Source organism: Nipponia nippon, unplaced genomic scaffold, assembly GCF_047370975.1.
Source record: "Nipponia nippon isolate SJK-2023a ecotype South Korea unplaced genomic scaffold, ASM4737097v1 scaffold_3, whole genome shotgun sequence".
Lineage (NCBI taxonomy): Eukaryota > Metazoa > Chordata > Aves > Pelecaniformes > Threskiornithidae > Nipponia > Nipponia nippon.
In genome coordinates this window covers 37551730-37793528 of record NW_028262347.1, presented here as the reverse complement: position 1 = coordinate 37793528, position 241799 = coordinate 37551730, and the positions used below count along the sequence as shown (strand labels likewise).

General features: G+C 42.2%; 2 protein-coding genes and 1 long non-coding RNA gene across 11 annotated transcripts; 1 reads left to right on the top strand and 2 right to left on the bottom strand.

Annotated features, from left to right (window-relative positions):
• Positions 1-10551: 10551 nt before the first annotated feature.
• LOC148054549 (uncharacterized) lies at positions 10552-19818 on the top strand. Its single transcript, XR_015706228.1, has 9 exons — positions 10552-10825; positions 12058-12160; positions 12658-13179; positions 13873-14200; positions 14311-14911; positions 17049-17217; positions 17670-17868; positions 18809-19080; positions 19692-19818. It is a non-coding gene; the product is annotated as an uncharacterized LOC148054549 (long non-coding RNA).
• On the bottom strand, positions 19540-174207 carry SRGAP1 (SLIT-ROBO Rho GTPase activating protein 1). 2 transcript variants are annotated; one of them, XM_087764083.1, is made up of 22 exons: positions 173515-174207; positions 94349-94544; positions 90838-91000; positions 82215-82277; positions 71559-71741; positions 71041-71169; positions 63531-63752; positions 62631-62732; positions 60729-60926; positions 60525-60609; positions 56145-56172; positions 53495-53597; positions 49749-49809; positions 49509-49586; positions 47851-47985; positions 37394-37499; positions 34088-34312; positions 33326-33405; positions 25615-25795; positions 24901-25035; positions 24429-24774; positions 19540-22624 (listed from the first exon to the last, which is right to left on the bottom strand). In XM_087764083.1, exons 1-22 carry the CDS (start codon positions 173579-173581, stop codon positions 22247-22249), a joined length of 3264 nt encoding a protein of 1087 aa, XP_087620209.1. In that variant the 5' UTR covers positions 173582-174207; the 3' UTR covers positions 19540-22246. The 2 variants fall into 2 exon arrangements, with proteins under 2 accessions (XP_087620209.1, XP_087620210.1); XM_087764084.1 differs by lacking the exon at positions 53495-53597 and adding an exon at positions 52956-52989.
• A 34617-nt stretch (positions 174208-208824) lies between these two features.
• RXYLT1 (ribitol xylosyltransferase 1) lies at positions 208825-226114 on the bottom strand. Of its 8 annotated transcripts, XR_015706776.1 has the most exons (8): positions 225867-226114; positions 225194-225364; positions 224074-224176; positions 217945-218259; positions 215600-215770; positions 213276-214507; positions 209913-210094; positions 208825-209091 (listed from the first exon to the last, which is right to left on the bottom strand). XR_015706776.1 is itself a non-coding variant. In XM_087767167.1 (6 exons), the coding sequence occupies exons 1-6, from the start codon at positions 226009-226011 to the stop codon at positions 214090-214092; spliced, it is 1230 nt and encodes a 409-aa protein (XP_087623293.1). In that variant the 5' UTR covers positions 226012-226114; the 3' UTR covers positions 210103-214089. The 8 variants fall into 8 exon arrangements, 4 of the variants coding, with proteins under 4 accessions (XP_087623293.1, XP_087623294.1, XP_087623295.1 ...); XR_015706779.1 differs by lacking the exon at positions 209913-210094 and having other exon boundaries at positions 213641-214507; XR_015706777.1 differs by lacking the exons at positions 208825-209091; positions 209913-210094 and having other exon boundaries at positions 210104-213434; positions 213531-214507.
• Positions 226115-241799: the final 15685 nt, after the last annotated feature.

The window sequence follows — 241799 nt, the reverse complement described above, 5'->3', positions numbered from 1 at the left end:
GATCAAGAACCAAAGGGACCCATAACCATCACTCTCCCATGGTGTGAGAATGGAGGGAATGGGAGAGAGGTGCAGACAAACAGTTGGAGAGAACTGGGTGCTGGAGAGAGAAACTTTTGTGGCGCTGTCTCTGGGTTTCAGAGTCCTGTCCCTGAAGCTCTCCTTGCAAGATCTCAGCCTTAAATTAATACAAGGTGGGGAGCAGGAAATCCAAGCCATAGGAAGTGGCTTGGATAAAAGCTGCAGGGGTGAAGCTGAAGAGAGGTAACTGCACTAGAATAGATATCAAATAGTTTTGCAGAGTTAAGGCGTGCTATGACCAAAAACTAAGTGTGTGTGGGGTGTGAGTATGTGTGTGAGGAATGAATATTTGCAGATTTGTTAGCTCCATGCACACTTACGGCACAGTTTCTTATTTGATGCTTTGAGGAGTTTACATGTGAAATGATGATGAGTTCTCTGTGATGTAAAATCGGCTAGGGCATAATGAAAACCTGTGTAATTAAGGGGGGGGGGAACATATATGTGGAGTAAGTAAAGGTGATAAGAAGCTCAGTAACTGGAAAAAATATGTTCATTATTAACTTCAGTACTGGAAAGATTGATCAGTCTCTCTACCTTGGAATTGGAGAACAAATGCACTTTTGCCGAGCTGGGTGATAACCTGTCAGCCAGCTTTTCCTCTCCACCAATTTAGCTAAGCAAGATTGAATGTACTAATGTACTTTAAAAAATTTGTATAAATGACTGCTTTAAATGTAAGGTGTAAAGATGTTTATGACAACATAATGAAAGCCAACGCTTCCAGACATATTTAAAAGTTTTTAAAACAGGTACTGCAATTTGATATTCTTGGTACCACTCAGATTGCATAGAATAGCAATGTGGAAGCTTGTCTTGCAGCACATTTCATGTACCTCCTCACTTACTTGAGTCCATGCGGATTTTGGCAGAACGTTTAATTTAGTATCCTTTGCCTGGAATTGAATTCGATATCAAATGTATTCTGAGTTCTCTTACATATTTTATATTTATGTCTTGTAAGATGTTTTCTTCTACATGTGGTGTTTGGTTTTTTCTCTTGAATAAAACGTCTCTCCTTTTCTCCCCCCCTTTGCATGAAGACATAACACAGGGAATGGAAGCTATTAATATATTTTGTATTGTGCTGCAAAGGACTGCAATATATGCACAATGCACATAACATTCAGGTTTTAATGATCTAAAAGCAACGTAAATTCCTGGTATCTATTTGAATACTAACACTGTTCATCTAATGAATTCAAAACCAAAAAAAAAGTCTGTGCTATAGGTGGAAATAATTTTATGGCACTCTCCCAGTTAATTATTGTTCTGGTCCACTCATCATGTATGAGCTTTTTGGGACAGTTGTGATCGTTCTACTGGTTGTTCTTTGTTTGACATCAGTTGTCTGAGGCTTCCTTGCGTACCTGTCTATGACGCCTGCTGCCGCAGGTCAGCCTGCTGCGTTTTACTAGACTGGGTCCCGATCGTCTTGTAACCCCGCTTTCCTTAGGAAAATCAGCAATGTGCTATGCTTCGTTCCTCAATTCCTGTTTTTTTGTCCCAATATCTGCAGCCCCTCATCTTGTAGTAAGAAGAGTGCCACAGAGCGCGGCTGGCCCTGGGCTTGCGGTTAGCTCTGTGATTGCTTCCAGAAGCGCTGGCACTAAGCTAACTAGCTTGGCTGAATGAAACTTTGGTGTTTCTGCCCTGTTTTCTCCAGAAGTCCCGTTTTCAGACTCCCGGAGATGTAAGCCAGCCCTGCCGGGGTGGAGGCAGCCGAGGCCAAGCGCTGCTTGTTTGCCTCCAGAGCAGTCAGTCAGCGTCCTGGCTGCTGGGGACAAGCGTTGTGCTGCTCAGCAGGGACGGCCTTCGGGCTGCGTTCACGTCGAGGCAGGAGCCGTGTATGGGAAAAGCAGGAGAGGCTCTGGAAATGAGAATGCTGACAAAGGACAGCAATAGCCTAATGCTTTGCAGAGCAGGCACACGAAATAAAGAAGTCAAATGCAAGTTGGAATTGGACTTTGATTTCATCTTCCTGCTAGTGAAGGACTGACTTAGTCTCCTTTGGAGGATAAAGGTAATGGATTCTTTTGCCATGAAATCGTTTACGTACTCGATCATTTTCCTCCAGGAGCTGCCTCTTTTCCTCTTTTGTGCATGCGTGGTTTCAACACATTGCCTGATGTTTTTGTAAATGCTATGGAGCTTTTCTGGGAGAGTTTGCCTCTTTGAGTTCAGTGCACTCTTAACTTTCCACCTGGCGTTGCAGCTACTGGGTTTGTGGTAGAATAACAGAGCTCTCCACCTTGCAGCTGGGCCCTGGCCGTGCCCTAGCTGTACGTGGCAGCGGTAAGAATAGCAAAGTGCAGGAGAAGAGGAGGCAAGTCACTACGAGGTGGCCCGGGGCAGATGACAGCTCTGAGAAAGACAGGCAGGGAGAAAACGGACGCAAAAGGACTGCAATGCAGACGGACTGCGAGCAGAAGGTTTTCGTTGGCCCCTCTGCATTGCTGGCCTAATTTCACAGCAATGTATATAAATTTTATATCCTGTAAAAGCTGCGCTAGACCCTGTCTGTAGTTGCAGCTGCTGGTTTTATGTGACTACTTTAAAATAACTACACTATTTCCAGGATGGCGGTGTTCAATCTTTAGGTATCAACAGTCTTGGCAAAGCAGCTGGTTTGGGGCAGATGATTAAAACAGGCTTCGCTGTATCCCATTATTAGCTGGGATATGCTGCTATGATGTTACGAGCTCATATCCGAAGCTTCAGAGCAGTGCAATGTCATGCTTTATTTGTGCAGCTCACTGCTGATCAGATAAAATATTTAGTGGCACTAAATTTTTGGCTCTGTGGTGTATGTGTCACTTGCTACAAAAGTTCTGAGAGGTTTTTTAGTGTGTGCCAGTTGAATTCCTCAGGTTAGAGACATAAAGAGCCAGCATTGCCATGATCCTGTACTGGGATGCACAACCTTGAGCCAAGACCTTTAAGTTTCCCGTGGGGAGGATGATGAGGTCCTCATTCATAGTGGCCAGAGGCAAAATGAGGGCCAGTGAGAGATGCTAAGGGAGGCTGAGGTGTCTGTGTTAAACGAATTCCCAGCCTTTGATTTTGTTTTGGAGTTAGTTCTCTCTGGGGACACCAGCAGGGGAAACATTGTCTCTCACAGTACGCAACAGCCCGATTGTCTCTTAAGCATTTACTTAGTAAAATGTCATACCCAGCTTCAACATTGCCTTTGATCAGGGGAATTCAAGTCAACATCTCCCTCCTCGGCATGTTTACGCAGATGTTCAGCAGAGCCTCCAGGCATCTCCCTGCTCTCTCAAGTGAGGAGCAGGCTTCCTCTCCCTGGCCCCAGGTCATTCTCTTGGCAAATGGGGGATGAGAGACTAAACTGCCTGAAGAGGAGAAACCGATCTGTTTTCTGGGTGGGTGCAGTCATCAGTGGGCTACTGTGTGAACAGCAGACAGCAGCAAAAGGACTACCCTGCTTTCAGCAGGATCAGGGGTGGCTGCTGCAGCCTGGCGTGACGTGTCCTCCCAGTCCACTTGCTGGGCCTGGTTCTTCGGGGACTGGGAGTGATGCTTCTCCAAGGACTGCCTGGGACTGCATGAGGCTCCGTATCACCTGGAGGTAAAACTCCAGGAACATACAAGACTTCAAGAGTGAAAACTTGGGTTATGAGACCATGCTTTTCACCTGAGGGCTCTACATTAGACTAGTAGTGGAAGAGCTGAGGCTGCCTTCGCTCTCAGCAGTACAGCCGGCCCGTGTCCCCACCCTGAGAGATGCCAGGACTTGTCAGAGGGATGGGGTGAGGGGCTGAGAGCACTAACAGGTTTAGCCTTCTGCTTTTAATCTGATGCTGCAAATCTGTCTGAACTATTTTAACAAGTTGGCCGATTAAGTCCCATTCTAGGTGTGGAAGCCTTTTTGCAGAGCTCACCTCCAAGTAAAATGCCTGGAGCTCTGCTTAAGGCAAGATGTGTAAGCCAAGTAAAAGCTACCTTCCCCTTCTCTTCATGCATCCCTGTCCAGAGAGAGCAAGAGCAAATTACTTTCAGCTGTCATTGGCTAATAGGTTTTTGGGAAAAGCCTGTTCCTCATTTACTGTTACAGAAGCGGGGAATTAGTGCGATGAATCAAGTCCCCACCCCAGCCTCCTAAGCAATTTATCTATGCCGTTTTGCCTGCAAATTCAATACACTTAGATGTAGTTGAACAGCCATTTCCATGCTGAAGTTAACACTCTGTGTGCAGGCTGGCTTTGTTTGGAGGGCTCCAAAACTTGACACACTAAATTTTCCTAACCCAGTGGCTGCCTCAAGCTGGCTGACCTGCTGACTGCACCTCGCGGTGAGAAAAGCAGGAGGCAAATTTCTGAAGTTGTGCATTACTCGCTCTCTATTAGGTCTACAAATAGATGGGCCTAAATCTTCGACCAGCCTAGTGGGATTTGTGGCACTATCTCCTTTTCTCCTTTTTTTTTTTTTTTTTTTTTGCTATCCCTGTAGACTGAAATGGTAGCCCAGATCCACTCATGCCTGAACGCATAAGGGTTTCAGTATCTGAATATGCCTTAGGTGCCTCAGGCCAGTCTCCAGTTAGGAATGATTTGTTGAAATGATGGCTGCTAGATTAGGAATGGCTCATTCTAGATGTTTCTGGCTGTAATTGTAAGAGAACAGTAAAAAAACCAAACAACCACCACCTTATTGATGAGTTTGTAGTATGTCCAAGAAGGAGGTGCGAGTCCAGAGAATGAACTGTCACAAGTTCTTGCCATATCTATCTTTAAAGCTGTCAACCAAAACGTCTTCAGGGGGCTAATAAGATGATAATATATTAAAATCATAAGGCTCATGCTTCAGACTGTAATTTGCTCACCAAGCACTGAGGAACTTATCCATCTGGAAGGTTATTCTGCAACTGTGCATTACAGGGACTTTATTATTTTATGCTTTTCATGGTAGCATTTTCTTGGGCACTTATTTTTTTAAGTTATGCTTGAAACGAGCCAGATACGGCTTTTTCCAAAGCTGCAGAGACTCAGAAAGTGCAGAGTGTGGGCGTTAAATTCAGCACAGGTAAGCGAATTGCTGTTTGCAATTTTTCTACCATTTCTTAATGCATGAGATCAGTATGTTGAACATTTTTGCTTCAGTAAAGCAGAAAAACTGCCACTAGAGGGTGGTGTTAATACAAAAAGAAAAAAGTCATTTTGGAATCAGTCTCTGTCCAGGATAAAATAATTTATATTCTCCTGCATGTTTATAAACATGGGATAGGTTTTACTGCTCTAGTCACATTCGTTTGAGTCTTGTTGGCTTTTTTCCCCATCAAGTGATTTATGTAGTTCTGTTTCAGCTGTAAACAGCAATAGCAGGTATCTAGTTTCATACCTTAATGTATATATGAATACTGAAATGATGTTTTTTCATCTTTGTGAGGGACTTTTTTTACAGTTTTTTTGCAACTCAATAAAAAAGCTTTTATGATTTTTCTGTTGAAAACTACCCGTTCGCTTAAAATTGCATTCCATTTTAGAAAAGATGGTGGGGTTGTTTTGTTTTGCTTTTTCTTCCTCCTTCCTCTTTTTGCCTTCCTAAACAGTGGGAGAACTAAATTATTTTTTACTAAGGCAGTGCAGTACGATCAAATGACTGTTAAAGCCCATTTAGGGAGCATCAGGCCAGGGTTTAAGCCTAATGCAAAGTAAGATGGTTTTGATAGTCTAATGTGTGCAGGGCTACTGTGGTATATAACTATATATATATATAGTATAAACATATATATATGGTATGCAGTATATGGTGTGTATATATATGGTATATGGTATAACCCTATGTTACATCTTTTTTTGTATGTATATATATGGTATATATATGTTACATATGTATTTTATATGGTGTTATATATGTATGTTTTATATATATATAAGCTAATTTCATGGCACTTTCAGCATGATTGATACATGCAGGGTCAATCCACTGGGCTTGGCAGGAGCGTGGGCTTGCGGTGCCCACGAGCCGGGTGGGGACAGTGACCCCGGACTGTGGGAAGGGGACCCCTGCCACAATCTGCTCCAAACCTGCTGTACCCTTCTGTGCTGACCGCCAAGCTTGTGCGTCACCCGTGCTTCACCCCCTGCCCCCAGGCTGGGTCAAAACCTAGTAATAATTGTATTTATTTTTCCTTCTTCCATGTTGGAAGATAGCTGGATGAAAGATATTATCTAGTCGTGAACTTTTGGGCTTTGATGTGATCCGAAAAGCGTTAGCGTGTGTTTCCCCTGCTGCTGTTTTACATCACCGCACATGATGACAACTCTGCCAGGGAGGCAGCGACCCAGCCTGAGCTGGCGGATTAAAATGACGATCGCATGGGTTTTGGTGGTGCGCAGTAAACACATTCTTTCGCCATGACGATGTTGAAATCGTGGCTCTTCAGGGGACAGGACGGTGCCTTTGAACTGATATTGCAACTGTGTGCGTGGGATGCAAATGCGGTGCGTAAAGCCACCCTGTGGTGTGCTGGTTTAATAGAAGAGATTTTCAATGACTCAATGGGAAGATGAAAATTTTCTACTCACATTTAATCTTAGCCTGATAAATCACTTGGAGAAGGGGAGGGAAGCAACAGTAAAATGCACAAAATTAAGTGCTCTGGTGATGAGATGGACTTGGTTTTGGAGAGCCCGTGGTGGCGAGGAGCTCGGCTGGCGGTGTGGGGCTGGGAAACGTGGAAGGAGGTTGGATTTAACTGCAAAGATGGGTTGGGGTGGAACCGGCTGCAGGGCAGAGCCAAGAGCCCAGCCGCGGTGGTGGCTCCTCCTCGTTGGCATGTTGGCCACCGTGCGTGTGATTAAAAACTAACGATGTTCAGCCGGTTGCTATGGCAATGATGTAGCACGAGTTGTCATAGCGATGGAGCAGAATTTTTCGTCAGGTTCCTGCAGGAGGGTGATGGATGCCATTTTGGGGGGCCCTGAACTTGACTGTCTCGTATCTTTTTCCATGATAGAAATGCTTGCACCCGCAGCAGACGGTGAATGTACCCGTCCTTCCCCTACTGTTACCTGCTTTTCTGTGTCCCAATGCTAAATTTTTCTTTCACGTTTAGAAAGTTAAGAACAGCTCTGGTAAGCCATAAGTTGCTAAGCCTAACCTAATTATGTGCACTATTATACAAGGGGTGTTAATAAAACATACTTCTGTTAGTGAGGCTGTTTCCAGACACTTCCTTTGTCTTGTGCGTGCTCTTCACCTCTGTATCTGCCCACAGTAAAATTCAATAGGACATTAGGTGCCCATTTGACAAAATAATTTAAAGCTGATCTGAAGTAAATTTGCTTCAAATACTCCCTTTCGGCACAGAATAATATATGTTCTGCCTTGACAATACATCTAAAAAGATGCAGGTTTATTTAAATTACCTTTACCTTCTCCTCCTTCTTGGGCTTTAAGAGCAATGCACAGTCTTTTTCCCTTACTCATGAGCTGTGCATCGGTCCCTCCTTGCCAGGGTTTGTTTCATATAGGTCATCAACAGGATGAGTACATTGTATGTAAATTGTATTGCTTTCAATGGTCCTTTCCTTAGGAAGGCTGGTGTAACTCCTGGTTTACCCCTATAGAAACCGAGTGCATACCTATCAGCTGTGTTTTTTCAGTTGTGCAAGAAAGTAAACTCCTAGAGCACAGGGTGTATTCAGCCATTTGGTTTTGTAAGGATAAAAATCTCAGATTCAGCTTGATTCAAGATGATGGCTGTTTTTAAAAAACAAAGTATTCTGCTCATAATCTGCTTTTAAAAATGCTTAAACCCTTCATTACACATAAGTTTTTGTGCTAAACCGTACACCTCCAAATGAAGCCTGAAAATAGCATTAGTGGTGTTTCACAACAAGGTGTAGATGCTGCTTTCATAAACCGTCATTTGCAGGCACCAGGGAGTCTGGGAAATGGAAAATCTGAATTTTGGGGTGTGCAACTTAATAGCACCAATATTTCCTAAGTGTTTTCAATTTTGTCCTGTGCTTTTTAGCAGGTAAGTCTTGTGTATGCCAGTGGAACTGTATGTATTGCTGGGGAGCATAGGAACAATATTGGCCCAAAACCGTGTTGGGATTTGTACCTGTAAAGTGCTGGGTTGGAATCTGGGTTACGCTTGAGGCCGTGTAGCTTTGGATTTAGGAAAGTAATCGCAGTGCTATGTTTTAAGCCCTTTTTGCTTTAAGAACCTCTGATTGCTGTGTGCTTCAGCATGCAGCTGATGTGAGGAGCTCCCGTCGGCTACATGCGCTGGAGTTCTTGTTCTAGTTCCTCTAAATGAAGTCCAGCTTTTACAGCATCACTAAGACGTCTACAGAAGACATTCTTTTATTTTTTTGCTTGTTCACATTTTTGTAATTACGCCTATAAATGATCTTAAACTCATTGACCTAAGCAACTAAGTTTTCAGAATCTCACTGGGCTGTGTGGTACCCATATATTAATTTAAGCACAAAAATACAGCCTCTGGGTGAGGTAAACTCTCAGCTGCAAGCTGCCGGAAAGCAGTGAGGTACCACCATGTGCTGGGCCTGTTTTTCCAGACTTCAGTGGATATATCCAGGGGTTCCTGTTACAGATGGGGTATGGAGCTGCATGGACCTGTAGACAAACCTGGTGCAGCCTTTCTTGGTTGGCTTCTTAACACGGGCTTCTCAGAGCCATTAGTTTTACAAGAAGCTGTGCAAAATACTGGGAAAATGTTGCTCCATCTCATTAAAGATCTTGCAGATGTGACACCTCTGCTGCATCATCTTGTCTTCCTACTGTTTGTTGCTTTTCATACAAAATATTCTGTGCTTTTACTTGCTTGAATCTTTCAAGTGCTGGACTTAAATCCAGAGCCTGCTTGGGTTGTCCCATCAGCACAAAAAAATGATCTCAAGGTGGGAGGCCTGTGCAGTGCCCATCTTGTTCTTCAGGTGTTGCATCAGCCCTGGAAGCCATCCAAAACCTCCCCAGCTAGTCCCTGCTCTCTGCTAGGATCTGCTCAGCCTACTTTTGTTTGGGTGAATGCAAGTCCATGGTCATGGAGCAATTACAAATAAATGAAGTATGAAAGACTTCATAGGATCTTTATTTGGATATTTATTCAGGCATAAACTGTGATGTGAATTCAGCTGCGTCCCAGATCGGGTGATGCCAGTGAATGAAGATTTGCAAACTGCATTATTGTTCTGCAGGTATATCATTGCGAGTGATCTTTGGCAAATGACCTCAAGAAGTCTCATAGCACAGTGATTTTTTTTTTTTTCCTACCTTGTCAGTCTTTCTAATGATAAAAGGAAACTGGCTTTTGAAATCATGGATAACACTGGTATAGATTAGAAGATTTGTGCCCAGACTTGTTGAGTACACTCTCCCCTCTCCCTCCCAAATGAAAGACACAATATCTGTCACTGTATCTTGAGAGAGGTGGACTTAACTGTGTTCAGCTGCTGAAAAACTTTAAAGCTCTCTGAGATGAAGGATACTGTTTGAAGTCAGGCTAGTAACTTCTTACAGCGGAGGCTGCTCACAGGATTAGAGGACGCACAAGCCCACGCATGAGTAAATGTGTGGTCTATGAGCACCGAGAGAACTTTTCAATGATGTTAAACTAACTCTACTGGATATAGTCAAAACCCTCATCTTTTGGGAAAGCGCTTATTTACAGGGACAGCGTTGGTTCAGAAACTTGTTCTCTTGCTAGAAGGAGGCTTTATGAAATGGCTGCAAATATTTTAATAGGAAGCTCTGATGAGTGAGTGTTTGTCCTAGAGATTTTTTCCAAGATGTTCAACAAATTATTACAGTTAGTAGATGAGTGGAGGCAATTTTAAAAAGCAGTAAAACTCCTCTGGTATGTACATCACTGCTTTTTTACGTGGCAAGGATGGTTAATGAGATGTTTCAGCATGCTACAAATAACTACTGAAAGAAATTGGTGTTGTGGCCCAAACTTTTTCCTTCTGTGAACAAAGTCAAGCAACAGACGACGTGCTCTCGATGCTCTGCCATGAACACACTGCAGAACACTGCTTGCTAAAATGCAAAGAAAGTCCCGGAGGGAGGAGAAGTCTGCATCCACGTGAAGGTAACTGGTTTTGATGGGGAGCTGGTTTTGATGGTGAGCTGGTTTTGATGGCGAGCTTCATCAAAGAGGATTTCAGCTTGTGACATTGTCACCTTCATCCTTCCTAAATATGTAAATAAATGTATATCCATAAAACATTTGGGGAGTGTTATCCCTACTTGATGGGTCTGACGGCTGAAGAAAGATGTTAGGGAACTTTCCCAAAGCCTTGGGAGTAGGAAATCTCCTGTTCTCCAGGTTTGGGGTAGGGATGTGTAACCCTTTTACCTGTGCGTTCGTGTGCGTGCGTAACAGAGACTTGAAAGAGAAACCAAGAGCTATTGATCTCATCCTTGCAGGGATCCAAAAATAATTCCTTGCACCATAAATGGGAGAAGTGAAAATGATGTTGTAGCAGTTTAATCAAGTGGCTGCTAAAAAATATATATATATATATATGGGGGTTATTTCTCCATAAAACACTCTAAGAGCTCACCAAGGGCCACTTGATGTTAACAGATTCATTTAAAAGAAAGTAGTGTCAAAAAAAGTGAAAAGTCGGTGGCTGCAGGACATTTATAAACTGTGAATGATTAACAGAGTTTAAAAGACCACGAATTTCCATCGCTTCCCGTGGTGTTTGTGACCCAAAGGAAACGGGTGGGAAGGAGCTTTAGGAAGGTAAGAGCTGAGACTTTTGTGTTTGGGGTAAGACTTGCCACTAATAAGAGCGTTATTAAAACCTCTGTTTATATGACTTACACTTCATTAGGTGAACAACTTCTCCTCGGGGCGCTGCTGAGCGGAGGGCAGCGTGCGCTGCCGGAGGAAGGGAGAGCAGTCGTGTTTCGGCGGCCTCACATCGCTGAGCTGAACTCCCTAAATAAAACACACGACTGCTAAACTTTTCACCCGTCTTTCTCAAATAAAAGTTCTTAGTCTGACAGCTTTTCCTTCGCAATCTTAAGTATTACTACTTCTAATAGTAATATTTGTCCACTCACACCCTGGCTTGGAATTTGGTATTTCCCCATGTGCCCTGGGGGGTTTCTGTGCACGAGGGAGCCGAGGCATCCCTAAGCTGTTTGCCAGAGCTGACCAGTAATTTCCCTGTAGGACGTTGTCCCATCAGGAGTTGTTGCTTTGTGAAAGCCGGGATATTTCCTGAAGGCATACTTCTTAGCAATACTTCCTTCTAGAAAGAGCAGAAAAAAGTCTTTTGCTTATACTAAAGCGGAATTGCTTTATATAAGATGTTACAATGAAATGTATTTATCCTATAAGGATGGAAGAATTGCGGCAAAGCATTTCAATAAAAAATACTTCAAAAATTTCATTTAGGGACAAGTTACAGAGATCCTTTTGTCCATTTTAATTACACAAAATATATTTAAGCTTGTAGAATTTGCTGTGAAAGGGAAAATCCTGTTACAAGCGAGCTTTGTTTTCTTTCTCTGTGCTGCTTCATGTTTTGTTTTATGTCTTGTATTAATAAGATGTTCGGTTGGGCAAGAAATAATGTTTTCTCAGTTTGTGGTTGACCTTTTGATTGCTTAAACTTGTTTGCTGCATGATATCTTTACAGTCCAGCCTTCTGTAATTTACAACTTAGGTATACAATAGTTTCATAAAGATGCAATGTAGAGTTAACATCTAATATATAGAATGAGAGATGCAGCTGTAAGTCTTGAGTCTCATAAAGGACTGTGGGACCCATTGGCTTGGTATTTAAATCTGGAAGAGAGGGTGTCACTTGGGAAATAATTAGTCAAATTTAAACAGAAGCCAGTCAGGGGCTGTTGGACAGTTTGGTTTAGGCCTTTTGGAGGGTTTTTCCTTTATAAAAATCCAAACGAGGATTTAGTGTGTTTTAGAGGACAAGCCAATAGACTAAGCCCTATGTTTTCATATAGGTTGACTTGCTGGGGTGGGCTCTTGCTCGCAAGACGCGCGACGCAGCGTGGGCCGAACGCCAGTGCTCCTGCCATGAAATACGCGTTCAGCTCTCCTTAAAAGGTAAGCCCTACAGAAAAACCACACAAATTGGGAGCAACTGTTATGAATTGAACCATGAATTTTTAATATTTGGATACCCCGAGGTACAAACTAGACCTTAAAATAAAGAACTTTATATTTCATACTCCGAGTAGTGCATGTAATGATACACGAAGGGAAGTGACGTTTCCAAGGGACTCCCTGCTTTGGGTTAAACAGGGCGGTTTTACAAATAATCATCCCGGAGACAGGTTTGTACCAGCTCTCTGCCTGGGGGAAATAATCTGGCGGTGCCTTTCGTGGCCTGTCCGTGCCCGGCATCTCGCCTCCCACCTGCTCAAGACTTCTTGCACGGCCCCGGTGGCCTGCTGCAGCGTGAGCTGTCGCTCGTGCCTTCAACAACAAGGTAATGGACACAAAACCAACTTGTGGTGGATAGGAAGCTTGACAGGAATTGGAGCATCACTTTTCTCCTGAATTACAGTGATTTTTTTTTTTTTCCTCCTTGATCTTTTAAGTGTTGAAACATCGGAGAAAACTGGGCTTGAAGTGTCCTGCAACTTCCCCCAGCCTGTGCTGCGTCCTTCCCCCCTGGGCTGGCAGGGAGGAGACCATGCCGCAAAATACCTCCTGGCATGCCGGGTACACAGGAGTCACTCGGACCGGCTTCGTCGCCTCTTTGGTTGAATCTTTTGCTTAAAAAATGGAAAACCCTTTCTAAATGATTGTATTGCCACAGACAAACCCGACTGCTTTCATCCAGGATTTTGTTTTACCTTTCATAGAAACCAGAATTTATCTCCTTGGAAGGAAAGGCTGAGAGATCAGCAGCAAACCTGAAATGTGGTCAGGAAACTTTATTTTTGTTGTCAGGGCTCCTGCGGCATCAGAAGCCACAGCAGAAACAGCGAGTGGGGGTCTGGGGCTGACGCGAGAGCTGCCTGGTGGAAACATTTGCTGCCGCAGAAAGCCGAAGGGGGTAATGCCCAGCGTCACAGCGTCTGGGTGTTTTGCCTGTCATTTTACCTCCTCTGGTGATGGTTGGTGCGGGACACGGAGGAGGGCGAGGGGGAGGGCAGGGTGGGAGTGGGCAGGAGGGAGGGCAGGGACGGGCATCCAGCCGGGACCCTGCCCAGGCGCCATGGCTTTCCCATACTGCTGTCCCAAATGCCTGTGTCTCATGGAAAGGGAACAATTTTGGCTGCAAGATTACTGTTTTGGGCTACCACATCAGAAAGCAGCTTCTCCCCCACCCTTCCCCAGCCCCTCTCTGTCCTTTTTTTTCCCCTGAGAGGAGGCGTGGAGATTAAAGCGGTAAAATCCTAAACCTCAGTGGAATAAACCAGTATCTACAAAGGGATGGCTTCCACAGTCTTTGGCTTTACCAGCTGACAGGAATGTGTCTTGGTTTCAGTGCACCTTGCATGAAGAAACATTTTGGTTCTTTTTTATTTTTGAATTGATATTTGTACTCATTGAAGTGCTGTATTCTTGTTTGTGCAGATATGTGGACGTTAATCCTGTAAGGTACAGCTTGCATTGATTTCTCCCTCTCTAACATTTTATCTGGGGAGAAGCAGAGCTGCTAAAAATAGTAGTAGGGCAGGTAACCACAGACAGGTACCTGCTTTATTGAATGCTGTAGGAGCGATGCGGAGGAGTCCTGGCCAGCTAATGGATAACGCATCAGCTTCCCTTCTCAACTGTCCCATGTTTTTGCCGCTCTAATGCAGAATCCTCTTCTGACCGGTTGAAGAGCATCCAGTGCTCAGGTCCTTCCCCTGGCTAACCTCTGCCTCCGGCGGAGCGGGTCACCCACCCCGGTGAACGCAGCAGCTGGGAAGGGGCTGCCCGGCATCTCCTCACCGGGGCTCGCGGCTGCACAGCTGGCAGACGGAACGGATAACGTTTCTGAGCGGTCAGGACTGAATTACAAATGCCCGGAGAGAGAAGGGCGCCGATCTCACTTCAGTGCTCTCTTGACAGAAGTTATGAACAAACCAGATCATCCCTGATCGTTACTCAGGGTAGTGCAAGCAACACTGAAAAATATTCCTGCATGTAAGCATAACGGCAAAGTGCAGGGATATATATATAAAAGGTAATATATATAATATAAAAATAATATAGATATAATTTTTTAAATATATACAATATATTTCCTTTCACAGGATTGCAGCACCTTGTTCTGGGAGGACTTCTGCCACATGCAAATGTGTTTTTCCTGCCTGATGTGTTTTTATTTGATACTGGGATCCTTCCTTGATTCAGCTGAGACGTGACTGTTCCCAGCGCTTTGAAGAAGCGGGTGCCCTGGATGCAGGGGGGAAACCTGAGCCACTGCAGGCACTGGAGACGCTCGTGTTGGCTTTAGCAAAGAGGGCAAAGAGCTTCAGGGACAATGTCTGAGACTCCGGAGCTTTGCAGAGGTGGCACAGGTTGCACATTTGCCTCCAGTCCTCCTCCAAGTGAGTGAGGTGTGAATCGACTCCTACAGCACTTGAATGCTGCTTTACTTGGACCACACCACATGGGATTCAGACTGTATTAGGGGAGATGCACAGATTTGATTGCTCTCATGCATATTCTCGTTCAGGTTAACAGAGGGGCGAAAAATGTCCTACTGATGTTGCTTTGACCAGAGCTGTCGGTGGGATGAGCGCCGGAGGTCGTGGTGCAGGACCAGGGCAGCGCTGCCACCCCACACGGGCACCCTCAAACAGGGTCCTTGCTCAGCGACGTCTGGGGCGGCCGGGGGCTGCCGGGAAATTTGTAAGGCCTGAGACAGCACTTTTTTTTTTTTTTTTTCACCAAAAAAAGGAAATATGGGGAAAAAGTGGAATTATCTGCAAGAATTGCCTTCTCATCAATTTTATTTAACTACATTAAGCATAACTGAATTATTCTATGATTAGCACGGCTAATAGTTCTCTGGAAAAACTGAGTTTACTTTAGAGTAATAATAAATGTACATGATATTGGAGATGGAACTGTAGTGCACACAAAAATTGCATTTAAATACTTGAGCCTGCTGGTACACCTCTAAAATAGGAAAATGTAAAACCAGTGAAACAGCAAACACCAGAACAGATGACTTGTAAACAGAAAATCAGGTTATTTCTATAGACGCCAATCCAGAAACCCAATATTACAATGCAGGTACAGAAGAAACTTAGGTTTCTGTAGGAAAGCTTGTAAATTCACGGAACATATACATTTTCATGTGCACACCTCGTGGATGTACACAGATACCAATGGCATTTAGGCCTACAGTACATAAGAAATTATATTATTCCTAAGCTTCTATTATTCGACAAAGTAAGTTCATTTTTAATACTGGGAGCATTACAAAGGACTGCGGTGTACTGACACCATCAAGGCAAATGTTGCTCTGGGTCTGGCTGGAGAAAGAGGGGCAGGACCCGCAGCGCTGCCAGCCTGGGGGTGAAGGAGAGGCCTGAGGCGGTCCTGTGGGGGCATGAAAATGGGGGTCCCTCCGACGGGGCCGCGCTGTGTCCCCCACGCTGCCGCCCGCCACCGTGCTCCCCTCTCACCCGCCGTCGGGGCCGTGCGGGGAGGGAGGGCTTTCCACCCCTCACACCACATTACTGATTACTGTATTTTCTTAACCAGAAATAGAACACGCAGCAGGAATTTTGCAATGTACCCAGCTCTATGCTTTTGAGAAATTATATGTGCTTTTTCTTTTTTTTTTAATCTGTAATTTTGGAAGGGGAACGGAGGAGAGTTCAGAATTAACTACGTGATTTGGCAGCCCCAGATTAGCCACGTTTCAATCCCCGATCGTAACCTTGTACGTGAACCGATTTTGTTCAGAATAACTTTGACTCAGCCAGGGAATAAGCCTTGTGATGCATATGACAAATTAAAAAACGGTCTTGATGCTAGGTCTGAAATTAAGTTTTGACACCTTCTTGGTGTAGTGTTCAGGAAATAACATTTAAAGAGCTGAGAAACCTGTCCAAGCAAAATTCCGCTTAAACCTGTGAGTACTGGTGGATAACCCTGTTGTATTCACCTTGGTGCTGGTTACCAGGGGTGCTGGTGTACTACTGTAATGGCTATCTCTGAAAACGCTGTAGGCAGGAAAAAAACCCAATTAAAACATGTGTTGGACTGATTTTACAGTACTCAGCAGTTCTTGGTCAAAGTTGTGAAGGATTTTAGGTATTTTTCACCTTTAGCACGCTTCAGTTCACTATTCATGACTCTGGTAACGACCTCCATGTCAATGCTATTTCATTGCAATCAAGCAGTCACTGCCAAAAACCCGACCATTTCAAGGACTGTCTTATTCCCCTCCAGAGCAGCGCTGGGCTCAGTGATTTGTCCCTCCCGGAGTGTAATTCATTCAGATAAATGTAAATCACTGGTTTACGTTGTTTGGTCGGTGTTTATAGATGTCAGTGTACACTACTGAAAATGCACATGGCCGGTATTAAGGGAGGAATCGATGTGCTCCACGGAAATAAGAACAAGCAGGGTTTGGTTTTGGTTTATCCATGCTGCTGTACTGAGGGCAGCTACTATTGATTTCAATCCCGCAAGTGTCTGACCTCCTTTGTACAGCACAACTTGTCTACCTTCATATTTCACAGCTGAATTTGTTTCGCCTTGTACTTTGCACTCTTATGCCATTACTATGCTACTTGAAAAAAAAAAAAAATCAATGCCGTTTGTTAATTAAAAAAAGGCAAACCCACAATCTCCAGCCCCGGACCAAAAAGCCGCTCTGGGGTGTCTGCGGTGACCAGCGTGGCCTGACCCTGCTGGGAGACGGCAGCGGTGCCGCTGGGGACGCACCGGCCTTGGGCTGCCGTGGGGCACGGGCTCAGCGGACCGCAGAGTTAGGTACAAAAGCTGTATTCCTGCATTTTTTTATTTGCAGGTGTGTATTGAGAAAGGTGGGAGAAAACCCGCTGACTTCTCCAATTCAGCCTGACCCGGTTTATGTTATTCTACGCTATTTAAACCCTCAATCAGCATCAAATTCTGCGTGTTGCCTTCCAGCACGTGGGCCTGCCAGCTCTTGCCGTATTTGTCCCGTGAGTGAGAAGGTAAGGAAATATATTGCTCTTCTCTCCCTTAAGTCTGGCTCAGCACCACCTCGCAGGTTTTGTTCCCCAGTCCTGCTGGGAGATGCGTCAGATGGCCGGGGGGGACGGCAGGAGCCAGGCCGAGGCCGCTGCGGTCCGGCGAGCTGCGGCACTGCGGCGCTGGAGAGAGTGAGTGACACCCCCAAGTCATAAGGAACCAGTGTCGCTGTCCTCCCTGGCAGGAAAAGTTGCTCGTGCCAGGTCTGCCGGAGCTGTAGTGCCGGCAGAGACGGGTGCTGTCGGCTGCATGATCTGCAAACGCCCTTGCACAGGACAGAGAGCTGCAGTTACAGTGGCATGTCTAAACTAGTGGTGGTTGGTTGGTTGTTTTTTTAACAGTAGTTGAGCTGTGTTAGCTAATTGGGTTTTAAGGTGCTCAATGGTTGATCTATTTGGCCTCTCATATGTTATAGGGTTTGTGGTTCCCTCCTCCCAAAGAGCCAAGTTCATGGAAGAAGCAATATTCCTTCCCACAAGAACAGTACTTCCATCCCGTACCATCACTAGTTAATACTACGGCTGGTTTCAGTTGTTCTCCGTGTGCCAGTACCACCCAGACTAACATCAAGGCTCATCCCACGGGGTAGCAGTGATTGAACAGCGCGGCTGTGGGTAAGTCTCCTTGAGCTGCAGGGTAAGTAACAAACCGTGTGCCTCCACCAAGGAGAACTTAAAACCTCGACTGCGCCTCCGTGGTTTCCTTACGCTGGCTGAGGAGGCCTTCGTGCAGTGCTGTGTCCTGGAGCCGCATGTGGCTTGAAACAGAGATTTTTCAGTGGTGACCCAAGAGCTAAGCACCCCAGCGCCGCTGCTGCGCGTTGTCCGTTCCGGTAATACACTTCTCACAGCAAAACAACTCATCAACCCCTTTGCTTTTCTGAGTGCCAAGTAAAGTCAGTGGTTCCCCAGTCACCTGCCAAAACCTTTGGCTGTCTCCGTGAGAGCCGGGCTTTTTTCCACTACAAAACCTGGAAGCAAGCTAAGGAGTCAGTGCAGCGCAGCACCGGAACTTCACGTTACACAACGGGAGGAGACTCCTCTTCTTGTGTTTTCTTAGTTATTTTAAAAATAGATTGAAAGCTGCCACAGAAGCTTCTCTCCCCACCAGTATGCAGGCTGCCTGTGGAAACTGGGTTACACATCCTCTGGGCCGTGCAGGACCTCGAATGAGGCCTGACCTTTGCTGTAGTTGGCTTTTGTGCAGTAGGGGACAAGAAGAAATACCCAAAGTAGGTCACTGGACACTGGGGTACAAAGGCTGCCACCATGGGCTGATCAATGAGCCCGCTAATGACCAGTTGTGTTACGGCAGCTTTCCCAGCATGAAGAATGACCGCCCTGCTCTGAGCCGGGGTGGCCAGCATGCCCGTCCCCCCCTACTGCCCCGCACGCCTGATATCCATCCCCTTCTTCTCCTCCGGGCAGATGGTGGTCCTTGAGCACAACCAGAGATTACTTTAAAACCATCCCCTTCAGCTGCGGCTCCTGCCCCTTATAATTTTTTAAGCAGGGATCAGAAACATGTTTCCAAGTAGCTCATCTCCCCCTACAGCTGTGTCAGTGGGGCAGCGCGGCAGGCCTGCTTGGGCAGACGCAGTCGGAGCCCAGGAATTGTCCTCAACAGCATCTGATCCGTGGCCGAACGTCTCTCGTGCAGCCATCAGCCTGACGCTCGCAGCCCCCCCGGCTCCTGCCGCCAGCCGCGGAGGTGAGCATTGCCACCGGTACGCGAACAGAAGGTCACTGAAGAGAACCTTTATCCGTGGCACTCCCTGCCGCCCAGCACGATGGCGTCCCTTTTTCTGCTGTAAGAAATGCCCCCAGGTAGACTTTTTTTTAATTCTTTTCACTCTGGCACCGTGTTTTTTAAAACGTGGAAGCTGGAGTGTTTTTTTTTGCCCCGTTTTTCCTGCGAGGAGTGGGAGGGTGGCGGTGGGGTGCTGGCGGTGGGGGTGGCAGGGGGTTCCGGCGGCCAGCGGGAGCAGGGTTGGCCGCCTTGACAGGTGCTCAGGTGGAACCGCCTGAAGTTGGTGGCTCTTTGTGGGAGTTCTTTAGGTACGGAGGCACTGGGTGAGCTTATGGGGATGATGCTCCTTAAGTTAGGTAGGAGCCTGTCCGGGAACAAGTGCTTCCTCAGTCCCAGACGGTGATGGGACCTGATGCAGGGTGGGTGGGGTGCGGGTGGCTGGGGGCTGATTGTTCTCCCTTTACGTGGAAGGTAAAGGTAGATTGGCAATCCACGTTAGAAGATACGGCGGTTTACCCAGCAAAACTACACGCACAGACAGAACTATCATCTTCTTTATTATAAAGATACACTATGAGGAACAAACCTGAATGTATACTGAAGCTTGTAATGGTACATGCCAAAAATGTACAGTACTATACATAAAAGTGCATTGTCACAACAGATTAACAGTACATTTCTCTTCCAGAACCGTGAAATTTCCATGTTTTCATTTGTTCTTTGAGAGCGGAAGGAATGCAATGGGAACGCAGCCATACACAAACAGGGAAGGATGCAATGGAAATGCAACAGTACAAGAGCAAGGCTAAAGCTCCTCTAAAATTTAAAGGCACTTTCACATGTACATACTACAGATGTACATTGACACAATTAGGTAACAGTCAACAAGCAGGAAGCTACCAGTACTGCAATTCATCAAACTTGACAGTAAAGGACAATACTGATCGGATTAGGTGTGCGGGAGTTACCCTTTAGTACGTCTATAGTTGTAGCAGTCTTTCCTGTTACATATCCACTTACTATACTTTTAAGTATCTATAATAACCATCAAACTACACATTTAACTGCGTGAATGCACTAAGTGGATGCATTCACTAAATGCACTGTTTCTAATATTTTCTTTTGCTAAACAAGTTCTAATATAAGCATTATGGAGCCCAGTACAGTTAATCAAACATACAAAATTCCCTATGCAATTTAAAGATACAGGTATCCATCTCAATTATGCCAGGTGGGTTAATTTAAAAACGCTAGACTAAAACTGTGTGTAAATGAAAGCTGAAATTCCAGTTCGTTCCACTGATTCTAGTAAATTGGGGAACTACTTGAAAATATCTCTGGTCCCGACCAAGTGAACGGAGCCTAGAGACCAGCGGTGGCCTGCAGCTGGGGCTGGCCTGGCTTAGGCTCCTGCCCTGGCGTTAGGACTAGGCAGTGGAGCCGAGAGGGCTGGGGGTTCGCCGACCGACGCTGCGCAGTCCGTTGCGGCGGATTAAGACTTTGCCTCTAACCTAGCCGCGCGTGAAGTCTGCGGCTGGATTGAAAGGGGTTTGCAAATACCAGGAGCAGTTCGGCTCTCAGAGGCGCTTCATGGGATGCTTTTCACACCTGGGGCTTTGCATTACCTACCTACAGGGTGTAAACCAGAGCAGGAATAAGTTGCTCCTAAATAACAACAGGACATTACTCCTGTCGCCTCAGTAATCCTGCCTACCAAATTTTGTCACTGCTCTTCCCCTCCCCAGCTCAGTTGTTTCTGTACAGCCAGTGGTACAACTTCAAGCTTTCCAACAGCAACATCTTAAATAATACGTGGAAAGACAGATCTTAAAGCCAGTTGTACTCCTGTAGGCGGACCACAAGGGATTTTTTTCCCCGTCTTCTTCACTGAAACTTATTTTATGGATTGGATGTTGGAAAATGTATTCACAAAAATAATATTATGGCTTACTGTTGCAATGTGCAAAACAGCTGTACATTTAGTTCACACCTAACAAAGTTTAACAACAGTTGTCACTCGCAGAAAGGTACTGATTTCTGTAATTTAAAATAAAAAGGGGAAGGTGGGGAAAGTGGTTATGGAAAACTTTCATCAGCTTGAATCTAGGCGGGAGAAACTCAGCTGCCTGTCCTGCGACTGACCCCTGCATCGCTGGCAGGAGGTCGGCCCTCTTCAGAGAGTCCCCGTCTTGCTGCCGTCAGCATAACCGAGGACGCGCGCGGGGCGTCTGCGCTGTGCAAGGCGGCCAGCAGAGCTAGGTCAGCTCGAAACGCCGACTATCAGAACTCAAATCATGTCTCTAATTGGACACTGAGCAATAAAGTCAATGGGATACTTTGCTGAATTACTGCGTAGTTGATCCTTTTAATCGCCTATCAGCCTGCCTAATGGACCAACAGATTCACGTACTCCCCAGAGCCTGGCTCGGTCAACTATGAACCTGAAGTGAATTTAGCTTTCGTGACAAATGTGGTATCGGGGAATGAAGGTCTAGCTTCATGGGAAAAGGTACGCTATTACAGAAGACAGCAAAAGGAGTTTCTAGATACTACCCTGGAGATGTGCTTTAGCTGTGACCTGGAATGCTGCTTTTTATCGGTGAGAGCAATGTGATCTCCAGATCCATCCAGCGCTTGTCTCTCGTGAGACTGCCAACAAGAAAGCTAAAACTCGGTGCCAATTGTGAGAGTTGTGAGGGTTTGGTGGATTTTTTGGTGTGTCTTAAATGAGAAATGTGGCCTGAGATGACTTAGACATTCCACACAGACACTTAGTCCTCACATGCTAGATTTCAGCTCTTACTAACCTGCTTGAGATTTGGTTTAGTGACCCAGAAATGAGAGGTCCCACCTCCCCTGACCCCCCCCTGCCCCTTAGTTTTGTGCAGGATCTGTTATTATATAGCTACGGTAAGACTGTGAAGTATGGTACAACGTGGCAAGCTGTTTGTGATCCGTGTTGTTTTTATTACAAATGGTGCAGCATCAAGTTTTCAAGTAAGTCTACGTTTGTTTTTTGAAACGATGCACAATTGTCCAGTTTTTCTTTTAATTGAAACCATACAAAATACAAATGCCCATGTTAATGTAGCTAGTTTCAGACAATACATTCAAAAACACTGAAAAACAAAGCCTCTCCAGTTACAAACATGAACAAACGATGTTACAGACCCCTGACGTCTATCGTTAATCCGTCCCTTTCCCTAGCATACCCCAGCCGGGCACTGTGGGTGGCTGAGTTGTCTACATTGTGCAAGATTTGTCGGCTGGACCCTGGGAAGGAGGGGAAGGCCCTATGCTAGGATTCGTTTTTGGAAGAACAATAGGTTTTGGCCTAAGAGCAGGAGGTTTCAGCTGCACTCCCATTCTAGGGGCCACCATGGGCTTGAAAGTACTCATGGTGTCACTGGAAGAACTAGTGCTACGGCGGATCTGAGGCTCGGAGCTCCTTAAAACGACGCTGTGGAGAGGGCTGAGCGACTCCGTGGAGGTGGCAGGGGTGGGGGTGTTTTTCATTTGTTCCAAGGTGTCCAACACGACATCGGGGGCGTGCTTCGCCGAGCTCTGCCGCTCCAGCTCACGGAGCTCGTTCAGCGCCGTGTTCATCGTCTCTTCGATGTCCTGGGTCGGAGCATAGAGAGAGGGGCACGTCATTCGAATTGCTACTGAGCGCAAAGCACGGGAGGAGCAGGAGGACGGGGTGAAAAATGCATGGGTGAATTTGCCAACCATCCTCTCTTTAATGAGTATTACAGTGCTAAAGCCAATTTCCACCAGATTTATTTGAAAGGCACTACGATTGACAAGATGGCAGCTTTGGCTGGACATTACAAATATTTAACCTGGTCACATGAGAGAGTCAAAATTCAGCTAAAAAATAAAAAAAAAAAATCAATTAAACTAAAACCCGCAAGCCCTTTTATTAAGCGATTGTCAGGACAATGGATATTTGCCTAGCAGCATTTTTAACCATGAAGATTTCTGTCACCTCTTGGGTGCTGACAGCTGTAAAGATTTTAGTCCATTTGCTGCCTCTTAGCTGACTGCTCCCCCCATCTAGTGCCCCAGGTGTTCAGGGTCTGTATTCCCTCACAGGGATTATAAACCAGGTTTTGTAAGGAAATTAAGCTTGTTTGTCTATCAGCTCTTCTCCTGTTTCTCTGAGTTAAATTTTAAGCAGAAAAAACTGCAAGACATTGTTCAGTGAGCCTACCTAGGAAATTATTTTTTTCATCAGGATTTCTGGCACAAATGCTAAAAGAATGCACCAAGACCCTAGTTTACTATATTTCAGTGGTACTGCGATACAACTGAGGTTAAGTATCTGGGGTTCCCTGCTTGCTCACAGTACCTGTCATGCAGTTTAATCGAAGTTTGGGTTCTCTCACTGCTGAATGATCCCTAGTCTATGTATCAAAAAAAAATAGCTTAAACTAAACAGCACTGTGTGTGGTTCCAGAAAGTAAATAAATAACTTATAGTAAAATAAAACAGTAACAACATTTAACCTTTCTAACTCTCTAATACAGAGTTCAGCCTTCTGACCCAAGCGTGACAGTCCCTTCTGTCCCTCGTTGGAAGCAGAGTTTGAAAGCAAGCATCACCAGTGCATTAAATTTTAAAACATGAGTGCCAGCGTTATTGCAAAATACTTTTGCAATCATATTGTACCCCCAGGGTGCCACTAGTAATCATGTTATACTACCTAGACAAAACACGAGTTCTGAAGACAGCAGTATCTATTTGCTCAAGAGCTGTTACCAGCTCTCTACAACAGACCAATCTGCTGATCGGGGTGCTCCCTATTCCATCCTTCTCACCTCTTCAATGCCAGGAATGAGACCGGTGAGTGTTCGCACAGGGATAAGATGGCCCATGATTTATGCAGGTGCAATGTCTTGCACATCATGTTCTCAGGCACAACTACAAGCATCAAATCAACGTACTGTATGAACTATATGCAAATGATGTAAAATGCACAAGACCCTGGGATGTAAATCTGTGCTTTGAATGGCAATGGTCGCTACTAGTCACTCAGAGCACTTTTCTGCAAAGCGTAATACTGAGAAATAATTGAACGCTAATTACATTCAAGTTAGAATAGGCCAGCCTTCATCGGAGCACACAGATTTACACAGCTGTTGTAATCACATACTATCCTAGTGTTCTGGGTGGCAGAGGCAATCTCATTATAGTATAACAGGAATAATTTCTTTTTATTGCTACTGCAATGTCTGTTCCCCCTTGTGCTTCTTCCATCCAGGATCCCTTAATGCATCTTCTTTCACAGATACTCTGTTTAAAAAGCTCGGTAGGATATTCTGCACGCACACTCCTACCAGTGTACGTGCTCTGCGCTATGTTATTTGCTGAGACTTGCTCCTCAGAAAAGCAGAGAGTGACATAAAATAAAAAAGACACAAACCTGAGCTATTGACTCTGGGTCCAGTGGTTTATGGTCATTGAAACCTGTGTACTGACCAGACGATGTAGATCTTCTAATTGGAGGGCTATCAATCTTCTTTAGAGAATCGTGCCTACTGATGTTAGTGAGACTGCCATGTCCAGGTCTACGTCTCCTTTCAGGGCTGTCGGCATTGAGGTTGCGATTTTGAAGGAGGGCTCTGGGACTGCAGTGAGCTGCCAGGTTGGGGGAACCTAGCTCCACGGACGAGTTGGAGAGAGGGTGAGGTGGGTGTACTGGGCAGTGACCGTCACTGCTCCTGCCGGGGCGTCGTAGAGGAGGTGGAGGTTCTGATCTCTTTCTTTGCCTGCACCAATGAAGAAGTGGTTATAGGACAAGTTGTAGTGACCCACCATAAACATGTGGAGAAGTAATTGCTGCTTTACCTGAGCTGTGAGCAGTGCTACTGAAAACATGCTATGCTCAAGCTTACCTTCCTAAATACACGTCAGAGTGACGGTCAGTGGGAGAGTTCATGTCCTTTGATGATGACTTGTCCTCAGTTATGGGTCCGCTGCTGGCCTCACTGTCTGCTTTTTGGCTCAGTGTATCTGAGAAAGTATCATCCCTGAACAGAGCACACATGGTGAGATGAGAAGTCAGTGAGTTAGGTGTGACAGAGAGCATCTGGGCACTCCCAGATTTTAATCCCCTTAAGAAAAGCAGGCATGTTATAACATGCTACAGCCCCTTCATGTCTCCAAAAATTGCTTATAATCCTGTTTACTGAGCTCTTTACATTTTGACTGTAACCTTTCTGTAAACAAGAACTTTGTCTTCCTTGGCAAAGCACATGCTTAATACTGTAAAAGAAGAGTTCAAGGCTGCATTTCTCCAGCCCCTGCTATCCTGATGTTAAATGTCGGCAATTGCTACAAAGAGATAGTCAAATTAAAACAGGTGCAGTAGCATCCCTCTCATAATGTACTGGGAACATGTCCATAAACAAAGTAGCTTAGCCTAGCAGAAGCTTTTGATTAAGATCTGTCAATTCTGGGCAATGAGGACAGAGGCATCCTGCATAGAAGGCTAATTTTTAATCTAGCTGAGCCTTCAAACCACTGTCCTGTTTGGAAATCACTCTGTCAATTGCTTCAGCATGTTTTTACACCCCACTAAGAACCTAGTCACACCAGAGACTGCTTACATATCCTGCACCACTATGTACTGGTGAGGGACAAGGCCATCAATTCCGTTGTGCCTCCCTTCCCACCAGTCTTCAGAAGCTCGGTGATAGAGCAGAAGGGAAGCTCCTTTCTTGAAAGAGAGTTCTCGTGCGGATCTTCCAACGTAGTCAAACTTGGCTATAGCTTCTATGGGCTCACACTCTGCGTAGGGAGGGAAGAAGAACAGATATTAGATTCCATGCCAGCTTATCTGCTCATTTTGGTTTCGTAAGGCCCATTTATTGCGTTTTCTCAGTGCTCATTCTTATTAAGCAGAGCTGACAGAAATCAGGTCAGCTAAGGCAGACTCCAGGCAGTAGTTATAATATGTCCCTTACAAGGAAATATAATCAATCTGTGCCCCGAGTGTGAAACATCTGGGTTGCTTCACAAGCTGCAGAAAACATAACAGCATACAGCTGCTGGGAGAGAGGCCTCTGCCTCCTGCTGCAAAGGCTCCTGCCTGGCTGGGGAGTGGGATGGAGGCCAGGCAGTGAAGACCTCCGAAATAAGATGAACAAACCCAGGTGAATAATCAGAGGTCTGAGGAAGCAGTGTGATAAAGGAAAAGTAAACTGGAGTGCCTTTAACGTCCGCAGTGGCAAAGGAAGGAAGACAGGATTTCCCTGTGCATGAGTAGGGATGCTCTGCCTAACTGGGTTACGAGATTTCTGTCTTTTACGTGATGACTGTGCTGACCTAGTGAAAACCTAGTGTTTTACACAACATGGAAGCCTAGTGCTTTCATCTGCTTCCTTAACACCCTTTTTGAGTGAGGCAGACGGCTCTGGACTGCCTAAGGACGACTCCTCCGCAGGGTCAGTCCCCGTGTGGCCTGCAGTTGCCTAAGGCAGCTCTGCCTGCTCCAGCATCCTGAGTTCCTCTGGTGTCTGCAGGGGAGGCTGGTATTTTCAAGTCAAACAGTGCTTACAGCAGTCCTGGCTAATCTTCCGTCAGTATGCCGGTAAATTCAGCCTTACGCTGGTAATGGGTTCCATCCTGTAACCTGTGCTTGGGTTGGAAACCTACGGAAGTCAGTGGAGGGCCCCTGCGGAACGTCTGCCCGCAGCTATCTTCAGAGCTGTGCCTGGGCATCAGTGAAACAGCTGTGGTTTTAACCACCTCTAGTTCCTTCTGCACAAAACCAAAAGCACCTGAGCTCAAAGAGATTAAAATTTGTCACCACAGTCTCAAAACTTAAAAAAAAACCCTGCAAAATACAGGTTTAAAAATCACACACTTTGTTGACTCCAATAACTCAGAGTCCCCGAAATGACAAATTTCTTTACATAATTAGAGCAATATTTAGATGGAAATTAACATCTGGGCTAATGACTAGCACAGCAACTTTCTATCTGGTGCAAATTAAAATCGCTGAGGTTGTAATTCCCCAAAGAACCAGGCTGGTAATAAAAGCCACTGTCCCTTTATGACAACATTTTGCGCAGGAATGTCTTTTTAAAATTAACTTCATCCTGCAGCATGAAAACATAATGATAGCACCTTTATTGAAGTTATAGTTTGCAGCTGTTTTTTTTTTAATAACTTGCCCAGCCTGCACAAGGCTGTCTTGTGGTTTGCTGCTTCTTCAGTCACGCTAAGAGCTCCCGTCAGTGACGAACGGCAAGGTCTTTAGGAGTTACAAATCCAGAAACCTTCCAGAGATGGCGTACAGTGGTATGGGGAATTCACTGGTACAAATGCAGAAGTAATGTATGCCGGCAGAAATGACTTTGATTACATAAACACAAAGAAGAATCTAGCAATAACAGTATTAATTCCTGAAAATGCATCGCTACTAGATGGCTCACTGGCAGGCATTCCCTGGGGGGTGGATGGGGGGGTGATAGGTTGCTTGGTTTTATGTTTTTAAGCAAAGAAAATGTAAAGATGACATAGAAAGAAACATTCTGGAAAACTGGGAAAAATTTACTGGTGGTGTATATATTAGTGATATATTCTAATATACAATCTTGTTTTCATTTCTAGATACTCTATCTACAGTATATCTCTAACAAAGTACAGATGTGACAAAGCGACTATAGGCATGGAAAGACACTATTGCCAAAGGAAAAGAAATAAAATTAAACACGCCCGTTTATCTTGCGTCATGTTCAAGAGGGCAATATTAAATCGAATGGCAATGACGTAACACGGACAAGAGAACACTGTTTTTACACATATCATGCACGTTGCTTGTGGGATTCATTATAAGAAGGTATTGCTGGGATTGGGTAGGGTTGAAAAGGAGCAGACGTTTGTATGAACACACTGTTCTCAGATTGCAGGTAAGTTATGGGTTATGGAAGAGCGGGTCAAGGATTCAGAAGTAACAGCTCCCAGGTTTCAGCGAGCCAGTCACTCACTAGTGGGTAATACTTTAAAATGCAAAAAAAACCCCAAGCAAACAGAAAAACCTTTGCAGTAAATAAGAAAATCCCAAATTTCCTGTATATATTTTCCTTTGATGTTCTCTGAAGTTACCTGATAATGGTCACGGGCACTGGATTGATTGATAAACCCCTACACTGATTAGCTATGGGATTTCCCGTTTCTCTGCTAATTTCAGCAGACCGTATAGCTCCCACATTTGAGTATACAGGTCTTTTTATTTACAAATTAATGGACTAAACTAGAAATAGTTCTATCTCCCTCAGTGGAATTACACTAATCTAAGCGTGGTGCATGGTGGGAATCTGTTTTTTGTATCCTTCCATCGCCTGCAAGAGTCACATACATTCCCAGAGGTCTGAAGGAAGTTGCCCCACTGGAACCAGCCGCATGAATTGGTAATGTACCCATAATGGATGTGACTTTTGAGACATGTTCGTTAGATTGCCTGGGTAACAAATCTTACCTCCTCAGGGAGGAGTGCCCAGTAGATCTCACACAGTTTTCTTAATAAAACCAAAAATAAGTTCAGACAGGTTTTACTATTTTGAAAGGGACATTTTCTTCGCTTGAACATTGCTTTTACACGGAGAGAACTTTCCTATAGCAAACAGTACTGAGACTGTACTTAAATAGCAATTCACCTTGTTACAGGTCAAGCCTTAATAGTTAAAACCAAAGTACCATGACAGCTACTCCTAGAAATAAATGCATTTTGAAAAGCTAAGCCATTTAACATCAAGGTTACCGAATGACAGACAAGCATTTCCAGAAAAGCAAAGGTGATGAAAGCTAAATTTGGGATCTATAACTCAAATTCTGTGTGGTACTGTCTGTCTAACAGTAAAATTGACAGCTTGGAGGGAAATGTAATTGCACTGCTCTGTCCATACCTGGGGGCATTCGCCTGCAATAGCAAGAAGTATTTGATGACATACAGGATCTCACCAGCTATCATCTCTAGCGACTCAGGCAATGATATGGAAGTGAAAAATTAGGACAAACTGAAGAACTGTGGGAAAAGCTTTAGGGACTCTGTTAACCATCCAGCTCTGTTCTCACTTTTTTACTTATCACCCCCAAGGTTTGTTATGATTACTACCACCATTTGACGACACATTATGTTGGAGTGTGCTTAAAAATCAAGGCTTGATGCCAAGTAGAGCTGTCCAGATGCAACAGCTTGGGAGAGCAGAAAGGACAGAGGAAACGTAAGTGCTAATTTTAATTTTGGGATTGGAGTGCCAGATGTAGTACTAACCTCCCTACAGAGGTGATGGCACTGAAGTGGCACTGCGCTGCCCGCTACGCCTCAGGGCCCAAGGAGCTAAGGAAAAGAGGGGAGACCACCCCCTGCACTTTTGGGGGGGGGGGTTTGCTGTTGCTCTGCTCTGCTCTTCCTCAGTTCTCCCAGATATACCCTGGCTGTTGGGAATAGAGTACGTCCTTGGAAGTCCCTGGGAAGATGCTGTTTCCCGGTGTGTTTATCCTCTTCTGCACCCCATCAGAGAACAGCAGCTTTGCAATTTCAAAGTCCTGTCCTGAGGACAGCAGTTCTCTGACTCTGAACAGCAAAAGCGAAGAAATGTCGCAAGGTGTTGACAGAACAGAATTTGGCAAAATGTCGATCACAGCATGCGCCACTGAAAAGCAGGAAAATTACTTTGTGTTGGGGACACAACAATAACTTACAGCCTTACGTGTCCCTGTAATTTTTGTTTCCAGCAGAACTACCATCTCAATTTTTACCCTGTGTTTATGAGATATCTACAAACAGTATGATATTAATTGTATGTATGTTTTCCCAGGAGTAACCCATCTGTTTAACTTCCTCAGGAAATTCTCTCTTACTTCCTTTGAAAACAAACCTAGTCACCCTTTTCCATACGCCTCCAACAAGAATAAAAAATCTCCAGCAAACTGAAGGTGAAGGAAATATGCTAAAACTGCTTCAGCAAAACATGAACAATATCCTTTGAATCCTTACTGCAGAGGCACTTTCAGGTAAAGGTTTTTCTGCAGCAAAGTTACAGATAGACTTTTTTTTTGTGCCTCAGCTTGAGTACAAATGTTCTGAACTTCACAAATTAAATTTCATTTCCAGATTTAGGAGAAAGAAGAAACTTATGTGTTTTCCTTAATAGGGGTACTTTCTGCACATTTATAAAAAGACTGAAAACACTACAGTAAAATACATCTCCTTTCCTCTTCCCTTTCCAGTGATCAATAGAAATATATGAACACCAGTAACCTTAGAAAAAAAGAGGCAATTTATATGCTTAAAATTAAGCAGTTATGAAGTATTTATATGCTCCGTTATAAGTTCCAGCCTTCTTTTCCCCAAGCTACCAGATTTTATCTCTGCAGACATAATTTATTTTTTAATTTTTAAAGTCTTGTTTTCTAAATTGTAATTAAACATTCCTAGTGCTACTGAGCCAGTCCCTACAGATGGGTTTATTCTAGTAGGCACAGAGAGATTCACTTGTAGTTTAACTTTATACAGCAAGTAATTCTTGTAACAACAATAACTAAAGTAGAAAAATAAATAATTTTGCTTTTGATCATAGCCTCTGGATTATGTTTCAATAACCCTGTAATTCCTATGGGGTTAGCTGCTTGGTCTTGTATAAGTATACAAAATTTTAGCATAAAACTAATTAGATTTTCAACATTAAAAAAAAATTATATTTATAGAATCAGCTTATTCCATCTCCTAACAGCGGGAAATATGTAAGTACCACATGTCTGATCAATACAGCAGCAATGCTGTGCCTCCCTTTTTCTCTCTCCATACAGCTGGCAGTGATGTGTCTAGCTTATAATCAATGAATCAATCACATGAAACCCCCAAAATACTCCAGAGTCTTTAGTGGAAACTTTTTTTTTGTCCACCACGGGTCAGTAAGTGACTCTCATGAAGTTCAATATGCAAACTGAAAAATTCTCACCTACTCTCCTATTTAAGAGTACCACAAACATTTTATAAAAGGAATTGTCCAAAGGACAAACACATGAATGTATGTGCAGAGATGGTGAATGCATTTAATTTAAAGCCTGTAACCTACATTAGAAAAATGTGCTCTTGTAACGGAAAGCTGTATCCATGGAAAAAAAAATGGGTTAGAGCTTGCAGGCTGAGAACTGAAGGCCAACACCATTTTGTACACGATCCAGGCTTGCTAATCTTTATCTTTGCAGCGGTATTTCCCTAGATTACAAATATTTTTGTTCTAACAATTATTTCATTGTAAACACAAATGTCTGCTTCCTTTTGGCACTGAATTCATTAAAAAGGTGCGATGGGGCAACTAGAATTAAATTGCTGGCCAATCTGGTGAACAAAAAGCCACGTCTTGAGCAGTTAAATCTTTTAACAGAACTCTGTGCTGTTGACAGCTATTCTCTTCAGGGTTTATGTCCACCAATAACACAGTCGTAACACAGGCAGCACCACAACAGGAATGTAAAACTGTTATTATAAGAACACAGTGATGGGGCAGAGCCCATGATTATCGAGGCACAGGTGATGCACTATGCAATGCCATAGTCCTGCTCCTCTGGATCCTGCTGATGTTTTAATCTTTCCTAGGCATGGTTTTGAAGTAACCGTTTTTGCTGCTGAAAAGCTGCACTTCTTTTCCAGGCCCACTCGGGCCTTTATCTCTCAGTTTGGTCATGGGACCCCAAAGTTGGCCCCAATGTATTGAACTGACGTGTCACCTGCATTTCACTACGTCACTCGTGCTCTAAATGAGACAGACTTCTTCAGCTTCCACTCCTCCTTCATACCTCCAATGGAAGAAGGAGCTCTTACAAAGTATAGCTATACTGTCTTGGAAAAATAAAGTGCAATTATGAGTTTGTTCGCACCATTTAGCGGAGCTGCGTTACATAAAGATGGTGGGTTTAGCTCTACAGGCTGCCTTGTACAACTGTCAGTATTCCCTGCTGCGGGTGAAGGCATGGGTATACACCCCAGGCAGAAGATGAACATTGACTTCTCTCCTGTCCTCAGTTTTTTCACCCTTCTATGATGCCTGCCCACCCAACTGTCCCTCCTCTCCAAACAGCTGCGCTGACAGACTCTGCCTGCCCCTCCTCACTGCAGCAAAGGGGAAGAGACAGGCAATCTGTCACTGACAGCTTGTCTACGTGACAAAGCAGACGGGTACAGCTAGAGTGGAACTATTGTTTACATTGTTCTGTGTGCAATGGGACCAGCGTAGCCAGGTTTCCTATAGATACACCTTCCTGTTCCCCTTCCCTATGGCAATCGTCCCAGCTCCTAACCAGTATCCCTTATGACATCCTTTTTTTAAAAAAAAAAAAAAATTTCCTTCTCTGCTGTACCTCTTTTCCTCCCCTTTCCCCCTCTCTGTCTCTTCCTCTTCCTCCTTCCACACATCCTCAGAGATGGACAAGAGGCAGCTTTTGTTTCGGCTGGTGCTAAGTGCACGTGTGCTGGTTGCTCTGTCGGGGCTGCCTCCTGGCCAGATATGCAGTGAGCTCACACTGCAGCTCTTCTCTACAGGGACCATTATTCTTGATCCTTCACCTCTAACTGGCTACTAATTGTCAGGACAATCGTAGTTATTTAACAATTTTGACACCTCTTTCCATCTGTTACATTTGCTTGAAACTGGGCAGAAGTTACATCTGACGGATGGTCCAACTGAAAGATGTCACAGTCAAATACACCTTTAGGAAACCTGGCTAAAAAGAACTGCTATAATAGAGATGCATCAAACTTTTCATGGATATCTATCATGCCCAGAACTGTCAGATTATATGTGATTAATATTTATAGCAAATGACTATTGTTCAGAAGTTTCACCATGAGGGGTACCAACATGTTTTTCAGTAGTTATAAATCCTTTAGATGGAACAGCTTTTAAATTCATATCAAAATAGAGCCCACTGAATGGCAAATATCCCTTAGCTGAAATATTTGAAGACATACTTCTGGTAAGTTTAGCTTTTGTGGACAAAAGATAAAGAGTCACTAAAAATGTAACATTATATCAGAAAATAATATGTGCTGACTGAAATAGTTTCTCTCTTGCCCTTCCTGTGACTGGACAAATCAGGAGAGAACAAGGAAACAGCTGGTCAAACACAGATGAATCAGAGTGAAAAAGCACACAAACAGAGATTAAAGAAGCTGGTTTTGCTACAGACCACCAGGACTGAAATCCTCCTCTTTCAAATAAGACACAATTAGGAAAGGAAGAAGGTCTCCCGCATGGAACACCTGTAAAACTTATTCCTATCAAAGGCACAGTAATGTCGCAGACGTACCGTCTTCACTGGTATGGGGCTCTGTACTAGCATCCTGGTCCACTTCCTCTAAGGTACCATGTTCGCTGTATGGGCTGTCACTGAAGGAAAATAAAAGGTCGAGCAGAGAGAGAAACCACAGCATGAAAAGGCTGCTTCAGTGGGCACTAAACCCCAGTCCCTTTCTTCCCCAGTCCACTGGGGGGTAACTGATGTCTTCCACACATATCAAAAATATGCCACCCCCATGAGATTATTTAAAGTTATTCTTATAATGTTATAAAGTTATGTGCAACGTAATTCTCATGACATGCTATGAATACACAATTACTGAAGAAGTCTACACACCTCTTCTTCAAACAACATCTTCAGTTATTAAGAAGTTCCCAGAACCTTTGAATCCTTTAATTAATGAAAAGGGTGTGTGTGTTGCTAAGAGAGGAAAGGAGCAGGGGGAAGGCATGATAAGCTGAAATTTGTCAAGATGGTTCACGGTCAGAAAGCCAGTTTCTGGCTGTGTGCTCTGCTAGTACACCTGGAATTCTGGCTGCGCCTGGCCGAACACAAAGGTAGCTTCCTCCACAAAACGTTGTAGGGAACCTCATCGTAATTGCCTTTCCTTCACGTTTTTTACAGCTAACACTTTCCTATATGAACCTAAATGCTCTTCTCATTTATCTTCATACTTCTATTGTGTGCAAAAGTCATTCTGTATCACGAGTTATCCAGACAACCAGTCTAATGATTTTGTTAAGGAGATAGAAGGGTAATATTCTGACTTACCAGTAGTCATCTCCAGCCATGCATTTTTCATACACTGGGCCATCAAGTTCTTTAGCATCTGGAAAAATAGCCTCATGATGGATGATAATAGTTTTGATTATCTCATTCACGTGTGCCTGACAAGACACCTGGTCTTGTATGTCTGGAACAGGCATCAGGGTTGGCCCGAAACAAATAGCCAGGTTGTACGGATCCATCATGTTTTCATCACTGTACTGTGAAAGGCTGTTATAACAGAAAAATCAAGAAAAATTGACTTTTCCACTGCTACTAACCTTATTCTGAAAACTGAAGAAACTTTATTTTCCATCACAACTTAGAGATTTCCTGTTCTCCTTGACACTTAATCCCACATAATGCAACGAACAAAAAAAGGGGATTTCTCCAATCACATTATTAAGTGAGTTTACAGCACATATATGTATGTAGATGTGTGTGTTCCTACACTATTGTGTTTAGTGTACGCTGACTTAATGGGCTAATGTAAAATTCATCAATTGCTGCTGCTGCTATCTCATCAGAGCTTATCCTTGGAGGCCCAAGTGGACTGGATCCAAAGTGGATCGTGCTTATCATTTCTCATCAGACCCTGATGCATCTCTCCCATCAAGTGGCTATATAATTTAGGCAGACCAAATTGTTTTCTGGAGGTAGCTAACTTCCTGGATCTTGCAAAGGCTCTTGTGACTTCTGGTTTCTGTTTTTACCATACAGCCTAAAATCCCTGAGCACCTTGCCTTCTGCCCGCAAACTCCCACAGGGGTTTCATTTTGGAAGCAACCAAACAAAAGGCTTTGATTGTTCTTATTAACCAACTTTTGCAAGGTCTCCTTTCCTCCAGAAAATTCAACATTACTAGTTTTCAATTTTGATTTTGAATGAAAAGTTGCTCTTTATTCCCTTGTTTAAAAGCACTGGCATTTCTAGTGGAAATGCTGGCTTTTGAGCGGTCCTGTGCAGGGCCAGTTGAACAGAACCTGAAGCACTGGGATGCCCTTTACCTCAGTGTTGTTCTGCACTCTGAAGCAGCATATGAATAAGTATGTCTGGCTGTGTTTAAACAAAGCATCATATTCCCTTTAGAAAGGGAGTTGTATAGAGTGTACATGTACAAACAATACAAACTGAAGAGGCAAACCTTCTAAATGACTCCCTTCATAACTAGCTTGTAAAATTAATCATGCTCTTCTCTTTCTTATGCCATGATTTGTTATCATATCCTGTGTGTTAATTGGAGACATTTTGTTTTACTGATTTATAAGGTGGTTCAGCCTTTACATGTGTGCAAGAACATTCAAAAAAGATTATCATCATGAAACATGTGAAGTTCTGCTGGTGCCTGGTAACATGTGGTGCTCCTCAGGGCTCAATATTGGGGCTGATGCTGTTCAATATCTTCATGAATGGCCTAGACAACAGGATGGAGTGCACACTCAGCCAGCTTACAGACGATGCAACACTGGGGGGGGGGGGGCAGCAGATATGCTAAAGGAGAGAGTTACTATTTAGAAGGACCTTGACAAGATGGAGGAATGGAGGAACAGGGATTTGATCAAGTTCAACAAGGATGAATGCAAAGTCCTGCCAGTGGGATGAAATAATCCCATATATTATTGCAGTCCGGAGCTGACTGTTAGAGATCAGCTCCCAAGGAAAAGCACTGGGAAAAGCACTTCTTGGACAAGTAGTTGGATGTGATTCAGCAATGTGTTTTCCAGCGATGAAGACTAGTTACATATGTGTCTGTATTAGGAAGAGCAAAGCTAGCAGGTCAAGCGAATTGATTATTCGCCTTCCACTTGGTGCTCGTGAAGTCAAGACAAAACCTTGAGCAACTTGATCTAACTTTAGAAGCTTTGAGCAGGATGCTAGACCAAATAAGGTCAAGCCATGAGGTCGGATGACTTCATGTGGCCAAGCAGGCCTAACTGCATATGCAAAAAGCAGAACTGGATTTGCAGAAAGTCAAACTATGGGAATGTTTTTCCTGTGGATGCACCAGGAGCAGTTTGGAGGCATATGAGATTTAGCCTGCTTTGTGAATGGCATTCCTGTGGAGAGCACAGATGTAGCTAACACGACCATGTAACAAGTACAACCTCATATAACTCTGGCCAATCTGTATGTCTAAGTAGAAGAGAAGCTGCGATATAAGCCTATGAAATATTTACACAGCGTCACTAGAGAGGGATGAATTTATGTTTTCAATGAATGGTTATTTTCATAAAACTCTAGATCTCTGCCCCTCTTTTAAATATTGCTTGAAAGTGGTTCAGAAATTACTAGAAGAAAGGAAACTGGAACAGCTGTGAATACAGGCATGCACACGTAACCTGGCTGCAAAGACCCTGTTTCTATAGGAACAGACAGGATGGATGAAATGGGGAAGGTCACAAAGACAGAATGAATCAGCAGAGGGCAAATTTAGAGAAAAAAGAGGAAAAGGGCAATACGAAAACAGATTTAACAGGAAACAGACAATATGGCAGCAGAAAGAGAAAAGCTAGAATCGGGGCAAAGTGCACGAGAAGCAAAATTTGCAGCGAAAATACTGGGGTCAGCAAAACCGGAGAGGGCTGTGAAGGACTGGAGGGAGAAATGCAGTGTGATTGCCCAACCTGTCTTTTATTTTCTCTTTAAGAATGAAGATGTTTTTCTGGGGTGATGAAGACACGAACACCACTTTCCCTTTCTCACACAACCCTCCTTGCAGCAGCTGCCTGTGTTTTGCAATGTGAGAACCACGCTACTTTATATCAAAGCATACAGGGGATGTATGTTCTCTATACTGGTAGCCCTATTACCAGAAAATAGAAGCAGCAACACAAAGTCTCACCCTGGCAGTGCCTAGCATCAAATAGGTAGCTTGTAGTGCCTGTGCTGCTCGAATATACTGTTTATTTTTCCCAGCAGGAGATTAAAATCAGCTTTAGATAAGGAAAAACAAATTCTACTTCTAAATTACTTAAATTATTTTTAATGTAGTTACAGTTTGTATTTGTTATTTTTCTTATCAGCTTATTTTGCTATCAGCTTTAATGCTGTGGCCTGCACTCGTACCATTTCAGACAACACTTTAATCCATCTTAGGATAATCTTGCTCAGTTTTGGACAAATGGAATTTTAGTTTGAATGAGAATTGGTGTTTTCCTTCTATTTTCATTGCCAATTAGAAGATCATCTTTTATGTTAAATGGACATTAAATGTAAATTCTACATAAAGTATGAGTAAACCCAAAGAACTTCAATACCAGAAGAGGAAGGCAGATAAAGACACAGTACCTTGGGGAACGATAAAGCACTTACTGGTTGAGGAAGGCGAAGAGGTATCTCATCACTATAAGGACCGACCGGGGCAAAGTAAGGAGGAGTTTGCGGATGTGAAGAGCCCTCTCATAGAGATTGTCTATTCCTGCAAACAGAAGAAAGTATTTTAAGTTCCCTTTCATAAGATGGTCTAAAATAGCATTTAGTCAGTTTACTCAATTTACTTCAACTCTTTACCATCACGTGTCCCTAGCCAATATCATCTCATTTTGGCCTGTTAGAAAAATAAGATCTAAAAGTCCTTCTCCCTTTCATTCAAACCACACGGTTTAAAAGTAACACCTTTAGATATAAGAAGTCACAAATCTGCCTAAGTCAAACCCTGTGCCACTTGCTGAGCTAGACAACTCACAAAACCACAATATCAGTACATAAATCCAAGGAACCAAGGAGAGATGTTTGTCATCAGTTTCAAATACAGATTCATTCTCTTTATTTGAATGTTCATATGAGATACAATATTGCAATCACCAAGCTTCTCTAATGAGTTTTCTTAATCGAATGTCCAGCTATAACTCTCTTAATGGCAAAGTAGGAGAAGGGCTTTATGTTTTACAGTGTGTAAGCAACAAACACAAAGATCACATGTATTTTCCCAAATGATTTTATAGCAGTCCACCAAAATTCTTCTGAAGCGGGCAAAACAAGGTCAGCTTAATAAAAGCATCAGTTCCTAATGTCTTATAACAAGGATGCATTATCTTCTATGTTGGTCAGAAAGATTATGTGGCTCCAAGTGGGGTAGTGATGGGATAAAAGGATAAATTGTTTTTCAAAATAAGTAATATCTCCATTTTTTACTCAATGTGTTGTCTGTGTATATGACACTGTTAGAAACAAGCTAAAATTTCAGTAATGCTTTTTACGTCAGCCATGAAAGAATGCTGCAGTTAACAACATCTAGGGGAAATCTTAGCAGACTACATGAGAAATAATGTCCAGTGGCACTGAAATGAGAAACAGGAGCTGATTCCAATAGCTGAAAAGCCATTTGTACCACAAAATGTGGTATTTAACAGCACACATTTAAAGTAATTACTTAGATAAAAAAATACTAACTGTAAACAGAGTTCCTGGTGTTTATTTGTGCTCTTTGGTATGGCTCTTTCTACCAATCAGCACTTATTTGTAGATGCAAAATGTGTGTTGACTTACGTTTCTTAGAAGAACAACTGGTGTCTCGTAATTAGTATTTTGGTACCAAGAGCTAAGCATAAGCAGAGCACGTCAGCAGCGAGACTTCTGTTTACCACACAGAAGTGCTGTACTTCATTAAGAAATGCCAGTGTAGCAAACTAAGGGGGGAAACCTGTTCCCACACCTGCATTTACGGGAGATCCCACGGGCTCAGCACCACTAGTGTGCTGGGGAACAGAAGATTTTGGGATGGGGAGAAGCTCAGCTCCTTGGGAGTTTCTGCAGGAGGAGAACAGCCCACCACCACTTGCATGAAGGAAGCCCATTTGGACTGTGGTATTTACTGTGGGAGCAGCAGAGGGAAACTCCTGCGGGAGGTAAAATCCTATTCCCTAGCAGAGCGGCTGAAGGCTGGAACAGTGTCCCTGGTGAGATGCCACTGACGGCCGCAGAGCTGTGGGGAAAAGGATTGCTGACAAGTTGTATAATTTATAACCTAATGAGTCACACTGAACCCAAACTCTAGCTGAAAATCAGTTCAAGCCATTACACTTTCTCTAGTGGAGTATGGGACTTGAAATTTATTTTTATGTTTCTGTTAAACCTGGACTGCATGAATCAACTGGTTACTGGTTAAGAACCGGAGTCGATGGCAGGGACATGCTAAGCCTGGGAGCTGCTTGCACAGTGAGGACCTGTAGAGCAACCACAATTCTGCTCTCCCTTTCCAGTGTACACCACATCTTGGAGATGCCAGTGCTACGTACCCTCACTTCTGCACTGCAGTACCACGCTGCCATTCTGCACAGCTCAGACACCAGCTTTAGCGCAAGACCTTTCTCCACCTACCTAAACTACACAGCTCTCCAAAACTAAGTGGAAGGAGCCTGACTCCATCTTCAGTTCCCGATCTCCCAACAAAAGCAGCTGCTGTTACAGCTAGTGGCGCCTTGTGAGTCTCCAGCTCAGCCGACCTTCCCCCTGACAAGCCTGTCTCTGAGTCTCTGTACATGGAGTTGTAGGCCTGGGTGGTTTTGAGCAGGTGGATTTTCTATGGAGTGGGGCTGAGGGAGGTAGATCCAAAGGCACTTTGGTTACGTCTTTCAACACTCCCGCCTCAGCAGCACTGCTGTGTGGTGCTGTGGCACAGCTCCTCTCCAGCCCTTCCGCCCTGTCTGCTGGATGTGGGAAGCTGGAGGGAATTTGTTACACAGGCCAAGAGTTGCCTTCTGCATTAAAGCCTTTCCTGGCTAATGCCTTGTGCTGCAGACCTGCCTCTTCCAGCCAGTTCTGGAGACCAGCCCTGGACCAGGTTCAGTCATTGCTGAACTCAAATCACACCCGAGAAATGCACTGGCCAGGCTTCCAGGCAGGTCCAGCAGCTCCTTCCAGCAGCGTGCTGCCTATCCGGATGCAATAGCTCTGCCTAAACCAGTGAGCTAAACCAGGACGGGGCACAGTCTTGAACACTGGCAGTGAGCTACCACACAGTAGTTACTACACTCTCCAATGTGCTTGTGGTCTGTGCCAACTAGAACTCTTCCAAGCACTTCCTAGACACGGTTCACAGGATGCACGAGCCAGGAACTGGTCCCAGTAGGCAGCACGGACACGGCAGAGTAGGTACAGAGAGTCTGGCTGTATGGCCATGTGTTGAGCTATCCCAGCTGCCCTACTAGGAGCATGATCAGTACTAAGTATAGCAGGTCATCTCTATACTGACGCAGTTACAAGCTATACATGCTGGAATAAGGTATGTGTATTTCCAATACCTTCCTGGTAACCCAGTCCCAGTTTCCATGAAAGCCCCTTTATTGAAAATCCAAACTACTGCCAAGTGGTAAATTCATGCGCTTTCCATGTTATTTCAAAAGGCTTGTTTTTCTTTCTCAGCACTGATTTGGTTTAAAGGAGATAGGTAATGTTATGTATTTGCGTGCTGCTTTTAAATGAGGAGCCAAATTTCATAGTTGCTTGTGCGTATGCAGCGTGTGAGTGTTTGGGTGCATAGGAAAGAAGGAGTGAATACAGAGCAATCTTTCTGCATCCAGGCAGACAGAATTTGCAGCTCTGCTGCTTCCCATGCAGAGGGAAGAGAAAGCATTGCTTTGCCTCCACCGGATTTGCTGAAGAGAGCCTCGGGGCAGAACAGCCGTCCAGGCTACAAGCTGGTTGCTGCGAGAAACCACTGGCAATCCCCACAGTGCAGAAAGCTGGTTGTGTCTTTTCTCACAGCACTTCTGTTGGAGGCCCTCTTTTCATTACTCTGATTTTCAAGAACTGTAATTAGTCCTACCTCAGCGACCGGTGAGGTATTACCCACTTCTCAGCTAAGAAAACTGAAGTGCTGATATTACATGACTTGTCCTAATAATGCAATTAGCTGCCAAGCAGAAATAGAAATCGGGGGATTTGAAAACTGGTTCATTACTCTAATGATATGATGAGACTCACATTCCCAAACACAAGCAACAGGATAAGCCACTGGCAAGGCCAAGCACATTGAGAACTAACGTCTTTTTTCTGACTGTGGAGTGAGGGAGGGAGGGAAGGGAGATCTGTGAGAAGGACACATGAATATCAACCACAAATCAAGACTACTGTCAGATAAATGTCACAAGTAGAAATGGTTATTATTTTCGAGTTCCCAGTTCTCAGAGCAGAGCAAAACTTCTGGCCTTCCAGACCTGTCTCAGCCACAGGGGTCAAACCCACAAGCAGGAGAGTCTCCTGCCAGCCAGACGAGAAGGTGTTTGGCATAGGAACACTGTGCTCCTGTCAAAGTGGAGCTACAGTGCAGCCCAGAGCACAGGAGGCATTTGTGGGGTGAAGCAAGAGAAGGGGAAGAGGCCAGCCTCTGGGGCTTCACGACTATAGTGCTCTGTGGAAGAGCCGGGCACCTGTGCCCAGAACTATTAATGTATTTTTATCAGACAGTAACGGAGCAAAGCACCCTAATAATACAAGGAGCTTGGTTTTCTGTGTATTCAGAATTCTGTGTATTTCTAGGCATCTAAGCATCAAAGGTGTTTGGCATCTAAGGAGCCTCCACCAGCTACTACAAAAATGAAAAGCAGAGGGTTTGGAGGATTCTTCAGAGATCATTTAAGCTTACAGTCTCACCCTTTGACTTCACCTTAATCACCTCTGAGAGACACCTGTCCCACCTGTTCATAAAATCCTCCAAAGAGGCAGATCACAATCTCCACAAGAAAATCTGTTGAGGTGCAATCTTGCATTGCTCTTGGAAAAGATTTATTTACTGATCTCCCATGGACTTCCTCTGCAAACACTCCTTGTCCTTGAACTGGATGAATGAATCCAGCTGAGACTAATGTCATTGCATAAATGAAAGAATTACTTATCAGCTAGCTGCTTCTTTGTCAGCCACAGGCTAAGGACCAGTTCTCTAAATAGCATGAGATAGGCATAAATCCTAGCTACTTAAGCCTTAAAAGGTTTGATCTTCATCCTCCAAGAAGACTGGAACCTGCACTGGAGAGGCGGTGTCACCTTTGCTTACTGCAGAGACACACAGAATCAATGAATGTCCACTTTTCTCTTCCATGAGAAATAACATGTTTTAACCACCTGGTGACTCACGATGAGGTTTTTGCAAAGGCAGACTCTAAAGTGAAACAGATCAAAAGTGAACAATCTGCCTCAGAAGAGTAAAGGAAACCTAAGAGGGGAGAAAACACAATTACTAACACAAGTCCCCAAATACAAATAAAAACAAACTAAATTATAAATCAAGACAGGGACACATTCATCCTAAATAACATTAAGAAACTGTAAATTGAAGTTTAATTAAGCAATAATCCTGAAGTAGTGGAGCATGTAAAAGGCAATAAATATTCAAATATATAAATGCAGTGCTTTGGTGATGGAGAACAAAAGACTTTTGCAACAGAGCAATTGCTGGTAGTTTCGAAATATTTTGGGCCAACTGGACAGCTACATGCCTTTATCACTCTGGTTTAGTTAAAAATGCTACAAAAGCACTGTACTTTTCCTGGTCGTGGTTCTACACATGGCCTCTCCTGCACCGGTGGTGAGGCATGGTTATCCAACGAGAAGATTCAGCCTGGGGGCAGTCAGAGCTCAGAAACACGAGCTCTGTATTATGTCTTTCCTTCCACCCTCTGTTAACAGGCAGCCTCCATGGGCCAATCTCAGAAGTAACAAAAGAAATGCAAACATTTTGCGAAGGGAAGATATTATTGACCAGAACATGTGGAAGGAGAAACCCGGTGTCAGCAATGAATGAATTGTGCTACCCCAACAGCCAGTGCTGTGCAAGTTAAGCATATCTCACAGGCAAGGGTAGCGCAAAGAAGGAAGAAGAAAGCAAACAATGGTAATGTAAGCTCTCTCTCTACCTTTAGGACAACTGTTTTGAAGGATAAAATCCAATGTGGTATCTCTGCATGGGGGCCACTCGCTACTTCCACTTGGAATGGCGCCTACTAGTAACAGAGTGAATGCCTCATGCGTATTTTACACACCCGCTGAACGTCAAATGGGATTGAGTTACACTTGCAGATATAATTTTTATGGTCAATTTGCAGCTGACAAGTGAATTACATGAATATGCATTAATGCTGAAATTAACAATTTGTGCTTCTTTCCACTTCGGTAGATGGGTCCAATCCAACTCAAAGATATGTAGATATTAACTCAGCAATGCCACTTACAGCTCTTTCAGATCTGTGTAATAACACATTACTGGATGACAAACACAATGGTCTCCACTGTCACTTAGGGAAGGAAACAGTTGTTGTCATTTTGTTTAAACTTCTTCAGGAAGAGTGGACAATTCAGAATATAGTTTTTTACTTTTTAGGTAATGGGCAAGAGTCTGGAAGAGCAATAAAATAATTTCCTTCCATAACATTTACGCCTTTACGTAAATGGACACTGCTGGCAGCAAGGGATTGAAATGATGAAAAGCAGAAGGAAAAAAGATTTAAGATTTCGTCCATCCTGGCATCTCAGTAAATCAAATTTAAGGCAGCAGAGATGAAACCAAGAAGAATTATAACGACCTGAGCAGAAGCTAAGCTGTCTGGGTAGCTGCAATGTGCCTGCTGCTGCGTTGCACAGCTAGGTATGTAAAAGTGATTCACGTGTATAAGGGCTCACACCAGGAGAGGAACTGCAGTTCCCCAGCAGTGAAGGTGAATTATGGCCAGCCCTCAGCACAGCTTCAGTACCCTCTGCCTTCAAGTAACTCCTGTTACAAATACTTTGCTTGTGTTTGGCCCAATCTGTTTCTACTAAGGGGCAGAAAAGAAGTACAGTGCAACTCGCCTCCCTTGTTCCCTCCCCATTTTACCCTCTGGATTGCCGAGTGCAGCTGGGCGCAATAGTAGCCACTCCTTTTGCTGAGAATGCAGAATTATGGCCTGTAATCAGATGGATTTTTTACGTTCTGTCCTACCTTTCATGCTTGCTCTGGAGAAGTCATAATTTGGCCCAAATTTTATCTAAACCATTTCATAAGCCCAAACAGAATAACATTGTTCTCATGAGCCTAACTAATACAGCTTGCCCTGAAAGTCACAGTCATTTTGCACTGTTCCACTGCATTTGCAAAAGGGAAAGCATTAAATCACAATGCTCTATTTGATTTGGAAATATATGCATAAATGCAAAGGAATTCCTCAATGGCTGTACTGAGGAAAGGTTCATTTTGCAGCTGTAGCCTCAATTATGCTTGACATCCATAACTAAGTACTCCAGTTTCAAGGGGTTTTTCACTGGCAACATTACATTTCCATATAAAATGTGTGACATTCTGCCCTTTTACAGTTTTATGTGAACATTAACTTTATGAATTTGCTTTCTCCCTCCCCCCTTTTATAACAATTTCTGCTAACGATTAAAAAAACCACACTGACATTTATCTTGAAAAAAATATTTGAAAACAACTTAATGTTTGTTTCCTCGCTGTTTACCAGATAGTGAATGCAATATGAATTAAGAGTATTTAAACTCTCTTAATTAAAAATGTGAAAGCTTTCTGGACTTTACGTATCAATTGTGATCTAAAGTTACACTAACGTATATTGTCACAGATGAAAGGGAGTCTGGCCCTGCTCCCATTAACATGAAGACCAACATACTTAATATGTGAGGCCACATGAGCACAGAAAAAGAAACTAATGCAACTATGACAGGTTCAAAATCTGAAGTGGGAGAAAAATCTTGCCTAGAGTGTCTTCCTTTTAGCAAGATATACAAAGCGTTAAGGTTAAAAGGTAGCAATGGAAAGGGTCTTTGAGACAGATAGTTTTTGGTAGTACGTACCACATAGGTGCTACTTAAACTAAACCGTGACAGGTAGTATATTCTGAAATGCTTGTTGTTTTTAAAAAAAAAAAACCAACATCTTATTCCTTGGAAGTAGTGGGCCACTTAATGAAGCGCATAGACTAGGTACACAGCTGTAAAAACGCTCCACCTCAGGCTTCTCAGATAATCAGAAGATGCAGACACAGTGCTCCCAGCGTGCGGTTCTGGGGCTAGCTGTGGGTGCAAGGCACGAGGAAGATTCTTTCTCTGCTCACACCACATTCAAAACCCCCACTGCAACAACACAAACTAAACCCACCCCAGTGTGCTCAAAGAGAAAACCCCTTTTGTCCTGCCATGTTCCAAACTTACCTTTCCTCCCTCTGCTGAAAGAAGGCATTGACATGCCATTTCAGAGTGCCTCGAAAGATAACCTTGTGGAAACCAAACCAAACAACAAAATCATCCTCCCTGGCTTCCTCCAAAACCTGCCAGAAACAGATCTGGGACTCTTACAACGCATTATCAGGAAGAAAATCCTCTGCTTTGTTCTGTAAGAGCAACAGCAGAAGTCAAACCTAGCAGAACTACTCAGTCATTACACCTCATTTTGACAAGCTGTTGTAGAGATGATAATCCAGACTTACGATAGCCTCAGAGAACAGCCAGTCTAAATCAGGACCAGATGGCAACACCTCTTTCCCAATAATTGTCTCATTTAAAAATGTGGCTGGGAAAAGCAGTGACTTTGTTCCAGGCTGTTGGTTGTTACTGATTTCAGCTCTGCTCAATGATACTGTTATTTAAAAAAAGGTTGTCAACTCTTTTGCAAGAAAATAATCCGCTGCCTACCTTGAACATGCAATAGTTGGACATCCTCTAAGGAAATCAAGGCCTAACGCTAGGGATCTAGTATTCATTGCTATTTTCCTTGAAGTTCTTAATAACAAAAGACCATTTTGGGATAACTGAACTGGATCCCTCTCAGGCAGTGATGCTGTGAGAGGCTGGTGAATCTCTCCCACTTGCGCAGGTGCCATGTACACATACTCAATCCATTGAACTTCCATGCCTCTTTCTAAATACCCCATCCTGTCTTCAGAAGCTTCAATGGTGAACGGAAACTCTTCGAAATCATCCAGGTTCCTTTTTCTTGGAACACATTTAAAGGGTTGTTTTGGGCAAATATTTTTGCATCTCCTAAGCACTCACTTGTGTAATCTCTGTAAGCCGAATACCCATTCTTGGTATTTTACAATTCTATTTAAAGCTCTTCAACACAGCAGAGTGCAATACCATCTCCACATACAAGAACCACCATTTCTATTTTTCTTAATGCTTAGTCAAAATAATAAAGTCATAAAGCAATCCAATGGGCAGAATCTGACAGCAGAAATTTTGAAAAGGAAATCTGGTACAAATGTTTAACAATGAAAGTGATTAATCATTTGAACAGCTTATCCAAGAATGTGGTAGGTTTTCTGTCAACTGAAGCCATTAAATCGATAATTTTTTTCAGCAGACATGCTTTAATTCATCCAGAAGTTATGGAAATCAGTACAGGATTATTAGGTAAAGTTCCATCATCCCTGTCATGCAGAAAATCACTCAGTCAAAACGATCCCTTTTTAGATTTCAATTTCTATGACTCGCAGACATTTTCTGGGCTGTGGCACCGCAGTTAGCTAAAGCCGAACTCGGGCAGAACCAAGAATATGCTTCCTAAGGAGACAATGTCCCCCTCAGCATCAGGCATCAGAGTGTTAAACTGCAGTTTTGAGGTCCTTCAGGACTCCTCAGTACCACTGAGGTAAATAGCTGTAATTCTGTAAATTCTGTAAATAGCAACAGCTGCAGAAAACCCCACAAAAAAATGAAACACAAAATATTGCACATAGATCTGGTCACAGCGCATTTGTAACCTCCAGGCTGAATTACTGCAATCCTCCCTACGTGGGATGGAAACCACACACGTTAGGTTCCCCCAGCCGGGAGCAGAAAAGCCCATCTGATGGCCAGCCCAGGACACTGTGCACACATCCATCTGTGGTCCTGCCCGCTGGGCTGAGGCCCCTTTGCCAAAATAACACAGTCTGGAGAGAGCCTGCCCTAATTAATATCCCACAGGACTGACCCTCGTTACCTGTGAAACTGTCTCCTTCTCCATTCAGCCGAAGCAGGCAAGTTATAAAGGAAGGGTTGAAAGGAGGAAATTCTTCCACAAAGCTAGCACCTCTGACCACTTCTAATGGACCCACAGGGAGCAGTAAGCCTGGTTGGCTTGGCCTCACCCCTCCTCAACATCTGCATGGATCTGTGAACTGGAAGAGGTTTTGTGCATGCCAGAGCAATTCACTCATCCACTGAGAACTTCCTAAATTACTACAAGCTTTCTGTGTCCAGCTATGAACACCAGCAGTGCACAGACCCATGCAACGCTCTTCCAAGGCATCCCATCACAACTTGTGTGTCGGAAGGCAGACCGGGCTCTTAAGCAGACAACACTCAGCGGCTCCCCTCCGTTCCTGCACTGAAGGGTTTTCCTGCTGGTTGGATCGGGGGTTTTAAGCTGAGCACAATAAAGGTCCAGAACCACACAATGTCGAGCAGTTAGTTACTTATTCACCAATGCTGACTCCAAGCTGCGGGGCATGAAAACCTTTGCGGAAAGTAATGTACTCTGTTTGCACGGTCATGACTTCATCCCCTTCTGTCTGACCCAGTGCACACAGGAAAATAATAATGCCCTTAAATTTAACTATCTCTTGTATACCAAAAGATATTCTTCCTGCCCTATTAAACAAAGAGTTGTACTGTACATTAATCCCACTGGAAAAAGGGAACAACCACAGCTGCGAGTATGACTAATAACTGACCCAGACTGTTACAGATGGCAAACAAATTGTGTCAGAAAAATCTGTAAAGTTAGCTCCTTTTTCACGCCAGTATTGTATATATGAAAGTAAAATTCTATTGAGAAAGAAACAGAGATTTCTACTTACTGATACAAGAAATAAGATCATTAAATCTTTCCTTAGGAAAGACAGGATTTTCCAGCCCTCGGAAATAGAGCTTCAGTACTCCAGCAACTGAGTTAATGTCATGGTTACTTTGGTCATCTGCCAAAGGATTTTCACCTTAAAAAGTAAATAAATTGAATGAAACACACATGCAGGAGCATTCTTGCATGCAACACTTTTATGAGTGACATTTTTGGGGTTTTTTGTTTTTAGTGTGTGGGAGGTGGCAATGCAAGCATTCAAGTAAGATAATAAACACTGATTTAGAAATCCCAGGCTATGATTAAACTAAAACCGGCAGCCTAAATAAAGCTTCCTTTAAATTACATAACCTAGTGATCTCTTAGGTCCTGAACTTCCAACTAGGTATTTATGGACATGTGATTTACAGTTAGTAAAATAAAAAATCCAAATGTTCTTAACTGAATAGGGTTTCTCAGACTATTCTTTGGGAGCTTACATAAAGCAAATTGAGTTAGATAACTCTTTGAATTGGAAAACTGTCTTCACTCTGAAAAATTAAAACATTCAGGAATATATGCAACCATTTTGTGAAAACACTGTACAGGAACTGAAACCCTACCTGAAACCTCAGCCGTGACTGAACCACGTGTAATTTTAAAGACTTAATCTTTATTTTGAAACACTTTAAAATGTATATATCTTCCAGAATAACACTACCTAGGAGAAGCAGTTAACAATAAGGCAGATTTAAAAGCCGGAGAATAGGAGGATGTGGCTTCACTTAGCATGTAAAAACAGCTGCTTCATGTATCTTGTCAAAGACGAGATCAGGTTTAACAAGATATATAACTAATCCTAGGGAGAAAAATACTGTGCATATTTTTTCATGCTTTTAGTCACAAGACTTATTGCTCCAAGGGTTAGCAGATGATCTGCAAAAGGTTTTTCTGGAAATTAAAAGAACAGCTTCTAAGACCCAAGAAAAGAGAATGTAAGATTTAAAAGAAATTGTAACTAGCATTGTTTTAACACAATTAGGGGATTGCTGGATGCTGGCTTCCCTGGCAGAGCAATCCTAGGCTGAGTGCTGCAAGCCACTCATGTATAAAAAGCTGTTTTCACTTCCTGGTATCTTTCCCACAATTCCTCCTCTGGGGCTGAAGTTTCTTTTGGGAATGAAAACAGTGGTTGAAAATCGAACGACCCTTTCACAGCCTGTATTCTCATTGATCGTGATGCCACTTTGGCAGAGGGACCAGAAAGTTGAGCACTTGTATTCCAGAAGATCAAGTAATAGGGTTCTCAAATTGCGTTAAGTAGTCTCTTGAATCTAATTAAATACCATAATCTTTCCTTTCTGAGGATCTTTAAAATAAAATATAGACAAACTATTATTTGCAGTTTATCATTAAGGAAAGACTGAAGTTTATAGTTGATTCAAGAGTCATATGCCTTGTCTAAACAAACTGAAAAACAACCTCAAGCTCCTAGGACATAACAGGGGAAAAACATGTACATGTCATCATTATACTTCATCTTTAAGCATATGACGGTGCAAAGTTTTAGGTGCAGTACACAAAGTGCATACTGCTTAAACAGCCAAGAAAATAATTAGAATTTAAGAGATTTTGAAATGTCAGATATTAAGGTGCTCGAATAAATGAGAATGCAATTACCTCTCTCAAATGAATTTTTAATATCATTGACTTCCACCTGGGAACCAGACACTCTAAAAATTCCCTGATGCTGAAGACCTGCAGCAAAGATGGGAGACAGTGGTGAGAAATGAATCTAGTTTTTAAAACACTTTTAATCTCTATTTTAAAAACAAAGCTGTGGTGGTAAATGCATTATGCAAAAGATACACAAAAAAGTCAGGCCAATAATCAAATGACATAGTATGTTTCAGACCTTACCGTATAAATTGATAAATCTGATACAGCTTTCCACGATGAGAGGAATGACTTGTCCTGAATCCTGGAAAAACAAGAGCAGAAAGAGCGAACTGCAGACCAGACAGAGGAAACCTCCCTACTCTGGACTGAATGTGAAAATGCATTTTCTTGGTCAATCCAGATGGACATACAGTGCTGGCAAAAAACACATAAGAAAACATATAATTTCTAACAGAGTTCTCTTCCCATTTAGGGAGGGAGGGAAAGGAACAAGTGAAGAGAAAAGATTATGGTTCTTCATGAAAATCATTGAATCAGGAAATTCAGACTCTACCTCTGCCACTGTATCTAGCTAACACTGTATGTGACATCTAAGCTCATGCATGTGTTTTAGATTTTTGAAGCAAAATGAGTTAAAGCAGTGAATTTGCCTTTTAAAAAGTTTATTATTAAGAATAATAATTCATGATGAAGATGATCTCTCTGCATCCATTTAACTTACCTTTCTTTTCCTGGTGGAGAAAATCCTACATGAACCTAATTATACAGGACCTAATTCCTTGAGGTGCCTTTTTTTTTTTTTGTAAAAAACGTCGATCACACAGAGTTGAAAAGGCCTTTTTTGGACCTGCTGGACTATCAGTAACGTTCCTGAGGAAGAGCCACCAAATGACATTGCATGGGGTACCAGATGTCTCCCTCCTGACCTAAGAGCACTCCTGCGTGCTCTGCTGATTTGCGTGCCCTAACACAGGCCAGATGATGGCCTGGCACGTTGTTTCAGGCTGCTCTAACTAGCTGGTAATACACTGGGTGGTGAACCACAGCCACTTTGAGTTGCGTATGTGGTTCAGCTGCCTCTTCTGTAGGCAAAAAGGTATTGGGAAAGGGAGGTCACAGCCTACAAGTCCCCACCTGCAGCTGGCAGAGCACAGGAATCAAAGCTTCTCCTCTCAGCCATGATACAGCAGCAGGTCTACAGCCACATCTTCAGTTAAGCAGAGGTGTTTTAATAAAGAAGAAAAAATGCTTGTGATGGTAGGGGGAGAAGATGACCATACACTAATTTTCAGTGGGTTATTTGTCTTTTTCTTTTAAACTGCTGATTTTCCAAAAGAACCATCACAGTCCTTCATCTGTGTGTTTTGGCACTTTAAAAAACGGACGCTTTATTGCAAGCACATTAATGACTACAAGTCATCAACTATCTATTAAAGACACAAATCATATGATTAAAAATTATTTAGAAAAGTTGCTGCTTACGCTGGAAAAAATACTGTTTCATAAATAATAGGTACCTTTGAAATTCTTGTCTTGGAAGCTATAATTTTTCTTTCCAAATGAACTTCGAATATGTAAGCACTCAGAGAACTGACTAATTCACTTGAAAGTTTCATATAAAACCAGTCTGTATTACAAAACCATGAATTCAAAAGCACCCTGTAACTCAGAATACGCATTTCCCCTTACAAACTAGTCCTTCATTTTCATGCTAAACTACACTAATGGGAAGTTTATGAATTAAACCCAAGTAGAAGAAAAGCCAATTACTAAAAAAAGTTTGAAAAATAACACACAGTGAAGCAATGAACCAATGCACTTCCTCAGATAACCTAATCCCTGGTCTTCTGCATCCTCCATGTTGTTTTCGTAGGGCTTACAAAAGACTGTGAGGCTAATTATGCTATTTAAATTGTGGCTTGTTTGTCTTTTAATTTAAAACCTAGCAAAGACTGGCTAGCCAAGAACCAGTAATGTCTGGATGAGCATTTTCTGTTTGAGTTGTGTCATGAGTCAGTAACAGCTGAATAAAAAAAACCCCATGTAGCAGGTCAGTTGCTAAACCCAGGAATACTGTCATCTTCACTAACACCGAGCAGCCTCCAAAAAAAGCAGAGTATTAGAAAACATGCACAACATGCACCCGTATCTCCTGTTAGTACGCTGGTTCATGCAAAGAATGTAAAGCCTCGGAAAAGATAGTGTTTGCAGTAAGAAATTACAAAAATATATATTACTTTCATACCTGTTCAGAACCACACACCAGAATCTGTTCAGAACCACACACAACTTCGTAGTTAAGTAATTCCCTGAAATAATCTAAACTAACAGCTTTGGATTTTGGATCTAGTGCCATGAAAATAATTTGAAGTAACAATCTGTGTTAGTGAAATGTCAAGAACAGTGACCCTACTGCTTCTGTGAATTTAATCATCTGATGTGTGTAGTCAGTGAATGTATGTTTGGGACTAATTATCATTTCTTATGATGCACAAATGTAACAAAAGCAATCTGGTGCAATACTGTATTTCACTAGCTGTAATCCTTTTGTGCCTGTCAAAATGACTCAACCCTATCAGGAATGACATGGTCTTTGGGCAGGGATGCTTTCCTAGGTTAGCTCCCACACCGGGAAATCTGTCATAAGCCTACCAGCTTTCTTTTCCTCTTGCCTTATGAAAGACTAACTGTGTAGGACTCTCCACTTGCAAGTAAGCCCTGTCACCTACACTGCCACATAGCATAACCCTCTTCTCTGTGAGGGAAAATGATGGGGTACCATTTGTTCTGTGGTTCTCCAATCCAGGGGCTTTTTGTTGTGGGAGTTTCTGATTCTTTGCTTATTTTCATCCTTGAGCAAGAAACCGTTCGTGATATTAATCTCTTGCATCATGGGATGATTTCCTGAAAGTCTTTGCACCTCACAGCACCACCTGCATAATAATAATCGTTTTCCCTATAGTTGTACTGAGGGCGGCTGAAAGCTTGATTCAAAGACAGCTGAACTCGTACGCTGCCACTGCGCACAGAATTTATTCTGCAAAATATCTGCCACTACCTATGTTGCACAGGAAGAAAAAAAAACCACCTGTAATATTCAAACGCAGTTCACAGAGTTTGCAGTCAGGAAGTTCATTCACTGCATTTATAACTGTATCGTTACATATTTTTTGAAGACTTCTCTCCCTTAGCTCTGTCAGCTAGTGTCCAGAGGCACTAACTGACTATGATGGGCAGGTGCTTGTTAATGAATAAGGAAATATCCATCATTTAAGACTACAATCACTCCAGAGTTATGCTCTGGTTCAGTTTTGCCTGCTGTACTCGTACACTTATTTCTTAATGCAAACTTCTCCCTCCAGGTCTTTGAAAGAACTAATTTTGAGCCAGGCATGAATGCAACCCGAGAGCGAGGCGGAGATGGTTCTCTTGTCACCAGAACTATACCTGATGTCTCGTGTGAGAGTTCCTTCGGCCTCGGCTAGAAGCATTATTAGAAATAAAAGTATGAGAAAGAAGAAGATAGTAAATACAGCAAAGATACAAGATCCAGAATAGCGGTGATCACAATTTCACACAATATAATAAATTCCTAAAGTCATAGGAAATCAAAAGCTGGATATCAAACCCAGGGTAGTACTGCTTCTCCACAGACTTTGAATACTGAACATAATGAAAATGGCAAGCAGAAAATTGTGCTAAGTCGTGGGATGCACCACTACATCCTATCTTCTACATGATGCTAAGTTTCCTAATAAAACCAAGCTGCCAATCCCTACTTGATTAACAAGATCATAGGGAGGCTAACATGAGAAATGAATCCCCCTCTTTCCCTCTGACTTCAGGAAGTATTATATTGATCAACCGGGAAAGAAAAGAGCCCCAGGACAGACTTAAACATAATGATCTGCCTCAGCTCACGTGAGGTGGTGACCATTATAGTAAGAAGTGTTGAGATCAGCCACTGGGGTGGCTCGTGCCAGTACCTTGATGAATGACTCCAAATCACCATTAAACAACTTAGCACTATACTGTGATCGGGGTCTGGGCTTCCTGTGTTTCTGGGGCTTAGGGGGAAGATTTGGAGGCCTAAGGGAAGGGAATATGATTACTGAGTAAGGTAGAATTAAGTCACACAATAAAATGAAATGTCTGTAAGCTCATGGCAAAACAACAGAACATTGTAAAGGGAGAAATAAACACAGTACTTATCAAATAAAGACTTTCCATCAAATTTAAGTGTAACAGTGATTAAAGAGTGGAGAACTCCTCCACTAAAAATGCATTACTTATGGATAAATATTGACATTCCTTATGAATCCTTGCTTTGCAGTTTTACCATACACATTTATTCCAAACACTGCACAATCGGAATGGCCTTTTTTGTTGCGGTCATGCATGAAATGTGCAGCAACCACTGGAATTCATCCTGCCAGCCGCGGCAGAACACAGGCCACTCGAAGCACCTCTTATCAAGCAGAAAAGTTGCTCCATGCTGGAGAAGCTTCAAATGCAAATTAAAGCTGTTCAGCACACTCCTAAGATGCTTCAAAACCAAACCGTCTGCATTTTCAACTAGAGCCAGGAAGGTTAAACAGCTTTAGCCTTCCACAACCAACCATCAACATCTTCACACAAGAAAAGAAACACCTTGCAAATTAGCTGAAGGAATTAAAAGAATATCATCAACTTGAAACAAATAAACAAAAGCGGCATAATGCAAAAAAAGAAAAGGAAGAACACACAAAACTTTGGTCTGCAAAACATTTACCTAGTGTGTTACACATGTGATGACTACAACGGAAAGAGATTACAGGAAATAAATATTGTTCTCTAGGTCACAATTTATTTTGTGAATGTCAGGGCATTTTGCATGCCAACAGCTTCCCTAGTTCCCCTGCACTAGCAGTCCAATATTTCTATGGGTTTTTCAGGAATTAGCAAAAAATTAAATGTTTTGGGGGAAATAGTGAAAAACAATAATGCATAGAACATTAAGTGCCAGGACTTTGGTCTGTTTGGGTACTACCTGCTATTTTAAACTCATCTTTAAAGATAACCTCCTCCCTTCTACTATTTAACTTTGACCTTGAGGAACATTTCCATTTGCATGTCTGTCTTACAGCCTGAAAAATTAACCAAACCCTGGGGCAATAGGCAGGTCCCAGCCGGAGGGGGGGAACCAGTACCGAGGAACGGACAGGCAGGCCCTGCTCCCTCAGAGCTTCCTTCTCTTAAGTGACCAGCTGTGAGAAGACAGGAGTTAAGATGGCTTCAAGCTGCTCCCCCACTTTACTAATGTAAAACCATTGCCTAAACCCTTCGTCTTCTTCCAGCTGCTTACAGAGCAGGGAATTTAGGATGATGTGAGCCTGATGAGTCACCTGCTTTGGAGTCAAGAAAGAACATTTTTCTCATTGGACATAAGCTTGCTGACTTCCATGCATTCCTGGTAGAATCTGGGGGCAGAGTTAAAATTAAAGGCACAGGTCTCAGAATTAACGTCAGCAATTGGGAAGAATGCTCTGATTTGTTACCACAAAAGGTAAGGAAAGAAGGTGAATAAGTCCAACTTTACAGAGCTAAAATGGACCGTGGAGTGGTGGGAGAAAGGCTGGTCTGAAGCCTGTAGAGATGTCCCCAGGAATATGGGGGCCAGGCAGAAGAAGTTATACAAAACCAAGTGGCCCAGCAAAGGCAGAGCCAGAGCCGGATCCAAACTTCTTAGCTGGGAGGGCAATATTTTTATTTTTTTTTAATCCAAAGACAAGGGGTGGTAGCAAGGCCATTCCAGTCCAGGAGCAAAAAGGAGAAAGAGAAAGCATTGAGCAAGGATGTATGGCATGGAAACGGAAGAGTGAGACCAGGAAAGCTGGGCTGGATGTTCCTGCCGTCACCAGGATGAGAAGGGTGGTCCCTGTAGCAGTGATACACACAAGTGGCAGCTGCAAATCCAAACAGTTGCCATTGCCCCCCCCAGTCTGATACCCTGGGGGCTGCAGTGTGCTCATCTGTGTTTATGTCTGGAGGCAGCGTCACAGGTGTGGCATTACACAACTGAGAAAGTATGTGCTGCACAAAGCAGGGAGATCGAACACTGTGTCCCTTCTCTTCTGTGAATAACCAGACCCACTTAAGTATTGAACACATGGATGCTGGGGGAGGCAGGTACTCCTATCCAGAGCTAGGTTGTCAAAGATGCAGCCTATCCCCTAAATGCACTTCTGTATCAGGTGCTTCTGAACTGTGTATCCTGACCAAGTGAATTACAAACCTTGAGAGGCAAGGTATCTCTAGCAAATGAAAAAGACTTCTTTTCTAGCACCAAAAAGCCCCCTGCAACCTCCCAATTTGATGTGCGATTCACAAATATTTTCAAGGATCTCCCAGCTTGTCCCAGCCTTGACACTGGCCTAAGCAGCTCACACAAATGAGGAAGATGAACAGCCTGGTCCTTTACCCATCAGCATGCAGAAACAGAAATCCTGAATGTTAAAACACACAGTGTTTGTAAACAATTTACGTAACAACAGCAACAACAACATTATATACCCTTACAAACTTGTTCTAAAATTTGTAATTTCTAAGGTTTTATTACATTTGAAACTCTAATCAAGTCAAATAAAAATATCTTACCTTGTTGTCATGTGTTCAGCCCTGTGACCTAGAAAAGTTCAATAAACAGGAAACAATCATTTGCAGGTTTTAGGTAGATTTTTTTGTATCTAAATTACACTTGGCAAATTACTTTTAACCGTAACCAGCAAAAGATATACAATTATAGAACAAACAGGACAGTGCAGTTATCTACCATCTCCACAGTTACACTTAAAATACAAACGCAACCCATGTTATGGAACAACTTTTAAGAAGCCTGCCCATAGATTAAAGAGTCACTTGATACTGTAAATAATTTGAAGTAAAACTCAGAACAACATCTGTTGTTTGTGCTCATGTGTTTTAGTGGGTAAATCAGCATGGCAATAGAGCTGTGCCAAGATTAGATTACATCTCCCCTTGTGCCTTGTGCCTAAACCTGTTCAGTGCTGAAAATACAGAGCTCTAGACACCAATGGCTTGCTATTGAAAGACTCTTTCCTCTCTTTTGTCTGTGTATTGCAGGAAAAAAATGCAACGCTACCACTGGGAAACACCACAGAGAACTGCGGAGAACTGTAAAGAAGCAAATACTGTATTCCAGAAAGGTTCCTGGGTAACCTTTGCAGAACACAGACCACTAAGTCAGGCATGTGCACCGTGTCAACTCATGATAATGAAAAGCAAAATAATGAAACAGTAGGAAGGTCATGGTATGATAAGTTCCAACCAGTCCACTTTTCCCAAAGGGAGATTGTGCCCTATTAATTTATTAGAATTCTTTCAACATGACAGTAAAATACTGGATAAAGGAGAATCAGTTGAATTAATTTACTTAGACTTTCAAAGGCCCCTGATAAGTTTCTTCACAAGAGGCGACTGATGCAACTAAACAGCCATGGATCGAGTGGCAAAATATTCTCATTGATCAAAAACTAGTGAAGAAAAGGGAAACTGAGTGGAATTAAATGGTCTTTTTTCATCATGACAAAAGTGTAACAGTCATTTACTCAAGCCTTCCCATTAGGACCATTTACATAATACATAATACATTTATTAATGTCTTGGGGAGATCACAGCAGCTAAGGAGGCAGAATATTGTGCAGATGACTGAAATACTTCTCTATCAAGTCCTGAAAAAACTGTGAAGCCCTTCAGAGGGGTTTAATCATTAACGAACAAGACACAAAATGGTAAACGAAATTCAGTATTAACATGTTCAAGTAAGATATTAGGGAAGAAAGAATTAAACACCTATGCAGCTAACAGAACTACAGATAATTATACTGACTGAAAATCACTCTGAGCATCACTTGGGCTAGGTCTAAGTACACCACTCAATTCCAAAGTGACACTAAAAAGCTTGTCAGACTGCAGAAAGAATGAAAAACAGTGATATGCAAAACATAATATTACGTGGCAATGTCCAGGTGCACTGAAATCCTGCACAGTACTGAAAACCCTAATCTGAAAATATATTTTGCAGTACCAGAACAATGGGGATCCACAGAAGGTGGCACAAAGAATAAGCTCTGGGAAAAATCTCTGGCATTAATAAGACATGTAAAGATCTCTGGCATCTATTTTAGAGAGGTGAAAAAGAGGGATGAAAGAAGAGTATGTAAAAAAACCTATGACAGAAAAAGGGTAAGCCAGGGACTTCTTCCTACTCATGTAACCAAGGGAAGTTCATTGAGACTAAGAATCCCAATAATAAATACTAGTAAAACAAAAGACGTTAGAAATCCCAAGTCTGGGGGATTTTAAACACATCTCTGACATTTAACAGATTAGGGCAAAAACTATCTGGGGGACAGGGGCAATTTCTTTTACAACTGCTTATTCTCTTTCTTGCATTTCCCTTTGCTTTGTTCATTTGTTCATTCAATAGATGAGCCTTGGGTCAGAATTAATATGAGTACCAGTGTGCTTCCTATGTTTAGAAGCAATTCATTTGAACATTTCTCATTTACTTTTCCAAATTTGTAGACGCAGACTCAGCACAGAGCACTTCATCTATCTGCCTTGTGCAGATCATGAATATGTATCTGCTGTATCCATAAACAGTAACAGACTGTAGTAGGCAGGTGATGAACTGGAACAGAAGCCAAATGCTGTCAATGTTGTGGACACCAGACTGGAATCTGGATTTATTCAGCCTACATCCTTACACTGCACAGGTCTGAATAAAAGCAAGAGAGGGTGCCAAAGGAAAACTTGCAGTTCAGACAATCCTCTCCTGCTCCCCGCATTCTCCCCCGCATTACTTAATACAGCACCCTGTGTTATTTGTCTGCTCTCTTGCTGACATGAAAGTTTTCAGAAAAGGCAGTTTGAGTGGAGCAGGGGAGTAGTTCACTTCCTACAAATTCATTTTTGTACTAGCTACAGAAATAACGTTCGTAATTCCACTGTAATTCTATCCTTTCAATCATCCCCATTCAAGGAATGTACAGAATCCAGGTCCTCCTTCCCAGGCATGTACGTTTGAATGCAGGACATGCCTCAATAGAAGGGGTACTTGAACTTTTTAACCTGTAAGAATGATGGCTTTTGCTCCAAATATGAGCTTTGAATGTAAACATGTGCATTTGGGGTACTATTTGTATGTGCTATGCTATGAGGATGTGACAACAACTGTGCAAAAACACTGTGGGCAACACAGATTAACTGCTTGGGGTTACAGCTGGTAGGTCGAAGGGAACTCTTCAAACAGAAGAGTCCAAGCATGCCTGAGCACTGCAGAACAGCCCGGAGCCTGACGGCAATTTATCACTTCGGTCACCCTGCTGAGAAGTTTTTCTTTGGATTTCCTTTCATACAGTTCTTTCCTTATTTCTTTCCAAAATGCATTAGGCAACAGATTCTGTTGCCTTTTATCTTTCTCCCTTTAGTAGATGATCATGCATTTTACTGGGCTTCCAAATAACAAACATTCACTTTATTTTTCCAAATACATTTTCTGTGAGCTTTTGGAGGAAAATTTTCCTCTTTTTTTTGACTAACATCAGCTGCACGTGGATTTGCGTGCATAAACTGCTCAAAATGCCCACATTCAAAAAAAAAATCCTATTAAATGAAAACTTCCATAAGAACATAATGTAGTTAGTTGTGTAAAAACAGCTACTGTCTTCTACAGTCCAGCCTTGCAAGAAAATGCTGTTTATTTCCTACCCCCACCCTCAGTCACTCCCTGGACAGGGGCTTTGTTTGGGTCATAGCCACTGAACTGTTAATAGCTCTTTAGGCACCTTCACAACTGGATTTGTGGATCTGGGCTTTTGCATTAAAAGCAAGAAGAGATCTGATTAATAACAGATATTTGGCAGTAAAAAGAAAATAAATTGACATATCCTTTAGAGACACTCTTTAGAGAACAAGTTTCCTTTCTTGAGTCTGAACTTTGAATTATAGTCTTTAACCTTCAGGAGAGGATTTTTACTCTTTGTGGTGTAATTCACTCCCTCCCAAGTCTGTAACACTCTGTGTGGCTAGTCCTCAAGGCTTGCAGCGTCATTCTCCTTTCCCTTTGGTGCATGAGGAAGTGCCTGTTGGTAAGAGGTGGGCTGGAGCTGTGCATAGTGCCTGATTCATTACTGCCCTAATTCAGCTTTACTTCATTTGATCATGGACATCTGCTGACTTGGTCTATATTTTAAGATGTATTTTTAAAAATTGTGAAGAGTGTTCAAGACAATGGATAATTCTCTGCTATCACAATTTGTAATGCAATAATTTTATATGCAATAATGATAACCAACAGATACGGAGCTATTCATTAAGTTTTCATTCATTCCAGTTCACAATCAGCAAATACTTTATAGAAACCCAATATTAAATTAAGTCTATAAGAATCTTACTACTGACATCAGTGAGGTCAGGATTTCGCCGTTTACCTTTTATAAATGCTCCATTGAGTTGTTAGGCTGCAAGAAGGACATTCATGTCCATGTGTCAGAAATGTTGCGCTAATGAGTCCGTTGTAAGAGATGCACCCTGGATAATTTTGTATGCTTAAAAAAATATCACTCTCCCCCAACTCTTAAAAAAACCTCAAGTCAGCAGAAATAGTTAGGAAGTAGAAACAGTACATTTGTCACAGCTCTTAAATCACCCTGGACTGACTGTGTCAGCTCTCCTTTCAGACATGAGATTTTTCATTCAACAGTTCCATTTCCAAATATAGTCACTTGTCTAAATGCCTGCGCAGTGGAAATAAATATCTGTTGAAGAAATAAAATCAGTTTATAGTGCATACTCTTACCACTGCACCATAACTATGACTGGTAAAAATCAAATCTATGCTTACTGGACAATTAAGCTTTAAGTTTTCTAATTTTTTTCCTCCATACCTTTGGCATTTCAGTGGGTTCACTGTACAGTCTGAAATCACTTTTCAGTTCATTGTGTGATATTTACCTTCTCCAAGTGTCCTCTGCAGCAAGTCATGTTTTGCTTGAAGTTTTGTGATGAGATTACTACCTTCCAGATATTCTCTGAATTTCTGTAGAGATGCAGATCAATCTATTACTATGTATGGCACATAAATTCCAGGAACTTCTGCATGATGTTTACTTCAGGTTTTTGGTCTGTATCACATGAACGAGGAAGCAACCAACATACCATGAAATAGAATTGCTCCGTTTCCTGCTGGTTAGCTCTTCTTTTTGCAATGCTAGGCTTACTCAAGTATGTCTCAGAGACTGTTGACTTCACAGACTCCGTTGAGCGACTGTGCTGGAAACATTCTGACACATCATAGTCTTCAATGGTGACCATATCTTGTATTGTCTGCAGGGTAGCCTCTGTTGTTTTCTTAACCTGGTGTTAAAAAGCACAATTTAACAAATGGGAAGATAAATACGCACCAGAACAGCTTAGAAGGGAAGCTCATTACTCAGAATAATTCCCTGGCATGCTCCCCCAAACAAACTGGTGTGTGAACGTGAAAAATTATATGTACTATAATGGAATCTATGTAACAGAAGAATGACATGATTAGGTTTCCTATCTAGTTCTCTGCTTTACCATGGTACAATCCACAAACATGGGTGTACTCTTGTGTTGACTGTGTAGCACTCTCAAGCATTTTTCACCTGAAATTAGAATTGAAATGTGACATGATTTGATTATGGTTCCTAATCTGGGACAACAGGCAACAGAGATGATCCACTGCTCTGAAGGGTCAACTCTCCCATGTGTGGTCAACATGTTAGATTGAATGTGTACATCTAAGGATCTGGCTGCCAGAACAACATGTTCTTCCAAGATAAAAATCTGTGACATCGTTCTGCGGAGTGCTATGGTGCAGAGCACAGTGATGTTTAGACTGCAGAAGTGGAATACACAGCTGGAGGAGGGGGCTGGAGAAAGAACGATACACGCCAGCCTCACAGCACTTCCTATGAGCTATGGAGAGCACAGTTGCTCATAGTGGGAACCAGGGCATGGAGGCCGTGGAACAGGGGATGCAGTGTTTCCCTGGTGCAATGAAGTAACTGGCAGGATTCACAAGGATGTGATTTACCTCCCAGTTCTGCTTCGGAAGAGTCTCTAGTAAAGGCAATTTAACTGAATCATGCACACTTCTACACACATCTCCAGTGTAGGCAAATATCTTTTTTGTGCCTGCCAACGTGATTTCTCCCCCTATGCCCTTGCACTTTACTGAAAGAAACAATCTTTCTCCTTCCTTTCATCTTTGTTACCTTGAGATACTTTCTGAAGTCAAATGGGATTTTTTAAAGACTACTGTACATGTCTCACGGACTTTAATATTTTGTTCTAAGCATTCAGCACGTAACATAGAATGAGAAAAACTGGAATCCTGAAAGCTTATCAAAAAACTACACCAAGAAATTAAATTATCCCTATGTCTTAATTTAGGAACAGATTCTCATTTAAACTGAGGGCTTTTAACACTGCCTTAAATTGCATAAAAGTGCATTTTATACCCACTGGGAGGCCTCTCTCTGCTGCCAGAGCAGGAAGAAGAGAACATCATAGCTTTACTGTATTTTACAAAAAAAAGCATTTTATTTTCCTAGGTGAGCTATTCCCATCACAGGCATTCAGTACGCGTGTTTATACATAGCTGTAGCTGAGAGCACAAGAGACTTTGACCCAGCTACCACAAAAGACAGTCCAAATTCCTTTGTACTTCAGAAGTAGCAATTTGGGGACTGGACAGAGGGTGGTCACAGAAGACAGTAACTGTGCTCAGTAGCTTTCTGCCACAAAACTTCAAAAATAAGTGCTCCAACAAGTTTCCACTGAAGCATCTGCAAAACACATAACTCAGTAATGTGAAAATATGGACAGGTAAAAGATGAAGTTTCCAAACGTCTATAAAGCAGCCAAGGATCTACCTTAGCATATTTGCCAGTGTTTGATTTTTAAAATTAAAACAGCTCATAGAGATTGATGCCATTTCAGGGTCATTCACATGCTTTTGACAAGGCAAAAAACACTGCACCTTCCTGAAAATGGTGTTCAATGTATAGCCCATGTAGACACAGATCTTACCTCCTCATTTTCAATTTTGAGTGTGGCCAATCGTGACTGTAGTTGCTGATACCTAAGCATAAGCTCTGCTTGCACAGGTTGCTGGGCAGTGACCTGACAAACCTAACAAAGAATCAAAAAGAGCTGTAAGATGCAAGGAAGAAAAAAAACAGTCAATAGTCTTTGGTTGCTCTCCTTAAAACTAGGTGAATTTCTACCAAAGACATTAAAACTTAATAAAGCAGATAATGAAATGTGTCCATCTAAATTGAAAGTATTTATGCGTTACAAGGTGTGGAACTACGTACCGCATCTTATGACTACAGAGCACAGCCTTGTTGTGTGGCTGCTTTGCATTGCTTCTCTATCACACAGAAATGCAAACCTTGGAGTTACCTTCAAATAAAGATGCACATGCGTGATTCTGCATTCTGCTTTGCTACTGGCCTTTGGCGTAGCAGAACAGGGCACAGCTGGGGTACCCAATACGCTTGAAGTCTCCAGATGATAAAATGGGGGAGGAAAAAGGTGAAAAGGCTGCATTTCAGGATGCATAATTTGGAGCACCTCTGCAGCTGCTCTCAGATAGCACCCACAAGCTCTGTTATGGGTGAGGCTGGTAGTGAAGACATAAAGCCACTACTTACACCGGCGCTGGGCTGAGCACAGGTTGGCCAGCAAATCCACAGCGATGTCATTATGAGTAATACAGAATATAATAACACACAACAGTTTTTACTTGAGAGCTCTGAAGAAGCTCAGAACAGCGCTGCCAGTTTTGCAAAATGTTACTGCTGATCCACTTGCTTTTGGGTAGCAACATCAGCTTTTACCAAACTCCTTGTAAAAGGGCCTAAGTTCTCTGTCTTGGTATACAGGCACTGAAACAGTCACCGTGGGGATACTTGTCACTATACAGACCTCATCACCCATATGAGACTGGAATTCAAATTTCATTGGTGGACAAAAAGCGGTGGGGTACATTTCCATGAATCTCTGCTTGTCACTTCGTGGCTCCAAGCTGTCAACTGCATTTTCAATGATGTCTAAGCCCTCATGCCTGGAAGTTTCAAGGTTATACTCTGCAGAAAGGTATGTTCTTAGGGCTCTGTTCAGACTAGCATGGTATCCAAGATCGCAACACTAAAAAAACAATAAAGGTAAAAGAAAATAAATTAAAAAGGAGGAACATCATTCCAATATCCCAAGCCACAAATTATCAGTAAAATTTTCTGTCCTGAAATCCTTCTGTTTTCAAAGTATTTTACAGAATATCTTGTAAATTAAAATACAATACTAGGGTCAAGACAGTAAGTACCTAGTATCCTCATTCTATTGCAAAGATTAAAGGACAGTTTGAAAAAAGACATCAAGTGTACAACTGTGGCAATACGTTTGCATTTGTTTATCAGGTACAGATGCTCAGTTACTGTATTTACATAGAAGAGGTCTGGGACTCGACATACAAGTGGGCTTTTCAGTATTATTGTCATATGTAAGCCTCAGATCATCTATTTAAACCCATCCTGATATAACCCCACCATCTAAGTCAATGCTAGCACCAAACTGAAAACGATGCAATTCTTGCTTACCATGTCTGTGCCCAAACAAAAAACCCCACAACTGCCTCTTGCATTAGTGATCCATCTAAGACGCTTTTCGATGCAACAAGAATGATTTAACATCCTTTCCCCTGATGGTGAAAACGTATTTACTGTAAACAACCTTATTTCTCATGCTCAGACAGAGCCAGCAATGTACATCATGGTACTAAATGGAGAAAGTCATAATTTCTGTCTTTTTTTCTAGGGGTGAGAATAACACTGGAATGTAATTGAAACCTAATTGGTAGAACATGAAGTTGTGTTTGTTCTTGAATTTTAAACATCCTCGGTTTGCATTATTCATGATTGGTTAATATTTTAGAGGAACAGCTGAATATATTTTTAAAATGTCACAGCAGTAGCATATCAAGCGATTGTTTCCTTAATTCTTTCCCCACATTATACAGTAAACAATACCCTCAGCTTCTGCTCAGTGAGCTTCCAGGTAATGGCAGATGTATCGCAAAACCTCTCTGTCAGCCCAATAGAGGCACATCAGTCTGCTAACAGTTGCACACAAAGCCATGTTCTTTATTCGAACAGGAGAGATATGTCCCAGTCAGAGGCCAATGCCTGGCTAGGGCAGTCAGGGAGCACGCCGCTTTAGGGCATCCCTGAGTCCCCAGCCACCCGTCCTGAAATGAAATGAAGAAAATCATCCTTCCCTGCAGGACTCGCAAGTTAAGCGATGCGCTTGTATAAAGAAGTAATTTGAATTCAGTCCACTGTAGACTACGTTTATATGCATCCCTCCCTCACAGCTATTACAAACCCTTAGGACTCATGGGATCATGTTCCCCTCTCTTTCTTCTTACTTATTTGAAAAAGGAGAAAAAAAAAGAGAGAGACAGACAGACATACAGACGCACACACTGCATGGCAAAGAGTTTTCAACCTATTTACCATACCTACACCTGTGTGTAGAAGAGAAAGAAACCCCTCACACCTTGCCTGAGGTGCATAAATGACTAGAGATCAAACTGCTCTCTGAAATCTGAAAACAGAGGGCCGTTTTATTCACAGCAAAGCTTCCAGAAAGACTAAGCTTCCAGTCCTAGCAAGTACTCCAGGTAGTTACTGCAGATGGGACAGTGGTTCTCCAAAACCCAGTTGCTTTACTGTTAAAGTAAACAGTAAAAAGAAGTCATGTTCAATCAAACACACATAGGTTAACCTCTCTCTGTTTTGCATTTATAGAATGGAAATTTGTGTTACACTTACTAAAACAGCCACTCAACTTTTATACTAAAGCACATCCATATTTCAAAGACCTACAGCCTAAAAAATATTGTTTCTAAAAGGAAAAGTCTCTTGGTGTTTTACTCTTGTTCTGTGTCAAATCAGATCTCATATTTAATTCACTATCTTGGATGAAAAAGACAGGCTAAAAGTACTGACAAGAAAGTGGATCAGGACAGCTGTTTTATTTCGTGTGCATTAGTTTCAGAGAGACCTCACGAAAGATTAAACTGAGAGGAAATGAGAAATAGAGGGCAATGCCAGGTTTAGCATGGCTGACTATCCATGTATTATAAAACTGCAGGCATCTAGAGCCCGAATTTTGGCTCTAGAGGATTAATCTGAGTATTAATAGAAAGCTTACTGATTTACAATTAGAGCTGTGTGGGTTTCTGATGCAGCTTTTTTGCAAGTTGGAATGTAAAATTGCAGCCTTTATGCTGTAACTGTACCAAGAACTTCATTGTTTAACCCTTAATCTACTCAGTATCTATCACCATGGTCATCTCTTGCAGGTGATGACAGCTGAACAGGGTAACAAATACGGCCTCTCAGCTAAGAAGAAGGATTCTTCAAGTGAAGCAGAATATCCTGCCAGACTAAGGCATTTTCTTGCAATGCCAAAGCCTGCAGAGCAAATAAGAACTAAATCCAGAACCCGAACTAATGCCTTATCACAAGTGGCTCTTTGAATGGAATTTGAAATGCCTGAATTTGGAATTCTGCTTCAATGACTTAAGTAAAAACTGAATTTGTATGAGTAAAGTTATTTTTTTAAAGCAAAAATAAACACTCAGACATCACAACTCTTACTTCTGCCAGACCATAGTTCACTTTCTCCAAAATTTGGAGACAAAGATGATTTTAACTGGGGAATGGCTCTGTCATAATATCAACTCATGGCTACTCAGAAAGGAGAGTACCATTTTAATCTGCCAATACTAGTCATGGTTTAGAAAGAGAGTTGTCTATAATGGAGATGGTACTTTGGGTATTTGTTCATTACTAAGACTAAAAATTCAAGGTACTGCCACTAAAATGCTGCCCCCACCACATCTTGTCTGACCACGCTTGAAAAAAAAATCACCAACCTTTCTAGTGTTGCAAAAAAGTACATATGTACGCAGATACACACACACATGCATGCATGTATGTATACAGGATTTTCAGGAAAAATCTGTAGATTTGTAGAAAGATTTGGAAAGCTCAAGTGACCAACCTCACTGTTGGCCAAAATAAATATGAATCTTTGAGGTTCACTAATCAGCACACCAAGGCTACAGCCTGGATGGCCAATGAGATCTGCTATCAATCTATGGGCTAGAGAGATGAGACGTCAGTGGGTGCAGCAAGAAATGAGGATGAGAAATGAGAGAATGAAGTCATAGCCTATATGAGTTTTATTGCATTTCTGGATTCATAAAGATTTTTGGTTGGGCAAAGTGGAGGGAGATGAGTGATGCATTTGGGATATGAGTGAAAAATTAATTTTGTCATTTGCATTTTATTCTTATTTGGAATTAAATCTGAAGCAGTCTCAAGAGCATTTACTGTCTTTATTGCTCCTCAGAGTATATTTAGGCTTGAACAAAACAAACTGCGGTGCTTAGCACAGAGCTTCAGCCAAACAAGCAAGCTGCTCTTAATTTCATTTCAGGAATAATAATAAAATTCAAATGCCAATGGAGAGAGAAATTAATAAAAAAACCTGCCTTAACCTCTGAATAAGTCACTTTCTAATCATCCTGTTACACAGACATCAACATTCAAATCGAAGGGATCTGGCTGTACATATCATATTTATGAGAACTTATGTAATAAAGATTGTGAGCTGCACACACTCTAGCCTAGTTTTAAACTTGGTTCTATGAATGATTAACAAAGAACCTTTACAGAATAAATGAAGTTCATAATAGCTAAATGTTCCCTAACTTCCTAACCATCCAAAGCATGCAGAGTGCAGAGATTCAGAAACTCCACTCTAAGAAAGACCAACACATGAATATTTTATTTATTCTAGCAGCAGAACTACAGTCAAATTGTTTAGATCATTATTTCCTAGCATTTACCTTCAGATCATGAGTGCACGGTAAGTCTGAAAAAAGGTCCCTACCTTCCTCTTATACCCAGATAAACTTAATAAACTCAGTTACATGGAAATCTTCAAGTAAATGAGCAATAGTATGTGCCATATGGACAGATGTTGGTACCAACAGTCAGATTAGCAGGGGTGTGTACTCTGTTGCTTCTCTGAAGCCCACAGTCTTAAAAAAATAATTTCTACATACTAGATAAAGCTTATTTAATTCCGCTAAAAAGTAATCTTTGCTACTTTTTACATAACACAAATAAAGAAAAAACCTAATCATGTCCTCCACTTGAACTAGATCCTACTATATAGTCAGCAGAGAAGAAATATTCAACAGAAAATTCAAATTCCTCTAGCACATTATGCAGAGGACAGAAATATACCGCGTGTATCAAATCCTGTTTATCCCTCTACTTTCTTTGCAAATGCTGGTCCCAACCCTCAGCTCACTAAATGCTTTAAAACATCCAGCTAAGACTCCAGCAATATTTTTATCTTGCTTTTATCACAAGAGCTTAAGATGAACAACACATCATCGTTTTAAGTCAGAAGCTCTGAGCTTTGTTAATGAAATGAAGGAGTTGAGCAGTTCAGAGTGAGTTCAGCTGAGGAACTGCAATTTAGGATTTTCCATGAGTCTCACAAATAAAGTTGCAGTGAAATCCAAATGAAGAAACTATGAAATTTTTTGTAAAAAAAATTAATATCCCACAACCCTCTCCAATCTTGTTACAAAAAATCTATTGAACAGTTCACTGCATTCCTTCATATATTTATCTCATTTTTATCAGACATATTGTTCAGTAATGTAGGAAAACATTCAGTTTCATTTATGGGCAACACCAACAGCTCAGGGAGATCTAAATCCCTTCCATGTTAACTGGAATTCAGACACAGAGGAGAAGTAATCCCCTTCTGTACAGGCAAAGAGAGAGCTCAGGCAAGCACGGAAAGGCAGGCAGGCAGATGGGGACAAAGTAGGGAGGGAAAAGAATGAAATTGCCACCACTGCTCTGAAAACTCCGAATCGTACCATTACATTAATAGATTTACAGAATGAGATCGTCTGGACTGTTACAACATATGGCAGTGGGAAGCATGTCTCACATTCCAATGATATAACCCCAAAATCTTGCCAAGACTCTTGCATTTACAAAAAGCGTTTCCTTTGTCAAGTAGTAAACACTCTGTCTAGATACCAATGCTTTCACAGCATATTCTGATTAAATACAAATGTCTGAAAGACACTTCATTTAAACAAGCTCACAATCGGATTAAATTGGCTCTGAAACAAATTCTGGTTGCACATGTTTACAGCCTGCTCTTACAAAACAGTGATGCAAAGGGCAGCTAGACTTTCCATTTAAATTCCTTAGGGAAGAGTCATTTCTAAAGCCATTTTGCCAAAAGAATGTTATTGTCTACATTACTCCATGGCTTGGAAAAAAACATGCAAACTAGGTATCGTTTTCCTGCATTACTAAATACTATAGAAGGTATATTTCTATTAAAAACTAGCAGTTAGAAAACTATAGTCTTCATGGTTGTGTAAATATCTTCTCAAACAGTAACTGCAAAGAGCATTGTCTTTGTATATACATGCAGAGAGAGCTTCACTTTGCTTCTCCGTGCAGTTCTTTGTGAAGCTCCAGGACCACGGTTCCTCCCCTCGGCTTTCGCTGCCACAGCAACCTCTGTGGACATCGATGTAAAAAGCAGGTGCATTTTCCAACCCGAGAAAGTTTTGACCAAGTAGAAACATGCACTGTAGACATTCACTGGGCAATGTGAGCTCCGAAAGAGAAGGCAGGAGACAAGACAAAACCAGCATCTTTCCAATCACTGAAGGGGTGGGGGTGCTGGGAACAGAGGGAACGGGACCTTTCCAGCAGCCAGGAAGAACCCAAAGTTCACATTTATCAGACATGCCCTAACTAGAAGCTAAAAATCCATCATCCTTTAAGCAGTATCAGGAAAATCATCCATTAGGTAGGGACAACTTCTCACTTGGGTGGTACCCTAGCAGGTATGCTGCTTGTCCTTAGTTTTCTGCCCTTATCATCTATCTATCGGGATCCTGATAAATATTTTCATTGCCTGGGCGGGCCAGGTGGGTGGAGCAGGATGTGCAGGTGCATGGGTGTAGATTAGACGGGGACAATATACAGCAGAATAAACCAGAAGAAATCAGAAGAGATAAGACATGCAACAGTGAGTAGGAAAGAGGAAGAAAAGAGATGTTGAGACAGCAAGAAATACTGAAAACACAACAAAAGATACATCACCATCTCTTATACGAAAAAGGCAAGAAAAAAAGGAGCAAAGCCATTTGAAGAGAAAAAAAGTTATGACAAAATCAGGCAATTTTTTATAAATTACAGGAAAACAGAAATGTCAAAGAAAACTGACTCTCAGTATTTAGAAAACGTAGAATAAAACACATATATGCAGCTATTTTAGTCCGTTCACCTCAAGAAGGCATTTTTCCCCTTCTCTATCAAGCTTTGCTTCTCCAGACAGCAGAAATGAGAAACCTCTTGTCAAATGCTGCATTAATTTTTACTATATTACAGAGCTTAGTTGGCTTCTCTGTGTGTCAAACATCCTACCAGAAATGACTGTATGTGAATGTTATTTACTATTGTAAATAACAAATGCTATTGTTGCAGTAGAAAGCATATTTTAATATCTGGCATTTCATATGGGCCACAAAGGTGTACCCACTGACTTATTTAACACTACATGGCTAGTGAATGAATATTTTTGAGCTTGTGTTTGCTGCCTTCAAATTTTCTCTATCAAATATGTGGTCAGCTTCCAAAGAGAGCGGGACATGATAGAGTGCGGGATCCTCCCTCCATATCATCTAAAAATGTCAGTAATACAGGTTCTGGAGACCAAATGCTAGTACAAGTCAAGAGCAGTGTACAACCTCATTCTCCTAGGATGTTCTCACAGGAAGAGCAATGAAAATCAGTAACAATTCTGTTGACAGTACAGAGTACTGGATTGATTGTGTCTGTTCTGCAAACTACATGAAATAAGAATAAAAAGCAGTGTATACTTGATTCAATGACTAAATGAATGGAACTAAATGATTTTGAAGACACAGGGGAAATGTCGTCTTTTGAGTTAAAATACCATTATTAGATGCCCACTTAAGAAGCTTATCTTGTAAAAAATCTTTGTACTCCAGAAATCCTTTTATAGTACAAAATGGAAATGTCTACCTTTTTTGTGTTATTCCTGTCATATTTTCTCTTGCCACGTGAGGAGAAAGCATAATGTTCTAACTTTAAAGGAATGGGTTCAGCATCTTATTGGCACTTTATTTTGTGAAATATAAAGCTGAAGGGAAAATCTGCTGATTATACCATACAATATTATAAATGATAAGCATATTGTAGACAACCCATATGACTAATATATTCCCTTTGAAAATGAAAAAAGTATTCTTCCTGAACAGAATAAACATAAAAACAAATGTGCCAATACTTACGTCAATTAAATCCGAAAGGTCATGAATATAATACTTGAAAACAGAAGCATTGGTTGCTTCAAGGGTGAGCAGGTATTCATTACGGGCCTTAATAGATTTCAGCTTGTTTTCAGAATATTTTGCTTGACGCTAGGAAAAAGATTGTATATTAATGTATTTGAATTACTTCGGTTCTGGTACATAGCAAAAATGGTAACAATTCAAGCACACATTCCTATTAACAAGAATGAATCTTAGTTGCCAGCCTGTTATGCATATAACAAATGTAATGCAAAGTGATAACTTAGTATTTTCTTTCAAATGTGACAAACCATATAGTAAGAATTATACTGGGAATAAAGTACTCCCCTCTCTGAACTGCAATTAAGTCAAGTTATCTATAACCTACTGCTAGTTTATTACGTGTAACTTGTTTAATTTTGTTTCCCAGCTGGACTTCTCTGTCTAATATCATGCTAAAGAATGTCAGAAATGCACTGAATTTACTTCAAATGAAGCTAAATAAAAGGACTATTTACTTTTTCCTTCATTTTTTCAATCTTTTTCACAGAGCTCCGTCTCTGGTGCCTTTCTTCTAGTCGAATATGAAAAACAGGGTCTCCTGACCTCCCAATCTGTTTTTCTTCTTGCTTCTCTGCCTCCTTCAGTTTGCTTTCTGCACTGATGCTCTCTGCATGATACATGTGGTATGTTTTCATGACCTGCAGAATACAGAGTCAAAGGAGAGTTAGGACAAAATTAAAATACAAAGGTATCTACAGAAAAATCACAGGGTCTTCCAGTCAAACATTCTCTTATAAACATGGAGCTTGGGTAAGTTTCTTTGCCAACAGAGACTGAGGATTTCTGGTTGCATTTTTATTTTATTTTTATATATATATCAAATTCTAAATGTTCAGAGTGCCCTACCAAGGACTATGAATAAAGAGAAAGGTGATGGAGAACTAGTTGTAATGTAAGTGTGTGAGACCATCCCTCATCCTGCCTCATTTCTGCTCAGAAGGGCTTTGCATCACTGAAATGTTTTGATAGGCAATGGGGCAGCAAGCTATCAAATATTTCAGTCAAAAGTTGTGTACAAAATTTAGGGGGGATTTTTTTTTTTCATTGCTCTGATAGGAAAGAGCAAAATCCTTCTTATTAAACTTCAGGATTCCTGTCTTTGAATGAAAACATGAAATAATGAGCAATCAAACTACATCTGTGTCAGTGCCATATCTACCTGACTTCTTCAGTGCTAAGTTAAGAGCTTGGCTGTGGACATTGAATGTTTGAAAGCAGAAGGACCCCTTTAGCACTGAGGAAAGGGGAAGGAAGCAGAGGCAACGGGAAGCTTCTGTCTGGGAGCACATCCCCAGCCAGCTGGATGGCTGTCCACAGCCTGGAAAGAAGTGGCTCCCAACTGCACAGCCAGCAGATCGGGTGCGACCTAAAACCAGATGAGAGCTGGAGAAGGAGCCGCCCGATAAATAAGTTGTAAGGATGCTTTCCCCATAGCTCCCCAGTTAATACCATTATCTTCCCCCTACACACACGCTGGCTTTGCAGCCAAGAGAGCTTGGGCTGCCAGCCTGCAAATACATGCTTGCACAGACCACAAAGGGGGAGAGGGACTGGTTCAGCCCAGTCCTCCCTTTCTTCTTTAAGCAAGAAAAGCCTCAGCTTGAATGCTGTGTAGTGGGCAGCACGCAACCATAAACCACCAGCCTCTGCTGGGGAGGGCTGTCTCTGCCCACCTCCAGCACAGAAAGCCTCTTTCCACCTTCCTCAGCCTTTTGTTTTATTTTGTTGTTCTTTTTGTCTTAAGTTTCAAGCAAGGAACAAAGCATGAAGGCATCCTCATGCAGCCAGCGACCTCCTCTCTTCTTCACAGGGTGCCAGAGTGCTCTCTCCAGCAGATGTTATCTTTGGGCTGAGGCCATGCAAGCCATTCACATCTCCGAAGGACACAGCCAGGGAGGAATCAAATCGCCAGTTCCTCCCTCAGCAGAGCTTTGTGTGACCCATGGAGGACACAAACTAGTTTGGGGAGTTGCCTTGAAATATTCCCTAGGGAGAAGAGTACTTTTTGTAACTGAGTAGTTAGGCCAGCCTAAGGAGCATCCATAGAGTGGCAACACTGGGGACACTAAGCTAGATAGTGCAAATTCCCTGCAGCATGGCTTAGTGTGGGTCGACACAAACCAACTGCATGCCATGTCAGGTAATGGCTGAACAGATGCATATTTAACGTCTTATGCATCAGAAAGAAAGAAGCTTTTAGAGAGCTGCAATTTTGTATAACCATGTATGTTATGCATATGTTATACACCGCAGCTGTGTATGCCACTATTTAATACCGATGCCATGCTGTTGATACAACTGAAATTGTATTGGTATTAAAAATGAAACAGGCAACTCTTCACTAGCTTCCTGTAGCACGGTAAAACAGTTGCAAATGCCCATCAAAAAGAGTGGCCTTGTTTTTATTTTTAAAAACATATGTTTACAGCTCTCTGCTGAAAAAACCCAAACTGCCCAGAGCAGGGCTTAGTGTTATTGCTGCTGCTGTTATTTTATAGCACAGTCACGCTCCAGGGCCGGACCGGAGTGCAGAGCTCCATGCCAGAGCACTGTCTCTACCCACCAGGAACAGCCGCTGCCCCAGCAGCTCATCATCTACATGCACGAGGCAAAAACCCGAAGACAAAACAAGCCGAGCTGGGAAGAGAAGGCAAAGCTGCAGAACTGAGATCTGCACGGTCCCCAGCTTAACCAAATGGCAGGTTCAGCTCCCTATATCCCGCACCGTCACCAAAGGCATTTCTAAAGTTGTCAATAATCTGTACCCAGAGAGTCTAACTCATATAGTCACATGGTAAGAATTACTGAAAAGAAAAGAAATGCACTTCTTAAAGAAATGATTTATAAAACAAACCTGAGAAGCACAGAAAGTGATATGGCTCTATTAAAAATTATGGGAAAAGGAAATGAAAAACAAGGTTGTGCCCTTCTCTTTTGGCCTTTTTACTCAATTTGAGTGCTTCTTTACAGAAGTCTCCAGGTGTTTGCTTTTATTTTTTATCTTTTGTTGTGTGTCAGCTCCAGAGACCTCTTAGTTGGTGGGACAAGGCTAACTCATGTGTCTTAACGCCTAGGAAAGTTATTTTCTTTTGTACTCTCTCAGTTTTTCTGCCTGCAAAGAAGGAATAATATTAACATCTCAGAGTTTCCTAACAGCACATCTCAAAGCATCTGACTTAAGTGGTCAAGCAAGGATTTGTTCTGTCTGACAAAGGCAGTAAGCACTGAGGTCTTTGAAGCATTTTTTCTGAGTGCCATGTAGCCCAGTGGACTAGGCGTAAATGTCCTTCTGCAGTGGCCGTGACATTTCAGCTTGCCTCCTTGTTGAGTGAAGGAGTACAAGTACATCACTACCAGCTCTCACTAAGAGGTTCAGACACTTCCACGCTGACTCCACTAACCTCACATCACTGAAGAGTACTTCTTCCTTTCACTGCCTGCTTACAGCACATGCTACCAAATCCAGAGAGTCTCACTCTACACTGATTGAAAGCCAAGTTTTGTGTAAGAACGACATGGAGCTCGTAGTCTCTATGGGGAACCAAGACGTCTACTTGAAAGCCACGTTCTTGCAACAAACTCTGCACAAGTTCTTGGTACAAATGATTCCTAAGATAACTAAAATTGAAAAAGAAGCCCTCCCTTTGGCAGTATACGCAGGGATGGACAACAGTCAGAGTCTGTCCTACCCGAGTCACACTGGCTTAGAAATCAATACAGACTATGTACAGAGCGGTGATCAGCCTATGCATTTGACTCCTGTCCAGTTTGTTATGTTGATAGCACTGCTTATCTCATGCACTAGTGACATCATTATTTTGCAAGCCTCTGGGGAAAGCTGACAGCTCCAGCCTTTTTCATGATTTGTCAATGGTTTTTAAGAGCTGATATTGCAGCAGCTAAACTTAACTTGAGAAAGCATTAGACAGACACATATGGAAAATAAATGGGAACAAGCTAGGGAGTTGGCTTCCAAGTATTTCAGTGCACACTTCCTCAACAAATTAGCTTAGAATTTGCATACTAAGTTGCATATATGACTCTCTCCCATAATATTATACCATCTTTTCTCCCTGGAGTTTTTAAAAGACTGTTAGCTACTGTAAAGGCTTGCCTAATTCTTGTAAGTAGACTTACTGTATGAAGAGTTCCAAGATCCACAGATCTCCGATCTGTGAATATGTAACAGATCCGTAGATCTGTTATTCAAACGACAAATAATCTGATGAAATAAGCAATACTGCTTCTCAAATGTCCACCAAACTGTTGAACGATAGACTATCCTGTGAGAGTATCCATCACTGAACTGACTTTAATTAGTCCCCAAAGTGCTTATTGATCAGCCATCAAGTATGCACTGAAAAGAGAGAGCAAGGTCGTAATTTTGCAGATGCTGAACTGTCATCATGACATATGCTGCACTTCTCTGCTGTAGCGAACAAGCATTGTTAAATGCATACTAGTCCCTTTCTAAAATTAAACGGTGAGTTTATTTCCTATTAATCTAGCAGGTTTATTCTACAGATCCAGTGATGTAAAATATAGATTTCTGTCAAATAACTAAGTCAGACTACAAGCAGATGAAAAGATTATGCTACCCAAACTATGTAGGCTCTCACTTGTAGGTGACAGACTGTTCACTTAGTGATATAAATGTCTCGTTTTGTGCGCCAGATTTTCAGTGTCATTCATAAGAGCTCAGCAAGTAGGCTTAGGGCAGAAGATAGCACTTATCACAGGGAAGGGCACATTAGAGTAAACCCTTAGATAATTTTTTTATTTAAACCCACAATTGTTATCTGGGCAAATCCATCAAGAAGACAGTAATTAGTGCTGTACTTCTGTGGGCTACAAGAGAGGAATGTTCCCGTAGCAAGGCGCTGGCTTTCCTTTTCTACACGCACACTTCTTTTCTAGAAAGCTTCTTAACCCAATGTACTAAGACTGAATGCTACAAAGTTAAAATATATTGGAATTACCATGTGTTACCATGTGCTTTATTTTTATAATAAATCTGCATAATTAAGAGCTTTTTCATAGTGTTTCTCAGGAAATAGGCATTTAACGGAACAGTAGTTCCTCCCTGTTGCAATTACTGTGTTTGAATTGTTTTAGAATTGTCTCTGCTAAGTCGTGACTTCTTATCAGGAGGTGGAGTTGCAAGGGATTCATTAAAGCAGGTTAGCTAGTACTTTTCCCAAGAAGTAAGTAAATTCTTATGCCAATTTTACTACATCAGTGGCCTCTGGCAGTTAAGCAGGCTCAGTATTAGCTGTTTTCAGCATCCTGTTCACTTCCAAACCAACCTCTGATGTGGTTCCAGGAATCGTCACTGATATATTACTACCAACACAGAATTACTGATTTCACCTTCTCAGATATCTGGTGTGCTACAGTAAATTTGACTTAACTTTTCTATAGAGAATCCAGATCCTGTGTTATTTCAGCGAAGAAAAACAAAAATCTGGCAGCAACTACCTTGAGAAATAAAACAGCCAAGATTTTTAAAGAGTAAGATAAAGCAATGGAAAATGCAAGTGGCACAGCAGCCCTGTCTTATTTAATGTTAAATTGCTTGCTTTAGATCGCCCCTACTTTTTCATTTTTCTGAAGCCTTACATTTGTATTGTTTGTGAAAAGTGTGATGCCAGTAGGACTAATTTGGAAAGCCAAGTGGGAGACACGAAGATGTATTTTTATGATGTGCATCACTTTTTTCCACCATTCACCCTCATCCTTATTACCAGAACAGCTCTGTATTTTTAGCAAACTTGTCACCTCATTGATCCCCCCTGACTGCTTTAGAGGTCATTTATGAATATGCCCTCACCCCTAAATAAATCCAGTGGAGACCTCCCTCCATTGCAAGAAAAGACTCTGCCTACCTCCTGTTTCCTACCATTCCCAGTCACTCAGACGTTACTGTCATATTCCAGCATTTGGTCTGATAATACAAGATATTTTAGCTTTCCAGAGAAATGACAGAAGAGTTTGACTGGAGAGCTCTCTCTGTTGCAGAGATGATCTATTGTAAAATCAATAATCTGTTGCCTCTTTAAATCAACATGTAAGAAGGTTTCTGAATCCCTCAGTTCACAAAAAACACCAACCCAAACCTCTTACAGTTTTCAGTCTGACCAACTTTTTTCCCCTGTAATTGTCAGGAAATAACCTCCGTTCTGTGACCCCACACAATTAACTGGGTTCCTCTTTCCGAATCCCCACTCACTCCAAAGAAGGGCAACGAAGTTGGTGAAGGGTCTAGAGCACAAGTCTTATGAGGAGCGGCTGAGGGAGCTGGGGTTGTTTAGCCTGGAGAAGAGGAGGCTGAGGGGAGACCTTATTGCTCTCTACAGCTACCTGACAGGAGGTTGTAGCGAGGTGGGGGTTGGTTTCTTCTCCCTAGTAAGGAGTGATAGGACGAGAGAAAACGGCCTCAAGCTGCGCCAGGGGAGGTTTAGGTTAGACATTAGGAAAAACTTCTTCACCGAAAGGGTGGTCAAGCACTGGAACAGGCTGCCCAGGGAAGTGGTTGAGTCTCCATCCCTGGAGGTATTTAAAGAACAGATAGATGTGGTGCTCGAGGACATGGTATAGATGGACTTGGAAGTCGTAGGTTAACGGTTGGACTCGATGATCTTAAGGGTTTTTTCCAACCTTGATGATTCTATGATTCTATGATTCACTCAAAAGGTATGCCTTGCTCCAGTTTCAACAGCTTATATCCTTACGTAAAACATGGGACTAATTACTAGTCTACATTGGCTGAAAGTGTAACAGGGAGAGCAGTAAGAAAGGAATGCAGCAGCTGGGATGCTGCAGACCTGAAAATACTGACTGGCTGGCACGGCCAGGGAGAAGCCATGCATAAATAAAAGTACTTGCCACTTGTAATTTACTGAACTTGCAAAGATACAGACTGAAGCTTAGCTATTCAATTGGTTTTAGCATGATGTTTTGCGTCATAATTTAAGAATCAGTGCATAAAATACTGAGAATTGAAAATATAGTCTTAAAATGCATTTTTGCTAGTCATGAGTAACATGTAAAAAAACATACAAATATGAACGTAACGTGTAAGAAAACCTTCTCTATGTAAAATAGATGGAAACAGAAAAAGTAAAGTTTCCCTTACAAAATTCTGATTATTCCAAAATAAGCCTGCTTTGCTCACAGGTTCTTAGAACATCTTCTGAAGCCTCGGTTCACCTGCTTCTGTTCTTATTTTTTCAACAATCCTGTACATGATGTGTAATTTTAATGAGGATGGCACAAGCCAAAGTCAACACAAGCTAAGCTACTCCTAGGGAGTAAATGAAGACCTAATGGTACAAATCTCCTATTTCCATGATAATTCCTAGTCATGAAAATAGGAAAAGGAATTAATGAAATCAAGTGTAAGCAACGAGAAAGGTCTCTTACTAGCATGCATTTTTTAAAGAACAGTAGGTATTTACTACTTCAAAGTGTCTGATTTTATTTTTTTTGACTTTTCATTGCAGTTCTAAGCTTTTCCACATTAAATAAGAAGCCAAAATGCTTTCTAGTCTCTCCCTCTCTCAAAAGGCAGAGGTTCAAACTTTCACAAGTTAAAAAATATCTTTGAGCAGAAAGTTTTTTTAATTTAAAATCTTCATAACGCACTCTTAGTGGCAGGTGGCATGTCTTTTCAATACCTCAGTGATTTCTTATTTTCTTCTCTAGAACAGTTTCTTTGCAAAATCTATGGCACTGCTTATTGACTTGTTTGACCTAGAAAATGTCAAAATCAATGGACATAGCTCCCTAACTACAGCAGGTTTTAGATCTGGCCCTACGAACAGGTTAAAAAGGATTTTCTGAGGCAGAAGTGCACGGCTAGTTTTTCAGAGACAGGTCCCAAAGTCACCTTTTTTTCTGGCACTTTCTATAATACAGAAGACCAGGACTCTTGAGACAGCATTGTCACCTGAAGAAAAGTCAGTTGTTATTCTGATACTTAGTAGGCTGTGTTAAAACTCACCCATTAAAAATATTTGGACCAAATCAGTAGCAATTCCTTTAAACATCTCATTTATTGTGGATCATTCTAGATAAACTGGGTTCGAGATACCTGGTGCTCAAGAAGTCTGAAAGCAGGTGTGGTGAAGCCTCAGGTCTGGCTGGCATGCTAGAGATGGGTGTGTAGAGCCTGTCATCATTTGGGTTTGAAACAAGTATTTAATCCAGCCTCTGATCCCATAGCATTAGGGAAATCCAGGCAAGTAATGTCTTAAACCTTGTCGGTGGAGCAAACAACGTGTTTGCTTGAAAGAGTTACTGCGGAGCTGCAGAACTACTGTGTCTGCCTGAACACGTCTGCCTAAGGAGCCCACTCCTCATCTGAAGTTCAAGAAGGAACAAATAAAACACGCAATTGCTTTACATTAATGATACACCTGTGTCTCAGCACAAACACTTCTTACTATTTTAGCTTTTAGTGATTTTAATTCTCTTCCCTCATTCTCATCAACACACTTTTATGCAAAACTGTTTGGTTTTTATTTCTGGAGGGTGACCTTAATTTACAAACCTTTCTTGTAAGATAAGGAATGATGATAAGAAGTAAACAGATTATTAGAGCGTTCTTATAGAATCATACACACCCTCAGTTCATTAAAAGCTCCCATACCTTCCCCTCACTCAAAGACTTTAGAGATATTTAAGCTCCAATAAGGCTTCACATTTTAACAGTTATACTTCATTAATGTACCATTCCTTTAAACAAACCCAGAACCAAGTAATAGGGAGAGACTTCAATATTAGTATATTATTCACTGACTTGAAATTAATTTGCTTTCTTTTGGACACAAAGATTTATCTCACAATAGTAAGACTAATTTTTTTTTCTTTCCATAAATCATGGGGCAAAGAGGAAGATGACGTCTCCTTTTTGTGACTGAGAAACATACCTCCCCAATGTTAAAATTGTAGCTACTTGTTTTGGTATGGCCATTGTGATCTTATTCTGTAAACAGTAAATGTCACAAAGAATTAAAAACCTATACAAGAGGTTTCCATGTGTCTAGATATCTTTCTACTTTTATGTACACAAGCACATATATTACATGGATGTGCTGATGATCATTCTAATGATGCAATCAGTGGAACTGATGTTATTGTGCACCATATTGTCACTTTACCAAGCATGTGTTGTACCTGGCTAAATATGGGCATCTACAGCTGACCAACTACTTTGCAATCAGTGAAAAGCTGGACAATAGAATTAATGGTGTAGATCACTTCATCTGAAGCAGATGCTTGCATCTGATCAGACAAAGGGGCCTGATCTCCCCATATTAGATTTCCAGTGACTATAACTGGAACCCAGATGGCAAGCTAAGATATTTGTATCTACACTGCAGATGCCTGAAAATTAGGGGAAATAAATTCCATCCCAAGAAACCATCCTGCAGCAGTAACCTAATTCTGCACATGCTCTGTATTCTACTAACTTCAAAAAACTTCTTATTTCACAAAAATCTTACATTCTGAGAAAGGAATTAGCATTCACTGGAAGCCATGACATGGAAGTTAATATCTGAATAGATCTGTAGCCATCACTGGGAAGATATAGCACTAGTGTGAAGAAAGAGAGTGAAAATACCAAAATCCAGTCCTACAGATTTTCACTGGTGATTCAGCAAAGTATTTCAGCACATGCTTCACTGGTTTCCTACCCTGGGAGCACGGGTACTAACTGGAGTTACGCAACTGTTTAATTGAAACAAGACTGTATCTTCAGGGCTTACTCACCACTGAAGCCCCACTTGTGCAATGGCTCTTACAGTCGCTGACCCCTGCAGCTGCGTGAATTGTCTGTGGCTATCACCACGCTGCAGAAGCTGATCCCAGCATACTTCACTGACTACAGGCCTGAGCCAAAAAGGCTTTGCAGTATTGCACCCTACAAAACCAGTGGTGATTTCAGAAAATTTCTTTGGTTCTCCTTTTTGCCACCTGCGTTGTTCTTGAGTTCAAATGCTCTTCAATTCATCCACTAATGGGTGCACAATTTTCCCTAGGTCAAAAGAAAAATGGACAAGACGCACAAAAGTAATGTTTAACTGATGTCTGCCTGAGGAGAGCTGGTCTCTGATAGCTTTCTAAACTTCCTTAAAATCACAAATTGTTTCTTGATATAAATATTGTGAGGTTTTTTTTATGGTCCCCTAAATCTTGAGGACAGGGAAAGGAGCAGCCTAGAGACTGTTATGCAGGGTACTGGAGCACAGATGTTTCAGTCCTTCCAGACAGAAAAGAGAATTTAGATGTACAACTTCCTCAACCAGCAGGAATCAACAAACTTTTATAAGAGGTGGATGTCACCAGTTCCTTTTCATTGTATAGCTACGTTTAAAAAAAAAGTAATTCTTGCCGCCTTCTTTCTCAGAATATATCCCCTTAAAAAAAATACTTGGGAAAATAGTTATTAGGTAAACAAGACATCATTCTGTAGTAACAAGTTGTGTAGACGGGTTTCAAAGAAGAAAGTAAGTTCAGACCTGACTTCTTTCAGATTTTCCAATGGGCTAGCAGCAGCTTGCCAGAATGCTCGCAGTGGTTTTTTTCTTGACCTCTCTAAATGATATGGAAAGCCTACATAACACCCTATTTTTCTTTTCATTATTTACTTATCTCAGTCAGGGAGAGGGGAGGGCACATAAGTAACATTTAGACAGCATAGCACTGGATCTGCAAGCACCTATGATTTTTACTGAGTGTAGTCCACGAGTCAAACCAAGCAGACGGCAGCATGGACAAAAACAAGGCAGAAAAGGACGAAGTTTTGCTCTGGTAAGCTCTGAGTAGAAATGTCTCATTAATAACCAACAAAACTTATCATAAATGGGCTTAGCATACTCTGGGGGGAAAAAGGGTTGAAAGTGAAGATTAATCCTGAAAGCGTTAGCATATGTATTCTAAACAAGTCAGTAGTCTTTCCAAAAGAGATAGTTTAGACTTGTGTAAAAAGACAAAAATAAGCATCTCCACTGGGGGGTAACTTACTGGATAAAAGGCCACTTAAAGCTTATAGAAGAAGCCCGATATGGAATTTGTATAAGATAAGCTAAGTAACTAACTGTACTTACTGTGTAAAGCTCATTAAGTACTTTCATTAGGTCTTCATGAAGCTGAAACGCAATCTCTTTGCTCTGTAATTAAAAAGAAATCATTAGAAAAAGGCACACAAAAACTGCAGCATGCATTTGCTTCTTGATATTCGTACTCACTGTTCATCCTAGATAGTGAATGTAACGTTGCTTGCAAAGACACTGTTCTGGCAGAATTACAGTGCACTAAAAAAGATGATTAAGGGATGCAGAGGTAGACAGATAACATCTGGACAGAAGACTTCTAAAAGGAAATCCAGAAGTAATTTGAGAGATTTTCCCATGAAGCATCAGGAAATTAGGTGCCAACAGAAAGGACGAAGTTCAGGATTAATGTTATAAGCCTTTTTAATGGAACAAACTGTGTACTGTTTTATAACTGCCATGATATATACAAATACTAAACCACGTGGAATGTGATACTCTAGAGGGACATCCTGCCCAATTTTACATCTAGAATAGTCGTTGTTTCTCAGCACATGCAACTACCTAAATATTTATGCAAGAAATAATTGTGGCTTCTCTTTGAAACAGATACCCAACAGCATAATATTCCACTGAGTGGGCTGCTGAAACAGCTTTGTTTAGCTTTTCTGGACAGTGTCTTTACTTTCATTCTGACCCAGAAAAAAAGAAATGCTTAGCAGTAGTTATTAACGAAAGCAAGTATGTCAAAATAAGAGTATTTAATTGGAGTCTCATTCAAATATATTCCTTTGTTAGTTGTCCATAGTGGTTCAATCAGATGAAAATTGTGGCAACTGTGCAAGAGTTGAAGGCATTTGTACCACAGCCTTTGGAAAACAGCAACAGAACAGAGCTACGGGACTTGGCAAACAGCCTGGCTACATTTCTTCTGTGATGCTCAGCATTGCAACATCCATGCTGGAAATACCAGCTTTTTTTCCCTGAATAAATTGATAATTAGCCCAGCTTCTAAAAACTCCAACTTCATGATAGATAATGGCCTTAGCTATGAGAAGTACTTTGTATTTGTATAGAAGCCAAAGGAAAATCCTCAGGGACAATTCATCTCCAAAGCTGCTAACACATACTTGGCCATCACTAAAACACCTGCAGGAATAATGGTTTCTGAATGAGAATTTCCAGTGCAACGCCCACGTACGAGGAGGAACCACGCCACACAACCCACCCACTGCGTCTTCCAGAAGGATGAAACAGACACATACAGTAGCTGGAACAGAAAATTTGGAATTTTTTCTCCTATTCCTACTGTCATACTCCTCACTCTGGGCAGTATTTTAAGGAACCTGCCATATCACTTATCAGTATTCACTCCAATCCTTATATGCAAGATGATTTTTAACTGACAAGAAGCTAGAAATATAAATTAAAAAAACACTTCAGTGAAATTCTTGCATTCCCAAGGGCATTAGCTGTAGTAGCTGAGGCACAGTGAGACAGATGATCTAAAGCCAAGTTACACAGAACTACTATGAAACTTTCCTTATTGCTTATACTTTTCAAAGTCTGGTATTTTTCATGAGGTATGCTCCACTACTGAAGTATCCAGAACATAAGGCTTACTACTTCCATTTCTTTGCAAATATCAGATTATTTTCATCTAATATTAAGGACAAAAATTCATATGCATAACAGTGCACAGAGTGCTTATAAAGAATTGGAAAAGGATTTCAGATTTGCAAGCTGCTGTAGGGAAACATAGTAAAAGCTTTAGCAAAAATTCTGAATTGCTTTTCATTGCTTTACATTGGCACCCTGCCTTTAAAAGTCAGCGGCGCAGCTCTGACACAGCTTACACATCTCCTTAAAGCTCCAAGAAGTGGAGGCCACCTGTTTTCTCTTGGATAGCTGCTTCTACAGTGCTGAATATGAGCTCTCTGTTTTTTAAATTACTTTAGCAGAAAGAAGGACAAAACATACAAATAAGATGGTTGACATTAAGACTGGAAGATGAAAGCACACACTGTGGGAAAAAACTGTAGATGAACTCCAGCTTCAAGCAATTTATCCCTTTCAACTGTTGGTCACTACCATCTCAAAGCTGATGACAACTCAAGACCTAGTTATAGCAACACCGATTCCAAGGCAGCATGCCTTAACCTGGCAGTGCAAAAGTTTGTTTGAGAAGGTGAGACAGAAAAGCCCACACCAATCTTTACCCTTTGCAGATTTTGTTGTAAGCAAAGCACACAGCAGGTCATTGAAAGACGCACCCTCCTTTTCTGCTCTTCAGTTACACCTTACTGCAAACAGACACCAGATGAGTTGAGGATTCGGGGAATGATCACTATTTACTAGGACCCACTTCTCTTTGCTCCTGTAGAGCTTTGTCCGGCACTGAAGCACAAGCGGTCCAGCCCTCGGGATTTACTGGCCACCACAGGTACATGATCTTTTCCAGGCAACGCGTTGATCAGTGGTAAATTTGAAAGTGAATGGAAGAGATCACAGTAGAGGAAAGAGGGAGATGTTTTTAGGAAAGACAACAGGCTTTAAAATGGGAAGCAAAAAGAGAGGGAGGGAGGTGATCAGCAAAAAGAGTAAAAATTAGGAAGAGACAGCCTAGAAATGCCACATGATCACAGACTAGTCATCCTTCCACCAGTTCACCTGGGGACTCCAACCTGCAGATGGTGCCTGTAGTGATGGATAACATGTCAGGTGCTGCCTCTTTCTGATGAAAGATTTTGTGGGAATTGTCCAACAAAAATCAGGAAATTTGGTTAACCTTAGAAGTATAAAAGGGATTTATTTTCAAGAACCAACACATCTTACATTAGCATTTAAGATCAAGAAATACTGACTCGAGTGGCAAGCGATACGGCTTTTAGTGTGTAATATATATAGCACGTTAGAGCACCAGATAAGAAGTGCATTTATTTTCAGTGGTTAATGGCTCTCCTATTTCTCTTTTACGTTACCTATTCCCTGCAGTAGTTCAGCATGTTTGAATGGTGTGCTCCTCTAGGAGCCTAGTCTCAGGGCTGCCAAACAACAGAATGTAAGATGCAGCACACATTTTCCTGGAGCTGAGTTGATAGCTCTAATCAGGCCACTAAAACCTGACAAACAATCACCGAGGTGCTTCTTTAGTCACTATGTCCTAGAGAAATGTATTAGCATCTATTAACCAAAAGAACAAAGAACATAATAAAAAATGTTAGAGCACATGCAAACTCTTGCTAAAAAGATTATATATGTTACTAATCTGGTTCAAAGCATTAAGAGATAGTAGCGTATTTTTTTCACCTGATAGTAGGAGAGATCACTCCCATACAACGGACAAATAAGTATACCTAAACCAGCCTTTCAGTATGTGCTCAGCTTTCAACACATCAGTGGTCCTCTTGATGTTATCAAGACTTATATTTATGGATTAATGTCTGAGGAACTTAAAATTTTATTTCACATTGCTACCCTTTCATTGAAGTCTGTAAGAATTTTTCCATCCATTTGAGTTAGAGCACAATTGGGCACCCAAACTTTACTCTTCTGGGTTTTCTTTCTGAAATTTACAAGTCAGTTCAATTCTCCTTGGAACTCTTTAGTGTCCGTATTTAGCACACACTATGCTACTCTCAGTTACATCATTTAGGGAAAATATTCTTTGACTATTAAATGAGTCTGCTGCTGGTCCCTGGGGGAACTGATGTGCAAACCCTTCTTTTAAGGAGCTTTCATGAGCTGCGGTGACACTGACATAACCAACTCATAGTAAAATTTTGTTCCAGATTTGCCAGTCTGTAGCAACAAACAGCACTGCTATCCTTTTAAACCTTTAAATGCTTAAGAAAATGATGGAAACAATCTCTATATGTGCCACAAATCTTTATAATGTCAAATAGATTTGGCAGGTAGTCATATTCCTCGTTAATAGTCAGATTATGGAACTAAAATATTTATTGTGCTTGGCTTCTCCAGCATCTTTTACTGTAAACACTGGAAGATATGTTCATCTTGGTTGGTTATGGTTTCTGTCCAAAGAAAATACATGTTTATAAATTATAAATATACAAATCTGCTTAAGGATTTTGTGGGTATGTGTTTACACAGTTGATTATTAATGCTGGGGTAACCAGAATCACTGCATGAAATGTTCTGCATAATACTTTTCCCTTCTGCTTGACATTTTTCCTTATTACTTTATTCTCTAATTGTCCCCATGAGGCCATCTACCCCATCTGCCTGAAGAAACATGCAAGCATGCAAGGTTTGAACTCGGCTGCTTTATGTTTGTAATTTTATGTGCAGCATGAAGGCCAGGCATGAACTGCAATCTGTACTGCTTTTATATGCCAGCAACTAAAAAGAAGAAGAGCTTAAGTGCCTATCTGGAAGTATGAGGCCTGACATAATATCATCAGATAAATGCCACAAAATCTCTGAACTAGATCCTATCTTTGTCCTGCATTTAGTACATTTAAACAGATGCTGGTTCCTGACCCCTGGAAAAAAGACTGACAAAGAGCTCCCAGGAGAACAAAAATAATGAATATCCACATGTTAAGTGGTCCAGCCTGGCCAGGAAAGCCATGTACAATCAAGTACCTGAATACAATATATCCTGGCCCATTGGAACATGTAAGGTAGAACCAATAGGGATCATTTCACCAAAGCAATCCGAATGTTGAGACAGATGTATAGATGCACACAAAAGGAAGAACCAGAATGAGGAAGAACAGTGAGACAAGGGCACGGTACAAAGACCAAGGGGGACAGGCATCCCTCACCACTACATTTCATAGAGACCAACACTGGGTTCTGCACACACCTTTTACAGAAGGACTAGAAAAAGGGGTTGCTACAGACTCATGAATTTGTGCTATATCCCACTTATATACATTAGCAGGAGAGGGAACAAAACAATACTCTACTGGTAAGCATGGCCAGGAAATGAGGAAATTGTTTGATCTTCTCATTACTACAATTCAAGCTTGAGCCAATCTTAGGATAGCATACAAACAGTATCCCTCTAGAAAATGTTGGGCTCACTTAATGGAAAAGTTTCATTTGAGGACCTACATGCCCACCAGTGAGGTGGAAAACGCCAGTAAGGGCTACCATTGAGAAGCAGAATAGGCAGCCTCATCCTCTTGGGAGGAGAGAATGGGAGAAAAAAGAGGGAGCAGAAAGAGCCAAGAAGCTCAGAGTGACTTTGCTGTTGTTTCCTCATAACTTGCTTGTGAGCAATAGGGCAACCCACTCTGAGGCACTTTCCCTTTCTGCAACAGGCAGCTTGGGGGTTCAGAGCAGTACGATGGAGATCTTGCTCTCATCGCGGACTTGGTGTTGTCATTACTGTCCAGACTTGGAAGTGGAACTAAAGCACCTCCAAAGATGCAGAAGTTGCTGCTGCAAGACTGAGGGAGATCTAAAACAAGATGATAATAGTGATAGATAACACTATTAGGTTAATAAACTGGTAGATATATAATTAAATGATCTAATTACTGAATGTAGCGAAGCTTGATTAGCTGGTATTTGGAAATTACTTAGAAAGACATTAAGTGCTCCTATGTGCGATGCTGTGAGAGCCAATGGAGTACAGATACGTTCGATGGGTGTATTTCTTCCTCTTGACCATGGACTGCAGTATGATATTAAGCATGCACTTGTCAGTCTTTATTTTTCAAGTCTTTGTATTACTACTGTTCTTATTATTCAAATTTATTACTTATAAGAGAGAGAGTACATATTTCACAGATCAGTATGATCAGACTCCAGTGTAGAAGTATCTGCAGGATATTGTTTGTCTCTACTTTAATCTGAAATCTGTGAACAGTCAACAAATCCCATACGCTTTCATAGGGATGACACCCATTGAGATTGATTATACTTTTCTCTGACAGAACTTTATTCCAAATCCAGTCTTTTTCAAAAGTAACCTATAGAAAGCGACAGAAATTGGTTAAATATTCTATTTGATATTCCACAAATCTATTTGATGTTCCAACAAATTCCACATCATTTTCTTTAGGCAGAATACAGTTTGATGGAGGAAAGTATTGGATGTCACGTTTCTCATTCTAAGCGCACCTTCTCTTTGCTCCTGTGACCTCTGTCTTCAAGAGGGACTGTAGTACAGGACACATGTTCTGCACCTAATTTCTTTCTGTTGCCTTGTGGACATCCATTAAGCATTTCTGTGACAGTCTGTGACAAACCTTAAGTTAGACAGCTCATGCACATCTGAAAGAAACTATCACAGAATCATAGAATGGTTTGGGTTGGAAGGGACCTTTAAAGACCATTATGGTTGAAACTGCCCATTTGGACTAAACATAGATGTAGACAGCTTATGCTCTTCATCAATAAAGCAAGACAATTTGGTAACAGCTTCACCTCCTGCACAGGTCTTGGTTTTCTCTCTGTCCAATGTTGTTCACCTCCTTTTATAACTCCATTCCCTTTTCACAGAAGAGAAACCGGAGCTTCATCATCATTCAAGGTATAATCAGTTCTGCAGCTGGGAACTAACAGCAGATAAATCACCAGTACTCTGCAGCAAGTACCGCAGCAAGAACTGCGCACACTGGGACTTGGTGGAAATACCAACCTTCTCCAACAAGTATTGATTCTTGAGAGACCGAAGTCCTAAAAATAGGTGCTGAGAATTAATACTGGTGAACAATCACTGCCACATTCAGGCCACGTGCTTGTGAAGCTCACTTATACCATGCTGAGGACCTGCTTGCCTTCCTGCCACCCTTCCCCTTGCATTACCGGGCCTGGCTCAGATCGCTTCACACAGCCTTTGGTGAGCTCCCTCTGCCCGTGCTCCACCTCAGCTAACAGCTCTTTGATGGGACACTGCCACGCTGGGTGTCAGCTGGCAAACCCTGCTGAAAGGTAGGATAGGGCTGTTGAGGATCTGGGCTCCACTAATGTGAGCTCCAGGTGATGCACAGCAGGACTCCCTCAATTCCCTTTCTCTTCTTTCCCCTGTAGAAGATCCAAGTTAGGAATAAAAAAAGCAAGAACTGTTGCTTGCTGTTCTTCAAGAAGCCATGCTAGAAAGAGAAAATTTGAAATGTTGCACGTTCCTGGACACAATATGGAGGAAAGAGACGAATCTGTCAGGAAGATGTGACAACATGCCTCCTGCTAATGCACTGAAAATGTCCACATATTTTCCTCCTTCTGAGAGGTAAGCTGCAGCAATCTTCATTAACAAGTTAGGAGTGAATAAAGAAGGACACACAGTTCTCCATGGAAAATTTTATATAGACATTTTTGTACAGTCCATCTGGAGAGAAGGGAAGGAAAGGCAAGATTTCCAGTGCTAAAGGACTGAACCACACTGAAAGCAAACAGGCTAGTCTAATAACGCACACCTAGTGAAGAAGAGATTTCTCAGATATGACATAAACAACTGAAAAAATATTTCAGATTCAATACCGAAAAATTTCTACTGGTCCAAGCAAGTCTGAGATATCTCCACATAGACATTACTGCAGCACGCTCAAATTGCTTTTCCCATTATCTTTTCAACTTCTATAATAATATTCCAGATTAGTAAGTTTAGTGGTTTGTGAACTACGGTTTTACGCATCAGACATATTATATGAACAGACCATTACTGATTGAGAAACTATAAATTTCTACTCTATTACTGTTACAGGCTTTAATGCACATCAATAAATTTGATTCATGTTTTTACTTTTCCTCCAAGTACAACCTATGCACTCCCTAAATGATTTTTCTCCCCACCCCATTGCTATCTATCCAGGATTGTGGTCAGGTATATGTGAAATCAGTTCCCTATTTTGAAAACATTAATCTGGTAACCTTGCCATCATTTAGTCACACACTTTACATTCTTTAACGTTTATCCTTTTTGAACTCTTTTTTGTATGACACTTGCCTACCAGCATCCCACTTTGACTGACAGATATGCTTTTATCATCTATTTTTATTTCAGAACATTATAACAACAATGACTGCAAACACATTATGTAGAACTCAAACTCAGGCTGCCTAGAGTGCTTGCTTAGCATAAGAGGGATTTACACATTGTATGTGTTATGAAAACACATAACGGGCATGTACAAGGACAAACACGTACAGAGACAATGCTTAAATGATCTAATAACAGTAGTTATGTTATCAAAAATGTATGTTCATATTTAATATTGGGAAGGAAAGGAAACACTTTTAGGAGAATAGCAGCATGCACTACCATCCCTATGCCAAGGCACTAAAAGGCACACCCTTACGTTGGCTTGAATCCGTTTCTCTCATGACAGAGTTACAATGAAATACTGCTTTTACAAATAATTCATTAATACAGCATTACTATTTTGGGAGTCCTAAGCAAAAACTGTTTCCTTTCTGCATGGCTAGACAAGCGTGCTTTTGAGAGAACAGGCTTTTTTCCCTGCCTTTTGGATATTTGCGATTCAGCTCTTAAGGTCACCAGCATATACAGCTGGTTCCCAGGAATTTCAGCACTACGGATTTGCTCTGCGAGAACAGTCATGAAGAATTTATATGTGTGCTAAAACAGATTTTATGCTACGTGTGCTGAATCTTCTCCTCAAATGCTACCTATTAGGACACTTTTGCCTCCCTCATGCATCTTACAAGCCTGGCTGGAGGACTGCAGGAGAGGCATTACCTTCTTGAACATTCTGGTGGAGTCTTCACTTATCTGCATGAACCGCATGATCACGTTGTTCAGGTAGATATCACTCAACGTTGCATGGTCTTTGCTTTCTCTTCTCACTTGGTTCAGGAGTAAGTACCAGCAATTCACTGGCGACAAGAGGTTCTGGTCTTTCCTACAGAAGAGATACACACATGTATTATGTATAGAAATGAAAAAGTTACATTATTAACACAAACATCTCCCTGACATTTACAGTCATAGCTTGTTATGCAAAAATGGCTGCTTCTGAACAGTCAGTCAACCTGTTCTTGGAATAACTCGGGTTAGGCAAGCTTCAGATCACTCTTTTAAGACACATTCTACAAATCCCATGAGGCACGGACACAAAAATATAGAAAAAGTGTAAGAATTCAGAACACTGCAAGCCACCTGAGAGTACAAAAAAAATCTTGCCACAAAGCTTACACTTGCTTACAGATGGAGTACATGTAAATATTCAAAATCAATAAAGGTCACTGCTGAAAGAGTAACAGTAATTAATTTTTGACATTAGAAATAAACAAGCACTGCAAGCACATCCCAAATCCTTCATGAGCAAAATTGCAGAGGTAGCTGTTTCACTGCAACAGATTTGTATAACTGCTATAAAAGTAGAAGGACATGTCACAAGCACGCATATTCTGTGATCAGCATTCATAAATTCACAGCACTCATAAATAGACTGCTACTGTCAGTCCCAGATGGTTCAATTACAAGACAAACAACAGGACTGGACTTTTTCCGCAGCAGTCCAGTTCTGAATTTCCTTGACAGACTTTTTGCATTGTAGGCCCACTCCAAGTTTTTAATATTGCAAAAAGTGAAATCCCAGACAACTTCTCATTTCTTTTACAAAAAGCAAAATAAAAATACATGTAGTTCAACAACTGTTTCACAGACAACAAAAACCTATTTATAAAATTTGCCTTATGATTTTGTTGAAATTTTAATTTCAAGTTTGCCTTGCAACTAAGCGCTCTAGAAACTTGCTGCTCTTTTTTTTCTCTCTTGTGCAGGGATTCTCCTATAGTCAAAAGGATCAAGCACGTGAAGATAAAACAGCCAGAGGTGGTGATGAATTGAGGGAGAAACTCCTTCAACTCTTGGTAAATTGTTCTAATAATTAACTATTCTCACTGTTAGAAGTATGCCCTTTAATTCCTCGTCTAATTGTCTACCTTTAGCTTTCACTTCCAGAATCAAAGCAACAACAAATGATTAACAGACAAAAGCCTTTTCTTAATCATCAGTGCTTTGCTTTGCTATGAATCAGAAGCGAGTTAAAGAAACTTCCCCATGTTGTTTGAGATGGACATCTTAACAGTGTTACTCACAGCACTGAGCTTCAGGGTTTTATCAGCCACGTCAGCCAACATGAGCACCCCTGAAGGGCCATGCTGATATTACTTGGTCCTCACTGCTTCTGCATGTCCCAAAGCCAATCCTACAGACCTTCCCGCCTGTTCTAGGGGGAATGGTGGGAACACCAGTTAAAATGACTTTTGCTGCAACCTCTTCTCAAAGTAATCAGAGAATTGCAGAACAAAGCCGAAGGCAGGACTCCAGTCATGACCCCCATGCACATCTGCCAGTCTGGATTTAACACGTGTTTAAGAATGAGGAAAGATGTTTGTATGCACAAGGCAAAAAGATTTTGCCACAAGCTGAACAGAAGCCAGGGCTCCTTCTGAAGTGGTGACATATGGACACGTTGGTTATTTCAGGGAATCACTGAGTCACTTAACTGAATTTTAAGAAATATATGTTACTGCTCTTTGAACTGTGTAAGCTGTATTTGAATTAACCTTTCCTTTGCCAGATGTGTTCGGAAAATACTTTTCTCCTGAAACAAAAGCTCTGTCTGTGTATCTCTAGCACAGCATTGACTGGACAGTGGAAAAAGGTACTTATTTTTCAGTTTTACAAACACAAATCACAAAATCATAGAATCATAGAAACATTTAGGTTGGAAAGGACCTTTAAGATCATCGACTCCAACCATTAACCTAACACTGCCAAGTCCACCACTAAGTCATGTCCCTAAGCACCACATCTACACATCTTTTAAACACCTCCAGGGATGGGGACACCACCACTTCCCTGGGCAGCCTGTTTCAATGCCTGACTACCCTTTTGGTGAAGAAGTTTTTCCTAATATGCAATCTAAACTTCCCCTGGCGCAGCTTGAGGCCATTTCCTCTTGTCCTATTGCTTGTTACTAAGGAGAAGAGACCGACCCCCAGTTTGCTAAAACCTCCTTTCAGGTAGTTGTAGAGAGCAATAAGGTCTCCCCTCAGCCTCCTCTTCTCCAGGCTAAACAGCCGCAGTTCCCTCAGCCGCTCCTCATAAGACTTGTGCTCTAGACGCTTCACCAACTTTGTTGCCCTCCTCTGGACATGCTCCAGCACCTCGATGTCCTTCTTGTAGTGAGGGGCCCAAAACTGAACACAGTACTCGAGGTGCGGCCTCAGCAGTAGGGACAATCACTTCCCTGGTCCTGCTGGCCACACTATTCCTGATATAAGCCAGGATGCTATTGGCCTTCTTGGCTACCCGGGCACACTGTTGGCTCATATTCAGCCAGCTGTTGACCAACACCCCCGGGTCCTTTTCTGCTGGGCAGCTCTCCAGCCACTCTTCCCGAAGCCTGTAGCATTGCATGGGGTTGTTGTGACCCAAGTGCAGGACCTGGCACGAAATACTGGTTTATACCCCTAAGCGTAACAGGGCCGGGCAAATGCATTCATTACCCAGCTCAAGTCAAGAAAATAACCAGACAAGACTATGCCAACAAGTAATGCATTTGAAACACTTTGGAAGACATGCTGTACACACGTTTTGCCAGATACTACCTGACCACTTTTGTTTTGCACACAAGTTACTATGCCATGAAAGCGATACATTAAATTGTAAGCAAGGCATAACATTCGTATTATCTTCATTTTCAGGAATAAGAGGGGTCAAGAGGCAGCACAAGTTTACATACAAATCAAAATAGTTTTCTTTCTTAAATCCTTTTTTTGCCAAAATTCATGTCCTTTTTTTTTTTTGTAATGGTGACTGACCTTTATTTAGACACTTTCAAATCCCATCAACTCCACTGCAACAGATCAGCACACAGCTTTCAAACCCTCTTGGGGCTCTGCATCTCTTCTAGATACTGGATGTATTTCGGGTGGTTTAAATTCCATATGGTAGGTTAAGGATAATATGTATGCAGCCTACCTTTTAAGAAACTGAAACCACTTGTCAGAAGCTTACATGAATAATTGCAGAGGGCCAAATCAACAGAACAGAATTTAGGCACCCAGCTACCTTCAATTGCAATGGGAACTGCTACACTGCTAAAGGGTGGAAATTTTAAATGTGCCTTTGAACCTGGGCTCAACCTAGCAGTACTGAAAACCAGCAGAAGCACAGAGCAGCACAGCACTCCAGCAATAGCTAACATGTGGGCAAGGGGGAAGGAAATCTCTCTTACTTGTACTGCTGATGGTCCTTTGTACTTCTTGTTTTTGCCATGAACCTCTCTGCCAATTTTTCCAAGTTTCGGGAATACTCCATCTCTATTTCCGACTTCTTGCGGAAGAAATCCTGCAGGTCCTGAAGAAGCTGCACTCTCATTTCAGTCTGCTGCTCCAGGCATTTCTGCTGCTCGATGAGTTGAGCTCGGATCTCTAATGAAAGAAGCACATATCCACTCAGGTCAGTGAAAGCAAATGAGAATTAAGTGTCACCAACCAAAATTACAAACACTACAGCGTACTTCAGCCTCTGCAGCTACACCAACTGGATCTGGATTTCAGATCCTGTGGTGGGACACAGCAGCGGCAGCTCTCACTTCTGCCACCACACGCTTATGTCCCAGGCCACAGCATCCTCCCACCCGCTGTCTGTCTCACAAACAGCTATGGCAAGGGCTCAGGACTCTGCTGGGCTCACGTGAGCAGAAGACCTGCCTCCCTCTTCCTCTCTCATCCTCTTCCTGGCATGAGCGCATCATCTGGCTCGGAGTGGTCTCCTTGCAGGAGGTGCTGTACAACCATTTGAGCAGCAGCTCTTTCTGCTGCCCTGAAAAATGGCAGGCTAAACAAGCACCCTTTGGGCCAGGATCAGCCTGCTGACTGCCAGGTCAACCATGCTAGTTGCTATCATCATGTACACCATGGAAACAACCTCGTGATAAACTCTGGAGGCATTATCCACCATAACAGTGCATACCTGAGCTTTCGCATCTGCCCCATCTCTGCCAAGGAGGGAACTGGTGTACTATACATGCATTCACCAATATTTTACAGCAAATACAGAGGGAAAAGTATACCTATATTTAGAGATAGCTATCTGAAAATTTGCACAAGGTTCCAGAGGTGGATGTGTATTTATTAACATAAACCAAAATCAGTCAATTTATAAGAGAATATACGCTCACAGTGATTGTCTAGCCTAACAGGCAAAAGCCTGCAGATTTCTTACCACTGTGTAGTATGCTGTTTGCCATATGCATGATTGCTATGTGGTAGGGGGTTTATTTTTTTTTTTTTTAGCACTTTTATTTCTTGCGTGCTAAGCAGTTAATCACATTCTGGGAACATTTAGTCTAAAAATATCCCTCTGGTTCTTTTGAGAGACTGGTTCATTAGAGTTTTGTCAGCTGCCCAGGCACACTGTAATCCAACATTGTGGAGTAAACACAGGAGTAAACATTTTGTGACCATAATATATGTATATATTTTTCAAACAGTTTAATGCTGTAACAAGGACTTATTGATAGCAAAATAATATGCCATAAGCGACGTCCATGTAAATGCAAAATTGTTGTAAACTTTTACTTGATTCCTAATGATGCAATCATGATGTGGGTAAGATGTTGGAAATCTTAGATGCCTCACTGGTTTGAAATAGAAAAGCATTCTAAAAACCACTGCTAACATCACAGGGAACTGCAAACCAGTAAGTAGTAATAACATTGCAAAAAATTATCTGATGCAACTAGGAACTAATGCATCCTTACTGATCTTAAGGCAGAGATCCACTCTGCTGGGATTCAGATATGTATACTGAAATAAGGTAGGATGAGCATAGAAAACTGTTAAGCCAATATATTTACTGAAGAAGGGAGACACTGCAGTGTTTTCTTCCAGATCTCCTTTGAGCTACCAGCTGCTGTGTTAATCATTAATGAGACCATCCATTTTTATAGTCTGGGAGGTGAACCAAAAAATTCATGGTTTGGTTTTCATTTCATTTCAAATCAGTTCGTTGGAAAAAGACCATGCCTCCAGCAAGGATGAGCCACTGTAACACAACACTGCATCAATGACATTCATGTACGTAGAGGAGAAAATCACATGGGAGCTGGAAGGTCATTAACAGAAACAAAAATCCAAGACTGCTTTTTTGGGTGTCCATGACTTTTACTGTTGCAATCGTGGAAAATTCCTGCTTGCAGGAAACGAGTTGTACAGATTGACTGATCAGAAACAGCGATTTTGCCCATAAGCTGAAGTTTTGACTAAATCCAAATCCATGTACATTGTCCCTGTACTTTGGCCATCTCCCTTTCCCACTACAGATTTTCTACCAGTTACTTTAAAAGCAGAGCTCTGTACAGAGCAACTATGTTCTGATTATTTTGTAGGTCAGTGGATCTCGCTGCTATAATTCTTCCTTTTTGGGCAGGCTTTTACCATAGCAACAGAAAAGAGAAAGATTTTAGAAAGAGGAATATATGACTAGAGATACAGGAAACAAGGAACAAGGGACGACAGATACAATATGAGAAATTGCTTTAGCTTTCTGATGCTGTCTGGATTTCCAGTAGTGGCTTCCTTCAAATTTGTATATTAGAAAACAAAATTGGAGCATGGTCTCTGAAAGCTGATGGTGGCTAGTGGTGTCCAAACTCTGAGTAAGGTGGTAAGTTAGGGGTACAGGGGGACTGCGGCCTTATGAAGGAAGTTCCACAATTTCTGGCTATTTGAATCTTGGCAAAGAGAAAGAACATGCTGGCTCCAAAAGGCTGAGCCTTCAGCTTCCCGCTGGAGGAGAAAAAGGGGAGGTGCACATCTCACTCATGCCAGCTGACCCGAGTCTGTCCAAAGAGACTTCTGCTCCTCCACTTTTTAATTCTTCTTTTACTAATAACGTGTGTAATGCCATACTGGCAGGCTGAGGAGATGGCAATGAATAAGAAATCAGATCAACAAATGTTGTGATTTTCACTTTCTAATAACAGAAAGCTGTGGATTTAAAAAAAAAAAAACAAAAAACCAAAACCACAAAAACTGCCAACAAACATTGGCATAACAGCCAGCCAGCCTGAGCGGCCGTGCATCATCACAAAATCACAACTGTCCAAGTATTATTAACTAACATGGGCTACCCATTACCTACTGCTACAGAAAAATGCACCACGGCAACGCTATCTTCTTTAACCAATTCACATGTGTGATTTCCCTAGGGCTACAAAGAGCAGCGCGGAAAATTGTTGCACTGTATTCAAATAAATAAATACCCAATAAACTGAGAAGGTGCCAAGGTAAAAACGAGTAGAGCCCAAACTCCATAGATACGGAGACAGGTGCAGCAGGCAACAGAAGGGTGCCTGTCTTTATTTTGCTGGCACATTTAAATTCAAAGTCAAACTGATACCAGCTGTAACGGACAATGACATTGTCCTATTCTGCTCTGCGGGGTGGCTGATGTCGAATGATTGCCAGGTTATTTTGTGCCAGGAACAGGCACGTTTAAACCCTGAACGAATTAACACCTTCTCTGTATGGCAGCTTTGGGTCATACTCACTGGTTTTCTGGCCAAGGGCTGCTTCAAAAGGAATCCCATCCATTTACACTGCAGCTTGAACAGACTGAATTCACATCAAGTGGTAAAAATCCCCCCGCCCTTTGTCCAAGATTTGCACACACGACCAAAGCAAGGAAGCAGCTAATGTGACTGCAATTAAATCAATAACCTCGGAGTAAAGTTTTATTTCTAAAGATTTTCATGTTAAAAATTATTTCAATTATGCCCTCATTGACACCATCCTCTAGAATTACCGCATATAAGTATAAAATTAGGTTTTGGTTGTGGCAGCCTTCATGATAACTTTTCAACAAATCTTTATTTTCTCGTAACAAGAGGTTAAATCAGTGCACTATGAAAAACAAAAAGATACAAGATTAGAGCTGTTTTGAGAGTTAAACACAGAGTGGATGAAGCTGAACTACTGACATCACCCACATCATAATCAGAAATAAACTTGTCAAGGTTACCTCTTTGCACACAGTACAGTATTACAAATAATGACTTATATAGCACTGCAGTAATACACCATATTACCCTGGAGAAAATATGTGTAACCAGTTATAGGCCAGAGCCCCACCTGAAGGCGCTCACAGTGAGATACACTGCGATGTGACACACAACGATGACGCTGGCCACACACCAGGAACGAACAATACTTGTCACCTTTGCTTCCACACACACCAAAGCAGCAGGCTCCATCAAACGTCTCAGAAAGCCACAGAAAACCCCCTCCTGACCCTGGAAACTGGACACCTCGTAAATACACAGTATTAACCAAATTAACCCGCCACCAGACCAACACTCTGTATGCAGACTGCCGCCCTGCCGCAGTACTCCCCACTGCAATGTCTGCATCCCTGCCCTGCGATGCTGCAGTGCTCCCGTCATGTCGCGCTAAGCTGTGCCTAGTCCTGTCAGCCCTCGGAGACCTTCCAGACCACTATGAACCCTCATTACCAACTCTTGACCAAAGCAACTCTAATGAATGCTTCATGGTGCTGTGACACATCTGCTGCGAGCTGCTTCCCACCTGAGCCACCCCAAGGGCTGTTGCTGCCTGCCACCCTTAACTCCCACTTACGTGGAATTAACTTTTCTGCTCTCAGAGCAGCCTTGGCATGGTTTTTGGTGTTTGCTGAAAGCTCTGGAAGGTGCCACAGAGCCAGACACCTCTCCCTGGTCACCCCCTCGGCTGCACTGCAAGCCTCCCACTTGCTGCCTCACCCTGCCTGGCACGAAGCTATATTTAAGTCATGATTACAATATACAAGCTACATAGACACATTAATCCAGTAGTATTACTTGATAATAATACACACAGACCCAGGGCCCCATCCTGTGAACAATTATAAAAGCAAGCAGCTCATCAGAATTATTTGAGAATACAAATAGGCTCTTACGAGGCATAGTTATATTTGCAGGTCTTTATCTGCTCAGTCACTTCAGACAAACCCATATTACCTCCCATCTTTCTTTAAATACCTCCCTCCTTCACAAAAAAAATTAAATTTTAGATTAGTTTTAAAACACTCAGAAATGTCTCATCAAAAGCACTGAGAACAACGTCTGGTGTCTTAGACTTTGCATTTCCAAACCGTTACAACTTTGTTATTTTTTTGCCCCACTAAACTATCAAGACACATATCCCTCATTCTCGCATTTATGATAATTAGATCATATTCCACAGGAAAAGATTCAGACCTTAAATTCAGCCAAGATATCATCTGGCGACTGACATGCACTTGCAATTAAGCAGATATTGGAGCATCAATCATCTTGTAGTTCCTCCTTGAAGACACTTGAGTCTTATTTGACTCTCACTGCACCTCAATTACTTAGCGTAAGAATGGCTCATGTCTGAGGCTGATGCTAGAAGCTGGGGTGCTGCATTGGCAGACTGATCTTTCCAGTTTCATCCCAGCCTTCTGCCTTTGTAAGGACCTGCTTTTGGCTTTTCTGTACAGATGGGCGGAGCTTTGGTCCAGCTGAACACAGCTGGCCAACATCTGTAGTTCAGGTTTTGTTTCAGGAAAGCGCTTAGCTCCAGCCCACCGAGGATGCTGCCAGCAGAGAAACCGCAGCAGGAATCACTAAGGGAGGCCTGGAGGTGCCCCTGTGCACAGTTAGTAGTCCTTAATGCCATGTCACCCCTAAGATCAGCGCTCCAACACCTGCCAGGGATGTTAAACTGCCTCTCAGCAGACAAGAAGATAAAGATGATGAGAGGTATCAGCCCTGTGGTGGGTGCTCTGGCCCAGCCGCTGATACTCCTCTCTGAGATATACAGCCTAAAGGTACTAGTGCTGGACAAGCTTTTATTTCTCAGAGCCATGGCTAGAAAGCTATTTAAGTGTTTCTATGACAAATGGTGAGGGAAGCTCTGTGGTCGGCAGGGAGTCTGGCTCACGCTCTCTTCCAGGTCCTCGCTGCCATTTTCCCGGACCACAAGCACTTCAAAAGCCAGGAAATTCCACCAGCCTGACAGCTGATGAGAGATGCTGGGATGAGGATCTCGCAGGCTGCTGCAGAAATGCCTTTAAATAGATCATGAGCCTGTCCCACAACATTAACTTTCTATGGCAGACTAGTGGGAATCACTTCCCTGTGTTCAACATGCCAGTAAGAAGTGTGGCTGCATAGACAGTGATGCCCTTTGAGCTTCTGAAGGCAGAGCTTTTGTGGACTTTCTTCTGCCCCCCAGCTGATTTCACTCAGGACGTAGAGCATGCAGCTTTACGCATGTTGCCACTTAAAGTGAAACCTCTGCAATGCACACCCCGGCTCTAAATTTACTGTTTGTCTTCATGCCATTTCCCAGAGAATTCGTTTCAGTCTTTTTGTTTGTTTGGGGGTTTTTGGGAATGTGGTTGAGGTTGCCTTCAACAGAACCCATCACCAGGCTGTAGTAGCCTGTGGAAATGGATGGGGAGTGAGAATCATGCCTGGTATCTGAAGGGCTGTACAAAAGGTCAGGAATCTGAAGCCCCTGTTGACATCTGTCAACCCCTTTAAAAACTGTAAACCTTGTTCATTCAAGCACTTTGGCACGCTTAAAGATAAAAACAGTCCTTGGGCAGCCATTAGCAGGGAAGCTGGCGTAGAAGCCATTTGCAGGATGAAGACAATTGTTTACAGGTCGCTTCAGTTGTGCTGAAACAAAGAGAGCAGAGAAAGAATGAATTCTCTCCTTGCAGCTGCAAACTTCATTCTACACATTCAAGCAAACACACTCCTACCTACTGCAGCCACAGACTGAGCAACAACATGCCCCCAACCAGAACTGTGTAACTGGGGGATCCCAGTGGATGGGATCCAAAAGGGGTGGCTGCATTCGGGCACCTTCCACCTTCCCGTTCCCCTTGAAACGGGAAGACATGTCTGGAAGAGCCAAGAAAACTTCTATACGTCGCTGAAGAAGCTTTTCTTCTTGTTGTTCTTGGACTAACGCCCTCCTGCTATTCACAGCCACAGCTGCTGGTCACTTGGCTGCCTACAGTCCGAGCCTGAATGGAGGGCAGCGCGCCAGCTCACGACTTGGCAGGACACTTCTTGCCACAGTGCTACTGCCAAGCGACCGTGGGCTTAAGCAGGCAGTCTGCCTGCACCACGTTTTGAGTGCCACTGCTTCTGCGGCAGCTGCTCCTCTGCACCCATAACCAAGCACGGGCACTACGTCCTACCAAAACTTGAGCGTGGTATACTTTGTCATTCTGATCACAGGAGCTGGGACTCTGAGGACAAAAACTTCTACCCCTTAGACAAGAGGGAACTTTGTTTTGTTCAACGGTAAAATCCCAGCTCATCCCAAAACCACTGCCAACTAGAAGAGAAGAGAGCAAAGCGCAAGACACCTCCTCTGCCTCAATGGTCTGATGCAAGGTCTTTCACCAGCCTGACCCAGCCCTCGCCTCCCACTGTGGGAGCAGATGCTCTCCTGCAATCCAACTGCCCCACCTCCAGAGGAACAAATCAGCTCTGCAAACCACCAGCACACAAAAGAAGAGCTAAGAATCAAACAAGCCCCCAAACACATTTAAGAAGAACAAAACAAAGCAGAAACTACCCCAACTGTGGCATTCGTGGCAAAGGCCTGTAGCCTTAGAGAGCAAAACAAAAAAAAGGCAAAAGAGACAGACAAGGAGTCTGCGGGCATCTTTGTCTGCCAAGCAGACAGGCGATCATGCAGTAGGTGTCAAAAAACCCATTTAGGCCATCTAAACTGTCAAGATCTATGTGACAACTTATTCTGAAGCTTCCAAAGGATTTTGACCATCCAGGATTTTTTATGCTTGTTAAATAAACCATGAACCTTTCCTTGCAGACTTAAATTTTGGGCACATGAGAAAATTAAAAGGAAACTCAGTATGCCCAAATCGTTCTCCTCTTCTTACCAATGAGGTATCTGCCAGCAGAACAGAAAAATGACTCATGGCTCTCCTCTGAATAATTCTTTGCAGCAACATCTGGAATGCCGGATTGACAAGAGCATTCTACAAGAAAAAAACATACCCCTTCCTGGCCACAGATTTCTATAAGTCTGTTATTTAATTTGGTTATTATAGACTGCTGTGATTGCTCTAATCGGCAGATGAAATGTATCCTTCCTTTTGGTTATTTTCTCTGTATAGAAAATTCTTTCTTTCTAGAACACAGACTGTCTCTTAACTATTCAACAGAATTCACCCAGTACACGCTCTATGCTATATCCTTGTTACATGCTTGCTCTTCTGTGTTTAGATTGTAAATTCTACATTTTAACTAGCACCTAAGGAAATGTTTTTTCAGCTACACCACTTCATAAAGTGGAAGAAAGGAACCCCTTCTCTTCTAGGACATTAAAAGCAGTTTTAGCATCAACCGATGGTCAAGCTCACGTCTCCCAGGAAATACATGTCAGCAAAAGATCAAGGCTTGTAAGCTAAATTCTGACCTCCCTGAAATCAACAGAGATTTGTCACTAACTTTACTCATGCTGGGATTACTCTCTTTACTTAAACTTAGAAGAAGCTTACGCTCATCCAACAGACATACTGCTGTCAAAGCAGGCGTTCTTTTTCCCTCTTGCATCCAGGCTACGCAACCCTCCCAGATCACCATGTCGCAGTACCAGAACTTTTGCAGACAGACAGAAGGACTAACCCACAGGGGGAAAACAAGTGTTCCCTGCCAGTTACGCTCCACGGGTATTGTCAGAGCAGGGAAGAGAAAGGCAGGCGTAGGTCAGACCACTCATGTCAGTGCCATTACAGATCAGCCTCAGTCTCTTTCAAAACCTTCCCAAAAGCTGGTAGCTATAACAAAGATCATTTCCTAGCAGCAGCTTACGCTGGTGAGTGAAATACTATGTTCTCGCCAGGCTCGGCAGGAGTATGCGTGAACTCTTTGGAGAGGCTGCCCATTTTGCACTGACAGCAGCGTGCAGGCAGGCAGGGTGGAGGTGGCCAGGCTGGGGACCGGCGGAGCTTGGCACGCAGGTACCAGGACCACAAGACTGGGACTGCGAGAGAAACTCAGCCTTATGAATGGGATGATCTCTTCGGGGGTCAGCAGAGAAGCTGTTCTGAAGTGAACGTACCACTGCTGTACAGGTGGGGCGGTTTTACTGCTCCTGAAATGCTGTATCTGGTTTACAAATCAAATCAAACCACAAGGTATCACTTTTCTGGGTGACAGTCAATTCTCTTGCCCTTCATAGGCAAACTGCTGGAAGGTTTTATCTTTCTATATCTATATCATATATCTGTATGCTTTCATTTCAGGCCACCTGGAACTTAAAAAAAAAGAAATCTCCTTATTTTTGTAGAAATTCTCTACCTGTGAATTCACTATTTTAATGAAGAACTCATAATACTTGCTTTTTAAAAATTAGTATAATAATTTCTCCTTGGTTTGTGTTTTGTTACTTTCTTTTAAAGCCAGAACAGACTTGAGGGCATAGTTACAAAGTTTCCTACCGCTCAGGGCACTGTTTATAGAGCTAATTACCCGTACAATGAAACTAGCACTATAAGGTGAACCATCACCGAGCCTCTGCTAATCTAAAATGACCATGGGAGTGCAAAGAAGTCAAGAAATGTATCTTAATAAGCATTCCCCAAAACAGTCTGATTTCAATTAAACTTCCAGGCCCAGTGTCCCACCTCCGTGGGTGTTTCTGGACCCACAGCCCTAAGCTCTTCAGCTACTAGATGCAGTGACCATAGAGCCTCCTTACACGGTGGTGCGGACTGCTGCCCTCCGAAGGGCTCCTCTGAGATGAGTGATGTACCCATCAGACTACAGCGACAAATGGCAAGAAATGGAGGAGAAAAGGAGCAGCAGATGGTAGCCTTAAAGTTGATGGTAAAATGTAAAAGCGATGCTGGATATATGCAGGTTTACAAACCCTGGGATCGCCATCACTGACTTTGTATTAAAATGCAGGCAAGCTTGTTAAACAAACCCATTCTTGCCATGGAGGACTTCTGGATAATCTTTTGTTTCCCACATGCAACCGTATTTGGTCACTGCTATATCAGTTTTAGCAATTTCCCCTGTAAGCAGCAGCAAAAAGGAGGAAATGGTAAGGCAGACAGAAGACGTGGTAGTCCTTTCCTTTCCCATTTTAATTTGCACTGTGGAGGCAGCGTTCTGAGCCTGCAGAAGCTGCTGAAGCACTGGGGAACCTTGAGTCCTGCCCGACACTGCTTAATTATCTCAACGTGGCAGATTTACGTCCACTTTTTTTACCCCTCTCTAGCACTCAGAAATTATTTTAGTGTTTTTATTAACTCATTCCTCCTCTAATAAAATTTAGATGGTAAAAATATCTAAAACAGATTTCAGACTTTTATAATTGCTATGACTTTTCAGAATAATATGCAAGTGCTGGTGAGAAAATAAGATCTGTAGTGGAAGCAAGTTCTCACTTACCCTGGAAATAATTCAAGGGAACTCCACTCCTTCAGTACCCTCATTTTAGATGCCCTTTCTGCTCCCTGTTACTCCAGCCTCCAAGAGTTTATTGTCTTGAACGATGTAACATGACAATTCAAAGAACATTTTACATCTTTCTGCCCTAGCAGAAACAAGTAGTCAATTATTAGGTGCTGCACCAGTACTTCAACAAGCAGTGTATGTATGTCCTCACTGTGCAGTGCAGTCTGTGCACTATGCACAAAATATTTGGTAGCTGCAGCATCTGCTTTCAAAAGGTTCTTCTAAAGTTTCTTCAAAGTGCAGAACACAGTATAAAGGCAAGTATGTAGCAGAAAAAAAGAATCAGTTTGTCACGATCCGAACAGTAACGAAAACCTAATGGTCTTAATCAGCTTCCTTACTCATAAACTGGGTGAAGCCAGGTTAAGCTACTGTCCCGGCTGCCGCAAGGCTGAGGACATACACTGCATCACCTGTCCACCGCCACCTCCCTGAAATGACCCCAGGCGTGGTGCTGGCACACATCCTACCACACAGACGTGAGCACCATTTCATTTTGTTAAGCTCTGCCACAATAAAACCCTTCCTTCTTAATATCTCAGGTGGACAGCTGACAAGTGAAAACATCTGAAGGCTTTTTCTATAAATTAGATGTTGAGAGATGTGTCTTTTCTTGACAAAAAACAAATTATTCTGAACCTCCTGCAGGTGACATAGCTGTTAAGATGAGAGTTATGCTGATAGCAGCGCAGGGCAGGAACTCCTGAGCAGCAAGATGAACGGGAAAGCCATGAAATCTGTGCATCAATCAGATACAGCCTCTTCTGTACGTTGATGACTATCACTGTGGTAAGACTCAGGAATTAATAACTAGAGAAAATGCTCTCCCTACATCCTGTGAAAACGATTCTCCATGCATGGCACATCTTTAAGAGGTCAGTAAAACATTTTTAGTACGACACACACCCTGCTGCATGCCATAAATAAGAGCACACATTTGACCCAGCCATGACTTTCAGTGACAGCTTTTTAAGTCCCAAGGTGAAGTCACAGTCCAGTTAAGGACAAAAAGGAAACTGCAATTTGTGCTCTGTGTGCCAGGATTTTACCCACACCCCTTTTCAGCCCAACCTGCCTAATATGCAGCAAAATACTTTCACCATTGCTCATTTATCTTTTACACTTTTAACTCCTAAAAACTGCAAATTTAACATACTGAGCACTTCCGTGTTTTTCTTCTAAAACAGCTTTGTATTTTTTTGCTGCGCCAGATCCACGATGCTCCTCTTCTTCAATGAGACAAACAGCTATGCCTCTGTGATGCCTTCAAAACCAGTTTTAAAACTTTATGTCCACATCCCGTGCTAATTACTCACTGGGGTACATCCTTGTAGTTGCATAAGGTCCCATCTACTGTAGTCAACCAAGTGGGGCAAAGACACTGTCTTGGGCAACACACCAGCGCTGCACAGTCTGGTTTAGTTGTTGGCACACTTCTGGGCACAGCGTTGGCCCACCCATGAGCACCCTCCTCACCGGCACCGGCTGTGCAGGGCTCAGGGGGCAGCATGGACCGGGGACTCTCCTCATCACCCTGCATCGGTGAGGTGTCCCTGTGGCAGTGGGGGATGAGCTCCTCAGAGCGAAGGATGGTGTCTACACCCAATAAATCTTTAAACTAAATCATATCACCATGGTTCATACTCCTTGTACAGATTTATCTTGCTGGGGAATATGTCTGTCAGACCAGACGGACCTTGATCTGCATCATTTTTTAGTAGAGACGTGGCCCGAGTCTGCAAAAGTAAAGTCCCAGTGTGTGATTACTGATCCTCTGAGCATGACTGTGATATTATCCAAAAATATATTTCAGTGTCTTGTCTCAGTTTCACATAGAAAATAATACCAAATTTGACTCAATAGATGATTTAAGAAACATGAAAACATCGCATTCTGGGAATGAAAAAAAAAGTTTCGTATGCCAAACTTTGAGCAGAAAAAGTTAGTATTTTTACTAATTAAACAAAATAATAACCCCTATCATGATGGAAAAACTTCTTCTGTCTGTGGGAATCCTAAAAAAATGTAAAATGATAATCACCATGTTGATGGATTATAACTATCAAACAAATAGCAGTAACAGCCAGGTATATATATATGTCACTGAATTAATAAGATAATATAAATTCTGCCAAGCTTCAAATACATTTGTCTATGTACTACTCTGATTTGGTCAAAGATGTAATTTCTAAGTGAGGAAATAAAACGTCTACCTCAAAGGAAGGTTTTCTGACAAGTTTGAACCCAATTACTCAGAGCCCCAAATTCCACTACCAGCAGCTGGGAAAAAACAAATCCTTCAGTGTCACAGAGCAGATTCTTTGTTCCATCTTTCTGCTACGGGGAAGTATAAATTGGATTGTGGATGACATTTAATTAAATTTAGCTTCAGTTGTTGCAGTAGTAGGAGAAGAAAGCCCCCCCGAGGTTCCTGCTAGTGGGAATAGAAAAAAAATATCCACTGTGAGACTGTAGGTAACCATTGCTCGCTCACTTAACAGTAAGATGAAGAATAGTATCTGCTAGTAAGTGAACTTTGGGCTAAAATCATTTGCATATTTCCAGCTCCCCTGGAAACAATCTTCAATCTGTCAGAAGTTTAAAATAAAAAGAAAAAATCACTCACTGTTTTTTTTTTTTATGAGATGAAATATCAGACCAAGCAAAATTTAAAGTTGATGATCTGTAGAACCCACTATCTGCATCATCTTCCTGCATTAATTCACTGCTTTGTCTATTCTGCAAATGTCTCTCTCCAAGAGACATATGGGTGGTTAGGGTTTCCAGCAGGGCTCTGATGACTGCTCTATGGAAGCAAAGACACCAAGAACAGCTGTAGGAAACAGATGTGCCACTTAGGGCACTTTCTGTGAAAGGCCAAGGGACGAATCCTTCATGTGCTACTTAGTTAAGGATCCCATTATGAAAAAAAGGCTGTCAAAAAACTTATTATTGCCTATGTTTTTAGCCTAGCTCCACTTGGAAGTAGACATTCTGGTAGCAAAAGCCCTGCTGGAGTGAGTAAAGGAGAAGGGTTGCAAAGGGCAGGGCAGGAGCGGTAGCTCCTAGGCCCTTTCCATAGGCAAACTTAAATCGAACCTGAGCCATTTAATTTTCGTATGCATAAAGTGCCAGCTCTGAGAAGCACATTGGCAGCCATAGCAGCTGGATGGCAAAGTGGTAACCTGCAGAAATAGTTATTCATCATTCTGGGAAAAAAACATAGTTTGGTAATTCACAGAAAGTGGTGCGCAACTTAGTGAAGAAATCAAAGATGTGACACCTACGTTGGAGAAATCTCTGTCCTGTAAGAAGTCCATCCTCCAGACAGGAGCAAAAAACTAGGAGAGCTTTTGTAAAGAATAAATGCAATAAACATGGATACCAACTGGGCAAAAAAGCAAGGGTGCTCGAAAGGACAAACCAGACATGCCAGCAAGCGATATGAGTCTTATAGGCTTCTGACAATTTGCCAAAGGAGGCTTTATCCTCCATTAAGGAGGACCGGAATACTCTAAATACTCCTGATACTAGTTTTACAACAGTGCTAAATTTCCAAATGTTTACCTTAGGCCTGCTGGTTTTTTTGGGAAACAAAGATGAGCTAGAGTCAGTCAGGAGTACTGGGAAAAGAGCTGAAACGAAAGGATAAACTATGGAGCAAAAAGTCATGAGGTGTGGACAGGACACAGCCTGGACGAACCCTGGGATGCAGTGGCCAAACTGCTGACAAGAACGTGTCCCCCCTCCCTGAAAGCGGCTGCTGTGACCAAAGGGCCGGAGAGCATCTCCTGGAAAGGGGCAGAGGGAGCAGACAGAGATGCCACCGCATTCTAGGCAAGCGAATCACCACTTCTGCATCAAATAAGTTACTGAAGCTCGCATCAGAAATACTTATAAAACAAAAATAGATTGAGAGATAAGGAGAAACCAGGGCAGTTCCTGGAAAAGAAAACTGTTCAGTGGCAAGCTATTAGAGTTACTCGAGCTTATCAACTGATAGTGGATAACTGAAACCCAGCTGACCTTCAGTTTCAAGTTACCTGCAGACCTTAGCCTCAAATTATTCTATTCCTGTTCCATTTAAAATCTACCAACAAACTTTAAAGGGCACAAAAAAATAGATAACCCAGTTAAAAAGAATTTAACTTTTCCAGTTTCTGCAAAACCTGCATTTTGGCTGCAGCTTCCTTCCTGCACCTAGTCTGTCAAAGTACAGAGAGAGTGTTCAGCAAAGGATCAGTCCTGTCGTCTCTACCTGGCTATACATTTTCACCTTAGTGAAAAACCTACTGCTTTACCACTTTGGTGGTCATCTGTCATAACCCAGCCACATAAAAATCACAAAGAAACGAAGACTACATTTGAGTGAAGTTCAAGTCATCCTAGTTGACTCCATACACGCATCACAGACACCTGACAAGTCTAAAACTGTAGATTAGTCATGTCCAAACTGGGGATATCTGAAAGACCGCCTCTGCAGCTTCTCTGTCCAACAACCACTATTTCACAACTAGCTGCACCCTCCTCAGGACAGTCATCTATAACCCAGCTTCTACTTCCAACTCACTGTATGCCCGTGCAGTGCTGAACAAAGCGCCAAGCCCAGATGTGACTGTAGGCAGTAACACAACACACAGCAAACACTAACGGTGAAGCCACGGCGGTCTTTAGTTGACTCACCACAGGTGGCACGACCTGTTGTGAGCATGTGCACAAATACCCTTCAGGAAGGTACAAGACTACTACTGTAAATTTTTTTCCACCTTTGCACAGGGCTGGAAACTGTATGATCCTGGTATTCCACACTGTATTTCCAAACACCACCGTACTACAAATAGCAAGGTCCAAATGCCTGAAGTCCAAAGGCAAGTTACAAATTTTAAACCAAGTAGTCTCATCAAAAAGTTTGGAGATATATTTTTACTTGTTTACACAGACTTTCAGGTTATGAGGAACAAGAGTAAGATAGCCAGGAGATGCTCAGAAGGGTTTTGAATATAATTTGCTTATAATAATACTTCGAAGGAACAAACTGCTGATAGGAGGAAAAAAAATGAACTTCTTATCTAAAATGGAAAGCAAAGACAGTAAGTGCTCAGACAGTATTTAAGCGTCCCGCAAGTCAAGTCTTTCTGACGTGCTGTTCCAGGTAACGGTTCTTTCCTTGTCTGTAAAATCCAGTTTCATCCCAAATTAGCATTGGTTTTGACCCATGAGAAAACAAATGAACTCCATGCATGAAGAAAGGCTGGTCAGAAAACTCAACAGAACTGTAACACCCAGATCCTGCTGAAGATGAGCCCAACTAACCTCACCAGGAACGTCCTCTCCCTACCTCCAAACAACAGTGAATTTGCTTGGAGAACAACCAATCCTGCCCAAAACTGTGTCAATCACCCTGAAACTGTTCGCAAACATAACCGAAATCTACTGAGAAGTTACAACTAGACTTTTTTTTTTTTTTTTACCCTAGAGCCGGATTTACAAAATTGCTTGAGAGACAGGAGCTGGCAAAAGCCTCCCTTGGTCTGGGAGATCACTGCGCATGGCACCCAGCCAGGCTGCTGAGCTCAGCCTCCTCCCCTGCACCGCCGAGCCGAGCGAGCTTTTCCCACTTTCCATAGAGAGAGTCCTCTAACCGCACAGGTGTACAGCACTCTTGAAGGAGATTCAGATCAGAAAAGCCAGTAGCTCAAATAGAAAAAGCTGGCTATAGGCCAGATTGCTAGGAAAAAGTTTTCCAGCAGACCTACAAGCAGTTCACACTCGAGCCAAACAAGCTGCTCAAGCTCCTCAGAGTGGGCGGAAAAGCCACCCAGAATTAGGGTAGTCTCTTGACTGAAGCAGTGTGAGGAGATGACAACTGGAAACCCATCTCATGTCCTTCAAGTGAGAAGCACATCTGCAACAGTTTAACTCTTCTGAATAATTATTTGCTTCTTGCGTCATCGTTAAGGCTAGATGTAAAAACTGCATTTTGATAGAAACATACCAGATTTCAATTTCAGGGTAGGACGCTTACAACTTTGAAAAAGGATCCTTCCTCTCAAAAAAAACCCCTCATTGCCATCCTACCAAGGGTGCCACTCACCCTGACCTGCCTCCGTCCCTCAGGTGTCTTGCTGGAAACGCTGAGCCGGACAGCCTGCCTCCTCCCGGGCACTGCCTGCACTGGGCTCACTCCTGCTGACAGATCCACCAGGTTCATGGAAGAAAAAGATGCTTTCAAAGCATATCTCAACCCATAAGGCTGCATGGACAGTGTAGGCGCGGGTGATATATAAAAAAAAATAAAATCTAAACAAATCAGGAAAGCCCTTCAACAAAGGAGAACAAACATATTCCAGTTCTAAAGCACCTAATGATTTTAATTAAAACTTCCCTCCTCTGCAAAGTTTCAGTCTTTTGATTTATTGAAAGCTTGTAATTAAGATGTAAACAAAAGTTCAAAACGTTCCCATTTCTTGCAGCAGGGAAAATCTGACTTTTTTTTTAATATGTCATTAGTCAGTATGATTTAGACAGAAATGTTATAATTTAAATCTCCAAGTAAAAAGAACTAAACAACTGCTGCCTAGGGAAATTTAAGGGAAGAAATAAAAGCTTTCAATGACATAACAACAGTGGATCCAGGAGAAGCAGCAACCTTGCAGAGGCTGCATCTGGCAAGGGGATAGCTGATATACCTGTCAGCATTCTCACGAGTCCCAGACTTTTTCCAATTTGCACCTTCAGACCTATGCATTTGCTCACCAAAATATAATAATAAGAAGTGCTGCCCTCGTTCCTTGTGCTGTCACTCAGCACACACTCCATCAGCTCAGCACTGTGGCATGTCTCAGACACTCGGTCTTATTAGAAACCTGCCCTTGTTCACATCTTCACTATGCAAGAGAACACACTGTCTGGCCGGCCGCTGCTTGTATAATGCCAAATGTATCTGCCTCTGCGGTGGGCTGGATTCACCACCACCTACATCCTTCCTCTGAACTCCTCTGTGCATGGGTGACTTCAGTACGGTGCTCCCAAGAAAGTAAATCCAAAACTACCTTCGTATCAGTTTTGGGTTTCCTTTTGAAAACGTTTTTTTGGATGCCTTATCTATATTCCCCCTGCCCTAGATGGATGTCCCAACACCTTCTTCCATTGCTCAAGAACCTCTGTTGATGCTTTCTGAATGTGGGGAGACATAGCAAGAACCTCAAGTGCTTGGGGGCAAAAGGAAATCTTTTCATTATCCTTCTACAGAGGCACTAGACAGACATGTAAAACACGCTGATTTGCAGGATGCTCCTCTCTACCAAGATGTTTTACTTAGCGGGCATATGCTCCCTCTGTATTCCCCATATGTTTTGGGGTTTTTTGAAAATAAATTCGGAGAAGCGGAATCATTTGCTCCATTGCAGGCAGCTTATGTGAGAAACATTTGGAAGAGCAGAAGAGGACAGAAAAATCTACTTGATGAATTCATGAGATTTTTAATCTTTCGGTTCAAAAACTCTTCTGCAAAAATACAGAACAAGGTTTTGCGACGTTAAGGACATTCCTTATTAAAGCCTGTAGACATCAACATCTGAATACGGGTGTGCTATTTCAGAAAAAATATAGTAAAGGTCAGGTCAGCTCAGAAAGCTGTACCTTTCCTGCACCAAACAACAGAATATCGCACCCTCTTCAATATGAGACATCTTTTGTTAAGATCTGGTCAAGGAAGCCATTTACAGCTCACAACAGCAGCTGTAGTGGTCAAATGAACGGATGCGCAGTTGTGCTTTTCTTGTGTGGCACATAACGGCAACCTTTCTATCAACCATGTCCATCTAAATTTCAAACCACTGTTTGACAAATGCTGCACACACAGGAGCAATGTGGTTTTCGTGCGGCATTAAGCATCCTGTGGCAGAACCCATGCAGGCAAGACAGGAGCTGCCTGGTGGAGGTGAAGACGGTACAAACACAACACCTGGGAAATAGGGCTTTTATTCTCAGCTTTGACTAAATTCTCGTGTGATATAAGGAGAAGGTGTTTCACCTTCTTCCGCGAATGAATTCGCAGTGGCCCTGCAACTTAGTCATCCCTTTCAATAATTTTTTGTACCCTCAATTTTTAAAGTTTTTTTAAAAAAAAAAAAAAAAAGAAAGAAAGTGGGTTGTTTGGTGTTTTTTAATAAGGGAAGGGCACTTCAGTACAAAGCTGGGTTGTTACAAAGAACCTAAAGCAGGCAACCACCTACTTTCATGCTGTTTTTTTTTAAAAAAAGCACTTTTAAATGAAGGAGTAAAGATGAAACTGTCTAGGAGTGGTCGTTGTGAATAAAAGCAAAAAACTTCAGTTTGACAGGACTGCATTTGGCCCTGCATTCTCTACCACGGGCCACTGCTTAAAATCCAGCTGACTTCAGACAACAGCAGGGAAGCAAACCCAAGCTCTGACATTCAGAAAAACCAACGGAGGGGGAGGATGAGTCCACCTTTGTGTTCTGAAAGCAAGACCTAAGTGATTCTTTGAGGAAAAAGGAAATCCAGCAGAACAAAATCCCAGCAGCCATCCGATCTACCCCAGGTACCATCAAAAGCACAATTGTTAGCAATATTATATCAAATTTGGTGTTATGAGATAGGGGAAACCTTATTGCCTATCTTTGCACTTGCTGTTAAACGACAATCTCCATGTGACTCTTCCCTCCGCACACTGCAGAGCTGCAACTTAAGCTGACCTAAGCTGGATCTAGCGCAGCACATCTGCGCTAACATGTGTTATGCCTGCTCAGCGTGATGATCTCACTAAAAATTAACAAGGTAAAAAAGATTATCCTTCATATCTGCTCTCACTGCAACCACACTGCTGCCAGTGTGAGAGGAAGGAGAAGGCAAGAACATATGATGGGGGCTGAGGCAGCTATTGCAAACCAGACTGGTCGTGGGACCTAAAGTGCAGATTGACTGAAGCTTCAGCTGATCTCTGTTAGCTGATTAACTGTGGGCTGCTGAGGAAATACATGGTCCCACTTTTCCGCCTCTCCCTGGTTGCTTACCCCCCCTCTTTCCTTCTAGTCCCTCCAGAGATAAGATGCATGTGGCCACATGATCTGTCAGACCAAGGCCTGAATCCAACCAGAAAAAAAAAAAAAAGCAGGTAAGGGAATTGAATCCATGCCAGTTCTCTCATAATAGGGTTGCATTATCGCTCTGGCCTAGGAGAGCTTGTCTTCCTCCCTGCTTCGCTTTCAGCCACCAATTCAGAGCAGCAGCCAAGCACCACGTGCTCTGGTCTGCTCCCTGGGAGAGCCGCTCCTCTCTCTATGGCTGACAGAGGGAACTCAGAGAAACCAGCCCCTTTCCAAAAAGATTTGATGACTGTAAACCACTAATCTCCCTATAATCCTTTTTTGCATCGGCAAACAGATCTGTAGCACCTGAAATGGCAAGCGGCAGCTCCCCAAGTCAGTGAGTCAGGGAGGGGCAGAAAGAACAACTGCACACAGGTGCAGCAGCACACGGACAAAAATTCACTTAAATTATTCAGATGTACGGTCACACGTGTCAGAAAAAAAGGGTCGAGAAAAGCCCTCTTTGGCCTATGTGATATACTGTCATCTGATTGCGTGCTCTACCGTTTCCCGCAGTGTCTGGCACAGGCGCCGTCTTATCTGTCAGCCGTGCATTAGGCACCCCAGTGAAGTACTTGCAAGGATACATTTCCCTAAAAACGACGCCCCGATGCCTAGGCAAGAGTAATGGCACTAATGCCAAGGGCTCACTGTCATCCAGTCCAAATCCTACAGCACGGAGGTGATTTCTATTACTGTCAGCCATGAAGTATAATGGATATTGTCAAGCACTTGACTAAAAATGCACGTGTAAGGCATTAACAAGAAGGATGATATAGCTTCCTCCTTGATAAATGACTCTTTTGCCTAACGCTCGCAGCAGACACAACCACATATTTCATCTCATTTCCTGTGAAGAATTTCCTTTTGGTTTTGTGGATCAGACCATCATTTAACACGTCCACCTCACTACTGGGTTTGCAGTGGTACAGAGCAGCAATCCACAGGATGCTATGCCTCAGGAGGGCAAGCACCCATGTTAGATATCTGAGATAGATATAGCGGCACCCGTGTTCAGGAACCTAATTATTCCTCATTTAGTCAACTACAAAAGGAGTCCTCCTGCTGGGAATTTGGAGCAGGTACAACGCCCAGAGTGAATAGCTCCTCCATCACCTTTGTGCAGGTTGCCAGTCCCAAAGGTCCTGGACACCTGTGATGGGGGCAGGTCAACCAGTGCTGAGAGTACATGGGAATGTGAAGCAATTGAATCATGGAGGAAGCTGGGGAGGAAACGGTCTGTCATACAATGGCTTCTTCATGTGTGCATTAAGCCTGAGGCATGGAGGTGTCAGGATGTTATTCACTTGTGAGGAAAAGGAAATACCTTATCCTGTAGGTCTGGTTATTTTTATTGGGGAGGAAGAAAAGACTCCCATGACAGGAGTTGGCTCTCTAAAACCGCCAGTCTCAGAGAGGTTTTAGATCTCTGAGATCTAAACATTGATCTGTGGCATTGCTCAGGACTTCTCCCTTTTGTGAAGGGATGGATACAACATTAGCCTGTGCATCAGTGCCTGAAAGGGACAGATTTGCCAAGCCGGAGCTTGGCCAGGTCACCAGCTGGCTAATACACATATGCTAGACAGGGACACATACTGCTCTTTTCTGAAGGAGTAGAAACATGCCTCCTCGCTGTGTGCCACAGCAGACTGACTTGAGTCAACCTCTCCTGCACCAGTGGGATGCCTTTTGTAACTACAGCAACACTCCCCTTATTGCTATTGATCTTTCCAACAATTTTTTTCTGTTAGGAAGATAGGATGCAATATATTTGACATCCCAAGGCAACTGCTGACGTAAGACCTCCATGGAAGATGATACCCAGCGCATGTTATGGATCAGAGGCACTTAATAAGGACCTCTAAGTCCAGATGTTGGAAAGCTAACACAAAAGACGTTATAAACGCCTACAAACATACTAGGCAGGAAAGAGGGTAGTTACGGCAATTAAATAAGGAACAAAACCAAGTCTCTGTTCAAAGGAACTTAAAACTATAAAGCAGATATATCAGAAAGGAAATGCTACGGCAAAAAACCATTCACAAGAACAAAACAAGGATTTGTCTCAGGAGGAAGGAATTATAATTATTATGAATGTCACATCAAATGCAACAGATAACTTACTTCCACAAACAAATGCATTTGAGGGAATTCTACAAGGAACTGAAACCTGTGTTAATGCTTTCCAGGTGTAAGATGATAGCTAGAAAACCACGGTAATGACAAGCCCATAACTATGGCAGAATGAGAAGCTCTAATAGGGCGATAATCTTCCCAGAACTGCCTCTCCACAGAGCTCAGCTGGCCTGCCTTGATTCCCCTTCTCATTTCCAATCTTAAAGGCATACCACCAACTTCAACTCGGGCAATCCCCAAGCCATCAGAATGAGTCACCCAGGCTAAGATCATGACTTTAACTTTATGTTTTTTGTGTTTTTTTGCTGACATGTTAAAAACATCACACCCAACAAAAAATGAAAAAGCTCCTGGGGAATCAATGCTATAGGAGAAAGGAGAAAAACTAACTAGGTGTGAAATGCACAGGGATCAAAAGCCAAGAGAATGAAAAGCATTTCCTCCTCTAACATTTTGAGCTAAGTGTTTCCCTCAAGGATTCACTGTTGCTGTCCCCAGGTGTCTGCCATGACCTTGCACTGGATGCTGATCCTCAAAGCAGAGCCATGATGGACCCCCAGCTCACAGCAGCCCTATTCCACACAGCCAAGCACTAGGGCGTGTTACACTGCTGTTCCCATCTCAGTGTTATTCTTCCTATCCCTCATGCCCTCTCCTTTCTGTGCTCCAAAGACACAGTTGTCTGTCTTTCTCAAAAGCTCGTTTTCAGTCCCTTATGCCTCCTTCCCCCTCATTTTTTCCTATTTAGCTTTCTCGGGCTACTGGGGATGGAGACAGCATGGGAGAAGGCTTATACATCTCATCTCTTCCTGCCTGCCTGCTGCCAAGGAGTAAAAAAAAGATGATAGGGTCTCTCTCCTCTTGCTGCCATCATATGCTGAGGAGGAAAGAGTGCTTTTGCCACGCCATACACTCTGCAGTAGGGGAGGTAATGTGTTGAGAGGATCAGAGTACCTTCTTTCCTTCTCCTGATCTTAATGAAGTCGGGCACAAGGGACCTAAGAGCTACAGAGATTATCGTACATCTCATTGTCAGAGACTGCAATCAATTCTCCTTCCTCAGCTGCTGCCCCCCATCATGACTCTATTCTAGCCTCCTGCGGTTAACACAAGCTTCCAAGCTACAGGTGCTCGTCTGCCGTGACTCAGAGGCAGCCCTTATTAAAACAACATACAGTTAATACTGCAGTGAACTTCTACATTGTCTTTATCAAACCACTGTATAAAGTGAGGCAGCTATTGGTATGCCAGTGCAGTGCCTGGGGAGCTAAGGCAGGCATGGGCAGGAGGACTTGCCTGAAGTCCCACCAGAGAAAACAAGGGCACAGCACTGAGGAAACAGCTGAGTAGCAGGACAAGGAGCTGTGAGTGAGAGCAGATTTCTGACACCAAAACCACCTCCTCCTGCCGGCTATAGGCTTGACCCCATAGCACGCTGACAGACACAACGCCTGGCATTGATGGTAAAGGAAATCCAGGAGGAGTGAACAATTCGTGCATAGAGAGAATACGAGATCTGCATACTAGTACTTTTGAAATAGCTCATTTGAAAGGTCTGATGCAGGTTTGCATACTAATCACTTCCTCCTGCTTCCTAAGGAAAACATTTTGTTCTAGGTGTCAAGAAGCCCATTTCTACAATTCAAATATGCAGACATCTGTAGGATGAAGAGAGGAAATTGTGCGCAACACTGCCTTCAGCGTGCAAAACAAACATCTGCGTAGTCACAAGCAGTTTATTGTCCAAGTTGAAAAGCAGGAGAGCCCTATAGCTGTCTACATCTACTTCCAGCAGCTGGGGCTAGAAGAGGAAATAAGTGCTACTGTTGAGGAGAGTGCAAGAGATTCCATTACGGAAGGCAAAATGCCTAAAAACAAGAAAGAAAGAAAGAAAGAAAAAAGAATGACACAACTAGACCATAGTCATTTAAAAATATCGGAAGTATGAAAAGTCACTGTAAATTGTCTGGCAACATTTCAACCAACCTACATTTACAGTACGATTTCCTCATAATTTGTAATTTTACTCATCTTTGAAGGCTCCAAAGTGAAGTTGTAGCTATTATGTATTACCTTGGCTGCAAGTCTAAAATTCTAACTCTAGAAATTTAAATGGTGCTTTTGAATAGTAAGATCTTGCTTTATCATTTTCTGCTTCCTGTCTAAAAAATGCTATCTGATCCGGAAAGTAGTTGATGCATACATTAGTGAGATGAAAAGCCGCAGTTAAAGCCAATTCTGGTTTACAAATAAAATGTATTATTAAACTGTCCTCCTGAAACTTTTCAACTTGTTTGAAGAAACCCAGCACAGTGACTGCATTTTACAGAGTGGTGAAAGTATTGTGCAAAATACCTAAGTTAAAGTTCAAATCCTCAGACTCAAAGAAATCAAGCCTTTTGTGACTCTCGATTAAAAAGTGCCTCTAAAATGTAGGGCGACACTCTCATTGCCTCCCCAAAAGGATAAACATATTTGCTTCAGAAGTAAAAGGACATCTTTCTGATGACAAGCCTGCCTGATGACTTGCGCTGCCGCAGGCAGCAGAGCTGCAGGGTTAGCTCCTAGGTCACTGTGTCTCTTAATAAGAGTGCCGCTGGACAAATAAGCTTCCTCTTCACTTACTTTCAAATCCATATTGCATCTTTACATCCTAACACTCATCTGTATTTTTTCAACGATCAGGGTATCTAATAACAGATATTACCATACAAACACAACCCCATTTTGGAAACTTATTTTTTTCAAGAGATCCACAACTTAAAGCTGGTCAAAGCTCAGCAGGAGTGTCAGTGCAACAGACAAAAGCCAAGGTGGTTGAAAAGACATTGGAATACATTTTCTCTCAGGAAATCTTGACCTCACCAAATGTAACACAGGAGAAGGCTGATTCAGTCAGAGGTTTTTACAAGACATTATCAACATACTCTGTTCTGATTTTAAATGTTTCAAATTTTATGTTGAGTTTTGACCAACTGTACAAGGATCTTGTTCAATACATTACAAGGCAGAATTGCCTGATCTTCCTGCAGTGTGGATATTCATTTCTATAGATGCTGATATGACTAACAAGAAAGAGAAGACATATAGGATTCTGGACTCCTTTGTAGTAAAACCAGGATCAAGCCCTGATCTCAATTTTTAGAGGCATCAAGCTGAATAAATTCAATGTCTTTTAAGAGTTACATCATCTACAGCTGCATATGTGACATCCAAATCTATCAGTCTTGCATGTTATTATGGGCACACTTGCCTTAACCTGTACCTATGCAGAGCAAGGCAGCACTGCTCTAAATCTTGGTAATTTCAAAAGGAGAAGAGTGACATTCACTCCATCTTCTCTTAAAGGAAGCTGCCCTGGATTTCCAGAAGGAGAATCAACCAGATAAATACCTGACACCATATAGCCTAGACACAAGGACATGAAGATTTATGTATAAATTTCTCCTTCCAAAACAAATAATGTTGTTCATCATTCGACTGAGACACTTCCTCCCCTTTCCTCTTCTCCCTCTACAAAAAAGGTAAAAGCTTTTCCATAATATTTTTGCATATAGATGTTGCGAGGCGTCTGTGAATTCTCTATGGTGAAAGTTATTATATAGTGGTCTGACAGATGTCTTCAGGAAAGGTAAAGCCAGAAAGCATTATCAACAGTTCAGAAACATAGGAGTTTTATGGATTTACAGTGTGTACAAACTAGAGGTTTTAATATCTTTAGCCAACATACTTTCACATACCTAATATATAGGGTGCTGAAAGCAACAGTGGCAGAAGTAAGGCTGTCAACATGGAGTAAGGATTCTGATTTAGCTCATTATCAGCATGTAGCACTTCCTAGGAGGCTGGCTAGGAGAAAGTGTGAGGGGAAACAGATCTAATTAAGAGGCTGAAGAACACCTATTTAACTATCAGTCAGCTGGGAAGAATTAAATGGCTAACCCTATCAGAAAAGAGGAGATAATGGATGGTACAAGTGCTTTTCAGATAGGCTTTAGAGCAGCGGTCTGGTGCTTAAGCTTCTGTCAGGTTTCCCAGAGTATGGCAGGTCTGGCTGGAAACCGTAACGTGCAAAAAAAGCTCATTCTTTTCTAAGACTTCTGTTTCTTTGGTTTTGCAATACTCGAATCACATAGACGAAGTCCCAGAAGCTTTTTACTTCTGCAATGCAAATTGGAACCATCTAAACTTAACATATTTCTTTTTTAACTCCAGATTTCTTTTTTAACTGTAGCAGAAATTTTCGGACCAGCAAGGCAACCCAACATTGACTGCTACAGCTAGCCCAAATGTCCTGGGCGCCCAGTCAGGGTTGCAGGGAAGCACTGTGGGCTAGGCTGCAGTGGAACAAGCCAGTTTTAGGTGTTTTTCCAGGAAGTAAACACTATGGAAGACATCTGACAAGCCTCAGAAGCAGAGCCAGGATTTTAATTAAAAACCTTTGGGCCTTTCACCCCAGAAGAGTCCAAACTGTGCATTATCAGCATTTTACTAATAGCATTTCCGCTGGAGGATGAGCAAATCCTGTTGGTGGAACAATGCAATTAACCTGAGTGTAAGAACATAAAATCTACTTTTCAGATCAAGAAAAGCAGGAATCGGTAAATGCAAACTTGCTGAAAGCCACCCATATGGAGTGTGATGTTTGCTGGTGTGTAACTTATGTTTTACAATAATATACTTAAAAAAATTGAGATCTATTTTTCTGCTGCTACTCTTGCAATGAGACTGTAACAGCTACATCAGAAACACAGGGTTCAGCACAGAAGAGAACTAGCTTTTCAATGAACTAACGTTGTAGCCAAAATTAAACCACCACATTTCCTAGCAACTATTAAATATTCATACGCATTGTTAATATATTGCACCTGGAAGCAACAATCCCGGCCCCAATCTAGAGTAAAATTGCATTTTTTCCAGTCAAGTGAAAATAATGTATAGTCACTGCTACGATAACAGGTCTAATAATTTCCTTAGGCTGTCCCCATTCTCCGTATGTCGGGTGTGCATAATTCATAGGTTGTGCCATATGTTGTCTGAAGCAAAGTGTCCCTGTAAGTGTTTGTGGTTCTACTCGAAGGCATGTCTTCATAAATTACATTGTGATATATTTGACATTTTAAAAAACAAACAGGGAAAACAATTCAGTGAAACATAATCTGCTTAAAGTTTACCACTTAGCCATTTGTTGAACGTTCAAGTGATTAGCTCACCGAAGTACATAGCTTTTTCAGCGCACGCAGACTGCTGCTGCTGGCACCAGTTTCAAAGGCAAGAAACAATTTAGTTGGCTCTCAAAATAAGGACTTGGTCCAGCAACTCCTTACACACACAGATAGCCTCTACTTACTTCCCAGAGCCTGAGCACACAAACTAGGATTAGTCATTTGAGCAAAGGATGGCAGAATTAGACTTTCCACTGGTCACAGCCTTGCAGTAGAGAAGCCCCCCCGCCGCCATACAGCTCGGGTTTCCTGTTTCCTGACAGACCTCACAGCTCCGATGGCTTTTCTGACTCCCAGCTGGCCTCCCTGCAGCATCTCCAATAATTTTTAGGCAAGCAAAGTTCAAAAGATAAGCAGCTGCGGAGCAAAGACAAGAATATTGGTCAAAATAACAGGATGACAAACAACAGGATCTCCCAAGAGAGCGGCATTGTTCGGAGAGGGGAAGCAAATGGTGAAAAGTATAGGCAAGGGCAGAGGAAAGGAAAAAATAAAAGCGGAAGTGATGAAACCTGTTTGCTTCTGTCTCCTGATAGCTAATGAAAGATGAGCTAATTAGCACATCCCTCAGCTGGAACGGGAATAAATCCTCCCTGCTACAGACAGCTATGCATATTGTAAAAGCTCGCAGGAGCATCCTGTCTTTCAGACTGCCGACCCTCTGACCCACGCGGCTGAGGTCTGCCCAGAAGGTGCTGGAGAGAGGAGGGCAGGCAGCTGGGCGGACGGACACAGCAGGATCTCGGGGTACATGTTTCCTTGGGAGAACAGGTTAAAAACCTGAAGGATAAAGGAATATAAACAAGCACGTTCCTCTTATACTGAGAGAAAACAAATTATCTTCTGAGGCTTTTAAGAGGGAAATGGGAACTGGCTGGAAAACAGAGGCGAACTGGAATGCTGATGGGTAGCTTTGCGTATTTAAGAACTCAAAATTTTGAGACAGCTTCTCAAAATGTCAGCATAACTGTGTTAGTAAAATCCCAATATATTGAGGAAATCAGAAAAGCAAGCATGAACTTAAACTCTGAAGTGATGCACATTTTCTAAACCATAATTTATTTCTGATGCTCATAGCAGTAGTGTCAACAAAACCCTCTCGTAGTTACCACAACAAAAAGTTTCATGCATAACATAAACATTTCTTACACAGCCATGACCCTGTGAAGAGTCATACATTTCCAGCATGAATAACCCAGGCAGTCACATTGGCACCAGCAGGACTACAGGCACTTACAGTGAAACATAAGGTCACTCTTCAGGCAGTCAATGACTCAGGAAAGCCTGACCCCCCCAAAAATGAGAAGATCATCCTCCCCAAGTCCAGTGCAAGGAGAGGCTGCTCCGGACTGCAAACAGGAATATTTGGGTTTTAACAGAACCATGTGTCAATATGATGCTATAAGAGCAAAAAGGGCCACAAGTCCAAGTGCCCCAGGCAGCACAATGTTTACATTTTCCGATAAAAAGTCAAGTAAATAAAACAAGAATAACTAAAATAGCAATGGTTTCTTTCCTTGAAAATTTACGTTTAGGAAGACTGGGATTTAATCTCAGACAGATCACCTAAGTCCCTCAGTTATCATGTATGCAGAAACACTTGTAAGATCCAAGACAAGCAAATCAGAGACATAACACAGTCCTGCAAAAGGCACCACTGACAGGTCAGTACAAATCCAGTGCACAATTTCTTCCATATTTCAAACTGTTCATTTCAAGGATGGCTACCGTTCTCGCCGTGTTTTGATGCCCCCCCCCCTTTTTTTTAAACAGAGCTGTGAATTACTATTTATTAGATTAAAATTTTTAAAGTTCAGAAAACAATAAAAACTAAACCCAAGACAAACATATAAGAATGCAGAAACCACTGTTCACTTAAGATCCAGTTTTGCATAAATGAAATCAAAGCAAGATCTACTGCTGACTCTGCTGAAGGAGGCATCAGCTCCTCACTCCTTCACCTTCAACCCTTGTAGAGACACAAGTTTAACTTCATAAGGTCTAGTAACACCCAGAACGAGCTCTTGCCTCTGGCCATCAGCACTGCAATTGTCATTGCCTTTCTTTTTCCTAGACAAAAGGTAACAAGAGAGGAGATTCAGGATCATAGATGTGAATGCAACAGTTATTATCAACCAACAGAATGCTCTTTGAAACTTGCTAAAAGACAGAATACACTTACGCTTGAACATCCGCCTTCTAATAAATGCAATTTGAACTGTTAAAATTTGTCATCTGTCATCAGCAACTGGAAAAAAAGTTCATATAAACGACAGCCCTGTTCCTGTGGTTACCATCTCAGGTACAAGGAAGCAGCATAGCCACAGCCACCTCAGGGACAACTGTTGAATACAGAGATATTAAAACTGGAGAAGGAAACAGACTCAAATAGCTTCTAGATGTCATTACGATTTCAAGTAGGTAGGACCTGATACTGCACAGGAAATGCCTGACATATTTCAGCTATAATTGGAGAATCATCTGAAGCTTTAGTACAGTACAGTGTTAGGTAACAGCATAGTAGTTCCCAATCCTCCTGTTGTGGTGGGCCACATAGCCTTTAACAGTGGGAAAGGGTGAAACATGGTGGCCTCCATATTACAACACGCTGAGTCATTCATGTGTCTGCGAACAGGTCACCTTCATCCATGCTGCAGCTCATTCCCCCTGAGCACTGGAGTTGAAGGGCACACACAACTCTGGGCACAAGTACATGCTTCTGCCATTAAATCCATACCTCCTCCATGCTCCAGGAGGGAGCTTGGGCGCGAACAACTCATCGCCATCTGAGTAATTTGTGTAGCTGCCTCCCAGCTGCCATTTTTCCTGAGTGTCCTGCAGTTACAGGCAGTTTTAATAGAAATGTGCTCTCATCACCTTCTTCCCCAAGGCATCTATGGTTCCTTTCCCTTCTGTATCATCAGGACACCAGGGAAAGTTCAGGTTGGATATTAGGAACAAGTTCTTCACTGAGAGGGTTGTCAAGCACTGTAACAAGCTCCCCAAGGAAGTGGTCATGGCCCCAAGCCTGTCAGTGGTCAAGATACATGGTTTAACTTTTAGGTTGCCCTGTGTGGAGTCAGGAGTTAGACTCGGTGAACCTCGTGGGTCCCTTCCAACTCAGGATATTCTGTGATTCTATAAATGGCAATGATGCACAAGGGCCATCTTCATTTCTGTTACATGAGGGAGGCAGAGCTGGTTGCTTTCATCAGAACAGTTAATCCAACCTGCACTATGCTCCCAGGTTGACTCTGAGAAAGTGGGTAGAAGAGAATATACCACAGCGACCTCATGAAGAAGATACAGGACTCCTGTTGTACTGTACAACACACCAGCTTGGTAATTATTAAATTACAGACAAGAAGAACTGGGGTTTCTTGATGCAAATCAGCAAGAGGCTTTTCTAAAGGATGCTAATATTTACATGAGAAGCTTGATTTCACTGGAATCCCCTGGAAGATTTCTACTGCGTTTTGCAATTAGAAGTTTTCACCTAGTTCTGTCAGTTGGAAAAACCGATAGCTCCCCTGAATTGTCAGTGCCCCCTGCAAAGAACATCTTCGATGGGAGCACTCAGGGAGTGCACTGATATTGACAGCATCTTGACTTTATTTTTTAACAAGATTGATGAATAACATTTACTAGCCTAACTCTTTCCACAGTAGAGGACTAAAACCACTTTTTCTTTCAAAGCAGGTTTTGAGCATAAAAGATTTGGTGGGCTATTTCTGTTCAAGGTTAATGTTGTTCAGTATCAAGTGTATATTTAAATGAGTAAGAAAGCTAAGTGTATTAAGTTTATTTCCATGGCACAAAACAGTTAGCTGTCATCTTAATTTTTTTGAAGATGTGCACTGTTTAATAATTGAAGTAGATAAAATTATTTTATTCCTTAAGCATAAAGGCTCCCAGAAACCGCAGCTGAGAAGGAACCCCACTGTGCTAAACGATGTGCAAATACAGAATAACACACAACACTGTCCTGAAGTTTACCATCAGCAGAATGACAAAGAAAGTACCATTCCTGCTTTACGTTGTCGAAGCAGATCTAAAAGACAGAGTCTTGTTCAAGCCATGCAGGAAAACTGAGAAAGGAATCCAGATCTGCAGAGAACTGACACAACCGACTTAACCACAACATGACGTCTGCCTCCAGCCATGGTCTGTCTCAAACTGAGGTCTTCCCCCAGTGCTCTAGTAACTCTCACAAGGTATGATCTCCTTCACCCCTTTTTCCACTTGTATTGCCAGCCCGCTTTTTTTTTTTTTAATTGTAGCCCACTCATTATTTGTCATTTTGGACTCACCAGTACTTCAACTCAAAGTGGCCAAGTGCCTCATTAAATTCTTCCCTACTTACTGTTAACATATCATATATGTCACTGGGATTTTGTCATGTTCTGTTCTAGCTGCAAGTGTTTAAGCTTTTGTTCTGAGTGGCTTATTTTAATGGTTACTAGTGTCCATTTTATTGGAGATGATGGAAACAGTTTACTCCTAGAGATATGTCTTAAAAAATCCAGCAGATGCACAGAGATTGCTCTTTGTTTTTTTGACGACAGAAGTATCACATATTTTGCAAAGTAGCTATAAAGAAAAACACATTGTGTTCTCCGAGTGCTCCAGCACACGTATTAGAAATGCCATGATAGGACCTTATTCTGCCCCCGGAGTAACAAACGTATCAATATATCAGCCATGATTTGAAAGACGGATCGTATAAGCTGCGAAATGGAAGTGATACACAATAAAGCTATGAATAGTAAGTGTCCTGGTTTTGCCTGGGATAGAGTTAATTTTCTTCCTAGCAGCTGGTATAGTGCTGTGTTTTGGCTTTACGATGAGAATAATGTTGATAACACACTGATGTTTTAGTTATTGCTGAGCAGTGCTTACACTAAGGCAAGCACTTCTCAGCTTCTCATACTGCCCTGCCAGCGAGGAGGCTGGAGGTGCACAAGAAGCTGGAAGGGGGCAGAGCCAGGACAGCTGCCCCAAACTGGCCAAAGGGACATTCCATACCATATGATGTCATGCTGAACAAAGAAATGGGGTGGGGTGGCTGGGGTGGGGCATGGCCCTTTCTCCGGAACTGACCGGGCATCAGTCAGCGAGTGGTCAGCAATTGCATCGTAAATCACTTGGTTTGCATATTCTTTTATCATTATAATTATTTTCCCTTCTTTTTCTGTCCTACTAAATTGTCTTTATCTCAACCCACAAGTTTTACCTTTTTTCCCACTGGGTGCGGGGAATGAGCGAATGGCTGTGTGGTGTTTAGCTGCCTGCCAGGTTAAACCAGGACACTAAGAAAGCTGCTGTGCAAAAAAATAGTTAAGGCAATGCAGCATAAGCCAGTTGTTGAGACTCCGTAACTCAGCATTGTCTAATAGAGCAGTTATTGTATGTCTTAATGCTGAAATTCAATAGGGCTGTGGGAAGAGCAAACATGGATGCAACACAATGGGTTCCCAGATAAGAACATTTAAGCGTACTCCTGAAACACAATGGGCCAAGCTGTTCGCTTCAAGGAATTGATTTCCTCTGTCACCAATTAGGTGCAAATCTTGCTTTGCGAGAGCTGGCAGGACCAGACCAAAGACTTACCCAACAGGATCAACAGCACCTTTGCTGCAAAAGCTGGATGAGTTGCCAGGGGTTCCCCAAAGAGTCAGCGCTCCCAGAAACAAGGTAGCAAAGAGGGAAGCTCCAAAGAACTATCTGAGCTCGTCCAGTCTTGGCTAAATGTTTAGTAAACATGCACTGCATTTAAACCATTTTACTGTTTTCAAAGCTAAAGCTTATTTTGTACAGGTTTTGTTCTAAATCCAGTGTGTCCTTGCTCCAAAAAGAACAAAATTACACAGTCTAGGAAATAAATTAGGCTTGGTGAGGAAACCACAACCTATAATTGGAGGACTGAAACTCAGGGCACCACCTAAGAGTGGGAGAGTTGCAGGCTGCCTCCCCGAGCCGGGAGGGTTCAAGGCCTCCTGCTCAGACAGGGCATGACAGGAGATGCCAGAAAGGCGCAGCAGGCGGGCTGCTGCCCACCCTGCAATCAAGGCACTGGCTACAGCAAGGTTTTTCGGGATGTGCATTCTATGGCAGTCGCTGTGCCGTACTATATCCTCTGAGGCAAGCAAAATGAGCATATAACCTGAATGAAGTCTGCTATAAAGACTTCACTATATGCTCTAAAGCATATATGCTACATATGCTTTATATATAAATATATATGCTATAAATATATAAAAAATATGCTTTATATATAAATATATATGTGCTTTTTATACATACATGCTATAAAGACATGTGCAAGTAAACTGACTAGCAAGGCCTCAGTGTAAGCCCACTTGAAGAAAAGCGCTTGAGATACAGCTTGTAAGTCCCAACAAAAGCAACCTTCCAAAGTCAAAACTATCCCTGCTGTCATCAGAATGGGGAACTTATAAATCATTTATGTAATTAATTCAGTTAAGTAATTTATAATGTTTATAAATGATTCAATAAGGTGACACTGCCAGTCCAGTCCTTTTTAAGTGCAGAATTACCATGTTCTCCCCATTAAGAATCAAGTCAGTAAAGAATCAAATACTTCAAAGGCGAAGTTAACGAACCAAGCCAATTCTTTCCATCTTGAGATTCCCTGAATCTTATAACCCTGGCAAACAAATGGATGGTTTATGAGCAAATTAGTGAAATGAAAGATTTATTTTCCTGTGTTCTATGAGAAGACTGTCATCTTGCAGAACATACTTCCACCACCACCATCAGTAAAAATAAAAAGTCTCTTAACTCACAAGCATTTGCTCCTATTATTGAGAGCAAACAGCATGTTCTTACGCAGTTCTCTGTTCTTTTTATGGGCATTTTGTTATGAAGCTAATATATGAAATGGTACAGGATGTATTTCTCAGCATATGCCATGATATTTATTTGCGCAGAATGGGCAGGGATACCATTATTAAAGGTGTATGACAGACATTTAGAGAAGTCTCATAAAAAGATATTTCCTACGCTCTTGTATTTTGCAATTCTACTATGAACACCCACACAGAACCAAACAAACAATCCCCCTCATCCAAACCCCAAAGCTCTGCAAATCACATAAAAGGTATTGAAAATTCAGGTATTTTTTTCTGTTTTACATAAATCAAAATTTAAGGTCAAATAAATTTGTTCATTCATATAGTATGAAAGTTCAGTATTAAAAACATTTTCATTTCCAGACCAAAATAAATTCCTTCCCTGAAAACTTTCCAATCCTTTATTATTAAGCTTGAATTAAGGTGGTGCCTATTTAAGAGCATCATTAACTTCAGTGAGAAGTTTCAGCCTTGTTCTAAGCTGAAACTAAGACCAGCACAAAGGCAGCTATAGATATCATGTAACCCAACTAGGACAGTGCCAGTAGCATCTGAAAGCCACAGGATTATGAGTTTTAAGTCAAAATTTAAAACATTGGGGACAGTTTGCAAATTCTAAACTAAGACATCCCCTGTAAACAATGTCAGCTCTGAACTACACTGGATTTTTTTCTATACCAAAGATGAATGCTTTAGGAGTATAACTATGAAATCCAGTAGAAAATGTCATAAATACTTTGGTATTGTCCTTGCAACTGTAGGTATTGCCAGGCATAGTTCTTAAAACAGGTGCTTCTTTCTCTCTAGTGTTACACCTCATCCTGACGCTAGGCAAGTGATATAACACTAAGACATTTCATCTGGTCCCTTCTACAAGAAAGCATTCTGCTCTCCTTTGTTGTCTTCTTCTTCTTACAACCGTGATCCCAAGGAAAACAGATCCATTCCAGCCCTCCAGGAACCCAGCACGGGCAGTCACCTGCTCCTACACAGACCTTCATCCCCTCTGCCATCCTCTCTGCAACCTCGCCACCGTTCCTGCACGGGCTGGCCTCACCTGGACAGGTCACCCCTGCGCCAAGCACCATGTCCCCACTGAAGCCACGCTCTCCCTGTGACTGCCATGGGTTCAGCTGGGCTGGAGCCAGCAGAGCTGCTTGGCGACTGCTCCCCAGGAACTGCAAACCCCTGTCAGCTCCTCGGGGCATGTACGGGGGGAACGGGAAGGCGGCAGCAGAAGTGCATCGGCATTCAAATAGAGTGGTCTGCAATCTCACACCCTGTTTGCTAACAGCAGCATAGGTCACCTTGAAGACCCTCTTAGCAAAAACTTAAATACAGCAGTCACTACAGTGAGGTCTGATTTATTCAGAATTTAAAGGATGCCCCCACCCCAGAACAAACCACGATGACTTTTCTACCCATTTGTTTTATGCAGAGCTCATCAGGCCACAGACCAGTGAAACCAGTTACAACACTAACAGCTGCTGCGTCTTTCCACTACCGCTAAGTTTCATCAATACAAGCCAGACCGACCGATCCAGGCTGCCGCCCAAAGAGGCTCATTTGGAAATGTTATGTAAGAAATGAGCTGCTGGCCCAGCTGCTTCGTTTTTGTTTATCCACACAAATTAAAAAGTGTGGTCATGCATAAGTTAATCAATAGCAGAAAACAGCTATCCCCACTTCTTATGCCGGATGGCCTACTTATTGCTCTCAATTTAAAAAGCAGCAATAAAAAGGCCACAAAACAGAAGATGTGTCAGATGAGGGGAGGACGGCGACTGGCTGGAGAGCGAGCCTGGGCATGACGTCCATCGGTGCACATTTCCCAGAACCCAAGTATAAAATTGGCAAAAGTTACAGATAAACCTCAAGCCAGCAATATACATTAAGACTTCTTATAATGCAATAGAATGAAGCCCTGGACACAGCAAAATTAACTTGAAAAAAAGGAGGCAACTAAGAGGCATGAAGAAGTAGATGCAAAGGTACTCTCTTTCAAGAAAGCACTGTAAGAAAATAAAGACAAATAGAAAATATCCGACAGTGCCATCAAATATGTCATACCCACTATTTAAGTGCTTCTAGAGAAACAGGGCATTTGGATCCAGCAGTCACCCTTTCAAAAATCATGGAGAAATTGTCCCAGGATTTGCCAATTACATGTTTTGAATTTCCAATATCCTTTTTATCCTTTTTTACTTAATATTCGCAAGAGTATTGTGAAATACTTCCTCCCAATTTACAAGCTAGGAATACAACAAACACAAACAACACATCCTTCGGCATATCTCCAAGCTTTGCATTTAACAGCTCTGTGTCATGATACCCAAAACAGAAATTTGTCAATGTTACTTAAAATTTCCCAATAAGTTCCAAAAAAAAAAAAAAAGAAAAAGAAAAAAAAAGAAAAAAAGGCAGCGCCTGCAGGAGGTGGCCATTTATGCATTAAAAAGTAAAGAATCTGCAAGCTGTTAGACTGTGGACTGATGCCTAATATGCATTAAGTGTGTCCATCACAACTACTTTTCATAGCCGTTTGGTATCCTGACAGCTACTCTGAGGTTTGAGATCATTACGATGCCAGCCCCATGCTAGCCTTACGTAATACTGTCTGTGCCTGTGTAACTTTTTTCAACAATGAAGAATTACTTTATTATAAAGCACGGTGTTCTTCAGCCATTTAAAAAACATTGAAACGGTAGGGGGGAAGGGATTGCTGGGTCCAAAGCCCAGTTAATCGAGATGGAATGTCTCCTGGTGCTCACATCTGACCTTAGGATTTTTCAGGATCTCACTGGTCTCCCTGGTGATAGTTGCTATGAGCACTTTCAGTGTGTGTCACGAGAAATACTTGAAAAGAAATTTTCAGTGCTTTCACACAGTCCTTCTAACCTTAACTGCATTAACTTTTATCAATGTTGTTCCCCTAAAAAATAAGTTGTAAAATTCTTCTCATTTTTCTTTCAGTTCCCTTGGGAATCCAAGCCCAAGCACTGGATGAGGTTTGCCTCTGCCTGCCACAATGAGCCATTTTAAAACCTTTCAAGATGAAAACATTTTTTGAAAACTTGTCCTCCAAGGAATGAGCTTGAGAAGGTAAAGGTGTCTTGTCCTTTTAAAAGGCTCAAAGCAGGTCAAACACATCGAGGTGTGATGCAAACTAAATTAAAGTCATGGGGCTATGTTCATCATCTTCAAACATTGGGCCCTAAGAATCTCATTGTATTTTATGCACCTGAACAAGCTGAGTTACACTGTTTGAGAGGTCACAATAAATCGTATTCGATTCTCTTTCCTTTCCACTAATTTGAAAATACCAGCATTTTGTATGTTTTAAATCATATAAGCCTCCAACCAGCAAAATGCTTCTTTATAAACCTTAGAAGATAAAACCATCTCGTTTAATGTTTGTTCCATAATACCAAGGCAGTAAGATTCTGTTGTCAAGTACTGCAGTGTGCCTGCTTACGCATGGTATGTTTTGAGCAGTTAAACCTGTTTGAATCAATATGTCAGAACCAAATACCACAGTTCAATACAGCAACTCCTCCTGCCTTTTTGTTTTGTTTTCTGGATGTGCCAAAGCAAGTTCAAATTTAATATTTGAAAAGTACACAAAACCTACACTCATTTTATACTACTTGATGTAATAGTGAAGAAAAATTAGTTGGTTATTCAAAAGAGTCAATAATTCCAACCAAATCAAAATTGGCTGGAACATCAGAAACTGCCACAACTTAGAATACACCAAAGATGAACTTTCACAGGGCTTGGAAAACACGATTAAGGCCATCATTTTCAGAAAACAGTAGGGTACAATTCCTCTGGCAGCAGCAGAAATGCATCTAGATGTATTAGATGTATTAAACATCTGCTTAAAAGCTTTCTGGCAAAATTAAGTCAAAACCAAATTTTATATTGAATGGCAAAGCTCAAGTTTTTCCTATAAAAGATTGCTTTACACACACAAGATTTTGATATTTTGTTGGAAGAGAGCCTGAAAGAACAAAACACTTCAAGCTGAAAATATCTGGATTCAAAATGGAACTGTAATTCTCAGAGAGATGTAATTCAAGTGCTTTATACTTTCCACTACCATCTAATGGACAACTTCAACTGGACTACACTCCCTTAAAAAGGGAGGGAAAAAAATCTTATAATTAGAAAATTCAGCTGACAGGGGACTTTTGAGGCAAAACACTTCCATATTACAATTCCCACAGGAAACGAAATGGCAACTTGAATGCTTTTCCACTTTTAATCATTGACTAAAATACAAGGGAAGATACTAGGGCTGTCCTCAACCACCTAACGGGAAGGCATACAGAAGACAGACCATGCTATTCTCAGAGGAGCAGAGCGACAGGGGAAGAGCCAGTAGACACAAACTGCATGACATGGAATTGCAATTGGCTATAAGAAAGAAGTTTTCTGTGTAACAGTGGTCAAACAAGGGAACAGATTGCCTAGAGAGGCAGGGAAATCTCCATCCTTGGACATACGCAAAGCTCAAGTGGAAATGGCCCTGAGCAACCTCATCTAAGGGGCTGCTTGGAGCAGGCTGGACTAGATGGCCTCCTGACACGCCTCCCAACCTAAATTATACCATGATTCTATACAGGCACTGGAAAGATAATCTGCATGTTCACCAGCAAAGTGAATGTACATACTCTTCTTCATGTACACCTACTTCTCAATAAATAATTTTGCTACACAATTACGGTTAAAGAAAACTTAACTGGACTGAACTCTTCCTTGCATTGCAGACAGTCTCCTAGACAAGTAAGAATTTTTGTTCATATGAACAAAGTCATATGCTAACCTCATTTGGAAACATGAAAAATCATTCTCAAAATAAAAATACTCAGTATTGTTGTGCACACAATTTGCCTGGATCAGGAAGACATCTAGACCTCCCTGAGAGAATACAAAGAGTTCTGTAAAGGCAGTGACTGTTAACTATACTTATTTCACATGAACTGAGGTAGATTAAAAGCTCTTTCAAACATTTTTAATATGACAAGGCCAACAGCCACTGACTCATGCTGCTATGTGCATTACCTTTTGGAAGAAGCGTCACCCAAAAATGTAAGCATGATCAGATCAGCCTAACAAAACTCAGGGAAAAAGATCTGTGCCTCTCTTCATGCAGGAATGTAGGACAGTTTCAGCATACAGGAAAAAAATTCTTCAGGAATAAAAATGTCAGTGTATTCACGTTTAAGTGATAAGTATTCTAAGTTTTACTACTCCAGTATGCAATCAACATACTGGAAATACCAGCAAAATAACTTAATGGAGGCTGATTTAAAAAAAAAAACAGTTAAAAAGAAAGCCCAGCCACTCCCTGAAGATCTGTCCTAAGAGGTTCAGAACCAGTTCCTTCACATTTCTATTATAAAGCAATATTTTCCGACAACTTGGTGAAATGCTAACAACTATCAACGAAAAGTCATTCTAAGCAACATGTCACACAAATGACGTTCCTAAAGTACAGAAGGACTGAGAAAACCTGCTCTTGGAAAAAAAAAAATAAATAGCCTTTGAATTGGTCACATTTTTCATAGTACAAGGCTTTCCCGCATCTCAAATACTTGTTTTCATCCTTGAACTGAATATTCTCTTCTTAGTAAGGAGTTAAACACAGCAAAACGGAACTGTATCCTATTCATAGGGCACAGAGGCATTTTTTTCAATGTCAGTCAGAAGATATTCCCACCTACTTAACACTGAATTAAGAGTTTCTTGAGAAAGGAATTTCCATTAGCCAGTCATTTTTACCTGTGAATTGCAATGCTTCATGTCCACAGGCTGCAGGAACCAAGGTTATCCATATGAAACTCAACATTATAAACACTACATAACAATAGAAGAACAGCCATAACGACTCAGCCTGAAAGTCTGTGCAGCCCTGTACATTATCTCTAACAAAATCCAGGGTAAGCAGAGAAACAGTAAATGCAGACTTGCTCCTATACGTGATTCCTATCTCTGACTACTGGTGGCTGAAGAACTTGCAAGTTGGCAGTTGCTTCCCACGTTAGAGATCACCGCCTTTCACACTGCAGGCTTTTAACGAGGGCTAATAATTGTCTAATTCCTTCCCAATCCTATGCATGCTCTGTACTCACAATCTCCAGGAAGAATGTGTTCCAGAACGTCACCACTTCAGTCATTCCTAGACATCTTCTCCATGACCCTCATTATTTTGCTGACTTCAGTTACACACAACTTCCCCTTTCCCTCCCCAGCCATTTCTTCTCAGGCTAGCTGTAATCACCTTCGCACCAAAGTGGTTCCATACATCTGACTGTCTTCCATACATTTTTAGTTATGCTACCTTCTTTCTGAGATAGAGCGACTACAATCATATACAGCATTCAAGGAGTTCTGCACCATGGATTTATATAGCAGACTCTTTCTGATATGTAGCATGCTATTAACTTGGAACACTTAAAGACAATGCATTAAACCATAGCCATGGTTTAATAGCTTAATCCATGGTTTAATCCATAGTCTATTATGTATTTTACCCTTTCAGCTGCTCCTTTTAATATGCCTTTGATTGTTTCCTCATTTTTATCTACTTCCTTTCTGAAACATTATAGTGGGAAGTGGGGTTTTTTTGGAGGCCTTTTCATTTTTAATGAGAAAACTGAATTAAAATAGATTACCTTGTCTATTACAACTCTTCAGCATATAAATTGTGAATGAAGCCCCAGGACAAAATCAGAATTTTTCTTGTGGGTTCTCCAGGGAAGTCATTTATACTTGACCATTATTTCCACATTATACCTTTTGTGACTTCTCCCTTGTGTATGCAGAAATAACTGAAGTCTCTGGTCATTATTGTTTTCTAACATCAGAGCAATCCTCATATTGCTCTGTATTCTGCGTCATTCACACCACTCTGTGTTATAACTGCCGTTATATTTCCAGGATCATTTCTATGTAGTCACTGAGTATATCCACATGGACTCTGTCCACATGGACTGAGCCACTTGTTGATATATTTGGCTTATTAATGCTATCCAGTTTCACTTTCTTTAAAGCACAAAGCCATTATCCTAAAGGTGCAACCTACTCTTATTCTGACATATAACCCAATATTACAACTTCTGGGATATTATCATATCATAGAATACCAGGTTGGAAGGGACCTCAAGGATCATCTGGTCCAACCTTTCTAGCACAATCTAGATGAGATGGCCCAGCACCATGTCCAGCCGAGTCTTAAATGTGTTCAGTGTAGCGGAGTCAACCACTTCCCTGGGGAGATTATTCCAATGATTGACTGTTCTCATTGTGAAAAATTTACCTCTTGTGTCTAATTGGAATCTCCCTGGGAGTAACTTGTACCCGTTATGCCTTGTCCTCACCATGTGACTCCTTGTAAAAAGGGAGTCTCCATCTTCTTTGTAGCTCCCCTTTAAGTACTGGTACATGGTGATGAGATCACCTCTAAGCCTCCTTTTCTCAAGGCTGAACAAACCCAGCTCTCTCAGCCTACCCTCATACGGCAGGCTTCCCAGACCCTTGATCATCTTGGTGGCCCTTCTCTGGACCCCCTCCAGCCCATCCACATCTTTTTTGTATAACGGGGACCAGAACTGTACACAGTATTCCAGGTGTGGCCTGCCAAGTGCTGAGTAGAGTGGGATAATGACTTTTTTATCTCTGCTGGTGATGCCCTCTTTGATGCAACCCAGCATCCTATTGGCTTTCTTGGCCGCAGCAGCACACTGTTCACTCATGGTGAGCTTCCTGTCCACCAGGACCCCCAGGTCCCTTTCCATGGAGCTGCTCTCCAGCCAGGTAGATCCCAGTCTGAGCTGCACTCCTGGATTATGTTCTCCCAGGTGCAAGACCTTACACTTGTCTTTGTTAAACTCCATAAGGTTCTTGTTAGCCCACTCTTCCAGCCTATCCAGATCTTCCTGCAGGGTGGCTCTCCCTTCCAGAGTGTCTACTTCCCCACTCAATTTGGTGTCATCTGCAAACTCCATCAGGCTACACTTGATCCCGTTATCCAGATCGCTTATGAAGATACTGAATAGCGTTGGGCCCAATATCGATCCCTGGGGGACCCCACTTGTGACGGGTTGCCAGTATGAAAAAGAGCCATTTACCACCACCCTTTGGGTGCGGTCCGTCAGCCAATTCCTCACCCACCGCACAGACCACTGGTCCAGGCCATAACACATCAGTTTCTCCAAGAGGAGGCTGTGGAGAACTGTATTGAAGGCCTTGGAGAAGTCCAGGTAGACAACATTGACCGCTCACCCCATGTCAACCAAGCAGGTCACTTTATGATAGAAGGCCACCAGATTTGTCAGGCACGATCTGCCTTTTGTGAAGCCGTGTTGGCTTTTCCCAGTCACATGCTTCATTTGACTCGTGATGGCCCCCAGGAGGATCCGTTCCATGACTTTCCCGGGGATTGAAGTAAGACTGATGGGCCTGTAATTACCCAGATCCTCCCTTGAGCCCTTCTTATAGATAGGGGTAACATTTGCCTTCCTCCAGTCCTCTGGGACATCCCCCGATCTCCATGACTTCTCGAAGATTATAGGGAGTGGCCCCGCAATGACATCAGCCAGCTCTCTCAACACCCTTGGGTGGATGGCGTCAGGGCCCATCGATTTGTAGGGGTCAAGCTCCTGTAATAATTCACATACTGACTCCTTCTTCACTGATGGTGGGTCTATGTTTGGATTCTCCTGGATTTTCGTTCCCAGCGCCTGAGATCCAACAGTGTTGGTAAAGACAGAGGTGAAGAAGGTGTTGAGAACCTCTGCCTTTTCAGCACTGTTGGTGACTGATTCACCTCTACTGTTTAACAGTGGGCCTATGTTTTCCTTCTGTTTCTGCTTGCAACTTGCATACCGGAAAAACCCTGGCTTTTTATTTCTGACATCTCTGGCCAGTTCCAATTCAAGTTGAGCTTTTGCCTTTCTAACTGCACCTCTATACACCCTGGCAATGCCCTTGTAGTTCTCAGTAGACAGTCTTCCACTTCTCCATATCTGGTACGCATCTCTTGGTTTTAAGCAAGACCCAGGAGCTCGTGGTTGAGCCAAGAGGGCCTCCTGCTCCGCTTACTTCCTTTTCTTTTATAGGGGATAAACTGGTTTTGTGCTTCCAAGAGAGCATTCTTGAAGAACTCCCAGCACTCACTGGCTCCTTTATCCTCCATGGAAGCTTCCCACGGAATCCCTCCCAACTGAGCTCTGAGCGAGCTGAAGTTTGCTCTTCGAAAATCTAGAACCCTTGTCTTGGTGCTAACCTTCAGCATGCTCAGCCAGATCCCGAACTCCACAATATTGTGATCACTGCAGCCAAGGTTGTTACTGACCGAGATATTACAAAGCAGGTTTTCTTGGTTTGTGAATAGCAGGTCCAGTGGAAAGTCACTGGGAAAGTATCCTAACTGAAATCCAGACACTCCAATCCATCTGTATTAGCTTGTAAGGGTTTAACATTTATACAGAAGCCCTTGCAGACTGGGTCTTGGTTTGATTACCCGGTTTTATGTGCTCTGTTTAAATGAGACTGTCAGTTATAAGGAATCTTTGCAGTTTGTTTCTTGATACAACCTGATAACACTTCTACCTGTTCTTCCCAGAGAATTTTTTTATGCTTTCTACCGTAGAATAGACATCATTCCAAAATGTGCATTTGATTGCATTCATTTATTTTTCCAAGTCTTTAGGTGGGAGAGGACTGGGTAGAGAAGCAAGAGTGACTTGCTCCAACACAGTCTCATACAAATGCAGTTCTGCTGCTTCCAGACCCCAGGATGAAGATTTCTGCCTTCCACTGTGATACAGAAGCGACTTCACAGGCTGTATCTGAGGCTCAGAAACAGCTCCCTGCATTGAGATACACACACCTGAGGCACTCACTTTGAGAGAGGATTCAAACTGCTAACTCATCCTTGAAAGAAAGACAGACAAAAGAAGATGATATTCAAAAGCCTGTTGGGAAGATTGGTAGGCTGAAGTTCTTCTGTCTGAAAGAAATGAGAGCCAGACTGTCCCAAAAACTGAGATGTGGACTATGCTGAGAAGCCTCACTTTCCGCTGCCTGAGTTCAGAGATCAATTGTCTCAAGAGATCAGGAGAAAAAAACCCACCAGTCACCATAGCCTAGTGGTTACACCTAGTCTTCGGCAAACAAAACTAAATAGGTAAGGTCCCTCTTTATCAGCAAGAGGCTTGTAAGAAAATTCCCACTGAAAAGTGAGAGTTTCAAAAAGAAGTCATTCTTTCTCCCTTTTGCTCAGATTCTCTAAGGATTACTCAGGACTCCATGGAAAGCTAAATGCTGCCAGACAGAAGGCAAGAGGAGGCTCTCACCCCAACACAAGCTTTTGTCTGATGATGAGGGCATTCTCATCAGGGAAGGGAACTATGAGACTGAGTCTCTTCAGCTGGAGGCAACAATAACCATGCCCAGCTCTGCTACGTCTTTGATTAGACACTAATTGCACTTCTGAACTAAAAACACCCAGAAAACTTGGAGAACTTTCATGAACTCTTGTAATGTGTAGAATGAATAAAATAGTTTACCAATGACCAGATCCTCCTCAAGAGCCAAGAACATGTATTTATCTCCTATTATTTGATTCACAAAGCAAAGCCAGATATTTTTGAAGAATGTTGTTATGGTTTCATAGTCCTCATCAAAAATAGAGAATACGCTTTCCACCCTATCTTTAACATGTTAAAAATAAGAGTATGCAGTGGTATTTTAATATCAAGAGTTCAGGTAAAATTCAAAGTTCAGTAGGTCCTCTTCACCTCTCTGATCTATTCAAGTTCCTACCACAAGGCTGTTTCTGTTTTGTTTGGGGTTCCTTCCCCTCTCCTTAATCCTGATTCTGTTTGTCCCAGAGACTGCAACAGGTACCGTTATCATTTTAAAGATTAGAAACTAAACAAGAGTCTGAAGGCCAGATCAAAAGAATTCAAGGCTAGAAGACACTAAAAGTCTGCTATAGGTCAATATATGAAAAGTGATATTGTGATATTGAAATAGCTTCTGCGACTTCTGTTCTTCAAAGTTTCTTAAAAATGGCTGTAGCTGTTTAATTGATGTAGCAACAAATAACAGATAATGAAAGAAAATGAACACTTGCATAACAATAGCTTATTTTCTTTTTCCAGGATACCTCCAACTTTTTGTCTAAAGTAGTGGTGCTCTAGATATTCCTCCACTAGAGAAAACCTTCTGGAGAAACAAGTGTTAAGTTCTATAGCTTGTAGGCATTTCTGTACCTAGATACGCAGCAGTCACGGCAGGAGCTGCAGTTGGGCATACAACTGGAAGTTACTTGTCATTACCATATGCCCAAGTGCAGGTGTCTTGCACATGTATCTAGTCCTGTGATAAGATGCATGTCTAGCACATGATGAGAGAGCCTTAGCATTTTGGTGGCAGCAGAAGGGAAACAGGTCCCCTGGGACAGAAGGAACAGCAGCGTGATCCATGATGACTAATTGTGGTCTGCAGCCTACCCTCCGCCTGGTCCAAAAGAGAAGGTGAAAGATGCAGGCTGTGCACTCTGGGAATGACTTTGGTAAAATGACTACTCCTAAACCAGAGCATTTCTAGAAGAAAGTTTTGCATCGCTTTTAAACAAGCAATCTACCAGAAGATGTAGTCCTTCCTGAATGTATATTATGACTTTGTCTTCTCCAGAGAGCCCACATGTACTTTGTGACTCCAGCCTGCCAAAGATGTTTTGGCACCTGACAGGCATTAGCTCTCTGAAGCAGCACAGGGAACACTTCAATCCATGTCATGGCTTCAGAATAACACCATCAATCTGACCAGATAGCCAAATCTGGTAACATTTGTGACCAGCTACACCTGCTGTTTGTTATTTATCAAAGAGAGTGAGAGTGAGTGAGTGAGTGAGTCAGTGTGTGTGTGTGAGTGTGTGAGTGTAGGACCTTGAAGAATTTACTGGGGCACCCAACGGTAAAATTGGAAATTGGTATAAGGAGATGATCCTGGTCTACTTAAATAAACCAAAACTAGTGACTCTCTAGGCAGATTAGCAATTGTTTTCATTGACAGTAGCAATAAAGACTCAGTAGAAATGCAAACAAAAAAAAATACAAAGTATTAACCCAAAGATGTCCTGAAATCCTTACCAGGTGCTTCCACATCAAAGATTTCCTGTGTAGTAGTACAACTTTTCCTGTTCTGCATGTGCACAACACACACATTATGGTGGATACACAAAAAGATTCCTCTTTCCTCACTTCATCTATTATTCTACAAAATACTCTCCAGTTTTAATTCTGGCAATATGTCCTTACTAATCCCTATACGCCAATTCAGGGATATTTTCTTGTCTTCCATTTATCATATGTAAGGACCTGCACAAAACACAAATGCAGTTGCTAGTAGACCGACATGTTTATTGATGAATCTTTCTGTTCATGAGACAATCATTGCCACTACAAAGTAAAAGCAATCATTTTCTATTTTCAAACTGAAAAGGCTTAAAATGAAATTTGAAATATTTACTGTCTTCTTTCCACTGTGTTTGATCTATTGATAAGTGTTTATTTCCTTTGCAGATAACGGTGCTAGTGTACCTTTCCCAGATGGGCACGAGTGATTAACAAGTGTTTAACAAGCAAGCAGACAAGTCACTGTCAGACTGGCTTCTTGGGCTTCCACCAAAATTTCTTTTGTCTTCAAACAAGTGAGGGAAAAAACACAAAGAACGGTGAGCTGGAAAAATCTTCAGTATCTGCCCTTCAGCACCCTCACAGCAAGCATTAAACATTATCGCCCAGTAACAGTCTGTCTGATACCCAGAAAGGTCAGCACATGTCCCACCTTCCCCTTCACAGCCTTTGGGCATGCAGCCTTCAGCAGGCACCCACACAAACAGCGTCAGGAAAGTGCTGATACGGCAGGCTTGCAGTATGATTCTCAAGCACACTATATTTTTTTTTTTTTACTGGTTTACTGGGTTACCACAAACATAGTAAAAGACGACCATATGTTTAAAATGGCACCCTCATACTATATATCTCATATACACACACACAAAAGTATGTATGTATTTAAATTAGGTATCAAAAGGAAGTGTGGTTAGTATCTCTCAGCAACCAAAATGCCACACAGGAAGGCCATCATGTTAATATGCAATCCAATGTTTCCTTCACAACCTGCAGAAGCAAAGCCATTCTTTGCAACTCATTCATTAAGCAGCATTGAAAGAAAGGCCGAGGACCAGAGTAATGAGCACTGATGTCTTACTTATACAAATTTAGCGCATACGGTAAGCAATATGTAGCAGAATTTCCCTCTAAGCCAGTAGGACACACACAGGGTTGTACACACAGTGTAGTTTCAGATATCTCCCTTTTGGTTTTATCAACTCTGGGACCTTATCTGATTGGTGCTAATGGCAAATTGTCACTTTAAAACTACTTTTACTCTCTTAAAGGCCAGTACAGGGCACAATTATCACACTATCTTAGTACATAGCTGCAAAACTTTACACTAAAGTCAAATTGCAATTCAGATAAGACTACGCCAAGCTGTGCCTGCCATCGCTTGCAGAATTTCAAAAGAATTGTCAGGCAGAAGTCCAGGAACTATAAATTGAAACGCGGGCTACTTGTGTCCTCTTAGCACAGCTAAGTTTTAGTTAAATGGAAAGGTTCAGAAAATACAGCATAAATGCACTAGGCGCTTTCCTACAGTCAAGTGAAAAACCTGTTACTGGAATTTAGCTGTGTTATTATAGGTGACTGGCAAGTAAAATAAATTGTAGGCTGAGATAAGCAGTGCACGGCAGACCCATATATACTGGATTTTAGTTTTGGTTGTGCTGTGCAAATCCATAAATACTGTTCAGAAGAGGAAATTCACCTGATGAATAGAAGTATGGTTCCTCTAGGGACCAAAGAAACAGGAAGCATGGAAATGGTGCCAAAACTAGTACGACCCTTGGAAGAGTTGAGAAAACTTTATTCCTCTCAAGTACTTCTAGGACCTACCCTAAGTTGCCAAACTATTCCTGCTGGGCCAACACACCTACAACCTTGCTCAGACTGAACAGCGTATGCTACTACCCTCACCCAGAGGACAACATGCAGTACGACAGGAAAACCAAAGGTGAACAATACTTCCTTTTGGGTAGAAAGATAAAAGACATTATTACCTCAATTTTCCAATGTGCTGCAAGATATACAGTATTTTTAAGTTGTTGTCACTTTAAAAACCTGCGATACCTTGCGTTCTGAGTAAAAAATAATTTTAAAAGCTATGCTACTTTTTCTCTATGCAACCCAAAATGTTTTATAGTGAAATCAAAATAAAAAAAGAAGATCAAATTCCCTCTTTAACTATCCCATTCCAGTAATAAGAAGAACACTTGTTCAAACAATTACCCAGGGAGGAGCTGGGGGTTGTGGGAAGAGAGAGAGAGAGGGGAAAACCCCCACTGTATTTTGTTTAGAAGTGCCTTTAAATTCTACCTTATTTAACAGATCACCCAATTGAGCGGAAATGTTCTGATCTACAAGTCCTATTTGCTTCTGCAAACTGTTTACATACCCATCTGTCTGTAGTGGCTCCAGGGTACTGTTCTGTTCTTTCAAGATAAATACACAGCCAAAATATATGTAAAGTGGCGCAGAAGGAAGTCCTCATGTAAAACACACACAAAAATTCCTTAATAGTTTGCCCCTTATGATTTTGCTTTGAGATTAAAATATTTAATCAATTAAATAAGTGAGACAGACAAGATCCAAGTATCCCCTCAGTAACACACAAATGGAAATCCTGACTGAAGTAAAAATTGAACTGCAGAGACATCGTATAGAAACAGCTGATGTACTAGGTTGGTATGCGTAACATGAAAACATGTCAAGTGGGACTGTGCTAAAAAGCAGGTCGAGTCCATCCATATAGGCCTTTTGCATATACCATTCATTGGCTCTCATGACACTGAGGGACTGCAGGATGAGGCTATGAATACTTTGGAAGAAAATGAAGTACAGAGACTCTACCAAGCAGAAGCACTGTAGGTTTGCCATGAGATGACTTCTTCCCCTTTGAAAAAAAGCTCTAAGATAGATGTCTCAGAATTGCTAGAGAGAAGCAGAATCATTCCAGGTGTAAGAAAAGTTTTACTTCTCAGACAAGATAATTTGCTTGGGCATGAGCCCAAGCAAATCCAGATGACACTGAAGTAATACAAATCACATCCCTTGAGTAAGTGAAAACTATAGATAAATTAATCACTCTCCACTGTGAATGCCGTAGCTAGGGAGAAGATTTGCACAGACTACACACAAGCAACTTGAGTCAGTAAACACACTCTCACCCATATTCCAGGATGACACCAGACCACAATTAGGACTAAGGAAGAATAAAAATGTGTTAGTGACTTAAAAACACTGAACCCAAGTCAAAAAGTAACAAGGAGGCTCTGGGTTCACCATCAAGACAGCATAGTCAGGAGGCTGGTCAGCTTGGTTCTGGAGCAAAGTGAGCTTGCATCGTCCCACTACGCTGTGAGCATGTTTTAGATGACTTGCCATTAAGCACAGGTAGGATGTGAGGAAAAGGCACAGGCTGTTAGCTCACTCTCTGAAGATCTACTGCAAACAGGGTGATTATTTTTTAAACAGGATTAAAAATATATGCACTCTATCCCATCAAGATCAGTTGCATAACTCCAGACTTCGCTGTGGTTATGGCAGGAAGCTCCAATTCTACGAGTCAAACCCAGTGAAACACTACCAGGAAGATAATGTTGCAAATCAGCAGCAGACAGAAAAAACAGTGGGAATTTTATTTAACTAAAGTATTATAAAATGACGTTTAATTTAAGGAAGAATAAATATTTTTAACCCTCTTCAGCTTCAGCAATGCTTTTAGAGGCAAAATCCAAGTGTTGTTCTGTGTCTTTCACAAGTTCATCAATAGCTGAATTCATTCTGATTAGAGGGGAAAAAGCGTACTACCAAAAGACATTGAAATCTAATGCAACAAATGTATTATTTTTCTCGCCTTCAGTGAGCTGGAATTTTTAATTGTACAACTCTTATGAGAGTTTAAAAGTGTAATCAGGGGCATGTGTAGGCTTTATTGTGTTAAAGGGAAACAATTTTGCCTTGCAGTCCTCTTGGCATCACAATGTATCCATTAGCAATTGCTGATTTTAGCTTTTAACAGCGACTACAGCCATATCAATTCATGACGCTGACCTCTATTTTTCTGAATGAATTAAGAGGAAGAGAAAAACGTGGCTTCCACTAAGCTTCCATTCCAGCACAGGAAATCCTGTGTGGTTAGATGCAGTATGTGCCGTGCTCAGAGATTTCATTCTACTCCCCTTTAAAAGCCAACACAAGCAGCATGTCACAGGAAATTCTTCCTTATTTTCAGTAGTTCATAGGACAAGGCTTCTTTGGAAACAAGGTCAGCATGAATAGAGCATTGCTTCCTTATCGCTGCTAAGCAGCTGTGTTGAGGATGCAAGATGCTACACTGCACCCTGTCCCTGAATACCTCTTTTCATAAACTTTAAGCATATGCAGCTCAAAGAGTTAGAAGTTCCTTTGTGCTTTTTTATTTTGAGATTTTTATATCACACGTTTTCCAAAAACATTTCTTTAAAAATGTTCTGAGTAGCTTTAACGTTAAACTCCACCTTAAAAAAAAAAAAAATCAAACTTCAGCTACTTTCAAACAGACAGCACCACACAGCAAGGTGGAGAAAGAAATTAGTTATTTCTTGAGCCAAGGAGACAAAAGACAAAACTTAAAGCACAGAGGTTTGGCCACCTCTTCGGGAAGTATGGGGCCCAATTCTAGCCCTCGTTGCAACGTACCACTTTCAAGGTATTACTGGAAGTCTCTTACTCTCTGTCACTCAGTTTTTTGTAAAGCTCCAGCTGTAATTAGTCTTTAACTTAATAAGCAACTTATGAAGGAATTAATAATAAGCAATAATCTTTGCTTGAAGAGCAAAAGCAAATACCAGTTCTTCCTGATATAAACCACTCATAGATCATGCAGTTTTCCCCATGCTTTGTACCAGAATGCAAAGTAACCAAATGACAACAGCAACCCAACCCAGCGAGACTGCTGTCAAGTACGCTGATGAACAAGGTGTTGCTAATTTCCCTCAGGAGAATGCCTTGAAAGGTTTGCATTGATAATAACAGCAGTACCTGAAATATTTGCATTTATTTTTTGCATATTTTTGAAAGGAAGTCAAGGGATAGAGAGAAAGGAGCTTTAAAAGTAGCAGCAGTTGTCATGCAGAACTATCTAACTGGTAACCAACAGCAAACACCCCAAAACCACAGAAAGACCTTTATAACTAAGATGGTTAACCCCCTCATGGCCAGACAGACACAAAGTAGGCAAGGTCCAGTCACCACAGAAAGAGAAACACATCAGTTCGGTGCTCTTGGCAGGTGAAACACAGAGGCAGCACACTTGCTCTCATGGCACAGACTGTTTGATAAAGAATGGAGATGGAAGAGCGCAGCGGTGAGACTCTGCCAGCATTCCTCAGGCAAAAGGGTGGCAACAGCCACCTTTGAGACACGGGATGCAAAAAGAGTGAACATAAAAGAAAGGAAGCATCACAAAGCAGTGAAAAACGGTCCTAGCAGTTAAAATAAATTGTAGGCTGAGGCGTACAGCAATATGCAGCACCCTGGCTGCACTGCATTTCAATCCCATTTGAGCTGAGCAACTCAACAAGTATTTTCCAGCAGAGGTACGTACACAGCAAATATAAGTCTATTATCAACAGGTTTGTCTTCCTAGTTTTCTGGCTGCAGACCCCCTTAGAAGTAGTTCACGAACTCCCAAGTGTCCTCACCCTGAAAGCTCTCACGTAGCAACAGCCCCAAGCTGACGAATTCTAGGATCTTGTATCCTCCTGTCAGGCTGGGATGCTAAAACATCCCTCAGGCTCCTAGACAGTAAGAAAACTGTCTGAGTGAATGCAATTACTTGGGGTAGAATCCCTTCTTTTCTTCTAAAGAAAAGCCATAATGCTGGATAGGTCATTGGAAATAGGTGTCTTGAAGGAAATGAAGATGGTAATAATCAGCATACAGCACGCTTGGCAGATGTTTTAATTCTGTCATAGAATGATACCTCTCTAAAGGGGATAGAGATGCTTTCAGCTATAATCACCAGGTAAGATAAAAAAAATCCTGTACTGTTCTGGGTTTTGTGAACATCCAGAATCCACAAAAAATTTACAATAGAGTCTGCTGTGCGCGGAATAGCAAACTTGATTTTACGAGTATCTTCTAAAAGAAGTGGCACAGGATAAGAAAATAACGTTTCAAAACACTATAATAGCAAGTAAGTGCATACAGAATCACTTTGGGCATTTACGTAGGTAATCGGCAGAATATTCCTATGACACTGGGACAATGTAAATGAGGTTAATTTTGCAGTGTGAACAGCAACACATTGGCTTTGCCCTAAAGTGCAAAGTGATACCTCCTCACAAAGGAGGAAGGTTTCTCTTCAGGCATCCAAAGCTTATGCCTGCCCATTTTTTTCAGGATGCTGCTGTCACCTTCAACCTCAAACCTCAATATAATTTATGCAGCCAGCACATTTTATTTAGTATCTTAACTCCTGTGGGATAACTAATAGGATAGATTTTCCTTTTAATTGTAATGTAAGGCTAAAAAGAAAAAAAAGACGACAACACCACACAAACCACACCCGACCCCTTAGATCTTTGTTAACAGTGGTTTTGGATTTGCTGTTCCATCTGACTTACAGCCATATCTAAAACCAGACAAAGAAGGTACAACTGGTCTAACCGTACCAGGAACTACTCCCTCAGCAGAGCACACTGTACTCCAAAGTTTTTCCTTTAGATTTATTCATCCTTAGAAATTTGACTCTGTGTGCAAAGCCAGAAAACAACATCTTCAAATGAAACTCAGCAAGTACTTGTGTTGATACAACTCACGGACATGCCAATAAGATCCTCTGTTTGACTCTAGTGCATTTGACAGGGCAAGACCTTGATTTCTTTCTGGACGTGAAGTTAGAGCTGAAGCTGAAAAGGCGGGCTGAAGTGGTATTTCTGTTCTGACAGCAACTACAGAAAATCTGAAGCAGTTCTTTTTCAGTATTACTCAAACTAGTAATTCAACATGACCAGTGCCTGGCCAGTTCACTGATGGGTTGTTTTAGCTGTAGGTGGTAGGGTCCCAGAACACAGAACCGATGGAGTCACAAGAGCCCTTCCACATATCAGGTAGGTGCAGGAGGTGCCAGGACTGCCTGGCACAGGGGCTGCTGAAGCAGCTATGGCTGTTCCCAGCGCTTGCCCGGGCTGCTTCCACCTCGCAGAGGAGGGACCAGGCCCTGGCTCACATCACCCGAGTGTCACCCCCAGCACTCCCCGCTCCCAGACCTCAGAGCTCTGCAGTCCACAGCCTGCAGAGGCTGGCAGTTTTTGCACAAGGCTGCTGTACTACTTGGCTCAAGCACATTGATTGCTTAGACTACACCTGTTACATTAGAAACAATAGAGAAAAGCTTCTGCCTGAATCATAGTGGTTGAGTCTCCATCCCTAGAGGTATTTAAAGAACGGATAGATGTGGTGCTCGAGGACACGGTATAGATGGACTTGGCAGTGCTAGGTTAACGGTTGGACTCGATGATCTTAAGGGTCTTTTCCAACCTTGACGATTCTATGATTCTATGATTCTATATACAGCCTAAGCTACACTGACATCAGGATAAACAGGCTAATTATAGGAAATTGAACTGGCAACTTAGAAACTGCCCCCCAAACAGGACACAGCTTCCAGGAAGTCACCATTGACAAACTCCAATAGTTTAAATGCTGTTTGTTTAGGGATTATTTGCATGTAGTATACCGTAAGGTAGAAAGGGGAAAAATAATACTAGAGCTGAGCCCAAGCAAGGCAGCAGAAAGCATGATCATAAAAGCAAGGGGACATTAACTGAACTCATTAAGAAGGACTAGTTGCTCAAGCGACCCGGCATTAGGTCAGTGTCAAATTCCTTTCAGTTCCTTCAGAATCATGAAAGTCACCAATATTCATCTCTTTCCTGGCAAGAAGTCTCATTCTTTAGATTCCGCTGCTAACAGAATAATCCAGGCAGAAGAAAGTTGGAAGTTTCTTTCTGGAACAGTCAGACCCATCCCTCTGCAAATGATTTTCATCTTATGGGAAAAATATTCCTCTTTTTTCAGTTCCATCTTTGGCACAGAAGTATTTAATTCTAGTGACTGCAAGCTGAAGTACATTACCCGGTTCATTACCTCTCACATGTAGAAATATACTCTTCTGTAACTTATACCTGTCTGGCTAAGGCATTTCATGTAGCAACAGACTCCCAGGCCAGAGGAAGGGACAAAACAAACAAACAAAATTCATGTACTTGGAGAGCTATGAAATTCCTGGGGCAACAAGCCACTCAGAAATTACAGAGAGCCTCAGGGGGCTGAAAAATCCCACTATAGCACAGAAAGCTAACCAACAGACAGCTTCAGTGGGATAAGGGTGGCAAAAAACAAAAACATCCCCCTCCCCCCCAATTATTAAAGCATGAATTCTAAACATTACAGGGTGAATCATTCAACTGGTCTCCATAGAGGCTTGATATTTCCCGTCCAGGAACAAGCACCCATTTCATCACTGTGGTCACTTGAATTTTAAGAGTTCCCTTGCCAGCAGTAAACTGATCTGTCAGAGGCCACAAAGGATCCCATACAACAGGAATCAGCTTTATTGCTTTTTGTTGTTCTTTCAGGCAAGAACTTTTTTAATCTCACCAGAACCTTCGTCAGGCTGCTAACAAACAGGCAGGTCATTTGTGTGGAGGCTTTCACCCCGCCGTACCAGAAGAGGAGGAAAATGGTAGTTAATATTGGAAGAAGCAGTTCTGTTTAAAGACAAAACAAAACGCACATTCACGTTGTCCATAAGGAGGATTTGGAAGATTTACTTACTAGCTCTAAAACCTTACATTTTTATAGTGTGAAGAGTAAGATATTTAGTACTTGGTTAACCAAGTTATGTAACTCGGGGAGACAGCTGACCGAGCTCCTTCAGTCTATGTAAGGACACTTTAACATTTGAGGATTAAACATAGAAACGTAGCAATTAATGCCCCCGATGTTTTTAACAGTGTACAGCCAAAGAGATTTTCCTCTAATGGAATTACGAAACAGAAGCATGCCTTGTTTAGCACATTAACCAGCTTGCATTTACTGCTGTCAGTATTAGACCTCCCAGTACAGCCGCCATCCACATAATCAATGAAAATAGTTTGCAAAATGCCACTCTGATATTAGTCAGACAATGTTATTCACCCAAGGAAAGATCTCTAAGTTTAGGAATAAGAGTAGCATTTTTCAGCATGGAAACTAGTTTGTCAACAGCCATTCTTTTCCTGCACAAAACCTCCGACAATGCCAGCTCAGAGCAACAGTAGCCTCATTTATTGGCGGGAAAAAAGGCGTCCCTTTGTACCATCAGTTTTGTGCCCTTTCAATAGCAGCTCTGGTGGTAGATTGGTGTGGACAATCACGGTGACCATCTGTGACTACGAGACAGTTCGATAGCTGCAAGACTAACTTAGGTTCAACATCACCACATCTTGCCCTGCTGAGTCTTTCATATGGCTTTGAAAAACTTAATGAAAATGGATACATTCAAAGCTGAATAAAAAGAGGTCTCAACAGGCTTGACCCTAAACCTAAACAATGGAACTGTAATGCCGGCACCATTGTAGCAACACGACAGATGTAGGTCGTGCTAGCTTTCATCTGTAGCTGTGACTGATGGCTTGCAATTTGCTGACAAGACGTATAAAGTTTCCATTTTCATTTGGTTTGTAGGCATGAATTTCGAGGGTTCAATTAAGATCGAAGATGTACTGGGGGTTTTTTGGGTTTTTTTCAGTTGTTCACAGAGAAAATTCTTGCAAAGACTACAGTCAGCATGTGTCACTGACCTATGGACATTCTTGTCCTAAATCCACCCTGCAAAACTTATTCTAGAATTATTCAGTAAAAGATTGCTTTAAGAAGTTTACAGAGGAATATCCCTGCTTAAACAAAGAGGTTAATTCACAAAATCTTTAGTATCAGTCCAGACTTTAATAGTTATGTACTGGTATCTTCCTGATTGCTTTAATTATGTAATTTAAGTTGTATTAAATTCAGTTAATTAGCTCCATAAATCCATCAATCATAAGCACACGTTAGCTGCCGGCACATCCTCACCACGTGTTCCATCCTATTAGGATCAAGGTGAGGAACTGATTTTAAATTGGAGCTAGGGAAAAACAAACAAACAAAATCTCCTAATCTACACAGATGACTTGAAGAGCAGTCACAGGGAGTTTTACAAGCAACACATTCTTCTCTGTTCTTCCTGGACAGAGCAGTTTTGGGAATTACCCAACGGCAGCAGAGCCAGCTCATTTAGAGCCGCCCTGGTATGACAAAATGTCTCCAGAAGAGCAACAGAGAAAGCCATCAAGACATGATAGCAATCAATTCCTAAGTTCCCCTGAACTTGTAGGCCACCCCCTTTCTCTGTACCCCCTTGTGTGTCTGGGTGGGCTAGCAGGGGAAAAGTTGGCAGACCTTAAATCAGTAGATAGAGAAGGACATCAGGAAAGCTTCCCGGGTCTTCCTCTTTCTCATGCAGGTAGAGTAAGCGGTGCTATTTTGCACAGAAACCTCTTCCAGGCTGAAGGCAAGCTTTAAGACTGAGGCAATCTTTAACTGGTTGGGGTCATGGAAACATATTTGCATTTCATTTCCAAAGAAAATGCTTCTTAAAAACAGAACCACACATTCAAGCAAAAACTACCCCCAATTTTTTCCCCACTGCTTGTCCAGAAGGCAGGGGAGTGGAGGAAGCAGAAATCTGCATGGGATAGCTAGGAAAGTTTTAGTAACTAAGGTAAAAGAATATAGCAAGTCATTTTACAGTAGATTCCTTGGATGTGCTCATGCAATGTATTTTCACTTTGTTAAGCACGTAATGCCACCATCAGGTAATAAGAATCCTTTTATCCCAGTCCCACATAAGCTGGTAGCAAAAGGATCTCTGGCCAACCTAGTGAAGAGAGCTTTTGAATTGGAATAACAGGGGAGGAAGAAGACAACTGCAATCCAGTGAGGAAGCAGTAGACCAGGACGACAAGCAAAAGGGCCAGAGTAATGTGGACAAGAGAGACCTTGTAATCAACAAAACCGGGTTGAAGGGGGATCACCTCAAGTGTATGCACAGAAATAAGAAAGTACCTACAGGAACGGTATCATGGGAGCAGCTCACACCTATTCTGTGAAATCAGCGTGACTAGGATACCTCTCTGACATGCCTGTACACTAACATTTGCAGTATGGAGAACAAACAGGAGGAATTAAGAGGTTTGATTGCAGTTGCAGGGCTATAATCTTATCAGGATCATAGAGATGCAGCAGGATGGCTCACACAGCTGGAGTACTATGATGGACAGGTACACGTTCTTTGGGGAAGGACAGGCCAGGACAGGGAGGAGAGGGAGTTGGCCTTTTATGTGAGAAAGTGGTGGGAATGCATGGAGCTCTGTGGCTTGGGAGGGACAATGAGCCAGCTGGGACCTTATGGGTCAGTATTAGGGCGCAGACCAACATGGGCAGTACTGTGGTGGGTGTCCGCTACAGATCGCCCCATCAGGAGGAAGCAGAATATGAGGCCTTCTTCAGGCATCTGGAAGAAACCTCATGTTTGCAGACTGTAGTCTTCATGGGAGACTTTAACCATCCTGGTAACTGCTGGAAGGGCAGGACAGCATGGCACAAGCAATCCAACTTCTGTCTCTGGAGCACACTGATAACTTCCTGATGTGGGTGATCAAGGAGCCAATGAGGTGAGATGCTCTGTTGGACCTCATACTTACAAATAAATAGGAACTGGCCAGGAATGTGAAGGTTGGAGCAGTCATGGCTGCAACAACCATGAGACGGTGGAGTTCAGGATCTTATGAGGAGGGAACGAGACAAATAGCAGGATTACATCCCTGGACCTCAGAAGAGCAGACTTTGGTCTGTTCAGGGACCTGCTAGCAGCCCATGGGATACTGCCCTGGAGAGAAGAGGATCTGGGACAGCTAGTTGATTTTCAAGGACCACCTCCTCCAAGCTCAAGAATGGTCTGCCCTAATGAGCAGAAAGTCAAGCAAGAGTGGCAGAAGGCCTATAGGGATGAACAAGGAGCTCTTGACAAAACTCAAACATAAGAAGGAGGCATATGAGAGGTGGCAACAGGGACAGGTGACCCAGGAAGAATACAGAGACACTATCCAAGCCTGCAGGGACAAAGTTAGGAAAGCCAAAGCCTGTCCGGTGTTGCATCTGGCTAGGGACATGAAGGGCAACAAGAAGGGCTTCTGCAAGCATATCACCAACAGAAGGAAGACTAGGGAAAAATGTGGGGCCACTGCTAAACGGAGCAGAGAACATGGTGATAAAGGACAGAGAAAATGCAGAGGTACTTGATGTCATCTTCACTTTGGACTTTAGTGGCAAGACTTGCCTTCAGCAATCTCAGGTTCCTGAGACCAGTGGGAAAGTCAGGAGCAAGCAAGACTTACCCTTGATACAAGAGGATTAGTGTAGGGAATATGTATGCAAACTGGACACACATAAGTCCTCTAGACCTGATGGGATGAACCCATGAATGCTGAGAGAGCTGGTTAATGCCATTACAAGGCCACTCTTGATTATCTTCGAAAGGTCATAGCTAGCGGGAGAGGTTCCTGTGGACTAGTGATGAATGGTGCCCCTCAGGGGTCCGTATTGGGACCAGTACTGTTTAATATCTTCATCAATGACATAGACAGTGGGATCAAATGCACCCTCAGTGAGTTTGCAAATGACACCAAGCTAAGTGGTGCACTTGACATGCCTGAGGGATGGGATGAGAGGGACCAGACGGACCCAGAGGGACCTGGACAAGCTCGAGAAATGGGCCCGTGTGAACCTCATGAGGTTCAACAAGGACAAGTGCAAGGTCCTGCACATGGGTTGGGGCAACCCCCAGTATCAATACAGGCTGGGGGATGAAGGGATTGAGAGCAGCCCTGCAGAGAAGGACTTGGGGGTACTGGTGGATGAAAAGCTGGACATGAACTGACAACGTGTGCTTGCAGCCCAGAAAACCAACCATATCCTGGGTGGGCTGCATCAAAAGAAGTGTGGCTAGCAGATCAAGGGAGGTGATTCTGCCCCTCTACTCCACTCTGGTGAGACCCTACCTGGAGTACTGCGTCCAGCTCTGGAGTCCTCAGTACAGGAAGGACATGGACCTGTTGTAGTGGGTCCAGAGGAGGGCCACAAAAATGACCAGAGGGATGGAACACCTCTGCTATGAGGAAAGGCTGAGAGAGTTGGGGTTGTTCAGCCTGGAGAAGAGAAGGCTCCAGGGAGACCTTACTGCGGCCTTTCAGTACTTAAAGGGGGCTTATAAGAAAGATGGGGACAGACTTTTTGGTAGGGCCTGTAGCAATAAGAAAAAGGGCAAAGTTTTATAAACTAAAAGATGGTAGATTCAGACTAGATATAAAGGGAGACATTTTTTACAGTGGGGGTGGTGAAACACTGGAACAGGTTGCCCAGAGAGGTGGTAGATGCTTCTTCCCTGGAAACATTCAAGGTCAGGTTGGACAGGGCTCTGAGCAACCAGATCTAATTAGAGATGTCCCTGCTCATTGCAGGGGGGTTGGACTAGATGACCTTTAAAGGTCCCTTCCAACCCAAACTATTCTATGATTCCATGACTAGAAAAAAGCAAATGCGACTCCTATCCTCAAGAAGGAAAAGGAGGAAGATCCAGGAACTACAGCTCAGCCAATTTCACCTGGATCCCAGGGAACGTGAAGGAGCAAGTAATTCTGGAAATAATTTCCAAACATATTAAGGACAAGAAGGTGATTTCAAGTAGCCAGTATGTATTTATGAAAGAAAAATCAGGCTTGACCAACCTGATAGCCTTCTACAATGAGATGATTTGCTTGGCAGATGAGGGAAAAAACAGTGGATGATGTCTATCTTGACTATAGTAAGGCTTTCAGCACTGTCCCTTACAATAACCTCATGGAAAAACTGATAGAAGCATGGGCTAGATAAACGGACACTCAGGTGGACTGAAAACTGGTTGAACTGTCAATCTCAAAGGCTTGTGATCAGCAGTATGAAGTCCAGCTGGAGGCCAGTCATTAGTGGTGTACCCCAGATGCTGATACTGGGGCCAGTACTGTTTAACATCTTTGTTAATGACCTGGATGATTGGTCAGAGTGCATCCTCAGCAAGTCTACAGATGATACAAAACTGGGAAGAGCATTTGATACACCATATGGTTGTGCTGCCATTCAAAGGGACCTCGACAGGCTGGAGAACTGGACAGACAGTCACCTCATGAAGTTTACCAAAGGGAAATCTAAAGTCCTGCACCTGCAAAGCAATAACCCCAGGCACCAGTACACAGTACTGGCTAGGAAGCAGCTTGGCAAAAAGTCTTGAGGGACACCAGGTTGATCATGAGTCTGCAATGTGCCCTTGTGGCAGAGGCGGCCAACAGCCTCCTGGGTTGCACTAGGAAGGCGTTGCCAGCAGGTCGAGGGAGGTGATGTTTTTTCTCTGTTCGGCACTGGTGAGATCTCATCTGCAGTGCTGTGTCCAGTTCTGGGCTCCCCAGTACAATGGGCATGCTGGAGTAAGTCCAGCAAATAGCCACAAAGATGATTAAAGCACTGGAGCATCTGACATACAGGGAGAAGCTGAGAGAGCTGGGATTGTTCATCCTGGAGAAGAGAAGGCTCAAGGAGGATCTTAATGTGTAAAAATATCTGATGGGGGACAGGGAGAGGAAGAGAGAAGATGGAGCCAGACTCTTCTCAGTGATGGCCAGGGAAAGAACAAGAAGCAATGGGCACTAACTGATATTCAGGAAAAAAAGACCTTTTTAAATTTCCACTCTCAAGTTACTAGTCTCTCCCTTATGTGAGGTTACTGTACTGATCCTTGTGACAAACAAGGACCAGTCACGATCAAGTCAGACAACAGGAAGAGCCATTTAGTAGCACATTCTGTAAATGCAACACAATGTCCCTGCCTCTCCTACCTGGTAAAGGATCCCACATGCCAGTTGAGGTTGTTCCAAGGGGAGGGAGGACAACAGCTTTACTCTGCAAATTAATTACTTGTATGGGATGCAGCAAAGGGGATGCAAGGTGTATGTCAGGGCAGGAGATTTAAACAAGTTCCATGTATATTGTTACTGTGAAGTATCCTTTGCACCTCCACAAGTAAGATGCACTGTGTTCTACACTTAAAATGTAGTTTACTGCTCACCCAATAAAACTGAAATGTTATGTTTCTAGAACAGCCACAAAATAAAATTTTGACCAATGAAGATCACACCAGTTATTTAACGCAAAGGGCTATGCCTTTCCTCTCCAAAAGCCTGACCAAAAGTCCACTAAAGTCAATAGTAGCTTTCTTCTGAATTTAGTGAGTTTTGATTAGGTCCTTTAAAGACACATTATGGATTTTGCTCTGGAAAGCACTCTCTTGATAGGAAAGAGCAGGAGGCTGTAAAATACCCAAAGAGATAGGTAATTAGGGAAATGGACTATCTTGAGCCATGTCTGAGAGCTCTTCTACCCAAACACGGAGTAGAATCAATCGTTTCCCAGACAACAGCGGTCTTTTGTCATTGTTGGATTTGGCATTTAAACTGCAGAGGACAGCCATAGAAAGATGGCGAAAGCTTCACCACAACCATCTTTTTTAGGTGTTCCTTCAAGAAACTCATTTAAGACAGGAGGTTATTCCATTTTCTCATCACACGTAACAAGCCAGTAAACATTAGATAAGCGAGTACAAAAGAAAACCAGCTTCAAATCTGCTAGGTTTCCTCTTACCAGTGTCTATTGGGAAGAGGAGACTATAGTTTGTATTTTTGCCAAAGGTCATTTCAGAGACTAATTAAGAAACCCTTGAAGCTCTACATATTATTCCTTAAAGGTCCCAGTTTTCTAATTTATTGCACACTGGCAATTTGCTGAGGCTGCGCAGAAGGTTATTGACTTCAAGACCTTGGCAACACAGAGCAATGTACACCCCAGAACAGATCAGAAAAGATTTATTGTCATCCTTCATGTTTAAAAGAAATACCGCATCGTATTTAGATGGTACAAACTAAGTACAAAGCTGAGTAAGGGAAGAATGCAATTACAATGCATGTACAGACCTAAAACCAAAATATGGTAACAGTATAAACATCGCTATTAATTTTATATTGCAATAAAGGTATTTTCTGTATGAAAAATTAAAGTGAGCAAGAAAACCCAAAACCAAACCACTGAATAAGTTGAAAAATATTTCCTTAAAATATCTTGACTCAGATGCTCAGGGATGTGGAGAAGGGGAATCTTATTTTAAGAGCTTCCCAAGTAAAAATTACTGGTTTATTGTAAACTCAGCACTTAACTTTGTAAACAGATGTGCTTCTTCCAAACTTCCTCCACCCCATCCATTGTTTTATTTATTTATCTGATTTAATGCAAGTTTCTCTTACACAAAGCGAAAAAGAATGCAATTGAAACTCCTGTCCTAATTAAAGGTTTCTTTGTTCTATTATGAACCTTACTTGACTGCTCAATACTATTGCCCAGAAGAACAATACATATTTAAATCTCTAATCCCCACAAGGGAAGAGAGTCCATTTGGAGCTCTACAGTAACTAGAACAAACTGGCTTGGGGACAAAATACTATTAAAAAATATGTATTAATCTACACTTTCTTCCTGACTCTAACACTCCACACCCTGTACCCACTTATCTTTACATTTTTAACATTTTGTACGCTTACAGTCACATGCATCTGCCGCCTGTACAAGCTCATGAGGTTTGAATTGTGGGGAGGGTGGTAGTGGAGACCAGTAAGAGACAAACAGAGTTACTCAGAATTAGGTATAGTGTCAGAACACAACACAGGATTTGCACTACCATCTATGAGACTTTTGCAAACAAAAGGGACCTCCACAAACAGCTGCCATTTCTCAGAAATTCTAGCCCTGGTAATCAGCAGCAAGACACGTAGGACAGCAGCTTTCAGACAGGCTATAGATTTTGCACTCAAAGATGAAAGTGACCAACAACCTTATCCCACTCAAAATAAATGCAAAACTTACTTTTCCAGCTCAGCTTTTCGTAGGCAACCTGCAGCCATGAGCCTGTAGCTAACTGAGCTATTTATCCTGCAGAATGATAAAGAAGCACGATACCAACGTCACTTGTAAATTCCATAGGTGGGAGCCACTGAACGGGACAGCGCCAAGCCTCTGAACATCATCTTGTTAGAAATTTTAAGATGTCTCTTGAAATGGTGGTGTTCAGTTCTGTTTGGGAGCATAATATAATCTAAGAGGCTCCCAAGGGAAATGCCTTACAGCTCCTTGTTCATCTCTTGACCAAGCATATTACCTTCCCGCATATTCCAAGTGCGATCACGATACAGGCAAGTATGCCTTCAGTAATGGGACAGCATCTGCAACCAGTCCCCAGCCATATAACGTGGTGCCCACATACTCTAATTAGGTGACATGCATTTCAGGTCACAAAACAACAGTATATCTAGTCACAACAGAAGGAGGGAGCGTAGGGCTGTGAAGAAGTGGGGCAGAAAGCAAGATCTTCGTCACAAAAAAAAAAAAAAAAAAATCGTTGTAGTAATAACTTGGCCCACAGCTTGCCCCAAAATCCTACCTGGAGCAGCTCTCTGGATGGAGGTGATTCTGATAAACTGGGCCTGGTCTGTGGTCCACAGGTTGGCTCTGTTTGTTCAAGGCTACAGAGTATCATGATTATGGATTCAGGGACTTGGATCGAAAGTAAAAAAAAAAATCGCCACTTTCTGGTTAGTACTCTGTGTTTTATACACACACAGACACACACAGTGTTCAGCAACACTATCCTGTCACAAAAGTACTTTTTCTATGACAACGTATAGGGAAATAGCATGCCACATCCGTAAAGCAATTCAGCAAACTTCTTTGAAATATGAACTCAAAGCTTTTTAGTAGTAACACAACTTTTGTTCATGGGGCAAAAATCACTCTCCTCGTTCAATCTTCTATGGAACCTTCATTCCATCAATATTGCAATTTCACAGCTAAACATATTAATAGGGTCATAAATATTCAGATTATGTAATAAAGACAGTGAAAGCAGCCGATAAAATGCTGTTAACATTCATTTACAGCAGCTGGGAAGGCCCTGCCAAATGCTGCTTTACATAACAGGTCGTGACGCTCTGACTGCATTAAGCTTTCTGATCACTCTTCCTTTATCTGCTATGATTTTGAACACAATAGGAGACAGTGCAGACTAACCAATGGATTTAGAAGCCTTTTCAAGCACACCAACATTTCAAAGGTTTAAAAGATTAAAAATATCAAAAAGAGCCTTGTGGTTACTATGTTTGTGCTTTTGCATTTTATAGTGCAGACATGAAAGTGACATTCACATCATTTATCTGCATTAGCTCCACAATTCAGTGCCTCCAATAAATTTTAAAAGTGAGTTTATTTTATTGTACCATACTTTAGTCAAGCTATATGCAAAAAAGGAAAACCATTCAGTAAATTGAAAACAGCTCCACTACAGTTTTCACAAGGCATCTTGAGTACTACTGAAACATTCTGTAACGTGTGCATAACCCTGGCCACAACCTACATTAATTTTATCTTGATCTGAGTCAGGTGACAGTTCTTGCTTTGCTGCGGTATATTCTGCATTACATTTCCTTTGTTTCAGTCCAGTCTCTGCTACACTTAAGAAGTCAGGATTCCCAAAGCATGGGTCAGATCCTACAAGCTCTCAGGCAAGCAGCAGCCAGGCACGTGGACTCTGGGACAAGGTCAGAATGTTTTACTGTAAAAAACGATGACTCACAGTTTGATTCATTCGTTTTGCATATTTCCATGCCAAAATTAAGCACAATCCAGCAGACATTTATGGAGATTAGTAGCCCTAGGAAGGTTAAGAGCTCTGGTGAAATCAACAAATTGATGTGTGTAAAGTAAACAAGGCTGTGCATAACAGGACACACACGGCAGCTACTATACTGCTTGTAAAAGCAATACCGCTTCATTCATCCCTCCAGCCCTGCATTCGTTAGCAACTATTCAGAGTGCTGAATATGTTACAAAGCCTAATGCTTTAACTGACTGAAATTTTACACCAGTGGGTCTCAAGCTTTTCCTGTAGCCAAGGCTCATTAGAGAGAATTGACATGTCTATACAGAACTTCGGAACTTCGGCAGCACTTACCAGCTCCAGCTCCACCCCATCCATGTGGGGCACTGCTTCAGCGAGGCCCCCCTCACCGCCTGGGAAACCACAAACTGAAATAAAGGAGACCTGACTAATTACCAGATGTTGGTAAAAATCTTAGCCATTACAGAAAAAAAATAAAATTCGCAAAGGCAAACACCAGTTTCATCAATACTCATTCAGCGTTGTGAAGTCTGCATCAAATTACAAGGAACTCGGTACTTGGTTTTTGATTTGAGTAAGGCTACCTTCAGTCACTTCTGGAGACTCTTGTCAGTGCACTCAGTCACTTAAGATCTCTCTTCACATTAAATTCAGTGCTCTTGCTCAAGTTAGAGCAGTGTCTTGTCCCAGCCTTGGAGAAGGAGACACCGAAAGTGTTTTTTCACTGTCAGATCTATTCGCACAAGAACTACAGAAGAGGTATGTCTTCCCAAAATCACAGACTCTTGAGATGAGATTCAAAGGGGTAATTCCAAGGTTATAAATGCACTGTAATAGGAATAATGACCCATATGATCCTAATAACAGATCCGAATCCCCACTGCACTATACAATGTACAAGTCTTCACATATACTCTATCTACTTATTTACAGTATCTTTAATAAGCTTATAAGCATCCTCTTATCCAGAAGGAACTGCTACTGATTCAGGATGCATTAGCTATTCATTTAATACAACATTCAATTACAATTAAAAAAAAAAAGTAATCGACTAGCTAGATAAATTAATGGGTAACTGAGTGGAGTGTAGGACAGAACTAAGAACAAATTGTGTTTTCCAACACAAAATATGCTAGCGCACAAATTCAGAAACATACCTGAAGGGTCTTTTTAAATCCCCTTTTTAAATGAAGTTGAAAATAATTTCGACATTTCTATGATTTCCATCTTTTTGCCTGATTCTGAGCTACGGTACTTTGCATACAGCTGTTCAAACAACCTGACTTCACCACATGCAGCTGAAGTAGTGCAAGTAAAGAATAGGCATGTTAATACACCCAAGTAAAGCCCAGTATCTACAAGTACCTTGGCTGTTTGAGGTACCATCTGCTGCCCTCCAAAACAGTTCCGCAAAGAAAATAACCTGATCAACTGCCATGACTGATGAAGAGTTCTTCAGGTTTCCTTCTTCTTACAGCTATATTAATGCACTGTAATCATTCACCTCTAGTCACTAAACCCCAAAACATTCACTGTTATTTGACTAACAACTGCAGCCTTGCCTCAGTAATATTTGCAGACCCGCTTCCCTTCTTTCCTCTTTAAACATCAATTAGCATAATTTTCCCACCCTCAAAAAAAAAAAAACAAACAACCCACCCTACTCTTCACAGATATGAAATAAGTCAGGAATATTTGCAGAGTAAGTTTCTGGTGGCTGCAGTGAAAGCTGTTTGTGAATTTGCAACTCAGGCAACTGGGGAACAGAATCGCCATGGGACAGAGGACTGAATATGCTGTGTGAATGGAGTGCTGCAGGAAGAGGTATCAGAGCAAAGGTTCATGCAAACAAACATTCATTCGTGAACTTTTCAAATAACCCTGAACAAACATTTTTTCATAGATTTTCTGCAAAACTAGAGGCAATCTGCCAAAAAAATTGCTTTAAATGCTGGCAGGGCGTTAAAATTAAAAATCAGTACAAAGGAAAGGGTTGGGGTTTTTTTCTGTATACTGTATGACCACATGCAATGAATAAAAAAGGTATCCTCTGAATACGTCCGCTCCAGATTAATAAAGTAAGTATTCTTAATTTAGAATGGTCACACAAATATGTCGATCCTACAGCCCTCCCCCTTTTTCACTTCTTTAAAAAAGAAGTAGAGCAGGAACACACACTTGCTGGAATACATCGTGAGACCCGTATCTCTCAGGTGACTGCTCAAACTACCAGGAAATGGATTCATAATCACTCTGTAAATAATTAAATATTCATTAAGTCTGGGGAAAAAGCAGAAGAGCTTCAACAAACAAGAAAACATGGAGACTTGTCCCAGAATACTCTGTTCCCTAGTTCTCAGAGCAATCATTTGCAAGGTGGGAGAACTGGATTCAAGACTCAGTTTTGGGTAATATAAACGTAGCAAGGTGTGAAACCAGACTCCTCATGCAAATTCTCTGATCACTAGGAAGGATGCACTGATCAGATTCCTAACGCCGCAATATCATACATATTTCTGCATGGCGCAGCAAAAGAAACTAACATTTTTAGGTCTTCTCTGGTGGCAATTCAGATGACATCAGCACGGATGGGGCCGGCACTTATCTCTTGCCTCTGCCAGCTGCAGGCAAGGCAGTTTCTGGTCTATAAATAAGGGAACTATGTCAGTGAGATGCTGTGCTTCAAATTATAACTCTTGCAAACAGTCTGCAGAATAAACATGTAGGCCAGTATATGCCATTGCATAAACATACCCACAGACACCTCTGAAGTGAGACAGCAGCCAAAGGGGAACTAAACATGGCATCTGAAAGGCAAACACAGGAGTTAAGAGTTCTTTTATGGATTTAATCCCATGGGATATTTTTTACCCTAAGCCTCTTTGAGCCCATATGGAAGAGCGTGAAAACTGCTGTTGTAGCCTGAAAGTCTGCTCTCTCAGGCCTGAGCAGAGACCTCCCTCCTCACACAGAGACCATCCTGCAACCACCAGGGAATGACACAGAGCTATACTGAACTGGCTGATGGGCCACCAGCAAGGCATGCACTTGGTAGCTCCTTGAACAATCTCTCTGCCAACCCATTCCCTCTCACCAGTAACCCACTACTTTGCTAGTCAGGATGGTACACACTGGAGGAATTACGCTTTGGCTATTTTCATTGATTTTCCCCTTTTGATATGAAAAAGAGGGTTTTCTTGCTCAGCATTATCAATCCAGTTACCAGGGATTGTCCAGAAGGGTTTCGCAGAGATGTTCTGAAAGACAGGGAAAAGCTGCTAAGCAAATTTTACACACATTAGCTACTTGGTCTTTGGTGGTCAGAGTTATCCTTTCTTTCACCAGCCTCTCGGTACTGCATGCCTCGTCATACATATACTTCACCAGATCTTTTTTAGACATAAAAGCAGTCTCACAAGGAAAAGATGCTCCAGTTTTCTGTATATAGGTACAGTCAGCCAAAGCCACACATAATTTAGTATTCACTTCCCCTTGTTCTGCTATGTTAGCAGGCAGAAGCAGCGCTGCAACCCTGCTCAAATACGGACTATTATTTTTGTCCACAGTTTTGCCATTAACGTTTTCATATTTTTCTTTACTTAAGGTTCCAGAGACATCTCTACAAGATGCGAAATTGTGCCTCCCTAAGGTGTCTTTATTCAGAATGGTTACCATGATAATGCATTAAAACCTTGGCAGAAACCATCTGAAGTAGGAAGAGGTCTCAAAGGAGGGTTGGAAGAAAAACAATAAAACCCCCAACTCTCACACCTCATAACCTCTCAGGCCCAAGAGAAACCTGAAAAAGTAACATTTTATTCCATATTCCCAATTTACAGGTCCTGGCTTAAACAAGTTTGTTGATAGAGAGCTGTCTGTTTAGACTCCAGTGAAGGTCAGTAACTTAGACAGGTATAAGGAAAAGGATGGTTTGAGATGCTCCTGGCTCCTTGTTTCTCAATAAGGCCATACAATCAAGTTTGCAAGGGGTAGTGTATTCCACCATCCCACAAGTAAAGTTAAAGACAACAGTGGGAGTACTGCTTAAGAAGCACAGGATTTGACCCACAGCTACAACATCATGGCATCAGAAGTGGCTGGCAATTAAAAGATTACAATACAGTCGACAATAATCCGATGAGCTCAGCTGCAGATGCACACAGACTGCTCACAGCAGGCTGCCAGGGAAGAAGCCACGCCGGGCGTGCGCGACAGCACCCACTGCTGCGAGGCTCCTCTGCAGCACCCCAGGAGGAGAGGAGCTGCCAGTAAGTGGGGACCTGCTACCTGCACTGGGCTCCCTCATCTCTTCTGCACAGGGGACCTTCTCCCACTCTGCACTTGGTTGTGACTTCAGTGCAAGGGTATCTGAGCAGATTAACGCTTTTGTTCTATGTTCTGTCATGACGTTAAGAATCTCACTAATTTTATGCACTGTTACTTGGAAATTAGGAAGGCACAAATACATGAAGGCAGCCTTAAAAAGGGCACATAATGCACACCACCCTATTCCATTGGGTCTTAATCTCAAGTAGCCCGTGGGGCAGCAAAGACAGCATAGTTGTCAAGTTCTTAAATCAAGTTCTTAAGCATACCAGTTATCCATTTGCAACACAAAACAAAGAAGCTAGCTTTCCATTATACAGCTGCTTCTTCATGGAGCTGATATTATTTGAGCCAAGAATGCAGAAACATCAATTTGCCACATGCACAAGGTACCTATGAACAAGAGTTTATATACTTGCATTTCTACTAATCATCAAATTAGTGATTTGCAAGAGGAAGAGCACGCTGTGCTGTCTAAACACTTTTCACAACCTTGGTGTGTTAAGTAGCCTATAAGGGTGAGAACTTTTTTCTTTTCTTTTTAGTATACCTTTTGAATGCCTGCATAAATACTGTCAAAGGAGTAAGAGTAACTTTATGCCTACCAACTTAGTTGCAGCATGTTTTGGTACAGAGGCTTGTATTGCAATGTATCTAGCAAGCAAGGAGAATAACTAGAGGCACTAGACAGCTGTCTGACACAGTGCCCTGAACTACCAGCAGTATAAAACTTAAAGGAAAGGGACTGTGTGGATCATCAAGTCAAGTCTGCTATTACCATAGGCAATCCTATCTTTTATCTTTCCTAGAAGATTATTTACTGGACAGTTGACATCTTAAAAAAAAAAAAAAAAAAAAAAAAAGCTAATGACAACAGGCTAAAGTTTTTTTTTTCCTCAGCAGAAAAAGCAGAATAATAGATCTTGTTCTGTAATATAAAAAAAAAAAAAAAAAAAAATGACGTGACTTGTAACCCTTTCAATTTCTCTATTACTTTCTAAAACAGTAACTTAATTGTTGACTTAGAAAGTTTTGGTTCAGATGCTTGCTCATCTTGGTACTGAAAGAACACTTACTTTATCTTGCCTCTGACCTAATGTTTTAGATTGTTTATCCCCTCTTCTCTTAAAAAGAAGAGAGTCAGAGGGGAAAAGCGGAGAATAGCAAGGCTTGAAAGAAGACAGGTTGTTGAAAGAAGAGCGCCATACAGGAGCTATCACTGAATCTCACTAGACTTCTGCTGTACTCTGTAAACACGAGCAGATTCCTCTGATTTTCAGGAAGCAGATACTCTGGAACTGGCTAGAACAGTAGAGACTGGTTTCTTTTACCATATGAAAGAATGTACACTGGAAAGTGGAAGGGGATCAGCACATCTCCTTATTTAGTTTAACACACAGACAGAGCAAAGCCAAAATTGTATACTGCTCCACTTCTGATACCTTGGAAGAAACAAGTCAAAGCAGCATCTTGAAGACTCCCGACACAAGACAGCACCAGCAAACTGCTAGCAGATCCTACACACACGCGGAGTAATTCAGATGAGTAAGCACTGAGTCAGTTAAGGAGTCTGGACAGTCCATTTACATGAATCTGCAGTAGTCATTTACGTTTCCCACAACGGCTAATTATGTAAAGGGTTACAATCATTACTTCCTGGAAGTCATCATCCGGTATGCCAGCTGCGTTTGCTTTTTATTCCCCATACAGTTAACAAGAAATACTACACCGTAAGCATTCTAATTATATTTTTTGTACCTTCTATTTCACAATAAAAAGTAAGTTTCTGTCTAGCATATTTTGAGAATGTTTTGGTTAATATGCTAATACAGCTCTCTTGCCTGCTTGTCAGCGCTTCCACATCTGTAACGGGAAGTCTCAGGAGGTTGCAACTGAAACTCAAACAGGTTTTATTGGTCAATAATAGATAACATAACAAAGTTAACAGGGATATTCTAACTGATGAATCTATGATCACACTTCAAAGCAAGTTCTACTGAAAATTTTTCTAGAAAAATGAAAGACAAAGAAAAGCTTTTTTCCCTTCTCATCACTCTGTAATTAAAAGCAACCCCCCAGATGCTATGATCAAGGTAAGTGCAGATCAAGTACCCACACACCTTTGGAGGGACTTCATTAAAACCAGATCAACTGCACTGTCCTGCACTGGATAGAGTTAGAAGTTAATGACACAGGTCATCCTTAACTCATTTCACAAATATGATTATTACAGAGTCAAATCATAAAGCATACACTTTCTCCACAGCATTTTCTGAGAGCGTTTAGTGGTTTTGCTGGTGCTTGTTTCCCAGAGATTTTTCTGACATAGGAGGCTGAGCCCTTTTCTTGTCTAAATGTTTCAAGTGAAAGACTATGACGAGCACCTTCTCTTCCTACCTGTAACACCTACCTCATTAACATGCATCTAGAGCTGGGATTATTTTATTGTGCCAACCATGAACTAAAACAAGCATCTTCTTCTAGAGAAGATAAACTGTTCATTATAATGTTTGCACTTACTGACTAGCAGAGAGTAATACAAAGTCATGGCCATGCCCCTATACAAGCCAGTTCTTGGAAACAGAACATTGGATTTGCTTGGGGTTATTTCCAAAACATTCTTCATTTTCCATGAAGAGACTGCATCTCAATCTCGGGATTTATCAAACAGTCACCTCCAGGTAAAATCCAGGTTTCCACTGGGTTGTATGATGCAAGATTGAATACTGCATCTTGAAATTCATACAGGTGAGAAACAGTGGCCTGAGAAATAATAATAAGAATAGCCTGAGATATAATATAATTATAATTAAAGAAACAATAATAATAGCCTGAGAAATAGTGACATGAACAGAGGGGAGGGAAGGGGCTATTGAGGAGATTTTCCTTGTTCAGTTACTAAGCTGTAGCTAACAGAAAATGGCTTGAGAATACCAGCGTTTTGCCTGGACGAGATGGATTAGTGGGCAGAGCATAGGTAAAATGTAATACACCACCTTTAGCCTACCAGGTGGCTATAACTGACTTGTGACATGCTTCTGTGTCTACCAGAAGATAACTTCCACAAGCTGCAGAAAAGAGTAGGTTTCTGAAGAAGTGGTGCCTCAGGATTACCACGTCCGTTACAAGAGATCAAAGTGAATTGTTTGTCTTAGAGCACTCCCACAGGACCAAGCCACCACACAAACTGCCCGAACAGCCTGCAGTTGTTTAAGTCTTGGAAACAAAGGAAAAAGAGCAGTGATAACCAACTCCTTTGGTTTTGGCGCCAGATATAGTCTTGTAATGTAAAACACATGCAGCAAGCAGTTTTCCTGTGCAGACAGCTCTGCCTCTTACCCAGGAGACGGTCCCATGCTCTCAGCGATGGCCCTCTGTGCTTCATCCCAAGTATCTGCTACTGCACAGCCCACCAGCCTTTTCCCTGTTAGCAATACACAAGCAGCAATGCCAGCCGTTGCACCTTCAGCTGCTGCCTCCAGTTTTCAGCTGTTGCTCTTCCTCACCATGCACGCATACAATACATGCATACATACATATCCCCACAATCTCTTGAACCTCAGAGCATTTGGCATTGTGCCCAAGAGACAAGAAGCGGGGAAGGAAAAGACATAAAGTAACTTCAGGTGGAACAGGCTATTCGTGACTCGCAACTCCCAGACTGACCAGCACAGAGCAAGGTCAGCCAGCCTTGCCTTGGAGATGGCCAGCACTTGATGGGATCAGCCCAGACAGCTCAGAGCAGAGAGCACAGCGGGGTCCCAGGAAGGTCGGGTCAGTAACTGGCAAGGTGGGAGAAGCCAGTCACAGAGGAAACGCTGCCACCAGACTAAAACCTGCAGGACGCAGTGGGGCAGCACGCAGGGTGCAAGGAGCCCCGGTACACGTTTAGACTAACCACTCGCACACAAAAACAAACTCCCACGCTCCAAAGCCTATTTTGCTCCATGGAAGCCGAGCAGTAAGAGTAGATTAGGCTCTAACGGGGATTAATACAAGTTAAGGTAGCACTAATTTCCGCTAGGGAGACCAGAAAGGTTAGATGTGAGGTAGCGCGACAGCTAGATGTAGCAGGTGCTTGAAAAAAAGGTAAAGAGAAGAACAAGCACTACAGGAGCTTCCATTGACACCTGCCTGGCTCCATTTGTGCTCTCCCCTATGTCCAGCCCTGTCCAAAACAGAGATGAGACGTGCTGCACTGTCAAGTCATGGTCAGTGATTTCTAATAGGCTGTGTAATGGTCAGCAGGGGATTTCTTATCCAGTCTCAGCAGCACTGACCCACTTTTTTCCAGTGCTACCATCCATCACCTCTGACTGACAAGGAGACCAGTTTTCACAAAAGGCAAAACCTAACCCAAGCGAAGTCTGAGGCGGAAAATGAGATGAAATTCGGATCCCATTCTGTCTTACCACAGCCATTTCAAAGCTATAAGTTTAATTTTATTAGCAACTAGGACTTCAGTTCATAAAAAAGTGACCAATAAAAGATAATGGCAGGAAATTAAATGAACCTTAGCATGATTTAGAGCATTGCTCTGCAACAGCAAAACTGCACAGAAAGTACACTTGGAAAGGAAAAAAGCCCAAAAGAAGTGATCATAAAAGGAGCCAAACTGCTTCAGAGTCAGAGGCAAGTTAAAGCTTTCTCAGAGACTAACAAAAAAAAGTGCAGGTATACACAAAACGCACATATTAAGTATGCATTATGATTGCCATATTGCCAGAAAGAAACACCAGTCAGACAATCCATTTGTTGCTCACCCTTTCATGTGTGCTATAGCAATTAGGACTTTATTCACTTTTAAATTCAAGTAAAATAATAAACATAGTTTCAGTACAGTGCTGGGAGACACCAGCTGCAGCGTGTGGTCAAACCAGGAAAAAAGTCTACTTTCCTGACTGTTGGCCATATTTTCAACAAGTTACCAAGAAAAGGCATTTTTTTCTTTAATTATATAGAAAGACTAAGAGGCCACAACCTCTGAAGTTCCTCAGTCATGACTTTTGGGAAGTAGGGTTTTCATAGGGCTCCCCCCAAATAATTCGGTGCACAGTATTGAATTAAAACAAGTTCCTTAGTTTTCATTTCAAGAAAGCGGTGAGAAGAGTACAAGTATTGAATATGTAGGGTAAAAAAAAAAAAATTTGTTCACTTTATGACTGAACTATCTAAACCTGCAGATACCCCTTCCAGCTGCATAGCCAACTACAAACTCATTAACATTTACCTGGATAACTGAAGTTTGGACTCTGAAGGGAAGGATCAGAGAGCAGGAAGAAAGTAGTGGGGGAAAAAGGTAAGGAACTATCCTTCACTAGCCCGTCTCTCGAACATGTAACTCCAATTGAAAAACAGCACAAAGAACACTATCCTTTCTGTATAAGACAAACTCATTGTGGTCAAGTTCTTTGATCAGAAGAATTTCTACTGAACCACACTTGATAAACTTGAACTTTGGAAACTGGCATCTATTCACCAGAATTTTTTGAAATAAAACTTGAGAATTCTGGCATCATCCAAGGCACCAATTTTTCATCTTTCGAAATAGTTATCAGATAAGTTTATTAAAACGTCAACCCAATTTATATTTCAGAACTCAGCCTTTCCTCAGAGAGGCTTCTGTTGTTGTTGGTTTAATTCTAGATTGTTTTAATCTGAAGTAAGTTGAAATTTTTTACAAAGTTTTACAAATTAGAATTTTCATTTTCCATAAAAATTAATTAGGCAATGTAATACAGAGGACTAACAAGTTGTTTCTCATGGAAAATAGGAGTATTTTGTTCTGAAGAAGACCACGCAAATGTTGATGTTAGGGAAGTGTCTCCCTTCACAACGCTGCTTTTGGGCTTATATTTCCACTCAGTCACTTGCAACCAGAAAATGAAGGTGGAAAAAGGAAGCATTCTAAGTAGCTCTTCCCTCAGTGCTTTTCAGTTGGAGATGCAGTTGCATAGGAAGGCCAAGAGACTGTTAAACTCCAAAGATCCTCAACAGTTCAAACCCTACAGAGGATCTCACTGAATAGACAGGCCCAGACAATCAGCCAGCACAATGCTCACCTATTCAAAGCACATTTCTCCTGTGCATGGAAGGCCAGTTACCAGTCTTAAGAAGGTAAACATGCCAGTTTAATACTTGAATCATCTGAAAGCTATTGAGTAGCATCCCCGATCGTCTGTTACTACTATACATTTCTTCTGCAGAGGGATAAATTTCTGAAGTGAGCCAGGTATTCAATATCTCACTAGCTCACCCTTCACCATAGCTGAGACACCCACACGGACATCAGAGGATGCTCTACTATTCCTTTGCTACTGTAGATTGCTCAGTAGTTTTATCAACAGACACTACTTCACGTTATCAGCACTATCAAGGAGCAGCTGGTCCTCAGAATACAAAAGGTAGGAAAATAATAGGCTACTATAACCAATTGAGCTTTGAGTTAAGGAATGCTGTGTATAAATCTCAGCAGGGTCATGTATCAGAAAGTTAGTACTCAGCTCCTAACTATACCACCAGTCTGTTGCTCATTTAAACAGGATTCCCTCCACTTTCTAGCTCTAGTTGTATCCCCCACCCCAGTTGTAAGGTTGGTAGGAAACCCACCTCTAATGACTTTAGAGGGCCTATAAAATTATCACATTCCTCAGAAAAAACACATACAATTGATAGTCTGGATGATATGGTATACTTTAAGAAGTGATTTTACTCAGTAATCCCATACAGTCTGCAGAAAGTCTACAAGGCACATTGTCCAAGCCATTTTAACAATAACATAAATTGCTCCTCAGAACTGTCAAAATGTTCTTGAATAAACAAGCTCTCGATCCTTTTCCTAAAGCTTTTGAATTAGAAAGGGAAACATTGCTGAGAAATAGGTGCTTCAGCAAAATTATCAAGTAACAAGGTCATACTGGAACTGAAGTGTATCAATGTAGCTCACTTCAAACCAGTAAGCGTTACAGAACCAAGCAATACTTCCCACGCACCTTTATGTCTACAAATTAAGGTACCTATGTCTACAAATTAAGGTACCTATGTCACCATAATATCTTTACATCCCCCAAAACAATCGGTATAGGTATCCATCCAGACAGATCTAACTTCAGTAGTAAGACATCCTTAAGAAATATCTTTCTGCTTTCTATATGATGGCCAGGGAAGTGAACATAATTCCCTTATGGCTACAATTGGGATAGTTCTTGACAGAAGTTAATCTGAAGAACAGGGATGTTGCAAAAAAATGTGCAATAAGATGTTCTGCCCAACAAGTCAGAAATACCTTGTCCACTTAGCTTGACAAACAGGTAACATTTGCAGGCTTTCTACTGTTCCTGTATGACCTCCACTAAAGCAACAGCCAATCTACTGATATTGCCAAAAGTCGAAGGAGAAGACGTCAGTTTACACCACCCAGGAACCAGGCAGAACAATTAACATCTGTTACTGCTTCCTATTTGAGGAGTTAAGAGCAGAAAAGCTATGTGAAGAATGGCACTGTTAAATCCTCGTTTCCAAATATGGCACCATATACATACCCTACAGGCCATGTACATTAGAGGCCCCTCTTTCTTCAGTATCAATATTCAGACATCTTACAACAGGATTTACAAATGCTCACATCAGTGGTATGGTTTCTGAATCGCTAACACTGGTGTTCAGCGTGCTGGGCTCAATACAATCTCTTAACAAGGTAAGGGATATATGTGGTGTTACACTCCTTTGCACGCGCCTGTCCAGAGGACCTCAAATGGCCAGTTTGCTGCCAAATTGTCCACAACCTTCAGGCAACTAAACACGTCAGCAGCAAGAAATCAGCTAGCCATTGCAAATACCAGAAATCAAAAGCAGCAAAAGCGTTTTGGCCACACCCTTTCTCCCACCCTGGTGCATGAAATTCCAGGTTGTATATAGGGACCTGCATTTCCTGCAGTTATATTCACTTCAAGTTACCTCACTCTCTAATTAGGACTGATTCCTTAGCCCTTGACCCCCCCCCAATATCAAAAAAATTTTCAAGGTATCACACAATGGTATTATTACTTTGTTATAGTACCACTGAACTAGCATCGAGGAGAATTATGTCTTAGCACAGACAGTTCTTGCCACCTGAAATACAATTGCAGTGATGCTGCTAAAAAAAAGCAGCGCTGGCTACAATTTCTAGCCCAGTATACTTTTTCAAAGAGCTGCTAATGAACAATTCAAGCGAGGCAGTCGGGACCAGACACACCACAGACCACCACAAAGGAGCAGAAGCAAGTCAAAATTCCTACCAAGCTATGTTTACAAATGCTACCTCCCTCTGCAATTATGATGGGGACCATGACACCAAGGAGCCAGGTTATCAGAGATGCTTGCTACCTTAATCTTTGCTGTTTATGAAACGATCCGATATATGTAGCTGAAGGGCATGGTATTTTTTCTTCATTATTCAAAAGAAAACAACGGCTTATATAGCAACTGGCTGTAGTTAATAAAGGCTGAGCCCGTAACAATCATGTTAGGAGGAGGCAAAGAACAGCCTGCACACTCTGCAAAGAGCTTAAGATCTTGAACATTTTTTCTGCTCAGTGATCAAGACAAATCACCGTCTCCACAGAGAGGCAGAAGCACCGATCCTCCAAGGGCTCATGGCAGTGAATCCACCAGCCACGCGAGAGCTGTCTCAGCCCTGCCCGTGTCAAACAGATGCTGGAAGCATGGCCTACCTGCCAGCTCAGAGAAGACTCCTCACTGCCCACCTATCTGGCAGGTCTCTTTATTTTAAGCCTGAATTCCTTCCTGGACCCAAAAAGACTTTCCTTGGTGACAGGTATTTTTCACAAAAAGTTAAGCTTAGGAAGAAGAAAACTCAAAAACTACCTCTTTCCTTTTAAGAGGAAAAAGGACAACGAAACCCCAAGAACTGTTGTCTTGAAAATTTGATCTCACAGGATCAAGTAAGAGGAGAAAATACTGTACAATTACAGAAAGTCAAGAAATCTTTCAACAGCTGTGGAGTGGTTCCTCCCACCCCACTTCAGACACCTCTGTTTGAAGGTCCCCAAGCCCTGTCTGCATGGGGCAGGAGGGCTCCCAAAGCCCACAGACCTGCGTTGGGACACGCTCCGTCTCTGCACGGAGACCACGGGCAGCATCAAGGAGGGTCCACCCCAGGTACATAAAGAGCACACCCACATCATTTTAATATACAGAGTTCAGGTGTTGCATAGCTTTTTAAACGCTGCATTTCACATTCGCATCCATCCTCGAAGCTTGGATTTATTGCAATTTGCGTATTATGCAATATATTCCCCAACAGCATCCAGAAGAAAAGGATGTGCAGCAAAAGACCCACACCCCACCGCCCATGCCGCTACTTTCCCATCCTCTGTTCCACCCAAGACGCTGGCAAAGGGGAAAATGCTACGTAAGGAGAGGAAACTCGAGGGTCTGGAAGCGCCGGTGGCTCCAGCCAGGGTCTGCCGGCGCTGTCCTTGGCACAATAGTTGGATGCGATACAGCCGGGCGATGCGAGGCTGAAATACTTCCTGGGGTGGCTGAAAAGCCTCATTCAGCAGTCAGGGATAATTCTTCATTAGCCATCTTCCACAGCCCAACAGAGAAACTACGGCTCTGAGGGGAGGGTGGGGGACACCAGCCATGTGCCTTAAGAAAGGGGCATGGCTTACTATTGTCTCTCGCTTCAGTTTAACTGCCAAGCCTTTCTTTTTTTTTTTTTTTTTTTTTATCACACCCCCCCCCCCCCCCCTTCCAGTGTTACCGAAGTCGGTGGAGGAAGGGAAGGTGCTCCGCCAGGGCCGGGCAGGGACAACCGCCGCAGCTGCCGCCCGGCCCCGGCCCCCGCCGGCCCCTCACACAAACCGGCGCCGCTCGGAGCGCGGGGGAGCAGCGCCCGCCGCCCCCTCCCCGCTCCCCTCCGCCGCCGCCCCGAAGTTCAGGCAACAGGGACCGGCCGCCCGCCCGCCCGGACGGCGGCGGCGGGGCCGGCCTCGGCCCGCAGCCCGGGGGAAGGGGCCGGCAGGGCGGCCGGCCCGCCGCGGGGGCTCTCGCCGCCGCCGCCCGGCGCCCCGGAGGGCGGGGAGGCGCCTCCCGCGCCCCGCGCTTACCTTTCACTTGACTTTCATACTCCGCTATAATCTCTTTGTCCTTTTTGAATCTGCTCGGGGTTGACATTATCCACTTGCTTCTTCCGCTTCTCCCCCTTCTTCTCCTTGTTGTCAATTATTATTATCAGTTATTATTATTCGTCCGGAGGGGCTCCCAAGTTGTATCAGATGGCCGCAAGCCCGAGCGAGCGCGGCAGCCGGGGCGGCGGCGGGCGGCTGGCCCCGCGGGAGCGCCGCCGGCACCGGAGGCGGCGAGGCGGGGAGGCGGCGATCAGACTAACCCCGGCGCGGGCACCATCGCCTCCAGGAACGGCCGCCGGCAGCAACGCGGTCCGCGGCCCGGGGCCGCCGCAGGGCAGGGCGGGGCGGGGCGGCGGCGGAGCGGCCGCTGGCCGCGGGGCACCCGCTTCCACTAGGCGAGGGCGGGGGCCCGGCGGCTGCGCCCCACCATTGTTATCGCTCCTCACGCACCCGGGAGAGGGGAAGGGAAGGGAAGGAGGGAGCGGGCGGTGGGCGGGAGGCAGGCGGCAGGCAGGCGGCCGCGCTCGGTCCGTACGCCAGAGGCACTAGTTACTCCGGTCGCCGCGCTCGCCTGGGTGGGGACTCGGGGCCGGCGCCCCGCCGTGACTAACCCCGGGCGGCAGCGCGGAGGCGCATGTCCCAGCCTCGCAGCCCCAGCAGCGGCCGGCGCGGGGCGGCTCCCCCGCCGCGCCCTGGAGAGGTGTCTCCGGGAATAAACTTCTCCCCGCCCTCCCGCCGCTCTCTCCTCCCTTCCTGCCTCCCCGCCCGCCTCCGCTCCTCGCTCGCCTCGTCCCCGGTGGCGCCCGCTCCGCCTCCCCCCTGCCGGCAGCCGGGGTGGGAGCGCGGCCGCCGCCCACCGCCGGGCCCGCAGGCCCCGTCGCCCGCCTCCCCCGGCTGCCCCGCGGCGGGAGGCCTAGCAGGCCCGGCGGGCCCGGGCGGGGGCGGGAGGGAAGGGGCCGCCGCCCGGGGCCCGCGGCGAGCATATGGTGGCCGGGTGCCCTCAGGGGACAAGGGTGTGAGGCGGCGATGCGGTGGCAGAAAGCCCTTGATCCGGCGGGGAAAGTTAAAGCCGCGTGCCGCCGCCGCCGCCGAGCCTCACAGGGAGGGGAGAGGCCGGAGGGGAGGTTTGTCCTTCGGGGACCCCGTTTTCCTCCGCCGTTTCTGTGGAGGCAGGGCCCGGCTGTGCCGAGCGGGTGGTGGCTGCGGTGGCGTGCCCCGGGAGGAGTCCCCAGGGGGGCCGGGGGCATGGCGGCACCGAGGGGAGAGCCGTGTCCCCCAGCACAGCAGGTCTTGCTTCCCCCGTCCTGGCCCGCGTGGTGCTCCCCTTCGGATGCAGCTTGTTCTCGAGGGCAGGACTGTCGGCACCCCTCTGTGGGGCACCCCCACGGCTCATGGGGAAAACAAGGAAAACAGGGTGGGAGGCCGTCCAAAATGCTGGTCCCTCGAAGTCCAGTGCGTGGCACACATGGGGGCTGGCCTTGTCAGACGGTCACGTTCAATGTCAGCATCGGGATGGACTCCAGCCTGGGGAGGGATAGTGCATAGCTCTCCCCGCTGAGCCGGGGCTGTGAGAAGGGGAAGAAGGTGGTCCAGAAGGGCAGGAAGAGCTGGAGTTGGGAGCATGGGGCAAGTCACCAAGGGGGAGAGGTGGCCCAGGCGTGCCCTTGCTCCTGGGTGCCTCCAGCAGCGATGGGGACAGCTGCCTTCTCTGCCTGCAGAGCTGGCACCTGGCTCAGCCCTTCGGGGCTGCGGAGGATGAGCTGGCTACCAGCTCTGCAGGTGGAGATGAGGCTGTGCATGCCAGGAACCGAGCACGGCGGTTCACAGACCCGGTAGCCACACTTCTAGGTCCTGGGCTCTAAGCTTGAGAGTCACCTGCCAAAGGAGTCAGATGTGATTGAGGTTGCACAACCCTTTTCCTTTTCCCCTGGCTGCCCTGAAACTCAGCCTTTGCCCAAGAAGAGGTTGCTGAAAAAAACATGGAAAAAGCCAAGATTGATGGACACTGCTGGCTTCTGATGGGCAAAGAGCATGGTTGTCGTTCATGGGTCAAAGCCGAAAGCCAAACCCCAAGGCCACAGCTGCAGACTTTGGGCTGCAGGGAGGTCAGCTCTGAGGAGATTAAAGGCAGGCAGGGGACTTTCCGGAGGCACAGAGGGCTCTGCTGGCATCAGGTATGTCCAGGGGTGACTAGGCAATGTTGCAAACAATTCACAAGGCATTTCCAAAGGTGGCTGCTGTCTGATTAGTGTGGTGAAAGTGTCCAGAGAGGATAGGATCCTGGACAGCTGGTCCTGACACTGCCAGGACCTGACTCTTCAGGACAAACAGGATTGAACGGTGGGATTATCTGGGAAAGTTCAGGCCAGCTACCCAGTAATTTGGCTGAATTTGAGCTTAAGTGCTATGGGGACCTGGGCCTTGGAGGGAAATGGCAGAATTACTGTACTCATGCTGACATTCTTGCTTGTGTTTGTAATTAATTCATATAAATGCGTTGCCTTAGCATTGCAGTCACTCACTTCCACACCTCTGCATTTCAGCAATAAGTGTACATCTGTCCTTTGCAGTTCGTCTTTCAGTTTCATTAGGTACCATGCGCTCCCCTACCACAGGATCGGGGTAACAGGGTTCCTGTTCTCCTTTCCCTCTTCATGTGTTGATCTCTAGAATTTTATCATGTCTTTTCCTCTTGCCCTCCCAGCACCATCTCTTTCCAGCACTGATCCCAATTCAGATCACCCAAAGCAATCTTAGTACCGGAGGTTATTGTCTGAAGCCAATTTAACACCAAGCTGGATGGTCAAATTACATCCCTTGAATAAGAAGCCGTGCCTCAAAAGAGCAGTCATCTCGGTAATCCCACCCAACTCTGATTTTCATCTCAGCCTTTGATGCTCACCTCTTGCCTCCTGGCTGTTCCAGCCCAGCTGTTAGGCTGGGGACAGGCTGATTTACAAGACAGTGGACCACGTTCCTGGGGGACACGGGGCACTAGCTGGAGATTAGCTGTGAGTCTTGCCTGGTCTTGCAGAGCACAGTGTTTTCACAAGCAGTGAGGACAGAGAAAGGTGGTCAAGTGCCCTCGTGCCCTGAGTGAGGCTGTGCAGGTTGGCACCTCTGGCCAGGCCAGTCCCGGAAGCCCTTGCCCAGGAGCTAGGCATGCAAACCACGCCCAAGATGTGGTTGGAGGTGTAGACATGAAGTTATCTGCCTCCTCCTCTCCTGGGGGCTGAAGGACACAGCCCCTTCTTGCCACAGAGCCTACGCTGGGAAATACTGCCTGGATCTTTCTCCCCAGGAGAAAGGTGCAGAAGGGGGCTGAACACCCATGCCTACACCACCCCTTCTCCCTGCACTAGGTGCTGCAGCCAGAGGATGGGTCTGGCTCCACAGAGCCAAATTGGAGGCTGCAGAGGGAGCATTTCTGTTTCTCTGCAAAGGCAGTTGCCTGCAAAGATGCAAAATCCATCTTCTGGCTCTGGAGATTGACCTCCCTGCATTCAGCGGCTTGGCTCAAGGCTGCATGTCCGTGGCAGGACCACCGACCACCTATGGACCTGTGGCCCAGCAGGCTCGAGCGTGCCAGACTCAGAGCTGCACAGATTCTGGATCCCTGAGTTAGAGTTGGCCTCCAGGACAACCAGGATTGAGCTGGCTGGGAAATCTGATTTCCCCCCCCCTCCCCGCACTTCTTTAGGGATTGGCAAAGGATTGTGCGTTATTACATGGGTGTAATCTTCTTTTAAGATGTTCGTGGCAGCTCAAGTCTCCGGACTCAATTCCACACTGATTTACACAGCCTGCAATCCCATTGCAAGGATGGCGATTGCACAGGAACAGACTCTGCCTGGGCTCTGCCGTGCCAGGTTTGAGGTGACTTACAGGACACAGAAGATTAGTACAGAAATCCCTGTCTTTTGAGACCTGTTCCCAAAGAGGTCCTCACAGACTTCCCATCGATTTCAAAAACAGCAAGTGCTAGAGCTGTGGAACAGTCTTGTTACGTGAACCCCTGCGCACCCGTGGATGATGCTTGAAAACGCTTGTTTATCCACAGTGTTGTTCTGTGAACTCTAAATTATTGCACATAGAGCATACCCAAGTCTTGGCAGGGAGGACACTATAGACATTTAAAAAGTATTAGGATAAAGCTGATTGAGAGCACATATGTTGTTGCAAGAGGCAGAGTTGTATCAATAATGCAGTGTAGTAGGGTACTGCAGTGGTACAACACTGGTCCAGGGTTTGTGGACCGTATCTCAGTGTATGGAGTTAGATAATCTACTCCACCAGGGAACTGAAAATCCTGAATTATGTATGATAAATCAGAGATGTGTTTATACAGAGAGCAGTTCCTGCAGTACTTCATGTACTCAGTGCAAAAAGGGAATAACGCGGGCATGCTGGATTCTGCTTGCTTGAGAACTTCATTATTGCATTTCATTTACACAGCCTGATGAGCTGTGCAGTATTTGCTTTCTTGTGCTGCTAATAAAAATAGACCATATAACTGATTGCTGGAATATCACCGAGCTGTTCTCCGTGACCACATAATGAAATGCATCGACCCCCTTAAACAACAAAACCCTACACTAATTTTCTTTAGGCTGAAAAGAAGACAGATATAATTCATCGTGCTTTATAATTACAGTCAATCAGTCATTTTACAGTTGGACAGTAAGTCTCTAAATGAAAGACCAAGCTTTAATTGAAACAATGAAACATTTGATTGTTATTGAAAAATCAGTAAGAGGCACCATTCAAAGAGCTTGTTCAAATGTTTGTCACTGATAAGATGCACATTTCTATAGAGTCAAATCTATTTGCTTGGGAATGAGATTATTTTAGTAAATCCAGTTGCTTATCTAAGATATAAAACCAGCAAGGCTTTTTTTCTCTCCCCTGCCCCCAGCCAGTGCAGCACTTAATGCTGCTCTGTGCTTATGAACTCCCGAGACGTGGAGATGAAATCTGGGCATACGGGGTTTGTCACAGGCTGCAGAAGAGCCGGGACTTCACCCTGGTTGACCTGAAAGTGAGTGGCTCTAAAGCATTCAGCTGGACCTTCACAGCAATGAAAGGAGGATTGCGGGCTGCCCAAACTTCAGTAGTTCAGGAAAGATGTTTCCCTCACCCGAGTTTCTCTGGGAGCCTAAGCTGCCACTAACCTTTCATTTCCACAAGCAGTACTCTGACCACTGGCACGGGTGTATTGATTGTAAGGACCTACGGACACAATCTCTTCCAGAAGCAGAGTAAAGGAAGAAAAAGCATTCTTATTTCACAATAAGAGTGTCTACAGGTGGAGTATGTAGAGTTGGTAATGTACTTTAAATTCATGCTATACCTGGGTTCATAAAAATTTTCCAGCCCTAGGTGTTTATTATGTACTTCTTTGGATTACCATTTTTATGTGTTGAGCAATTGCTGGGTTTCTTTTGGGCATAATAATCTGAGTGTCCGTTTTGTGAGCTTCATGCACCTAAATTTAGGCAACTAAAGTCATATGCCTAATCTAAACGAGTTATTTACCCAAGTCATTTAAGCTCCTTCAAAAGTCAGTCAAGAGAGGTGGGCATGTCCTTGGTGGTGATCACTACAGTTGACTTATTTTAGACACTTCATTTAGGATGGATTTTGTTCCAGTTTTCCTTATTATCTTAACCAGGAGTCATGTAAGACAAGAATGACATCCTCTTCATAAAACCTGAACGTAATATGCTAAATGTTAACAACAGTCTATTAGAAATACGGTGACAGTCCCTTGCTCCTGAATAAAATGCACAGCTAAGCATATGCAGACTGTGTTTGTTCATTTACTATTTGCAGTCACATTGGAAAGTAATCCTGTAGGCCTGTTGTCTGAAGGAGGATTCAGGAAAAAAACCATTAGGTAACCTTCTATGTATACATGTGTGTATGTGTGTATACAGCCAATTTGCCATGTTCAAATGCATGCGATAGCTCTCTCAGCACAAAATACATCTGAATTCAGTGAGGAATTGTTCACATCAAAGAAAAAAAAAATCTTCCAGGTGAAATCACTGATTTTAAATGAAAGAGATCCTTCTGTGTCAATAAGGTAAGATTTCAGCCCTGGAGGACTGATACAGTCTGGGACATGAACAAGCATTGTATTTCTTCTAAAGCAAAAAGAAAAGCACCAAACCCAAACCTCCTCGCATTAGTTTTGTTGCTATTTTGTTTGAAGAAATTACTGAGACTTAAAGCAGTAATTGGTATGTCAATATTTAGTCCTTTGGCTTTACAGTCATGAAGTGCCATTTAATGTTTCCTTGTTAATGTGTTCATTTTGAGCAGTGCTAATAGGACTAATGACATAACTAATATATAGAAAGTGAGGAGGCTATTTTATGCCTTTTACTGTTGTTAAGAATACTATCCTTTTTTTATATGGTATTGCTATTCACTTCCCAATTAGTTATTACAAGGAGGAATGAATTCTGAGCAGTAACTTTCTCACTTAATGAGAAGAGACTGAGGCAGTCTTGTCTTTTTGAAGGAGAAGAAATATAGAAGTAATTGCATTCTCACTGCTGGGTTTGTGTTCCCTGTAGGGCTACCTTTGTTCTGTTGGTAGCCTTTGAGACTCTGGTATTCCACCACTTCTCAACATAATGAGTCGAGTGTCCAATTTGTAAGCTTCACACACCTAAATTTAGGCAACCGCACATGTCTTACACCTGCCAGCATACAGGCGCTAGCATTATTCTGGATCTTTATCTTACTTCTTATATTTAACAGCTATATTGTCCAGAGAAGCGCTAGAATGGTTTTTAGTTTAGCTTTTCTTTCCAAGCCTGGTGGGGGAACACTGGTGTGTTTGAGAGAACTCTTCCAAGTGTGCCTAAGGGGCCCTGTTCATGGTAATTCAAGTCTTTGATGAGTAGATAATTGCAACTCTGATAATTAGCTTTTGGTTTTAAATTTTCCGTTTGCATTGTTTATGTTTTTCCATCAGTTCTCAGCTAAAAGTGAAATACTTCTGCTACTTCATTTCTCCTGACCTTCTCGTGCTAATGGTTTTGAGTGGAGAACATTAGAAGTTGGGTTAAGTTTAAAAGGAGAAGAAACTGCTTGAAGCAGCATCAGAGAATTAAGAACTGTATTTTTAAAAATCAGTCCTATGTACTTCATCATGCTGCTGTTATCTGACTTTAACTAGAATGCTTATATGAATAAGGCTGCTGGATTGTACTCTCATAACTTAGATAGGGGAATGCAACTCCTGGTCTTGCTATCCTTATATGGCTTCACGGGCCATCCGGATTTTGCCGATTCTCAGTTTTCTGGGCTGCTTCAGACCACGCCAGTAGTTTAAAGGTTGCGAACCACCCTCATTTATCTCAAAAGGGCAGTAATTTTGAAGCCCAGCAATGACACTTCAAATGTCAGCCTTGTTCATTTTTGCAGAAACATCTAGCTAGTCTGCTTATTCATTAGTGTGGGCTAGAGGGGTGGGAACAGCTGAAGCCTAGCAGGCTAAAAAAGTGCCTTGCTATTAATGGTCCACCCAGGACGCTGCTGTTTCTCTGATTCAGCCCCTTGGCCCACCCTCTGGCTGAGCCCTTGCCCGAGAGCAAGGCGTATGTGGAGAGAAACAAGAGTGGAAAAAGAAAAGCTGTTACTGTAGCATTTTCTCTTTTGATTATTGATAGCAGCAACTTGCTGCTTTCCTAGGTTCTTTTTTCCCCTCGGCTACTTTTGCCTTCACTGTTGCGAAAAGTCAAGCCAGAATCATGCGGGAGGGGTGTCAGATGGCTAAAGGTGGTGATACCTGTGCAGATGGAGGTAGGAAGGGATATGGGCACCAAGCTGGGCCTGGGGAAACCCAGTATTTCTACGCTTTGCTTCATACCAGTTTAATATCACTCAGAATCCCAGCTGCTAGCACGGCCTGAGAGCACTCCAGGGTGAGCTGGGTGGTGGCAGCTGGAATGGTTTCTGGCTGCAGGAAGAATTGAATCCAGACCTCCTGCTTCTCGGGCTGTATTAAAAGGCATCACAATGTCCTTTTCCTGACATCGGGTTTTAAAAGATGAGGGTTAACCTGAACGCTCTCCTTTTAAAGACTTGATACTTGTGTGACTCTAAAGGGAAGGTGGTCCTTGCTGCAGTCTCCCTCTCAAAACTCTGTGCTAAACACCTAGCCCTGGGCAGGAGGGACACTTTAGACATTTCCCTTGGCTTTTCTTATTGCCTGGCTGCGAGAGTCTCTTCATGTAGCATGCAGGGTTTGGGGTGAATTTTGAGGTGCCTATGATTCCTCAGGCAATGCCCAAGCTGTAGAGGCATGGACTTGCTGGGGGCCGGGAGGCAGGAGATGCTGTGGGTACCCGCGTCCTTTATTGGACTCGCCTTTCTGTCATACCCTCAGGTTGCAGCTGACCCTCTCGGCACACCTGGGCTGCTGGCTCTCATCAAGAGGACACACACAGTAGTTCAAAAGTAAAATATAATGATCTCACCCTCACAACTGTGGCTTCAAAGTAAAGCTTTTAAGCTTTTGTTCCATTGTCCAAGAAGCCATGTCCCACATGGAAGAAAATCAGTAAGGAGTTCAAGAGCAATTTTTCCTTTCATTTGTTTGCACTTTTCTCAGTCTTAGCTTCTTTTTGTTATTTCCGTTCAGCAGCCCAATGTCACAATAATTGGGTGTGCAAATATTGCAAACTACACGCAAATACTTGTCTCCAAGCGAATAATAAGTGAATAATGTTTTTTATAGAGTCATCTCTCTGTTTCTCATACACACGCATATAACCAAAAGCTTTCAGTTAACACCAACTGCTTCAAAAATTTATTTTGACCAAAGACTTAATGTAACTGACAATATCTGTTTAAGATGATCCGTAGTTGTCAAAAGTGCAGAAGACAAAAGATGTGTAGAAAATCCTTCCTGGGGGCCTCCAGGGAAGTTTTCCAGCCGAGTATTGATGTATTTCAGATGTCACAGCTCCCTCCAGTGGGAAGATGCGGCCAGCTGACTACTGCCAGGAGGAGGTTTCTGCAGACAGCAACCCAAAGCTTCCAAACCTCAAAAAGAAAATATTCAAACAACCCTTTTTTTTTTTTTTCCTGAATACAGTAGCTGATTCTCCCTTCTCTCCTCACAATATAATAATATTAGAATTAAAGATTTGTATAAAATCTGAGAAAATTAACCTACATGGATCAGATTTTCATACAGACTCGAACCAGTTATTTCCTGTTGATTACCTTGTAAATACATTTGTTCGTGTTGAGTAGGGTGGCATGGCTTATGAAACCACGACATCTGAGATGCACTAGGATAAGGAAGGTTTCCTATATTAACATCCTTCACGTATTGTTCTCCAGCATTCAATAACTGCAACAAATACAACAAAATACATGTCATTCATTTGAACATATGTGAGTTGGTGGAGGTTTGCTTTCATAACACCGATTACTGGTATTTTTATCATAGAATAGAATCATAGAATCCTTTAGGTTGGAAGAGACCTTCAAGATCATGGAGTCCAACCTCTACAGGAGCTGATGCCTCCTTCTATGGGTTTTCAAGTGTGACAGTGGATGAAGCCACATCCATGTGAATGACAAAGTCTAGCCCAGGCTAAGTAACAGATCCGGAATGGGAATGGGTTCTTTCTTTCCAAGAACCTGAAAACACAGAACAATTATTTTGGGAGATCTCCAATATTTCTAATTTTTTGTGTGACTTGCATATGCCAGAAATCTTTGTGGCTTCTGGGGAGATGATGCCTTGTGACATACGCATTTTATAAATATCTTAATTTCCCCAAATACAGTAAAAAACACCACCTATATTAATAATTTTTAGATTGATAATTTAATATTATTAGATTGATAATTTGATATGAGAAGAAAAGTAATTAATGGAGTTTAATGCAGTTCATTACTCCTCCTTTCCAACCAACTTCTGCTTACATTACTGACTCTATTAAGTAGTGATTCAAGCTGTAGGTTTAAAAATGGGCTTGCAGCTGATGGATGGTGCTGGCAAACCAAGGAATGGACTCAGCATGATGGTAATAGCTAGGTGGTGGCTCAGCCTATGAGAATCTGCATTAGATACAATGGTATCAGCATCTGGGGACACAACAGCAGCACTACATAAATCATATGCATTGTTATATGTTCTCAAGGTGCATAAGATGTTGCCTGGCAACTGCATGTCTCCCAGCTTGGCAAAGTAAGTGTTTTTAATTACGTCCCTGTGATACTGCATGACCACAGAATTAAGAACACCAGCTCTGCCTGATCGCTTTAAAAATGACATTTGTTAAAAAATAAAGCTCCTTTCCCCAATCATCAATATGGCTTCGCTTAACCAAGCATTCTGTGCTTCTGGTGTTGTTTCTAAGCGCATATTACAGTATTGCAGTTCAAGGATAATTATGCAGAAGCTGTTTTCTTTTTCTTGAATATTTCAGGATTTATAGGATTTATAAAGCATCCGTCACATAGTCAGGGGGGTGCTGCTCCTTCTTTTTTCTCTGTCAGTTTGTGCTTACATCTCTGTACCCACAGAGACAAGAAATTTGGGCTATTTTGCTCTCCTATGGCTTGGACCTCTACCCTGTGTCAGGAAAGCCACTAATATCCAGACTGTCTTGGCATATATCAGTAGTTTACGACGTATTTAATCTGTATTTAGGTAAGCTAAGTACACCTGAAAAATTATATTCAATATATACCATATTCCCAGCTTTCTGTAAACTGTAACTACTGCACTCTATCTTAAAAAGACTGAGAGTGGAACACATTAGTAAAACACTTGTAAAAATCACAGCTCTGATGCATACTTTAATCCATGGTCTTCAGTGCACTAGCCTCTGTGAAGAACATAAACAGAGAAGAAATTGTATATCTCATTAATCTTTTCAGGCCCAGCTTCAGCAGGAAAGGTGTCAACAATTCCCTGAAGCACACTGTCCAGGACACCCTGCAGTGGGGGAGTCACCCCTCTATTCAAGCCCACTTTGATGGAGTGAATTAGGAGTAGCTCTCCTATTTTAGGGGTGAATGCTCTAACCAGAAGGTGGGTGATGATAGAAAGGGTGTCACGATTTCACATCTCTGTTTCATGGACTCCTGCCCATTTGAGGGTCTTAAATAAACTCTGAGACAGCTTTTTGGACTGAACCTCTTACGAGACTTAAGGAGATGCTTAGTTGCTCATAGGTAAGAAATCCCAGATACATGTAGAAATTCAGCTACACCAAACAAGAATTTTCAAGTTGCATGGATAAGTTTCTAGTGAGGTAAGATGCCTCCAGCATTACTAACCAGCTGCTGCAGAGTTCTTTGAATTGAATTCTTGGACATAGGTATTCAGTTCTACCTTATTTCTATATTTTATCAAAACCCTAGTCTATTTTATTTTATTATTTTATTTTATTTTATTTTATTTTATTTTATTTTATTTTATTTTACTTTACTTTATTTTACTTTATTTTACTTTATTTTACTTTATTTATTTATTTTTATATATGGGCCCAAGTCCCTATTGAGATTGTGCTCTTTTGGTGTTCTTACACCTAATTGCCTGTTAAGGAACCTTCAAGAAATAACTGAGTGCTAGATCACTCCTTCTAAGAAAATAGCCCTGGGAGATCATCTAAGAGAGGATGGCATTAATAGTAATCCCTCATATCATACTCAGCTCTCTACAGCTTTTTCACTGTATGGTTACATGAGAACAAAGGCCAGATTTTCTCAGGTACTATTGCTTCATACTCAGAATTTTGAACACTAATTTCATATTACACTTTTTTTTTTCCTTCTGTATGGAGTCCTCATGTAATTTTATAAAATGTAAGAAATGTGCTAAGCTTACTATAAATATGAACATATACATTATTAAACTCAGAACTGGAACAGGTTGCCCAGGGAGGTTGTGAAGTCTCCATCCTTGAAGATATTCAAAAGCCATCTGGACACAGTCCTGGGCAACCAGCTGTAGGTGGCCCTGCTCGAGCAGGGTGGTTGGACCAGATGACCTCCAGAGGTCCCTTCCAACCTCAACCATTCTCTGATTCTGTGAAATTCTATGATTAGGGAAGGGAATCTAATCAGAAGACCCAATTACTATCTGTCTCTCCCTCCTCCCTTCCCCCAAACCTTCTCAGCTAACTTGAAAGTACCTACAAAGAAACAAAAAAGTCAGTCTCAAAACCCAAACTCATGGCAATAGGACATGACTCAGAAGTTGGCAAGTTCAGCATGCAGAGCAGAGGGAAGAGCCAGTTCTTAAATCTAGAGCCTTAGGGGCAGCTCCCAAGCAGTCACAGTGAGCTGGGGGACCAGCAGCTGATGCACCCCATCTGAGCAGTCAGGACAGAACCATCTAGCACAAGAGGTTTTTTTTAGAGAGTTTCTTGCTTTGGTTTGAAATTGTGTTAGACTGGAAGGACTTTATATCTCTTTTCATAAAGAGAATTGTGAAAGATTGATACAGGGTTATCAGTGCATTTCAGAGGTTGTCTTTTAGATACATCAAATTGGCCCAGTGTAAGATTTTAGTCCCTACAAATCAAGCACTGCAGTGCCTAATGCCAAATGCAGTCTTAGCTGTTCACTTCCCTTTTATGGTGTGTGGGGAGAAGCGACTGCCCAGAAAATCCTGTGTGTTGTGTGGGAGCTGCCTTGTGTGGGCCAGGAGACACGAGCATGGGAATAAGCCTGGAATCCCTCCTCAGCTCTCCAGCGTGGGAGCAGGTGTCTTGGCCATACGGGACAGATAGCGTCTGATTATTATTTTCTAAATTTTTTTCTTTTTATTCTTTTAAAGAACGGGGCATAGTCCAGTCGTTTCCACTGTGTAGCTGCCTACATGTTAGAGTACTCCCTCTAACAGAAAGCATACCTGCCATAGCCAGGGGGATTCACAGCCGCATCCCTTACTGCCCAAGAAAGTGTTCTGCCTGCTAGACTAGAGGCAATGATGTCCAGGGAAGTAGTATCTGCTCCACCCCTTAAACTGTGTGGCTGTTCAGACAGGATAATAAGACTCACTGAAGAACAAACAGGCAGGACCACAAGAGAAAGAAAATGAGAGCAAGTCTTACTCTGCAGTTTGGTGAGGAATTGAGGTGGGGGAGTCACATCACATCTGCTCTATGTAGATACAGAGTAATGTAGAGATGAAGTAGAGGGGAGATTCTCTGATTAAAAAATGCCTACAGTGCTGAAGACTTGAAGGACTTTTAAGGTTTAACCTTGAAAATAAGTGGCCTGTTTTGTGCCTATAAGCTTTTTGCGGCAGCTAAAGGGAAATTTGAAGTTACAGATGAGCTTTTTGTTATTTTGTAGAAGTAAAAGTGCAGGGTCTTATCAGCCAGGCCTGACTGAACTGCTCAGTTCCTGAAAATACGTCATGGAGAGAATCTGCACTAATTAGGAAAAGCTGGCAAAGACAGCCATTGCAAGTTAAAAATGTGTGCCAGATCCATTTTGCTTGCACAGATGATCTGGAGTTGATGTAATGAACAGGTTTTGTACCAAAGCTGGGCATACTGAACAGTATGACTCAATTCTGGGAGCCACAGGGAACAAGTCAAATCAGGTTCACTTTGCAGAGCTGCAGCTTTTGCCGACTCCTCAAGAACACCAGCAACTGCAGCTGCAGCTTCCCAAAATGCCCCACAGCATATTGACACTTATCCATGCAGTTAAAATTTTCCTTTTCTTCTCTGGTCCAATTTTCTGTTTGATGATTTAAACTGCCACTTCCTTTGGCTGAATTCAACGGAGGACTTCAGTGCTGGTGAGTCAGATGATGTACTGGCCTTTAGGTATTTGGCATGTGAAACAGAGTCCCAAGGCTTGTGTCAGGTATCTCCCAAGTTTGTACAAAGTCAGATATGAAGCTATGCAGTGTGTGGGGAGGAAGAATTATGTCGGGATGGAGAGCTCTAAAACCAATGAGTAAGCAGGCCGACATAACAGCAGCCAGTAGGAAATGGGATGCCTGACTACCTCTGTGCATTCAATATGAAGCTGTAGCGCAGGCTCCTAGACTCCGTTCTGGGGCCCAGACATCCAGCACTAAGCCCTGCAGTGCTTAAGTTTGAGCTCATTGTATCAACTGTAAACATTAAACCTTTTGTTTCCTTTTCTTCTTTCTCTGGCTAAGCAGCCTCTGTTTTCTGGATCTATTTAATTACAGGTCCAGAACAGTTGTTTTGCGGCTCAGATGAGTCTGATCCTCTGCATGCCCAAAAGCAGGAATGGAGGGGACAGTTAGGTCAAGCAGACAAGGTTAGGTGTCTGGCCAAATGTTTATTCCTCTTCTAGGACAGGACCTTGCCCAGATTGGTAGTTAGAGCTAGACCATCTCTTTTCCCAGATTTTCATTACTTTGCTAATGAAACACAGGAGTGATTCTTCTGTCTTTAGTATTAAGCAAGTGTTTTACTTACCGTCTGCTAGAACAATGCCCTGGGTACGTCACCACACAAAGCAGGTACCAACGTGGAAGGAAAATTTGAATTGGTCTTTATGTGTATGTTCCAAAGCTGCTGAAATCATCTGGCATCATTTTACTGACTTCAAGAAGCTGTAGGATTCTGTGTCTTGGTGGGTATCTGGAAGATGGGAGAAGCTGCGTTTCTTTTATTAACTTCCAGCATTATTTCATTACATGAATCATTCCACTATGAAAAGCTGTCATGAAAATTTACAAGCCTAGGCACACAGTTCTACTTGTCCTATGTTTACTATGATAAAAAAACCTAATAATACCTTACTTACACATCAAAAAAAATGTCTGCTTCAGGCAAACAGAATTTCAGCCAGCTTGTCTTCCATTAGCTCTTCAAAAAAGCCAGAGATAGATAGTGAAAAAACCCTCTGTCACTTTTCTTTTTAGCAGTTTGTATGTTAACTTGAGATGAGTCAACCCAGAAACTCTCTGAAAGAGTGGCTACAACTTGCCTTGAACTGGGAAGAAAGGGCAGGTACTCTGACTTGATATTCCTTGCTAGAAAGGAATACAATAAATCTATATCTAATGTTTAGAAAGCAATTTATCTGAGATGGTTCTCTTGCTGCCAGAAATCTCATTAACCCTTTTTTAACATGGCAACTGAAATTTTAATGTGAGTGTGGAATAACTATTCGAAAAATGAACATTTCAAAGTTCAAACTGTGGATGTTTGTTGCAGTTGACTTTGCCAAGGGCATATGAAGCTAATGCCTTTACAGAAAGCAGGCTCAAAGGTGAAGAGAAAATTACATTCTGGTGAGAACAGTTCTCTACTTGTCAATATTCTGTATTCTCTTTGCTGGGAAAAACATGTTTTCCCCCTTCAGCTATGCTGTCAGTAGCTTATTCACTAAGGTATTAAACCAGACACTAAATGGTAATCACAACATCCCAGCCGAACCTCGTTGTCAGAATAGAACATGGGGACTGCAGTGCCCATGTGAGGTGGCTTTGCTGGATCAGGGCTCTTGTTCCTTTTAGCTTCAGTTCACTCACCTGAGACCTCATCTCATTCTCAGTTGCTATGTGCTGCCACAACACTACAATTTTCACGTTGCTCTTCAGAATTGTTCAAATGTTGTCAAAGTCCAACTCTTATACACCAGCCAAAAAGTATCTTTTCTTTCACCTTATATCAGACTAAGAAGTAAGCCTTTTTAATTCTTTTTTTTCAGGATGGATTCCTGGTGGGTGAGATGAGACCAAATAAGAAGTGGGACACAGGCTCCTGTCTTCCCAGCACCGCAATTCCTCACTGCTCTACGGAGGAAAAGCTGTGTAGCTCCTGGGGTGACCAGGAGGAGAAGGCAGAAGGTATCTCTCATAGCTCTAATCCATCTCCCTTCTTTCCCCCTGACACTGTCCTGTTGAGGAGCAGAGCCCATGAGTGGGATTTCCACTGCTCTTGGCACTGGAATTCTGCCCCATGGACAGAGAGCATTCAATCCCCACTTTGCTGTACCTCTAGGGCTTTTGCAACTGTCCCATTTCCTTTAAACCTTCCTGTCACACTGTGTCCCCAACAAATTACACCGTCACCAAGCCAGGGTCGATCTTTCTATCCCTCTGGATTCCTGACTGTAGCCTGACCTGTCGCTCCAACATGCTGTATTCGCAGACCACTGCTCCCACAAACGCGGGGTGGTGGCCCTGTGGCCGTCAGTCAGGGACAGGGCTCCTGCGTGTTTGGGAGCTGAAAGAGCGAAGGGCTGGATGCAAAATGACTGGATTCCAGCTGGAAACATCAGGAAGCTCTATTGCCTGAGCAGCAACCTCATGAGTAAGGATGGGGGTGACGGTGGTGGGAGTAGGCATGTCATGGAGGCCCAGGTCAAAATACTGCTCTGTCTGCAGTTTCGCAGTGCCATGAAAAATGGTTTAGATGATGAAAACTGGAAGTGCTTTACTACTGAAAGTAATAAGAAAAAGTTAAAAATACCAGAACCTATAATTTTGTTCCATTTTTTAGTCCTTAAAAAGAGGAAGCTAGAGGTGACTTTGGGAAGAAAGCAAAGAATAAGTAGATGGTTGTACTGCTTGGGCACTCAGACTGAACCCAGGCAGGTGAGGCATCAAGTGGAAGGTAAAGTCACATTTTAAAAAATCTATTGTGCATAATATATGACTAGAAAAAGAAATGTGATTCAGCATGGTTACTAACTTTAATGAAGAAGACAACACATATGCTATAAAGAAGGAATTCCTCAAGGTATAAAAATAATTAAAAAGAGTCAGCTTTATCCGTAGTCCTATGACAAAGTTGTTAAGGATTATTGCATGTCATATTTAGTCCACTGTACCCTGTAATTTTCTCAAGATGAGGAGTTATTTAAAGCTGTCTGATGATAAAAAGATGAAGTAGAGGAGGAATAAAGTCTTGCAGTACGATTTAGAGAGACACCCATGGCTGTTTCTGAGTGGGTGATATTCTGGGGTTTATGTACAGAAACACAGCAAAGTCTCCAATGTGCTTTTGCATAAACCCACTGAAAGTCTTCATATACAAGTGTTAAATAAACTTTTTGAAATGAATATTTATTATTTTCCTTGCTTCTCTATGATCCTTGGGGAACTTGTAATGAAGGAGCATGTAGGAGAGAAAGGTAACTTTATTCTCTGCTACTGCAAGACCCTCATAAACAGCTTCAAAGCAAGATGAAAATTCTTTGTGCTCAGCCGCTGATAAGTTTAGCGCCACTGTGTTCAAAAGGATCCTTCTGCAAGTTAAGCTTTAGCTCACAGAGGGGGCAAAAGTCTCATTTTATGTGGGTGTCATTAATTATGGCAAACACACGCAATAAGCTCCTTTTCTGTAGATGACTCATACTGTGAGGACAAATAAGATAATTTTCCTCACAGTACCAGGTAAGAAGAAGAGACCGCTGTGCCTTAGCTAAAAGTTCATTAGGATATTGGTGTAGATTTTTGTGTGATGTATGTGCTTTATCCCAGCATCTTTTCATATTTTAATAACTTCCCTCTGTAGTGGGAGGAATTAAAGAAAAAAACGCTTTGAGGAGAGGCTACAGAGTTAGATGAAGAACAGTTCCTCTTCGTCCCAAGAGCAGGCTTCACTTATCTCCTGTGCTGCCCTCCCCACTGTGTGTTTTCCCTTTTGATGGGTATTTGCACCACCACAGGCACACACCTGCCATTCGTACTCTCCAGGTATGTGATAAACCCAAGTCACCAGGTCTAGAAAGTCAGTTCAGTCCCTCTTCTGACCCTTTCTAACCACTATCTGTCCAACCACGCACCTACCCTGTCCTCTTCACTCACCGAGTGTTACAAAGGACGGTCCTCCCCTGAAAGGGGAGGAAGCGCGTTCCACTTTCTAGGTGCAAATGAGGTCTCCTGCTACTTGTGCTAAGTTTCATCCATCACTGCAGCAGCCACCATTCCTGCTTCAAAGGTGCGGGAATGGTGAATAGGGCAACGTGTCTGTGTTGCTTTACCGGCCTGGCTAGTCCGGCGGGCAGAGGCTAAGCCGGCTCCATCAGGTACAAACCTGCAGAACCAGGTGCATCCATCCTGCCAGAGGGGATGAATACAGCTATGAGCCAGTGCCACTCTCTGCTGGGCTACCTGAGTTGCACGGAGGGTAGCAGCAGTTGGCTCTCTCAGGACTAGGGCACAGAGCGAGGCAAAGCACGGTAGGGAGCAGGGAGCTTTGGCTGACTGCAAGCTGATGCTCTGAGCTAAGATGACAATACAGATGTACCCAAAGCATCCTCCAAGTGACTGGCTACAAATTACAAGCCTTGGGACACAGCGGCACAGGCTCTGCTCATCAGAAGGCAGGGCAGGGAGCACGCAGCAGGCTGTATTTACCAAGAAATGATGGCACTAACCAGGTGACTAAAGCAAACTCCACGTTTGAGGAACAGTTCAGGGGAAGCAAAAACCTCTGAACATAAGGAGCAACACAGGTACTTTGTATCTACGGTACTTACATGGCCCCCACCATGGCACCTCCTGAGCATCTGAAGCTCTTTCTGTCTGGCGGTCTTCGCCGAGGCCTGGCGACAAGAGACAAGTTCTGCAATGCCCCATTTAGGAACAGCGACCAGAGGCACAGAAGTCATGTCTTCAGTTTTAGTTAGTGCTTTGGCCTCAGGAGGACACCGAGCCATCACTGTGTGCTTTCTGTCAGGACTGAGGACCTGTCAGCCTGGCTGTAATGTCTGCCATACATGCCATGACATGTCTTGTGTCTGCATGTAGCCATTTCTCACTTGCTTTCTGGAACCTCATCTCCTGGGAAGAAAATTAAGGTATTGCTCATGATGAGCAGTCTGCACTGGGCTGTACGGATGTGAACGCAAGTGTTGAGCAGGAGCATCTCCTAACCTTTTTAGGTCATCTAAAAGTCAGGCTTGGCAGCCCAGATGTGGTCAACAAACTATTCCACCAGTTCTCCTTTCCCAACTTCTATATGACGCAGACTCCCAACCTTGTTTCCAGTGGTTTTCCAGAGCTCCACTGATTCAGCCAACATCTGTTGCCACCTACTGTCTTCTGGTTTCCATTACCCAAAAGGGATCATGAACTTTCACAGGTTATCCTCTTTCAAGATTTTCTTTTGATGGATGGACTTGTAAATTCTCTGATGATACACGACAGCTCAGCATTCATTTTCATTTTAAAGAATGAAAATTCATTGAGGAAGAAAAGGAAGAACTGAGAGGCTTCCTTACCTTTTAGATCACCCAGAGCAGCTTGCTCTCCAATGGTCTCACCTTGTCCATGATCTTGCAGAAGGCAATATAATCATAATCTAACAGATGTAAGAGGAACAGGAAGGAAGGGTACATTTTATGTCGGCTTCAGAGTTAATTGCCTGAAACGGTTAGGAAAGCTGTCCCAGTGTTCAAGCTGTGGATGCTTTTTTCCTTTCTTCTTGGCAGGGCTTGTTTTGATCACCTAGCCTGAGCAAAGAACTGCATACCTTAATTAGGAACAAAATGTCATCTCACTAGAACAAAATGTCATCTCACTTGAAAACCACATGGCAGGTGGAAAATTGTGCCATGAAACAATATCTATAGTGTGGATGCAAATTTAGCTGTCTTGAAAATAGAAGCTGAGAGAGAGCTGGCACAGTTGAACAGCTACAGCAAGCCAGCCCAGTCTTGGATTAGCAGTGTAGCCACACTCGCTAAATCTAAGTTATGGAAAGCCCATGGCAGAATGGCAAACTGTCATCGGATCTCCCAGGTTTTAGGCTGAGGCTCTCTCCACCATCCCAATCTTCCTCACATCATTGACAAACAACTACTGGACTCTTCCCTGCGTTTAATTTGACCCCGTGCTCGTGAAACAAAAATGTTTCCATAGCTAAAAGGCTTAAACTTCTTCTGCAAACACCAATTAAGGTTGGAGCTTTGCCCTCCACTTCAGTGGGGGCAGGTTTGAGCCCTCGAGCACTGAGCTGTGAGGGAGTGAACAGGATGATCTAAGAGCAATGTGCTCGGTCTTTGATACGGCCAAGGCTGGAGGCCAAAGGCTTTTAAGCACGGAGGTGCGTCACCGTTAGATTATACATATCCTGTCGTAATTTACAGAGGGCTTAGAGCGTTAATCTCTAAAGAATATGCATCAGGAGGAATATTTCTAAGATGACAAAATCTACTGGATTTCTTGGTTTAAATCAGATAAATATAATATCTTAAAAATAGCCTCATGCAGCTGAAAAATAGTAATGATAAACTGACTGACTTTTCAGCCAGCCTTTTTCTCTATAGAGATATAATAGCAAGGGACTGTGATGGTTCCTCAGCGGCCGAGAGCAACTCGCTCTCTCTCCTGTAAGCACTGCTGCTGGGCCAGAGATGCTAAGCATGTCCCTTTCCTCCAGCTGCCTATGCACAGTCTGCTGTCATCCGTTAAGTCCACCCTCAGGAGGGCTTGCTTTTCATCTCTGCAACTGAAATAACAAGCCTTTCTTGGGGGAACAGGGTAAATTTTGCTGGTGGAAAGAAAATGTTTAATTTGAACACTAAGCAGCAGTTTTGGTGCACGCAGGTAGGATGAGGCTTATTAACTGAATGAGAACAGAAACTGCAAGTAGCACAGAGGCCTACAGTAATCAGTCAGAAAACAAGATTTAAAAAAAAAAATCAGTGTATTATTAAATGTACTATAACTAAGATACAGGAAAAGCTTCTGAATAGTGTTTCTACCAGAAAGGATACAATTCTTTTTCTTCCAGTTCAGGGTGACTTGGCTTTTCTTCCCACGAATGCCATTTAAGAGACCCTGCTGAGCAAGGATTGAGTCTGCATGCACTTTAGTGCTAGCTTAAAGCTCACTTTCTTTATACTGTTATCAACATACTCCTGGTTATTTCAAACTGGCTCAACCTGGGTGTTTTATGGAAAACTTTGCTTTAATTTTTTCCTGTGACTGGATTAAAATAAAAATGCCTGAGGAAGTACGGTTGATGAGAAATATAGAATATGGTGTTTTTACAAGAGTCAAGGCAGTATTTCTCATGGCACTAGACTAGTGTAATAGTATCTTCTCAAAGAATGGTTCAAAAGTTACAGACAAATAAAAGACCATTTGGAGTTTTGACTAGCTCATCTGGTCGACTGATAGACATAGGATCCTGTTTTGCCAGCAGAATAAAAACACCAGATCTACTAACCTTTCAGGCTCCTTTTGACATTCATCTGTAACAGTGAAGCTCACATGTTGTTGATTTAATGGTATTCTATAAAATCTAGGAGTCTCAGTGCCAAATCAGAATGATAACTAGTTCATCCTCACAATGCTGAACCTACAATCTCAGACTACAGTCATTTTTTTTTTTCTGGAAAAAAAAAAAAGATGACAAAATTTCCAATATCTTATTTTAGTACAATTAATGTTATTATTGTCAGAATCATAAATAGAATTTATTTATATATTTATATATTTAAACCATTTATTATTTATATATAATAATAATAATAATAATAATAATAATAATAATAATAATAATTATTATTATTATTATTATTATTATTATTATTAATTACAACAGAGTTCATAGTTTCTAAATATTTGGTTACAGCTCTGGGGACCTGACATTCTGTCTTGACCAGGAATAAAAAAATAAAACTGTCAAAAGAAGACGATCAAAAGCAAGCGACAGATGAGTGTAGGTTCTAGAGCAGCTTGACACCATGCCAGTTCCTCCTTTATTTTTGTAAACTCGCTGGCTCCTGGTCCCCGGGGGATACTTGTTGATAGAGTATTGACTCTCTGGCTGCTAATTCCCTTCTTCAGTCTTACTTACATGAAAACAATTCTCATTATATTTGCCATGATATTCCACATCATCTGGATGTTTGAAAAGACTGCTGATCTCTGTCTAAGTAACATATAGCATATACAGCAAAATGTAAACTGAGTACCTCCTACTGAAGACAGAAGTGTATAAAGAAACTCAAACATTACAATTCATTCACTTCTAAAGTTTAGCTTACAGTGTTTACACTGAGAATACCAAGTGCTTGGGCATATGGCATCACCAGTAAATTATGACACTAGCCTACATTAATGCTCATAGTTATTAATGCTGAGTTATTAAGAAAAAGCCACTATGATCTCCTAGGCTGATCTGCCGCATTATACAGAGCATGAGATTTCAGGAATTGATGGCTGCTTCAGGTCCAATAGTTCAGACTGAAACAGAATATGTTTTTCAGAAAAAGGTCCAATCTTGGTTTAAATACTCCTAGTGCTGGAACCCTGCCAAACCCAGACAGAGATGTTTCTGGGGGCAATCACCAAAGCCTGGAGTGCTGGCTGAGGTTCTGCTCCACAGCAAATGGGCTGTTTATGGCCAAAACACTGTCAGTGTAACCTAAAAAACTCTTGCTTTTCTGTTGTACAGTCCTTTCTCCTCTCCTTTGTGAGATTAAGTTTTTGCAAGACTAGAATCCCCTGATATTCGATGCAGCATTTTGCTAGTTAGCAAGTCATCATTTTTAATACTGAAGAGTTTCAAGAATATTTCATTCTGGCTTTATGAGTCTTCTGTTTAAATCACTCATACTGAAATCCCTCACAGTAATGCTGGGTTTTCTCCCTGCATGTTACAGACAGCTGTTTATGTGCTGGTGGTTGTGTTCACCAAAGTGATATGATGGTCCGTGGCAAATACCAACTTGCGAGGACCTTTCTGCCTTCACAGAGCACTGATCCAGATGAAACCATGGCAATTTATTTTCAAGCTGTTACTGACTCAGAGAGAAATGGTGACGTTTGACACAGAGACCTACTCCATTTTCCTTTTTGCCCTCTCTGTATTTCTTCAGCAGGCTGTAAGCCGTCATTTTAATAGGCTAATCGTCTGAATCATCCCATAGGTTTGAAAAACACCAAGTAGGCAGAATTTACGTTCTTAAAGGAACAGCTTTAATTCCTCTTGCAATTGATTTCTTTCTTTCCTTTATATTCCTTGGCATCCAGATCAGTTCTTGTTCTTGACATCCTGAGTTCAGGCAAAATGTGTGCTCATTTTTTCCTTCTTTTTGCCAGGGTGCAATGGAGACCGGGGCAGGGCAGGCAGGAGCCAGGAGTGACCCCGTCACTGGCTGTGCCTGAATCAACAATTTCCATCCCATGGGGACTGACTATGGAAGAATTTAATCTTCCGCTGATTACAGAGGCACAGAGGAAGCTTCAAAGTGGTCTCAGTATTCCTCTGCTTTCCACACTCCTCCACAGGCGTGGGCTATGCAGGGGGGCCATGGCACACGACCACCAGTGCAGCCTCGCTTAGTCAACTCAAAATGCATTCAGCCCTGCCTCGGCTGGCCCCGGGAACCCCTTAGCACCCTCCTGCTACCTGCTCATCCCGTACGGGATGATTTTCTTTGCTCTTTCTAGCAGAACACACACCCCAGGAGAGCTCTCCTGCTTGATCGGCAGCTGCCCTCGGTCATGCCCCGCGCAGGGTGTCCAGCTCCACAGTTACTCCCTGCAGTTTCCATGCTGGGCATCCTGTGTGCATCTGGCAACACGGATCCTCTGCTCTCCTCTCACCATGGCTGGTTGCGTCCCATCTCATGAGCTTACCTGGTAAACACTACAGCCAGCATTCAGCCTCGCTCTTGTTTGGTTTAATCTAACTAAAACTGCTTCGTTTTCAGATGTGAAGGTTAGTCTCAGGCCTTATCGGGACACCCATCAGATCTGCTTCATTTGGTCTGCTCAGGTCTTTTTATTCCACTGTATGGACGAGTTGTTATCTGCGAGAGCTTTCCAAAATAAACAGCTTGAATGTATTATGTAAATATGTATTACAGAAATGAGGTTTACACCAAAATATGCATTGAAAGAGGATTTCCAGAAAAAGATACATAAATTTTCCTTTGAAAAGCACTGTATCATAAAGGGCTGTTTTCCTCTGGTGAAAAGGTGTCATATGAAAACTGGCCTGGCTACACACTTTTTCTAAACAGTCATCACGGAAATGCTCTATTTGCAAATTTGGGGGTAAAAAGAAACCCAAAGCAACTGCACTTCAATATTCCTAATTGATACCAGCCTGTAACCACTGAAAAAAGTCTTTTTTCTACTCATACCAACTGGAAAAGCCTGTAGTCCAATATCTTAGCAGTTATGAGGTTTCCCAAAAAGAAAAGGATAGTACAAAGAATCCTCTCCTGCTATGTATTTCATGATCTTTATAAATCCTATTCATGAAACAATCCTGAAAATACTCTTCATGTGCTAGAGTGGTTCCAGCAACAAGCCCCTTATCTGAGCTGAGCACTGGCAGGGTCAGCTTCTGTTTCTGCTCCTTAGAAACACGAAGGCAGAGAACATCTCTCCCAACATTTTGCAGAGTGCTCTTGATACCGTGGGCAGGTGTCTCATTAGCTTCGCAGGAGTTAAACATTAGTAAATGCAATCATCAGAGGAAAATTACTGGAACAAACGTGACTAAATGGTTCCAGCCACCTGCTGCTTTGAGGAAGGCATCGTGCTTATCAAAAAGATGCAAATTCAATCCTCTTTTAGGACAAAACAACCTTTAAGAACGCAAGGTGTTGCTGCAGTGGTCACACGTCTGTGTGTGATCTTAACGGAGCATAATACGGCTCTGGCTAATCATAGCTGCTCAGGGCATCGCAGGGGAAAGTCTCCAGACAAAGCAGGATACCAGTGCTTTTCTGCATGTCCCTTCCCATTCCCATTCTTAGGCAAGTTGCTGTTGATGAAAGATCATGGATCCAAGGTAGAGAATATGTTACCAGCATGGAGACAGAGGACACCTCGCTGTGTAGAAGCAGCTCGTACATGTATGACCTGGGGGATTAGGAGCTGAAGAGAGCTGAGCAAAGGAGGGTTTGAGAAATAATTCTGTAACTACACAGATTAGTAGCCCAGAATTGCCAAGTGCTCTTTGCAATACTCTTCTACAGTGCTGCAATTTATTATCTGGCATGGCTAAAATACTGGCATGAGGTGACGAATGAGAATAGATGCTGCTAAACAGGTGATGCCAGCTCTGTGTCTTCTGAGGGTACTCCTGTACAGATAACCCCACGTACATGTACTCAGGGGCACAAAGAGGGGACTGGGAAGCTAACACTAAATGCGCTTCCTAAAATGGAGAACCCTTTGCTATTTTCAGGAGATGATACAGGTTCTGTTGTGAGATAAACTAGATATAATTCCCTGATTGTTTCTTTCTTGACAAATGTAGCTCCTCTTGGAATAAAAAAGGTTCTACCAGATCATTAAACCACATCATTGGCTCAAACTTCCTTTAATTAAGGATTGCAGTATTACTTTTTTATTGCTTAAATAAAAAACTAGCTACAGATCTGCTCTCTGCATTTTGTGTTTATTCAGTTTCTCCAGCAAACCAGTACTTTCTGTGAAAAGTCTGTGGGGGAAAAAAAAGGGTGAGCAAGAGCTCATCTACTTGCAATAAAAGGAAATAAATGTGACTTTAAAAAAAGCAACCTCTGAGGATTTTTTTCCTCATTCCTGATTCAGCTTTCAGCAGGAGAAGCACGAACCAGAATTACCAGCCAGAAGTATAACAGGAACGACAAGCTTGGATGATAAACAGGCAATGGATGCAGGAGCACAGCTGGCATCTTCTTTGAGTCCATATTGCTCCCTCAGATACTTGCAGGGAAGGACATACAAGCATGGGGTGTCTACACAGTGCTGTCCATGTGACAAACCATCCATCTGTTCAATGTACCTACTGATAATCTGGACTGATTAGTCTAAACCAGAGTCCACAAAGATCTCATGCTGTGTAACGTCTGTTGTAACTCTTCCTTTGTTGTTCCAAGTGTGTTTGTCCTTCCTGTGGCTGCCAGGATTGTTTAAACTGTAATAGACTTACTACTGGACCTGTGGTGCAGAAGCACTTCTTCATGAGTTGGGCCAAAAGCACTTGCACAAGGGGTATTATGATAAGCTAGTAATGCCTTGTCTGGATCACTGGCCTTCTCTAAATGCCATTATGTTCACTGCAACCTCAGTGGACTCAGGTCCCAGTGAACAGCAAGGAATGACTTGGTAAGACTAGTCTTTTGCTATTGCGAGGAAGAGAGACACTTTTGGAATGATTCCAGTACGGCTTCTCACCAGAGCCTCTTGGAAATCACATCTGGCAGGGGTGAAATTCACGTGGTAGCTGCGTTGAAGCAAAAGCTCTTTGACTTTCCCTACCTGAAATGACATAAATAGCAGTCAGCCATGAAAAGCCACCGCTGACCATTCGAGGGAAGGAGGATGCTCGGGGAAGGTAGACAGCTGAAGCTGTTGTACTGGCTCTGGCTGGGATAGAGTTAACTTTCCGCATGGCAGCCCCTGTGATGCTGTGGTTTGGATTTGTGACTAAAACAGTGTTGATACCACCAACATTTTGGCTGTTGCTGATCGGTGCTTGCGCAGTGTTGATGCTTTCTCTTTTTCGCAGTCTGCCCCCTCCCCTGCAGTGAGCAGGTGTAAGGTGGGTAAGAAATTGGGAGGGGACACAGCAGGGACACCTGACCCAAACTGGCCATAGGGATATTGCCTGTGATATGATGTCATGCTCAGCACTAAAAAATGGGCATTTTGTCTTCCAAAGCAGCCACTGCTCGGAGACTGGCTGGGCATTGGTCTGCTTGTAGGAGGTGGTGAATGATCGTTGTTGCGTTACTTGTTTTTTCCTCTTTCCTTCACTTATTAAACTGTTCTTATCTCAGCCTATGAGTGTTCTTGCTTTTACGCCTCCTGTTCTCTCCCCTGTCCTGCTGAGACGCCGTGTGGGTGCTTAGCTGCTGGCTGTGGTCAACCCACAACAACTGTCCATGTCTGTGGTTCTCTTTATGCAGTGTTGATGAGTACTTACCTGAGATATGGTTTGGCCTTTAGATGGTTTGCAGAGCTCAGCATTTTGTGGTACCTTGATGCTGTGCATCGTGTAGCCTCTGGAGAATATAGTTAGCAGGATTGCAGGGATGATCAAAAGTACCCTGTTCATCAGGGGTCCAGCTTGTACCATGGTCTACTGTCCATGCCACCATTACAATCTGTGATCAGAAATCACTTTGTATTTGATAGGTCAAATCACTTGCCACCTGGCCAGTTGAAGATATGTTTTATCGATTTGCCGAGCTGATTAGATTTCAACTGTGGTTCACATCCAGATGGATTTCAGATAACTTCTGATCTGTGGCTGGTAAAGCAGTAAGGATTACCTGCCACCATTTCTTCAGCCTCCTCTTGGTTACCACTCCCAAGGGTTCTTCACAGTGCATGTGCTGCAAATATGTATAGAGGATCATAAATGAGTACAGAGTTATTTATGAGGATTGATCATAAAACCAATAATCAGTCATAAAATATTGATGAATTTTTATTAATTGTGATACGAGGCATTTCCAAAAGAGGGTGGTTTGCTGTTATTTTTGCTGGTTACACCAAAGTCTACAACAGAGTTACAAAAGGATCCACATGCTGAGGCAGTTGCCAGATCTTTTCTTTTTCCCTTATCTAGGAATTTATTTTCTCGGTATGAGAAGTTCAGTGTATGATAGAGAGCCCACCTTATCATTTTGCTGAATCTGATGTTGGACAGCTCATCAGTCAAAGCGATGATTGCTTTTCACAGATTGAAATGACCAAACTCAGAATGGATATAAAAATGTCACTGATCTCATAAAATGCCTTCTCCTAAAATGAAGGGAAGTGGTTGAGTCTCCATCCCTGGAGGTATTTAAAAGACGGGTAGATGTGGTGCTCAAGGACATGGTTTAGTGGTGGACTTGGCAGTGCTAGGTTAACGGTTGGACTCGATGATCTTAAGGGTCTTTTCCAACCTTAACGATTCTATGATTCTATGATTCTATGATGTCAATAACCACTGTCGCAGCGTAAAGCTCACACAAAAATTGTAGACATCAAAAGTTCCAGGTACTGCTCTGCCTTAAAGATTAGTATAAACAGACAACATTTCATGTCATTGACTCGAGTTGGTTCAGCTAACATTTTGAAAATGGCTTCATTCTTATCCTTACTTTAATAATCACCATCACCAGTGGCTATCAGGCCCAGAAAGCAAAATGTTGTCTCTTTGAAGCCTACATTTGCTGTGTGTCAGATGACATACAGTTTCCTGAAGTATTTGCAATATTTTGCATAGGTAATTGTTATTAGTCTTGACAAAAGAATTATGAACCAGAATATTGTAAAAATGACAGACCATCCCTTCCAGGCTTTCCAACAACTGTCTCTTCTTTCTCTGAAAGCTCTCAGATGACGAGGAAAATCCAAACAGCAGGCAACTGAATCTCTCAGACAGAATGATTATCAACAGAAATAGCTGCCAAAACCCAAAGTTTGGCATTGAGCTTGCTGGGAATTTTGCCATTTTCCATTTGCCATTTTTTGCCTTTTTTTTTGCCAGTGCAGTTGGATCTTATTTGGGATAACACATATGCTTCATGTTTTTCTTGAGCTCCAAGTCATCAGTGCAGATGGCACGTGCCATTCACAAAGTTCAGTGCTTGAACCAATAACTCCCTTGTGGACCATTACTTGGAGTTGCTTGTGGACAGCCTTCCCCAAGGGAAATGGAATTACAGGGTGCTGCGAATATGAAAGGTGGCCCAGAACTTCAATGTGTGACCAGGCCTCCTTCTTCACTTCCACTGCAGCTCAGTAGGAATGATGCGAGGTCTTTGACTGCACACATAGCATCTTTTATTACAGCTGCTTGTTCAACATCTTGGTGATCTGCAGAAGCATCTTCTCATGCACAGAAAGTTTGTCAGTAGGACAGAGCTTAAGTTGAAAACCAAAATAGATTTATGCAACTTCTCGGTCATGACTTCTGTTACTCTGTCAGTCTTGAAGAAGACTGAAGTGTCTCAGTGTCCAAGGACCAATGACTTGGCTCAGGTCTATTGGCCAGATCTAATCATAGGAAGGTGTTGGCAGAAGTTAGCTCTGGACTGTGAAATTGGCTTTCCTTTGGGACACGGGCTCACTTTTGTGACATTCTTTTTGTGACCTTCTCCATAGGACATGCTTAGAAGGCATCATTATGGGCATGTCTAATGACAGATCAACACCAGGTGCATGCAGTGATTTGGGATATTTTTTTCCTACCTGTGCCTGTCTGGTTCTTTTCAGGATGACTGGGTTATTATCAGAACGATGTTTGGAGTTTCTTTAATGACCAGCGCTGGGCAGCAACGTAAATATTGCCTATGGGATTACTGGGACCCCACAGCATCTCTTATTACATCCTCACATTCTTGACTTGCATAGCCATTGCAATTACTGTAAGTGTTGAATCAGTAATGTTGCACTATTGTGTTAAAGAGATGTGCTGAAATATTGCACAAAATCCTCCTCCAATTCTTCTGAAGTTGAGGTAGAAGATACTTCAGGAGGAGATAAAATATTTATTCAAACTTGTTAATTAAAATATTATAAAAATTCCTTTCTTTAATCACCAAAATCAAAACAGCATTACTGTAATCTTATCAGACGCATTGCTCCTCTTCTGTTTTGCTCTTTAGGGGCTGGTCCTCATCTAAAATGCTCAAATTTTGTTTTCCAGTTCATCCAGTCATCAACAGCCTTGAAAATTAATGACCCCAGATCTTGCTTCTGCAAAACTGGAGTAGCAGGACTTGTTACCACTGCCAGAACTGTTATGTCGCTGTGTTTGTCTTCAGTGCTTCTGATTTCACTCCACTTCTGCCACCATGCCATGCATTTATTGTTTAAATGCTGCTCAGAGATCTCAGCTCCCTTCAGAGCCTATGTATCTAGCTTTCAGCAAGCCCAACACAGGAGGTCAAGCGTGTCTGGGATAAACCCAGGGAAGACCTACCCAAATCCTCAGTGCCTCAGTCGCTGGCAGTCTTTTGTCTCTGGCAAGAGCCCATTTACGCTGCATTATTGATCACTTCACTGGTGCCTATTGAAACAGTGGCCTCCAGAATATACACTTAATGTGGGTAGTAAAAGTATTACACTGCCAAGCTTCTTAGAATGGGAAGTGAAGCCACTGTCTTAGGCAGTGCTTGAAGATATTTGAAGCAGACCTGGCTACTGCTGTCCCCAGTCCTCATTTGTCCCATGCTGTTGGAGCCTCAGGTTTCTGTCCTTCTGCCGCTCCTTCAGTCTCGGCCCCTAGTCCCATCCATGTGAAATGCAAGCTACAAAACGCTACCAACAAGGTCCCCAAAACTCAGACTGCTATTGGATTGTGGGTGATAAATGACAAAACACAAAGGGGAAAACTTCATATTTATTTTGGTGCAGTTGTATTTTTTTCTTAGCAACTTGAATATTTCTTTGTCAAGTGTTGCTGCAAGTTCATAAAATATACAGCCAGTGTATTTGTCTCTCTCTTTTCTGCCTACTGAACTGTTGCAAGTCAGCCGTTTGCATTTTGCCATCTAACACAACCTTCATGTGAACGTTACATTATGCTTGCTACATTAAGCAGCTGAGAAATCATTAACAAAGTTTTTGAGAGATTTATACTTCTCATACTGAGATTAGGTATATCAAAGTGATGTATGGTCATTCCAAGGCTCTGGTTCGTAACAAAATAATGGCTCCCTTCAGTATCATCTGTTACCTCTGTTTGTAGCAGAAGATAGCAGAAGGATAGCCACGATCATGAGTAGTCTTTGGGGGGGTGACTACACCCTATGACTTTGCAGTCTGAGGAACGCAAATTAGCCAAAGCCCTGAAGGAGAAGAGCAGCCTCTAATGAAAGATCAGAGCAATCAAGGCACCAGAGAATAGGGTGTTACTGGTAGGCTGTGAATTCAACAGGGAAAAGCTATGATCCTTTGATAAAACAATTTAATGTTGCGTGAAGGAGGTTCAATCAATAACTGAAACACTTTAATTAAAGTCAACAAAGGGGGAGATTGGTAGCTGCTGTATGCAACAGAAAAGTCTTGTGGATTATAGGCCCAGAAGCAGGTTAAATGCTTGATTTAAGTATTAAACAGAAAAGTACTATGTCCAGTTGTCGTCTTTGTTTAAGAAAACATATTTTTAATGCATTTATATACCATATATAAAATCACAATCAGAAAATACAAACCGAGAGAAGAAGTTGCTGGGATACTGATAGCAAGGCACTCTCAAACTCCCAAAGTTTAAAAATGTATACTTGTCCAACAGAAGGATTGCATATACAGATTTGTAGAACAACGGGAATCGTCAGCCTACTGACCCAACACCAGCAGATCAGTACAGCTTCACCACAGCTGCGCCCATGGGAAGTGGGAGAGAGATCGCTAGCCTACAAACAGGGAAACCAGCGGAGAGGGGGTTGTGGAGCCAGAGCTAAATGCTGGAGTTTGTAAGTTGCTATTTAGGTGCAGTACTCCTGCTGCTCTGTTTCTTTCTGAAATATTTATAAGCTGATTTTTATTAACATTATTTAAGTTGGTTCCACATTTACATTGCCATTGGGAGCGCGTAGCAAGAACAGGAGCCAGTGGCAATCACGCTAGCCGGGGGGCTGCTGTGCACGCTGTGCTGCTGCTCCTCGTGAGCCCCTCTGAGAGGCTTGCGGACATACATACCACCACGTTTGAATGCATGAGGGATGTAGCATTACAGCTTTCAGATTTAAGCTTAGAGCTCTGCACCGGTTTATGCTATATAGGTGTAGCGTCTCTTGTTCCTACCGGAGCAGAGGCACAGGGGAGTGCTGGAGTGGGTTTGGCCGGGGCGTTGAAGTGGCGTTATGCTCACTGTTGCAGTGTTCAACTTAGGTGTGTGATCTCTGCGGTGTTTTCCCTCATACTGAATTATGCATCTAAGTTCCTACAACAGTGAGTTGCCTTACAGGGAAAGGGGGTTGCAACAAGTGATGGGAAACTGGTGTTTATCTAATGATTATCCTATGGGAAATACACGAACATCTGGAACAGAGACAGGAGCTCAGGACGCCTGTCCTTTAGGTGAATGCCATAAGCAATACATGCATATTCGCTATCCCAGTGAATACTGGAAGGCTTTGTGAAGAGCGGGATGACTTTAAATGGAGAAAGACCAGCTCCGGTTTATGCTGACACTTGGTGCATTTTTCACTCTGGGAGCTGGAACATGTGGGTTCAAGTTTACACAGGTGGAGAAGGGAACCAAGCCCCATTCTCACACGTCTTGGGGAAGTGCTCTCACCCCCAAACAGTGACATGAAAGAACAGGCATAATCCCCTCCTTCTGAGGTGCTGCTTTCTGAACAAAACGGCTTGCCTTTTCTTTTTGAAGAATCCGACCCAAGAGGTGCACATTGGGCACGCTGTGGGCATGTGTAACGGGCTCGGAGGGAAATGAATATGAGAATACATAGTCTGAGGAGTGACATTTGGCTGGAGAGAAGCATGGAGTCATTCAGCCCTGGCCAGACTGGGGAACTCGGGGGCATGTGGAGGCGCAGAAGTAGAGGGGTTTCCACTGGTGAGAGTGTGGGAGCTCTGGGGTAGCCAGCAGGTTTTAAACCAAGGGAGCATGCAACAGCCAAGGGAGGGGGGAGAGCCTAGCCTCCACCTTGCATCATACTGCTCTTTGATGATGGAGGAAATAACAGTAAAATACTTACCACATAGATCATTTTTTTAACAAAGTTGTATTTCATGTTTGTAAATACTTTACTGCAAAGCAGTAGCAAACGAAGTGATCTTGTTTCACCATGAACACTGGCAGCATGGGGAACTTCTTGGTTTATCTGCGCATGGGGAATGTGCATTTGCAATTGAGAAACAAAAAAAAGCAACAGTTTTAAGGACCATTTTGTGGTGTTTCACAGCTCACCAGCAGGCCAAGCACCACAGGCTGTCTAGCACTAGTTCAAAGGATTGGTCCTTTGCACAGTAAATCTAAGCAGAACTGACCTGCCCTAGGTTTTACACTGGATGTGAATATCCTCTGGTGGATTTAGCCCGTGGTAGCTTATGTTGTGGGGAACTGAATTCAGATCTCAAAAGTCATGAGTCAATGTCTAAGACTTTGGTGTCAAACACCATAAGCTGTGTTCAGGTATCTACAGTTGCATGTGAAGTTTCATTCAGGGAATGAAGAGCATTCCTTGCTGTAAAATGGAAAGCAAAGAAATGTTTGAAGTTAGTCCTCTTTTCTGCTCCGACAAACGTAATCCTTTTCACTGAACTTTTAATAAAGACAGTCAAAAATCTTAAACAACAGACTATAGATGTTTAAGAAACAAGCACTCAGATGACGTAATATCCTACAGAGAGATATTTTGGCAGCACGCTATGTAACAGCAAGAGCTTTGCTAAGGCAGAAATTCAGCAAAAGCCTAATTACATCTACACTGAGATTGGGCACCTGATAGAAATTCTCCACGGGGACAAGGAAATTATATCCCTACCAGATAGCAAGCAATTTGCTATAATCTGAAAATAACAATGCGAAAAGAAGGTCAGCTGGGTAAAATCAGCTCACAGGGAGAAAATACAAGACACGGGGAGACATACAAGAAGAAACGATCAGACGCTGATTAGACAGGGGAAGGAAGGAAAATTGGTACAACACAGCATAACTTGCAGATTCCTGCTTGTGTACTCATCAGATGGTATATTGCCTTCAGCTTTAGCATTAGTAAGACCACTTAGTTTTCAGTGAAAAACAATCATGATGATAGTCTGCAATCATCAGCAAAGGGTTGCATTGACAGAGACTGATAAATCACTGCTAAATTAATAAACCAAACCTTCCAGCAATAAGGAATATGCAATGAAAGACTGCATATCAGAGAGCACACCTCACTGGCTGCCTTAAATCAATGCTAGCATTTGAAGGAAGTGTGAAGCACCATTTAAATTCCTACGGCGATTAATCAGTACATTCCATTTCCCCTTAGGGGAACAGAGCTGTCCTTAATTCTGCGTTTCCGTATTCGGAGAGAACGAATATGGAGATCCAGATTCAAAGAGAATCCATGAGCTGAAGTCCACTGGGCTGTCTTTGTGGAAATTAAGAGTAACTCTCTTGAAATCAAACTGCCTACTTTCCACATATCCAATGGTAGCAGACAACAGAATATTATTAAAAAAATTATATAGTTTCCGATACAGTTCTTTTTGTCTAAGGATATAAAGAAATCTTTGTGCTACACCTGAAGTAGCAATTGCCTAATTTATGTAACTCGCAAACAAAGTAATAAGGCTATCAAAATCTACCACGTATTTTATCTTGAAGTTTAGTTCAGTTACTAAATTTGCTCAGGACTATTATAGTAGTCTAAATTTCAGTGAAATAGCACCTTTCCTAATATATGCATGGTTTCGCACAGGTTGATGAATAAAAGGCTGTTAAATAGCGATACAATCCTGTCCTGAATATGGGACATCTTCAAATTCATCTTGGAGTATTGCTACTCCTGTAAAACTCCTTAACATCAAGCAAGGTCCAAACATTGCTGCTGTGTTCCACCATTACATGGTAGATCTCACTGTTCAAACAGTTTAATTGATTCTAGCGTAGTGTGATTTTGATGAAATGCCATTCAACAGAAAACATAATTAGTATGAGAAAGAGAAAACAGAAGTGAAAAAGAAGAGAAAAAAAATCAGGTTTTGTGCTAAAGCCTGCCAGAGATTATTTCTTTGGGTCTTTTGAGCTTCTTCAGACAGTGACGGCCTACTCTTGTCTTCTATAGCATAGGACTGTTTTCATGTCTTATACAAAATTTCAAGATTTGTTTATTATTCCCAGCTTTCCACCATGACAAAGGAAACCTTTGGTTTTTTCTTCCCCCCATGAAAAGTAGGAGCAAAGACATTCAACACAGAACTTCCCCGTGGTCATGTTTCCGAAACGGCACCTGGGCAGTGGCGGTGGCAGCGTCCCTGCTCTGCCCAACCCGGACCAAAGGCTTAAACCTCGGTATCTCACGTCCCAGAGTATTTTGTACATTAGCATCTAGCACCGTGGTAGCCTCATTGCTGACATGGGTTGGCACAAATACTAAAAAGCAGTAAATAAGCAGCCACAGAGAAAGATGTTTCAGCATCTCCTATGTAAATATTACTTAGGGTGGACCTCTGCCCATGGCCAGGGACTACCCTTATTCTTCAGAAAAGAACTCCATCGCAGAGAGAAAAACATGAAAGGAAAGAAATGACTTCTGTAGAAACCTTGCATTTTGGGCCCTGAACAAAACTCCTTTGTTATAGCAAACTTCAAAATATGACATTTAACAGATTTATGCTGTTTGAATAACTTCATCTGAAAGAATCAGGCTAATTTCAGTCATTCAGAGATTCATTGTTCTTTATTTGTGGCCGCCTGCACAACTTGCTGTCTTTCAATGGGCTGTGTCTTCATCTGGATCTCAGCAAATGACTCATTTCTGTTTGATGCATTTATTTTGCATCTCATATCTTCTGAAAACACACATTTAATGGAAACCATGTATAATACTTTAGTTCTGTTCTGTTTGTTTTAAAGATGCAGCTCAAGCTACAAATGAGGTATTCCTGAAGATGAAAGAAATGAAGACCATAGGAAGGGGGAGTGCCGTCACCTGCAAACCAGAAATTTTGCATTGTCAGATGGGACCGTACAGAATATCAACTAGGAAGCAATTTGAGGATACTTACCTAAAACTGCCCTTCTATGATTAAGCTGGTGTAAGACTGGCTGAGAGAATGAGGCGTGTTATTTCATGGCATGCTTGACAAAACACATCTGTGTTGTGGGACTACGGATCAGAGATATCTTGTATGCTAGTATAGCAGCGTTCACCAAGTTGCACTCGGGTCCCAAGGGTGTTCAAAGAAAATGTGAATAGAAAAGCATGTGCTGCCAGGGCACTCAACACAATTAGGAGATGAGATGTTACCATACAAATACCTGGCTGCGTGGCCAGCCTCTCAAAACTGGACAGTCGCTTTTGGATACTGAACTAGAGCAATCTTAAAAGGTTCTTGATTTTCAAAACGTGTAGCAGTTTCCTCTGAAGACTGAGGCCTCTTTAGGGGATGCTGAACCAGAGACACTTAAAATACTAGCCACGCTGAAACACCAGACACTAGGGGACTACTGTTACACAGCCTGTTTTGAAACTTTGCATCACCGTTTTACTGCCGTGTAGTTACAGTTCTCAGCTGCATTTTCTCTTACACACTTTGAATGAAATACATCAGAAATGTACATAGGCATTAATCTTTTTCAGATTAGCATTCCTCTTGGCCCTCGGATTTCAACTCTAGTGCCTTTTCAGCTTTTATGTTCTTTAAAACTACAGGCACATGGAGAGATTTTAACACTCAAAGGAGTTGTCCATGCTCAGATTAGTAGTAAAGACATGAAGAGTATTTATATTGACAAGATAAAAATACATACCCACTTACTGGTTTTTATTGTTCAGGAGATACTGAAGAAATCCTGGAATTTGATCCACCCAAAGAGTTTAAGTATCAATCAGTAATGTGACCTTTTGTAAGCAGTTTCCCTATCAAGAGGATTATCGGTCATGATTTATGGACTGGTGATTAGTAAGAAATCCATGCAATTCTTTGTGTAAGCTGCTGGGATGAGAAGAAGAGTTCAGAACTGTTGTCACTTTTGCTGCACAGCATGGTTTTTATAGCACCACTTCGGAGTGATCCCAGAAGGGCTTATTGTACAAACTATTTAACTTATCTTTGCGGACACAGAAGGCAAAAAAAAAAACCCAACACAAGCTCCTGGGATCCAATGTAAACAGTACGTCATCCTTTCAGGCACATTTTCAACAGGTCAGCTTTTTTTTTTTGGCTGATTCATCAAACCCTTTGTGTAGGATTCACAGCACTACATAAACATTAAACTCCTTAGCTACTGGAAAATGGCAGTCCCAACATGCCTTATGGTAGCCATTTTCTTGGAAGCAACAGTTTCTTAGGGCATGGTTGGAACTGCATTTGAAATACTTTCGTCTCTCCCAACGTCAGTCTTTATGAACACGCCAAAGTAAGCATAATCTTGTTCAACTGTCATTCATTTCTCCCATCCCAGCAGGAAGAATTCCTGGAAATGTTTTAGGACGCTAGAGCATGGAACCTGCTTCTGAGTTTGCCCAGCTTTTAGAGGTTATTACTAACATGCAAGGTTTGCCAAGAAGCAACAGCACTTTATTTCTGTGGTTTTGCAAGTGTTTTGGTGAGGGCAATAAGCCAAGAGAGAATCCGGTGATCCCAGCACATACCGATCCTAATCCATACTTAATAATTGCTGTAAGAAAGGCTTCTACAAAACTCTTAGTTGTATCATTCCTTGTATGACTTTCAGTCATGGAAAGACTGTATCTAAAAATACCAGAAAACCTAACTATTGAAATACACTATCATAACTTAAATGTCCAAGAACGGTAAGCAACCGGCAGCCGGATCCTTTGCAAGCCACTTCCTCATCTACCGGATTACCAACAGTTATACAGACTGGTTACGTGTCTTTGGAAACATACTGCTCGCTAGAAACCAACCTTTTAAACGGTTTACACCATGTGTTCACAGCCACTCTTAATGCGTTCAGAATTATGTAGGAGAGACAGAGTTACACTAAATTGTGAGAAGCTACATCTGTTTCTTCTTATAGCAAGGCAATCCAGCTTAATTTGTGAAGTCTTCATCAGCAGGAAATACCTCTGATAACGAAACTGGCGGAGTTATATATTCAGCATACAAATCTAAGTGTGATGCAAAACACTGCATAATTAGCAATCTGCGTAACAGTTGATGTTACAATTGGCTTTCTTGACTCAAGACAGGCTTGGTTCTGTGCAGAATTCCCTCTCCGACGGAGACAGCATGTGCGGTTGTAAGAGGCCTCAAGTCCTTGTTTCGTGCTCTGGAAAGCCGTACTTCACCACCCCAGTCTTGAACCAGAGGGCTAACTGCAAAAACAGAGCATCCATCCTCCTCTCAGTATTGAACAACTGAATTGGTTCTTCATCTTCTCACTGACAGTAGATACTATCTTCTCCTGCCTGGACGTGTCATGCAGGGGATAAACTATCATCTTTTTTGCCAGTGGCTTAGCTGCTTCTCTTCTTTTAAACCAGTTTCCTCTACCACTGATAAGCTGATTTCCTGCACCCCTCACTGTCTTTCTTCCCTCGGTCTCATCCTTTTTTTGCCAACGTCGCTTTTATTGTCTTGCTCATCTCTGGATCCAAATAGGACAGAGATTTGACAATGTCTCCAAATGAGAAAAGATTAGGAAGTAGAAACAGGAGAACTACACTGTCTGCCACAAGTTGGGACAGTGGAATAAGGGAATAATTAAAATACTAGCAACCTGCCTAATGTGTTAGGAACCCTCCCTTGGCTTCAAGATGTTTTGCTTTCTTTGCTCCATTAGCACTGGAAATAGAACACAAGAAAAAACTCCTAGTGCTAATTCGTGTTGGACTGAAGCAGGTGAATTTGCAGTGTCACGAATTGGTTAGATGTAGATAAAATGCAAATTACTTCCCTTTGAACTCCAAGAGCAGGCAAGCAGCTGCAATGTGAAATTCTGATAAAACTTTGGTGCATGTCTTGGCCGGCCTTAAGATATAACTGCCACATGAGTTTGGAAATAAACTCACAATGACTTAGAAATGAACACATGAATACCAGCACGCTCCTTCTACTTGATGACAAAGTAACACACTGAACTGTTTTTCAGGCTTCAACTTGCATACCATTAGAATTTTTTAGGAGCTGCAGCCTCTTTTTTAAGAATCTAGGCTGACTGGTAAAGACTTCTTAGGTGTTTTTTGCAGTTCCTTGAAATCCTGCAGGAGTGCCGAGGGAATCTGCTGACTACAGGTTGAAAAACGCTGCTCTAGATCATTGCTCCGCAGTTTTGTAGCTTGTGGAGAAAGAAAGATTCTACTAGATAGAAATTACAGCAACGACACTACACTACTGCAGATACTCAAGCTTCCTCTAACCCTCTAAGTGCTGTGTATTACTGTGCAGATGGCTACCTCAGATCCTCAGTATGGAAATTTATGGTAAATTTGGTCTAACAACGTCGACCTCTAAGCAGGGCTCATCAGCTCCATGCTGAATTGTGATAGCTGTACTTGTAGTCTCAGCTGAATGGAGTACATTTGCATTGCATTGCAACAGCACGATGCTTCAGATAAAATGGGTGGATAGTCACAGGAAACTCATGTCAGACACATAATTCGGATTATTTGGAGCAGATTATATGCAAGCTCCTAAAAATCCAGGTCTTCTAAAACATATCTAGAGCAGCCACCCTGAATATCACCCACTGTTAGCAAACTAAAACACAATGTTTTTACATGTTTTGGGTTTGTTTGTTTTTTTGGGGGGTGGTGGGTTTTTTTTTTGTTGTTTTTTCACAGAAGGGATGCAAGAAAACAGAAAAAAACCACAGAAGTGCTCTTGCATGATACATATTCCAGAACTAGATAGTATCATTACACAAATGAATATCACTGAAGCAGTACAGTTGCACTGGCTTTTGAATTCCTACATGAGAATGAACCCATACGGCATGCTGATACTTAAAGACAGAAAACTGACACCACCTTCAGTATGCCAACGTTGTGTACGCAGTAACACTGCTCAGCCGAACACACTGAAGATAATAGCGCACTCACTCATTTCTGATGTACAAAAAGAGTAACAGATCCCTTCGGTTACATTTAATAAAAACCGTTGAAACTGTTTGTTGTACATGTAGTACCATAAACACGCAGTATTATACCTCTGCCATCTTTTGGAGTTGACAAGTTTCAGCAGATTTTGAGAAATCAGATAAGCTACAAGCAAATTCGTGTTTAAGGTCCGGTGTTCAGAATATGCAGCTGTAACTGCAAGTAATGAATGCTCCCACAGCAGAACTTCAGAAAAATATGTCCCAAGACTAAAGGGAAAGGAAAGAAAGCAATTTTGATATCTGAAATTAAAGAGGAAATATATTATTATGACATATTTCTAAGAAAGAGTTCTCTATTTTTACCTTGAAATACAAATTTTTATTCCACAGTGTTTAATTAGCTTCATGGACACCTTCTTGGAAATGAAATGTCGATCAAGTAAACAGTTCACATTTTCAAAACAAGCACTTACCAGGATATATCTTAATGATTGTGCTAAACCTGGCAATCTTGCTATGATCATACTTTTCTTCTTTAGTCTACATAATAAATTACCCTGTAGCATACAGCTTTCATTCTTCTCTTTTCTTCAAACACAACTGTTGTACTCATGTTGGATTTTAACAAGTTCACATGCTCAAAGATATTCTCCTAAGAAAAAATTTAGCAGGTCACACACCAACACAGAAATTGTAAAAACAGTAATAAAATTGTTGTCATCCTTGCAGACTACCATGCTGCTAAGTCAACAACCTCTCTGAAAATTGTTAAGGATGGAGGGCCAAACGTAGCTCTTGGTCAAGCTGGTGCAATTCTGTTGACTTCAAAAGGAATGCATCTGCCCTGTGAGATTTCTTTTGTGTAAATCTTCCTTGGAAGGTTAATGGAAATTAAGCTTTCAATCTACTCAAAAGGAATAACTTATCCTTTATCACTAGGCAAAAATGATTTTTCCAAAGTACTAATGAATTTCTGTCTCATCCATGCTTTGAAGTTTCGATACCATTCTATAAGCTTCTTCCTCCTTTGAATCTTTTCTTGTAAGCTCATTTTTTTTTCTTTCTCTAGAACAGCAGGAAGCTCTTTCCAGCTTTTAATAAAGATAAATGGAGCTCCCATGGTTTTTAATAATTGTAATGGAGCACTGTGGTACATTGATGAATTTCCGCAATCACCCGGTGTCATTACATCTTCTATAACAGGCAGAGATCCATAAGAACAAGCTTCATAAATTCTATAGCATTCTGTATTTATTCCCACTGGGCACAATGTCAAATCACTCTGCAGCAAGGCATCTTGATAGTTTTTGAAACTTTCATTTGTTTCTTGAGGCTGCCACCTAGGAAAGTAAAGGGGTTGAAAATTAACATTTTTCCCAGAGGCACTGCAATGAAAAAACAGATATGCTTTAATTTCAATGATTTATAAAACTGGAAATGCTGTCAATGTAAAAATTCTATATTACACACACAACCAACAGGCTTTTACTTTTAGTCTTAACTATTCTTAAAGAGTCTTCTAAAAATTTATTGAAAATGTCACTGTTAAAAATAGACTGTAACACTTTTTAGATATAGTCCTTTTAGGAAATTATTAACACTTAGAAGTGTAAGAGGCAAATTGAAACGCCATTTTAAATCTTCTGCATGATCTGGATGACGCATATGTCAATTTACTTCACAGCAGAGTTCAGAAAGAGACATACAGGGAGACACTCGATGGAGCTTTTAATGAATTTTTTTGGCCTCAAATACTTTAAATCAGTAGAGGTTTGCTCTTCAAAAGCTAGGATGCAAAGCAATCCGTTAACCTGAATCCATCTGCCTGCAGTGCCTCAGAACGTCTGTGAGATAAGAGTTTATGTCACAGATACAATCCATCTCCTGAGATTCTTCATCAGGGTAGCTGAGGTCTTCCTAAGCACTGCTGTGCCTGCTATCAAACATTTTACAGGTGTTGCTTGGCAAAATTAAATACAATCAGAACCCTATTCCTGTTAGCCAAAAGATCTGTTCTACCTACTTGAAATAAAAAAGAGCCATGCCATACAGATTAAATCCACTCTCTTATATGGGACACAACAAAATATAGCTGTCTTTTTCTTCTAGTAAGACATTAATGCACACAAGGTGCAAGACAAACATTTCTTCTCCCACCATAATCAAATGTATACAAGAAAAAAAAAGATGGTCTTTATATGTAGTGTACATAGGAGATTTTTCTATGTATTTAAAAATACGCTTTATGTAAAATACAGCAACAGAAAGGCCCTTGCATTATGAAGACCTATATAGTCTTGGCAATGTTCTTTCTTTTAATGATGACTGGTTACTTTTACTTGTACTATTTTTTAACACTCAGGAAAGGATTGGTAATAATGAACTACACAAAAGAAGTCCGAATATTTTCACAAAGTAAATCAAAGTCTTACTGTTCTCTGGCTGCAATCCAGCAAAGTTTGTCAAGCCCATCCTGCTTCAGAATTTCCATTAGGGTTTCCCTGGAGGAGTTCTTATAAACTGTTCCTAAGAAATTACATAGATATGATCTTGGATCATGTAGCATTGACCAGCTGGGTTCTACAACTGGAAAATTCCTGTAGCTGTAAAAACAATGTTTACATTAGATAATGATATGTTTTATGTCAAAGAAAAAATATTTTGCACCATTTCACCTTTACAGCAGCAGATTCTAAGACTAAAACCACCCCTTTGTTCCCAATCCATATCTATAACCACAGACAGACCCACAAGCAAACCAGTGCAAATCCTGTCCTGAAAGTTGGTCTTTATTCCCTTTGTCCCCACCACTCTCTTCAGAGATATTCCAGAATACTTATGTCTTCTTTTGACATCAGAGATACTATGTCTGCATGTCACAAAAATGTCCTTGAGAAACATGCTTCCTCAAAAGCAGTTGTTCCTGATGCAACCACTAGTTTTGATGGAAATGGCCAGGTTAATGGTAACTATGGAGTTTATGTCTCAGCTACCTTCATCTCTGGGCATGCTTATCAACTGAAAATACCACTGGTAACCTCTCAAAGGAAAATGTCTCTTTGATCTGGGTGGACTTCATTGATCTAATCTTTTGGCTACTAAATAGCTTGTTGTACAAGCTATTTAACTTGTCTTTTTGGACTCAACAAACCCAGTGCAAAATCCTGGGATCCAATGTGAACTGTATGCCATCCTTTTAGACGTGTTTTCACCACATCAGGCATTTTTATTTTTTTGACTGATTCCTCAAATCTTACATCACTTGTTTTGGTCAGAATGACAGCTAGTGAAACACGGCTTCAGCTGAAGAGCTGGCACTAACTTTTTTCATGACATAAAGTTAATATTTTTTCTGGAACAGATGAATGTTAAAAAAGTTTCTGCTCCTTTGCATTCTGAAATTAAGACACATATTCCTTCTAATGTTATTATTTTTGAGAGATCACTGTTCTACTTCCCCTGTTGTTTCTTTTTTTGTAAGAAAAACTATACCCTTGATCCCAGTTCTTTACTGGTTTCAAAGGTAGTCTCTACTTTATTTCACAATGATTTCGTCACTGCTATTAATGGTTCTCTGAAGACATATTCACTTTCTTCACCTTCCAAATTTTGATAGAACAGTCCTTTCCTAGTTCTACTATGTCATTAAAACTAATTTACTTTCAGAAAACCATTTTTTCTTCATGCCAAATATTTTTGCAGTATTCTACATCTTTACTTTCCCTCTTCACTGGGAAAATTTGGTACATTTGCATACCTTTAACCACAATTTTTACAACTGTTGGTGTGCAAGGGCTGCAAAACCCCATTCTGATACCTGACCCATCTTTCTCCACCCAGCTTTGCACCCCACTTTACTGTTGTAACTGTTGTTGCTTGCTATTACCTGTCTCCTTAGTCCTGGCATCTCAAAAACTCAACTTCTTTTTGCTTTGAAACTTCCAATGCCATCAATTCTCTGACACCATCAAGAATCCAAATTTAGTGGATTTCAAGGACACTATGAGCAAGTTCAAGCTATGTATAAAAACTCCATACAATGTATAAAAACTCCATACAGTTTGCCAATTGGCTCAGTACAGGATATTGAATTCAAATTCAACACAAGATATGAAAATAATTCTGTATTCTTTTCATCTTACATTACCATGAGAGGTAGCTAAAACACCATTAACTCTGTTAATAAGGAGTAAGCTGGAAAAAAATGCATCTAGCTGAACCAAACCTCTATCTACTCCATATAAATAGTTCGAGCAGTAAATACAACAAAACCATTTTTGTGAGTAAGCAGTTAAGCTAGACTACATTACTGTGATACTGTAGTATACTAATTCCAAACGTGAGGCATACAGTTTCCTTTTGAGAGCCACAACAGAGGTTAAGAAAAAGTACCACCAATACCATCCCTTTCCTTTCCTAAACAAGCAGTAGTTGGAACCTAATTACATAAATATCTTCTAAATTCCCATCAGAACTTATGATAAATCTCAAGAGCAAATCTACTGAAGAAAAAATAAACAGACAACCCCACCCGACACAGGTTCATTTTTTTAAAGCTCCCTAAATCCTACCATTCTTTTCCACTGTTATCATTTTTATTGCTAAATGAAATTTCCGAAGATTCCAACGCTTGATTTCAAAAATCATGAACAGGATCATGTTCTACAATTTACTTACTATAATTGTTTTGGGTATCAGCAGTAACATTCAGATGTATTTTCCATGCCTCATGCATAACAATTAAGTTTCAATTGTAATTTGTGTCTATAGCACTTACGTAGCTACTCCTAAAGGCCACTGGAAAATATCTTCTTCATTTACCAACGCATAGTCGTAAGTAACAAAGAGTAGATTTACAAATCCTCCATGCCTTTTCAGGTATGGTTGAATCCATTCATTGTTGCACTGCTCATTTCCAAGCAGCACAACCACGACATGCTGTATTTTGTGCGTCTGAATTAATGTTTGTGCGTAATGCAACCACTGCGTGGCGTAAGCGATCTTTGCTTTTTCTCTTCCATTCAGAACTAGCACAACATTTTCAGCTTCAACTGAGAAGTAGCCAGGAACTACAGATGGACCAGTGATGAAGCTGTGAAAACCAAAATACAAACAGTAAACACCCTTAAGATAAATTATTGACCTTAATCCTCTAAACATCCTTACTACACAGTCGGTACTCCAGAGATATTTCTTTTTCTTTCAATAAAGTAAATGCAATATACTGCAAAGTAGCTGTGCAACTGTAACCATTTCTGTTGTTAATATCTACAGCTGTAACACAGGAATACAGCTGTCGTCATCTTTGCTCAGGAAAAAGGAGATTTAGACTTAAATGAAAATAAGATATTTTATCAATAAATCAGAACTACTACCATATTCAAACATCAAAATGTGGGCAAACCAGTCAACTTTAAAAGAAGGATGTGCTTTGGTGTTCACTAAAGGTCAAACTTTTTATTAATTCCAGTAATAACCAATGCATATAGTAAAAGAAGAAAAGAGAGGCCCTCCCAAAAATCTGCAAGAGTATACTAAACCGGGTATCATTACGAGGGACAACTGGCTGGTCTGGCATACTACTGTTCTCTGTAGTTTTGGTTAAGACCTCATCTGATACTGAGTAGAATCTATAACATAAGAGGTATGTATCTAAACGTAAACTTAAGTTGCTTGTGTGACCCAGGTCAAACTTGAGGCTTTGATACAAGCTAGTTAGCAGAAACATTTTAGGTAGAAAATTGCACTTCTAGATCTTGCACAATGTATTTATTTAACAGAGGAATTTCAATCATGTAGCAAAATCATTACATCACTGATCATTTACAGGTATCTGACAACACCCATTTATGAACTGCAGTGAAGCTAACCAGTGTTTGCCAGCTCCTGCTCTTCAGTTAACTGCTGCATTAACAGACTATTGACTGAACTCAAAAGATTAGTGATTACATAGCTTGGGAAAGAGTGGAAGGGAAAAAAACTGACAATTTTTTTTTTCAGGAGTCAATGAAATGCTAATTTTCTATGCCTTCTGCATTACTGCGGTTTTTCAGCTACCAGCTAAACTTAATTTAGAATGAGCATGAGTTTTAACTCATGAAGTGCTGAGACTGACAGCTAGTTTCAGTTCAAGTGTGCCTCATGAGGAAAAGAAAATTCACAGCAAAAGCTGTAAAAACTACTCCAGTGAGGGTATCTGAAGCAGACTGACCTTAGGCAAGCATATTCTAAGCCTGAGTTCAGCTGCCACGCTGCTGGCTCAGTGGAAGTGGCGTATTTCGGAGCCAAGCTTCATGAGACTCATGATTTGGAATCCAGATTTTTAATAGATTGAATGTAAATCAGGTAAAGACTTAAATCCAAAGTTTAACAGACAATGAGAAAAGATCACTGGGATTCATAAGAGAGAACACCTTGAGCATCAGAATGCCTAAACAGTGAACAGGATACGTAGTTGATCCAATGATCACCTTGTAAAAAGAGACCTGGGGAAAAAGGGTTTTCTCTATGGACACAGTACTGTGAGGCTATCAACTTTACAGGAACAACAGGATGCACAGATGGGGAAGCAATGACCTGTGTGTAGGAAAATATGAAGCTTAACAGCATAGAACTACAGTGGGGAAAAAAGAAACACTATGGAAATCCCATACTTGAATAACAAAACCACAGTGCTAAGGTTGTACTATTAACTCCCAGTCTGAATACAATAGGCATTGGGAAATGTAAGGGAGACCACAGAAGCCGCAAAATTAAGACAGTAGTATTAAGAGATTTTCACTACTCACATTCAGGCCAGATCAATGCCTCATCAGGACGACATGTGGAGATTACATTTTTGGACTCAATAAATTACTTCCTTCCTATAAAATCCTTAGTTTTCCCTACTAGTCTTAGAATCCATAGAAAAAGATGCTATTCCAGACTGGATCTTCCAGACCTAATTCCAAAGGTGTTCGTCAGACAGCTACTCTGGAATAGCAATATGATGAAGTTTAACGTTGCAGCAGGAGAGAACATACCAAATACATCCAGCATATAGATACTCGATATGCAATAAAGGAATTACTTAAAAATGAGACAATAAAGAAAAGAATTCTGAAAGGACTAGCCCAAGTAACAAGAAGCTTGCAAGCAGCTTGTAGGCTGTTCAAAAACACTGTGTAAGAAGCCCAGGCACGCTGTGTGCCTCAACCTAAATAGGAAACAACACAACCCCCCCAAACCCATATGGCTTAATAGAAAAGTTAGGGAGGCTGTCAAAGGGCACAGGTCAGCATTGAAAACAACAAAAAGCTTGTCCAAACAAGGAGGACAGCAAAGCTCACAAAATGCTGATGAAATGCAAACAGAAAATTAAGGCTAAAAAGTAATTTGAAAAGCACCTTGTAAAAGGATGTTCTGGCTGATAGGTAAAGGTTCTTTAAATATATTAAAACCAAAATATATAGAAAATATACCAAAAAGACAACTACAGAACTGAAGAGACTACTTGATAACAACAGTTTAAAAATGGTTTAAAAAGCGACGACAAAGGCATAGCAGAGAAGATTCTCACAGGTAACTCGTTCTCTTCAGCAAGAAATACAAGGTGAAACACCACAAGCGTTATACCAAATGGAGAATTTGGACCTGGGTGGCATTCCCTTGAGAGCTCTCAAGGAACGCAAATACGAAAATTGCAGACCTGCTGGCAAAGGTATGCAGCTGTCATTACGAAGTGACACTATGCCTGATGAGAAGGGGTCTGTCAGTATCACTCCCATCAACAAAAACAATTTGAGAGGACGCTGGAGCAGAGAAGTATGACTTCCCTCTCTGGAAGAGTCTATAATAAATAGTAAGATCACTGGCTCTTATCAAAAGGTATGATCACTGATCACATATGTGGATAAACACTGCTGGAAATGAGTAATCCTGTCTCACTGATCTGACGAAGATCTATGAGTGTGTCAATAAGAATACAGGTAAAGGGGATCCAGTAGACATAGTGTATTTGGATTTTCAAAAAGGCTATTAAGGAAACTAAATTGCCATGAGCTATCCTTCGTGGAATCCTTTGGCAGGTAAAGAAACCTTTGCTGGTTAACTTTGTTGACCCATATGCTTTCATCCTGGCATGAATCAAGATGGTTGCAATTTGCACAAGGAGGACAGGAGAATGTGACTGAAGAACTGCTCAGCAACTGGGGCTAACAGGGACTGGGGGAAGGCAGCACCTCAAGTTAGAACAGAGAGGGCGTGACTCTCAGTGGAACAGAAGTTCAGGAATGCTCTTACTTAAGGATAAGAGATAAGAAGTTTGGCACTCCCTGCTCTACAACATCCTCCTAGATGACAGGAGAGAAGGATGTGAATTGCTTCAGGCCAAGGGAAGTGCTAAACCCTGCTCTCCTACTTCTTGTATGAATGTGCCAACTTGTCACTAAAATCCACAGCTATGCAGTTCCTTCTCCACCCGTGTCTTTAAACAAACGTCCCTGCGTTTCATGTAGAAGTTGATACTTTTAGTATACTTTAGGCAACTCTTTTGGTAAAAATGTGAAGCCATCAAAATCTATAATAAATATGTGTATTCTCCACCATAAATATACAAAATGGGCTTATTCATGCAACTGTGTTCACATGATATTTTGGCATTTTTGTGTCTTTAGGTTTGATATTCTTTAAAAACATTCATGAGAGCTCTACGTTTTAACAATCATTAGACTTACCGCAAAAAACTGCACTGCAGCACATATTCTCCAAATATGTCACCTCAGCTAGTTCCCTCTAGCCTCATCTAGTAATCAAATGGAGATAATTTACCTCAGCCAGGCAATAAATAAGTCAACAATTCTAGCAAATCTTATAACCAGTGAGCAGCCAAAATCATGTACTAATTCTTCCTCACAAAAAAATACAAAATAACATTTCCAATTTGACTAAAAAGTAGAACTTCAGCTATCTAATTTCAGAATCCTAATCATTAAAATAACAGTTATATTTGCATATTTTCTATACTTTGCACAAGTTCCTACTAGCCTGTCAAATTTTAACATCTGTTATGTTGGTACCAAACTTAAACTTTATATTTTTATAGGGTCTAGCGTCCAAGTTGGTTAAAATAAAGACTCCGTTATCCCTGGTTCCTCTAAACATAACAAGAAGATATTTAAATGCTAGTATAGAAGTCTGTCTTTAAGAGATGCATACCCTAAGGAACCATGTGAGGTTATCATTCATCCGAAACAGGCACCCCAGGGAGAAAATAACCATAATCAGTCGACAGGCTCATTAAGTGCAGCAAATTATTTTCATATTATAAACATGAAAAGCAAGAGCTTGGAAAAAAATCCTCATGTCCATACCAAGAAGACAATCTATCTGGTAAAGTGTCATTGATTTCTATAGCTTCTGAGATTTTAATTCTGGAAACAAGAGTCTCTTCCCACCAAGATAACACTACAGGCACTGCTGCCTATTCAAAGAAAGTATTGTATCCTTTCTCCACATCCGTGAATGGAAAGCTCTATTGCTCTGTCAAGGAGGCTACCAAGATGCAGCAGCATCATTCATAGCTGATTCTCTCATCTTGTAGGATCAGGTTATATTTGCAGACAAGGAATACATCTATTTTTTTTAAAGAGTATATCATTTCATCTATTTCCTTAGATGTAAGACAGACTCTTTAATAATTGCTATGTTTAAATCAAGCCTAAGTGTCTTTCCAGAAAACATTTTTTAATCACTTATGAATGTGATGTAGGCATTACTGAAAAGATTCTATGGCCTGTACCATGTACACAGTCACTGATAAGCAATTCAAAGTGATAAAAAAACTTTTGTGATCACTCAAAAAAACCCCTTTCAATTCACAATCACATATTTACTTCAAACATTACCTGCAAATTTCAACTAGAACCCCCTGTCTTATTGTGCGAGGAAAAAACACGTTCCTGAAGCAACACGTTTTTCGGAAGTTAAATTCACTTAAGTGCGTCATTTATGCTTTTAAAGAAAACTTTTTTAACAGATGGGTCCTCATGCAAGTGACTAAATGATGCAGGAGAGCTACTACTGCAGGCTGGCAAACTGGCCAAATAGATGAAAAATCCTTCAGCTTTCACTGTATCCTTACAGAAACCCTTAAAAATGGTATTAAATAGAACCTAAGACAAAAGTTCTGTATCATTCACTAAATAATATAAAACGTTTGACAACAGTTTTAAAGCATGCATGATCACAGATCAAAATCCATTTTTAATGCAAACAATGCTTCAAGTGTCGTCTTCCTTTACATACAAGATTTTGTTTTGAAAATCAAGTAATTAACCAGATGCTAGGTCTCACAGATTGTTTTTGTTATAAATGCTATTTATGAATGAATGAGTGAAGTCCCTTTTCCCTGAATACAACAGAAACCAAATAGCAGGAGACACATTCTTGCCTCACAGCCCCAAGCTTCTTTCAGTCAACTGTTAGCTCCAAACCCCAGTTCTTAAGACTTTTCTCAGGGTTGTATTCTGCCCCCCCTCCTGAGGTCTCCTGGCTGCCTTCCCTCTCAGCATTTGTAAGTCTTCCCACGTTCCTTTCAAATACACAAATCTTCATAAAACAGCAGATGAAATTGCTCCCTAGTTTTCTATTTTTTAATAGTGACATGTTTGGGCTAGAATTTGCTAAGTTTATCAAGTACGTGTTTCCATGAATAAACATAACCGATCCTTGTGATAATTTTGAATGAGAAGTTGTGTGCATATTCTTCAGTTATCGAAACATAACATTAAAGTATTTGCAACTAATATTAAAATAACTGCAACTGTGAGATAGACAAAATAATGCACCTGTGCATCTTACCATGTTCCTTCCAATGCATCATTTGTTAAAGTTAACACAATTGAAGTCAACATCATGCAGCTAGTACCTGAAATATGTTTTTCCAGCTTTTTGGCTTCCTTCTCTCCACTGTGCAGTCACATCAGGTGGCTGAAGGTGCCCTCCGAAAATATGTTCCCAAAGGTAAAGACCTACATAAATGAAGACATGATGGTCAATTTGAATGAACGGATCTTGCCTACTCTGCACTCCCAGCAAATAAAAAGTATTTCTGGGAAATTAAAAAGCATAACGATGTAAGAACTTTGGTAAAAAATGTCAGAGCTTCCTATACAATATGGACATTGTTTCCCAAATTCTGTATTACTTGGAATTAGTTAAGATGAGTTTTTCACACATAGGGCCATTTAAAAAGATTCTTTAGCTGTCAAAATATCAGTAGATGAAGATGTACCACACTACCACGTATGTTAGCATCTCTTTCTGGTACACCTACCACTTAAAAACGAGCAAATATTAATCAGCATTTTAGCGACAGGCACAGTTCTCTTACACTTTTGTGAAACACATCAAATTTTTGTGATCGAATGCATCACTATACAATATACCAATGTGTTCTACAATGTTACATGAAAATTCAACTGACGCTGGAAATGTTACATGTTCAAAAAAGCTAAAAGAAGAACACTGATATGTCTTCAGCAGCAGTTAAAGAGCTTGAAAGGACCTTGGCCTCCAGTTTATGTAGAGACTTTGCCTTCTACAACAGAAGAATTTCCAAGATCATCAGTACCAGTAGTACTGAAGTACAGAAAATGCCTTATTTCCCACTGTGCGATGCTTTATTTCACAAAGTGTAAATATGACAAAAACAAATATTCTGTTACAGTCAAGTAAGAGGCCTGTCCTTGTGTTGTATTTTAAGCTAGATTGGATTCAAAAAGTAACTGGCTGACATTTGAACCATTTTCTTTGACAGATGTGAAAAACAGCCTTGAAAAGAACTGATACAAAGAAACTGGAGTCCAACTACTCTTATATTGGTATTAACATAATTTTGAGTAACAGCTACCGTTTCCTTAATGCTCTTCATGTACAGATATCCATATTAATCATATACATAAATTTCAGTCATTAAAAAAAAAGCAGAGAAAAGTGCTATATCAGAAAGGTTAAGTGATTAATAGACATCGATTACATCTGCTTACCAATTGCTGCTTTGCCCCAAATCTGTACTCTAAGACTGGTTTGCTCTAGGTGAGATCTTGCGTTTTTTATCATCTGAAGATTAGCTTCGTATCTCTGCTGAGAAGCAACCAGTTCATTTTTCTCGTCCCCTTCCCACGGATTCCACTCTTCATTTCCCAAAACAACATGATCTAAGAAACCCAAAAGCGTAATTTACATAAAAAGAACAGATTTGCAAGTTTAGACAACTGACGACTTCTCTTGAATTCGGAATGTCAAGCAGCACCCGACAACCCTCCCGCCGCCCCGGGCCGGGCACGCCGCCTCCCCCGGGCCCGCGGCCCGGTGCCTCACACGGCAGCGGGGAAATGGCCGCCGCCAGCGCAGGCCCGGCGCCGGCGGGGGGCCCTGGGCCTCGCTGGCCCTGCCCCCGGGCCCCGCCAGCCGCGGCGCTCCCGAGCAGAGGCGCCGGGAGGCGAAGCGCTGCCCTCGGCCCGGCCCAGGCTTTCCAGGCCGGGGACAGCAACTGGGGGAGGCGCGGCCGCTCCCCCACGCCGGGGGCGCCGAGGCCTCTCCGGCGCAGGCAGGAGCTGACAAACCGCGTCGGCCCCGCATCAGACCCGCCGCCCCCGGTCCCCGCGGGCTGCGCCGCCGGTCGCGGCCAGGCCGGCGCGGCCCCGCCGCCGCTCTCACCTCGCGGCCCGCGGCGGTCCCGGTGCGGCGGGCGGGGGACGGCCGGGCGGCGGGGCCGGAGGAAGACAGTGTAGGCCGCGTAGAGGGAGAAGAGGCCGTAAGCGACGATCAAGGCAGAGCACAGGCGCTTGCGAGCGCCCCGCATCCCGCCCGGTGCGGGCGGAGGCCCCGGCGGGGGGCGCCGTGAGGCGGCTGCGGCGCCGTGAGCCGCCCCGCTGGGGCGGGAGGGGCCTCCGCCCGCGGCCCTGGGCTTCGTCCCCTGGTGAAGAGGCTTAGGGCCGCCCGCACCGTGACCTGCCGCCGCCCCAGCAGCGCGCCCCCCCCCCCCCCCCCGCCCCGAGCAGGGCCGTTACAGCCCCCGGTGCACGGTGAATGCATGAAGCACTCGTCCCGTGGCGCCCGGAGCCGAGAGCTGAGGACTCCCGGCCTCGTCCTTCCACGCTCACGCTGGTGCGGAGTGTCCGGGCAGTGCCGGTGCCTTCCCGCCTGCGGCTGCCGCCCCAGCGGCTTTCGAGGACGCAGAATCGATATGCACTGAAGATGGGCTCAGGATCATCAAACGACTTCAAGCTGTTGAACGTACATAAATACACGTCGCCATTAGCATTCGATATACACGGTCCCAGCGTGGGCTGAAGGTCCTGGTTGTCCGTGCCCGGTGGTTCGGTGCCTCGGGGGCCGCAGGACGAAGGGTGGTCCTGACCCGCAGCCGCTTTGTGCGGGGAGCTGCGTGCTGGTGGTGTGTAACCAGGCTGTAAACGGATAGGTGAACAGTGCTGTCAAGTGGTGGGAATTTTATAGGGTAGGGAAAGCTGTGGACCAACGAAACTGAGTCATGTTACCTAGTTAGAGAAAGTGAGGGAGGATGTTTAGGTTACCCATGAGTCCTTTCTAAGGCTAGGTGTTCCAGCTTCTGTACAGCCTCTACCAGCCTGTTTTCAAACACCGTGATCCTAACGATAGCCGAAAGCACAGTGACCTTCACCTACCCTGAGAAGAGAGAGAGTCTAGTGCGGTATAGATTACAACACAGTGCACAACCCTGGAGCCTGCTCTGGATCTGAGCGTTTTTTTTTCTTGATCAATTTTTTTACCCATATGAACACTAAACTTTGCTCTAACCCTGACTCAAAATTTATTTGATGGACCTCTGCTTGCTCCAAACCAAAATGTAACTAGTTACCTTAGCAGGCCTTCTGAAATAGGCTTACTATCACCCCACTGCCAAATCCTAAATCTGATTTAATGACCTATACACTCCCCAAACTAGAAATCTAGCCTGATGACCCACAGTGGCAGCAATGAGTCCTTTATTCAGACATCCCTTTCTGATTGCCTGCATTAGCCCAACTCATCACTTTCTAACAGCCCAGATCTTAATCCTAAATGTAACCCTGATTTCGTAGAATCACAGAATCACAGAATGGCTTGGACTGGAAGAATTGGAAGGGACCTTTAAAGATGATCTAGTCCAACCCCCTGGCCATGGGCAGGGACATCTTTCACTATATCGGGTTGCTCAAAGCCCCGTCCAACCCAACCTTGAACGTTTCCAGGGATGGGGCATCCACAACTTCTAATGTACTAAGGCGGGGTGAGGGGGTGGACTTAACAGAATGCCTACATGAATTAGGATCTTAGAGGAGGAGCTTTGGCTAGGGACTGTAGGCGTAAGGCTTATAGGAACATACAACTGGAAGGAACCACCTTTACCATGGAGTTCCCTGAAATCATGGGAAACCATTCAGCAGATACAAAATTTAGGAAATGCCTGTACTTCGTAACACAGTGTCTGTGGGGGCCTGCAGAAGCCTAGCAAGTACTACTTCCTAGTACTCTATAACAAACTTCAGATATGTTGTAGAAGCCCAAAAGCCAAGTGATATGTCACAAGAAAGGAGGAGAGATCAACAGCATCAGTGATGTCTTAGACCTCTGTGCAAACAAGGTAATTATACCTTCTAGAGGACATTAAGAAGCAGACGTGTCCTACAGTGTAGAAGAGGGTGAAAGCCTAACGGTAGCAGCTAATGAGGCCTGGAAAAATCCTGAACCCAGATCTGGTAAATTAGGAGGCTTAGATTGTTTCTTAGCTCTGAGAGAGCTTGCTGTATGATCTTGTGACACATTATCTTCTCTCACGGTGCTCCAACTGATTCCTTGTAAAATGTTCATAACACTGAACTACTGGGAGTGTTATGAATCCTAGTTGATATAAAATAGTTGAAGTTTTCTTTGAATGACAGGTACTCAATAAAGACAGGAAGAGTTGTAACAAAAAAGGAGAATCTATTTAATAGCAAGGACTTTGAGCAGTAAACAGTTAAACATTACTAGTTCTTTATGTAATAAGGCATCCTAAATTAGGAGATACACAGGAAAGATGTGTCATCAGGTTCAATAACTGTGTTTAGAGATAGGAAAAAGAGCACAAAAGAGCACAGACATGTCAAGTACATTCAACAAATTCCTATTCTGTTCAAGAGTTCATTACAACAAATGAAAATTAACCTGGAGTTTCAAAATTAAGATTATGAGTGTGGCTGGAAGCCTGAACCAAAATACATTCTGCTATACGTCAGGTGATTTGAGTAAGCAGCTGTAAAATTAAGCTTTTTTGTCTATGAAAAGTAATTTTTTCTGTACATATTATTATAAAAACAAGAATTCCTGCTATTTGTTTTTACTACTTAGGACTGCCTTTATACCCTTCCAACAAAACCTCTGGTTAAATTCTGCAGCATTATTTGTCTTATCTTAGTCTCAGCTCATTGACTGTTGGGTTGGAATTGATTGACAGATGTCACTGGAAAGTTCTAGAAAACTGTTTTGACCAAAATGTAAGATATGCAGACCTGAGCAAGGTTTTAGGGCACAGCTAGGAGCGAAAGAAAGCATCAGTTAGACATCTGACATGGAATGAAGACAGTTGTTGCCAGAATCTCTGCAGAAAGGTTTTGGGGAATAATTACTGCTCTGTTCGTCCTGGTTTTGTTAATTAAGAAGTTTGCAGGGTTTCCTACTGCCACCTGCAGAATGTAATAGGCAGCTGCTGTTGCAATTTTTTTTCTACAAAAGCCCGAGTCTCCTGTTGGGCTGCACCATACAAAGTTGAATGAAAGGGAGAAGTCTGCAGGAGGCAATTAAAGAAAAGTAGCCAGAGAGAGGCCTCTCTTCTGGCAGCAGATCACAGCACCCATTCCTGGGCTTTGACAGAGGTTCTCCTCTGGATAGGCGTCTTGTGATGAGAGAGATAACGGCTCCTGCTCAATTAATGGAAATACTTCTTCACTCTGCTGGCTCTGGTTCGTACAGCCTGACATCATCCTTCAGGCAGAATCAGGCTTAGCTTAACTTCACTTCTGCCTGAAACTAATTACGGTGCCTGAACTGTGACCTCAAGGGGGTGATTGTGAGGCAGAGGGGTGATGGTCAGGGACTGCTGATAGTGGTGAAAAATTTATGGCAGTGACCTCTTTTTTTGGTACAGCTGGATCAATAACAGAGTGTCCACCTGTGGCCTTGTAGCTTCTTAGTTTAAATGAGGCAAGCCTCTTCCTGAGAAACTAATGCACTGCAGGAGCATCCAAGTAAAGTGTTTTTTTCAGCCTAATGAAATGACAAAACCAACTGCTGTATTTAGTTCTTCTATGTTTCTCTCAGATACAAGACATACCTATCTGAAGACATTTTTAGATGTTCTCCTCCCTTGTGGCATGTGTTACATTTAGAGTATCTCAGGCTGTTGTTTGTATAGACAACTATTCTATTCTATTCTATTCTATTCTATTCTATTCTATTCTATTCTATTCTATTCTATTCTATTCTATTCTATTCTATTCTATTCTATTCTATTCTATTCTATTCTATCCTATCCTATCCTATCCTATCCAGTCAAAGCATAAAGCCATTCAAAACACTGTGGCTCCTCCTGTAACACAAAGAAAGGACTCATAGCTGCTGTTTCCAAGACTGTTTCATGTCTTACACATTTTTTAATATCTGTATCAGGACTAGGTTAGACCTTTCCAGCAACCCAAATGGGTTTGGTGTTAGCCATGCCTACCTTCAACCATGCTCCCCCTTGTTCCCATAGCTGCTGCATCGCCAGGATTTTGTTAAATTGGTATATAATGAAGGAAGGCAGTAAAGTCAGTTCCTTGCTTCTTTAAGATTTCTTTGGATATTTCCACCCAGATAAAAGCTTTATGGGTCATTTGCTATTGCAAAAGGCTAAATACACTCTCTTAAAAACTATTGTTTTCACAATCTTTTATAATCTTAAGTACAAATCTAAGATAGATAAATGTGTTAAATATATTTATAAACCCAACACCGTTACATTGGCCTTTTGCATAAATCTTCAAGGTTTTTCAATAGTATAAATGATTGCTTTGTGGATAGATGGGATTATAATCTCTTCTTCCCCCTATTCTTGCTTTGAGTAGCATAAAGACACATATTTATATATCACATTCATCTAACAGATTCCAAGGGAAAGAATTTATTCTTATAGGAAGAACTGTAGCAGGTTTTATTCTAGCAGGAATTTCGGCCATATTTTAAAGTAAAACTATATTAGCATATCACACTGTGCTGTGAGTCACTCTGAGTTTCTGTACCACATGACTGACATGGGAAAGAAGGGATCGTTTAAAGTCTACAGTGTTAATTGAGGTGGTTGCAGTACCATTTAAAAATCACTTGAAATGGCAATTTCTTTAAAAATTGATTTCCGGAGAGCAAGCAATGTAATCTTTCATGGAGGAGTTCTAGAGCTGTAGTTTGTTGTCCCCTCTGGCACATGAACAGTTGTGGTTGCACTTCTGGCACTTGATCAGGCTATCTCCTATGATAATTATGTATGGGCCATTCATTTACACGGCAGTTACGGAGGTGATAAGAGAAGGAACATGCAGCACTTGGCAAAGAGCAGCAGTGTGTGACCTGTCTGAACAATTCAGATGAGCTGCAGTTTATTCACTGCCTATACTGGGGACTTATCAGGAGATAGGGCAGGTCTGTGTGAAAGTTGTTCTGGCTCAAAGGCTTAATTAGAGGCCAGGTATCATGGATTTGCAGTAGGCTTCATGCAGTGTAGGTTTGGAAATTTCAGTTACCTGTACGTGGAGAAATATTTCATGAAACAGATAATTTGTGAAATTGCATCTATATCTGTCTTGGAACTCAGTCAAAGTTTCTGGATTTTTGGACCCAATACTTCTTTGGCTGGTGACTTCAGTACTGAAGAATTTAGCCTATTCTTAAGCTCAAGTTCTTTTAAAAATGGCTTTTTAAAATTGTTTAGAGCAATGAATTGCTTAAGAGCCGGAGGAAGGCTAGAATGGTGAGCAGTGGAGTTTGCACTGTGATCTTCAGGAGAGCAGACTTCTGTTTGTGTAGGCTATTGCTAGACAGAATCACCTGGGAAGCTGCCATAATGTGGAAAGGTGCCTCACTATGCCAGGCTAATTTTTAAGGAAAACTTGCTAAGCACTCAGAAACAAACTATCCTCTTGTGCAGGAAGACTGTAAAATTCAGCAGAGGGCCTTCTTGCCTAAAAAGTAAGTTCTTAATGAACTAAAAATCAAAGAAGGCACATTCAAGAAGTAGTAATCAATGAATCTACGCCCAGTTAGTGTTTGGTAATGAGCAAAATTACCTGGGGGTCCATACCAAGGACTATAATGTTCAGCTTCTGAATCAATGACCTAAATGATGAGAGAGCAAATTTGCAGATGCTACTAATCTGGGCAGGAGGGTGGGTGGCATGCTGAACTTTCAGTCTGGAGAGATCTTGAGGAAACTGAGAACGGGGCCAACAGAAATCTTGTCAAGTTTAACAATGAGAAGTGCAAAGTTTCACTCCTGGGATTGAGTAGCCCCATGTGTCAGTACAGGCTGGGAGCCAGCAACCCTTCTAGAAGAACCGTAGGTGCCAAATTGACTATCACTCAACCAAATGTTTTCCTTACAAATGAGGTGAACTGCATACTGGGCAGCTCTAGAGGGAGTGTGACCAGCAGATCTAGGGAAGTCATACATTTTCTTGACATTGATGAAGCCATAGCTGTACCTGATTTTGAGACCCTGAGCTCAGCAAAGATGTTGAGAAGCTGGAGGGTCTGGTGGAGGGCTACCACATGAGCCCACAAAAAATGAGGAGTGGTTAAGGAGCTGAAATTGTTTAGTTTGGCAAAAAGGAGGGAAAAGGGAGATTCAATAGCAACCTACAACTACTTGAAGGGCAGTTACAAAGATGGTGGAACCAGAATGTTCTTGGTACTGGCAGATTACTCAGAGAAGGTGAGAGAGCTACAGACTGCAGCATAGGAGGTCCAAGCTGGACATTAAGATAAACCATTTCATTATAAGTGTAGTGCAGCACTGGAACAGGTTACCCAGAGAAGCTGTGAGTCTTCATCCTTGGAAATTTTCAAGACTCAACTGGGCAAAGCCCTGACTGATCTTATGTTGGCAATATTCCTGCTGTAAGCTGGAGACAGGACTAGAGAACTCCAGAAGTACTTTCCTACCAAGATTTCTATGATTCTTCCCACCAGCGTTTCTAATTATTTTGAGGTGAAGCATGTAGGGAATACCCCAGATTCAGTTTTCGTTATCTCGAAATCCAGACCTCTGAAAGATGCATTAGATAGAGGAGACAGATATTTGGAGGGGGCTCTGAGATAGTGAGTCATCCTCAATTCTTATTAAAGTATTAAATGCGGCTTAAATTGTAGATAGTATCCTCTAGACCCTGTAGTAGCTGGTCATTCTTACATGGTGACTTCCGATCTAATGTTTCTTTAATGGCATCAATCATGACAGTTTTGCAGTTTGGGGGAAGGGGAAGAATTAGCTGTTGCTAACTGGTCAGAGTCTGTTGCTGGAATCTGATTTCACTCCCATGAAAGCAGACACAGGGGTTGCATATATGGCACTGTGTCTTACCCAAAACTTCATTGCCAAAAGTTGAATGAATTAAAGTCTATGGGGACCTGAAGACAGGCTAACAGAAGTTGTGTTTTTGCTAGTCTCAAGCCTGAGCACAGGGCTCTGTCACAGAGATTTCATTTCACTTATCCTGATTTCAGTATGCCTGGTCTCTGACTGGCAAAAAATACAATGGAAAAAGTTAGGTGTTCAAGAACTCCCTGCCTCCTTATTTTAAACATTGTCTTTAAGTTGCTGTCTTTATGTTTAAATCAAAATCTTCTGAACTAGATCTGATCTGAACCATATCTTCCTTAGGCTTCTTCCAAATCTTGCTTACTGGTCTAGGAACTCGGATTACTGTTTGGCTCATCTGGGTTTTCTCCAAAGGACACCAGTAGCAGATCGTGGAGACCTTTCCTGGGGTGTGAGCAGTCCTGTGAATGCTAATCCATTTTGCTACTTCTGCTCCATCTCTCCTCATGTGTGTTCAAAGATCAGAGCTATTAGTTTGGGTTCTTCGTGCTGGACAGTTCATGAGTAATGTTTTATGTGGTTGCACATAAATCCAAACCCACTATGTATAACCTTTTCAGGAGATAATCCTTTATCAGCAGGTGTGGAAGTGCTCAGACAACCATCACATCTCTAAAACATGACAAAGAGCACAACATCAAGGAGTGCTATCATGCTGCTATGGTTTGAGGGATGATGTACTTTAACAAATGCATATTTTTCCTGATTGATATGAAAGATATAAAAGAAATCTGCTTTTAAAGACCATGTTGGTGAATTAATCTCAAGAAGAAATATTATCCTTGAAATGGCCTTTCCTATATCTGAAAGAATATAGTTTCAGATGTAACTATAGATGTGTTTGAATGCGACCACATTCTCAGAATGAAGTGTGATTATTCCCCAACACTGATGTTCTCACCAGTGTCTGTTCACCGTGCAATGAACCTTTCAACAGATGCAATTAGAATAAATGCTTTTCGGAGTACTGAGCATTTAGAGACCTTGGACTGGATCTGCAGCAGAGGTCAAGCTTCACTTCCTTCATCAGGAAGGGTGGGAAAGTGATGATTTGGTTCATGTTTTAGCAAGGAATGAAAAAGATACCCAAGCATCAGCTTGTCCCCATGGGATTTACAGCAACTTTAAGTTAAGGCAATCACCTTGGAGCTTAAGGGAAATTCTGGTACCCAGCGCCGGTACAGCAGTTCTGCCACTCCTAACCAATAATTCTTTACAGAGCCTGCTCTGGGTGTAGGCAGAACTGAGTTTTGCTGACCCCAGGAAGAGGACAAATTAACAAAGCAGTTCAACTTTGCATTGGCAGCAGAATGGCTCCTGTACCAGTCTCCCAAAACAGACCCAGGTACCAACTCAAATGTGCTCTTTGGCTCCCAGTAATGATCCTGCTTTTTGTGTGCCTTGCCCTTGCCAATACTGAGTATTTTGCAAAAGGGTGGCATCCTGCCAGCTGGTGGGAGGGGAAATGAAAAGAAGAATGATCGGGCACCTTATTTCTTCTTCAGCTCTGGAGCAGGTTACTCTCTGCACAGCCTCTCTCTGGGCTGGAGTGCACCCTGATGCAGACAGATAGCTGTCCATGCTTCATCTCATCAGCTGATTAGAAATGATGGTATCAGAAGAAGCTGCTCCTTCACTAAGTTAATATTAGGCAGGCACATAGACATTACATTACATTACATTACATGTCAGCGTTGCTGACATGTTGAGACTTGGTTGCTGCTGTGAGACTTGGTAGTACACTTAAGGATGTGGCTTCACCACCTCGGTGTTGGCTTTGGCTGTTCCTGATGCCCGGCTTGGTCCTCTGCTCCCATGCTGTCAAGTGGATGGGTATGTAACCTGCAGCTGTGATGTCACCAGTATTCTAGCTGAAGTGCAGAAATTCTCACGGACCAGGTGTATCACACACTCAGCCTAATTACACTTCTGTGGTATCATAAAGTACATGGGAAACATTTTATGCCTGCTTTCTTAGGAGGTTAGAAAAAGCTTGTTGTAATGCCCATATACAATTACCGATATAAGGTACTTCTCCTTTTTTTAGGTGAAAGTAGTCATCATCTTATTATTTTAAAAATATGATACTAAATTGTGATACCGTTAATAGATAAGTAACTTCCATGACAAGCAGAAAGGAATATTTACACAGAGGACTATCCCAAAGAAAATAATAGTACATCGTATAGTTAGAAACAGAATGGAAGAAGACCAAACAATAAGATCAGAACATAGAGGTAATGACTTATAACCTGTAGATCTATGAAGAAGGATGTTTACATGCTGAATAAGGAGCAGACACCCATGAAAGGATAGATCTAGATATTATGACTCAACAGGATGAAACTTCACCTATTACAGACTGTCAAAGGCTCAGGAAGCGTAGGGCCACCATGACAACCTGTGATCATAACGCTCCTGCTCCCTCTGGCCTTTTCTGCTTCATGGTTCACAGTCTCCCTCTTCTCGGGGTACAAAGGCTCATGTTCCTCTTTAAAGCCTAGGAGGCTGTGCTTCTCACCTGTGAATGTCTCTTTAGTCCCTGACCTCTTTCTGAGAATAATTTCCCCTCCAAGAAGGAGACAGGAACCATATTCTTTCCAGCTCATAGACTTTTGTATTGAACAGGAAGGACTGGACTTTCCTATCATTTATGACTTCTCTGAGCGCTTCCATACAATGGCTGTTTATCAGGTTTCATCCCCTCTTTCGTCTTCTGCTGCATGAATTGTTGTTGTGCATGCTCTGTTCCAACCCTCTTTTGTGCCATTTGAGCAATCAAGAAGATATTGTACATGGATGATCTTTCACTCAAATATTTTATTAATTGAGAATGGCACATGTCAATTAACTAAATCTGCTTGTGAATCTGAGACTATCTACTAATACTTTAACAACTTTTAAAAAGGTGGAATCGTGTGAACATTTTGACATGTTTTAAATGAACAGTTTGCTTTATCGTTTCAAAATAAGAGTGCAAAGAAATAAAATAAATTACCTTCTGGAATGAGATTGCTTCATTCTGGGCTCAATAAAAATTCACTTTCAAGAGAAGTTATTTATTTGTGGTTTCTTTTTTTTTTTTTTTTTTTTTTTTAATCTGTAGTGATAAAACAAAAGAAAATGCTCTGAGATAAACCAAAATAAACTTTTCTCAAGTATGGTAGCTTCACTCCATGAGCTAGTTGGGCTAGCTACCAAGAAGAGTTACTGTCACAGCTCTGTTTGGGTTTCAGGTTAGTGGTCAGCCTGAAGGTGGTTTAAGTGAACCTTGTTTACTTCCCACTGTATAAGTCTTAAGAAGACACACAAAATCAGTTCGTTGCTGCTTCTTAGCTGAGAAGCAGCAACTTTCAGCGGAAGAACGATCATTTTTTGAAACACTAACTCATCTTTTTTGTGATTGTGAGCATTGCTCTCAGTTATTTATACCAGAATTACCTAAGGAAATGCAGCTGTGCCCTTCTTCTTATGTATGCAGTCTAAATCAAATCCTTTGTGTCTATTTTATCTTCCTCATTTTTATATTTTTTTCCTACTAGACATGGAAATAATGGAAGCCCTAAGCTTTCTGAATATATCCCAGTAGGAAGTGAGTTAAAAGAACTAACAAAGCAGCTAATTATGAAAGCTGTAACAAGTAGTATGATTTTATATTTAGAAGCCACCTTTTTATTTTTGAGCATCTGATTTTTCCCGTTGAGCTCTTTCATCCCACTGAAAGGTTTTAATTATATGGCAAATTCTTTTAGAATCCTCGGGTAGATAGTAAACGGAAGACTATTAAAACTGCTCTTTAGCTTCAGAACTCCTACTCTTCTGAAACTTTGAATATGAATCTGTAATGAAATTCATTTGCTCCTATTTTCAGAGATTTCGTGTGATTCTCTTGTTATTGGCCCGTTACATGACCTGCCGTCTACTGTTGCTTCTAAAGTGGCTTACTTGGCCTCAAGGCATCTGGCTGTGTGCTGGGCTGAGAAATTGCGTGAATTGTACTTTGAAAGCCTGCTTTCAGCAGGGTAATTTATTGTTTGTTAGGATGGAATTTCAAGATATGTTATCTTTGCTTATCATCCTTTCAGATGTAATCTGCCACAAGGGAACAAATCAAAGTGGCTCCAGTGTTTACATTCTGAATGGCATCTATTTATGCAATCTCACAGTTCCCTAACGATTAAGTAAGTTATGGGGGAAGTGCAACTATTTAAATCAGAACAGAATGTTTCTTTTAATACAGGAGTTCTGTCTGTCTTCTCTGTCCATCAGGTGGGGCACGCTTTAACAGTAGGCCAAATCTGTTCTCCTGTTGAAGCTGCTTAGGCATCCTGGCATGATGAAGGTACTGATTTTTTAACATTGCATCTTTTGTACTGGCCCGAGGCAACAGGTCTGCAAGGACCTCATGGATACTGCTGCAGGACTTGTCACTCAGGCTTCATTGACAAGAAGAAGATCTGATTGAATGAAGTAATCTACCACATTTCTATCAGTTTAAGGAGAAGTTTTTGCTACATCTCTGTGACAGCCTCCTTACAGACTTCAGGACGTGGTTAAATTGCATGTGTCCACACATCAGTGTTTTTAGTTTTCCTAAATCTGAAGTCCAGTTCTGGCCCTCTGTGAATATTATGTGTCTGCACCAGAGTGAGATCCTAACCCACCACCTACTGTCATGAGAAGGTAAAATCCAGCCTGTGCTGACATTGGGCCTGAGGAAGGACAGTCTCTGATCATACCATACTCAGGTGAAGACATTCTGCTTTTTACAGACAGTGAGTTACACAGCCAGCACGTAGCACCCTCCAGAAAAGGAGTAAGATGAGAGCGAAAGTGTTTGTGCACTGATTTCTAATCCATTGAAATGAACTTATGCATCAATGTTGCAGACTTTAGCATATGTTTGATCTACTCATTTTGCATTTTTCATTGTATGTATTTAATCTACCTGTATATATCTGCTCCATTTTAAAAAACCTTCAGATGGATGTGTCCACAGCTCACTGTGCAAGGAAGTAGATTGTTAACACAAGGATATTGCCTGTTGACTTAATGGACCTAATACATATTGAAATACCCACATTTGAATACAGATTTATAATTATTGGTTACAGAGTTTGATTTCAATTGCATATGGAGGTTGCCATGTCAATATGGCTGACATTGAGCGTGCTTGCACTAATCAGAAAGGACATTTGCTGTTTTCTGAGAGCTTAATTCAGCCAGAGACTGTGTCACTCTTGGTGGGAATATCCATAACCTCTGTTGGCTTGAGCAAATATTTAAGGAGAATTAGATTACATGCTGTCAGGTTCCTGATGTCAGTGCCTCTAGTCTGGGGCCTCTACAGGGAAGTGGTCCAGAGAGGAGGCATGGGACCAGCACTGCTGTCGAGGGAGAAGCAGATGAATCTGATACAATATTTAGGGAAATTTTTCAGTGCTTCCTGATCTGGCAGTCCTTGGGACTTCCAAAGGAAGTCATATGGTACGTACTCATTTACTAGGATTGAAATCAGTGTGGCCCCATAAGCATCAAAAATTTCAGCTTGAAGCTGACAGAGAAGTGACAGTATGGGGTCAGCTGACAGGGTCCTTCAGTCGTTGCTGGGATTGATTGTTTTAAATGCTTGTTCCCTTATTTTCAGGTAAATTTTAGAGCAACTTCTGTTTTCAAGATAGCAGTTCTTCACAAAAACTCATGCTACCAATAAAATAACCTTTTGAACATTTCCATTATGATTAACACTTTATTTTTATCAGTTTTCCGAGAGCTCTATAGAGCTGTTCATTAACAAATACAGTATAGCATGAACACCATTTATATATATTCTAACAGTAAAATGAATAGAGAGGGTTTTATTTCCCATTTTTGTTCATATGAAGTAACTGAAAGAATACAGCTCATCATTAAATTTGAAATGTTTGGTGATACGGAGTACTACTCGATGATGTTTTTGAATATGAGATCCTCTTCTGGAGTATTCTGTGAAAGAGAAATTCCCCAGGTAATAAGAGAGAAACAGAGAGAAAGAGAAAAAGAGAGAAAGAGATATCTTTTTCTTTGGATTACATCATATTCAGTCCTTTGAATGACTATAATGTGTGTTGGGACTGCAAATTCTTACCTTTGGTTCTGCTGTGTTTTACATGATGTCTGTACAATGACGTTAGGTAGTATTGGCTTGTTTGCTGTATGCATTACCGTATGCTTCATTTAGGGCAGAGAAGACCTCATCTGAATAACTGCACAGCACTATGGCAGATGATTTTCAGTGCCAATACGGACAATTAATACTTTTGGTTTGAAAAAAGAAAGACCCTCTCTAACTAGGGATGCATAGTGATGGTCTCTGAATAAGTTGTTATGATTCATGGAGAAAAGACTGGAGTTATCACAGTTAGTGCTCTAAATACATCAATGTAAGGCTCAGAGAATGTCAAAAAGGCCTCACATGAGAGATCATTAGGGAAGAAGTAGAAAACAAAACAGTACGGTCATTATGCCACTGAATAAATAAAGGGTACGTTCACAGGAATGAATCTGTGCAATTGAACTGTTAATGATAAAAAATATGGGACTAGGAACCTACCATGATTCCTCTCCAGGCATCCACTAGTCTTTTTATCAACATTATTTTCAGATTCTTGTTTAGTGGCACCCCTGTGCCATGGCAGCAGGAATTATAATATGACAGAGATAATGTACATGCATTTGGAGTGCTGCATGAAGCTCTACAGTTTCACAAGAGAGAAACCATTCTGTAGAGACACAAAAGCCAAATAGATATTGGCAACCCCTGACTGTTACAGGAGCCTGGCTGACTAATTGCAGAGTAGCAAGTCGTCTAGTTTGGCAGTTGGTGGGTGTCTGTACTGTAACTTTTGAAGTGGATTATGAACTTCTAAAATACATCGATTTTAATCTTGTAGTGCTTATAAGTAGTCAAACTAGGGTGTTTGCAGAAAACTTTTGCAGAAAAGTTTTGGTTAATGCTGAGACCACTTACACAGACCAACATTATTGTAGGTAAAGATTTGTTTGTTGATGCTTCCATTAAAGGAAATTTCTGTTTGCTAAAAAGCATTTGTAAATACTGCCTGTGACAAGAGTAGCTTTGAGACTGGAACCTGCCCAATTTGCTCATTCCAGAAAAATGGGGAGGCTGACTTGAGGCAGTCTGTTTTGTAAGAGACCCCCGAATCAGACCAAAGCATCAGGGTTTCCCTCAGATGCTCCTATCTAGGGGCCAACTGTTTTTTTCAGACTTTCTTCTTCCCAGAAAGGCTGAGGACAGAGTCCACAGCAGCAGGAGTTGCTAGTCTTGGGAGGAAAGACAGAGACTTAATGACTGTTGATAGGTTTCTTAATCAGATACTGAAGCCCCACCACAGGCATTCACTTCCCTTTTATAATAGTCCTACAGCGAACTCCCCAAAATAGTTATACTTCTGCTCATTTATTTACTCTACTTAAAATTAGTCTTTATTGTGTTTTGATGCTATTCTAAGCAGATTGAAAAAGTAATTTTAATGTAGTGAACAGGATTAAAAACTTAACTTTCCAACATCTCCCTTATACCACATGTCCTGCCCTTACACTGGTGGCATCTACATTAATATATGACCTCTACTTCCAAATTTAGTTCACAGATTCCTCCATTCCTTTATAAAATTTCGGGAAGGCATTTCTTACAGCACATTGTAAAGGTCAATATGTCAAAAGGCAAGATTGCCTACATATGGATCAGATGAAAGATTCACCTTGTCAAGTATCCTGCCAGTGATGAAGGTCACCAGCTGAGACATCGTAAGACCCCACAGTGGATAAGACCTTATCAAGCTGTCTGCCGCACTCGACAAACCACCCTGAAGAGCAGTATGCAGCTTAGCTTCTTCCTGAGCACACAACCACACGAGTTCTTCCTGAATTCAGCCTCAGCCCAGACTGCCTGTAAATTATAGCCCTTCCAGCAGGAGTGGCCAGGGACTTTCATGGAATGACCTTGTGTCACTGGACTACCTGATGTCGTCACCTCCAGGACAGGTAGCCACTGCATCGAGCATCAGGCACATATAGGGGGCAAGTAAGGAAACCCTAGAAGAGCTGTAGAGCATGTTCTCAAATCCCCTCTCCGTTGTTGTCATGTCACGACGTACCCTGCAACAGACAATAGACAGCAGCAGCTAATTTGGCTCGGAGGACATGTGTGGGGCTGGCTGTTCCGCACAGCAGAGTGGTTGTAGCCCCATGATCCAAGGTGGCAAAACTCATTAACCTTTCAGCATAAAGTGTACACATGCCACCTTCTATGTTGCTGTACCAGAGGCAGGTGGCTTCAGCAGCCGCGGTGGCGTCAGCTGCCAGCACCTCCTGCAAGGAGGCAGGCAGACGTGCACCGCCAGCGCGTCAGCAAGGATAAATGCGGGTAAGCGGAGTTTTTCTGTGTCTAACTTAGCAATGTGAAGTTTACAGCTTTTCCTGTACATCAGGCATGTGAGCTTGTCTCCTTTGTGTACCACCAAACTGTGGAAGTTATGGGCTGATTTAAATGTTAAAACCACCGTCTTTCATTATATTCAGAATACAAGGGGCAGCTGGCCCAGCTGACAGGGCACAGGGGCCAAGCGCTTGCAGTGGGAAGCATCTGTTAGTATATGAGACAAGGCAGACAAAGTCTTTGCTGATGAAAGCTATCTACAGATTTCAAATTGTTATGCTGATCATGAGGAGACTCTCTGTGGAGATATTCCAGCAGCAAGAAAATAAAAGCTTCTAAATTGCTTCTTATTTTTGCTCGTGTTGTTAATAAACTGTAGGAGCACTCCCATAGGCTACTGGGTGGGAAACAGGCAACATTAATATTTTTAAACAGATTTTCACAATTGACTACTTTAAGGTATAATTATAGAGGGCTTGTTTTATTTACAGGTGTCAACATCTGTTATCCTGTCTAGTCT

Bases quoted from the DNA above. Each gene is read 5' to 3' on its own strand.
- SRGAP1 (XM_087764083.1), bottom strand. From the start codon at position 173,581: ATGTCAACCCCGAGCAGATTCAAAAAGGACAAAGAGATTATAGCGGAG. The intron at 91,001-94,348 runs GTAAGAGAGATT...TCTCTTCTGTAG, and splicing joins AAGGACCATCAGCAGTACAA to GAAAGACCAGAACCTCTTGT. The intron at 25,036-25,614 runs GTAAGCAGTCTC...TGCTCTGTTCAG, and splicing joins TACATAGTGGTGCAGGATAT to GGATGATACTTTCTCAGATA.
- RXYLT1 (XM_087767166.1), bottom strand. From the start codon at position 226,011: ATGCGGGGCGCTCGCAAGCGCCTGTGCTCTGCCTTGATCGTCGCTTAC. The intron at 225,365-225,866 runs GTGAGAGCGGCG...TGGGTTTCTTAG, and splicing joins GGACCGCCGCGGGCCGCGAG to ATCATGTTGTTTTGGGAAAT. The intron at 214,508-215,599 runs GTAAGACTTTGA...TTACTTTCCTAG, and splicing joins TGGATTGCAGCCAGAGAACA to GTGGCAGCCTCAAGAAACAA.